This window comes from Pipistrellus kuhlii, unplaced genomic scaffold (assembly GCF_014108245.1).
Source record: "Pipistrellus kuhlii isolate mPipKuh1 unplaced genomic scaffold, mPipKuh1.p scaffold_m20_p_4, whole genome shotgun sequence".
Taxonomy (NCBI): Eukaryota; Metazoa; Chordata; class Mammalia; order Chiroptera; family Vespertilionidae; genus Pipistrellus; species Pipistrellus kuhlii.
In genome coordinates this window covers 38,970,128-39,200,449 of record NW_023425540.1, presented here as the reverse complement: position 1 = coordinate 39,200,449, position 230,322 = coordinate 38,970,128, and the positions used below count along the sequence as shown (strand labels likewise).

Genomic DNA, 230,322 nt, shown 5'->3' with positions numbered 1-230,322 from the left:
TATTTTTGAAAAAATAAAATAAAATAAAAGGAAGGACACTGGTGTGTAAGTTAAAAACTAAATGACTCTCAGTTCATTGCATTTCCACTATAACTGTTTCACAAAACTATTTTTAAACCCTCCTTTTAGATCCTGCTTTTATAATTCCATAACTACATTTCTTAAATGATATTTATCCATTGTCAAGTGTAGGTCATGCTTACAGAATGAATACATGATTAATTATGGTACACCTCTTTAACCCTTGACCTCTAGTATTTTCAGCATTAGAATACATGTCTTGTTGAACACATGAGCCCAGAGCAAGAAGGTCAGACAATCCAATCTCCTATCTACCACAGGAACAAATGAAGAAGTGGTCGTTTGTAGCAACTGGGTGGGGCCTTCTCCAATGATGCAAAAGGTCTGTCCACCAGATGTGATCCCTCCATCCTCCATGTTTAGGTTCTATGCTAACTCATTGCCTTAGCTTCATATAGGATTTTTACAGAAAGGATAAAACGTAATTTATGTGACTTCCTTTTCTGCACCATCTGGTTGCAGTCTTGCAGTACTTAGGTTAGTCTTCAATCCCAGGCAATTCTTTGGTTTTCATCTTATAGATGGCTAATCTCCATTGTGTACAGATTTTTCTAGTTTAAATCTTAGATGGCAGTTTTATTTGCCTTTTTAAAATTTTTTGAGGTATTTGAGGATCTCTGTCACTTTTGTTGTTTCCCATATAAAATTTTAAGTGCTTGTATAATTCCTTACATATACAAGAAAAAGGAGTATTTCTAATGTAGATAGACGGTGATTATTTCATTTCTATCTTGATTTGGATTAAATTCAGTAGATATTACATAAATTATACCAAAGTTTTCCTTCATTTCAATTAATAGCTATGCATCCCTTTACATTAAAAATTGGGTTTAATTCAATTTAAAATTTTAAAAAGTTGTTATGAAATAATTAGGAATAAGACTTACCATGTCTGGGACCGCAGTGAGAAGAGGCGTCATCATTGAGAGAGGGGTGATCAGGGCTTACGGCAGAGAAGAAGAGCTGCGTTTACACTATGGGACAGGTCGGAGTAGATGTGGAACCCACGTGACACAAGTGGTATCCCTTGTACTATTATAGCGGCATGTGCAAACCAGGCCCAAGAAGGATATAATTGCCAAGGCCTCAGGACTGAAGGTTTGGCTCATACAACAAAGTAAGCCACCAAAGTCTGCCACAACAAGGATTAGGGAAATTTAGAGTGGATAATGGAGGAGGTAGAGGAGGAATAGCAGTTGCAGCAATGGGATTTCAGGTTATACAGCTAACCCCCCCTTTTCTAAGATCTTCCTATGGAAGTGAGATCAGTGGGAGCCATGAAGAAGCTTCTCCCTGAAGTAAATCTGTATGATGCAAAGAGCAGACTGCAGTGGCCATGAAAATGTATCACTGAGATCTTCCCTTGCTGACAACTCTAGTTACTGCCCCTATGGATCAACCATTGTATTCATACTAAGGCCACGCTACCCATATTCTGTTTTTAGCTCATAAATGAGCAAGGCCCATTCTTGCTATAGAAGATACAAGACTCTTCCACAGGCATGAAGACTTCCCATTGGCCTGAATAAAACTTTCTTGTTTTGTAGTCTCTTCCTACCCAATCTTCCTTCCTTCCCTGTCAATCTAGCACTGTGCTTGTTTGCATGCATCTTCATTCTTCTGTTCCCTCCTCACACAATCAAGTTTCATGTTGAATCCTGTCTTGGCACCTACTTCTAGGCAGATCCAAACACAAATAATATTCTGTATTCTTCCTGATAATTTATCTACTTGTTCTATGGGATACTGAGAAGAGTTTGTGTGTATGTTTGTGTGTGTGTGTGTGTGTGCACACACGCGCGTGCGTTTGTGTTTCCTCTTCCAGTTCTGTCCGTGTGGGCTTTATGCATTTTGGAACTTATTATTAAATGAACATGTATTTTGAGTTTTTAAGTCTTCTTAGTGAATTTACATGTATATAAATATGAAATGTCCTCTTTTATCCTTTTTTCTAAAATCTACTTTAATAATTAAACAGAGCCTGTGAAATAATATAGTATGTGTGTGTGTATGTATATATAATACATATCTGCCCCCTGTTCCTGTCACAGAGCTTCTAAAATTGTTGTAATTTCCTAAGTGATAAGAATATTAGGAACATTTTTTGATATAATATTGGTCTTTGACTCCAGTTCATGACACGCAAATTCCTTAGAATTTCCAAGGTGATAAATATGTCTTTTGTTCTAATGAGGTGACTTACAAATACTATTTTTATCATTGCCTCAAAAATATTTTAAAATTGGAGTAGGTGAGGAAATTGGATGTTATTTGCCCTTCTTAGTAACATTTTTTAAAAATCAGGGAAACCAAAGAGATTAAGGAGAGTTTTATTCTAAAGATAAGACATACAATTTTACATTTTCCCAAGTCTACAAAAACTCTCAGAGTATAAATATCTTTCTGTCTGTCATACCAGCAGACAGATTACTTATAAATTGGAAAAGGGAAAGGTCACTTTCTGCCAAACTGAGGCAAAGGCGGTGGCACCTTAATATCTTGACCTCTCTCCAACTTCTTCTCACAATCCACCAAGTAATTGACTCCATCAATGACTATCTGAACAAGCTCAACCTGTGACCATGGAAAAGATGAATGATTAATTTTCATAGGAGACACACACAATGCATTGATCAATAGGAACAACACTGGGACAATGAGAACTTGCCATATTAGATAAATTATAACCATCTCTTGTTATTTTTTTCTTTATAGGGTTGTGGGAGAAGGATGTCTGATGGTCACTATCAAAGATGGGAAGCAGCGACATTTTACAGGGCTTCTCATGATCTCTCTTTAGTTAAGATAGGTTTACTACTTTGTGTGTGAGAGCTTTTTTCATATGGGAAAACCATCAGTTTGCATCTCAGATACTTTCCCCCCATCAGTCTCAGCTGTAAAATACCAGAGTTCATCTAAAGGAGAAATTACAAGCGACACCCTTGTGTTGTTCTTTGGCCTGGATCTGAATTCTGGCCACCCACTAGACTATCCAAGCACTGAACATGCTATCATTCAGATACTATCCTTTACACAGTAAATGTCTTTCTGAAACTTGGTTTAAAATCAAATGTTTAACAGTTTAATAATGTTTTTACTCACCAGACAAGTTTGCTACTGAAAAGAAACTGTGAATGATATCAAGATAAACTTAAGTTTTCTGTTTTTTGAAAAAATGTTAGAACTTTGGTTTACAAATATTGATGTTTTTAAAATTAGAGCACACCTACATATGAATTTTTTTCCTGGGGTCACCTCCCTAACAAATTACTTGCACTGTTCCTACAGAGACCCAAACTAAGGTATTGATAGTAACTAGTTAGTTAATGCCAGATAGCACTAACATACATCATTTAACTCAATAATAAGGTAGTAACTAGTTAGCTAATGCCAGATAGCACCAACATACATTATTTAACTCAAGAATGAACAGTAAGGATGGAAGGGATTGCTGAATAGCATATCTGAACATACCTTAAGCATGAGGAGTCCAGTCCCCTGCCTATCTCTTTTCATGCCTAAAAAAAACTGAGGCTTCCCTAGCTGGTTTGGGTCAGTAGATAGAGTGTTGGCTTACAGACTGAAGGGTCCCGGGTTCAATTCTGGTCAAGGGCACATGCCTAGGTTGTAGGCTCAATCCCCAGTAGGGGGCATGCAAGAGGCAGCTGATCAATGATTCTCTCTCATAACTGATGTTTCTATCTCTCTCTCCCTCTCCCTTCTTCTCTGAAATCAATTAAAATATATTTTCTTTTTAAAAAAGAAACTGAGGCTCCATGAAAGGTTTGGATCAAAAAGTTAGTCATTACAGAGCATACTTTGTACTCATCCAATTGACCCATCCCAGTATTGAAGAGGGTGGGGTGAGATGGCCTCTCATTGATTACCAGTGGAACTGTATCTTGGTATAAATTTCCCGATAGGGAACTTGGTTATAAAGACCCCTCATCTATAATTCAGAAGCTCCTTTCCTATGAATTTTATTTTAACTAAATAATCAGAATTGTGATTATTGTTATGCAAAGAGATTGGCATAGTCTTATATATAGAGATGGCCAAACAAAAACATCAAATTATCAGGGAGATATTAAATAGATAATTGACTATCTTTAATGGGCTGTTATTAAACATTGTTTTTGAAGACTAATATAGGAAAATGCTCATGATATAATACATTGGGAAAGCTGTATTATAACATCAAATATATACTATAATACCAAATTTTGTTTAAAAAAAACAAAACAAAAAAAATACCCAAACTTTTTTTGAATAAGTATAAAAGTGGAAGGTAATTCAGAATAATGTCCATGATGGTTATCTCAGAGATCTTAGGTTAAATTTGAATGCTTTTTGGTATTTTTATAGCTTTTATAATGATTATCTATTAACTTAATTAGACATAAAATGTTTTGAAAGCAGTGACTACCTTGCTTTCCATTAATAAAAATCTAGTTAATATTACTAGAAGACAGGGCTAGGCCCAGATTCTCTTCATTCACTACACCGCACATTAGTCAGCACATTTCAGAAGTTGTGGCATTTTCAGCTGTACTTCCTCAACTACTTCCCCAGAGCTGGTTTACATAGGCTGGTTTCGTTGTTTTGAGTATTTTCTCCTTTCTTTTCCTTAGTTTACTGGTAGGCATACCAATAAGCAATAAAATATTCAAAAACTGGCAAGGGAGAAGAAAGAGCATTGATAATCCAAAGATTGAATAACCAGCCACTGAGTTACTAAGCATTGTGTGTAATAAGAAGAGGCTTTTAAATTAGCGATAGGCATGATACATCCATTGGGACCACATCCAGATAAATTGATAGAATGTACTGAGGTCAGTATTTGCTTAGGGTTCAGCTGCATGTCGCTTAAGTGTGCTCTTTACACGCCACCTCCTGCATCACGCCAGGCCTGCATGCAGTGTATGAATCCTTTCCATCCTATACACGCACAGAATCCTTAGGGTTATCTCATGAGCATAATCATATGTATCCCTAGTGCATACCTTATTTCTCATCTTTAGCCCTAAAAGTAATGTTTCAGAAAGTATCAAGTATCTAAAAATGAAGATGACAGTATGTGGCCTTCATTCACCAAAGGAAATTCAGAATCAAGAGAGAAATCCACTATTTTATCACCCTCAGTGAGAGAGCACACGTGTTCTCTGACTTCACAGGGAGGCACCATAACTGTCCTTTGGCTTAATAAGCTCCTGCTGCTGAAGACCTGAAATAGCTCCCAGGGGCAGGCTGGTGACCACAGCCCCACTGCATGTCCTTTGCTTGCCTGTACATTCCCAGCTGACTCTGTGCTCACCTTCATGCCGTGATTCCTGTGGAAGAATAGCACGACAGAACCAAACACTAATGTGACTGGGACTCCGTGGGAAAGAGAAGGTCTCGGGTTTTGTTTAAGCTACTTTTTCTTCTCTTAGGCTGGTTTTGTTAGTTCAAGTTCAGAGAGTGAGAGAGATGTTACCTCTGACCGACCAATTCGATCTATGTTGGAAATGTCGTACACGTCTGCCACCGCTGCAGTGTCCACACCACCGGTGCCACGCTTCTGCAGCCTCAGGTTCTCCAGGATCTTAGAAAAGCGGGGGTCCTGGGGACAGGGAGAGCACAGTGTTGTAGGGGCGAAATCCATGCACTGTCATCGGCACTTTCACATAGAAAAGTCATATAATGAGAGCTAATAACAGTTAGTGTTTATTAACTGTTATTAGTGTTAATAAACACTAACTGTTGCACGAAGATTTGTGCTAGAATGGGCTTTCCTTACCCTGGCTCTTGGCACTGCCTTTCTACTCCTTCCCAGCCCCTTTATGCTCAGGACCAGGAGCCACCTCTTTCCAATCCAGCTCTGCCTTCCCATGCTGCCCAGAGGCCCTAAGAGACAGGGGCTGGGGCAGAATGCCTGTGTTGTCGCCTTGGCAATGACACAAGCATCCAGCCCCAGTCACTCCATGCCTGTGTATGCAAATTAACCACTATCTTTGTTGGGTTTATTTGCATAACACTCCTGATTGGCTGGTAGTGTAGCAGAGGTACAGTCAATTAACATGTTAGTCTATTATTAGGTACATTTACTATGTACTAGGGTTCTGTGCTGGAACTTATAACCTTACAACAACCCCATGAAGTAGGTTTCCTTTTCCCCCATTTCACAGATGAGGAAATAAGGCTCAGAGGAATTGACTTGCCCAAGGTCACACATCTAGAAGGTTGCAGAGCTGTTTTTTTAACTTCTTTTCTTAACAATTTTATTAAGTTTATTGGGGTGACATTGGTTAGTAAAATTATATAGCTTTCCGGTATATTATTGTTAATTTCTATACTGCTTTTGTCACCTGTGGATGCCAGCTTTGGTGAGTTTTCATTGTTCAGCTTTATAATAGTTATCACTGATGTGATTAAATTATGATATTAAATCACATCAAGTATTTTTTTCTAGAATTGGAATTTTGAACAATAAAAATTTTCATACCTTTTTGGCAGAAAGCACATTTTCTAAAATTGTTTTAAAGTATTAGGTTTCCTTGCTGTGGCAGGAGTTAATTGCCCACCAGAATCCTTTTGTCCTTCCCGTCCACAGTGGAGCTGAGGAAGTGACCACTGGCTAAGTTCTTGCTAAGTTTGAGTAGAATGATATGTGCCTCCAGGCCTAGCCCTGAAATCTTTATGTAGAGGGCAGCCTGGGAAGGCACATGGGCAATTTTCCTTAATTATCGTCAGCTGAACTCAAGGCGTAGGCAGAGCCACACCTTGGGAACATGTTTCCCCAAGATGGTGGACATGTCAGCTTGGCCTTCGTATCAGCCCTGGTGTCAGCAGGGGTGGAACTAGGTATGTATATCCAGGCATGCTAGGGCCTACTTAAGAATGCAAATAAGTTGATGATAACTTCCTGGTGTTGGGGTTATAAAATAAATGTGCTGGGAGGGGTCATCGTCGTCTTCTTCCTGCCTCTCCAGCAGACAGGATGGCAGCCCACCCAGCTCCCAGCTTAAAATCTATCTGTGTCTTCTCTCTTTATTTCTAATATTTCTCAATCCCTGGTCACCTCCACTTAGAACCAGTTTGTTCATCTCTCTTTCCATGCAGGACATGGAAAAGGGAGATCCCTGCCATGGCTGCCCCCCGGCTGCATCAGGTCCCCACATCTTTACATGGAAACATTTGCACATTATAAACTGATGAACAAAAAGATAGATACAGAGACAGTAAAGCAACAAACAGACTATCAAATTACAATGGGAAGGGTAGGGAGATATGGGGGAGATAAGAGATCAACCGAAGGACTTGTATGCATGTATATAATCATAACCAATGGACAAAAAGTCTGGGGAGGGAGGGCATGCATGGGAGTGTGTGTATGTGTGTGTGTGTGGGGGGGGGCAATGGTAAGATATGTACACATATAATACCTTAATAAAAAAATACAAAAAAACATTTGCGTGCTCTCTCTCCATTTCCCATAAGCTCCAAGTTGGAGCCTGATGGTAACCATGCAAAGGGGACAAGCCCTAAGACAGTGGTACTCCAAGTGCTGTTTCCTGACCAGCAGCATCAGCGTCACCTGGGAACTTGGTAGGCATGCCAATCCGGCAGGTGGGCCTAGCAGTCTGTGTTTCACAAACCTCCGGTGAGTCTGATGCAGTCTCAGGTGTGAGACCCTCTCCACTAGGAGAGACAGAGAAGGAGACGGAAGGAACCCCAAGGAGCCGTGCAGCCCTTCTATCTACCCAGGTTTACCATATGAGGCAGAACTTAAACTTTTTGTTCTTGAAGCCACAGCTCTTTCTTAGAGCCCTTCACCTCTGTCCTACTGAAACAAATGTCTTTTGTGGTAAACTTAACCTTCTCTCACTGTTTTTGGTTGTAGGTGCAGAAAGTAAGGATTAAGGCACGGGCAGTGACATTTTCTTCCTGCACAAAGCAGTCCCCTCTGAGGGGATGCTGGAGGAACCCACCAGGGCTGCTGGCTACATCACATTACCTTACTCAGCTTCGGGATCTTAACGTGGACGCCAGCCCGTAATCCTGTGCCAAGGTTCGAAGGGCAGGTCAGGATGTATCCGAGGCGCTCATTCCACATGAACTCCCAGCCTCGTTCTTGGATCAAGCGTTCTACCTACAACGGTGAATAAATGATGGAGTTCTCAAATGTCCATTCATTCAGCTCATCCCAAACCTCAGGGAGAAGTGTGTGTATATGAGAGCCGTGATCCCTAGGACACATGAACCCCACCTTGGAAGGCACTGCATTGTCTTCTTTTAAGAATGAAAAATGAAGATACTTTATTTTAGTGAATATTCAGAAATCTCTGATAACATCTTACCTCTTTTAGTCCACGACAGAATCGCTCAAATACTCTTTTCATATTGCCTCCTTTTTCCATAGAGATTACCCTGGTGTGGTCTTCCTCATTAATCCAGATGAGAAATGTCTTGTCAAAATTATGCCTAATGAAGAGAGAAATATGGTGTTGAGTGTTAATTATATTTGTTTCAACACATGAAAATTCCCATTACCTCTGTGGCTTGATTGCTTTATTTTATCTTCCCCATTTCTTAGATGGCCCTAATCTCATAATTGTGCTTGAACAAGTACTATGAAATACTGTTACAATGACAGAATGAAGAATAAGACCACTCTGACCCTTATATATGTCATGTTTTTCCTCATTGTAGGATGATAATAATTCAACTATGGTAATGTTTGGCTTTGACACTAACAGGAGTGTTTTATGTCCTAATAGATTCAACCAAAATCTTATGGTCCTTAAAAATAAAAAAAGTTTTATCTGCAGCCTAAGGTATCAAAAGTGCAGAAAATTTTTACCTGTGTTTGCTATTTAGATCCTGCCAATCTACTCCCACTGAGCAGCTGCTCAGAAACACTTTCATCTCATCTCTTTCGGGGAGTGTCATAATAACCTACCAAGGTACAGGAATCAAAGCAGACTGAAAACAGTTGGCCAAGATCAAATATGTGTACTCAGTATCCATTCTTCCTCACTGGGTTTTGCTTAAATCCTCAATATTTACTTTTTATTTTCTGCTCTTTTGTTTTAAATGTCATGAAACATTTTATGTCAGGTCAAATAATATGAACCTAATTTTTTTTCTTAAAAAATACAGTCTTTTTCTCATGCATAATTCATGCGAACCAGCAGTGTCCCTACATATTTTAGGAACATCACACACACACACACACACACACACACACACACACACACACAGTTTCTAAATACTCTCTCCCCGTTTAGCTCAAGCCGGGCATGCTGTCAAGTGCACGTCACCGCAACTTCAGGTTAGGACAAGCGGACGACCTGCAGGAGAGCCTCTGCACACACTGCAGATGTGAAACGCTGCGTCCATACCAGATTCCCCTGGCATCAGGCCAGTCCCGGGCCATCCCAGCACACGTTAATAAAGGGGACACTGGCTTATCAAACAGAAAGTGGTCCTGCAGGCCAACAGGGACAAAGCAGAAAGGAGAAACAGATGAGATCCGGCATGACTGCAAGTGCCGGGTGTCCAAGTTCCAACTCAGTAATAATGGCTGAGGTCTCTCAGGCCGTGGTTCTCAGCTGTGGCTGCCCACTAGAATAACCCGGCAACTTAAACAAAAAATAGTACTAATGTCCATACCCCAGAGATTCTGACCATAGTAGGTGTGGCCTGAACCGTGGGGTTTTTAAAAGCTCTTCAGGTGATTCTAGTGTAGAGCTAAGGTTGAAACCCGCTGGGTGAGCCCCGTGGTCTAGCCCCATGGTTGGCAAACTGTGGCTCTTGAGCTACATGCAGTTCTTTGGCCCCTTGAGTATGGCTCTTCCACAAAATACCATGGCCTGGGCGAGTCTATTTTGAAGAAGTGGCGTTAGAAGAAGTTTAAATTTTAAAAAGTTGGCTCTCAAAAGAAATTTCAATCGTCATACTGTTGATAGTTGGCTTTGTTGACTAATGAGTTTGCTGACCACTGAGTTAGCCCAATGGAAACACTTTATCGCTATGGAGGGTGTAAACCCCATATGCAGTGGCAGAGTGGGCAGTGAATAAGGGGCACTCTCCTGAGAAGTCTGTTCTGCACAGCCCCCATTCTCTACGTTTCTAACATTACTGATACATGTATTATCATTCCTTTCATTAAAAAGTACTAGACATGTGAAATAGGACCTACAAATAAAAAAAGCCACCACTAATTCAATGCTTACTATGTGCTGGGCTGTATCCTATGTGCTTTTCATTTATTTCCTTAAGTCTCACAATGACACTATGAAGCAAGTATAATCATTCTCTTTTATAGGTGAGAAAAACTGAGGTTCAGAAAGAGAAAATAACCTATCTGATATCACATAGCTAGGAGATCATAAAGCTCATATTCAAACCTAGACCTGAATGACTCCCAAGCTGTGCCTTTAGCTACAATATACCACTCTACATATTGAAATCAATGTTGAGTGACCTACATTTTTCCTTCTGTGTGTACACAGTAAAGAGTGTGACTATGGATGCCATGCATTCAAGTATTGTTGCAGGAAGTCAGAAATCAAGAGGGTATGAGCAGGGAAGTCTTTCTTCAATCTCTGAGAAGTAGGAGAGGTAGGAGACTTGAGCCAGGACAGACTTGTGGACAGTCACTGGCCACAAAACAGTGTTCCTTACGCTGGAAACCAGAAGCAGCTACGTGAGGTGCAAGAGGCTCATTCTGTAACGGGACAGGGGGAGGGCTGGCCTGAGGCTGCAGAGACCAGGAGACTGGCCGGCCTGGTTTGGAAATAAGGCACATTTTGTGACGCTGCATCTTCTGAAATGACAGATATTTGTTTGTGCTGCTCCTTGGACTTTAAAAGTTACTTTTGAGCCGAAACCGGTTTGGCTCAGTACAGAGTGTCAGCCTGTGGACTGAAAGATCCCAGGTTCGATTCTGGTCAAGGGCATGTACCTTGGTTGTGGGCACATCCCCAGTAGGGTGTGTGCAAGAGGCACCCGATCAATGTTTCTAACTCTCTATCCCTCTCTCTTCCTATCTGTAAAAACTCAATAAAATATATTTAATTTTAAAAAAAAGTTACTTCTGAAGCTGCCATCCTGTTTCAGCTGTGCTATGGGGCCGGGTTCTGCCCACTCCAGTGTTGAAGAGAAGCTGTGGAGGCGGCAGGCATCCCAGAGGCCGGCTCCAGTGCCTCCACCTGGATAAGCTCCTTTCCAGGTTTCCCTAGTTTCCGCCACTTTCTGTGGGTGTGGCCCAGACTTTCCATTTACCAGCCAGAGAGAAACCCTCCATTCCCCTCCACCCAAACCCAGTCCATATAGGAGCTGCCCCTGCAGATGTTACCCTGAGAGTACAATATTTGCCTGGGTTGACCTAAAGTGTGAAGACCTCATCTTTACGAGCTCCCAGCCGGGGCAGGGCCTGAGCTGCGGGAGAGGTCGCCCCGGAGGGTCCGGGCTCAGCCCCTCCCCGCACAGCCCGCCGGTGGGGGGTGGGGAGGGGGCACTCACGTCGATGAGCTGCTGCTGCTCGCGCTCGGTCATCTCGGACAGCTTGTAGTAGCGGCCGGCCAGGTCGCCCTTGAGGCCCTCCAGGGCCGTGATGGCCACGTTCTCCACCTCCCTGCGCTCGGCGCGGGAGCAGGCTGGCGGCAGGCTCAGCCCGCGGATGCTGCGGCCGGTGCGCACCCGGGACGACAGCACGTAGCGCTCGTCGAACTGCCCGTGGCTGATCTGCGGGCAGAGGCGGGGTCACGGGCAGCCCGGGGGCCACACACATACACACACACACACACACACACACACACACATACACACCCGCCGGGCAGCGCCCCGGAGAGCCCCCAAGGCACTGGGCGGGAACTTTGCGGGACGGGACGGGGCGGGGCGGGGTGGGAGCGGGTGGCAGGGGCTTTAGGGAGAGGCCAGACGGGGCAGAGCGCTTGGCACAGAGCCGCCTGGCATCCATGCCCGTTAGGTCGAAGAAAGGACTTGCACGGGGGAGAGATCAACCAAAGGGCTTGTGTGCATGCACATAAGCCTAACCAGTGACCATAGACAACAGGGTGGTGGGGGCATATGTGGGGAGGGGTTTGGGATGGGAATGGGGGGATGAGGACAATTATGTGAGACCATATCAATAAAAAAAAAATGAAGGAAAAGAAAAGAAAGGACTTGCTTTAGGAGAAGCCTGTAGTGACCATACCGCCACCTTTGGGACTCCCTTGACCTTGGGATGGGGGTTGAGAAGAGGGAGGAAGAAGCTCCAGGAAGCAGGCTGCGCTCCGGTGTCACGGACTTTAAGGGGCATCTGACGCCCGGGCCCCTGGGGGTGGGGGGCGCTCCTCTCCGTGGGCCTGGGGCGCCCGCTGCACGGGAGGGAGCCGTCAGAGGCGGCTGAGCCTACCTTGGAGGCGTCCAGATCCGTGGGGTGCTTCATCACCCTGGGGTCGTAGCCATTGTGCCTGAGTTTAATGACAGGGTCAAAAAGGTCGGCAAACACCTGCAGGAGGAAAGATGCTCCTGTTTCTCTTTAACTGGTTCGTCTGCTATGAAAAGACGACCGACAGACCGTGCAAGAAATGGCGTGAGCGGATCAGCAGTTAGTAACGAGGAAGGTGATGGTGGTGATGGTGGACTTCCACCATCATCACCAGGAAAAGCCTCCTGGGGGCAGGCCTCTGCCGTTGTACCCTCCTCCCTAGTGACTGCTCCAAGCTCCTCGCTGTCTGACTGAACAAGGACGCCTTGTGACTAAGGACCTGAGGGTTTCCTCCAGGAGTTCTTGGCCTGGTGGGGTAAAAGAAGCCGCTAGATCGGAGGCTAAGTAGTTCTGTGGTCAGAGGGAATGGGAGTTTCTCGAGTTTAAGACACAGAATACATCCGTGGAACCCCACAGCTGCACCGGAAGCAAAGCATCCAGCATCAGTTAGGGCAGAGCAGGGACCCCTCACGCTGTGAGGACCTTTCCAACCCGAAATACCTCGTGCAAAATCTATTTTTTAAAACTGGAAATGTTAGGAGTAACCTCTAAGTAAAAAAGAGCATTAACAGAAGTCATAACAGAGCACCCCGCAGGCTTTGGGACCTGTGGGGAGCAGGGGTGGGGGTGTTGGGGCCAGGGAGCTAGCTCTGGTCTGCGACCCTGGGGAGCCCAGAGCTGCGAATTGGTGTGTGTGAGGGAGCTGCCAGCCTCACAAGGCTCCTGTCTCCTCCTGAAGGCGGCCCTCCCAGGGAACTGCCTTCAGCTCCTGCAACAGAAGGGCAAGGAGAGGGGGGAGGGGGGTACGCGGGAGGCTCAGGGAAGCAGCCCAGACATCTGCCAGGACTAGAGGCTGCTCTGGGGAGAGGGCCACCCGGTGGCTGAGCTCCCCTAGCGGCAGGCCAGCCTGTGCTTCTGTGCCAAGGACGAGGGTGCGGAGACCATGGGATTTCCCAGAGCCTTGAACTCAGAAGCCCAGGCTGCAGTAGCTGCAGTGTAATGAGTAATTCTCAAACCAAAGACACACACCACACCGTCCTCCACCCTCAGGAAAGCCCAGCCACTAACACATCATCTCCTAATGTCTTACACTGAATACACACCCATAAAATAAAAAGTGCATATTTCCCCAATCCGTCCCCTTGACAATCTCAGAGAGCTCTGTCATGCAACCCGTTCCTCCCTGGGAGGGATGCTAGAGCAACAGCAAGGGAAGCCTTGTCCCTGGGAAGCTGCAGACCTCACTGCTCCAGAAAGAAAGCTTTCCGGATGTTCTGCCAGCTTCCCTGTAAGGCAGCCCTGCCTGGGAAGGCAGAAAGCTGGCCCCTACAGGTGGGGACCTGCACCCAGAGCCTCCCCCTCCCTCTCCAGAACCCACAGCGGATAGCGTTACCTCGTAGGACTCCTCGTCGCCGGCCACCATGCCCACGGTCTTTATGAAGGGGTGGCCGGGGTTGTCCACGCCGGTTTGGATGCACTGGTCCAGAGTGTAGCCCGTGGGCGTCATCTTGTTGCGGAGCTTGGCGTAGATGGAGGGGGTGAGGCACTCGGCCATGCAGTTGTTGTGCTTGCGAAGGTCAGGGTAGTCCGCACTGTGCACCAAGGGGACAGGCTTTCAGGGAGCAGCCTAGAGGGAGGGGCCTGTGTCTGCCCATCTTTCCTCCAGGCTCTCTTCAGCCAGAAAGCAAAAGACACTTGGCTAGGAGTCATGACTTAGGTAAGCCAGAGTGAAACAAACAAACAAACAAATGAAAAATCCCCTGAACTGCCCAAGAAAGGGACCTGGCTGGCTCATGTTCATGTAAAAGGGAGGTAGAGTGAAAATAATTAGAAAGTAAATTGAGTCGCAGGCACTTTTTAGCCCAGGAGCTTTGGTAAAATACAACAGGTGCATTTTGGTGCCTGGGGCCTAGTGGTAGGACCACACAGAAATGCAGCCATTGATCCGCCCTCTTCTCTGGTGCAAGCTCTGTGGCTCCCAGCTTTGTTGAGTCTGGCTATGGAAACAGGCATTCAGTAAACGTCCGTTGGAATAATTCACAGAAAGAAATGTCCTACCCTGGGATGTGAATTGGCTGAACAATAGGGGATGCGGGGACCACCACAGGCTCAAACACAGGCAATCCCCTCAGAGACCCTAATTCCCACAAGAGCCAGTAAATGTCTCTGAGAAACTCCGGGCTTTCCCCGCCCCTGCATGTGGAATCCCTTAGTCAGCTCTGCACTTCAGCTCCAGTGAGTGTGCACCATCTCAGTCCTGGCCAGGTTCCCAGGGCTGAAGAAACAAGTCCATCTTCAAGCCATGCTCCCACATCCCACCTGCCATGCCCTTTCAAGCTGACACTTAAAATCAGCACTATGTCATTACATCTTCCAGAAGGCAGCGTGGCCGTGAAGGAGGCCTGAGACTGCAACCAGTGTCCCTGAATTGGCATTTGGCCGCACTAGTTGTGCGCACTCAGGCACTATTTAATGTTTCTAAGCCTCTGTTTCATCCCAAAGGGACACTAAGGGGAATAACATACCCTGTTTCCCCGAAAATAACACAGTGTCTTATATTAATTTTTGCTCCCAAAGATGAGCTAGGTCTTATTTTCAGGGGATGTCTTATTTTTCCATGAAGAAGAATACGGTACACATTTATTGTTAAATGAAAATAAAGGAAATTTATTATGTATACGGTACAGTAGTATGGTAGTTGTCAACACAAACCAGACAAACTGTGAATCCTACAGTATCAAGAATTTACTCATTTATTCAATGACAATCATGTCATCATCTTCTGGAACATCATCATAACAATCCAATTCCTGAATTTCCTGGTGAATTTCTTGTGACTCCATTTCTTTCAGAAACAGTGGACCAAATCTCTCATGTTTAGCCTGGGGGGGAGCTTATTTTTGGGGGGATGCCTTATATTTCACTCAGAAGGAAACCTGTAAGTAGGTCTTATTTTCAGAGGATGTCTTATTTTCGGAGAAACACGGTAGATACTCCATGTGTAGTGCTTCACACACATGAAAGTGCTCAACCAATGTTAACTGTGACTATTACTATCCAACTAGACTGCAAGCTCTGGGCAGGAATGGTGACGCTACCCTTCCTTGTATTCGCCACCTACCTGTCCTCCGAGGCAGTGCCCGCGGGGGAAAGCAGAGCTCTGGCTGGCACCCAGAGCTGTTTGAGAGCCAAGAGGACTTACCTCGGCGGGAAGAGCTTGTGCTGTGCCCGGGCCTCAGCACGCACATTCTGCCGGTTCACCAGGTACCCGGTGGTCAGGGCACTGGTGCCCAGCGTAGCAAACAGCAGAGAAGCATTGCGGCCAGTTAGCAACTTGGAGAAGGCACTGGCCATCCTTCCTCTTGGTTGAGTGTCTGGAAAGCAGAAAAGTTGGGTTAGACCGCCTCACTGGCTGGCCCTGAACCCCAGCGCGGAGACCAACCGCCATGAGAAAGAACTGTAGCAGCCAGAGCCTGCCTTCTGGTTTGTTTTTCTCTTTCTTCCTTTCTCCCCTCCACCCCTCCACACTGCTTCGGAAAATCTGGGTGGTTTTACACATTGTGAATGTCAAACTCCCTGAAGTCTGTGACCTTTCCTCCAGTGATATGATGTGGGAGAAATGAGCCCAAACAGGATTTCCACTTTCTGGCTACCCGGAAGGTCCTTTCCATCTCTTCACGCCCAAGCAAGCCTCGCTCTTTTTTTTTTTTTTCTTTAAAAAAAACTAACATTTATTAAGCTCCTACCATGAGGCTTTGTACCATGCAAGAGGCCTTATGAACATTGCCTTCAGTCTTTGCAACAATCTGCCAAGTAGGCATTATTTTACAGGTGGGGAAACTGAGGCTCAAGACCTCCAGATCTCAGGGCCAGCACCTTGAAGAGCTGGGATTTGAACCCAGGCTCGTCTTTGGTCCTGGATTCAAGCCTCTTGCAAACCCCAGCACCTACAGACAGCCCTTCACTGGCCAGCCATTACCGGAGAAATGACCTTTGTGGCTGAGGACCTCGGAGTGCCACAGATCACTCCACTCCGCTAAACCCTTAAGACCACAGCAATGCATTTATCACAGCGGCTCCTCGTCATAGGATTATCTCCTCAGAGCATGTGACTCTCTCCGAGTCCCAGAATATTCTTTCTAAGCCTCTTCTCTTTCCCTGTCTTCAAACTCCTGCTGAGGTGGCCTGGACGCCCAGGGTACCTCTGCCCACTTCACTCTGATGCCAGGTTCCTGACACATCAGCCAGCCTGCTGGGCCAGCCTGCCTTCCTCTGAGATTTGTTCTTGTCTTCTGTCTCCTTCCCTTCTCTCTCCTCCCTGGTACAGAACTAGGGATTGCCGGGGTGAAGAAGGAGGTCATTTCTCACTCTGTAAGAAGCTGTCTGTCTCAGTTTCCCTAGCCTGGAACACCTTTGAGACTCCTGATTTATACAGCATTGTTTACGGCTAAATCAGGACTAAAATCTGGCAGAATTGCTGAGCATACATGGGGTGCAAGATGACAGCCAAAGATGATGATAGTGTTTTATTCCTGCACTCACTCTCTCCATTAAAAAACAAGGGCCACCAGATTATGCCCTTTTGTCAGGGTGCCCAGGGGTAGGCAAGGGTACTAAGGGTCTGGGTCTGGGTCTGAGGGTTTTGTCTGGTTCCGTGGCATTTGGAACTTCTGTCATTGCCTCCACTCTGAGCCTCCTGGTTGTCCTGGATGGAGACACTGCGGGTGCCTTTCTGCTGACTCAGAGCCATTTCTGGTCCAGCTGCACACAGTGGCCCTGTGTCCAAGCGCTTTGGGGATGGAGGGCAGTGGCAAGACCACGTGTCAGCTTTCCATCCAGAAAGAATCACCCCCAAAATAGTGAATGTCCAGGGTTGAGCCAGGTCCACAGAACACTCTGAACCACTTCCCACCGTGGCCAGCCTCCTGGGCCAGCCTCCTAGGCCAGCGGAAAACGGCCGTCTCCTCCATTCTGAGAGAGCAAAGGGTTTACATCACTCATCGCCTACTGGGCACCCTTGGGCATCTCTGTCTTATTCAGCAAGTAGGAAGCCACAGACAGGAGATGTCCACAGCCGTTACTTACAAGTCAGAGGCCTGGCCTAGGCTTCCTTGTGAGGAAGACATGGGGCGTTACCAGACTCCTCTCTAAGGGTACATTGTTTTTCTGAAACTAGGGGGTTGGAAACATCTAGTCCTTTGAAATGCTGTAAAGGAGGAGGGGCCTCCTCGCCTGCCCAAGGTTAGGATTCTCTGTGGCTTCTCAGGCAGGGGAGACGTGACCTCCAGCAGTCACCTTCAAGGCTGGCCTCCTCTGGGGTTCCTGACTCAGTGGGCAGGCACTCCAAGAATGTTTGACTCACTCTCAGGCTGGGTTTCCTCTGATAAGACAAAAGGGTCCTTCTCGAAGCTGCCACAGAGATGGAGACCCAGGGCCTCCGAGCCAGGAACCAATCCCCCTTCTGCCTCTGAGCACCCACAATGCCCCAGGCCTTATCCTCTCCCTCCCCCACAGCTTCCTGAACCTTCCTCAGCCAGTCCTTTAGGAAGATCCACCTGCCCATTCGCGGTGGATGTGATTTGATCCTGAAGCTGGCAGAGTACATGGGAGCATGTGGCACTCCTGTGCTTTGCTGGGATGGTGCCTTCACCCATAACCTACAGGAGGTTTAGCGCTAAAGGCAGGGGTCTTTGGAAGAAGAGCTTATAGATGCAAAGGTGCTCACTCAGCCCAGGAACGCCCAGATCTCTCGAAGAGCCCTCTGGGTCAGGAAGCCCGTGGGTCAGTCAAGCCCCTGTGTAGTGGTCTTGTTCTCCACAAGAGCAGAGAGAACATACCAAAGACAGTAGGCATGGGAAGTGTGAGAGCTGCAGGCAGGAAAAAGGCCCTCTGGAAACAGCACACCGGTTGCATTAGCATAGCCTTGTCATGGGGGCATTAACAGCCATGCACATGGCCCCAGCTGACCTGAGGGGGGGGGGGGGATCTGCAGAGCAGGAAGGCCTGAAGGGCAGCACTAAGGCAAGCTGGAGGGGTTGGCTTGTTCTGGCAAATTCTCACTGGAGCTGCCCAGTTCTCTACACGCACCAGGTCATTCAAAGGCACAGACGTCACTCACTCACAAAACAAGAACAAGGCTGACAGCAGCTCGCCGAGAGCCAACTAGCCGAGCACATGCAGGCAATGCCCAGCAGTTTTCCCCTCCAGCGGGGGAGAAACAGCACTTGGCCCGTTATTAATGTGTTCGTCACTTCAAGAGCGATGTTCTAGCAATAACGGGAACCAGTTTAAATTGGATCTAGCTCCTGGGCCGACTCATAATGGGCTCCTTTTGGGGGCCTCGCAAAGTTCATTTTCCAGTTAGTATATCCCAGGTCATTGACTGGCACCTCTGCTAGCTGCCGAGGAAAACCTCTCCCAGAAACAAACCCTTTAGTCTCTGTAAATTACAAGGGAGGGAACATTGAAGGTTAAAATCCCACACCCAGTGGCATTTAGATGTTTGTTTGTTTTTCCACCAAGAAAAAAAAAAATCCTGATTATCAAAAGCAAGCATTGCAAGCAGGGTGCTGGTGGGTGCCGGCACCTCATGCAGAGCCGTCCCACGGGAAGGACCTGTCCCCTGTACCTGTGCCCGTGTGCAGGGGACAGGGGAACCTTCAGCCCAGAGTTTCTTTAGTTACCACCAAAGTGCCAGGATAACCGTCCTACAGGTGGTCCTGGGCTCCAGCCCTGGGGCCACGGCTCACCAGACCCCCCACACCGGCTCAAGCAATGCCCCCGCCAAAGAAGCACAAAGCTGAGTTTCATGGTCTCACTGACCTTGGAGCCGGAGCCTCTCGCGTCCTGCCGCAAACACACAGCCAAGTGTGTGTAAGGCGAGCTGGCAGGGCCCGGCCTGGCCTAGGCTCGGGCTGGGCGGGGCTGGGCGGGGCTGGGCCGCTCTGGCCAATCCCATCCAGGATCTCTGGCCACACGTGTTCCCCCAGCTGTGCCCTTGAAGGCCAGCCCCTGACTTCTCTGCCACCAGCCCCGCGCTCTTTCTAGCACCTGCCCTTTCTCTGAAATGCTTCCCTCGCCCAAGTGTGGTCCTGGAAGCTGCCTCCTTTCGGGCTCAGGGAGGGCTTAGGCGCCTGCAGCCCAGCTCCCTGGCTGCCCAGTCCTGCAAGACCCTGCACCAAGGTGGAAGGACAGCCGGGAAACGGTCACACCAGTTAGGGACTTGTTTCTACCTTCCCTCAGGAGCAGGAACCCTGGGGCTGCGGTTAGGTCTGCAGAATGACACCCCTCTTCCCCCAGCTGCTCAGGTCTGAAAAGAAGAGATGTTTAAGGCTCCCCCTCTCCTGCTGCTAATCAAGATCTGAGCCAAGGACTAGGGACCTCTTCCTACCTTTCCTAGGGCCCCGATTCAGGGAAATCGCAATCACTTCGGAAGCAGATTGCTAGGTAATCTCACTTTCTATCCACACCAGCTTGATATGCCACCCAGCAAAACCAGCAAGCCATACTCCCGCTTAAAAATAGCCCTCCTTGGGGCAGGCACTGCAAACCGGAAAGGTTGGCCGTAAATAGCAGTTACCCGGAACTCTGGACAGCTGCCCTCCACTGGAGCTGCCCGGCCCCTGGTGACTGTCACGTAGGCAGCCTCTGTGGCCACGTGCACACCAACAACTGGTTCCTTTTCTTCTCTGGGACCAATGGGTGCTCAGAGCAGATGATGGAGCAGGGGGTGGAGCCCGGGAATAACCTTCCGCCTAGAATGGCTCTTTCAGGGTTTCTGATTCTTTTCCATGTAACCTATAGCAAAGCATCTATTTTCCCTTTGCACAGAGAGCATTCTGGGGGCTGGAAAATCCCCTGCTTTGGGAGTGCTGTTTCCAGAGGGCCTTTTTCCTGCACACACTAGTAAAATCTTACCAAGTTGTACACTTAGGATTCAAGCACTTAATGTGTATTTGTCACACCTCAGTGAATACATATGTTATCACAATGACTTGTCATACTGAGTTGAAATGTTTACAGAGCAATACTTACCCTTTCTACACCAGGCATACTCAGATATCTTCTCGGCCCTTCCGTGGTATTTCATTAAAACAATCGCAGACTGGGACCAAGCAAACGGATTGCATGATCCTGTTAAGGGTCAGAATTCCCAGAGTGCACACTCTCTCCTAATGGATCACGTCCCTCCCATCCCTGCGGGCCTCTCCTGGCCTAAAGAAAAGCGAACTGGAGGCCTCTGGTGCTGACCAGCTGCTGGGGAGACTGGGCTCTGAGGTCAGGGTGGGGGGCAGGAGTGAGGGGAGTCTAGGTTTATTTCTTCCCAAAATAGTTCTTTTGCACACACATAGTTTTCAAGTCAGTTAAGATACCAAGTGAAATAAAACTCTGAAATAGCCCATATCCCAGACACAGAAAACAAAAGGCTTAAAAAAAAAATCCTCATCTGAGGATATGTTTATTGATTTTAGAGAGAGTGGCTGAGGAGAGAGAGATAGAGAGAGATAGAGAGAGAAGTCGCCTCCAGTTTGCATCCTGAATTGGCATCCCAAATATGCATGCCTACCCTGGATTGAACCTGCAATTTAGGCATGTGCCTTAATCTGGAATCGCACACACAACCTTTTGGTGTACTAGACAATGCTCCAACCAACTGAGCACCCAACAAGGGTGAAAATGATAAGGCCTATGAAAAGCACAGAAATGTGGAGTCAAAAGAATGGCAATTACATTAAGAAACCCTTCTTTTACCACTTTTCCCAATTCCTCACAAATGGATATTAGGGTGCCCATCCATAAAACTTATCTCAACCCTTTATTTTACAATGCAATTTTATGTAAGTTAGGTGGGACATGGTTAAGAAAAGGTGGTGCCACTCCTTGGGGGCCTGGTCACCTTCAAGCGTATTATGAAGGTGGTTGATAGGCATGGCAACCTCTACACGCGATGCACAGCAGAGATTCCAGATTTCTCCCCATCCTTCAACTGCCACCCTTGTTGTGTGCCATTATTCCTCTCGCATCGTTCCAACTCCCTTCAAAGTGCAAGGCTCTTCCCAATTCCTCATAGCCAGTGCGGCCACGTGGCTGGCTCTTGCCACTGAGACAGGAGCAGACATGAAATACACAACTGCCATGTCATTTGCTTGAAAGGAAATCTGTTTGGGGCTTATTTCTTTGCTGCCCCTGAATCCAGTTGGAACCTGGATATAGCAGGACCCAGAACCGACTGGCAGGCAAGGATGGCCAAGGAAAGAAGTGAAGGGAACCAGGCTTCCTGAATCCCCACCTGCCCGATTGCTCATTTCTCCCCTAAGCTTTAGAAGTAAAACATTTCTGAAGGAGCTCATTGCTATGAAGAAGACCCTGTGGAAAAATACAAAAAAGAATAAAAGAGACGAGTGAGCCATCGGAGAATTCAAGAAAGGCGAAGTTTAATTTGCATATAGGCATAGCCCATACCTTGCACGGCAAGCGATGGCCAAAACACAAATCCCTCTGTCGGCATCACAAGTCAGTAGATTTCCAAAGTAACTGGACACAAACAATATGCTTCTCAAAGTAACACAAGGGTCTGTCCCTTACACGCACACACACACACACACACACACACACACACACAGAAATACATTTAAATCTTCTTCTTCAAGAGAGAGGAGGATGGTAATCATGTGACCTCACATTTGGACAGCACTTTATACAGTTTACAGACTAACCCATTTTGTCCTCATGACAGCCCAGTGAGGTAGGCAGCACATAAACGACTATTTACTTCATTTGTAGGCGAGAAAACAGGCTCAGAGAGGTTTCAGCACTGGCCTGAGGTTCCCCAGCTGAGGATGTGGAGTGGGGTCTGGGACTCGGCTCTGGGAAGCCTCATCCAGTGATCTGTCATAACTGCCTTTGTAGGGGAAAGAGAAACGGGTGAGTAAAGGACAGTGGTTCAGCATGTGAAGTGGGATTATTATTTTCCTTGAGCAGATGAGACCAGGTACAATCAACCTTAATGTTAAAGTCATGCTGTGTGGCAGCCCCGATAACGAATTTTCGGAATTATTCATGTATTCATAACTACAACAAAATGGTTGTTTTCTACTTTCTGTTTATCTGTGCCCTGCCTTAATATTGTGTCACTAACTGAAATGAAGATATGTCACTAGGTCAGATTTCATTGACTCGAGTCTTATTACCAGGATTCACACAGTAGCATCTGTAATCAACTCAGTATTTAAACTTACAGTCTGTTGTCTTACCGAAAAGAAAAGGGCTCTTACTCATTTATTTCTTCTGGGTGTGCACATTAACCTGGTTCTATTCTTTAGCCATAAATAGTAGTTATCATTTTATTCCATTTCAATAGTAGTCAAAATGATCAACTCTACAGGTTGGATTTTAAAAATAATCTTATACTTTACAATGAAGGGAAATATTTTTTTCAGAAAAAAAAACACAAAACACCCTCAAACTTTAAAAAGAAATGCTAAATAAAACCTTTTCTTTTAAAATAGAAGTTAATTTTATTGAGAATAACCCCTCTTCCTGCATTACTCTTTTTAGTTGAGAATTTAAAAGTGGCCCAATCATTGCTGACGGAAAGTCTTGTCTCATGTAATACGGGAGGGGGGGGGGGGCGGGAAGAGATGTGGTCCATCATCACACACACTAACTGAAATGTAAGGAATGTTTCTCTCTCAAGTTACTCAGTTCTTATGAGTTTCCTTTGTTTTTAAGTAGTCCTTTAAGACGTACTGAAATTTAACAAACAGTAATTGGGACTTTGGGTGAGAGCCCCTTGAAACTATCACAACAGTAGTTTAAAATTCCCCTCTCTGTCCCTTCAGAGAAACACTAAGGAAAAGTGACAACATTCTACCGCATGCCTGAGTCTGTCACATAATATTTTGGCCTAAGGAAGAGATTTGTCCCTGTAGCAAAACTAGATGTCTTAGTCAATGACCAATGGAATCCCCTAAAAGCTGCAAGATAACTTCATTGAGAGTATGAAATGTGGGTGTTCATCTGCAAGCATGAAATTGAACTTTACTTCTGACTTTCTGGGCTAATTTTGCAATAATAAAAGTATTTGCTACTTTGTTGCTAGAGGCTGACTTCCCATCTCCTCTTAGAAATGGGTCTCACATAATGGAATATAGGCAGAGGCAGCCAAGAGCGAAGGCTCCGACAATACTCACGGAGCTTGCAAAGCAGAAGAGGATAGGTGCTGTAACAATCGGAGGAAACACCACAAGTTGCTCTTGGGGATTTTAAATGTGACTAAATTGAGGCTTTTGAAATGTGCGCTCCTATTCCCACTGGCTCAGAAATGGTCAGGTCATGAAAAGGAACTCCCTTGGAGGCGGGGTTCCCCCCACCTCCAGCAAGGCTTCAGGAAGCTGCAGGAACTTGGAAAGCTCAATAAAATGCTAAAGGTCAGCATAGCAACTGACAGTGCCCATTGCTGACCACTGGAGGCGCGCCAACATTCTGCAGGAAATAAACATGAAAGCTTTACTATTTGAAGAAAACCTGCCTGCCAAAAGCCGGGGAGAGTTTAGAAATGTCTCTATCTCCTATTTTTCTTTAATAAGAATGGCTGCAGTGGCTCTGGAACATGTGAGTCAGAGAAATACAGCTCCAAACTTCCAGGGAAAGCACACACAGGACCACCGCCTTCCCCTGGAAGACTTTGGGGACTCCGAGGCAAACCGGAAGGCATTAACATTTCTAGGAGTTATTTTTGCCTGAAAGTTCTGTGTGTGGTCCTTTCACTGATTGTCCTGTTTTCACTCATCTTCCAAGATTGTTTTTGAGTCAAGAAAGTTAACCTTTACTTTCTTTTCTTATGCAAGTCTTTGAGGTGCTTGGTGCAATTGACATATTAGTTTCAAGCCCTCAGTCTCTGAACACTGAGAAATAAATTGCAAGTTATGCACTGTTAGGATCCGAACAACCCATGCTTTTTATCATGCATCAAGATGCTTCAACCTCTTAATTGAAACTAAAGAGAACAAACAAGCAACTTTCTGTAAAAAAAAAAAAAAAAAGAAGAAGAAAGTATTCATAAGTAGCCCTCCTTGGGTTTAGTGCTACACTGTTGGCTAATGTGAGCTACTGAAAATATTTTTGGAGTGGTCTTCAAATATTATAAATATTTTCTTTTACTTACTTGATATTTTGATACATAGTTATGTACAGAGATGGCCCTTACCATGCAGGGAAAATCTACATTCTCCATCTCCATGGTACTTTATCAAAGCCGGGCCCTTCCACCAGGTTTTACGAGCCAGCCATGTGAATGTTAGTCAGCTGCTAGCTCTAACAACATAATTAAAGTGCGAAGAAAGAGGGAAAATAGCCAGGCAGATCAGTGTTGTTCATTGTCAGCATTGATACACTTCATGGCTCGAAGTGAAAATATCAGGTGCAAACAGGCTCAGACAACAATAACTGAATGTTGTTGTCGTTTTTCTTTTCCTTCTTTTAAAGCAGAGGTCTCCCTGAGAAGAGGAGAGGGAAGTAAACATGGAGAGAGCCCCATTTCTTCAACAACTGGCAATCCCGGGACCAGCAAGGTCCCTTTCCCCTCACAGAATAGCAGTACGAACCCCAGCAGTTGGTATTCTGATATAACAGTTGTTGAGTGGTTTTCCATATACATACAATATTTCCACTCAAAAGTATAAAAATTTAAAAACAAAGAGGGTAGGGGAAGAACTGTCTACCAAGGGCACGTGGAAGTGTGGGTTTTAAAAAGAAATTCCCACTAACCAGCTTTTAAAACTATACAACCCGTCTCCATAATGAGCCTAGAAAATGGTTTGTGTACATCAGAAAGGATTCCCCACATTGCTGTAAGGGGGAAGGAAGCAAACAAGCACAACAGTGTGCAAAGATTTGTAAGCGCTACCCCGTTTCACTTAGCCTTGCAACCCACTCTTCCCCACGGCACCCGGTGGCCTCTGTCTTTCTCCACAGTTTTGCCGGTGAGGTGTGCGGCACCTTTTGCAAACTCTGCACGTCCCCCTCCAAGGGTGTTGGCTTCTCTGGCACCACAGCCTCAGGGAGAAGCCCCACCCACCCCACGAAGCCACTGGCTGGAATCCTCTGGGGCACAGCCTGCTGAGTTTCTAGTTAAAGAAATGTTATGTACAAATGCACTTGACTTCATCGTATCTTTCGTCTCCTGTCCCCAAAGACTGAAAAGGCAGTTTCAGAACATGCCCTGACTCCTCCATGCACTGACAACCGTGCACATGCTGTAGACAGAAGTTGCTGACGCCAGCCCATCCCTCCACAGGAAGCCTGGGCTTTTCTGGAAGCTTGTGACAAAGGAGATGTAACAGAAGCAGTGAAGGCCCAGGAGAAGATGGGTAGGTGTGCCCAGGCCGGTAAAGTGCCAGAGAATCATCACAGGCCTTGTCCAGGAATCCTCATCCCCAAGATTGAACTTGGGGCACAGTTTGAAATGTACCTTCTTACCTGTGTCATTAAAATGGCTACCACATCTCCCATCGTACATTCTCTTTCTGCGGAATGTGCCACCAACCTTTACCAAATATCCTTCTTTTCACCTTCCCACCCAAGTCTGAAGCATCTGTCTTTGACCCCAAACAGCTGGGCTTCTCTCACTGGAGACCGAATCCAGTTACGTTCCTTCTTCCATGGACAAAGGAGACCTGTTTTGGTCTCCGTCCTGTCCTCATGGTACAGTGGGAGGCATGGCATGCACAGTTCTGTCTGTTCCCCCTTCTATGAAAATTCCCCGGGCCCAGGGCAAGGCCAAATCTTCAAGCAGGGAGCCGAGGTTCAATTTTTAGTGACAGCTCGTACAGTGTATCTTCATCTATGATGAGGGCTTTGTCAAGCAAGTACTGAGTGACCTGAGGAAAAAAGGCAAATCCTCGCTGTTAGTTCCTTTAGGACACCGGTATGTTGCATTTTTCTTAATCGAATCTGACAGTTCAACATATTCTTTTAAACATTAAAAAATTTACATAACTAAAAATTACTAATATATCCTCAATGTAAAAAAATAAAAACAATGAAAGGATTAGCCAAAGAACATATAGGCATAACCCGCAGACACAGATAGTAGTATGGTGATGGCCAGAGGGAAGGGAAGTGGGGGCTGAGTGGAGGTGGGCAAAGGGAGGAGAAATGAGAACATATGTAATATTGCCAATAATAATAATAATAATAATAATGAAACTAAACATCTCTAGTGTTCTCCCAATTCGCTGGGCTCTTCCCTCAAGAGGCACCCTTGTTATCATTTGGTTTGTATTCTGCTTGAATTTTGACTTTTTAAAAAAAAAATACATTTTATTGATTTTGTACAGAGAGGAAAGGAGAGAGATAGATAGTTAGAAACATCAATGAGAGAGAGTCTTCGATCAGCTGCCTCTTGCACACCCCCTACTGGGGATATGCCCGCAAAAAAGGCACATGCCCTTGACTGGAATCGAACCCACGACCTTTCAGTTCCCAAGCCGACGCTCTATCCATTGAGCCAAACCAGTTTCGGCGAATTTTGACTTTTTAAACAATTGCCTTTTGTCATGCAGAAGTTTTTTAATTTGATGCGGTAAAATTTATCAAACTTGTCTTTTACAGCTTTGCATTCAGTGATTAAGGAAGTCTTTCAAATCTAAAGATTATAAATATTTTCTCCTCTATTTTGTTAAAATCATTTAATGTTGCTTTTTCTTTTTAGGTAATAAAATCATCAGGGATTTATTTTTATGAATAATATATAAGATGGAGAGGCAAAATTCCTCATTTACTGGATGGTCAAGTTTTTTCCAGTTCTTAAAAAAAGCCTCCTTTATACCATCCTAGAGGCCGGCCCTCGCAGCCCTGAAGTTCATCTGGAAGGTCGTCTGGAAGTCGTTCTGCTGTTCAGCTGTTCGGTCAATTTGCATATTACACTTTTATTATTATAGATTAGATTTTCGTTTAGATAAAATATGCATCTAGACTTTTATCCTGCTTCATTTAATTTGTATTCCTATACCTGTATAATCCTTTTTTTTAAGATAATCCTTTTTAAAATATCCTCACCTGATTTTTAGAGAGTGGAAGAAATCGGGAATTGACCTGCAATCCAGGTGCATACCCTTGACTGGGAATCAAACAGGAGAGCCTTTGGTCCTCAGTTAACACTCCAACCACTAAGCACACCAGCCAGGGCCCATATAATCCTATTTTATGCACTACAATTTAGGACATGTGTCTGAATCTGGTAAGGAAAGCTCTCCCTTACTCTTATTTAAAAAAAAAAAAAAATCTTGTCTGTTCTTTGCCTATCTAAGCTTCTTTATTAGTTTTAGGATAAGTTTGTCAAGTTCCAAAAAATAGTAAGGAAAACTGGCTGTAAGTTATATTCTGTACTACCTTCTCAATGTTTCTGTAAAGTTAAAACTATTCTAAAAAACAATAACACTTAAAAATGTAAAGAAGGAAGGAAGGAAGGAAGGAAGGAAGGAAGGAAGGAAGGAAGGAAGGAAGGAAGGAAGGAAGGAGGAAAAAAATGGAAGGGAGGGAGGGAGGGAGGGGAAGGATGGAGGGAGGGAAGGAGGGAAGGAGGGAGGGAGGAAGGAAGGCTGGACAGTTGAGGCTGGGATGGAGAGAAGAAAGGGTAAAAGAGGTATATGATGTGAGAGGAATCTTGAAAGATGAGTAGAGACTACATAACGCAAGACTTTTTGGACATAGCAAGGTCTTTTTCTTTCTTTATCCTAAGAGCAATGGGAAACCAGTAAAATAGTTTATGAAAGTTGAAGACATATTCCATTTTGTGTTTCAAAGTGTTCTGTCCAGCTGTAACTTGTAAAATGGGTTTTGCATTCTAAAGTGAATACAAATAGATCAGGTAACAGATTATTAGTAGCTTGGACCAGGGGTGGTGGTGATGTAAACAGATTCAAGAGAAATATTAGGATGCAAAATCAATAGAATTTGATGCTAAATTGGTGTCTTTTGCCTTATATTATTAATTTTCTTTTACATCCAACTTGCCAAAGATTTGTCTATTTTATTGGTCGTTTCTGTGAGACAGCTTTTGGTATTATTGATCAACCAAAATAATTTTTTATTTAATAAAGAAACAATATTACCTTTGGCTGATGCTCTATTCGATAGGATGTCTGCTGGAACTGGCGTATCTCTCTGACGATGTGTGATATCTGACAAAGAAACAACAACAGAAGCAAAAAGGAAGTATTTCCTTGTGTGCAGCACATTCTTCTGGGAGCCTAGCCTAGAGTAGTCACTTCCTCAGTGAGGTATCTGGAGCTCTGCCTGATCATTCCCTATGCACAGGGCTTTCTTGCCTTTCAATGAGCTATAGGAAATGCTAACAGCAAGGAAATACTGAATTCACAATCAGGGAAGCAGCTGGCACTGAGTGGCTCGGCTCCGGAGAGGCAAGCTCTGGATGCTTTTGTCCATGTGCTCCTTGCTGTTAAGGCTGGTGCTCAGAACCTTGTTGTTGAGCAAGAAGCATTCAGCATCTGTCTATCACTGGCCAGTCTTAGACAGCCACCCCAGGAGCTTTATTCCCCACCCCCTTTGCTCAGATTGCAAGTTGAAGTGGCTCAGATGAAAACCTCCTCAGTTGGCCAACATCAAGTGTTAGACCCAGTGTCCACCACCCCATCCACCTCGAGATTAAAAAGCAAGCAGTGGCTTTCATGACGTAGCCTCTTCTCCATAAGCTAGTGAAGTTATTAAAATGGGCGGATGAGGACATTATCACCTACCATTCTCATTTTGGAGAAATTGACAAGGCCTTCCTCAGTGAAGTTTGGTGTTCCTTCTTCAATAAATGCCAGGTCTGTCAGGTACATCCCCAGATAAGGAACGGCGGGGGGGTTACAACTGCAAGACCAAGAGGAGCCGTTCCCATGCTCATTCACACACATGTCGGTTTCCCTCCCCAGTTAAACAGGAAGCAACTATGCTGCTTCATCCTGAAGAATGAAGTCCTCTAATTCCATTTTCAAAAGCACACTTATGATATACAGAGTACTTTTTTTATTGTGATGAAAAATATATAACATACAATTTCTCATCTTGTTTTTCAATTATAGTTCACATTCAATATTATCCTGTATTAGTTTCAGGTGTACAACATAGTGGTTAGACAATCATATTGATATGCAGAGTTTTAAATACATCTTCTCATAATAGAATATAACACAAATGACAGCCCACGCTTTACTATGTGTTTGAGACAATGACATGTTCAAACAACAGGATAGCTCATAGACAAATACAGAATATTTGCTAACCATGCTTGTTGGCAGTATTTGTTTACAGTACTGTAAATTGGCTACACTCCTCTGAGGGGTAAATGCAGGTAGGGAGTCTCTAATCCCTTACCTCGTTAAAGTGCCAACACTCAACCTTAAAGAACAGGGTGGAAAAATCACTGGGATTAGAGGTTATAAACTGGTTTTCTGTTTTAGTTAGTATTTAAATCCACAGATGTAATTAATGTTATGACTGCACACTAAAGCGAGACCCTGTTTGTTTTTTTTAGGAGGGTTACACTGGGTCTTCTCAGAGTCTAGAGCTGAGAACATGGGCCTTTGATCCAGAGAGAAGTGAGTTTGAGTCCTAGCTTGACCACCGACTAAGTGATGCTGTCCTAACGCTCTGAACTAGTTTCCTCATCTATAAAATGGAGACAATAAAACGTATGTCTCTAGTTAGTTGTGAGGCCTAAAAAAAACACAGCAAGCACTTAGCATGGATTCTGTAACTTAATAACTATTCAATGAATAGTTATTGTTCTATTGTTGTTGTTGTTGTTGTTATCACTAGGAGTCTTTCTTTTACCTCTGGCATCACAGGACCTATGTGCAGATAGTGAGAAAACCAGCTGTAGAAGATTTATCCTATTCTATCCTATCCTATCCTATCCTATCCTATCCTATCCTATCCTTCTCCTTTTTATTCTCTTTACTAGATACCCAATGCACGAGGATTTGTGCAGAATGGGCCTTCCTTACCCTGGCTGCCAGCACAGCCTTTGCTCTGGCCCAGAGCCACCTTTCTGCCTTCGTTCCACCAGGAGCCACCTTTCCACCTTCCCATGCTGCCCAGAGGCCTGAAGCAGCTGCAGTAGTGTGAAATGCCTGCTATCCACCCCTGGCCTCGGGACACCTGCATATGCAAATAAACCACAATCTTTGTTGGGTTAATTTGCATAATCACTCCTGATTGGCTGGTGGGCATAGTGAATGTATGGTCAATATGCATCTTTTATTAGTGTAGATTCTTTTTCTTTCCTTCTCTCAAGAGTGAAAGATCCAGCAATAAAAGGCCAAAAATAGATAACAATAGTTAATAGATACTGGGATATTTAAATTTTAAAAATCACAGGGTATCATTGCACTTAGCTTAAGAAATATTCAATCAAATTTTTTATAGTAAATCATGGTTTGATTTACTGTGGTGACATTTTTCTTCTTGTTGGAATACTCTGCATACTGTGAGTATACCTATATGACACTATATGGACAGTATTCTAAGTAAAAAGGAAAATCAGAAAAATATGTAATGATGGAAATAGTTTCTTATTTGTTTTTCTTTACAAAGCAAAGTAGGAGGTAGGCCTCTATGTGAACACTATGTAAATTATTTAAATATATTTATAAATTATGGATAATTTAATAAAGATATACATACTTTTTAAGGGTTTCTCTAAGATTTTTAAATCTTCCTTCAGATGAAACAGTCTTCTGAAGTTTGTCCATTAGAGCTTTTGTCTAGAAAGAAACAAATGTCTTAGTATATCATGAAATACTACTATGGTTTGATAAGAATTACCAAAAGATGCTTAGTTCTCTTCCACAATAGCAGATTTCTGTGATGGAATATAATTTTCAAAGTATTGAGATGAGGTATTATATTTAAATTTGATATGTGTGTGTGGGGGGCAAACATGTGGAAAAGAAAAACTGACTATACCATTCAGTCAAAAATAGAAGAAAATGTTTAGAAAGTAAAAATAGCAATGCATGAGACACTCTGGGTCTTAAAGGACTGAAAGGCACATGTTGAATAGAGACTTTTAAAGGTGAAGTCTCATGTCAGGGAGTTTCATGATGAATCTCTTTGAGTGTTGATTTCCAAATCATCGAAGTAGATATTGGTTGTTTGGTTATTGACCTATCAATATCCTCTACTCCAAATCCCCCCCCCCCTTTTTTTTGATGTGGTCATCTTCATCAACTTGTTAGAAAAATACAATTGATATATACCAAGAGATGGAATTGTTGTTGACATTGATCTGGACTTTCATGGCACATGGGAGGAAAAGAGGGTGGCCCTTGGGGATGATCACACACACTTGGGAACACTCGCATCCAGGCAGCTTGGCTGCGAAAAGCACTAGGAATGCCCGGCTCGAGGCTCCTCAGACTACCCTGTCCCATAAGCCTGGAGGGGCTCTCCCAACTCCGGCCAACACCCACGGAGAAGGCCAGGAGGAAAAGCCCGGGGAAACTGTGACTGAAGTTATCTGAATGAAAATGACAGCATGCGCATGCTGAGAAAATTAATAAAGCTCTGTATCTGTACATCTTAGTCATCATGCCGGAACTTTACATTCACTACATGAGTAACAGAAAGAGATGAATGTTGAGGCCCCTCATCCCTGGTGTTTGGCCCTAAGGCATTTGCACCCTTACTTTGAGGGAGAGAGGATGTTCACTCAACCTCATTTGAGATCAGTGTGCCCTCTCTAAGTAATTGAGGAAAAAACTCCTGTCAACCACATGGTTTGAGGTTATCCCCAAGCAAGTCATAATGAACATTTTGGGTTGTATTTTCTTTTCTGAATGAACCATTTATAAGTGCACTGAGTGGAATCAATTAAGTGGTAAGAACACAGTAATTACCCACATTGGCACCTTTCTTTGGCAACTGAGCTGCTCGTTTCAGTTAATTTTTTCCTAATTAGTAATATTTATCTTGGCTCAGGTCTCCCAGCCTCTCTGCAGCAGGATGTGTCGCACGCTGATGCTCACCTGCTTGGACACCTTGGCCCAGGTTTTCTTCAGCCGGTAGATGGCGGTCCTGTTTAAGGCCGAGGTGATCTCCAGCATGCCGTTGTAGTTGTGCAGACATCGGCAAATGTCTGCCACCGCCACCCACTTCTCAATGGCGTTGGCACGAGAGCTGATATCTGCGTAATTCATGATCTGGGAGGCCACCAGGTTACTCATCTGAGACAACGGGAAAGCCAAAAGAGGCGGCTAAGAGCCAAAGGAATGCATTCAGGCCACATACTCGAGTTACCTGCAGAAATGTCAGGAAAGCAGGGTACCAAGGAACATGGAGACCATAGTCCAGCTTTAGACAACTTTCTGGTGTGACTGAAGTCTATACCAATACTAACAAACTAATGAGCACCTGTTCATCCTCAGAGGGAAGAGAGGCAGGGCTTAGAATCAGCTTGTTGGGGGAAGAGGTGACTTAGCTCATCAGTAATTTTGATGAAGGAGCCATTTTCAACAGTTATTGAGGAAATGGAATAGAATGAGCTAACCCCTGAGGAATGGCAACCTCTCACTTCTTGGGGGCTCTCAACATGCTCCTTGCCCCTTTCGGTATGGAATATTCACTCTAGGAATCCTCAGTTGTCACAGAAGAAGAAAACAAATCAAATAGTTTCTAACCTGATAAACTCTCAAACCAGAAACACTTCAGTGAAAATGGAAGAGAGAATATTTTCTCCTTCCTATCTTCTTGAATTTTTTCCCCACCAGCAGAAAAAGGACCTATAGTTTCAAGGCTAAGCACTGTAATACTTTTAATAAAAGCCAAGAGAAAAAAGAAATAACTTAAGAAGCTCAATACAGAATATGGAAAGGAAAAGGGAAGAATAGGATTGATTGCTAAAAAGAGAATATGGGGTCTAATTTTGTATCTGTAGTAAAGGCCCGATGCATGAAAATGTGTGCGAGAGTAGGCCTTCCTTCCCCCGGCTGCCAGCACCCGCTTCCCTCTGGCACCCGGGACCCGGGCTTCCCTCCTCCGGCTGCCAGCAGGCACCTGGGACACGGGCTGGGTTTCCTCCAGCCTAGCTTCATCAGGAAGGATGTCCAGAATGACATCCGGAAGACGTCTAGCATATTACCCTTTTATTATTATAGATACTAAATCTGATGGGTACAGGCATTCTTTGATAATTTTGTAACCACTTAAGATCTTTCTTTTAATTTTTTTTTTTTTTGAGATTTTGAGGGAACATTTGTGAAAGCTGGGGATAATGGCAAAAAAAAAAAAAAAAAAAAAAAACCACAAACTTAGGGCTTAGGATAGATATAGTGCCTCAGAATTATCAATATGCATATTTATTAAAAATTTATTTTATATTGAGTACCTACTATGAGCCAGGCATTTTTTTAGGAGCTGGAAACAGAAAGACATAAATTAGCACCCCTGACCTTAAAGCACTGAGTCTAGCTAGATGGGAAGGTGAGGGGGTGGGCAGACATAAACAGCAAATGCCACACAGTGAAATGCAAAGCCAAGTCCTCACGGGGTGGGGAGTGTGGTTGAGAGCATAGAGGCTCATGGGACATCTAGCCTAGAACAGAGGAGGCTTTTGGAATGAGGTTGTGGCTGAACTGAGTCCTAAAGGATCAGAGGGAGTTAGCCACTGCTTTCCACCAATGTATTGTAGAAGAGCATTTTGCACAGGACAGAGATGGAAGGCATGGTGCAAGGGAGGATCTGGCAGCCCTCTGAGGAGCCCAGGAGTCATGAGAGACAAGGATGACAGGTGAACAGGGCTCTTGTAGGCCAGGATGAGCAGCTGAACCATATCTGGAAGGTGAGGGATAGCCACTTACAGAGTTTTGTCTAAGAAATCAGTATAATTAAATTGGCCTTTCAGAGAAGTGATTCCTGTGTGAGGAGTGGGTGGGAGGGCAGTGAGGCAGCAGGGGATAGAGAGTTAGAGCTCCTGGGGAGAAAGGATGAAAGGCCAAGTCAAGGTGATGGCAGTGGGAAGGAGAGGACAGGCGCCGAGACCTATGTAGACTTAGTGTTCACTGATACGTTGGGGATGGTGGTGGGGATGGGCAAGGGAGAAGAAGGAGTCAAGGAGGATCTTTAGATTCTGTCCTTGGTCGAGTGGGTGGATGGCAAGGCCATCATGTGAGACTGAGAACAAAGAATAAGATGCAGAAACTGGAGGTGCTAACAATAAATTCATTTGCAAACTGAGAGCACAAGCAGTGGCGATGTGGGTATGGAGCTTGGGACTGAACCCCATTTGAGTGTCCATTGTACCCCAAGTGTGTGTGCGGCACAGGCGGCGGAGGTTGGTTTTCCACTCCAGAGGCTCTGCTTCCAGAGTGGCCCAGGGGGGCCATGCGTCTGTCTTTTACTTGGCTCGGGTCTCCCAGCCTCTCTGCAGCAGGATGTGTCGCACGCTGATGCTCACCTGCTTGGACACCTTGGCCCAGGTTTTCTTCAGTGGCTCTGATGCTCATTGTGTGTTAACGTTCACTTGGCCTGTAACTACTCTGCAGGCACTCTGTGCAAAAGCACTGTCTTGCCGAAACCAGTTTGGCTCAGTGATAGAGCATCGGTCTGCGGACTGAAAGGTCCCAGGTTTGATTCCTGTCAGGGGCATGTATTACGTTGGTTGTGGGCATATCCCCAGTAGGGGGTGTGCAAGAGGCAGCTGGTCAATGTTTCTCTCTCATTGATGTTTCTAACTCTCTATTTCTCTACCTTCCTCTCTGAAAAAAAATCAATTTAAAACAAAACAAAACAAAACAAAACAAAAACACTGTCTTGGGAATCTACACTGCTGATTTGTATTTTGATTCCAGATGACCTGTTAATTTACCTGGTAGTCTTTTTTTCTTTTTCTTTTACTGTAACTGCAAAGAGGACCTTCCTTTTCCCCTGGGAAGCCCTGAAGACACTCCAACATCTGTGGTTCTAATTTGGGACTGAAACCATTAGAACAGGACAAATGAGGAGTCAATGGGTATAAAGCAACTCCATCTTACCGCTGAGAAAAGGGAGGTAGACCAGCTGCTGGTCACAGCAGAACCACAATCTTTCTCAAAGAGGTCCCTTCCAAGCCTGGAATGCATTCAGTCATGATGAGAGAGGGTGCACCAACCCCACCTGCCTGTCACCAACACCACCAGGGACCAGTGGCCCATGTGCTGTTCACTCTGTCAGAAGCGGTTGATCTATGAGGTAGTAATGATTATGATGAAAATAATTACCCCAGCCTATACATTATTGAGCACTTACCAGACTCGAGCACCATCAGAAGTAAACCACTTGCACCTGGAAGTTTACTGAAAATCCTGACATCACTGTGAGCTCTTAGGAGAGCTAAGTGTGTCTTTAACATCCCATCCATCCCATGAGGGTAGCTCTGTTTTAGGAAAAGAATCTTAAGGCCCTGGTCTTCCTCTTCCTGTAACATGCCCGAGGTTTTCTGTTCATGGTTACTCACATCATTAAAGTGCTTGCTGGTTTTCATAATGTAAGGTGTTCTTTCATTTTTATCCAGCTTCATCCAGCCCTGCCCAAGAAACTCTCTGGAAGTTCAAAGCAAAATATAAAACCAAGTAAGCTTTTAAAAATGGTCAATTATTGGTGTGCATAATTATTAATATGATATATATTAAACGTGACATTGCCCAACACCTGCTGCTGCTGACTCTCTCAAATGAATTTTAGCTCAACTCTAGCATTTCACAATGTCATGCAAAAAAGAAAGAGATTTTCCAGTTTCCAGCTTTCTCTGGAACTTTGTCCCTGTTAGGATCATTATAAAGGCTTCTCTAAAGTTGGAAAACAATGACCAACACAGAAGAATAAAGAGGTTAAATACTAACTCAGAAACCAAGACTATTTTCCTTGGATTGGCTTGTTAAAAAAAAAAAAAATGTAAGCCTTGGCAGAAGGTCCAAAAAAATCAATCACTACCAAAAATGTTAATCAAGACCAGCCTGTTCTCCTCCACTTTGCTCTGCTGCCTCCAGAAGAATATGATTCCATGGGCAGGACATTCCTTTGTTCTCCCAGAAGCCCAGAACAGAACACCCTGAGGAGGGCTGAGTAAACAAACACGATACAGCCCATTCATGTGGTGAAGGCAGTCACAGCTGGGAGCTCAGCCTGGTGGAAGGCCTGTCTTCCAAATAACATTCCTGCTCTTTCACTTCACCTTTGAGCAGGCCACCAGTTCACAGTAAGTGACCATCAAGGTAGAACATACAGGAATTATTTTATACTAGAAGCCTGGCGCATGACATTCATGCACTAGGCAAGGGGGGGGGGGGGTGTCCCTCAGCCCGGCCTGCACCCTTTTACAGTCTGGCAGCCCTCGAGTGATGTCCAACTGATGGCTTAGGCCCGCTCCCACAGAAAGTGGATCTAAGGTGCAGTCAGACATCCTTAGTGCTGCTGCAGAAACAGGAAAGGCTCCCTCCACCAGCCGCTGTGCTCACCAGCCATCAAGCAGGCTTGTGTCTGAGCAGTGCTCCCCCTATGGGAGAGCACTGTCCACCAAGGGGCAGCTCCTGCATTGAGTGTCTGCCCCTGATGATTAGTGTGCTTCATAGCAACTAGTCGTCATGCCGTTCAGTCGATTTTCATATTACCCTTTTATTATATAGCATAGTCATTACAGAGAATAACTAGAAATAAAATCACTCTGACATATTCTTAACCCAGAAATGCTGACTGAGTGTCTGGGCCAGTTCTTTGTGGTGGTACTATTGGTGGTTCTGCTCCCATCCTGCAAGGCTGTTGGACAAAAGGTGTGCCAGTTCCGTGGATGGAAATAACTGGTAGATGTTCACACTAGCACAAAGGGGCAGAGGTGAGAGGTGGGGAGGGTCCCAGAAAGAAACCACACCAAGGTTTGGGCTTCCCTCTTTCTCCTCCTCCACAGAGGTCATGCTCATCTCCTTCTGAATCCTCACTGCACTGGAGGGTTGTGAGGAGGAGGGGGAAGAAGCACTGTGGTTCCTAACACATGTCTTCAGATAGACATTGGGTAGGGCCAATGGGCCACATTTCGATTTTTTTTTTTTTTTTCATGTTCATGGGTGGGTCTAGGAGTGCTGGAAGAGGGATAGGGAAAGAAGATAAATGACATAAAAGTCTGCAGGGGCAGCCTCTGTCCCTGCCTCATGTCTTCCTAACAGAGCTGTGGATCTGACCCTCTAACCACCCCTCGCCAATCCACCCTGACAGGCCTGACCTTCCATCCTCACGGATGTCCTCTTCTCTCTGTACGACATGTTCATATCTCTTGCCCAGCCCCTCCTTTACCTTCTATTTAGTTCTTTGTTCAGAGAGAACATCTGCCAACAGTTGACATTTGTCCAAGCAAAGGCCTTGTTTATGGGCTACCAAATATGACAGCCAGGAGCGGGGGCTTAAAGAGACCCCCTCACTCTACACGAGAAATCAAAAGGCTGTGTGAGGAGACCATGGTGTCAAAGCTCAGCAATACTTGTTGACTTATGCAAGTGGGTAGCAAAATTTAGAGAATTTACGTTCTATGCTTGTTGTCATACATAGAGAAAAACAGTGTGACCATCTTGAGAGTCCCCCCTAGTTCCACATCAACATTTCCAATATGAACAGGAACCAAAAGACATTCCGTGGGACCTTAGCACTTTAAGGTTAAGACACACCGCGGCACACACATGTGCCTTGGGGATAATTCAGCGCTAAGGCGCTTTCCTGACTGAGAGGGCCCGGGGCTGCCGGGGCGGCACTCACTCGTAGGGAATGCTTCTGAAAACGATGTGGTCCAGGAGGGTGATCTGCTCAGCCAGCTCCATGGCTGGCAAGGTCTCAAAGCACTCGGCCTTCGGACAGTCCGTCTGCAAGATATGGAGGAAGAGGGGCGTGAGACACACCCCAGAGAGGCTCCGGTGTGCTCCGTCAGCTGCCGAAGCACAAAGTCCATCAAAGACTCTAGCGAAGAAGACCATTCCCATCATGGACCAGTTCCCAAGCCCCACGCACATTCGGTTCCCCTCCCAGAGCCTCACAGAGGGAACACGTGGCCAGGCACACTGCTGGCCTTTGGGAGGTGGCCTGCGCAAGACCCTGGGGGCACTTACCAGTTGAATTATATCCTCTAATTTTAGGTGAATGTCATCTTGATCATCTTGTGAAAGAGCTCTAAAAAATAAAAACAAAAAGTTCCCCCGTGAAAAGGAAGTAGGCATGGCAGGAATGAAACAGCAAAGCGTTACGGTGTTGCCTGGGTGAAGAGTCAGAGGGTTTAGGGCTGTGTGGCTGGGCTGCCAGCTGCAGGCAGCGGGGCCCTGAGCTGGAGACAGGAGGCTAAGGAAACAGATAAACACACATGTTAAAGGCACAGGGTTGTTCAGAGAGCTGACTTGTTACTTAGGAGGCTATAAGGAAAACACCACTATCAAAGTGAACCTGGGGATGGCTCGGGCCTCCTGCAATACTCCATCCAGAGGGAGGGAGTGCCCCACCTGTGATCCTCTGTCCCCTAAACCTGACCTCTTCCTGCCGAGGTGGAAAGCACAGAGCCACTCCCTCCCCATTCACGTGTAGCTCAGGGACTTCCTCCATGGCAAACATCTGAACATGAGCAGGTGAACTCGCCCCCACTTCCCAGATGGACTTCCCTGAGATTTGGCGCCGTGTCTCCACACATGCCATTCAGCTCTCGATTAAATTCTTTTTTGATAAGTGATTTGAACAGATGAATAAATACAGCCATTAATTATCACTGAAGTGGGTGCTGGTTTCACAGTGGGAGGGATACGTCCTGTCCCTCACAAGTTCAGCGTCCAGAATTATACTGATTATGTAACTTACCATCTGAGCCAAGCATTTTAAGTCTTCCAAAATGAAGGCAGAGTCACATATTAAAAGTATTAAAATAGCCGAAACTGGTTTGGCTCAGTGGATAGAGTGTCGGACTGCGGACTGGAAGGTCCCGGGTTTGATTCCGGTCAAGGGCATGTACCTTGGTTGAGGGCACATCCCCAGTAGGTGTGCAAGAGGCAGCTGGTTGATGTTTCTCTCTCATGGATGTTTCTAACTCTCTATCCCTCTCAATTCCTCTCTGTGTAAAATCAATAAAAAATATATCTTTAAAAAAAAAGTATTAAAATATTTAAATAGTCTCAAAGCACGTAGCCTGCCCGAGGGAGGAAACTGATTTCAAAAGAAACAATATTGTGAAGTTCTGCTGTGTTTTGAATTGATTAAAGCAAAACTACCATCCTCCAAAATAAAATATCAACAGAGATGGGTTGTTCTATGTGCACAGCATGCCAGGTATGTGCTAAGCATTTGACATGCCAAACTATCTCATGTGTCATAAAGTAAGCGTTATCATTTCCATTTTACTGATGAGGAAACAGAAGCTCAAAGAAATTGACTAAGCAGGCCAGGGTTCGGTCCAATTGTGCTCTCCTGTTACTTGCGTTTGTGTAATCAGGCTTACAGGAGGCACCTCTTTAAGGTCCAGCACAGAACACACTCAATTCCCTTTCCTCATCTTCCTCCTCTGTTACAAACGCTTTTGACTCTTTATCAGGGAGCAGAATCCTTGTAGATCATAGGAGGGGTGGTCTCCTTGTCAGCAATTATCCATGGCATTTGTGATCAGAAGGAAATAGTCCTCATAGGGTAAAGGACAGATATAGGTGAGGGGGAAAAACAAGTACACACGACTCTCTCTCCAAAGACTATTAAATCACACAGAAGGCCGACACATAGGAAATAAAAGTGATTGTTTTCTAGAGTGTATGCCATTCTTTCCACTGTAGGCTAGTTTTCTGGAAAGAGATCGGTGGCCACATAACTATGTGTACCCAAGGAAAAAACATTTTCTATGAGGATGGACTATATTCTTCCTTTCCAAAGAAATGGTCAAGAAATTCGTTAGCTTCTATCAAATGTTCCTCTCCTCACTGATCTTGCCCTAATGTTCCGAGATACATTCTGGTCCTATTAAGTCAGTTAACATTTTCTCTCTTCCTGGAGCCTACTGATGCTTCTGGGGGCGTTGTGAGGTTTTGGGGGTCACCTTTTTATAACTTGAGCCCATTGCACTTGACATTCCAAGAAGTCAGTCGTGGTTTCTTTTTCTTTGGCGGCTTTAGTTGTCTACAAAAAGCTCCACACTGCAGCGGCCAGCTAGTCGGACAATGTTGGAGGGGTGGTGTTTTAGAAATACAAAATTCTTGCCGAAACCAGTTTGGCTCAGTGGTAGAGCGTTGGTCTGTAGACTGTAAAGGTCCCAGGTTCGATTCTGGCCAAGGGCATGTACATTGGTTGCGGGCACATCCTCGGTAGGGGGTGTGCAGGAGGCAGCTGGTCGATGTTTCTCTCTCATTGACATTTCTAGCTATCTCTCTCCCTTCCTCTCTGCAAAAAATCAATAAAATATATTTTAAATAGAATTACAAAATTCTTGAGCAAAGGTTTTTATTCACAGACAGGGCAACAAGCTGCCTATGCCAGTGAAGCTTAAAGTAACCCCTGTGTGACTGTGTGAGGCAGGGTGGCTCATCACAGCAATTTTCACTTTGCTTTATTCATGTAATATATGTTTAAATACATGTTCCATGCTTATGTATCCCTGAGTGCTCACGAGGGCTACATTTCACTACATGGTATGTTTTTATTTCTCATACTTATGACTCAGATCCACTAGGAGGGATATTCACAAAATGTGTCCCTTCAGATGTGAAGTCTCCTCTAGTTCTGATCCAGTTCCAAGAGAGGCTGAATTTGCTTCTAGTCTCCTGACTATCCCAAAGCTTTAACGAACACCCCAGGATCCTGGGTTTCGCTCACATTTATGGGTCAGTATGACCAGTTTAATATCTGTGCATTTAAAAACACCAGATGGAAATGGAACCCAAGTTCCATGCCCGGAAAATGTTTCCTTCAATGGTAGAAATCCGGTAAGCTTCAAAACAGCACTAGGAGCAATGGGCCTGGGACCACACTCTCTGGGCTGCTGGCATGCTGCTGCCACCGCAGGCTGTGTTCACAGCTCAGCCTGCGCAGACCCTGCTTCTCCTCACAGTGTGAATGTTCCATCTCCTATTGTTTCCGTTCTGGGACCTGCCAGACCGTCTCCTTCCTATGCTTCCCTAAGTATGGCCTTCCCTAAGTATGGCCTCCAGGCTTCTGTGAGCCCCTTGGCATTCTTTAGTTTGTAGCCACCTAACTCCAATCTCTGCTCCATCTTCATGTACATCTTCTCTGCATCTTTGTCTACACATGGCCATCTTCTTATGTCATATTGGACTAGGGCAGTAGTCAGCAAACCCATTAGTCAACAGAGCCAAATATCAACAGTACAACGATTGAAATTTCTTTTGAGAGCCAATTTTTTAAACTTAAACTTCTTCTAGTGCCACTTCTTTAAAATAGACTCGCCCAGGGGCCATGGTATTTTGTGGAAGAGCCACACTCAAGGGGCCAAAGAGCTGCATGGGGCTCGTGAGCCGCAGTTTGCCGACCACTGGACTAGGGGCCCACCTGACTCCAGTATGACCTCATCTTCACTAATCACATCTGCAATGGCCTTACTTCCAAATAAGTAAGACTTCAGTATATTTTGGGGGAGGAGGGATATAATTCAACCCATGACAACTCCTAGATCAGAGAAGGCTGGCTATGAGATCTTGAGCTAATGGGGCTAAGAATGCCTTGTGGGCCCATTGTTGAAACATTACGAACCCAAATCTGTCAATGCCACATCACGGAGGGACTCTGAACAACCTGGTGGGCTGAGTGAAAATGGGCTCCACTCCACACATAAGCATTCTTATTACAAAGAACCAGGAGAGCAGAGCTGGGGATGGGGGGGGGTGGGAGGGGGGAGAGGAGAGGGATTCTTTCCAAAGGTTGCAAGTGAAGAGGGAGCTAGAAGTCGGAGCATGGAAGGAGCACCAGGCAGGGCAGACAGATGCTGTTGACTTCTCACCTCCCAGCAGAGACAGACCACAGAGCCGTGCAGGAGGTGGAAACTGAAATGTCTGCACAAAGCCCCTGGTGTCTGGCCCCTGCAGAGAGCGTGGACTAGGAAAAAAATCCACCATTAGTTCAAGAAGCTGTAAGACAGCTTGTTACCTGCTTGGTTCAAGCCTTTATGACATGGAAGTGTGGGTTCAGATTTATAGAACCTACATGATGTGGAAATCCCAGCCTGAGACATTGATAGTAAAATTGGTCTAGGACCAGTGAACCGAGCCGAGCAAATGCATGACTCTGCTGGGTGGCACATCCACAGCCAGCTGCAGGAGGCTTCTGCTGAAACGCTGCCACCTGCTCATACACACAAGCGAGGACAGAAACCAGAGCCGATGCCTGCTGGGCTCGCAGGGGAGGATCCTCAAGCCTTCCCCCTTCACTTCGGTTCCACAGTAAACCGCTGTCTGCCCACACAAACAGGAACGGTCACACTCCACACAACCTATGTGGCTCAGCCCGAAGTCTTCCCGACATAGCAGGAAAACGAAGAGGACAGGTAATCCCCACCCCCTTGAGAGCAGAATCCCTGCTGCCCCCAGTGTCTGGTTGTGTAGGATCTCATCTCCTATGACACAGCACAAATCGACCAACGTAATTAATAGGCACCTGCAATTGCCTTTACCTCAGGATATTGGCTGCAGCTTTCCTTTCTTGGGGAAGAAGGTCTGGGTCTCGCAAAACGTCTTCTAGCAAATTTAGGACGTTCATCTTTAGTTCATTGTCGAGTTCAAAATCCTACAAAATAAAATGGATATTTTTACATTTCCATTTTGAAGGGTTTCGCTCCGTGATACGTGATACCATTCCTCATGATAAGTTCTCTGGAGCTATGTGTGGGAAACAAAATGTATGGATCTTAGACTTCCCTTAGAGGTCCTGACTTCCTGGTTTGGGACGGGGCTCTGTTGTTGTTATTTCTAACAGGCTTTCCAGGGATGGGAATTCCTCAAAGAGATATGTGCTTCTCTTGCCTGGAGCACTGTGCCTTCTCTCCACATTCATCTTTCAAGTCTAGGGAGTGATGTCATTTTCCCCAGAAGCCTTCTTTAGTTGACCCAGAGGGTAAAGAGCTTTGCCCTGCCCAGCCACTGTGACTCAGTGGTTGAGCATTGGTCTATGAACCAGGAGTCATGGTTTAATTCCCTGTCAGAGCAGATGCCTGGGTTGCGGCCTCATTCCCCAGTGTGGGGCGTGCAAGAAGCAGCCAATCAATGATTCTCTCTCTTCATTGATGTTTCTATCTCTCTTCCTCTCCTTTCCTCTATGAAATTAATAAAAGTATTTTTTAAAAAACTAATTGCAATCACTTTAATTAAGAAAAACATACTTTTGTTATATTTAGTAAATTAAGGGCAAAAAAGTTCATAATTTCAAAAAATGAAGACAGTGCCAAAGTCTAACCTAATTTAAATTGAATGTTTTTGCACCTCAGTTTGGTGAGAACCGCATGATACATTTTTCTCGATATTTTACTTTCCCTGTTTGACCATCAGTACCATTTCTTCTGGAGCTACGGGGGCCCAGGGCAATACAGATGTTAACACCCCTTACCAATCATAGAACTTCAAATACGCTTTCCTACAATTTCACCTGTATTGTCCAGAAGATTGTTGGTTGTTGATTTTCCTTTTAAAATGTATGCAAGAAGAGAGTAATGCCTTGGCTGTTGTTTTTTGTTCCACCCTTTCCTTCATTTTAACAGTTAATGATTTCACCTACTCCAATCTGTGTGCACTACCAAAGATTTCTCAGCCATCAAGAGTCTTTTTCTTAATGAATAGTTGATATTTACTAGTGAGATGATCAAATCCTTTTGTAGTAATGTTAGGTCCCTAATGATATAAATAATCTGATGATCATAAATAGGTTAGTGTGAAGGACTTCAGGCCAGTGCTGGACCTTGTTGAAGGCTAATTAGTGGTTTAATCAACAAGCATCATGAATCACCTATTGCTGGGCTTTACAAAGGGACCCATTCTGAGACCCTAGAAAGGTGAATTGTGTGAAAGGTCTTGTTTTGAAAAACAGAATATAATTTTATTATTTAACCCCTGGGAAGACTAGCCTGAGAGAGCCCTTTGAAAACTTGGTCACATCTGCCCAAACATTCTTTGGAGTCTGACAAATGGTTACAGGTGAATATTCGCACTGCCGCCGGTGTAGGTAATGTAAGCAGATTATCTGACGATGGCTGAGTCTAAAATATAAAAGTTCTCACTCATAATTTCCCCTTACATTTGCACAGGTTTTTACCATGTTCAAAGTGAATTCCTGCATATGATTTCAGTTCTTTCTCAGCTGGTCCAGGGACAGACAAGGCTGGAGCCATGATCTGGTTTCAGCAGGGGCCACTGGGCTGAGAGAAGAGGGGTAAGGAGGGGGTGGCTCAGACCAGGAACATGAGTCTGCCTTCAGGCCCTGGTAGGAGTGCTTTACACCTGCACTTCTCAAACTGTCATGTGGCCACAAATCACCGCAGATTCTGGCACAGCAGGTCTGGAATGGGGATTGAGATCCCACTTTTCTAAGGAGCCCCTGAGTGATGCGATCACCCTCGGAGTAGCAAGACTTTGCCTTAAAAAAAAAAAAAATCACGCAAAACACTCTTCTAAAACGGATTTTAAAAATATGAATCATCTGATGTACTACCTAGCAAGTAAAATTTCTTTTTTGAACCCATGCATGTAAATTGCAAAATTGGCCATTTAAAAGTCCCAGTCAAAAACATATTAACTACTACCCACTAAAATGAAGTCTGAAGCAGCTAAAAGTCACTTGCACTATTTAAATCATAGATAGGTTATTCATAATAAATCTTCCTGACAGCCATTTTGTAATTATCTAGAATCTAATTTTTGGCTGTATTTCCCTAGGCCCTGAAGCAGGAAACGAGACTATTGGGCGGTAGGAAATGGCATGGGCAGCACTCAGGACATTCACTAGATGGCGCTCTTGGGCCGTCTGACTATAGTATCTGGCTTTGGGCATCGCCTTGGAATTGGATCTGGCAGCTGGTGCACAGGGAGCAGGGTCCTGTGTAGGAAAGCTGCCTGCTGAAACTCATCTCACACAGTTTCATGCTCCAGGTGAGTGAACCCTATGGCACCCCGAGGACCCGAGGCATTCACTGAAGTTATCACAGCAACAGCTTATTTAGGGTGGTTTTTGTTTTCCAATTCATGAAGCAGGGATAAGGAGACAGAAGATTAGAGAAAAACAAAACAACCCATCTTACTTTCAAAGGTGAAGAGACCAGAACATGTGAGACTTTGACATTTAAATCTCTAAAAAGGATACTAGACTCTAGCTCGTTTGTTCTATTATTCCTGAGCACCTCAATGCATGAGGCTTTAGGGGAGAAGCGGAGAGGGAACAGAAGTCTGGGCAGATGGGCAGAGGACAGAAATATTAACCCATGAAACCCAAGGAGAGGGGCTTGTGGAGGAGCCATCCAAATGCAGGTGAGTGCTTGGTAGTGCCTGACTGGGGCACAGGAGAGAGGCTGGGCCTGGAAATGTAGGTCTGAACCCTGCCAGGAGGGGACAGCCCGAGCAAGTGTCCAGGACTAGGGAGTGGCACACAGCAAAGGCTTGGGAACACATCACCGATGGATGGTGCCATAATCCTCCTCAAGAGATACGTATTGTGAGGTGAAGGTATTTTACCAAGATCTTACTGAGGCTACTCAAACACTTGACTCCATGATCAGAAAGCCAGTATTTCCTCTAGGTTAGGGAGCAATGCCTGGAGCAGTTATCATAACCAAGACAGTGAGAATTTGCCACATACTAAGTGGTACTTTAATAACTTCATTCTCTAATTTAACCCCCAGTCACAGCAAAGTTACCATCATTATTATTCCCATGTAATATGCAAGGAAGTCAAGGCATAACGAATCTTAGTATCGTGATCAAAGTCACACAGGTAGCAGGTGGCAGACCCAGGACTCAAGTCCAGGCAGTGTTGGCTGAAGCCTGAGGTCTTTAACTGCTACACCACACAGACTCTGCAGAAAAAGTGGGTATCAGTGAGTCAGTGCTGGTGGGGTTGGGCTTCAAGACATAACACAGTAGCTGGTTACCATGCCAAGTCGGGAACTGTTTCCCACCTATACTAGCAGCTATTTGAGATAGAGATGTTGAGATTTGGGTCTATATTAACAAGATGAGATCACACAACAGAAAAAAAAAATCTGTGAGTCAATACATCAGATTCTCCAGCACTTTAAAATGAATCCCTGTTGATAGCTTAGACATCATGGAAATTACATTCATTCTTTCAGGAGAGCAGGGTGATCGTTAGTAATATACTGCGTATGGCCAAGGGAATTCTAGGACTCTGGGAAATCAGATTCAATAAACACAGTTTGAGGGTAAAGAGAATTATGAGAGTAATTTTCTCACTGTAATCAGTACAATGTATTTCCTAACAATGGCCAGGATTTTTTAAAGGAAAAGTAGAAATACTGCAGAGTGGAGTAAAACCACATAAATCATTTTAAAACGTGGAGCAAAGGGCTCATAAAGAAGGGCTTTAGGAGGCGTTAGGCTCAAACATAAGGGGTTTGACATAATGATTTTCAGAAAAATGAAAAGCACACTACTGTTTTCTGTCTTGTTTGACTAGAGGGGATGAACATTTAATTTAAATTGTGGTGCAGAGAGAGGACCAAGGAACCATGGCTTCTTTGGCTGCTGTTTGCAGTAGTCCCGGGAGGAAAAAGTTTACGTACTTCCTCATGGCTGCTGTCGGCTGCCCAAACCCAGGACCTCGAGCAGTGCTATGGAGAAGTTGTTCACAGTATAAACAGGTAAGCAGCAACGAGGACCTGCCCGTTCCAATAGAAAATCCTTATAAGGAGCCTCTTAAAAAGTGTGTCTTCCCGAAACCGGTTTGGCTCGGTGGATAGAGCGTCAGCCTGCGGCAGTCAAGGGCATGTGCCTTGGTTGTGGGTACATCCCCAGTAGGGACTGTGCAGGAGGCAGCTGATCGATGTTTCTCTCTCATCAATGATTCTGGCTCTCTATCTCTCTCCCTTCCTTTCTGTACAAAATCAATAAAATATATATATATATATTTTAAAGTGTGTCTTGTGTGGAAAACGTGTCGATTATTAGAATGTACAGCTTTCTAATGTACAGCTTTCTAATGAACAGCTTTTGTCCCAGTTTATTTCTCCATTTACTGGAGAGGCACATAACAGGTCTCTGTGGGAAGGAACGAAAAGAAATCACAAAAGCTATTAAGAGAGCACAAATAATGGGATTTATGCCAGTTACATACAAGGATCCTGCATATCTCAAAGACCCTAAAATTTGTAACATCAAATATTGGGAGTAAATTATGTGAAGTTATCATCAATAAACTTATTTTAAAATAAATAAATACATAAATAAATAAATTGTGGTGTACATGTAGGTTATACTAGTATCTGGGGCCATTTTATTAACTGAGAAACCGGACCGAGATGCCCAGTGATCATCCCAAGATCTATGCAAATGAACCCTGACAGCATAGGGAGGCCCTCCATGGGATCCCTCATTTTAATAAACCGGAGGTAACAAGCCTCCTTACCAGAGTGGTTTTCAGCTCTTTTAAGGAGGTGAATCTATTCAGAACTTTAACATTGTAACCCCCTCCCAGGGGAGGCCTGCTGGCTACCAGCTGTCAAGGGAGACCCTGCTCTGCACCTGTGGGCCTTGCCCACCCACCACCAACGCCAGCCTGCTGACCTTCTTGCCACCTCTGGGCAACCTGTATCCTGAATCAGGGTTCCTCTGTGGAAAAGTGACAGGCGGGGTTTTCCAGCACTTCCCATCACCTAACTACAATACAAAAATATTTCAAAAGCCTCTTTGTTCACCACAACAGAGAGAACAGCCTAATTGAAAGACACAAGGGAAGGCACTGAGTTTGGAATGAAACCCTAGGAAGCAATACCAGGTAATGCTAAGCCTGCCCATAGCTGCTCAACACTTGCTCATAAAGTCCTAGAACCGTCCAAGAGGAACAGAACACATAGGAAGCGTGCACCTGACGGTCATGGAAGAGCCTCGGTACCAGGAAAAGGTAGTAAAACCCAGATATAAAGAACCCCCAAATTCGGTAAGCCACAGGTGTTCCTGGTGGGCCCTCCAATGTTTACGGGGCGAATGGACAGAAGTTCATGGGCAGGGGATTGGATTTTGAGACAAGTGGTAATAAGCGACCTAATTCTTCTTAAACTGGCAGTTTGGGCAGTGATTTTAGCAGATGTGAAGTGGGAGGCTACTGGGAAAAGGCACAATGCAAACTGTGGAAGGTACGTTCGAACAAAAATAGCCCAGCAGAGGCAAATGGCAATGAACGACACCAACTCAGCAAGAAGGAAAAGCTGTGCAGCATATCATCCACCCGATCATTTTCTAACAGACCACTCTGCATTTGAATGAGTTGCTAAATTCCAGCCTCTAGACCTGAACAGCTGTGCTTGTAAGAATTTTAAATACTGCCCCACAGCCTTAAACTCAGATAGCTCCCACGCTTACATCTTCAAGCCTCTAAAGAGAATCCATCGGTTTAAAAAAAAAAAAAGCATTTATCAGGAAAAAAAAGAGAACCTTCCCTCCCTGTCGCCCCCCAGATGCTATGCTTCCCATTGGTTTCTATTGTAGATAGGCAGCTAATTGATATGGATCACAGCTTTCAAGACAATGACAAAGATTGAAGGGGAAAAGAAATGTTTGGAAAGGGTCTGCTTCTTGATATAAAAAAAAAAAAAGAAAGAAAAAATGTATGTCCCCAAAATGATCTTTGAGTTTCACTCGAATAGAAGCCTCTGGAGAATGTTCTCCATGCCCTGTTCCAGTTGGGGAGAAAAGGCGGATGAAGACAGCTGGGAGGCAGGCTGTACTCCATCCCTTCCCGCTGGAGAGGAGAGGCTCAGAGTCCCAGGGCTGCCCTGGAAGTGGAGCCTCTGACCTGCGTCCGGGTAGAAGCTCCGAGCAAAGCGCTCAGGAAGCACAGGTGGGCGGCACTGGGCAAAGAGTGGGCAGGAGAGGAACACCAAGGAAAGGCCACAGGGAGGGGGAATCTGGGGCTTGAACAGAGCAGCCAGCTCCCCGGTGCTCTGCGGCTCTGTGGGGTCCCCAGATAGACCTCACGTGATGGGTTGCTGGCCAGGGAGGGGCTTGAGGACTGCGCCCTGCCTGCCATGGTCCAAAGAAGTGCTTCCAAAGTCCCAGAGTGCTGAGGAGAGTGCAGAATGCGACTTGGGAAAAACAAGGGCTGCCCACAGCACTTCCATCGGAACCTCTTGCCACAGAGATGGGAAGCGACTGGTGTGCATGGAATCCCATGTGGGGCCTCCCAGTGTTTTCCATCAGCGAAATCCATTCACCAAGGGTCACGAATCCCACTGGCTCTACAGAGAAAGCTAAATGTCCGTCATGGCAACTAACGGGAAAGGGAAATAAGTTCCATTTAATTCTGTTTCACACTGACTTCGATCCTGTTGCAATGTCTCACAGATGAGCACTGTTACAGACAAGCGCAGGAAACTCAGGGGCTGTTTAAAGAATAGCAATAGAGATGTATAAAAGGAAAAACGGAGGCATGGAGTTCAGGAACTAGGAGCTTCTTACTTGGTTATTGGGCTGCACAGGAAAAAAAAATAAGAGTAAGGAAATGAAAATCTATCTTCACGATTAAAAAATAAACAAAAAGAAGATCCATATCTAGCCGATAGATTCTTACATTTTATGTTTTTTTAGAGCAATCTGACAGATAATTTATTTGTGCATGAGAACCCCATACAGATCATTCTGGCAGTTTTACAGAGGAGGACAATAACGAGCTAATACTAGAATCCAGGTGGAATTGATGGTTCCAGATTTCTGTCCTCACCTGAGTCCTCACCAGGAATGGAAGTGAAAGGTGATGCCCAAGGCAGTCTGTCTTGAGGGGAGAAGGAGAGGACAAAGGGAGATAAAATCAGGTGGGCAAAGTGTGAAAGTGAGCACCAGACCAGGCCCCTGAAATCAGGAGGAGCCAACAGGAACCTCGGTTGCTGGCCTAATTCAGTTAACAGAGCATTCCCTATTTCGCTTTGGCTGCTTTCATGGGCTATCAGGTTTGTGAACAAACACTGGTTTGTTCTGGTGGACATGTGGGATTCCTTAGCCGCTCTGCAGAGGTCAGCGGGAAGCAGTGTGGACCACTAGAAGCAGTGGGCTCTGGCTGATGAGGATGAGACTAACCAAGTGTAGCCCACCCGTTATCTGCCCATGTGGCGATTTTGTAAACCATCTGCAAGGCAGAAGCAGTAGGCAACCAATGTGTCATTACAAAAATAAATATTTCATAGCTGTCAGCATCTCACACTGGAACTATTTTCTCTCTTCTTGTTCCTGGTAACCCCTCAGCACCCACTCCCTGGCAGGGGACAGGCCCCAGGAACCGCACTGCACTCTGAGGCCCTGGAGCAGTGGGCAGCCATCCTAACCCACCTGTCAGGCGGGGTATCCAGTCTCCAGGACAGCAGGGTTTCCTGACCCTTCCCTTGGACACAGCGTGAGCTCGGTTCCACCAGCTGCCTGGCCAGGGACCCCTGGAGGCCCCGCAGGAGCCTGCTCACAGCCCAGGTCCTCAGTGGCTGTTCGAGGGAGGGAGTGCTCCCCACACCCACCTTTAGCAAAGAAAAATCATTTGTTAAGTGGCACAAAACAGACTCCTGAAGGAAAGTAACTCTGTGAAATTGCTACCTACACTTCCTGTATCGTAAACAATGATTGAAACACCAAGCAGAAGCACTACTTCTCACCGGTCCCATTAAACTGCTCCGCAGTCCATCCTTCCCCACCCTGCATGTAGTTTTAGGCAGGCACCAAAGCCTTTCAGAGCCTGTTAGTTATAAGAACCATCTTGTTTCTTCAGTCAAAATGTCCAGTCTAATATAGTAATCGAAAGTCCAGTTCAGTCCAGACTTAGATGTTCCCCTCCTAGCCTGGGCTGCTTCAAGACTGGAAGCTCACATGGAGACCCATTCTTCTCTCTCCATCATCTCCTCTCCACTCGCTTGCTATGGCTTCTGGTCCAGGCTGGGATCCAGGGGTTAAGGACGTAGCCCTGTATGTCCTTAACATGCTGGAGCAGGGGGAGCCGGCCCTGGCTCCTCTGAGGGTGGCAGATGGACAGTGACTAGCTCTTCCTCTTAGGGGGCACATGGCGGGATTCTGAGAGCTCTCTCTATTGGAGACGTAAGGCCAGCTACCCTGACTCAGGAAATGTCCCATCTCCTGTGGGTCACTTTCAACCTCCCCAGGCGCTGGGCTGCCAGTGGTCTACCCCACCGCTCCAGGCAGTCATCCTGGACAGCATCCAGGGCAGCCCAAATTGATTCCCCATGGACCCAGTTGTTTGACTGACGGAAGCATGAATGAATGCCACTCATTCCCAACCACCCACCTTTTTCCACTTCGCCCCAGCAAACACCTTTCACCTTCACAGAGGGGAGGGGGCTGTTTCCAAGAAGCTTCTCTCACCTGGCTGAAGTGAGAAGGAAGAGCTCCTCTTCTTCCCCCAGGAGGTAGAGGACTTACACTGACAGCTCTCTCTGGAATCACCCACTCACTGAGCTCTCCTGCCTCACCCGCAGGTGCGTGATCACAACTGCTCCCAGGGTCAGTTTCACGGGCCCTTCGTATATCTTGGTTAGTGGCCTAGCAACTCTCTTAAAGATGTGCAGGCTTTTGGTCCTCTGCCTTCAAGTCTGAGATGACCAGAAGCAGATTTACTAGCCTGCCACCTAGTAATTACACTAAGTCAGAGACTCTCGAACCATATGCAGCTCTTTGGCCCCTTGAGTGTGGCTCTTCCACAAAATATAATACCACGTGCGGGCATGCACATACAGCGCGATTGAAATTTTGTGGCCCATGCGCAGAAGCCGGTTTTTTGGCTCTCAAAAGAAATTTCTATCATTGTACTGTTGATATCTGGCTCTGTTGACTAATGAGTTTGCTGACCACTGCACTAAGTGCAACATCTGCCTGTAGGCATCTTTTCCAATGGCTGGGAGCTCCATGAGGTCAGAGGTTGCTGGCACCCTGCTCATGTTTATATCCACCCCAGTGTTTGGGCACACTCTGGAGCTCAATCTTTATTAGTTACTGAATGAAGGAGATGGGCACACAAAAAAGGGAGCAGCAGACTTCCCTCCATACACCCCATTGGGAAGGAAATTTTTATGTAAGTAGATAATGTTTGTCTTATCTCATGCTTTAAAAATATTCCCCTTCAGTCCACAATTAAGAAAATAAGCAATTATTTCATTCGCAAGCACTTGTCATTCAGACGGTACCAAATCGGGTGAAGTGAGTGGTAACCTGTGGACGCGGTTGCAGGCCCCTCTATCAGTGCCATCCGTGGCCTGTAAAATTCCTCAACTAAGTTGACAGAGTATCTTTTCAGAATTTTTTGGCCAATAAGACAAGTCAGGAAAACCAAAATTGCTGAAGATCATACATACAAGGCCTTGGACAGAGTCTGGAGCACAGATCTGAACTGCCTGTAGCCAGCCTTAAATCCTTCCCCGACCTACCAGAAGCCAAGATCAACAGCAATTAATATAAATGCAAGAAGTCCGGTCAGAAGGCTGAATGGGGTTTTTGATATTCAGAAGGCTGTCTTTCTGCATTGTTATTACCTGCTGCTGACTCAATAGCCGAAGGCAACCCCCCAAATCTGGTGATCTCTTTACTGTTTACTAAACATCACCTTTTTAAAAATATATATTTTTTATTGATTTTTTACAGAGAGGAAGGGAGAGGGATAGAAAGCTAGAAACACTGATGAGAGAGAAACATCGACCAGCTGCCTCCTGCACACCCACCACTGGGGATGTGCCCGCAATCAATGTATTGTACATGCCTATGACTGGAATCGAACCCAGGACCCCTCAGTCCGCAGGCCGACGCTCTCTCCACTGAGCCAAACCAGTTTTGGCTAAACAACACCTTTGATATGTCAGATTGCAATCCTAAAAGGCAATTGATTATTCTAGTAAATAAAAGGCAGATGGGAAGGGAAACTCAGTGGAACTTGGTCCCTTGTACCAAGCTCACAACTGGCTTCCCCCATAATTTCCAAATTTATATTTCTTGTCTTGTGTATTAATTTGCGCATCAGCCCTTTCTCCAGGTCTTTGAGTCCAGGGCAGATTGGCAGTGGCCTCACACCCTCCTGTCTGTGCACAGAAGACAAAGCAGCCACAGGAGCATCAGCTCTGGAGCCTGCAGACACCTTGGCATCTGGAATCATGCAAATGACATACAAAGGCTCCCAGCCAGGGATTCTCGTGAAGTGTGTGAACTATACAAACATGTCCTTAAGTTGGATTCTCCACACACGCAGCCCTGATTTCGGTCTCTGCTGAGTTGGGTACTTGAAAGGCTAGAGAATGACCTCCCCGAGAGGATGAACAAGAGCAGCATTCATATGCAAACTCAACTTGACCATTATAACCATGTGCCCAACATTGCAGAACCCCATGAAGGGAGACACAGATGAATGGGACAAGCCCCGTCTGCAAGAAGCTTATGGACTGGTTGTCGGGAAATGAAATGTGGAAGCTGGAAGGATTTAGTCACACATATTTATACTGTACTTTATGCCTTTCATGTCTTTCAATTCAACATAGCCTTTAACTCTCACCACCTACTTGGAGGAGGTAGGAGGGTAGTGGTTGTTCCTCTATTCAGAAGATGAAATTAACACTCAGAGAGGCCAAGTGACCAGCTCAGGGCACCAGAGAAGACAGTGGTAGGGTTGGGAGAAAGACACAGGTGTCCTAACCCCGTGACCCTGGGCTGCTATTCTTGCTAACCCATAGACAGGCATATGGGAGGAACCCTTGACTTGATGGACCCTAAGCAAGATGGCCACTCTGATGCTCAAAGAAAGAATAACAACTCAGCTTCATCCAAGTTACGAAAAAAAGAAAAAAAAAGAAAAGGCAATGGTTGGGCGTGGGCATATGTAATACTTTCAACAATCAAGATTTTGATGTATAAGACTTAAAAAGTTGATTTAAAAAACTCTTAAAAATAATTCATGAGGCCACTGAATTACCTGTGCGTGCTTTGAGACCCAGTGACGGAGGACATTCAGTACTCGATTGGTGGCTGTTCTACGGATAATAAACTCTTTGTCACATATTCTGTCGGTGTTGTTAAATCCTTAGGAAGGAAAGAAACACACACATGTTCGAGTTAAAGCCAGTCCCCCAGGAACGTGGAAAAAAGTCATTTATTTTAGAACATTTGTTAATGAAACTCACATTTTGATAGTGAAATGACACATTGTAGCAGTGAGATGCAAGTGGCTTCTGACTGCTGTAAACTCTGCTTACTTACCTGTATACCCTCAGAAATGAGTCCACCAGAATTACAGGTGCAATTAAATGAATAATGTTCATGTTTATTAAAGGTCACTGATTAAAGCTAAAGCTGGTCAAATGACACTTCCATTCTGCCTGCCTCGCTCTATAATATAAAGCTGAGAAGTTTTAACAAGTATTTGGGTCAGCATTAATTTATTCTTTTGCCCCAAAGTGATTATATAACTAATAGCATTTTCAATATTTGTAGATGGATGAGCCCGTATCTTGGCTACAACATGCAAATACTTCATTATGCATGGATATTTTGAGAAGCAGCATTGTGTAGTGGTTAAGAACATGAACTCCACAGTCTGGATTAAAACTGTTCTCCTATCATGCAAATTACATCACCTCTCTGGTGACCAGTTTCCTCATGTCCTGCGTGAGATAATAAGTGTACCTACTTCATGGAGTTATGATGGAGATTAAGTTATTTAATATATGTTAAGCATATTGGTTCAGTGTCTTGAATCCTCTCTGTGTTGGCCTGTGTCTCCATCTTAGTGATCTTTTCACTATCAAGAAACTAGTTTAAGATATTTTTTATTTTTTTAAAAAGATTCTGCCTTCCAATCATAATTAACCATAATTAATTAGTTATACATTTCCTTTAAAAATTAATTCAAGCTTTACATAACTTTAGTGGAAAACTTCTTGAAAATTGTCTAAATTACTCATTTCATTTCCTCATGTCCCATTCCAAGCTTCTCATCACCTCTCATCACCATAACAGTTGCCATTAAATTCACTAATAACCTCCATGTCCCCTGTAGCCAAGGTATCTCTATCATCTCTCAATAGAAACCTCATCCTATGATCACCTGTAAGAAAATATTTATATCCAAGATCTCTTTTTTAAGCTCCAAATCCATATATCCAAATTCCTCTTGACATTTTCCTCTTAGATGTTTCAAACTCATGGCCTTTCTGCCGAACCTTGTTCTCTTCAAATTTCCAATCTCAATAAAGGAACACCACCAGCCATTCAGTTAGATAAGCACCTCTACATGAGAAGTTAAAATAGAAAATGGCCCAGGCTGATGATAGCCACAGGGCTCCTGACAAAAGCACACACAAAACCTCTCTGAAGGGACATCCACTCAACCTGAGCCTATACTGGAAAGCCCCTGAAGAAAAACTCACAATCAAAATTATAAAACACACAAACCCTCCACCATGAACAAGGATCAGTAGACACAGGGATCAAGAACTCCCCACTCCTCCCATCACTACTACCAAGAATTTTAGGTACTAGAACTATGAGAACCAAAATTAAAATGTTTACAAAGACTAAAGTTGTAAAATGGAAATTGAAAACATGAGGAAAGAATAATAAGTATTTTAAAAGTCAGATTTTATAAGAACCACATAAAGCTTCTTCAAATTAATAAAATTATGCTTTCAACTATTATTGAAAAACAGAAAAGATGCCATTTAAAATCCAACAGGAAGATAACATAGGTTAGACTCAGCTGAATAAAGAAAGAGCAAACTAGAAAAAGATCTGAAAATTAGATCTAAGAAAATTACCCAAATGTAGTACAAAGAGCTAAGGGAATGGAAACAGGAAGAAAAAAAAAAAAAAAAAAGGTTAAAAGACATGGAGGTAAGAGAACTTTCAACATCTGTCTAGAAATGTGTCAGAAGAAGAGAAAAAAAAGTTAGAAAGAGGCACTGTTGGAAAAGGGTTCTTCAGATTTGATGAAAGACATGAATCTGCAGGCTTAGGAATCACAATGAATCCCAAGCCAGATAAATACATGGAAACCACACCTTGACAAATTGTGATATGGTAGAACTCCAAGAAAAGATATCTTTGAAGCAATTGGTAAGAATATATATGTTATCTATAAGGGACAGGCAGAAAAAGAGGGTGGAAAATGGGGAAGTTATATTAATCAAATTAGAGCATAGGCTTCAACTGGAGTGAGAGCTGGGAAATAATGAGACAGCATTTTTTGGGAGGATATCAAATGCTCTTAAAATACTAAAAAAGTGGGATAAGACAGCTCCCCACCCACATGTATAACTAAAGATGGCTAGTCAGTGAGACAAGAACAGAAAGGGTGAAAAGCGAAGATGAGAAAGGGACTGAAAGATGGAAATCAAAGTGAAATGGTAAGAGAAAAAAGCAATTTTAAGAGAGCTGCTATTCATTTAAAATATTTTAGAAGGGGTGGGGCGGGGAGCATTTACTACCATTGATCCCCTGTGTCTGTTTCAGGGGTGGGTGAAGAGGGGAGTTTACTTTGAAAGACAGGCAAGGAAGGCAAGGAACTTTCTTCTGCTCTCCAAATTATTTAGAGTAACACATAAAAAGACCACTTAAGAGGTGTTTGTTTGTTTGTTTGTTTGTTTTTTAATAAAGTTTCCTATGTTTTCATAAATTCAAATCCCAACCTCCATTACCATTTAGGTTAGGATTTGATTATACTTCTTGGATAGTCTTCATAACTACTTCTAATTACCATGTTTTGAACTTTTTAAGGTAGAGCATAGCTTGGTAAGTTCTTGAACATCTGTTTGCTTTCCAGAGTTTATCACCTTCTGCCACTCTAAGGGTTCAAAAATTCTCTTGGAAATTGACCAGACACTAACTTAAGCGACCTTCCTCAATGCCCACTCAGCCAGAGTAGGAGGGTCAGCCAAAGGTAGGACCAGCCTTCCAAGTACAGCGGGAACACCAAGAACCAGGAAAGGGAAACTCCAAAGACACACCTTCTACTTTCCCCTGCACAGGGGACCCAGCGCTGATATGATTCCAGGATGAACAAGAAGTAAAATTCAGGGCAAATTATTTAACCTCTCTGTGGCTCAGTTTTCTCACTCATAAAATGAAGAGAATAGTGTTGCCACATGAAGTTGTAAATAAGAAATAGATTTATTATTTAAAAAATATAAAGTTCTCACCTATAGCTTCATCTATTCATCCCTTTGACCCAATGGCCTTCATAATATACTTTTGACAGAATGCCAGCCATAAGGACAGCATGCTAGTCATAAGGATAGTCAAGCTCTTCATTTTCTTTCTGAAAGACCCCTTTTACTGTTTGAGCAACAGATCTTAGGCAGAAATACTCTCTCAGTTCTATTGTAAACCACCTATAATTTAACCAGATGCACAAGCCACCTATCTGGGGGGCATAACTTAGGCAAATCCTGATAGATCATGTTTTATAAAGGGGCTACTGCTTACTCAGGAGTTGGAATTGCCTCATGGGCTTAGCTGACATGTGTGGTCTCGCTGTAACAGAGCGTATAGATCCACCCGCCTGACCAGACAAGACTATCTCCCCATTTTTCAGTCTTGAAAGCTATAGGATGAGAGCCATAATTTTCCACCAACTGGCCAGATTTCCTCCTTACTGCCAGCACCCATCTAAACGGGGCTGCTTGGGTAATTATTCCTAATTTAAACGTGAACTACCCAGCTAATCAGTGGCAATTTCCAAGCAGAGGCCATTCTGTCCTAGAATCACAGGTTCACCCCCAAGGAGTGTTGTGACGTTCCTGGAACAGCAAATAGCAAATCTTTGTGGGGCTTTGAACATCTTTCATTTGCCAAGTGTGACAGCACAACCAAACTCGACATGTACCGGGAGAGTTTATTTTACTTATATCACACATTGAGCATACTGTCACCCCAAGATTCCTGTCTATCAAAATTTTTTTTATTATTGTCTAAAGTTTTACCTATGTCTTCTTTTTTCCCTTCTTGACATTCCCTCTCTCCCCCTCAGCCATTCCCATCCCAGGCAAGCCCCACCACTACAGTATCTGAAGTGTCTATCTAATTTATGAATATTACTTTTTAGTTGTAGGCATTGGCTGGTAAAACTGGCCAATTTGGGCAACAAAAGTCATCTGGGGAAGTGGTAAGGACCAAATCACCATACATATGAATTTAAGAATGAGATTCAACTTCATTGTCCTTTCTCCAGACGCCGTCTGAGTCATTTTACCCCTTAAAGCACATGTGTCAAACACAAGGCCCGCGGGCCAAATCCGTCCCGCCAGGCCTTGCAATGTGGCCCGCACCGTGCTTTCATCACTGCACTCCGCTGCGTTTCCATCACAATGACAGTTTATGACTGTTCAGTAAACCATTCGGCCTACGATTTAGGCTGGATTTTAGATTTTGGCCCCTTCTCTGATTGAGTTCGACACCCCTACCTTAAAGCAACTGGCAGATGTGCCAACTCTCGCACTAAACTATACTCCTTAGAGAAGAGATTTTACTAATATTTCAAGCACCTTTGTAGGCTCTTGAGCTTTGCACATAGACACTCAGCCAATATTTTTCTTATAAAAAAATTGCATCGCTCCCAGGAGAAATGATTCTGAAGTGTCTGCAAATGCTACATAACTGAGTTAAGGTCATCCTTTCACCCTACTACCATGAAGACTATGAATATGAAATCTGTCACAAGCAGAACTTAGGACAAAGTCATGGAGATTGGGGGCAAGGATGCTGAAAAACAGAGAAAAGCAAGGAAATTTTCATTTTGTTCTTCAACTGATATTGCATAGTGGCCCTGAAGACACTAATGAGCAATGAACAAATGCTACAATGTTTTGTGCCTCTTAAAAAAAACTTTTTTTTTTTTTATAAGTGTGTCCTTATCCTTCAGTGTTTAGGTTCTCCTTCTTACACAGGTCAACCTGAGATTTTTTTTTCTCTACCTGTAATTAACTGTAACAGAATGAAAAATTTAATGCATCTTTCTAGACTGAGGAAAAGTAGCTCAGCAGGTCCATCATTCTCTGTGATGAAGAATGGCAAAATCAATGTCTTTCCTTCTCTTTCATTTTTTAAGGAAATCAATAACTGTCAGCTGAATTGTTCTTAAGGATTTTAAAAAGTGTATGTTACTTAGATTCCTTAAAAACAAATAAACAAAAAACAAAACAGGTGGTTAGGAAGACTTTATCCAAGGCCATCCCAACAGGTACTCCTTATATCACAGGGACCCCTGTGTGGGATTTTACAGTGGGCAGAAAAGAAGGGCTCAAGGTTGAATACAATGTGGGCACCTGGGAACTTACAGCGCAGGAGGTGGTGTTGTCATGATGGAAAATCATTGAGGAAACAGCAGGGGTGGGAAGTTCTGACTAATCCAACCTGCCAGGGTTCTTGCTGAGAACAGTCAGGTGGTCAGACATGGGAGGAAGAAGAACCTGATCAGATATTGGAGAGTGGAGAGATTAAACTAACTCAGCAGGGTTCTTACTAAAACTGGATTTTGCAAGGAAATGTACAGACAGGCCTAGGAAAAGATTCAAAAACTTGACTAAAGATTGGTCAAGCGAAGATCACTGTCACGACCAAGTGAAGATAAATTCAAAGAGATGAACAGAAGTTTGGCCTGGCAGAGGTGGCACCAGCCGCACAAAGTGGATTAGAGGAAGGGCAGGCAAATACTGGGCTGGGGGAAGGATGGACAGAGGTATTAACACAGCATAACCCCTCAGGAGAGCCTATACTTGTCTTAGAACTGAATGTTTCTGCTTCATATATATCCATTTCTAGGCTGGACTTAGAGAAATCAGGTGTCTCTAAAGCAGTCAGAGCTAGGTATGGGCCATGGGGGAATAAGTCACATATTTCCAATCTGCAGCATTTACCAATCATGTCAGAAGCACTACAATGAGTAGAGTACAGATAATTTGGTTGTAACTGACTTCTCATGGGCAGCATGGATGTCTTAGTGGGCACGTCTCTAGAGTCCTTTCTACAGCGAGTCTGTTGTAGGGGCCAAATCTCCATCACTGGAAGAAGGACATGAGCCCCTATCATCATGGGGTTCACATTTGGAAGCAGGGAGAACAGTAGCATAGGAATAAATTCCATAGTAGACTGAGAAAAGTGATGTAAGAAAAAACACAGAGCATGAGAAGTGGGTTGGGAGGTGGGAGGAGTTGTGACTTGAAATCCCGTGTCTGACCGAAGACTTGTAGTAGAGGCAGATCTTGGGGCAGACGCTTCTAGCGAGATGGACCACAAGGCAAAGACCACAGGAAGGAAACCTGGCACCTGCCATTGCTGGCATTTCTTTCTACGGCCACATTCGTTTGAAAGAACAGCCAGCAAGTATAAGCCTTAGCTGAGTGGCCATGTGTCCAACAACAATCTGGGAACCCATTTCATCAGGCCAGATGTGGGCTCCTAAGAAGATGGTAAGGCAGGTCCAAGAAGAATAGCTGTGGGAACATGGGGTAGTCAAATGGGGGTGCCTTGCCTGCAAATTTGTCATAATATTCGTCTGACATGATTGTCCCATTTGTTCACTTGTGCAGAATGTCAGTGCTCCAGGACCAAGCACAGGGAATGGCGACTACTTGCTCAGTCTTGGACAAAAGAACGTCGGAGCCCTAAATACACAAAGGTTCTCAATAAGTTTTATTTTTAGGGATGATGAAGAATATGAAAGTCCTGGCCGGGGCCCCTTGCTGAGCACAGGGACAATACCCCGTTTCTGCAGCTGCCATTTCCCATGGGGTCTGAGCTCCCACATGGCCTGTGCATCCTGCTAAGGATTTCCTACTTCATCCCAGGGGAGCTGGGAAAGCAAGCTCTAAACTGGAGAATTACACGTCACCCTTCTAGTAAGCCACCAGCGTTTCTGTATCAGGGCTTCTCAGTCGGGACTCCATGGACACTCCTGTAGTTCTCAGGGTCTGAGAGTCCCTTCCAGCAGTTTGTGGAGTAAGAAAAGCAGCCATGGGTTCTGGCCCCAGAGAGCTGAGGGCCCCATTTCTCAGGGGCGATGACAGGCTGTAGGTATTATTTCATGGAATTAGCACACAGTAGAGGCAGGCAGACTCACTCCATCCCACAGGTGAGGATGGGAATTTCGAGGGTCAAGTACTTTGCTCAGGGTGCTAAGCAAGTGGGTGGGAGTCAGGCCTCATGGGCTACAGGTTCCAAAGCACATGTAAGCCAGGCCCACGGTCTGTCTGTCCTTCCAATGCAAATACAGTGCAGCTGCATCTACCAGGCTAATTACTCAGCTCACAGCTCAGCACGATGCCCTGCCCACAGGGTGTTCTCAGATCTCTGCTTAGATTCTTTTTTTGTTTATAATATATTTTATTGATTTTTTACAGAGAGGAAGGGAGAAGGACAGAGAGTTAGAAACATTGATGTGAGAGAAACATCGATCAGCTGCCTCCTGCATACCCCCCACTGGGGATGTGACCGGAATCGAACCTGGGACCCTTCAGTCCGCAGGCTGATGCTCTATCCACTGAGCCAAACCGGTTTTGGCTGCTTAGATTCTTAAAGGCATGATTTTATAATGAGTTTAAAATAAAACTTATTGAGAACCTTTGTGTATTTCTTCTTTTAATTCTCCCGAGTCCATAAAACATAGTTCTCGCTTTTATAGATGAGAAAACAGGCTCAGAGAAGTTCGACGGTCATCTAAGGCCACAGAAAGCTAAAACAGAGCCAGGATTTATGTCCAGATTACTCAGTTCTAAAACCCGGGCTTTTCCACTGAAGCACACGGCCCAAGAGGCTGTTTGCAGGGAGTGCAAGTGCCGCTGCTTATTGCTGAGTGATTTTTCAGCCCTGGCATCGCTGCTGTCATCGGGTCTCAGGCTGCTGTAGAAATAGAACAGGGACAAACCGCCAGTATGAAGGGCGACGGCAGCTTCTGCCAACGCAGAGGGCTGTTTGAAGACTGGATGAGAAGTACAGAGTAAGCAAGTTCCAATGGCCTTTCATGAAAATCGCTGAGTCAAGAAAAAAAGAAAAGCTGGAAACTTAAAGGTGACAAAGGAGGCAACCAGACCAGTTTGAAAACTAAATACACCAATCTATTTAAAAAGCCAAATATCTACTACTCCTGGTCAGAGTTTCTTGAGAGCAAAACCAGTCTTATCTAAAGAGGTCTTGGAAAATAAAGAATGTTCTAGGAATGGTTAACATGAAGAACACCCCCCAAAAAAGGACAAGCCTTAAATTTCCCGATAGTTTTCTGCTCAACTTCATAACCAACTGTCCAAAAAGGAAGGAAGATTTCCTGTGCATTAGTTTGAATTCCCTGATGGCAACTCCATTATCTCTTCTGGGTAAAATGCTCTCAGCCGGATGCGTATGGAACAATATTCGTATCCTTGCCATTAGGTAAGTTTCCCCCACAAACCAAAATTATAATAATCTTAAACCCTGCTCTATATCTTTCTATAGAACCCTCCACACATCTGGAAATGCTTTCCCGTGGGGGTGGGAGATAAATGGTAGCTTCCTGTGCAGGAAGGTGTGTATAACGTTGTGAATGAGTATGCACCTGTGCATTCAGGTGCCGGGGTGGGGTAGGGGGTGAGGGGAGCAGGGGGTGGCTATAACACTATTTGAGATATTCTGAAGAAACTAAAACAGGGTTTTAGAGATGGTTGGGAAGAAGGTATGAAAACAGCCATTTTCTCCCTCTCAATTGTTAATGTAAGAATTTCTACAAAGTGCTTTTAATGCATGAAAATGGCAGATTTTACCATTACAAATAAAATGTACTTTGGGAGGGAGAGTAGAAACCACAAAACACAAAATTTTAGTAAGCGCAACATATTTATCAAGCGTCTTTGTGCCAGTAATTTTTGTAGGACCCAGGATACAGCTATAGACAAGGAAAGCTAATTAGCTGCTCCCAGGAACTGGCCTTCTATTGGAGGAGACAAATTGAAGATATGATGTAGTGTTATCGATATCTCTATACAGGTACATCAGGAAAATTCAGATCCTGAGAAGAGCTCTGAGAGGGTACCTAGGCTAATGTGAGAGAGAGCACAGTCACTAGGCTGGGATGAGGAAGGTCTTTCTAAGCAGGAGACACATGAGTCGGGACTTGAACATCGAAAAGACAGGGGTTATCTGGAGACCTGGAGGAAGAATGTCTCAGGAGAAGAGCGAATGAGAACAGCTCAGCCTGAGTGAGGGCAGAACGCAGCCCAGTGTGACTGGAGTCCAGCGAAATGGGGACAGGAGAAGTTACACAGCGAGCAAGATCACTAAGACCTTCCAGGCCAAGTTAAAGAGCTGGGTTATTTTTCTTTCTCTCTTTTTCCCCTGCATTGCTGGTTTAGTGTAAAAGGAACAGCCACAGGGAGGTGATGCATAGGACAAGGGGTGGGAGAAGGGCACACCGCTCTGTTCCCACTGGAGGCTCACCACTCTCTCTGAACCTTCACGTGTTTACCAACCCGCTCTAAAAACTGGATTTTGTTCTCTAGTATTAGGAAGCCATCAGAGGGTTTGTGCCGGGGAATCAATGAGTCTGATTTACATTTGGAAGGGTTCCTCTGGCTGCCTTGTGTAGCGTGGACTGGATGGGGCAAAAGGAGACCAGGTAGGAGGCAGTAACCCGGCTGATCCAGGCAGGCAGGTTGTGGCAGGAGTGCTGAAAACTGTTCAAAACAGACAGGCTAAGGCTTACCGAAGGATCAGATGTGGAGGTCTGTGCCGAAGGGAATAGTGTTCCTCAACATCCACGTCTACTCAGAACCTGTCAGCATTACTTTATTTGAATATTAGGGTCTTTGCAAATGTTGCGATGTCAAACTGGATCAGGGTAGACCCTAAGTCCAATGATTTGTTATAAGAAGTATAGTTATAAGAGGGGAATTTGGACACAGATACACTCGGAGGGAAGAGGCCTGTGATGACAGAGGTAGAGACTAGGGATCTGCAGACATAAAGTAAGTTCAGGCAGCCCAACTCTGGAAGTTTCTATTCAGAGAAGGGCTCTGCTCTGTCTGAATAGCAGGTCAGTCTGGTCCTACCCAGGTTCGGTTACTGTGTTTGTTGCCCCTCCTCCGTGTCTTCGATCACACCATCAGAACGTGTCAGGCTGGCTTCTGCTTTTCCTCTGTGGGCCAGAGGCAGCCACAGAGAGGTGGAGGGTCAAAACACAGGCATTCGTGCCTGCAGCTGCTCTGCAGCCTTTCATTTTAAATTCTGTGTCTGCTTTGAAACGTACAGAAAGTGCAGGGAGAAGACTATCCCTGCCTCTGGTTGTGTACTGAAGGGTTCAGTTTAAAGACCCTGTGGGATTACAGACTGACTCAGAGCAGCTCGTTGCAGAATTCTACTCCAGGGAATTAGTTTAACGATGCTGAGTAATCAATGGTTCACCCCCAGTCCCTTATGCCAACCACTTTGGGGCCATCCCCTCACCCTCCAAGGGCAACGTTCAATGACTCACAGTGCTGGTAACAGCACAGTATGGCAACACCCTAAGTGCATGCTGCCGATCACCCCATTCCTTCCCTCTCAGCACACTGGCCACCCCAACTGTGCTTTGAAGGTTGCAGTCACCTCATGAGGGTGATCAAGAGACACTAACTCCCCTTTCCTTCTAATTCTCTGTAATTCCATCCTCCCTCTTTCCTTCAACTCTGGAGAGAGCAGCAAGATGTGATAGAAGAAATAATGGACTTGGGATTGTTTAATGGGCTTATCCCACTTAATGACCTTGGAAAAGTCCCTTTATTTCTCAGCATCTCAGTTTCTTCTTTGGTAACAAGAGGTGCTTATCTAGATGCCTCTAAAGTCCCTTTCTCAGTGTCTCCTTGGACTTCCCTGGCATCATCAATCACCTGCCCTCCCCTCCCCCCAACTTTCCTCAGTCTCCCTGGATCCCTCCCCTCTGCTGCCAAAGCCTTTCCTCAACATTGTCACTCTCTCACCTGTGACAACGGAGGCATGTCTTTCTCGCTTATCATACTCTAGGAAACCTTAGAGTATTTGTAGGCAGGCAGAAGCTCTCAGCAGGAGGAATGAAGTGTCACCTTGCTCAATGATCCTGAGTGCTTCATAGGAGAGTTGAGCAACACCAGTTCCTTACACTGACTGCATCCATGAGTTTATATAAGGCCCCCTGAGTGGAAATAGACCACAACCCAATCTAGTGTGTGTGTGTGTGTGTGTGTGTGTGTGTGTGTGTGTGTGTGTGAAATTTCAGTGATATTGAGATGCATCAAGTGGATCTGTGTGGCACAAGACAAAATCAGCTCAGACTATAGGAAAGGATGATGGGGGTTCTTAAGAGTCCAGTCACCAGAAGCAAAAAAGAGTCTGAGCTGGTGTCCTAGAACAAGTCGCAAGGCTTCAGGATTGTGAAAGCCAGTGGCCAGTGAAGTCAGCAGAGATCTATACCAGCACCAGGGGTGGCTGTTAAGACAGCAGGCTTCACGGGAGCATCTCTGTGATCAGCCAAAGCTTATGCATTAGCCGCAGAGGCACCTGGAACCAGCAGGCAGGGTTTGAAGTAGTTAGGAAATGACATCTGGCCTCGAGGAGCACTAGCAGGCAAGTAAGGACAGGAAAACAGCACTGGGAATTTGGAAATATTTCCAAGAGTTCTTTGCAAGATGGACTTTCCACCGATGCTCCATATTGGATGCAGGATGGGGGAAGCAGTTCTCACATTACTGTCTCTCAAGTATCAGAAGAAACTGGGCCCTGTCTTGAGGCCTCACGCTGCAGGCCTGAGCCACTGGGCCTGCATGCAGAAGATCTTACACACAGTGGGGACTCAGTCAATCTGTTCAATTGTTTTTACTTTTTAAAATCCAAGATTGTATATTCACTTTATCATTTGTGGATAAATATACTAACACAGACTTTCCCTTGATTGGAAGACTTCGGTATTTCCTGAGTCAGGAGATTCCTGAACCTCCCTGCCTTGGAATTTACCACACTTCTCCTCCCACCCTGCCCTCCCCAGGCTCTGTAACCACAAGACCTGAGCTATCGTCAAAGTGTGTTCAGTTCAGTAACTGAGGACTGAGAAGAGAGGCTTGTATACACTTGTGGAAACTTCGGCCTCAGGAAAACTCCCTGCACAGGGCTACATGGGGCACAGCCTTGGAGCTCCCTTCCTGCTGGCTGGGGATTGGCTCTGCCTGTTTGGTATGTCACCACAGCGAATTTCAGACAAAGTCTATTTGTATCATTTCAATGGAAGATGGCTGCTCAATGCTCAATGTTGAAACTTTCAAATCATCTACTAACAACTCTTAAAACCTGATTCAGAGCTTCGAAGTTAGTCTTTGTCCCACCCTGAAGCCTTCATGACATCCACCTCGGACTTCAGTTCCCATATGGGAATTTTATTTTCCTTTGCCCCCAGAATTTATGCTTTGCTGATCAAGCCAACACTTACTAACGGATATGCAACTGCCAGAAGATACAGAAGCTACCAAGAATTCCATTCCCTACATCTATGTTACTGTCACTATTCATCAAGGGAGATAGACAAAGTCCCTTTTCACTATAAATCATGAAAGTATTTTTTACTTAATTTCTCAAGAAATGATTCAGCAATCTAGAAATGATTCAGCAAACCAAGTACTTGTACAAAAATATTTTCTACCAAAGGAGGCCCAAGTATTTGGTTAATGTAAATATGAATTCATGAACCATATGGATTTCTAGCCAATCCTTTTCATCAAACATTGCCCAATTTTAAGGGCAGAGACCTTATTCACACAGAGAATACACTGGTGTGAAATCATGTTGGTTAGAAATACAATTCCCCAAAGCAAACTAACTTCTTGGAATTGAGGTTCCCCTGAAAGACTGTCAAGAATACTAACCCTGTGGAGCAAATGTGCACGGTGCTGAGAAGTGCTCTGTCTTGAAGAAATGATGGCTCTTGTGAGCCTCTCTCAATTCAAGCCAGCATCTCTGTAATAACTCTTCAGAAGTAGAAGGCCCCCGGGTAAGAAGGCCTAGGAAACACACTACAGTGAAAGCATCATTCTAAGAGTTAAAACATTATAATTGTTATTGTTTATAGCTATTATTCATTCAGGGTTCACTTAGACCAGGGTCTAAAACTCATTTAACCTTTACAACAATCCTTTAAGTCAGAGATATCCCCGTTTTATAGAAAATAATAATGAAAGAACAGTAATAACTTCTATAGTGTTTATTATATGCATGAACTGTTCTAACACTTTACACATATTATTAACGTATATTTAACCCCTATAATGACCTCATAGAGTAGCAAAGTTTTTGCACTGCACAATGTCACCAGGTACCATTCAGATCAGTCATGGATGTGACTATAGTAGTCACAGGTTCTAATTTTTTAAATCTAATTTAGACTTATAATGTCTAGAAGTCTAATTTATAAGACTTCTAGAATGAACAAACATCACATCTCAGAAGTGATTCCTGGAAGTCCGGCCTCAAGCCAATGTACCCAAGTCCTTACAATAAATCTCTTCCCAAGAAAAATAGCTAATGTGTTTTCCACACCCAAGCTTTCACAGATAGCAGACAGCAAGTGCCCGATGCCAAATGCCCAGGAATTAATTAGCCCATGATGTTCAGGAGCTACCTTTCCTGTCAGATGTCAGATGAGGGAGACAGTGCCTGAGCAAGTCTTGGCATTCAATTAAAACAGCATGTTCCCCATTTAGAGACACGGCATCTCAGCATCTCAGGGCTCTTCAGGTTTGCTGCCCTGAGGCCTGCCTTCTAGCAAATCTGCCTGATTTCTACATAAACACTCATACTGATTACATTTGCTTTAGGGGAAGGAAAGGGAGAAGAGGAGAGAAGAGGAGAGGAGGGGAGGGGAGAGGAGGGGAAAAGAGGAGAAGAGAGGGGAGGGAAGGGGAAAAAGGAAAGGAGGGAGGAAGGGAGGGAGGGAGGGAGGACAGAAGGAAGGAAGAGGAGGAAGGAAAAAGGGAACCCCAGTAGAGGTAAGGAGACTTCACAGAGAAGCTTCCCTCTCACCCTGAGTGAATCAGGCCCTCTTTGTCCATGTTTAGAAGATAGTCAGCCCATGAGAGTTTTAAAAAGCCCGTCTCTGTCTCTGTTTGCCTGGCAGAACCTGAATCTCATTTAATTGAGAACCTAACCACTGCAAAAGATCATTCTATGGTTTCAGAGTAAAAGGCTGACTAACAAAACGAAAGAATTTAAATAGAAGATGATAATCCATATAGGACTAACATATGGCCAATGAATTCATTGGTGCCAATAAACGTTCATAGTAATAGCTTCATTACGAGGACTTAAAGTAGCAAATCATTTGCATGCAGTGCATATACGGGGATCTTTGTATATAAAGTGGAGAGGCTACACTGAGGACAAAACAATATTTATATTTGGACTAGGAGGCCCTCTCCAGCTGTATAATGTCCAGTGAGCTCAGCTGGCATTATAAAAGTCTATGACTGGTAAACAGCACATCCTCCTGAGGGGTCCATTTCTGCTTCCAGCTCCTGGAGATTTTAAGATCCAGCTCATATACTCAGATTTAAGAGTGAGGATTAATAGCATCCCAATCACACAGTGAGTTCATTCTTGAGAGCTTATTCCCTAACATTATCCCAGACACAAGACTGTTTTCTTTCATGATCACACCTAGGAAATGCTCTCTGATGAGGGAAGTAAGATCAAACCAGAAGAGCAGCACACCAGTCATCGTGTATGATCAGTTCTGTCACCAGCAAGGTAACTTTTTGTCCTATGAGACATTTTTGATACAGAATACCATTTTTGATACATAGGCAAGTTCTATACTTGACTAACTTAATAAGATGCAGTGGGCAGTTAGGCAATGATCCCCAGATAGAATCTGAGTTGAGTCCTTGAGCCATCTGAGACTCTGATCACATGACAGGGATGCAATGATCACAGTGGACAACTGGCAAAACATCAATGCTCTCTTCTTAGCATAATCTTCAAAAGGCATGGACAATTCCTTCAGCATTGGATTAATTAACCAACTCTACTCTAGGTTAGATATTATAAGAACTTTTAAAGAAGGCAGGAAAAAAAAACCCCATAGAATTAAAATCTCCAGTATTATCCACCTTCAAAACTACAATCCCTGGCATTTGGCTCCAGATACTGTGGCACTGATAATGCTAGGAAGTTTCCTTTAGAGTTCTAATGAGGATTTTTCTTATAAGACTCCTGGGAAAAAAATAAAAAACAAACAAGCAAACAAAAAAACTCACCTAACTCATATCAACTTTCGCTCTAGAGCAGCGGTTCTCAACCTTTCCAATGCTGTGACCCCTTAATACAGTTCCTCATGTTGTGGTGACCCCCAACCATAAAATTATTTTCGTTGCTACTTCATAACTGTAATTTTGCTACTGTTATGAATCGTAATGTAAATATCTGTCTTTTCTGATGGTCTTAGGTGACCCTGCTGGCAGTTCTCAACCTGTGGGTCGCGACTATAGAACCACTGCTGCAGAGCCACTTTTGCAGTGGGTAGTATACATGCATGCAGGCGCGTGTGCTCGCCTGTCTGTATGCACATACATATGTGTGCTCATAAGTGAGGCAGGAAGAGATAGTGAGAATAAATGGGTGACAGGGGAATGCATTCATTTCAATTTAGCACTTTAGCTTGTCACAGTAATAGCAGCGGTAATGGTAAACACAACAGTCCCTGTTCCCAAGAAGCTTATAAATCATAAGGAGGAAACAGTCAATAATAATAACAAGAAATATTTATAGGGCACTTAATTGGTTTCAAATGTGGAGCTAAGAACAGTACAAGAATCATCGCATTTAATCCTCATTACAACTCTATGCATAGGTACAATCGTTACCCTAACTTTAAAGAAGTGAAAAATGAGGCTCAGAGAGGCTGCCTCAGATCACCTCAAGCAAGTGGCAGAACTCAGACGCAGGTTTATTTGGTACCAAAATCCACTCTCTCATTCTTAATTGCCCTTATCAATACCCTCTTCTCTCTAAGGCCCTCATGTTCCCTGAATACTCCCTTTGCCCACTGCCAGACCACCGGACCAGCAATCAGAGGCCACTTCTCCAGGAAGCACCATCCCCAGGAAGGGGCACACAGCCTTTCTCCCCGCTCTTGAAGTAATAAACAGACAAGCTCAAATCTTCAGGACCATTAACTCCTGAGAAGGCAAGGGAGCTTCTTAACTCTATTCTCCACCCATGACATATTCATGGACCAAGCAAGATCAGACTATCAGTCCGAATGAATTGTTTCCCACCGTAGGCAGCGGAGTGTTCTCAAAATTAAGATTAGGAGCCCACTAAAGATGGCAGGGCAATACTAAAAGTCATCAAATTGAATGTTTAAATTGGTTAATTGTATGATATATGAAATATATCTTAATAAAGCTGTTTAATTTTTTTTTTTTAAATAACAAGGCAGTCCATCTTTGAAAATGAGAGGCTTTTCTATCTCTAAGTCACCATAGAAGATAGTTGAATGGCAGAATGCATTTCAAAAAAAATGCATGGTGGTGGATTTTTAAGGGAAAAAGTACATCAGTAAAAGCTGGTTGGTGAGTCCAGGAGTTTCTTCTGCTTGTCAGAATGCTTATCTAAAGGAGTGTTTAGGAGAATAAGAGAAAATGTCCAATCCCCTCAAAATATCTTTCTGGGTATCAACCTTTATCCAAGTACCCCCTTGAGGAACACTCTGGTGCTAGGCCCTGAGCCCTCTGGGAAATGAAACACAAACTATGACACACACCAAGGAAACAGGAATAAAAGGCAGTCCTCAACACCTCCTTACTTACAGGAAGTCACTGCATCTGAGAGGGAAGAAAGTTGAGATTCATATTTGAAGATGATCAATAAATGAAATCATTGGAAGCCAGTTAATTGGAGACCAAATAATTGCATACCAATTAATTGTTCAATTATCCCTTGAAATATCAGAAGCATATGGCTCTGAAATATCACTTTACAAAAGTAACCTGGGTTAATAGCATGAGCACTGGACTGGATGTCCAGAGACAGGGATTCAGATCCTATCCTTGCAATTTATAACTTCTCATGAATAAGTCACTTTACCTCGCTGAGCCTGTTTCTTTATATAGTCAGAGGATGACGATGACATCTGCTTTCCCACTTCCAGGCATGTTGTGACGGACATATATGCTGTTATTTTAAGGGACTTTGAAACTATAAGGCAGTATACAAACAAAAGGCATATGATTAGGTCTTCATAAATCCACAGTGCTCAAACAGAACAAAAGGAATGAGAGCATCATTTTAAAACTCTAACACTGCAGTGGAGGGAAATAAGTAACAAAGAGGCAGGCAACTCTGGCCTTTGCAAAGATTGTTGAATTTGGGTGCTTTTGCTTCTAAAGCAGACTGTGCCTCATCTTATAAACAATCCACAAGAACCAAGAGAACTGACTCCGGCAGTGTAAGCTTATTTGTCAGGGGAAGGTTTATCCTGACTAAGCTGCTCTACTATTCTGAATGGATTCTGAATTGTGTACAGAATCTGGAAAATTAAAAACAAACACAAAAAAAAAGTCTGTAAAGAGGGGGAAGATTATAGGCAGGTAGCATCTGAGCTGTTGCCACTTGAATGCTACACATAATTCAATATCTGGCTTCAGAGCCTTTATAGCGAGTCATCCAATCATACCTGAAAAAGTAATTCTTGGTCCTCCATGACTATTTGCCACATTTTTTTTTTCAAAATAACACACACATGCATACAAAAACAGATCATAATACGATTATTTTACTCTATTTCAACAATCTATTTTGGATTTTCTGTGGGCTATGGCTCCTCATTTTTTAAGCCACTGAAATGTAATTTGCTTCAGTATGAATCTTTCATTATTTCTCATTATAATGCATGTGTAGAAATCTTGGAAATATTCATTTAGTCCAGTATGATGGATATTGTCTCCACTAGATCTAATATCAGCTAAATTCCTAAAATTATTACACATACTATAAAAGGGGCACCCATAAAGAAATAAAGGGAGATCCAGAAGGGGGGGGGGGGGGAATGTCTCAAAGTTAAAAAAAAAAAAAAAAAAGGAAGAAAAAGAAAAAGAAAGAACCCCCCCTCCTTGAGCAAGCTAATTGGAAGAGTGTATGAAATACTTTGAAACTATATTAACCTTTTCTTTCAGGGTCACGCACTGAAGCCTTGTTATTTTGCAAATGTGACATTTTCCCTTGGTTTTCAAGTCTGCAGTTGAACAACATGGCCAGTAATTATGCTGGTTATTATCAGGATCCTGGAGTTCACATCTTGATCATTTAAGATTTACTTTCCGCCTGCTCATCTAATCTCCTCAACTGGACTGTCAGTTCTTAGAGCGGAGGCAATGCTTCCTATTTCATTTTTATCTTTCTCCAGCATCTGGTATGGCACCGGGCATACTTATATAACTAATTAAACAAAATCAAATAAACTCATGTATCATTTAATCTGAAGAGTGGGAAAGAATAATGCTTTTAATTCAGGCAGAGATTTCAGAGTCTCTAAACCAAGCTCTCTGATGAACAATCAAATTTAGAACTTGCTTTTAAAAAATGTAAGCAGCTAACATTTCTAGGAGCCTTTCCAAAGAGCTGGGTATTGAGGCCAATACAGCTAGCCTTCCCACCTTCTCCCACTCCCCCAAATCTCCAGAAATCCTACTCCTCTATAACCCCTTCCCAGTTGCTAATCATAATATTTTAAAAACCAAGATTTTAATCCCAGAATCACAAAGTCAGTATATAGGGAATAAAAACCATTAAAATAAGGAATTTACTAGCTTCTTAGAACTTTGTCTCTGCCTTCTAAATACCCCATAATTCCAAGAGACTGGCTTTTTGCAAAGGAGCATTAAACTGGGACAGTGCAACCCCCTGGGAAGTTGAGATGTTGGAGTAAGTATAATGTGTCACATAGGCCAGCTTCAATTTTATCCTAAAATGAGCATTACAATTTTAAATTCAGCATTACAGACAGACAATAGCTACACAGGGAGGCTCCTCTCAGTTTGCAGAAGAGAGTAGAGCCATTAAGTTTCTTCTTATTGCTAAGCAACAGTTGTGTTAAAATCAAACTGCTCTCAGCTTTCAAATTACAGAAAAATAATTTCATTCAATTCAGAACACTACAGGTAAAAGGAAAAGAGAGGACTGATTAGTCAAAGATCTTGAAATATGAGGTAGATTTAAACTATATACTAGTTTTAGATATAGACCCATGACTTCAAAATATTTGGTAGCCAGATATTTTGCCTGGGGTGATCTGTCCCACAGGAAATAGCCAGACATGCTTCCTTTTCCAAAATGAAAATATGTTCCTAAAACTCAATTTGATTATGAATATTTGGCCAAGGTTTATTGGCTAATATGAAACCACCTGCAGTAGTTATCTATCGCAGCATTAATAAATTACCCCAGCCCTAACTGGTTTGGCTCAGTGGATAGAGCATGTCAACCTGCAGACACAAGGGTCCCAGGTTCAATTCTGGTCAAGGGCATGTACCTTGGTTTCGGGCACATCCCCAGCAGAGGGTGTGCAGGAGGCAGCTGATCGATGTTTCTAACTCTCTCTCTTCCTCTCTCTTCCTCTCCCTTCTTCTCTGTGAAAAATTAATAAAATATATTTTTAAAAATAAATAAATTACCCTAAAATTTAGAGACTTAAATCAACAATCATTTATTCTAGGGGTGTCGAACTCAATCAGAGAAGGGGCCAAAATCTAAAATCCAGCCTAAATCGCGGGCCGAATGGTTTACTGAACAGTCATAAACTGTCATTGTGATGGAAACGCAGCGGAGTGCAGTGATGACAGCACAGTGCGGGCCACATTGCAAGGCCTGGTGGGACGGATTTGGCCCGCGGGCCTTGTGTTTGACACATGTGATTTATTCTCATAGTTTTTTCAGGACAATATTTTGGGAAGTGGCTTAGTTGGGTGGCTCTGGTCCAGGGTTTCTCATAAGTTTGCAGTCCAGATGTGCACCAGAGCTGCAGTCATCTGAAGGCTTGACTGGGGCTGGAGGATCCACTTCTAACTCACAAGGCTGTTGGGAAAAATACTGCTTCATAGTTTCTTGTTGGTCTCATGGGCCTCTCCTCATAACATGGAAGCCATTTTCCCCAGAACATGTGAACCAAGAGAAAGATTGACTAAGACAAATGCTGCTTGCCTTTTGATGACTTAGGCTCCGAAACCACACATGGTCGCTTCTGCTTAATTTTATTTGTTAGAAGCAAGCCATGCCATGCAAAAGGGAATGTAAAGTAAGCTCTGCCTCTTGAAGGAAGGAGTATGAAAAAATTTGTGGGCATATTTTTTATGACAAAATATATCCTTTGATTTATTATTATTATTATTATTTTAAATCTTTACTGTTCATATTATTACAGATATTCCTCCCCCTACTCCATCTTCCCTCCCCCCCCCCCACTTTGGCTCCACTTTACCTGGTTCCCACCCCACTCCAGGCATCCTCCTCTCCCCCCATTGACCTCATCCACAGGTGTAAGCTCTTTGTCCAATCTCTTCCTGCACCCCACACATGCCCTTCCCCCTAAGAATTGTCAGTCTCCTCCCTATGTCTCTGATTCTATTACATTCACCAGTTTGTTCTGTTTATCAGGCTTTTTATTCATTTTTATTGATTTTTGTTTTTTTATTTTTTTATTTTTATTTTTTAAAATATATTTTATTGATTTTTTACAGAGAGGAGGAGAGAGCGATAGAGAGCTAGAAATGTCGATGAGAGAGAAACACCAGATGCCTCTTGCACACCCCCTACCGAGGATGTGCCCACAACCAATGTACATGCCCTTAACTGGAATCAAACCTGGGACCTTTCAGTCCTCAGACCGATGCTCTACTACTGAGCCAAACCGGTTTCGGCCATTTTTATTGATTTTTAGATTCACTTGTTGATAGATATGTATTTGTTGTCACTTTGTTCATAATTTTTTTTATCTTTACCTTTTTCTTCTTCTTCCTCTTCTTAGAGAATACCCTTCAGCATTTCATATAATACTGGTTTGGTGGTGATGAACTCCTTTAGCTTTTTCTTGTCTGTGAAGCTCTTTATCTGACCTTCAATTCTGAATAATAGCTTTGCCTGGTAGAATAATCTTGGTTGTAGGTTCTTGCTATTCATCACTTTGTATATTTCTTGCCACTCCCTTCTGGCCTGTATAGTTTCTATTGAGAAGTCAGCTGACAGTAGTATGGGTGCTCCCTTGGTTTTTCTCTTGCTGCTTTTAATATTATCTTTTTGTCTTTTGCCCTTGGCATTTTAATTATGATGTGTCTTGGTGTGGTCATCTTTGGATTCCTCTTATTTGGGGTACTCTGCACTTCCTGGACTATTTCTTTAACCAGGTAAGGGACGTTTTCTGTTATTATTTCTTCAAATAGGTTTTCAATATCTTGCTCTCTCTCTTCTTCTGGCACCCCCATAATTTGGATGTTGGTGCACTTAAAGTTGCCCCAGAGGCTCCTTACACTATCTTCATATTTTTTTTTAATTATTTTTCCTTTTTGCTTTTCAGTTTGGGTGATTTTTGCTTTTTCATGTTTCAAATCTTTGACTTTATTCCTAGGATCCTCTATTCTGCTGTTTAATCTCTGTATATTATTTTTTATTTCAGTCAATGTATGGTTAATTTCTGATTGGTCCTTTTCCATATCCTAGAAGGTCTCACTAAATTTCTTGGAGGTTTCTAGAAGATTCTTGAGTAACCTTATAACTGTGGTTTTGAACTCTATACTACTATTTTGCTTTCATTCATTTCTTTCATTTGTGACTTGTTTATTTGTCTCCATATTTTGGCTGCTTCCTTGTGGTTGTTTCTATGTACTGGGTAGCTGCTAAGTCTCCTTGAATTGATAAAGTGGCCTTGTGTGGTAAGTTTCCTATAGCACCCAGTGGCTTAGACTTCCCAGTCATCTGAGTTGGAAGCTCTTGGTGGACTCCTTTGTGACCTGTGTATACAGTCTTGTTATAGTTAACCTTTGATTGCTATTGGTATCACTAGGAGGAATTGACCTCCAGGCCAATTGGCTGTGATGACCAGCTGTGTCTACACTGGAAGATCTGTTGCACAGGAGACACCCTTACAGGGAAGGACTTGTTTCAGTGGGACTTTGGTGCTCACTGAGTCTGCCCCTTGAGTATGTCTCTTATGGATGTGAAGAGTTGTAATCTGATATGGTCTCACACTGACCACTGGGTACACTGCCTCTTGGATATCCAAGGAGGTGCAAAGTCAGCCACTGTCTGTCTGGCGCCACCCAAAGGAGCTACAGAGACATCTGCATATTCCTCCTCTTAGTATGAGGTTTGGAAGTGCCCAGAGAGATCCAGCTGAGAAGCACATCAGGCTATTGCTTTTGGAAGTTCTGGGGCTCTCTGACCCAGCTACAGTTTGACCAGTTTTAAGCAGAGAAAGGACAGGCCGTTGATATGCACAGCTTGAGTGAGGCAGGGTCTCTGGGAATCACCAGGATAGAGCAAACAGCAATGGCTACCAGTTAGCCCTGTACCAGAGAGGTCCCCGGGTCTCTGCATTCCGTGCCCCTGTGCAGGAACAATGATGGCTGAGAGCACCCCTGAGAGACAGCCACCCTTGTGTTCCTGTCCTGATGCCAGACAGTCCAGTTTCTCCCCATATGTGTCTGGGTCCCCCACAGTCTCTGGAGTTCAGAGCAAGTGGGAGCTTGTATCTCCCTCCCGATTAAAAGAGTAGCACATCCAGTGCCAGCACTTTCCGAACCTCCGCACCTCTTACCAGTTTCAATGCGCTTTCTTCACCTCTCTAGTTGTGGAACTTCCAGTCAGCCAGCTTTCCCATGGTTATGGATGGTAGTTGTTCAGCCTTTTAGTTGTAATTTTGATGTGGTTGTGAGATGCAGCAATATAGGTGTTTACCTATGCCACTATCTTGTCTTTCCTATGGACATATTTTTAAAACCACAGACCACTTAACAGAAATGTTTTTGTCCTTCTCCAAACAAAATGGTGGCACTACAAAAAATCCAAAGAATGAAGCCCAGCTCTGCCCTCTATATATAAGGCACAGTTTGGGACTAGTAATAGATCCTATAGGTCCTCTCTTCATTTGCCAGGTGACAGGATTAAAATCTGACTCTTATACCTGTGTGACCTGAGGTGATTTACTCTCTGTATCTCAAGTTTCTCTACTAAAAAGTAACTATGTCATATCAGTTAGCATAATAAGCTTTGAATAGTGTACAGTATATAGTGTATCTTATAGGAGTTCGTAACTTTATTGTTATTACTACTGTCATATTGGTAGTAAGTGCAACTACTCCATTTGAAAACTAAAATGCCCAACAGGACAGCAAAGGACAGGGGCTTATACAACGTGAGTGTGACTTTGTGAGACCGTCTGCAAACACTATGCACAATTACTGTGTATTCACAATTAATAAGACAGGCTAATTTCATGTTAATCACATTACCTTTTTAGGTCATCCAAGAACTTATAAAGCCACAGGCTACAAATGCCAGTAATACCGTATGCTCTTTGGTTGTATAAAATAAGGAATATAGATAGAACATTTTCTGGCAGATCAAAAGTTCACTCCTCCCTTGCCATATACTTCAGAAGTCTTAAGGCTCAGTAAACCTGAGTTGATTGCACCAAGAACTATGCAAAAGGAGTACATTTCTACAAATACTTAACCTTTAACTACTTGGAAAAATGTTATTACTGAAATCCTATCTCATCCTTTTTTCATGTATAGAGCTAATGCAGTGTTGCATAATCACAACATTATCATGACTAACCAAATAATAAAAAATTACAGGAAACTGGAAAGCTTTTCTGTCTTATATGATGATTATTTTTGGTTTATTATTATTCTGAGTCATCATTAGATAGTGAGAGTCTTTCTGACTCATCAGAGATTATGCTCATTGTTAAAAGAATTTTATCTTTTAATTAAAATATATATTTATTTGCATATTATATTATATATTTTTTAAAAGAGAGAGAGAAATACTGACTTGTTCTATTATTCATGCATTCACTGGTTGCTTCTTGTATGTACTCAGACTGGGGATCAAACTCACAACTTCGGTGTATCAGGATGATGCTCTAACCAAATGAGCTACATGGCTAGGGCAGAAAGTATTTTACTGTATATTAATTGTTTAAAAATGTGTAGTCTCTTCAGAAAATCAGAAATTCTGGGTTTAAATAATTTTTCTCTAGTTACTCTCCCAACAGCCAGATTTTTTTATCAGCACATTCTTCAGCACAGAAAGTTCTCCAGAACCAGGGGAAAGTCCTGAAATGCACAGAAAGGCACACCCTGAGCATTAGAAAACTACTGGACTCCTGACCAAGACTGTAAGAGGCAGGGCTGACTTCATGTCTGTGTGTGTGTGTGGATGGGGGGACTGTGTTGCATAGTGGCCCACCTTTAGAAGAGCCTACACTTGTTTTAATGCTCAGCTGTGCTGGTCTTGAAATTCTTTATAATTTTTTAAACAAGAGGGCCTGCATTTTCTGTTGCACTGGGCCCTACAAAGAATGCAGCCAGGCCTGGCAACAGGACATACATGAATAAAAAAGTTCAGAACTCCAAAAGGTAATAGCATATCTTTTGAAAAAAGACAACAGGACACAGGGAATGGGGATATGAATAAGAACTAAGACAAGTGGGTTGCTGATTGCACAGAAAATGAAAAGATAGCGAGGGCCCATATGAAAAACACTACATGCTACAAGCGGCTAACATTTTGACCTTAGACTTGTGAATGCTACTGCTAACTCAGGTGAGATAGCTTGTTTCCTGCTAGGCCTGACAAACCAGGAAATAGAGACTAAGAAACTGAGACAGTCTTTCTAAGAATGGCAGGGAACAGGTGATTCTTAACTCTATTTCTGTTTTCATACCATTCACATGTATAGCACATTTCCATCAATAACATCTCTCTTTTTTGGAGTACCTGCCTCTAGGAGAAGGCCACTCAGAATCCCCAACAGGACAGGTATATTTTGAAGAAATCCCTGGCTGGTCTCATTCTACCCTACCTGCATCCAATTGAGAATCATTGCAATTAAATGTTTACATGATAATAACTTTATTAACTTTCTGGGTTTGGAACAGAAATCAATTTGTGATTCCTGCTTGAGGTTACAATTATAGGTTGTCAGATAGACATTGAAACAGCCCATATTCTGTGCCATTCTTATAAGTTCATTCAATAAATAGATAAGCTATTTAGACAGAGCTGAATGTTCTCACAAATCCTGAAAGAGGCTACAGACAGCAGGGTACAGATGTGACATTAACTTAATTCCTGGTAATCAATATCTTGCTACAAATTTAATCCAATTCAATAGAGAGATAAATGCTTTCTCTGACTAGATTATATCATTATAGTAAGGCTTTAGTTTCTGCAATTCTGTGGAAGAAATCACATATCCCTCAATGCTAACTACTAGACAAGTAAGAATCTACCCACAGGTTGCTAATTTGACCAATGCGCAACTCTCTGGATTACCCTGCTATTGTATCTGTCAGATGAATGGCACTGATGTGAGTAGAAGATGGGAAGAAATGGTATGCTACGGGGTCAAGAGGCAATAAGAAAATTAAGTAATTCAAGTTTCTTAAGATCTTGTTATTTTTGAAGTAAATGTGGCATTAGAGGCAAGAGCAAGGCAAAGAAAGCAGCAGTTTGGTAGTGGACAGATCTGAGCTTCATTCTCAGTAATTGAGAATCTGGGCAAGGTCCTCCACCACCCTGGGTCCCACACTTGCTTCAGAATCTATAAGAAGGAGAAAGATGGTCCCCATTATCCTTTTCCATGGTGATGGGATGAACAATGGAGCATCCTGTGGATCTGAGAAAAGATTACCCTGCAAAAGTGAAAGTGGTCAATCCACAGTGGACAAGAAGAAATGGACTTTCTAGAAAGGAATAGAAATAGTGGGGGTGGGGCACTAAGGAAGTTTAGGGGCCCATTGCTAAAATGTAAACATGTCTCAGGAAGTCTTCTCTGTGTCAACTGACACTCCAGCTATGAGTGGTCACAGTAAATCTGAGGTCACACACTGGTGGCTTAGCCAAATGTGGTCAGTCCACAGGAGTATTTGGTTTGGACAGTATTTTTCTTTTTAAAAACTAAGAATTCACTTCCACAATTTAAAACCAGAGGATTTCATATAAATATTCAGATTCCTGGATTTTTTTTAAAGAAAGAAAACAGATCTGATAGCCCTAGTTTGTCTTGTGTGGCAAAACTCAGAGGAAGCTGATCAGGGGCTACCCTCTTTATCCAGGGATCAGCTCTCCAGCCTCTGCTGCAGTTACTTGATTGGCCCTGAAATGGATGAAACTGTAGGGTGATCAAGTAGCAATAAGAAATGTGAGTAAATTCAAGAGGTGAACAAGGACAATCAACCATATTGTACCTTTGCCAAGGAGAGACAGTAATGGAGGAGAATGGTCTGCGTGGAGCCCAGGTAAAAGCAGCACAAAGTAAGAGAATTTGAAAGTGCAACACAGTCAGGAAAGAAGGTGCTCAGCCAGCTGGAACAAGGACATGGGTCTGCTTGGAAGCCATAACAAAGACATCTGATGAGAAAAAGAGGTACGCCGCATGATCTAGCTTGCTTTGGGACAAGTTCCCAGGGAGAACAGGCAATGACCATCTGACACAAGCATCTATCTTTTCCAGTGGTTCCCCATCTTGGCTCCATATTACTATAACCTGGAGAACTTTAAAAAATCCTGATGCCTCACATCTATCCAGACCAATCAAGTCAGAATCTCTGGGAGTGAGGCCAACCATCAGTATTTTTTAAAACAGGTCCAGGGCTAATTCACATCAAGCTGAGATCTACTATTGACTACACAGATCTGAGTGGTTTGATAGATGAAAAAAAAACAACCCAAAAAACAGATTATGAATTCTCTACTTTACAAGTACCAAGTAAACCACCAACAGAGAACTCACTATTTCTCTAAGCAACTGTAAACTATGCCATTAATTTTTCTTTAAATGCATTCAACAATTCCTCTATTTTGTTAATCTACTTTGACTTTCATAGAATGGTGAAGCATATAATCTGCTCACAGATAATCAAGAGCTGCTTGTCATACCTTTCCTGCCATTATTTGTACTGCAATAAAAATAACCCACCTCACACTTTGATATTTCATTTTAGATCATATCATAAACTCTATCATTAATACTAAAGCTTTAGGTGTATAGTGAGAGCCATGATGTGCCCTGATATGTGTATTCATTAGATTGCATTTCTATTCATATTGTAACTATATCCAAACAGCACTTGCAGAGTCCCGGCATCAGCAGCCATCTGAAATGCCTGCATTTCAGTTCCTACTTTAATGCAGAACTCCTTTGGTTTCTATTTTAAAGCAGATTCTTAAAAACACATTGCAATCAGTGTGATGGCACACAAGACCCGCCAATTGTCCTTGATCTCAATCTTGCATAGAGTCAAAGCTCCCACCACAATAAAGGACTCTTATTTTACTGACGGATGGTCATTGGTCCACCCCATCTCCACTCCCAAACAAACAAAATTTCCTGCAGCTGCGGTGATTCCAAGAAAGATCTGGACTCATAAGCAGATTCACCAGGAAGCCAATGAGGCTCAATCTTCAGGGCCTCACAATGTGTGGGGGCCTCTTCTAAGCCCTAGGAGGTACCCTAAATGTTTGTATTTGTAATTTTATATTCTTTCCCTTGAGGCAAAATATATAAGAGCTAGACCCCACAAATTTTGGATCCATCCATAAGTGAGCCTAATGTAACTTGGCTATCAATCAGAAGGCAGACACTAAATAAACTGTTAAATCTTTACAACATGACATTAACAATCATTGGTCTGGGGCTGCAATCTGACCCACAGAATTAGGCTTTCCTTTCTTGCCAACAGAGATATTACTGTTGATTTACAAACAAAGGTGGAAGGAAGAGAGCCATCCTCATTGGAAAGGGCAGGTTCTAGGCTCTAGAAACCAGGGATGAAAACCCAGGCTTTTCCAGGACGTGTGGAAATTAGGCACAGCCGTGGGGCAGGGCTGGCTGATCCTATGAAAATCCAAGGTCACCTTCCACAAATAGCATCAGCTTTCTGTGCCTTCAGGGCCTGCCACGAGCATCCTGTCTGGCCTTTTTGCAAAGAACATTTTCTGTCCACGCTCTTGCTAAATTTGAAAGTCCTTTTAATGTAGTAAAAAAGAAAAACTCCTAACCAATAATAAAAGAGAAATGGCTTAACATCCAAATGTCTGGAGTGAATATTTGAAAGCATAATCATGAGTTGATAGTTCTAACCCAGAGTTGCCAGGTTCCTGTGGCATTTGATGGGGGTAGCAGTGGGGAGATGGAGATGGGAGAGGATTAAGTTGGTAGGGAAACTAAAGAGGAGGCTGAAACATGGAAAGCCATTCTTTATTGCAGACTCCATGGCGTGGCCGGTGGTACCTTGCTTCCTGCTATGGTATGGGCCTGGACACAGCAGAGCCACACCACCAGGTGGGCCCATATTGCAGCCATACATGCAGACAGGAGGCCTGCAAAGACTGACTGAAGTCTGAGGTGTTCACTTCCTTACACAACCTTCCCTCCTACTTGCCTTTGGTTCTAGAGACTACTCAGGTCAGCAAGGACTCTGGTTCAGAAAGTGGAGACAAAGCCCAGTCTGGGAGTTCCCCGTTATCTAGCACCCCTTCCTCTGAACACCTGTCCATCTGTGTCTAGCTCTTCCCAGGGTAGCATCATGCTGTCCCTGCTAGCCAATAAGTCCACATTATCTCAGCACGTTCCCATTTTTGCTCTGAGCCAACTTTTCTCAGAGCTCTTCTGCTAAGCTCTCCCGGGGCAGGTGGACTCCCCTGCAGGACCAGTGCCACTGAGTGGCTAAGCCCCAGGAACACAGTGGTCTGCATTCCAAAAGAAAGCCCCTCTGTCTTACCATCACCTGCCACTGAAAACTGACCGATGTGCAATTTGCTGTCTTTATAGCGAGGCCACAGACCCTGTCAAATCCAGTCCTTCCTTTTATTCCTAAAATTGAACCATATGGCTTCAAACCGCATTATATTATAGAAACATAACTGTCAGCAGTCCACTGCTCCTAGGCCAGATTACTGAAGAGCACTTTCTTTCTAAGGTTGCTTCAGCTGCGGGAAGGAGTAGGAAGAAAGGCAGCAGAAGCAGCATGTTTAGATAGAGAGGAAGACTTGGCTTTTTTGGTTACTTTATCCTCTGGTCCACTAGGCCAGGAAAAGCCAAAGTCAGAAAGCCATTCTTGGAAACTTATTCAAATTTTGCTGCAATTTTAGGTGAAAAAAAAAAAAAGAAAAAAGGAAGAAAAAAAAAGCGAAAAAAAAAAAAAAAAAAAAAAAAAAGCTTCTCCTTCAGCAAATGGGGAAATAGACTCATCCCGAATTAAATTAAAACTATTTCCCTCACTGCCTGGCCCATGTAGCTCAGTGGTTGAGCCAGGAAATCACAGTTCAATTCCTGGTCAAGGCACATGCCTGGGTTTCAGGCTTCATCCCCAGTGTGAGGTGTGCAGGAGACAGCCAATCAATGGTTCTCTCTCATCAATGATGTTTCCATCTCTTTCTCCCTTCCTCTGTGAAATCAATCCTATATAATAACAGTATAATATGCAAATTAACCAAACAGGCGAACAGTAGGATGACCATCAGGAGGGCCACGCGGAACCATGCTATGGCACTCACTGGTACCAGGCCAGCCAAGGCAGGTGGGGGTGAGGGGGACGGGGTCCGGCCATCGTCCCATGATGGCCCCTCAGAGGGAGGCCCAGGCCACCATCTGGCGGGCTGAGGCAGGTGGGCGGGGGCCTCCCTCTGAGAGGGAAGCTGGTGCTGGCAGCCTAGGGGAAGGAAGGCCTACTCTTGCATAAATTTTGTGCATTGGGCCTCTAGTAAAAATATTTTTTAAAAACCATTTCCCTCACAAACCATATTTAAATTATGAAACTTGTGAGGAAGCTCTCCACTTCACTTTCTCCAAAGACAGACCAGGTTGTGAGAACAAAGCCAGGAGAGGGTCTTAGCAAATCACAGTCGATAACTAACTCTACTGAAAGCACAGGGAGGATGCCTTTATGATGTCACCAAGAAATGTTCATTATTATAGGATATAATCAACAATGGAAGTCAGCTAGATTGACAAAATATCAACATCATTACCATTGTGGGCTGTTTTATGTTATGCTGATAGGACTTTGGGGGGAAGTTTTTGGAAATGTTTAGGACTGAAATCACCCAACACCCTAATTTGCCTGACCACATCCAATGCAGTGGGTGTGGCAAAAATACTGAAGAAGTAAAATGTGGTCAATCTGCAAATAGTTCCATTCAGATGGTATACATATCATTACTATGGTAGTTCATGTTCATTATAGAGCATCTCTCTTTGTTCTTACTTCATGGTAGAAAAAATTCACACATAGTAGCTACAAGTTACTATTGTTGAATATAGGTTCTTAGGCTTAGGAAATGGGCCTCCTTTGTGGCAGTTGAACAACGGTTCTCCATCAATCACTGATCTACAAAGGATGACAATCAGCTCCCATTGGGTTAGTTTAGGTGCAGCCATTCACAGCAACAAGGCTGTTGAAATCACATACAGAATTATTTGAACACAATGTTCTCCTTGCATGTGAGAGACAAGGACAGAGACAATGAATATGCTTTTAGTCTATTAAAATACTGTGCTTTTAATTATTCCTGCTTTACCCTGAAAATTAACTAACAGCAACTCAGAAAGCATTGAGGAGCTACTGGAAATAAATTATGAGTCAGTTGAAGCAATAGTTCCCTCCTCCTCCCCGCTCTACAGACTTCCCTCCCACCTTACAGATGCCTTTAGCATTGCATTCAACTAAAAGTGAAATACTAGTACATATTTTCAGTAAATGGATAAAAAAAGTTATAGAACTCCATAAAACATGGAGAAACAACACATCCTTCTCTGATACAGAAATTCTCAAAAGTGTCACCCATAGACTACCTGTGTGAGACTCACCTCAGGTGTTTATTTAACAGTCTCACCCCAGACACACTGAGTTAGAATGGCAGCTGGGGATCTGCATTCTCTTCTTAAATATTATTTTTCTTTTCTATTTTTTAAAATTGATTTTAGAGAGGAAGAAAGAGGGAGAGAGAGATAGAACATCAACGATGAGAGAGATTCATTGATCCGCTGCCTCCTGCCTGCCCCCTATTGAGGATCGAGCCCACAACCCGTGTATGTGCCCTAACCAGAAATCAAACCATGACCTCCTGATTCATAGGTTGATGCTCAATCACTGAATCACACTGGCCAGGCCAATATTATTTTTCGATTATAGTTGACAAAAAATATTCTATTAGCTTCAGGTGTACAACATAGTGATTAGACATTTACAATATATACTTTACAAAGTGATCATCCTGATAAATCTAGTACCCATTTGGTGGCATACGTAGTTATTACAATGTGGGAATCTGCATTCTTAACAAGAACACAGCAAGACTGACAGGCAAATATCATGATTTAATGTGGATTGCCTTGTGTCTGTACTCAGCTGCTGGCCCCTACTTACCCGGAGGACTCCCGTGTCCTGCTGCAGCTGTGGCAATTGCAAAGGCAGAAGCAGGCGAAACAGAGCAGTGGGAGCTGTCAGTCATCTGTCCTGGTTATTTAAAAAGAATAGAAATAGCATGGTGAGGCAGAAGGGTAATAGTCTATAATAAAATGCTCATTTCATTCCTGTAATGAATGAACGATTGGGCCAAATGCACTGTATTTTCTTTATTAATAGGAAAATAATAAGATCCTACATCAGCAAGTACACTCTAGATATATACTCAAGAGAAATGAAAACATATGTCCACACAAAAACTTACACATGACTGTCCAAAGCAGCTTTATTCATAATGACCAAAAAGTAGAAACAACCAAATGTCTATCAACTGATAAGGGGGTAAACCAACTGTGGTATATCCATACAATGGAATATCATTTAGCCACAGAAAGGAATGAAGTACATACATATTACAACATGAACAAAACTTAGAAACATTATGTTACGTGAAAGTCACAAAAAGTCACGGGTTATATATGATTCCATTTATATAATAGGTAAATCCATAGAGAATAGATTAATAGTCATCAGAAAATGGAGGAAAATAAAAATGGGGAGTGACTAATGGGTACAGGGTTTCTTTTTTGGGGGGGTGGTGAAAATATTTTGAAACAAGATAGTGGTTATGGCTGCACAACATTATGAATATATTAAAAACCACTAAGTTGTACTTTAAAAGTGTAAACTTTATGGAATATAAATTATATCTCAATCTGAAAAGCACTTTTTAAATATTCTACATCATGTTACCAACAGAATTTTCTTCTCAAAACACCTTTAAAGGGAGGAATGCATTATAATTTTTTTAAATGCACTCAGCACAATTTTGCAGTCCCTCTCCCTCCTCAGATATTTTACACACAGCATTTAATAATGTTGATGCCAACATCACTATTTTTCCTCCCTCAGGCTTTAGTGAAAATAGGTCACTGTGATTGTGACCTAAAGGGTTTTTATTAGTTTGTTCTTAAGTTCTACAGTCATGCTTAAAATAAGTAAGAGGGGAAGCAGAGAGCTGGTTAATGTACATTCACACAAGGACACAGAAAAGCTGTACCCTCTCAGCAGTAGCTCTAAAACATGGGTGGGAACAAGGTAGCAAGTGGTCAGATGAACAGGCAAAATTTCAGATACACACTGAGAAAATGTGTGATACTGTTCCCATTAGAATCCTCCATATTATTATAGATTTCTGCTTCCTTCCTATGTTCCTATGTCACTATGATTTAGTCATATCAAGGAAGAAGCAAAAGATAGTTAATCCACAAACAGAATGCAGATTTCCAAAAAACAAAGTTTCTATAAATGAAAAATTTTATGTGAATATAAACATATGGAAAGAGAGCCCTAACCGAATGAATAGCATCTAATTCTTGCCTTGGTAGAGTTTGCTTCCATGGGCTTTGGCCCCAGACTCAAGCGGGTCTGTCCCATGAACAACTGTCAAAAAAGTCGCCAAGGCCTGGATTGACCAAGGCTCTAAGAATGGTAAAGAGGTTTGGCTAATTATATAATAGTGTTATGACAACCCAGGAAAATCTGGTTTGTCACCTTTATTTACCAGAACCATCTAAGACCCATCCATCATTGACCAGCAGCCTGAAATCAGTTTCAAGGTCTGCCATCCATCAGGGAAATTCAGGCAACAGCCTGACCCAGGCTGGCTGGGCTTGGGGCTGATGGCAGTGATGACAGCTTCCAGCCCTTGGCTGAGGCTATAAATGAAGTGATGGTTTGGAGCCATGCACACTCCTCTAACTTTTGCTGAACTGCCCTACTTGAAGCACAAGTACTGAAGCCAAAGCCATGTCTTTATATTTTACTTCAGTTACTTGAATAGAATCTGGTTTCATAATTGTATATTTCCCCCTTCCAATTTGAAATAATTGGCTTGAGGAGAAAAAAAGGGAAACATTTCAAAAACAACTGTTATTTGGCTATATTTATTTGAGCAATGGGGAAAATGAAGAGAAAAGAAGATTTTTATCTTCTGTTCTGATGGTTTTCCCTCCAATTAGAGGACATTTGGCATGTTCTTAAATGAGTGAATGGGTAATACTTTCTAATTTTCATAATTATAGAAAATATACTGGTTTCTGCCACTAGCAGAAATAATGTGGGTCCCAAGCAGCTATGCTTTGTTTTTAGATGAAATACTGCTCTTCAATAAGCTTACCCCAAAACTTGTGGTGTCCCAGATGAGCCTATTTGATACACACTTATGGTAAGGTATCAGAATCTGGGAACATCTTGGTAAAATAAGATTCTGAAATTCTTGGTAAAATAAGATTCTGAGATTCTTCAACTGGCAATCAGCAAGTACAGGCCCGTTGATTCACATCCCTCCACACCAAGTGCAATGCAATAATGGGTCACATAAACATTGGTGAGACTAATGGCATATTCTCTAACCACTTATTTTTCCACTGTCGGGTCCAATAGTGATACTCCTTGCACCTAAGTAATTTTCACATCTGAGGTAGTAAGGCAAACAAAAGACCCAGAAGCTAGAAATCATCTCTCACTTCTTATTTCCGAGTCCCTTTCTGACTCTCACCTCCAGGCTGGCGATAGCGCAGGTGCCTAGGCGTCGAGGGCGACCTGCCAGGTGACAGTTCCGTGGCGTCCACCGCAGGGGAGCTCTGCACGGCCGCTCGCTCCACGGGGGCAGACTCGAGGACTGCTGCTTGAAAAAATCGTGAGTTTTAACAAGCAGTCTGTACATTCAGAAGCGTCTTGTCAGTATCGTGCACAGAAACACAAACGTTTGTTACGTATGATAAGCGCTGGCCTACATGTTTAGAGGAGTTTCATCGGAAATGGAGTCCTTCCTCCTGGCCTCATGCTGATGACACTAAATCTAAATGTACAGCTTCCCCACCCATGTCTTGCTGACCCTGCTGAGCCTGATTGACTCCGGGTAGCCCCATCTGTCCAACACAACGGCAGATGTTCAAAGCAACAGGGGATGGGGAGCCGTCTCCTGCCCTCCAGAATGGTTCCGCCTACTTCGAGTGGGGAAAGAGGAACTTTTCCAGAGTGTAAATCAGTCTGGGATCAAAATTGGGGCTTCACGAGTTCTTGGCTAGGGCTGCCCCTGTAAGCCAACTAAGTTTGCATCTCAACCAATGTGGCTCCTGAGGACTCCTAAGGATCTAGAGCTGTGCTGTGCAAACTGGTAGCACTAGCCCAATATGGTCACGTAGTCCTGAATTAAATTAAAGTTAATTTAATATTTCTGGCCCTCTGTGGCACTAGCCACATTTCAAGTGCTCGGTAGCCACCTGTGGCCAGTGGCTGCACTCCTGGACAGCATACACAGAGAGCATTTCCATCCTCACAGAAGTTCTATTGGAGAGCCCAGACCTAGAGCTACAGATTAGCAGGAGGCAAGAGGAGAGTTTGACAATGAACAGCTGGACGGTTTGGAGATAATTTAGCCTCTTCACTGCAGCTAACATACCATGAGTAAAAGATACATCCTGCTAGGGTCACACCTAGGCTCCCATCTGGCTTATTAGTCAGGTAAAACTACAACATCCTGTGAGTTCTTTCAAGGAATTACACCACAGACATTTCATAAATTTCTAACAATTCTTTCTTTTATTTTTTTCTTGGGCTTTCATTAACCAACGGAAGCTGTGTCACCTCCACTGGTTTTACATGACCCCTGTCAGCAGAAATACTCTCCACAACTCCCTTTGCCATTCCATTCCATTCAAGATTTCGCCGATAAATTTTACAAAACTCCTAATGACTTTATACAAAGCCATTTTCACACTTACATGTGATTTGCTCCCTTAGAAATATGGCGACAATTTTGCCTTTTTGAAACACACAAAGGCTAGGGGAGGGAAATGGTTAGCATTTTCCTTGAATGACATAATTATAGCAAAGCTGGCAATGATGCAGGATGCAAACCAAAAAAAAAAAATTAGTGCTTAGCTGTTAGTTTTATTATTTCCTAAATAGCTCCCTCAAAATTCAGTAACGGAAGGCATCTGCTCTGCAAGAACAAGCAGAATATCAAATACATGTCCTTGTTCTGATCCAACCATTCATTCCTCTGAGGCAAGGAGAAAATCATTTAGTCAGCAATTACACTGAGCTCAAAAAACTTCCCAGTGAGCTGAACAGGCCCCGAACATCCACAGAAAGAACAGGAAAGCTAAGAATAACAGTGTCGGCAGATCAACACCTATAAAGAGAAGAAACCATGCCCAGCAATGGTGGGGGCAAAGAAGCATTTCCTTCTGGCCTGTTCACTTGTAATCAAGTTCCATGCAAATAGCTTTGTCTGCAGGACAACTGGGAGAGCTGGTTCCAAACAAATGCTAAAATGGGGAGCACGTTCAGCCCACAAGGCAGGCAATTATCAAACCAAGAACACGGAAACAGACACCAGTGATGAAGGCCCTTCAGTGATGATGGGGTAGGTTGCACAGCCAGGCCCAAGGGAATGCTGACTGACTGGGCAAGGGATGGGGCCCCATTCAGTGGGCCTCTGCCCTGGGGTTCTCTTTCCTTGCCGGCCATTGCTTTGATCTTTATTGAGACTCCACCCTTGGATGGAGTCTGGATATGAATTGGGATGATATGTGTGCTTTGTAGAAGAATGCAGGGAAAGAGGAGGTGGGACTGCCTGCTAGCAAGGAAGGAGAGGTTGAATGATTGCTAGGTTAGTCCGGAACAAATGGAATGACTGGGTTAGGGGAAAAATAAATGGCATTAGTTTTCCCCTCACCAGTTCACAGTTTCACTCATTTTTAGAGATATTTCCCATTTCTCTTATTTCCCTTCTTGTCACTTGAAGTTCTCTTGCTAGGAATTATGGCAAGGCTAGCTTTAGAACTACAATGGCCATAAAACTTGACAAAGGTCACTAGCCTTTTTCAAAGTGCGCTCCCGGAAACTGTGTAGCTGGATGGCAGTGAGAGAGAACCCTGCTTCAGTGTTGACCTAACGGGAAGAGCTGGCATCACGCAGTGAGGCTGTGTAGTGCTTTACCCTGAAGTAAAAAGCAGAAAAATGTGTACACTGTTGGCACAGGATTCTTATTCAAGTTTGCCAACTGTTTTAAGTGTTAACATTATGCAAAGCACAAGCAAACATCTTTCAAATTAAAGGCAGATCCGCGTCTCCCTTTTCTTTGCCAATTGGAATTTTCAAGACTAGACAGTGGAGTTAGCACAGCAGCACTCTTGACTTCTACATCGTTGCACGTACATGTGAACACGCGCACACCCACACTCATATACACCCACACACGTGCACACACCTACTCTGCGCTTGGCCAGCTGTCGCTGAAGTGAAGTGTTTCATCCCTGACCTGCCTAGAACTATTTATGACCCAAATGAACCCTTTTCCAACGCAAAATAAAATTAAAACCATGTCTGTAATTCCTTTGTTTCAACATTACTTCTAAGCTTCCAACTCACAGTGTTTTCTTGATAAGGACCCACAGGATAAATTGTTCTCAAGTCTCAGTAAAAAAAAAAAAAAAAAAAAAAAAAAAAAAAAGATGTGCCCACACACCAATCTATCTTAGGTTTCAATAGGGAATCATGTAACTGATTACATTCAGAACCAAAATCAGGACAACTCGGAACTACAGCGAACCACACAGTATTCATTTGTTCACTAACCATACACTTAGCCTCCTGCAATTATTTTCATTGCCTAATTTCCTCATCTATTATATTTTATATTTTATTTTTTAGCTCTTGAAGGCAATCTTTTTTTTAATGTGTGGATTATTGCTACATAGTTGTATAATTATTTTGCTGACATGAATTGTCTGTACACTTATTCATATACATTTTAATAAAGGCAAATTTTCAGAAAAAAGTTAACTTAAAATGAATAAGTAGCTTCTGGATCCCTTCCTATGAGAAGAGTGAATGAGGAGCTCCTTGGAGAAATGACATTTGCTAAACCTGTGTTGTCCAAAACAGAGACTATTGAAAGTTAAATTAATTAAAATCCAATAGAAGTATCAATTAAGTTGCTGTGTTACACTAGCAACTTAAAAAAAAAAAAAGTCTTTGTTGTTATTTTATTTTTAATCCAGTTGTATCACATGCCTGTTTGAATGGCCACCTTAAATATTTTTAAGAACAGAATGGGAAGTAAATACATTAAAAGTCATCAGAAGACAGCTACAGAAACGGGGGACAGGTGTGGGAATAAAGATGCATAGATGTGGCCAAGAACAAAGTTCTTAATGGAAGTGCTGGGGGCAGTCATGGTAAAAGTGAGAGAGAAAGGGTGAGTGAGTGGGTGGGCAGGGGCACTGATCCCTCTGGAGTGGAGGCTGGCCATGAGCCTCGCCTAGGCACAATCCTGAACTTCCCCATCACCCTAGTGACAGGAGCTCTGCAGTTAGTCAGGATCTGGCACATCATAGTGACATTTCTAACCCATGAACCACATGGATAAATTAACCCTTGACAACCTAACTGCAAATCATTTGTTTTGAGGAAATCCATCAAAGAATGGAGGCCATAAGCCCTCAACTTCAGCTATTCCTGTAATGTGAGAGAGAACCGAATAACTTTACCACACCATTATTCATGGCTCTCCCCATCAAAGGCCCCTGGTCATAAATGATCAATGCTGCCACGTGACGAGCTCTCTAGTCACCACTAGCCGAGTCCACAATGATCCCACCTATGTCCAGCATCTGCATTGATAAGTCTTGGCAGCCTTTACTAGTGTCCTTCCCTGAGAGCTTGGTCTAGTTATTTCTCATTTATCTTGATATCCCTGAGTCTAACTTTCTCCAGAGGAAAAACTACTGATTCCTACTAGGGACCATACCTCCGTCCATCCTGTAGTCAGCTGAACAGGCTTTAGGATATGGCATTGGGCCATCTCCATAAACTCTGGACTTGGGCTTTGAAAACCAGAATCAGGGAACTTGGTGACTAATGCAAAAAAAAAAAATAAATCTGTGTATAACAAATTAAAGCAGTGATTTTCGACTTTTTTCATCTCGTGTCACACAAAGTAATTACTAAAATTCTGCGGCACACCAAAAAATATATGTTTAGCTGATCTGACAAAAAAGTTAGAAATTTGATTCATTCACAGCAATTGTGATGGCTGTTGTCATTTTTTATTTGATAATCTAAGGAGGAAAGGGTCAGTGCCCCAAACTAAATAGTCAGGTTTTGCACATTTTAAAAGATGGAAGCAACCCAAATGCCTGTCAGAGGAAGAATAGGTAAAGAAAAGATGAAATGTATATATATAAATATATAAATGTGTGCATGTGTGTGTGCATGTGTGTGTGTGTGTGTAACGGCATGTTATTCACCCTTAAAATAAAGGGAACTTCTGGCACATGTTGCAACATGGATGAACCTTGAGACATGATGCTAAATGAAATGAGCCAGCCACAAAAAGACAAATACTGTATGATTCCATTTGCATGAAGTATCTAAAGTAGTTAAGCTCTAAAAACAGAAAGCAGATGGCAGTTCCCAGAGGCTGGGGGGAGAGAGAAATGGAGCACCGTTCAATGGGCATAGAGTTTCAGTTTTGCAAGAGGAACAAGTTCTGGAGATTGGTTGCAGAACAGCATGACTATACTTCATGATACTGAATTATACACTTAAAAATGGTTTAAATGGTAAAGAAGAACAAAAAGGAAAAGAGTGATTTTTTTAGGAGAGCCTTTTTTTAAGTTTCCTCACTACTAGAAAGCCCTAGAAGACTAGCGACAGGGTCTGCTCTGCAGATCTGCTCATAGCATCAGAATTGGACAAAAGCTGTCCTTTCTGGCCCAGCCGGTGTGGCTCAGTGGTTGAACATTGACCTATGAACTAGGAGATTACGGTTTCATTCCCAGTCAGGGCACATGCCTGGGCTATGGGCTCAATCCCTGGTTGGGGGCATGCAGGAAGCAGCCGATCCATGATTCTCTCATTATTGATTTTTCTATCTCTCCCTCTACCTTCCTCTCTAAAATCAATCTCTATATATAAAAGCCTAAGTGACCGTTATGATGTGTCTACTGAATGACCAGTTGACAGGTCACTATGACACACACTGACCACAAGGGGGCAGACAGTCAATGCAGGAGCTGCCCCCTGGTGATCAATGAGCTCCCACAGCCAACCTCCTGCAGCCAGCCAATCTCCCACAGTTCTTCCCCCTGGCCAGATGGCCCTGATCAACCCCAATTGCTGGTCAGGCTGAGAGACCCCACCCATGCATGAATTCATGCTTCGAGCCTCTAGTCCTGTATAATAATAGAGGAAAATGCAAATTGTCCAGAATGCTATAATGTCACGACAGCTCAGCAGGCAGCATGCTCAGCAGGCATGAGTGGGTGGGGACTTGCAGTGTTGGGGGGCAGGGGTGGGGCCACAGCAGGGGTGAGGCAGGCACACACAGAGGGAGGCCTCCACCATGGCCCAGCCCAGGGTCTGCAGGTCTCCCCCTGCTCCGGCCTACCTCTTTGGGGCAATCTATCAAGGAACCCTGGATGGGTGGGTAGGGCCTACCTCTTTGGGGCAATGAATCATGGGGCTCTTGCACTGTGACAGGGCAAAGACCAGGCTGGGGGATTCCTCGCCCCCCCAAGTGCATGAATTTTGTGCACCAGGCTACTAGTGTGTGTGTGTGTGTGTGTGTGTGTGTGTGTATCCATTAGCATATATATATATATATATATATATATATATATATATATATATATATATATACACACACATACATATATATATATGTAGAAGCTGTCCCTTCAGAAGCAAATGATATCTTCTGCCCTAAAAAATGGCTTTCACCAATTGGGTTTAACAATAGCCCTTTGCTCATATGTTCACTCACCTCCAACCCACTTATCCATTCATGTTAGTGACATGTCCTGATTCTACTCAACCAGGCATGATCTCCAGTGCTTTTCAGCCTCCAGAGCACTCTGTCTACTCCTGTACTACCTCCCTCCCAGTTATGTGGTGTCTATCTTCTCCACATAACTGGAGTGTAACGGGCCAGGACACCATCTTATTTACCGTCATGCACACTATGGCACAATAACCGGCACAGAAAAGGCAAAGCAGTGACTCTTGAACACACCTCCCATGTTCTAATTCCAGCCCCAGAGGCACTCAGACCACAGCCTCAGAGACACAAATGTCAGACACTCACACGCTTATTCCTGAAGCTCTTTGAATTCAAAATAGCGCAAGAATCTAGACTTATCTTCAGATTTCTCCTCCTCTGTTTACTGCAATCCAATAAAAGAGTGGAAAGAACTCCCCACATTCTGGGAGACTCCTGTAGCTCGCAGGGCACCCTGCCTCAGAGGAAGGGCTGAGAAAGCCTCCCTAAGCCATTCTATTTGAGGAGGTGCCCAGGCACAGGTGCCGGGTCAAACCCCAGGGCACTTGTCAGCTTGTGTTCTGCCTCATTATTCTTGAGAGGAACCCATCACGATTCTGCTGAAAACTGTTGTTCTAATGACTTTTTAATTATCTTCCTCCTTTCTTCCTCCTTAGCTGCTCACTTGTCAGTTTAATTAAAGAATTTCTTGTTTAAAGGGTGCTACTTTTGATGATGACAACCACTCCAGTTAAAATTCCACTAAGTACTTCACTTAATGAATGAAGCTAGAAAATTCAGAGAAAATTCAAGCAGATGAAAAAGCAGGGATCTCTGTTTCCATCTGGGAGATCCTCCTTGAAAATTGGACACTTTGTCTGATTAATTTCTCGATTTTTATTTTGTTATCAGTAAGTAAAGCAGGTATTCTACAGATAAATAAATAAATAAATAAATAAATAAATAAAGCTGTTTGCTAATTTGGCTGTGAAACCTTTTTGTTGTTGTTTACATTACAGAAATACTGGATTATGGAAGCAACAATGGTCACCTCCTCCAACCCCTATCTACATTGTACCAAGCTGAGGTAGATAAGGTGCTATGCCATAGGACCCTCAAATAGGTCACTGAGAGTTTTGCTTGATTCATTCATTTAACAAAAATTTACTACCTGCCAGGCACTGGCCAAGGCACTGAGTGTACAGAGTGCACAAGATAAGATAAGGTTGTTAATCTCATGGAGCTTATATGGGGGAAGCCTGTCCAGGCACAGGGAAGAGCAGGTGAAAAGGCCCTGAGGCAACAATGATAGAGATGCTTCTGAGACACAAAAAGGGAATCAGTGTGACTATAGCCTAGTGGACGAGGGAGCAGAGCAGGAGCAGAGGTTGAGAGTGAGATAGTATCCCAGTCTGAGAGGGTCTGAAGGCCTTGGCAGGGAGAATGTACTTTAATTAAGTATGATAGGAAGTCTTTAGAGAATTTAATCAGGAAACAAATAATCTAATCTACCTTTTTATTTTTTTAATCTACCTTTTTAAAAACCATTTTGGGTGCCAAGGATAATAAACACTGTCTCGGATTTGATTTTTCTTCTTATATCTCTGCTGTAACATGGAGTGTTGCCTTGGTAACTAAACTGAAGAAACCTCCTTAATGCTTCCAGGCTAGATCATCCTTTGCAGGGGAGGCTGGGAGCAGTGCAGGTGCGTAAGGCAAACACTGCAGAGAAAGAAGGCTGTCAGGGCCAAGCTCATGGTGGAGGTGGCCCCAACCTACCTCTATGCGGAGTATCAGGCTCAGCAGGTTCTTTATCCAACCAGCCTTAACCATAGTTTATGAAGAACCTTCCAATAACACCATCCAGATCATGCTATTCTCCCATAGACTGCAGTCAGCTTTTACTATAGAAGGCAGGAAGAGAACAAACCTGGATCTCTTTTCCACAAAAGCTAGCGGGAACTATAGGACTTTTTCTTTCTAACTACTCACTGCATACATTCTACTACGTTCTACGCAGAAGTAGGAAAGTTGAAAAAAAAAAAAAAAAAAAAAAAAAAAAAAAAGGAACTAGGGTTCCAGAAGGAGCAGCGGGAAAGCAGGTGGCCAGCAAGCACGGGGTGTGGCAGCTGGACAATACCTCTTTGAATACTTCGTTTTAGCTTGTTACACAGATCCACGCGGGGGTTATCTACATGCTCTTCTACACATCCCGGGCTTTGTTCTGGAGAAGAGAGGCTTCTGCTAAGATCCAAAGGTACTTTACCAGTGTGCGGCGGTGGGGACACCACGGGGCTGTGGGTGGTGGTGGGACTGCTGGACGCCGAGGCGGTGGTCAGGTCCAAGGCTCCTATCCTTGCATTCAAGGGAGAAGTCAAGGACAGTTTTCTGACCCTCACTGGGGAGGATGTTCTGGACACGGCTCGGGGTGGTGGGGAAGAGAACTTGCGACACAGCCGTGGAGATTTGCCATCCGCCAGATGTTCACCTCTGCTGTTCTGGCTGGTGGCGAAAAACAATTCCAGTGACCTGGAAATATGAGCAAAAGCCATCAACAGATTGTAGCCGAGTGAAAATGATTCCCCCGGCGTCATTTAAGAACATATCCCCGACATTAAAAGGCCACAATATCATTGCACGTTTGTTGCTGGATTTCCTTCATGTCAATGCCACCTGTGTTCCACACTTGCCAAAAAGAACACAGATACTTTGCAGGCCATGTCTAATCCCCAGCTACTAAGCTGTGGTCCAAAGACAAGGAACATGGGTGTCTCCGGGCAGCTTTTAGAAATGCAGACTCAGGCTCCCCTCCAGACCTGCAATCAGAGCCTGCAATCAGAGCCTGCAATTTTGCATCCTATTAAAGTTTGTGCATATTCAAGTTTGAAAAATACAACTGTAAAAACAATAAAATAAAATAAAATAAAATAAAATAAAATAAAATAAAATAAAATAAAAATAGAAAAGCCTCAGACAATGGAGTTAGCTTCCAAGTAATCACAAAGCAAGCAAAGGCCACTTGGGGACTTAAGGATTCTCACATTCGTCCCTTGAGACCTATCTGAGACCTCTACTCACCTGCCTTCTACTGTTCGAAGGCGAGACAGTACCCTCCGAGCAGCTCTGCAGAGCTGGGCAGCTCACCTGCGGGAGACGCAGGAGCCAGGAGGCCACGCTTTCATGGGAGGCAAAGCCCGAGGCCTACCTGACGGGGATGGAGGTAAAAGGCTTCTTGTATATGTCGGCAAGCTTCGCCAGCACCTGGGCTGCCGTTGTGAAGATACGATAGGTGTGCAGAAAGGTGTTGAGGAAATCGATACTGAGGAACCGCAAGTCGGTCAGCCGCTCCAAGAGGCGCTCCACGCTGGCGTAACGGATCTGGGGCACTTTGCAGGAGTTGAGGGTTTTACTGAAGCAAATGTCAATGTCATCTTTATGAAGACGGGCATCAGACCTGCGCACAGAGCAGGAACATGAGAACAAGCCCAGGGCACGTGCCTCTCGACCACAGCGCATTTATGCGCTGCTAAGCACACACTTGGGTACGGGCCTCCCACCGCATTTGCTAAAAGATGTTGATATGACACATTACATAAAACAAGGCAGGGCTATGAAAACATCAGCTATGCCATTATCATTTAGGAAGGTCGGAACGGATTGTGGAGAAGATAATAATCGCTCATTCATGTTGTGGATTCCTTCTGCAGGGGGAGGAAAAATAATTTCCCTCTGCCCTTTTGAGTTCTTGGCTGAGACCCCTGTAATAATGGACAGATTAGCCAGAACTGGTTTGGCTCAGTGGATAGAGCATCAGCCTGCGGACTGGAAGGTCCCGGGTTTGGTTCCGGTCAAGGGCATGTACCTTGGTTGCAGGCACATCCCAGATGGGGGCTGTGCAGGAGGCAGCTGGTTGATGTTTCTCTCTCATCAATGTTTCTAGTTCTCTATCCCTCTCCTTTCCTCTCTGTAAAAAAAAATCAATAAAATATATATATTTAAAAATAATAATAATAATAATAATGGACAGATTAGCAAGAGAAAAACAAACCATGTTATTAACATGGATACATGGGAATTACCCAAGAAGAAATGAGTAACTCTCTGAGGAGGCTTAGATTTAGGATGAAACACCATCTTAACAGGGGAAGGGGAGGAGGAATGGCAGCCAATTAAAGAAGAGTAAATTATTCGGGGGGAAGTTGAATGGGTCTCTAGAAGAACAGATGGAAGATAAAATAGTGTGTGGCAGTGCATCTGGGGGTGGTATTGACGTCTAGTCTCCTCTCCTGTGATAAGGTAAATCCTCTCTGCTGGGTGAAAATCCCTGGGAAGGAATTTTTGACAATTAAGTACCTTTTGGAGGATCTGTCTCTAGGCAGATAAAGGGAGTTTAGAGAAAGCCTCTTCTGGCATTAGCTGTTTTTCAAGTTCCTATTGCTCAAAATAATCAATATGACAAAGTGCCATATTTTGAGGTGACATGATCTGTTACCCTTCCCTTCTCTCTCTAGTTCAATCATGTTAAGAAATGAGGCCAAGCCGAAACCAGTTTGGCTCAGTGGATAGAGCATCAGCCTACAGACTGAAGGGTCCCAGGTTCGATTCCGGTCAAGGGCATGTACCTTGGTTGCGGGCACATCCCCTGTCGGGGTGTGCAAGAGGCAGCTAATTGATGTTTCTGGCTCTCTATCCCTCTCCCCTCCTCTCTGTAAAAAAATCAATAAAAAATATATATATTTTAAAAAGAAATGAGACCAACAGCCTTTAAATCAGAATATCAGAAATGCCCTTAAAAACTAATGGATGACATTCTCCCCACAGAGGGGTGAGGAGAGGAGAAGAGACAGATAACACTGCTATTTCTGTGGTTATTTTTTTTTTCCTCACTTCTACTTTAGTGCATTTGTGCTTCCCCTTATTTCTTGACTAGACTGACTAATAGATGATAATATAAGGAATTTTCCCCTCTAGAACTGGCTCTTTACCAATTCTACTGTTTTTCTATGTTTTAATTTATTAATGTCTGTTCTTATCTTATTTCCTCCCTACACTTTCCATACAGTTTATTTTGTCATTCTTTCTTTAACATCTTAAACTGAACACTTAGTTCACTCCATGCTTCCTGGATTACTGCATTTAAGGCTATCCATTTTTATGAGTACAATTTAATCTATAAGTTGTGTAAAAGGCCTTCTTTCCAATATTTTGCAGTATTAAGCATGTCTTCATTTTTTAAAAAAGTAAAATGGGCAAAGGGGGTCAATTGTGCGGTGATGGGTAGCAACTAGACTTAGGGTGCATCGCTTTGTAGTGTGTACAAATCTTAAATCGTAACGTATAATATACCTGAGACTAATATAACGTCATGAACCAACTTTACTTCAATAAGAAAAGTAATGGATGAAACATAGGCTGTGAGCCCTGGCAGAGGTGGCTGCGAGGCTCTGCTCCTTCTCATTCTATGAAACCTCCCTCCTCAACCTGATGGACTGACCCACTGGGAGCCGATGGACAGCAGACTGAGGAGAGGACTCTCAGCAGCCCTCAAGACCCTCTGCCTCGCTCAGAGCCCCCAGCCCGTGGTGTGCATTTGCAAAAAGGGCAAAAGAGGCCCTCAGAGCAGCAACGTTGATAAGAGGAAAGACTTCGAAGCAGAGGTTGAATCAGCATGAGGCTCAGAGAAATGCCCATCTTTGCCAGGACTGCCCTGAGCTTGCACATTCCCTCTTGAGAGCCTTTGTTCCCTTTCCTTGCAGCATCTCAGAGAAGGCAGTCAATGAGCCCTGGGTTTCACCACTTGATTAAAAGATATGCTACAGGGCCGGTGATGTTCAATGGGGTAATTGCTTGCTAAGAACCAGTTGGCTTGTTGTGTGAGTGCCCTTAATTATCCCTTTCAGCACTTGGAGGGGTTTCAGATTATATATTTATTTTCTCTGGGATGAAAAGGAATCGATAGCTTTCTTAGCTTGCTCTTGGAAGCTTCCCACCCCAAAGTAAGCTCAGTGCAGGTGGAAGGATTTCCTTTGCAGGCCTGAAATGGCATTTTAAATGAGCGGCTCAGCCCTGCTGAGGAATCGACTAAGGGTGGGCTGCTAGTTTTAGTCTCGTTACTGATATTGAAAATGCACAAGCACATCTTTGGGGATTCTTGAAAACTGCATGTCTCTTTTTTCCACTCACTATGTGACCCTCATCCAACTATACTTTTCTGGTTCTTCATTTCCTCACTTGTGAAAAAGACCTTAGAAACTTTTGTGAATCTGTCTACTAGTAAAGATGCCTGACTAAGGTATTCACTTTTTCTCCCACCATTTTCCACCAACGAACTCTATTTTCTAGGAAAGTTGAGGTTAACTATTATTAAAGGAAAGCAAACCTCAACTTATATATATGAAATGTAAAATACCACTTAAAGAGATATTTTCACCTTTTTAGTGTCATGATTTTGCATTTTAATTGTACTTTGAGATTTGTATCTTTTTAAAAAATATGTTTCTATTGATTTTTTTAGAGATAGAGGAAGAGTGAAGGATAGAGAAATAGAAACATTAATGAGAGAGAAACATCATTGATCCACTACCACCTGCAAGCCCTCCACAGGGGATCGGGCCTGAAACCCAGACATGTGCCCTGGGAAAGAATCTTGGGTCCTGGGTTTATGCTCAACTGCTGAGCTACACTGGCTAGGCAGATTTGCAACTTTTGACTATAATTATTTTAATCAAAACACTAGGAGGATAAAATATGTTGCAACCAACACGAAATTAAAATAAAACTGACTAATTACACCACTGTCCTTCAAAATTGTAATCACATTCATTTTAAGTAAAGAAAATAAATTAAATATTATGAAATTATTTAATTTTCTTTTATTACATCAAACAAGGTCTTTATTTCCTAAGGGATTCCCAAGAACGATATAATGTTGTTACTTATGATAATAAGTCCTTTTTTGTAAACACTTAAAAGAAATCTTAAAACATCAAACTCATATCACCTATTATATTAGGAAGTTTTCAAAGGAAGTGAATGCCTGCAAAGTGATGTCATGTCATTAACAAGACACAATTAAGACAGGATAACTTTTTTAACTCTGAAAAATTTCATTCTTAACCCCCTTACCCCGCCCCCGGTGTACTGCCAAGGAGATGCACAGGGAGGCCAGAATACAGGATTTAGGGTAAAAGAGGGGCACAGAGGAGACTATCATAAGGAACAGAAATTACAAAATCATCCCCGTTTTCTGATTGAGGAGAACCAGGCTCAATGAGGGAGAGGAAAATAGAAGAGTGAAATACATGAAACTGCCTTGGGTATAATTCTAGTATAGTATAGATGGCATCAGAATATGTGTGACTGTCAGAAAATCCCAGTCCAAGATACAGCTTTCTGTTCTTATAGGAGATCGGTTCCTCCTCGTTCAAGCGTCACTTCTGTACCCAAAAGGCAGGAAAGCCTTGATCTGTATGGGAGGCAGTTACACAAACAAGTGTGGACATGGACGCTAGCCAAACTACCTTCACAGGGGAAAGAAAATGTTTTTGGGTACCAGTCATAACCGGTCAGGTGCAACACTGAAATTTAATCTGTATTAATTTTTTCAAGTCAACAAGATATGTAAGTTGTGGGTATGCAACTGCCCTGCGGTGGAGGCTACCAAGTCTAACTTACATATTCTCATTCTAAAGCAGTTTGGACTGTCATGACTGTCTAACCTTCAAGAGAGTACTTTTTAAACAAATAACAATGGTAGATAATATATTGTGAATTGCAAAAGTAAGAATCTTATGAGTAGAAAATGAATAATAAAATTCTAACCCAATAATGTGAATTGTCAAACTAAGTCATAATATGGACCTTTTGATTTAATAGTTCATGCTTGGTTTTAATCTTAGCATCACATATTTTTAACTAATCTGGTTCTAAAAAGACTATACTAAACTAGAAACTTGGAAAACTGAACACTAAAGGAATCTTTGCCCTAGAGTTTAAAAATAATCCTACCACAGCCGAGACCGGTTTGGCTCAGTGGATAGAGCGTCGGCCTGTGGACTGAAAGGTCCCAGGTTCGATTCTGGTCAAGGAAATGTACCTTAGTTGCGGGCACATCTCCAGTAGTGGGTGTGCAAGAGGCAGCTGATTGATGATTCTCTCTCATCGATGTTTCTAACTCTCTATCCCTCTCTCTTCCTCTCTGTAAAAAATCAATAAAATATATATTTAAAAAAATAATAATCCTACCGCAAATCTTTAAATTTAACTAGTAATTCAAAATACTATCATTCTTTCATCATTTTTCTATTGTAATTATGACACTAGTATAATGTACTTGCCTCCATCTAACACAATATTTAATGTTTTAAAACTTTTACCATTCGAATCATGCTAATTATAGCTACTACCTATGAAGAGGAAAGTTAATGTTATTCATTGCCTTAACAAAAATAGCTCAGACCCCAACAGAGTCCACAAAAAGGGGACAGAAGACAGACATTTTTAAATTTTAAAAATATATAACAACTGCTTTTATAAACACATTTTATTCTTAGAATTTGGAATGAAAATACCCAAAAGAACGAGATCAACAAATTGGTAAGCTACAGAATATTCCCAGATCAATTTCTGAATTTAGAAAGAAAAATGTACATAGAGGTGAAAGCGTTAATACAGAGAGCTATGGCACATAGCTATTGATATAGTTTCTCTTTTTAAATGACAGTTTCCCTATTGATCACTTGAAATTATAGGACTTACTCTGTTAAGAAAACAGAGAGCAGGCTGGCAGCTCTGGGAAATAGCCTCTAGGACAAATCCATGTACAGGCAATGGGTAGATGGTGCCATAGAACAGCCAGATGATTCATATTAGGTGTTTTTCAAAACCTAAACATACTTCTATAACCAAATCTGAGTGATAAGATTTATACCCACTGGGAAGACACTAAAAGCATCTGCCAACCTCTGACCTTGGACACAGCTGGCTGTCGCGACTTCTTACACTGAACTTGAAAATCTCAGTAAGTTTTCCTGAGTGAAGGCATATGTCACAGTAGGAAAAACAATGTTTCTATTCTGTGAGTCAATAAACTATACATCTGAAAAACCATTTTGATAGTCTTATTTATATTAGCATGTCATAAATTATCATATTGCTGTCAAGAAACATTCACAATATGAAGCAGAATGCTACTAAAGCAATATTTTATTCATGGTTTCACATTCTCTACCAGTTTGATCTTGATTAAAATGCAAGGGAAAGTATTACACCACTTACTTAATCATATGTGGCACAGTGACTTTGGAATTCTCTTCAAATACTATAGTCATTAAACCATTACACCGTATATTGTCCACACACTGTGAAATTAAAAAATAGACAATTACAACCCACATGAAAACCTAGGCAGATCATATATTCCCAGAATTGTTTATAGTCACAAAACAATTTAGTTTCTCATCTCTCTCCCTCCCTCCCTCCCTACCTCCCTCTCTTCTCTCTCTCTCTCTCTCTCTCTCTCTCTCTCTCTCTCTCTCACACACACACACACACACACACACACACACAAACACACACACACACACACACACACACACACACACACACGTGTGCGCATAAACATTATACCGTATTTTTCGGACCATAAGACGCTCCGGACCATAAGACGCACCAGTTTTTAGAGAAGGGAAATGAAGAAAAAAAGATTCTGAAACAAATAGTGTCCTAAAATATTTTATGTGCATTAAAACCCAACATCACAGTCATAAGCACATGTAATCAACCCTGTAAAGTAAACAGCAGCATTTAGAACCATTTTAGAGCCAGGCAAGCACACAGAGACCACACAGAGCCAGGCAAGTAAAAAAACTCTTTTTAAAAAGTATATGTGTAGGCTATATTTGGACCATAAGACGCAGGGACTTCCCCCCCCCCCACTTCTGGGGGGGGAAAAGTGCGTCTTATGGTCCGAAAAATACGGTACATTATGAACAGATTCAATGTCTAGATACCAAAACTGTGCACCTGGTCAATACCTGAGGGTGGGTATAAGGACTATGCTTTCCTACAATGTGGTTCCCAAGGTTTCTGACCACACGTCATGTTGTCACGGTTCTCTGGCAGGTGCAGCACTTGCTGAGAGGTTTATTAGGTTCTCATGGGACCCCTCTGCTGAATTCATTGCCCTACGGGTGGTGTGTGGCAGGCAGAGGAGATATGGTGGCTTCCTTCGCATAAATTCATCTTCTCTGTCACTAGCAAGCTCTGTGCCTGCTTCCTGGTGTTTTGTGAAGATTTTTTTTTTTTTTTTTGCCAATAAATTTCACATTTTACTAGTTTCTATAGTAGTTTTTATTGGCACCATGTTGGTTTGGTAAGGATGCATGGTGTAATTTCTATTTCTGGCAGACATCAAACTCTGTTCATCTTTTTCTCTTTTCTTTCTAAAAGGAATTTTTACTAATTTTCTCTGCCTTCTTTATTTTATATGTATGCTTTATCAATTAAAAATTTTCTCTTTGAAATTATTTTGGGTTAGAAAGGATTTATTTTAAATTATGCATAATCCCTTTGGTGGGAAAGCAGAAAATACAAAAGATTTAAACAATTTTAAAATCAGAAATTACTTCTAGTAACTAAAACACCATGTGGAGCTTTACACTGAGTGGCCAGATTATTATGATCTCTGAACGCATAATAATCTGGCCACTCGGTGTATGTATATATATTAGAGGCCCGGTGCATGAATTCATGCATGGGTGGGATCCGGCCAGCCTGGCCAGAGGGAGGGGACATGGGCAGTTGGCTGGCCTGCCTGCCGGTCGGTAGAACTCCTGGTTGAGGGGACAATTTGCATATTTGCCTTTTATTATATACGTTATACACTGAGTGGCCAGATTATTATGTGTTTAGAGATCATAATAATTTGGTCACTCAGTGGAGGACTACAATTAAATGGTGGGGAGAAGCTGACTGCCAAGTGACTTCACCTAGATTCTCAACTCAGAGTTCACCCTAAACTCCAACATCTAATGAAAGTGTGGATATGCATATAAGAAACTACAGATCACTAGCATCACTTGACTATTCAGTCTACTTAGTCTATCAGCCATATTCTTATTTTGTTTTTCCTTTAAAAAATTGTTTCCTCATGCCATTATTTCAATGACCAGGCACAGAGGATGCCAACTCTGGAAATAAAATTGAATATTTTTAAGTCCTCTTAAACTTACTTCCTTACACTATAGCACCTTGAAAGAATATAGGTCTTTTGTAAAAAGCAAAGTAATGTAATATGAACTTTCAAAAAGCTTGTACACACACACACACGTGTGTGTGTGTGCAGCTGCACACGTGAGCAAATGTTTTCATTGGAAGAAGTGGTAAATCCTCATGATCACATAAGCATGTATTTGGCAGTATTGGGGAGAAGTATTTGTGCCTAGAGAAAATGAACTCAATTCATTTGTTCAAGAAATATATATGAAAATAAGCGAAGTGTCACTTATCTTGAAGGGCAACGTTGAACCTTTGTGAACTACAGTAAACTTTGAAATTATGAGGATAAAAAGAGCAGATTCTTGGGCCATGGATACACTAGTTCAGCAGTGATGATGATAAGTAGGCCAGGGCTGGAAATATGTGTATTCACAAAAGCCCCAGGTAATTGTGATCCCTGACACTGACTTCTTCAGCAGGGTTTTTGAGGGGCTTGCTTCAAGCAATACCTATTCAAAGGTCAGTAGTCTACTATGTCATGATGTGTTGTTGTTTTTTTGCCTTCTTAATACATCTAGGTAGAGGGAAGAAAGGTTAGATTAAGTTTTTCTTTTTTAATTCACCTTTTTGTTAAAATAGAAAATTCCCTATTGATTCCAGAGAAACTATTTTAAGTGGGGGAAAAGCATGTCGGCATGCTACAAATTAGTCTAAACAGTTCTATATTTTGACACATCTGCCCAAATCGAGAAGCTCAGAGGTGAATTTTAATTCTGCGTTTCAGTTAATACCCATAATTATAGAAAGATGTGTTTAAGACACCATTATTGTATGACAGTAAGACAAGCACAAATGAAGGTACTATCTTAAAATGAATGGTCAAATCTCCAGTCTCAAGTTTTGTGGGGTTTTTCTTTCTATAAATAGATGGAAAAGGGAATAATTATTGGTCAAGACCATTAGCCACTTGTGAGTTTTGTTGGAGGTGCCAAGGGTTAATAATGGCCTTAATGGTGTAGCTAAAAGTGCAATTAATCATGGAAGCAATTGTAATTTCTAAAAACCACAGCTTCAGAGACAGGGCCTGACTTAGCCTACAGTGTAGAACAGAGCGCTTTGTGTGAAACTGGGATTGTGTCAATACTCTGGAGCCACTTGATTATCTAAAAATCATAGCCATGTGTGCTTAATGTAACATGATAGATTAGCACAGTGACTTAAAACCAAGTCACAAAGATATTAAGATTTAGCAAAATAAAGGATGACAAATAAAAAGACAAAATAATAGAAAACATAGTCGTAATAGGAATTGAAAGAAAAATGTTCATTTCTCTACTCTCAAGAAGAGCTAAGACGAATAAATGTCCATCCGGCACGAACGGACAAGAAATAGAAATAGTGGGAAATGGTCATCTCCTTGACGATTACAGACATGTAAACTAAAACCAGTAGGAAGCAATACTGCTTTTCCATTAAACAGGAAAATATGATAAATTGTGACAAATATGCAGCAGGACTTAAAAGAAAGCTACCATAGATTCCTCACTGATGGTGTAGTGAAATGAAGAGTTCTGTGCTTCTTGAAACATTTTGGTAGCCTGTCGAGTCATGAATTATGAAATCATGAAAGCGATCAGATGCCTGTACCAGCCTCACCGACTGTGGGAAAGATACACAGCCAGGAATCTTGAAAGGGAAAAAACTCTTTCAAAGATATTTAGCACCATGGCATATAATAATACTAAAACCAGGAAACTGCCCATATGATAAGCCTAATATTTGAAAAAACTAAAAAAAGTGGTACATTAATGTGGTAGAATATGCCTATATATAAATACATATTCTAATACATACATATATATATAGACATATATATATAGACATATATATATTAGAAGATACCAATATGAAGAATTTGCAGATCTATAGAAAGATGTATATGTATATATTGAGAGCCAAACTGTAAAATTATTTCTCTATAGCCAGACTGGAGGATTTAGAGATGGAAACAGCTGATTTTCAGGGTAAAGGTTTTCTGATTTAATTGTACTAAAAGGATCTTGGAGCTTGTTAAACCTTTGGGGTATCTGGAATGAGGGTTCACGAATCTGCATTTTTAAAAAGCCCCCAGGAAACTCTAACAGAGTCATCAGTGGCAATACTTCGATAAACATTTACTTAGTGTTCTGGGTGTTGGAAGTAATTTTAGTTCCCTTCTGTGTCCATATTTTTACACATACTAGTACATCATCAAATATTAAACAGTACCTTTTAAGCATTCAATAGATTCAACTTATTAATAATGAATATGTCCAGAGACATACTTGGGAGACTGATAAATTCCATCAATGTATGTATAGTACATAATTTCTTCCAAAAAATGAAAGCGCTTTACCCAGAGAGCAAAGCCAGCTGAGGTGCAGGCTGCTGGGCAGCAGGCCAGGCTCAGTCAGCAGGGGAGCACTGCTTCCCTACCACTCGCCATTCAAACCCCACACCAGCCAAAACCAGTTTGGCTCAGTGGTAGAGCTTCGGTCTGCAGACTGAAAGGTCCCAGGTTTGATTCCAGTCAAGGGCATGTACATTGATTGCGGGCATATTCCCAGTAGGGGGTGTGCAAGAGGCAGCTGGTCTATGTTTCTCTCTCATCGACGTTTCTAGCTCTCTATTTCTCTCCCTTCCTCTCTGTAAAAAATCAATAAAAAATATATCAAACCCCACACCAGGAAAATCACCGAGTAGCAGAGGACACTCATTAGTAGCAGTTGACAAGTGACCACTCCCTCCTGGATATATTTTATTCGTTGACTTCCAGGACAGCATGCCCTCTTAGCTCTCCTCCGACTGCACTGGGGGTTCCTTCTTAGTCCTCTTTGCCATTCTCCCTGATCCCTCACGGGAGCCATGGACCTCTTCTCGTTTCTGTCTAGTTACTCCCTGCGTGATCTCAACAGTTTCGCAGCCTGAAATATCACCTACATGGCAGAGCCTGGACCTAAACACTGAACGCCTATGTCCCATGGCTTAATAACAACTCCACTTAACAACTTCTTTCGTTTCTTTTCCCCTCGCTGACATTCTACTCAGCCACGCTGACTTTCATGGTATTACTCAATATATGCAGTGTCCTCTTGGTTTGGAGCTTTTGAAATGGCTGCTCCCTCTGTGTAGAATGACTTTCCCTTCACCACTTACCTACATGTTACTTCTATCACCAGCTAAAGTTGTTAGATGTCATCTTCAGAATGAGATGATGACAATTGAAAAACTATATCAACCCACACAGCCCCAGTAGCCCAATCACCTTCTTACCCTGCCCAATCACCCTCTAACATAAACAGTGTGTAGCCCTAGGTGATTTGGCTCAGTGGATAGGGCATCAGCCTGCAGACTGAAGGGTCCTGGGTTTGATTCTGATTGCGGGCTCGATCCCCAGAAGGGGGTGTGCAGTAGTTAGCCAATCAATGATTTTCTCTCATCATTGATGATTCTATCTCTCTCTCCCTCTCCTTTCCAATCTAAAATCAATAAAAACATTTTTAAAAATAAAATAAAAAATAATAAAAATAGCGTGTAAGTTATTCATTATGTTTATTTTACATTTTCAGTCTTCCCTACACTAGAATATAAACTACACAAGCAGGGGAATTGTTTGTCATCATTGACTCTTTTGTTCATGATACATCACAACTACCTAAACAGTGGCTGACATATAGCATCACCTGAATGAATTTATTTGGTGAATGAGTGCCATCCTAAGTGTTAGAGCCACATAATACCAAGGCTCTACTAAATAAAGTAATTTCATTTAATGATGTTATCATCCCTCAAAAAGATATAACTTTCTGTTAGTGTCCTTCTCCATATTTATAAATATATTCAAATGCAATTTAACATCCTAATCACAGAAAATTGGAGAAATAGGAGGAACTTGTACATTTCTGCCACAAGATGCCTTGAAGAGTCCCACTTGAATGCTTGTGGCAGCCAAAGCATTGAGTACCTATCTTTAAAGAACCATTCACGCATCCCAAGGACCCTTCTCTTTTGATAATGCCTCACTGGGAACCCTACGGTCACTTGAAGCTATTATCAATTTTGTACTGTAGGAGCCTCAGGTACATCCGAAGCTAGAAGCATGAAGGAACTAGAAAAACACCTTTGCCTGCTGCTATTCTCCCCACTCTTCCCACTCACCTTGGCTTCTTAACACTCACAAAGTTTTGTTGCATTAAGTTGTCTACTTCCTTTTGTTCCTTACTAGCCTGCCTGTCTTCTTGACAGCATGGCACCTACACAACACCTGGCAGCACATGGTGATCGCACGATCAACAGTCACGGAATCAGTGAATGATTCAGAGTGCCTTGAGGTCAGAGATGCATTACAAACAGAAACTAAAGTATTAATAGAACATAAAGTTAACGAAAGCACTAATAAATCACCACAAAGATGGAATTATGCAAATCTAGAAGATCCCACATTTTCATTCCTTCGTTAGCCAAAAAAGAAGTACCTCCACTTCTAGCTATTCACCATCAAAGTAGTAGTGGGCGTGTATAAGTAAAAATCCATCATTTCCATAAAGAATGTTGAGAGTGCTAATAAAAGACCCTGGATTAGATTTGAGTCCTGACTCAATTCAGTTATATAACTTTGGACAAACATTTAGCCTTCCAAATCTCAGGTTTTTCACCTGTGAAATGGGAATAATATTGCTGTTGACCTTCAGTATACTATTGTAAGGCTCAAATGAGACTAAGTCTGAAAAATTTCTTTGATGTATAAAAATAATTATTTTTCACATTTATTTTCTTTCTATTTTCCCTCAGTTTTCAGTTACTCAGAAAAAAAGCAGTTAAAAAACTATTGTATAATTCAGATTTTTACTTAAGTCTTATATAATAAATACTTTTCATAAAAAAGAGGCTAAAGAATCTGTAGTATATATCTTTTCCATTTACCCAATCCTCCTTGAGTTAACAACTTTAAAGATAATTATCAAGCCTTCTTTTAGTATTTTCCTTATACAAAATTTTTCTCCTGTATTGGTTAATAGAGTGAAGAGCTTGGGTAAAAAAAAAAAAAAAAAAAAAAAATGCCCAAGTCCAATCCTGACTAATTTTTTCATGTCTTTATTGTTGAAAGTATTACATATGTCCCCCTCCCCCCCCCATTGCCCCATGATAGCCCACCCCACCCCCACTTCAGGCTTCCACCACCCTATTTTCTGTATCCATGGGTTATGCATATATGCATAAAGTTCTTTGGTTGATCTCTTCCCACCCTCCCACCAACTCACCCCTGCCTTCCCTCTAAGATTCGACAGTCTGTTCCATGCTTCTATGTCTCTAGGTCTATTCTGTTCAACTGTTTATTTTGTTCATTAGATTCCACATATAAGTGAGATCATGTGATACTTGTCTTTCTCTGACTAGCTTATTTCACTTAGAATAATACTCTCCAGATCCCTCCATGCTGTCTCAAAGGGTAAGAGATTCTTCTTTTTAACTGCTGCATAGTGTTCCGTGGTATAAATGTATCACAGCTTTTTTGTACACTCATCTACTAATGGTCACTTGGGCTGTTTCCAGATCTTAGCTATTGTAAATTGTGCTGCTATGAACTTAGTGGTGCATACCTACATTCTTTCTGATTGGTGCTTTGGGTTTCTTAGGATATATTCCTAGAAGTAGGATCATTGGGTCAAAAGGCAGTTCCATATTTAACTTTTTGAGGAAACTCCGTAGTGGTTACACCAGTCTGCATCCCCATCAGCAGTGTACTAGGGTTCCCTTTTCTGCACATCCTCATCAGCACAATCATGACTAATTTTAACATTTTTCCAAATCCTGAATAAATACAACAATTCTCTAACTGGATACTGCTGATAAAGGAAAAAATAGCAAATTTGATTACTATTATGTTCCATATGAAATACAGGAGCTCATTTTCAGATTTTACACTACATACAGTATCTCTTGTCTGATGCAATTCCTTCCTTTGTGATCCCTCACCATAGCCCTTGTTAGCTGATTTTGTATTTCTCACCATTTTCCTACTTCAGAAACAAATAAAAAAAATTTCCCTGGGTTACTAGAGAATGTATTACTAACAGGGATATTTTAACTCCATTCAACACTAGTGATTACATTTAAAGATTGTACAAAATGCCCAGGAACTAAAAATGTAATTGGTACATTTTATGTAAATTTTAACCATAACAAGAAAAACAAACAAAAACAAACAATGAATGATTCTAGCATATCAAGATACATAGTGGTAGATGTGTTTTTAAAATAAAAATAAATTAACTCTAAAAAAATTCCTCTCCAGAAGTTAATGTTGTGAAACGTAAAACCAAAACAAGAAAATAAACTATGGCAAAAGCCACTTGCTTACCTGACTAATGTCACTCATCCAGGCAGCTTTCTCCTGGCGTGAAGGTGCTAGCAAGACTACAGTGAAAGGGGCGGCACCAGGAGGCTCCACCACTATTTTAAAATCCAGGTGTCCAAACACTTGCCCAGAACCTTTGGCTTCAACACACATAAACCAAACAATTAGGTGTGAATGCAAAATCTGAGTAACAGCTGCTTCCACGTAGTTCTAGTAATACGATCAGTGTCCAAGCCCAGAATCTCATTGCAATGATATGGCACCTCTCCAGCATGGGGGAGGCTTTGCTACGCTCATAAGCAGGTAAAAGGCTGAGATCAGTAGGTTACTCAGGGCTACGATCCCAGGCTCCTTCTCATTTCATGGTTTGTTTTGTTTTGTGTTTTAATTTCCATAATCTACAGAATTCTAAAGCTCTGCTATAATCCCTTTCTTTTCTGCCTAACACTGAAAAGTCATTATTGTGAGACAAATTTTGTAAACTGTGAATTCCCAAAGATGGTTTAACAAGGTTTACAGGTTAGATGGTTCAACAGAATTTTTCATATAGAAATGACTTCAGGGAGTTTATTCTCAGCATCTCTACTGCCTCCTTAGTTAGCTTTTCTTAGCTATAAAAAATAAAAAACCATAGGAATGCTTAATTCTAATGTAATTCTAAGTGATAGAATGTGACTTACAGTCATCATCGCTTGCGTCTGACTCCTCAATCAAGGTACATTCTATTAGAGAGAGAACCCCACCTGTCTGGAAAGAGCCAGTTTTCCATTAAGAGACTTGAGAATCATGCAGAGGTTCAGAAACTCTGATTTGAAAATCTTATACTCAAGTTGCCACAGCAGAAAGCATAACAATTCTACATCATAAATACACTTGTATACATTCCAAAATGAAATTTACATGTGTATAAACAACTGAGCTCATTTAATTTCATGGTTCTTCTCCCCAAACCACTCTCACTCCCAATGCTTACGAAATTTAGCAAGTCAGTCTATGGCAAACTAGATGGCCCTTAGGGACCCTTGAGAGTGCAGCTCAGCAGAGGTTGAGCTCATTAACCAGGAGGTGACGGGAACAGTAGAAAGCAAATATTTTCAGGCACTAATAACAGAAGGTATAGATAGGCAAATCATTCCTGTCAAGGGCCAGAAAGCAATCTTTGAGGTTTTGCAAGCCATCTGATTTCTACTGCAGCTACTCAAATCTGCCATTGTAAGAAGCATGAAAGCAGACACATAAAATGTGAACAAGTGACTATGGCTGTGCTCAATAAAACTTTATTAACAAAAATAGGCACTGTAATAATTTGACAAGATTGTTATAGCTCAGTAGTCATCAACTAGTAATAATTTTGTCCAAGTTAGGATTTTAATTGCACTTCCTAATGGTAATGCACATTTACATTTCTATTACTGTAGACCCAAGTGACAACATAGTGAATGTCAAGGGTGGTAACTGTACATGGCCTCACTTTTCAATTGCGATAATGTTTTGTGATACCAGGCATTGGAAAGTCACAATTAAATTAACCTGAATGTCTCTTGAAACATAAATAAAATAATCATGTAAAACCAGTACCTTGAGCAGATGCAGCTTTCCTCCTGAACTTCTTGTGCAAATTAACAAGTGTTTTGTAAATAAGAAGCATTGTCTTTCTCCTTCCTTTTTCAAAGACAATGAACCCAGGCGAACTTTACTAAGTTTCCCCTTCTCCACTGAAGGTACTTGAATAAGAGAACCTGGTGATCAGGAAAGTGGAGAATACATAGCAATTAAAATTCTGTGAAGTGAGAGCCCTTCCTGATGCAATAAACACCAATGATTCACTGAATACACCATTGGAACAAGTAAATTCCCTACATTCTGAGCAGAAGAAACCATATATTGTGTTTTTAAGAGTCATACTAATTCCTATTATTTTTATAAAACACTTTAAATTTGATTACTCATCTCTAAGTGGGAAAATAAGTTTGAAAGAAAGCCAAACTGAATTCAAAGAATGAGGATTGGATCTCAATCAACTGATTAACAGTAAGATACATATTGTATAGTCACATCTATATATATAAAAAGCCAGCTACCAGAACACCCACTGCTGCTAGCGAACCAGCTCGATCAGGGGTGGGGCCTGATTGGGGGCGGGGCCAGCTGGCCAACTTCCTGCGGCCCTTCCTGCCAGCCGGCCCCACCCTAATCAGATTCTCCCACCTCGATCAAGGGCAGGGCAGCCAACAAACACTGCCCCCTCTCAGCCCTTCCCCCTGGCAGGCCCTGCCCCCTGATGGGCCCCCACAATCCCATTGGACCACAGCCCCTCTCCCCAGCCGGCCCTGCCCCTGATCACACCCATCACCCCAATAGGGGGTGGGGCCAGCCAGCCCACAGCCTCTCTTCATAGGATGTTTCCACCTCCAGTTGGCCCCGCACCTCAATTGGGGGCAGGGCCCACTGGTCAATCACCTGTGGCCACTCCCCCCAGCCTGCCTGGCCCTGATTGGGCCCTGATCCAGGAAGGTCAGCCAACCAATCTCCCACCATATCCTCCTCCCAACAGGCCCAGACCTGATCAGCCCCTATTGGGGCCAGGCCAGCCAGACCCCACCAGTACACAAATTCATGCACTGGGCCTCTAGTATGGTAATAAAATAACAGTAGAAAGCATAAAGAGTTTAGTTTTCCTGAAGCACTGAAGAAATATAAATAGTATATTGATAGAATTTACATAGTATCTAAAAAATAGAATATCCAATACATGTATATTATAACAATATACAAATTATACAATTTAACACAATCTATTTAACTTGAGGACTATTTTTAAAATCCAATTATTTCAGGTTACATTTATTTTTATTTACTTTTTTATTGTTTATTTCAATTTATTGAGTGACATTGCTTAATAAAAGTATATAGGTTTCAGGTGTACAATTCTATAATACATCATCCATATATTGCATTGTGTATTTACCACCCAAAGTCAAGTCTCCTTCCATCATTATTTATCCCCCCTATACCCTCGTCTACCTCCCCTCATCCCTCTTCCTCTCTGGGAATCACCGTGCGGTTGTCTGTGTCTATGAGTTCTGGTTTTCTTTTGGGGGTTTTGTTTCTTTGTTTATTGTTTGCTTAATCCCTTTACCTTCAGGTTACATTTAAACTGTGCAACAAAAATTCTTTGTGCAATCAAAATGGAAAAGAAACCATACAAAGTCTATACCCAGGGCATTCTTGTGAGCAAAACTCTCTTCCATTCCATGTGAGAAGCACTGCATAGCCTTTATATAATCTCACCCTAATGATGACCTCCCTCTCCCCACAAACAAAATTCCAACATAAATTAAATATGAAACCCCAAAACACTAAGATTTGTGCAAATACCTTGCCTCTGACTTCTGAAATGGCCTGAGCCAGTGTTATTTCTATTATTGGTTTAATCTATAATTTACCCAAAGTGCAGCCTTAGAAAGTTTCAGATCAGCCTCTTGAGAACCATTCAGTGCATCCTGACCCCTTAAATATTAACAGTGGGTCATCTCTAAGAGGTAAGGTAGGTTGCAGGCAGCCCTATTTTGTTTTTCATACAGTTTTTAGGTTCCATTATATTTTTTAATGAGCACAGAATAAAGTGAACAGAAAAGCAGTAAATTCTTCAAAGATACAAAATTGTAAAACTATGATTGTGGGTCACAAAATCTTCACATCTGAATATTCCAAATAGCATCTGAGAGGGCAGGGCGGGGTGAGAGGGCAGGGTGGGGCTGGGCCAGCTCCTGGTAACTGGACCCTAGCCCTATCCCAACCAATCAGGTCAGCCAAGGTAGTGGCACCACCCTCCCTATAAAACCCATTGATATGTTAAATTCTTTCTCTACTTTTTAATAAAGATCTAGGCCAAAAGCAGTTTGGCTCAGTGGATAAAGTGTCGGCCTGCAGACTGAAGGGTCCCAGGTTCGATTCGGTCAAGGGCATGTACCTTGGTTGCGGGCACATCCCCAGTGGGGGTGTGCAAGAGGCAGCTGATCGATGATTTTCTCTCATCGATGTTTCTAACTCTCTATCCCTCTCTCTTGCTCTCTGTAAAAAAAATCAATAAAATATTTAAAAAAAAAACATGTTTAATAAAGATCTAAAGGTGTACAGGTGGTAAAGGGCTCAAAGCTTCCATGCCCAGATTTTATCTATTTAGGTGAGTATTAGGTGAGGCTGTTTGACAAAGAGAGTAGGCAGCTATTGGGGCCTCAAGAATAGCATGGAAACCATCCTGGGGAGGGCATGGGACTGGGGAGCAGAAGGTGGGGGAAGGCTTGATTCCATTGAAGGGAACAGGCAAGAGGAGAGTGAATGAGAGAGGTGGCAAAGATGGGAGCAAACTGGCTAAGAACAGAGTCAGTAATTAAATTTCAAGCATAAAGAAGGGATGAGGAAAGCTCAAGACAGCACGCTTAGAGAAGTAGATGAGCAAGCAATTGCAGCAAAAAGATTGTACTCGTGGGACTTACAGGATGGAATCAAAGCCAGAGGAGATAATAGACACAACCAAACCAAAACAATGCAAACGTCCCAGACTATCTGTAATTCAATTACTTCCTACTTTCAGATTAAGGTCTGACTTTTTAAAACCACCTTTATTAGATAATTCCTAAACAGACAAACCAAACCAAACAACTCAGGAAAACACTGCTGAAAGGCAAATCAATAAATCAACATCAACACAATAACAACATCAAGTATATTAATAGCTGACAGGAGTGCCTTAAACGTGTGACACAGAACAATCGATAAATAACATCTGGACTTGAGTTAAAGGGAGAGGTGGCTCATGATTGATTTTCTTCCAGGCGCCATAAAAAAAAAAATGATTTAATCAACATATTTAACCTTCGGGCAGTTTTCATTATACAATAGATGTTTTTCACAAACTTAGATAAAAATAGTCTAAGTTTGTACAAATATTCTAAATGGTTATGTATAATCATCCTTTGCAATTAAAATTCCTTTCAGAAATCAGAGAAATAATAGAAATAAACAAGAGAAATTCTTGTTTCCATTTCCACATATTATAAAGCTCAAGCCAATTAGTATTCTTCAGTAAACTCTAAACACAAGAAAAATACAAAAGAAGACACCTTCCAACCCACATGCAATTGAACAAGCGTTTCCATTTAATCCCATGCCCATCATCCAGGTATCATGGAAAGCATTGTATTATACCAGGCAAGAGAGAATTCACAGACATTGCCCTTCAGAATTCTAATTCCTGGGAGAGACAGGCATGCAGACATGGACTTATAATATGCAAGAGCCTGAGACACATGCACCAAGAGGAAAGGGCCTTGGACACAATGAGGAAGGAAAATTCATTCTAACTGCATGGGAGGGGACGAGAAGAAGCAGAAATGTTAAAAAGGCTACTTAGAGGTGTCTGACCTAAGCCTGGTAGGACAAGTAGACAAAAGAGAGGGGTAAGGGCATTCCCAGTCACCAGGCTGGCAGACAACACACTAAGGACACAGAGGCAGGGAAGTGCTGGGAAGGCCAGAGCCGATATGGGACACAGTCTGTGCAGAGCAACAGAGGGGACATTCAGAAGGTCTGGTGTCGTTAGCGTTATACTCCACTATTGTTATTTTTTTAAATTAATAGTGAAAGCCCAAAATGAGAAAAGGTATTGTTTCCTACAATATACTTCCAAACTTTAACATCTGTGTGATTCCTCTCTTTGTAAATAAACAATGGGAAGTAGAACTGCATGTATTGTTTTTGAAGTATTCTGTGCAAAAAATTAATGTGCTCAGCACAAACGTTTGGTTTGATGAGCTAAACAATAGTTTAAGCAGCACATTTTGGTGTGCAACAGAAATGCAAATGATCTTCAAACAATATTGGCGTTTTGTAAACAGAAATTTAAGACTAGTCCCAAATTTCTGTGCCGCTCCTCACCAGGTTCAAAACCATACCAGTGTATAAAACACTGTCTCACACCAATTCCATGAGGCATGCTCCCCTCCCCGGGCGCCGCAGCTCTTAGAAATAAGCTGGGACGCGGTTTACTTTCTGCCTTGGTGAGAGCCGCGGAGAGGTATGCACCGCGAGGCTCTTCTTTCCCCATAGTTTCCAGCACAACTATCTTGAACCCTGCAAAAGCTCAGTTTACGGGGTGATGCTACCAAAGCACGCCCCACAAACAAATCGCCTTTGTCACTTCGAAAGGCTGGCAGGGGTCAGCATGGCATTTCCTGGTAACTGGAGCCACCAGCTGACTCCGAACATAGCGTGCGGGGCCTCCAGGAGTGCTGATGGAAAATGGGAACAGGACACCGCTGTTTTCACTGCGGACACTGTCCGCACTGCCACCTGCAAGGGCTTTCAGTAATGCAGCTTTCTCTCGGGCCTCCGCCTGGGTGTCACCACCTGGCACAGACACTCCCATCGGCCAGACAGACTGGAGCTGCAGAGAAAGTCTGGCCCTCTGAGGAGGACAGCGGGTCAGAACGTAAGGGGCTGGGCCATGCCTGCGGCACTAGGGGTGTGCTGCTGTTTTTCATGGCCCCTGAAAAGAGACAGCACGAAGGTGGGCCTGGATCACCGCCTCCCTCAAGCCCACAGGGAGGTCCTGCAGGAGCCGCACGCATCACACCGCTAACCCAAGCCCACTCCCAAAGGCTCTCCTGGATCTGATAACGTAACAAGCGCAGAGACCACTCGGATGGTGGGTGCGCGGCGTGAGGACGTACCTTGGCGGATGAACGTCTGGCTGGTGTCCAGCAGAATATCACAGCCCTCCACAATCATTCTCTCTATGGCAAGGTTCTTCCTTATGTTTTCAGTGTCGCTCACTTCGTCGTGCATTATCCTGTCGGACAGGACGCAGACAGGATCACTGTTAGAGATCTTTGTGCTGTTCTGGCCCGTGAACAAAGAGCCCCACCCGAGAGCGTGTATCCGTGTAAGTGGGGCTGTGAGGGAAGCAGCCTGGACGTCCCGGCCTCAACAAGCCATGACCCAAAGCAAGGCCAATGTGCACCGTGACCACAGACCGCTGGGTCCGTGATCAGGGAGTACCCTGGGGATGCTGCTGGTAAATGCAACAGGAAAGCAACATGTTATTTTCTGAAAAGCTTTCAATGGAGACTGAAATTAGGGTGCCATTTCTTAGAGGCGGGGTAAATTAGAAACCTTTATATCATTTATCCCAGATAAGGTAAGGAAGCACAGATATACACGACTATCTAAAACACTGGAAAGCTACTGATAAATCCAAGATATACATTCTCCAGCTCCCTTGCAAATGTGAATACAAAAATGCAACAAAAAGTCGTTTTTCTATTACACTGAAAGAAATGTGAACATTCTCCACCTTAATCCAAAGTCCACCCGATCTCAAGGCTATCGTTAAACTTTCGGGTGAATCTGAGAAGCTGTGTGTCTTGCCTCTTGTTCCCTAGACATACAATTAGGTTTCCACCGAAGACTAACTTGATGCTTTCCTGGAACAGGCTGCTAGCCTAGGTTCTATGCGCACCTGGACAGATCCTCCAGCTTTGATTTTGCAAATTCCAGACTCTTCCTCTCCACATGCTCATGGGGGGTATGAGCGAGCAGTTCATGAATTGTGATGATATACCTGGGGATCTAAATGCAAACAAAGGCCAGTGTGAGCATGAGGTGAGGATCAGTAACACCTTCATCACTTCCAAGAAGTTCGTCTCTACTCTTATGGTTGTAATTGTTCTATTGAATACAAACATTTTTTAAGAAATACATGCATGGGGGAGTGGGGGGCAATAAGGGGAATAAGGACACATATGTAATACCTTAATCAATAAAGAAGAAAAAAAGAAATATATTTTAAAACACTTAAAATGAACTACATTCAAACATCTCACATACACACACATATATATACACACACACACATGCAAATTCCCCAGGAACACATGAAAAGAGTAGATAAAGTATTGTTAGTTTCTTTAGAAATTTTAATATAATCATGCAGTTCTTAATCATAATTTTTGAAAATTGGTTCTTAGGGAAACAGATATAGTTATCATCAAGTCACTAGAGTCTGTATGTTATATATATTTGTCTGTTTATAATTTTTTTTAAAAAATTAACAATCCTACTGTAACGTTCTCTTTACCAGGTAAGAATTGAAACTTGGGCCTGAGCCAGTGTGGCTCAGTTGGTTGGCATTGTCCCATGCACCAAAAGGTTGCCGGTTTGATTCCTGGTCAGGGCACATGCCCGGGTTACAGGCTCTATCCCAGGTAGGGGGAGTGTAGGAGGCAGGCAATCAGTGTTCAGTTCTCACACATCAATGTCTCTATCTATCTATCTATCTCTCTACCTCCCTCCCCCCCTTCCTCTCTCTCTAAAAATCAATATTTATAAAAAAAATAATTAAAATTTGGGAGAAGGTATATTCACCCTTATTATATTCTGATCCTCCTTCTAGCAGAAAAAAGTATTGTTTAATTAGGTTACTTACTTGTACTTTTGTTTACAGACTACCCACATTCTGCCAAAGGCAGAAGAAACTCCACCAACTCTCTGAAGGTTTTAATAGACTATAGCAGAGACTTAACTCAAATTTCAGTGAGTCAACATATTTGAATTTTACTGGCTTAGAAACTGAAATTTGTTAGAAACCAGGGGCAGAGTTTAATTTTAATAACATACATGAACAATATCGATAGCTGCCATCACACTGCTCACTGCGGGTCAGATCAGGTGCTCATGGTTTACATATGCATATATCGTAATCCTCCAACAACCTAAGATTCCTTCCCATTTTACATATAAGGAAACTAAGTGTGGAAAGGTCAGTAATTTTCCCAATGTGTCCTCATAGTAAATGGCAGAGCCAGCCATGAGCCCAGCTCTGACCAATGCACTAGCCCAGTAAGCCTGCTCTAGGACTGGGTTCTCACTCAACACCTGAAAGCACCCCTGAGAATGAAGGAAGTAAAAGTTTCCAGGGCCCCGTGGGTAGCTCTTGCATTCTGACCTGACATGGGGTTGGTGCGTCTCTCCACAGATCTGCTTTTGCTCTCTTGGCAGTGGCAGCCTTCACTGGGTAATTTACTGATATTTACTGGATGCCCACATTTATGTGTGAAGCACAGAGGGCAGCGCCATCAACACAGGCATCAATCTGCAGCTCCTGCTCGGGATCACATCCTAGAGAATGCCGTCAAGGTTTCAGCAGTGCTCCAGGCTCCCTAGTCATGGGAGGTGGGGAAGAGCAGACCCTTCCCTCTGGAGTCCTGCTGCCTCCCACCCCATAGACTTCTCAGCGAGACAGCCTGTAGGGCTGTGCCACCTGGTGAAGCTCCTGGGACAAGTATGCTTTCAAATACCCCTTTTTCATAATCCCATGATTGATGAAAGTTTTCCTCTAAGTTAGCAGTCCACAAAAAAAAAATCAAGGCCATCACCAGCTAAGATACTCAGTTTTTCATAACAAAGAGGGCAGGAGTGGGAGAGCCTGACTATACTTATAGTACACCAAAACCCCACTAAACTGAGTTTAGTCAATACCTCCATGATCCTCCCCCATTTATTCAATCTATTTTAGAGAGCTCCCTGGCTGAGGTTCAAGAGAATAGATTTGAAATTTAGTAACTGGCCTTTTCCATGAGAAAGTGAAGGAACAAACATGCCTGAAACTGCCAAAAAGTGGGCAAAGAACATTCTGCAGAGAAGTGGACGGCTCTCCAAAGAGCTTATCTGTATATTCAAGTGCTGATTATAAATCTGCTCCCCCAAAACCCAAGAATTACAAAAAGTACTGTCCAGATCAGTGGTTTTCGACCTTTTTTTTTTTTTTATCTCATAACACACATAAACTAATTACTAAAATTCTGTGGCACACCAAAAAATTCATTATATTTTTTGCTGATCTGACAAAAAAAAAAATAGGTATAATTTTGATTCATTCACACCGGATGGCTATTGTTGTGTCAGCTGTTGTCATTTTTTAAATTTGACAATCTAAGGAAAAAGAGGTCAGTGCCCCTCACTAAATTAGCCAGGTATTGTGTCTTTTAAAAATTATTGCGGCACAACAGTTAAAATCACTGATCTAGGCGAACCATCATTCCGCTTTCAGTTATGGAACAATAATTGTCACTTTATAGACATTAATTAGTTTGTTCTCCAATAACCATAAACAGGCGGCTACTTTCTGGTGAACATCTAACGATGCTGGTCTCACCAGAAGCAGATTTCATGATCAGCTTACCTGTGGATTTATGAGCAGCTGAGGCCAATTTAAACAGTTCTAGACAAGCCACTGTCTTTGCAACATAAAAAAAATTGTTAATGACTACATTGTTTTCCATAACAAAGTTCTTGACAACACTTGGTTTTGCTTATCTGACAGTTCAATTGAGGATACTAGTATATTCACTGTATCATCCGAATTCTACAATTTCTCCATGTTTCCATAGCTCAACACAGTTCATTAAGAGCAGCAATTGACCTACCGGACAAGGGGCCCAGAAAGAGGTAAAATATAATACTTTTCTACACATCCACAGACTAAAAGTTGCCAATCACCTCTCCCCTTTCTCTGCTCCACACCAACCTCTATCCCCATATACAGGCTCAAAAAAGAAACCATCTGGTGGTATGAACTAGGCTCATCTCTTTCACTGTTGATATACAGCAAAAAACTGAAATGTGCCACCCTCATCCCAAGGTGTCCAGCCGACATCAGAGCAAGGCAGAAGTGCCACTGCCAATACAATGCACACAGAGGGACATAGATGTGCCTCAACCATCTGAGAGAGCAAGTGCCTCATGACTATTTCATCTCGTTAGTGAAAGGACCAAAGGATAACAAGAAGAGTAGAATGGACATGGGCCTAGCAATAAAAACCTTTCACCTTCTAGAAAGAGCAACCCCACCTCCAAGTGTTCCATGTGTCACGTGGAGAGACAGCAGGAGGGAGAGACACAAATGAACCAGACAGAGGAGAGACATCAATGAGGGTGAAGCCCTTGGGCAGCAAACTCTGATGATTTTCCCTCTTGGTCTATTCAAAATAGTTATAAGGAAGCAAAATTGTTACCAGGAAGCAAATAAATAAAGAGCACAATCCTGTGCTCTTTCAATTTGCCCATTTCTTGCAGTTGGACCAGTTCTGGCCAAATTCTTTAAATTTGAGGTTTCTCCCAGAGCAAGCAATGGTTCTCATAAGCTGAGGCTTTTGTTACCCTGATTTGGACGAAGCCAGAGAATCTCAACATCTGACCCTTCAGCTAAATTCTAGGGTTTGAGGCCACCACAGTCTTGGCAGAGGCGGAGAGGGCTAGGGCCTAGACTACCACCACCATGTAGTTACCTAACCAAACTTTCAGAACCAGTCTAATGCAGGTAGTATCACAGAGATAGTGCCTGGGAGATAATCACAGCTCAGCTGCCTCAATTTTGAGACCTGGAAATGGGGATTTAGATTGGTTCAATTATTTTCCCCAAAGCTATTACTACAGGGTGAGCAAGACATCCAGGTCTCCTGAAGATTCCCAGTCTAATAGTCCTTGTCTGTATTCTGGGAAGTCCTTGGGTCAGTCAAAATGCCCATTGTTATTGGGCTTAAACTCCATGGGCAGGGAGGGAGAGGTGGTGGAAGTGTATCACAGCATTTTTAAGAAATCCACAGACCTTTCCAAGGCCCTACATTCAACTTTTGGACAGGTCACCTAAAGTGCAAGTGCAGCCTGCCATTTTAAAACATTGAGAGAGCTTGACCAGGGGGAGTTACCGTATTTTTTGGATCATAAGACGCACTTTTTTCCCCCCAGAAGTGGGGGGAAAAGTCCCTGCGTCTTATGGTCCAAAGATAGCCTACACATATACTTTTTAAAAAAAGTTTTTTTACTTGCCCGGCTCTGTGTGGTCTCTGTGTGCTTGCCCGGCTCTAAAATGGTTCTAAATGCTGCTATTTACTTTACAGGGTTGACTACATGTGTTTATGACTGTGATGTTGGGTTTTAATGCACATAAAATATTTTAGGACACTATTTGTTTCAGAATCTTTTTTTCTTCATTTCCCTTCTCTAAAAACTGGTGCATCTTATGGTCCGGTGCGTCTTATGGTCCGAAAAATACGGTAAGTAGCAATCGGAAAGACATCGGTGGGGAAGGACCTGGGAATCTCTCTGAATGTTCCATGTGTCTTTCAAACTCTGCCTTTGTATATTCACCTGAGTTGGGTTTGCTGAACAGAATCAATTTAGAGTATTTTAATCATAACCTAGAGGCAATTGCCAAAAAATCAAATAAAATCCCAGGAGAACATTGCACTATCCAAAATTTGTTTCACCGTAAATAAATCTTAAATTACAATTTTGTATAAGGTTACCAAAAAAGAAAACTTTTTTTTTCTTTGAAGCTTTCCTTGTGAAATATTTCCTCAGAGAGGCAAAGAGTTCAAACAATTCAGTTCCATGAAAAAAAAAAAAAAACCACACACACAATAACATTACAAAGTTCTACTATACTTAAGTTATTTCAAATGCATCCTTTTGGTTTTTATAGAGATTTTACTAAACTTCTAGAGTAATTCCAGGATTTCAAACAGATTTGACAAACTTTAAGATAAACTATTGCAAACCAGGCCAACATTTCTTTCTGAGACTAGAAAATGATCCACCCGGGTCAGCATTGAGGGGGACAAAGCTCCCCACAGAAACCCTAACACACATGATTCGGGGATTCGGTTTACCAACATGACAATTTAAAGGGCTGGCCAGATGCCCCATAAATTCCACATTGGAACACTCCATGCCTTTCCAAAAAAAACAGCATCAACACTTTTCAAGAGAACAGGCAATTCAGTTCGCATTTTGGCCTCTGCAATTCTCACTCAAGGGCTCTTAATGGTAAAGCCCAAGATACAGGAAAGAACACAAGTGTACTTGACCCCTTGGGTTGCTCCCAGGGGTCCTCAAACTTTTTAAAGTGGGGGCCAGATCACGGTCCCTCAGAGAGCTGGAGGGCCGGACTATATGAACTACTAATTCCTACTGTAACACCTCGGCTGCGCTCACTGCCCAAAAAACATGGCAGGCTGGATCAGACTCCTCTGCGGGCCGCATGTGGCCCGCGGGCCGTAGTTTGAAGACGCCTGTTAGACTAATCCCACAAAGTGAATGTCACGACAAGCCCCAGCCTCCCTGCAGCAGCCCGAGAGAGGCCAAGAGTCCCCAACCCAGCTAATGCCTCTGGCTCCTAAGTCTCAACAGCCTCTGTCGCCTGGGAGGTCCTCCTTTGCTCTCCACAGCTCCAGCCAAGGGGGACTCAGCAGCAATCACAGCAGGGTGGGGAGGAGGGCCAGGAACATAAGACTTCCCACTGGTCCACTCAACTTCCCAGGAACCTTTTATGCAACCAGCATATCCTGGAACATTTGCACAGCATCCTATTTCTGTAACCCTAATAATATTTTTAAACATGCTGGAGGAGGAGACTTCATGGAAGAGGTCTGCGTGGAATCTTTCTATAAAGAGAACATTGTGCTGCTTTTCAAAAGAAAAAAAAAATCATTTTTTATGTAATTGTCTCAAAAATGCCTGGCTTTCTTACATATATTAGGCAGAGAGCGAGTTGTGGGGCATAAATGTGATTATCTCAAGGTCAAGATCAAGATGAGAGGTGATGCATGTGTGTGATAATTCTTCACAGGGATCCTTGCACATCTCCCTCTGGTCATCAGGAACACTGAGCTGGAACCAGTGACTTGTACAAGGCACCCCAGAGGACTCACCTGAAACATCGGGTAGGTCAGGAACGTTTCCAGCATCCTCCCTTCGCAGGCCGGGTTGGCTTCATACTGTTTTAAGAGTTTGTCAAAATCTCTGTTTTGCTTACAATTGGCAAGCACTTGGAGGCTGTACTGGTGGTTACGCACAAATTCTTGATATATGTTCAGCATGGGGAGCAAAATATCAAACAGATCAGCTGAAAGAAGAAGTAAAATGGAAGTTTCTCTCGGTGCTCAGTAAATTATCTAAGGTACTGGGGTGGCTCCTCCCAGTGCCAGGTGTCACACATGCTTGGAGACCAGACTAGATGCCTGAATGACCGATCGGGCAGAGTGTTCTTGGGGCAGAGCCTGACTCTAGCCCAGAATGACCATGACAGGCCAGGGGGAAGGCAAGTCGTAGGGCAGGGTCCAAAGGCCAAGGAGACAAATTCCCAGTGGCTAAAGCAGCTCAGATCAGTGGGAAAATTCAACAGCTTCAGCTGAATAATGTTGGAATTATTTTACTCTAATGGTAGCCAGAGTAAGAGGAACCAAAGCATGCACTTACCTAAAATTAAAGTAGGCCAGTTTGCTAACCTTGCCTTCAGTCCCTGATGAAATATTTCATGCAGAAACATGATTGTTTCACTATAAAAATGCAAAAAGAGTATAATTTAGTCTTGAGTAGAGCCATTGCCACCCAATGTGGGGAAATCTCCCTCCTTCCTCACAACAGCGAAGCCAGGCTTTCAATCACATGTTATCAGACTTCTCATTACACACACACACACACACACACACACACACACACTCTTTTATTTATCTCCAAGTACCACCCTGTTTCTCTGCTTTTCTTTCTTTTTTTTTTTTTTTTCATAATATCCCTCCTTTGAAAGAGTTTTCTATACATACTCTCCTCCAATTCCAATCCTTCCATTCTCTCCATTCTGGCTTTGGGCCCACCCTCTCATCAGTTACCAATGAGCTCCATGTTATTAAAGCCACAGTCAGTTCTAAGTTATGATTTTATTTGACCTTTTGATATAGTTATTCATTCCCTCTTGCCTTGTTTTCAGGACAACTCAACTCTTCTGTTTTTCACCTTGCATTTCTAACTGATTCTCTTTACTGTCACATTATAGCTCTTCATATTCTAACTTTAAATGTTGGAGTTGATCTTGTTCTTCTCTCATTCATCTGTACCCACTCCCTTGGCAATCTCATGAATACTAACAACTTACTAATCATATGCTATTGGACTTCCAAATTTATATCCCCATCCCAGACTCCCACCTTGAATGCCAGTCTAGTATCCAATCCCTGCTCATTTGATTTCTCCACTTGGATGGCAAATAGCATCTCACACTTGGCAGTTCCAAAATAAAAGCTCTTCATATTTTCCCTAGTCTTCTTCCATGTAGTAAATAGCAACTCCGTACTCTAGTTGTTCAGGTCAAAAACCTTGGGAATTTTACCTGCTTTTTGTTTTTCCCTCAAAATCCACATCAAACTCATCAACAAATCTTACTGGCTCTGTACTAAAAATATACGCAGAATCCAACCACTTACCACTTTCTCCATCACAATCATCTCTTAGTTGGTTTATCACAACAGGCGCCTGACAGGCCTCCCTGCTGTAACCATCCATCACCTAGCTTATTGATCTCCCTATAGTCTGCTCTCAACTGAGAGGCCAGAGTGAGCCTTTTAAAACATAAGTCATGTCATGCCACTTCTCTGCTCAAAACCCCACCAACGTTTCCCCATCTCACTTAAAGTAAAAGTAAACAATTTTATAATGTCTTACTGTTAACACTTTAGTTTCCCCCTGCATCCACACAGACCTTGGCAGTTTCTCAAACAAGCAAGTCAGGCCTACTCGGGTCCTTTGCACAGGCAGTCCTCTCTGTCTACATCACTTTCCCCCTAGGTAGTCATATGGCTTACTTCCTCACCAACTGAAGCCTTTTTTCAAATATTAACTTATTTTTTAGTGCTTTCTATACATACAAAACTGGCACATTTACACAATGTATTATAATACATTGTAGCAATTTAAAAAATATAGAATGTTCTTTAGATATCAATATGAAAAGATGTTTATGATATATTGATACATGAAAGAAAAATCTATATTAAAAATGCGTTGCCTTTTGTGTAATAAGGGGCAATGTAAGACTCAAAATCCATATTTTCTTTCATTTACACTAATAAACACTGGAAGGGTATATAAGAAATTAATTTAAATTATTACATACAGAAAGGGGGGGAATGGGGTGGGCGAAGGCAGAATAAGAATGAGATTTCTAACTGTTGTTTGATGTTTTTCTATTATTTTGACTTGTGATCCTGTATTATCTACTCAAATACAAATCACTAAAATTTTAAGTGAAATACCCAAGCACTTTCCTTCCCTCTTTATCTCTTTTGCTTCTTTTTAAAAAATATATTTCTTTATTGATTTCAGAGAGGAAGGAAGAGGGCGAGAGAGATAGAAACATCCATGATGAGAGAGAATCATTGGATTGGCTGCTTCCTACACTACCCCCACTGGGGATCAAGCCCAAAACCCAGGCATGAGCCCTTGACCGGAATCAAACCTGGGACCTTTCAGTTTGCAGGCCAAAACTCTATCCTCTGAGCCAAACCGGCTAGGTCTCTCCTTTGCTTCTTCATTTTTCTACAGAACTCAATACCACATGATATACTACACAGTTCACTTAATCACTATTCATTGTCTGTCTTCCTACATCAAAATTTAAGTTCCATGAAGGCAGGGATTTTTTTTTTCTTTGTTCACTGATGAATCCTCAGCAGTAAAGCAGTATATTCACATTGTTGTACTATAAATATTTATCGAGTGAATAGATTTACTAGAAAATCTCAGGCCCTCTGTTAGTTTTTGCTCTTCCTAGAGTACTTTTGTATAAATCATATGTAAAGACCCATTAATCACTCCATTTCCTTCGTTTTGTGAGGGAGATGATCTTCCCCAACATACACATACCCCCACACAATGATGAGAAAAAATATGTCAAACAGAAAACTACATGCCAAGATTCAAGATAAAGATATACAAATTGGACTAATATTGAAACACAAATAATAGCCTTCTTATTTTCAATATCTTAAACTCAGAAAAGTGAATTTATGAAACTCATTTTTTACGAGTAAACATTTTGAGAAATACAAATGGGTTTTCCACAGGACTGATTTGTGCCAAGACAAACCTGTTGAGGAAAATACTACTGACGTCGTCGTGGCTGATGGGGGGCTTCTTGGAGCTGGCGGCCATGCGTAGGGGCCGGAGGAAGCAGTTGACCAGGATGTAGAGCTGGTGAACGTATTCCGACTCGGCCTCTACCATGGTGAACACAATCTGGTTCCTCTTCCTCATACTTTCAGCATGAGGAGAGCAGATGTAATCCTGCACGATGGTCTTCCATTTCCTCCTACACAACCAACCTCGCATGAAGCTTTGAACCTAAAGAGCAAAAAAGATGGAAGAGAAGGGGAAGGGGAAGAAGAAAGAGAAGAAAAGAAAACCTCAGGGAGTTGCGAGACAGGCTTTTTACGTCTGTCAGAAGAGGTGTTCAAAGGCTCTGCAACTAACCTTCTGACTAACCGTGACTTTTGGTCCTCTTTTCTCATCTATAAAATAATTGACCAAATGTATCTGAGGTGCTTTCTAAATATAAAAAGCCTATATGATAATTCATTAGGATTTGTTATTTTAAAGTGGCAGATTCAGCAACAAAGCAGGTTGCAAATTTACACATAATTGAGAGCATTAAATCACTACCAACTCTGTTTTTAGTATCACTGTTATCTATTCAGTCTTACACTTTATTTTTTTCCATATTGTTTTACCCTTGTAGTCTAAATTATCATGTATTTAAACAACTACTCTTCTTTTGCAATGTCTAAATTCTCTCATTTACCTACTAGTGTTGTCAGCACACTATCAATTTTCTACAGACATTCATACAGTTGACTTACCCCAAACAATAAAAATTAACCATGTTTTAATAGAATTATATAAGCAGAAATTACATGTATATTATTGGGGAAAATCTAATGGCAAATTTCTATGAGTTATAATCAATTTCAATTTTTGGTCTCTTGAAGTTAACAAATTGTGTTGATCAGAATACAGAAAATAATTCATTTGTAAACAGCCCTTTTTCACATAGATATTAGTTTGATTTGGAACAGAAAAACAATATAGTTAATTTCAAAATCTATTTAATAAATTTAAAAATAGTTTTAATTTTTTTCAATTAAGAAATGGGAAGTTATTAAATGTAAAATCTATTTATTTTTTTTGTTATTCTTCCATTTAACAGAGTATATTTTTTAAATAAACTAAATTGAATTTTATATTAAATAAAACTTTTTATTTGGACAGTTATCTCTTGCTGAGCAAAAGCTGATTCATTCACTTCCTAACAGACCAGCTTCTACAACTGCACTGAAAATTGTATTTTACTGATATTGTTGCTTACATGAACTGCATACTATCAAAAGAAAGGCAATAATATGAATCTTATAACATAATAACATAAAACAAATTCAACTTATAAAGTTATAAATTCTAAGAAAGACTTTATTTTATTTTACTTTTTTATTTCTTAAAAACTAAAAGAATTATAACTTAGTCCTAAGAAGCTTTTCTATTTCAAATTCTAAGCAATATTTAGCTAAAATTTTGCTACAACTGAAAGGGAATAATTATTCAGCATAGGAAAACAGGATTAAGAAATAAAGAACATATAAACAGTTTAATGGTGAGGCTTTCCACATAATGTTAACAAAACCAAGTAAGTGCTTCACACAGAACTATTAAGATTACTGAACTCAAAATCCAGATGACCTAAAGCAAACATAGCAAGCTAGACTGAGCACCAGTGTCTGGCTAATTGCAAAAGTTGTATGGTTATACATAACAGTAAGATGGCAAAGGATCTGCTGATTTTGTGGACGTTGAACAAGAAACAAACAATAATAAACCAGACATCTGAGCAGATGTAGCGATTTACACTAATCTTCTCACATGTTCAAAAAAAATAAGTGCTAAAGATTATGCTAAAAGAAATAGGTTTGAATGTAATTTAAAAAACACTCCCCCAAAATAAGAAGCGGTATAAAATTAAGTTACACAGCACCTAATTAACCCAACTGGGGAACACCATTATTTTTTTTAAATATGTTTTTTATTGATTTTACACAGAGAGGAACTGAGAGGGATAGAGAGTTAGAAACCTCAATGAGAGAGAAACATCAATCAGCTGCCTCTTGCACACCCCCAACTGGGGATGTGCCCGCAACCAAGGCACGTGCCCTTGACCGGAATTGAACCCGGGACCTTTCAGTCCGCAGGCCGAAGTTCTATCCACTGAGCCAAACCTGTTTCGGCACACCATTATCTTAATGTCTGGTTATAGCATCCTTCCCACAGAATCCAAAAGGGGATTCTCAGGACTGGAAAGAAATCTCAAGCTGAAACTTTTCTGAAAAAGTAGTCATGTCTGGATCACTTTGAAGGGCCATTAGAATGGAAACACCAATGTTCTCAGCGCAGGGATAGGGTGGCAAAGACATTATTACAAGACAACTGGTCGCTGTGCTGCTCTGCAGCCAGAAACCAGTAGCATCCTACCTTTTTAATCTTTTTGATGTCTGGATCATCCTCTTCTTGATTGCTTTGGTAAGGCCGCATTCGTTCCTTGGTTTTATTAAGAGCGATAATCTAGAACACAAAATAGGTCCATTCCATGATCTGGAAAACACTGGATTATTGCCATAACTCATAAGAAGTCAAGCCTACAAGGTAGCATATGAGGTTCTCAGGAAACATTCAGTTTTTATTCACTCTCTCTGGCTTTGGTGCTGTGGCAGGGGAAGCATGAACTTCGCCCCAAGCCTGCATCGGTTTGTTATTAACGAGTTATTATAAGAAGTCCCTGTGGAAGTGTGAACTGGGATCTGGGTTAGGAAATGTTGGGCCAAACTCCACCCTAACTGCCAGTGATGACCAAGCCAGTGATGACCAAGCCAGGCCTTCTCAGGAGCTGAGTGACATGTCAACCACCTCGCTAAAGGGAGCTGCCTGAAATATCCTGTGGTCTCCAAATGCAATGGCAGTCAGCTCCATGCTCATGCTTTCCTGTGGGAATAATTAGCCTGTAGCCATCCATCTACACACAGTACAGAGACTCACAGATCTCCTTGGGGAAACGGTAACTGCATAGGGAGCTTCAGACCCGTAGGATTGGTCCCAGCTAGCCAAGAAAAGGTTAAAACATAAAAAAATATGGAAACAACCTGAGACCTTTTTCTGTTTCCAGCTCAGTTCTGTGACTGCGAGGGGCAAGTCAAGACCAGATGGCCTCTCAACTGCATTGAGTAATAACATTTACTGACTGCCACTCTATTGAAGGCTCTTACATTTGTAAGAGCCTTTATAGATTTACTAACCAGCAAATTCAGAGCTCCCTCTGGCCTGTCTACATTTTATCCTCAAGGCCAAATACACATCTCCACCATGTTCTGGCAGGGAAGGGGGAAATAAAAGGAGGAAATAAATTATGGCTCTTGTCAAGCAAACACACAAGACATACCTGCTACTGACAGTTTTTAGCTGCAGTCTGTGTTCAGACTAAAATAGAATGTATTGAATACAGAGAAGCACACACAGATAAATGTTGGGGAACATTGCTCAGTGCTGAGTTTCTCTTATAGAGGAAATGCCAACCTCTTTCACTTAGCAGACAAGAATCTGCTCTAGCTGACTGTGGCAAAGAAAGAACACAATAATTTTGTTTTAAATTACAGTGCCTGATATAGTTTTTTAAAGGCAGGTTTGTTACGTTTTCTGTTTGTTTGTTTTTTTTCACTATATCAGATTTCAGGGTTGAATCAGGAAGTGAACAACACTAATGATATGGTGAGCATGATCTGCAACTTATCATCACCGGAGAAGCAAGCAGATCCCAGATGGAACCAGCTTATGCCCATGCTCTGTACATGGAGGTGATGTACACAGGCACCAGAGGGTGAAACCCCTCACAGGATTCACAGAGTATGTCTAAGAGGAAGATGTGAGGAAACGAAGAAGACAATGTTGTCCAAAGCCAGAAAAGTGATAAAGTTACCAAGGCTGAAGAACTTTTTATTTCTGTCATCAAGGATATAATTAGTAGTAGGTTTCATTCTATCTTATTCTTGTCTTCCAAGCTAAGAAATACTAATGCACTGCTGGTCAGAAAGGGGAAAAAAACTCATTTTCTACATTCCTCTTCAAATCTTTAACTATTGAACACTTCCCACAAGGAATGACAAGATAGCAAGAAAAGGTATGTGTATATATATATATATATATATATATATATATATATATATATATAGTACACACACACACACACAAACACACACACACACACACACACACACACGGGCTTCTTGGAGAGAGGGAGGACCAGGCACACTACCACTGTTGCAGACACTAGACCACCTTCAACTCTAACCTGGTATCGGTCTCACTACCTAGGAGTATAGGGCTTGAAGTTCATGCTAAGGTGATGGGAGAAGAAGAGGGATATTGGAATTACAACTTCAGGAAAAAATGCACCCTAATACGTGGCTTATATTTTACTTTAAATACGTTTTTCAAAATTCTAGAGAGGAGACATTGGAGTCTTATATCTTAAAAAAAAAAAAGAAGAAAAAAAAAAGGAAAGTCATTGTTAATTCATTTTTTGTCCTTCCTTAGTTATCGTTTAGATTTAATTGAATCTATTGACAGACTCACAATTACCATTACCCTAGAAGTCTATCTGGAAACAGTTAAATATTGAGGTCAACTCTGCATATCTGATCAAATGAAGGACATCAGGAGCACAAATAATTTTAAAAAGTCTATAATCCTGATATTTTATTGAAGCATATTTGCCTAATTTTAACATAGACACATTAGAGTCATTCCTAATGGAGATCAGTAGCCTGGCCATGTATGTGTTGAAAGCATAGAAACTAAGTTGGGGATTAAAATTTACCCTGATAGGCCATACGATAGTCAACATGAAACAATGAGAAAGAATCCATCTACTGGGAAATACCTCTGATTTAAGCCTTTCGATTTCGGTATCTTGATCTTCGAGTTGATGCCGTAGTTGGTTAGCTGCAATTTTTTCTGTCTCTACGATCTGAACTAGATGAATGTACTTCTGCATTAACACTTCCCTCTCAATCAAAATGTCTGCATAACTTGGGAGAAAAATAGTTAGTCATTGAGGTATTGTTCTACTATAGTTCCATTTAGAAAAGCATGCACTACATTTTAAAAAGAAGCCATAAGCATAGCTTGTTTGGCTAACTCTATGTAAACATTAACTTTGGTTTACATTTGGTATCCTCCATCTGTAAAGAATTTGAATCATTATCATTTTACATATATTGTTTTCACAGAGTTCATTTAAGTTTTGGCTTACGTTTGGCATCCTTTAACTATACAGAATTTGAACCACTATCTTTTTACATATTTTTTATTAGAATTCATTTAATGACATCTGCCATCCACAATTTTAGCTCATCAGTGAGAAAAGTGCAAAGGAAATCTATTGTTTTATAAAGAAAATAGTACATCTCTTTAAACAAAGAAACTGAAGTCCTTTGAATTGATGGCACATACTTGATTTCCTGGGATGATATTCAAAATATTTCACTGGGTAAGGCACTAGCCAATCAGAACAGACTTGCCACCAAGCAGAATCAATGAAACAATCAATGGAATTGGCACTGGCTGAAAAGAACTATGATGACTGTACCAACAACCACCAGTCTTGCTTAGCTCTCTTTAATATTTTGAGACCACTGACTGCTCTTGCACTTTCCAGAAATAACAGAAGTAAAAAATTTTATTCTGGAAATAAGTGTAGATTCTTTGAGCCCTAACTCCAACAATCTGACCTATGTCCATTTCTTTGACCAAATGTGATAAAGGCAAACTGACTGTGAGATTTTTACTGGTTATGCCTGTCTATAGCAACTAAATTTTGTCTCCAGATCTTCTTGCACTATTCAAGGTGGTAAAATGGATGTTCTTCCATTCACATAATCTTTCCCAAATGGTATAATGATAGCAATAATTAACAATGGTTTCTATTTATTGCATGTGTAGGGAATACCATACATATTCTCATCTCATCCTCCCAGTAACCTGAGAAGATAGGTTTTATCATCCCAGTTGTACAGAGAAAGAATCTGATCCTCAGAGGTCAGACAACTAGTAGGTAGCAGAGCTGAGTGGGATTCCAATCAAGGTATGTCTGACACTAAGCCCATGTTCTTCACAACAAGCTAAACTTTCTCTAGTGAGAAATGGTGCACCGGGTATAAACAATAATATTGCAGCAGATACATTTTGAGATATAAGCACAATCTTCTACCCACTTACATCTTTGGGAATGTGGGCCCTAGCAGCTATATTTGTACCACAATATAAAAGGGCATAACTGGCCCAAGCTAAACCAATTAGATTCTTTCTCCCTAGAATCTGAGATTGTGCCTCTGACCTATTTGCTTGAACTGAGAAGATCTGAACTTGGAAACTCAGGTTGACATTGTTGGGCAGCAGTATTTGGCCACATCGATGCCCAGAAAAGTTGAGTCTTCTGAGAGAGAAAAGAATAACAGATGTTCAGAAGAGCAGAGACAGGAGACACAGAAAGTCTGAGTCAGAAAAGTAATGACTACCTGGTTCCTGTCAGCTTTCTAGTTTACAGGTCGATGAATGTGCTAAGCACTACACCAGACATGGCTGAAAACTAAGCTGGGTAGTTGGCGAGATAAAGAACATTGAACAAAAATACTAGGAGACTGGAAATAAAAGAAAAATGGAACAATATGGAGTATAGATCCAAGAAGTCTACTCGCTATTATATGAAAGTTCCAGAAGGAAAACAACATAAACTGTGATGGGGGGGGGAAGCATCAAAAAAAGAAATCTTCCCTGAACTGAACATGGCACAGTTCAAATATAAAAGGTAATCTAGACAGGATAAATGAAAACAATTCATACCCGAACACGTCTTGGTAAAATATCTGAGCTCTAAGAGTAGACAAAAAAATTACAAAAGCTCCCAAAGAGAAACCACAGATAATCTAAAGAAAGTGAGAATCAAGATGATATACTTCTCAATCTGTAGCTTGACATGCTAGATCCCAATAGAGAATTTAAGGGAAATTATTTTTAACTTAGATTCCTACCCATGGCAACCAATCAATAGACTAAGTGCCAGTTCCAAACAAACAAACAAGTAAAAAAAGGAAAACAGTTTGGTAACCTCCACACTTACAACAGGAGAAAAATTATGAGGAGTTTTCCCAACCGAATAGAACAGAAAACAAAGACATAAGATAACATGGCATGCAAGAATACAAGCAGAGGAAGTAAAGAAAGCTACAAAGACATGAGAAATTAACACATGCAAGTTTCTCCTTCAAGGAGAAAATATTCAATTACATGTGATTACCTTTCATTCTCCATGGAACCAAACATTAACCTTAATAGTTTGGTACACAATATTTGTATAATAAGGGTGTGAATGCCCCTTATTGCTTTTTAATTTTCAGAATCAGCAAAGGCTTATATTTAGAGCAAAGGAGCTAAATGTTTAAAAGTTTACAGATAGAGAATAAATAATAAAAGTAAACAAGGGAATAGGATTCTAAAGAATGAAGGATTCTGTAGAATAATATAAAATCTCAGGTTTTCACCCTGCATAAGATGCCAGAGCTTTGATAGAAGGAATGGCAAGATCTGATTTTTTAGCAGGATCATGATGGCTGCTGAGACAGGAAAGGGGTTGGAGTGAGGGAAACCAGTTGGAGGTTCCACAATAATTGAGGCAAACATGTTAAAGATTGGCCCAGCACCTGACATGGTGTCTAGAACCTGGCGTGGGATTGGCACAAAATATGCATTCAAATGAAAAGTAATTGTCAAATGGGAAAAAAAATTCATCTGATTTTTTTTTATTTCCATGGCTTGTTTTTCACACAATAATTTTCATTTTTTGTAATTTTAAAGTTATTTCATTGGTCTCCTTAGATGTCTAACTATTCTTACTGAGATATCCTCTCAACATTAAATCACAAAGCTCTCCTTGAATTTCCCGCTAGTAAATGAATGTCTACCTCAGAATTTCATCAAATCAACTGAACATGCATGTATGGCTTCCTTTCAGTGTAAGACACTTCAGAGGTTTAGTACTTCTCTTTTATACTTCCGATATAGGTTTCATCTGATTACTTTTTCTAGTTGCTAGAAAATGCTCAAGCTTAAGAATTTTTTTCCTAACCTATTCATTATTTCTGTGCTTTTTTTGTTTGTTTGTTTGTTTGTTTAATGTCCACCAGGGGGGAAATGGTTTCTCACTGCCAAAGGAAATAATAAAATTAAGCCATTAAATCAACATGGTGAAAGCCAACTCATGTGTCAAATACCAGCAGATGGCAAGTTTGAGGTATATGTACAAATATGTAAAACATTCATGTGTAATATTTATAATCAAATCCAAACCATCTCTAATCCATATAGGATCAATGGAAACATTCCAATAAAATCCTGAAGAGTCCTGTCAAAGGCACAGTATAAAATCATAAGCCTTAATTATTTTTAAAGAAGAATAAAAATTATATTTGCTGAACAAAGAATTATTAGATGGGCCAGAACCTCATTCTAGTTACTTTGATTAAGGACATACTTACAAATGAGAGAGTAATATTATAGCTAATATGCTAAAGAGATATAAAGAATAAGAACTAGAGTAAAACTCAAACTGAAAAGTCATATAACAAGCAACTAAAGAAAACTGCTCCTAGCGTGAGGATCATGCTCAATTTCATTGAGAAAACTCTTATGAACAACATTCCTCCTCCCATTACATCGCATCGTACGACAGTGTCTCTGGGAATTGGGAAAATCCAGTCCTGGGTGACAGTAGTGCAGCGCCCCACTGAGCAGTGATTGGCCTGGCAGCCGCCACCCAATACAGCTTCACAAGGTCTTCAGAGATTCATTACTCACGGCTGCTTCAGCATTACTACCTTCCACCTTTTTTCTGGCTTTCAAATTCTCTTATATCAATAGTTCCACCCCACTGACTAATCGGTATTTTTTATGTGTCACATTAGCATGAGGTTCTAACACTACATCACCCTCCCTAATCTCCTCTCTCTCCACAGCCAGCTCTCCTCCCTAAGCTGTCGCCTTTACAATGAATGTGCATTGTCTTTGCAGCCCATGAGCCCTAAGGATCCACAATCAACTGAGTCAGTGGTTTTGATTGTCTTAATGTCTATAACTAAATCAACCATGGGTGGACAGATTTGACCAAGAGAACAAAGATGAAATATCAGGTTATTGGAAATATTGAAAATTTCATATCCAATTAGCATGGAACTTATGAAACAAGCATAGTCTTCGTTGCTATTAAAATGCTTTGGCTGCACATCATTCAGATGAAAATAAGACTGAGTCTTGCTAGCAGTTTCTCATGAACTGGGACCAGAATTATGTGATTAAATTACCTTTAAATGTGTCAGTGTTCTCAAAATACAATAATGGCTAACTACAAGCAAAAGTATAAAACAAGTTTCCTGGACCAGATCAAACTTACAAAAGAGAATTTAATTTTCAAAACAATTTTTCCCTGAGCCAGCCCTAAGGGATAATCCAACTCTACATCTCAGAATATGGCCCAAAAGGCTTCTAAAAGCCAACTGTGGCAAGTAGATTCAGCTCTGTGTACAAAAGCCAGCAGCAAGAATGTGCTGTTCATGGCACAAAAAGACAGCACACCCAGGCTGATCCTGAGAAGCCATCCCAGGAAAACAGCAGTGACCAAGAGAGCGGTTCTGATTAGTCCCTGTTTCTATGTAGTTTCTGATCAGACCTTGTGACTGTGTAGTATCAGCAGGAGGATTATTGCTCAGAAAAAGAACTCAGCTCAGGTTAAAGTACGTAGTTATTAGTTAATCAAAAGCTCTAATTCATAATGAAGAGAGGTGCAAAAAGAAGGATCAATGAAATCATACATATTGAGCATTTTCTATTAATAAGGCAGCAGTACTTAATTAATGACATCAAACTGTCCTCTAAAGGTGAAATATTCAGCCAACCAACCAATTGCTTTAATTAGCACAATGCCAAGCAAAAGTGGCTGACAAGTTCTTTCTCTGAATCAGTTTCATTAACTTTCTGGCTCTACTTATGTATTAACAAAGTCAGGATGAATTTCACAGATCCAAGATTACAGCAAGAACTCACCTTAATGAAAAAGTTTTTATCTTCCCTGGTTTAAAAAAGAAAAGTTAAAGAAGCATCACAATGCAAAAATGTCAAATAGAAGAACTCAGGTATAAAACCATGAGATGAAAAGGAAGCCATCAAATAACTGAATCCTGGGCTTCAAGTCAAAGGAAATGTAAATATAATGGACCAAAAAGTTAGAACATCGGGACAAAAGATCAATTATTAACCAAATCTTAAATCAAAAGAGAAGAGAATTTTTACCATTTGGTTACCTAAACCACTGAAGTGTTTCTAAAGTCTGTTTCCTAACAAGATCACACATGACCTGGTTCTGATCTTATGACAATCAATATTACATAGCCACCGACTCAGTTCCACTTATATGACAGTTCTTATGATATTTTAAAAAATCTATTACTTGAAATCTCACCATTTTAAAAGTAATTTATACTCTGTATTTGGTTACTAGTAGTACCTGGATTTTCTGGAATGTAAAAAATAGGCAAATACACATTTTAAATTATTTACTTCACTTTAATTCCCAGGTAAAGGGAACACAAGTGGTGACAAAGATTGTGTCTGGAAATGACCCAAGGTCTCCACCTTGACAACTTGATACTTCTTTCACCTTTAAAGGCCTGATGTTTTTCTACAGCAAGTCACTCTACATTAGTTCTAACTCTGGAGCAAAACCCTCAGTCAGAGCCACTGAGAACAAAGACAGCTGAACAGTTTGCCTAGATCATGATGCCAGCAAGCTGCCCCCAAGGCCCACCTGGAGAACAGCATTTAGTTGCCACCCCTGCACATCTCTGAGAAATATTTTGAAGAAAAGGAACTGAAATATTTGGAACTAGCACCTTATACTCTCAACCCTGACCTCACATAAATCCATTTTCATCTCTGAATCAAGGAAAAGAAAACGAAATGGAAAAGGGAAGAACTGAAGACAAAGAGACAATAACTTAGAGAGGTACAATTCTGCACATTGATTAAACGTTCTTGAGTCTGATTGACCTGGGTTTAAATCCCAGCTCTGCAGCCCAACAACTTTGTGTTAGATCTTGGACAATCTGCTTAATCGTCATGAAACTCTGTTTTCTCATCTGTAAAATGGAATGAATAATACTCCCCTGGTTAACTGTGAGGAATAAAGACTGGTAAGTAAGTGAAGTACTTAGCGTACTGCGTGTCACAGAGGAGGTGGTCAATAAAAAGAAGTTGAAGGAAGAAGAGGGGATGGGAGGTGACTTTCAGAAAAAAGTTTCAAGGGTTAAAAGATCAGTCTAAACTCACTCAGAACATTCTCATTGTCTTTATAATCCATCCATCTGAAAATATTTCCTGATCATCTACTGTACAATTAGCCTGTGCTTCATTCAGAAATGAATGTGCCCTCATCCTCTTCCTCACTCTCCAGACACAGCTCAGGAAACAGAAACCTCACACATGAAATATGTAAAAAATAAAATAAAATAAAATAAAATAAAATAATAATAATAACTTAAATTGTAGTAATTGTTAAATATTCCACATGTAATAATGCAAGTGATTCAGCAATCTGGACAAGGGGGCCAGTGTGGACTGACCTGTAAGGGGAGGTTCCATGAAGGGGTGAAAGCAACATGTATGGGCATTTAGAAGGAGGGCATATCAGGTGCAGAAAAAGGACGTGTGTCCTAGCTCAAGTTTTGCCACTGAAATACTGGGGATATGAGCAGGGAGTGGTGGAGTGAGGAGAGCCTAGATTAGGGAGGGGACACTCAAAAAGCTGTGAGCATAGGAGCCATTTGAAGCAAAGAAATGGGTGGGACTTTGGAATTGAATATGAAAATAAAGAGAGAGGTCTGCCTGTGTTTTTTATTTTCCATTCCACCTTCCTGGTACTTCTAAGGAGGAAGCAAAATCAGACTCTTCTGTTGCCCTAGACAGAGACTGGTATCACATTTCCTGATAAACAGGGCTGGGTCCAGATTCTAGCTCTGCTCTTCCCTAGCTGTGTGACCTCAGGCAAGCAAACTATCTTTCCAGAGCTCAGTTTCCTAGAGGGAGTAAAAGAGGTACCTTTCTCATAGACTGTTGAAAAGATAAGTCAATCAACACATTTAACATAGAACAGTGCCTGGTACATAGGAACAAACCCACAAAAGCGATCTGCTATCATTGCTATTGTTATATCTATTGCCTTTCTTTAGCTAGAAAAAAAAATAACCCTAGAAAACTCAAAGAATCATCTCACACATGACTACGGGGGAAGTATCGAGGGGTAACTCATCTTGGAACTGCAAGTTCTTCCAAAGCTACCACCGACAGTGACATAGCAATGAAAGACCCAGACAACCCCGTGTCACACAGAGGATTTGAGTCCATACCTGGCTTGGTGAATGGCCTCCATCCACTCTTTACCATCCTGCTGCTCCTCACAGCGCAGCTCCAGTGGTTTCTGACCTTCGTGGCCAAAAAGGACAGTAAAGTAATACTGAAGAGAAAAACATACAAACAACATTTAGTTTTATATTTCAAGCATGACAGCATAGCAACCTGGTATTTCCCCGAAAAGGGTGTATGTTTACAAAATGTATTTGCATTATGTAAATCATACTTCAAAATGTAAAATCTTTCCCAGCCCCAGTTGGCAATGATTTTGTACCTTGAAGATACCATAGGCTGCATCTTAACACCCCTTCAGCAAGAGTCAACCCACACCATCTCATTAGAAGCAGAAAAGGTATTTGATAAAATTCTGCACAAACACATGAATAAAATTCCTTGCAAACTAGAAAGTGAAATTCCTGAAGCTGACAAAAGATATCTGCCAGAAATTTACTACAAACATTTTACCTAATGGTGAGTTATTATAAGCAATGGCTCTAAAATCAAAAGGAAGGAAAGGATGACAATTATCACCACTTCTATTTACCAATTCTGTCTGGAGGTCAACATCCTATCTAATAAAGAGGGAATATGCTAATTGAGCCTCACTGTCACAATGATGGCAGCACCCACAGCCAATAAGAAGGAAATATGCTAATTGACTGCCCCACTCTCAAAGATGGCAGTGCCCACAGCCACAAATGGTGGCACCCAGTCTCCTCAGCCCCACCAGGTGGTGCACCTGCCTCTGGAGTCCCCCAGACTCCTCAATCCCCCAACTGCCCCCAGGCTGACCCAAGGTGCAGGCAAGCCTCGGATGGTGGCTTCCCAGCTGTTCGGGCTGCCCGAGGCTCAGGTAACCAGGGCGGGCCAAGGATCGTGCTGCTGGCAGTGGCAGCAGGAGAAGTGTGATGAGGCACCGCCTTTCCCTGATCGCAGGATCACCTCCCACTCCTGAGGGCTCCCAGACTGTGAGAGGGAACAGGTCGAGCTGAGGGACATCCCCCCCTCCAGTGCATGAATTTTTATGCTTAGGGCCTCTAGTAGAAATATAAAAGAAATATAGAAGAACAAAAAATGAGAGCAAAGAAAAAATCATATTCACAGACGATATAATTATTTATATTAAAAATCCATTGAAAATTATTAGGATAAGAACATCCAGCAAAATTGTTAAATATAAAATCAGTATATAAAAATGTATTACACTTTAGATAGAACCAAGATGGTGGCTTAGGTAAGTGCCCAAACTGCCACCTCACACAACAATTTCAAAATAACAACTAAAAGACAGAACAGACATCATCCAAAACCACAGGAAAGCTGGCTGAGCAGGAAATCTACAACTAGAAAGAGGGGGAGAGTCTCACAGATCGGATCGGGAGCTGCAAAGCACTGAGGTAGGGAGATGCTAGCGCAGAGAGGAAGGGCAGCTGAGTGCTGGGCTGGCGGGAGGGGAAAGGAAGCCCCTGAGTGCATTGAACCCCAGATCCAACTGCACCGAACCCCAGTTCCAACTGCACTGAGCCCCAGCCCCAGCCGAAACCCCGTGGACCCAGGCTCATACGAGTGGAGTCTGGACTGTAGAGGAAGGCACCTGGTGACTCAGAGACTGGGAGACTCAGGGGAGCTGGAAGCCACAGCAGGCAGGGTCTCTAGAGTCAAGCGCGAGTGAGAGTACACAGAGGGGTCTGACCACAGAGGTTGCTCCGCCTCTCCGTAGCGAAAGAAGTCCGATGCTCCTAACTGCACTGAATCCCCAGTCCCAACTGCACTGAGCACTGAAACCCAGTTCAGGGCGAGTCCCTGGGGCACTCACGCTCTTACAAGGGGAATCTGATCTGTCAAGCAGAAACTCAGGGGATCCGTGGAAGGCAGAGAGGTCTGAGGCATGCACACAAGGGCAGGACTGACGGGAAGCCAAGATGGGTGGCTCAGCCCTGAGACTCCGCCCCATCCAAGCTGAGCTCAGAGGCTATTGCAATTTTGCAAGTCTGATTCTATAAGACTGTCTCCAATACAGAAGGTATCCTGGTGTAAACACAGCTGATACTCACATCCAATAGGCCTGGAGGTCAATTCCTCCCAGTGATACTAACAACAATCAAGACTTAATTACAACAAGGCTGTACACACAGTACACAAAGGGGAGCACCAAGAGTGTCTACCTCAGGTAACTGGGGAGGCTGACCCACCGGACCATATAAGACACCAAGCACACAAAGCCACCCTATCAACTCACCAACAAAGAACAATAAATGGCTAAGAGACTTTGCAGGTTACCTGGGCGTAAATCAGCAGCCAGTGGAGGACTGGGCCATGCCTGTGATAAACCATGGCACTGCCCTATGGCAGGCCCGAGCCCCATGAATGACAAGCTGTCTTTGGTTCTTAAACCTCTTGTGCAGCCAGAGGACCAAATGCTATGAATTAAGGGGGGGATAACCTAATGATAGGGTCACTGAGAATGGGAAGAATTGAGTTTAATGCTATATTAATAAAGGTTCATTTAAATTTGGGAGAAAAAGAGTGGAAATGCAATACAATAACCAATCAGGGGCATAAAGGGCAATCCTATCAGTGATGGCATTTCAGTAGCTGCTGGCTACTATCCAAGCCCAGATGCCCAGTCCAAGGAGAGGAAACAATTAATGAACCAGCCCAATCTATGGAAAGACTGCAACCAGCAACTCAACAGCAGCTGCTGCTCGGGAGCACGATTAAAAGCCACCTTTATAAGACAGCAAGGCAATTATGTTAGCAGAGTACATGAAAGGTTAAGCCATGTCTCAGGCATAACAATGAGGGGGATTTTTTGAGAAATACAAGTTATGTTTCCAGGATTTTAATTTGAAAAATTCAGCTCAATCACAAAAACTAACACTGCCCCTGCATGTATCTGAAAATTATTTATTTTTAGCACTCATCAACGTCTTCTCTATATCTTCTGGCCACACTCTGACATGAACTCTGTACACCAAGGATTTACATGTCCTGGGTTTTTAGAGGTCCACTCTGTGTCCTCTGACCTTGCCACTGCAGGAGCTAGAAGTTCCAAAGCCCTGAGTCATCATGAAGTGCAAGAAAGAATTAAAAGAGAGTGATGACCTTGATTATATCTATAAATTCAGCATCTAAAATGACAGTGATGTCTCTGTCAAGAACACCTTTATCTAACAGCTGTCCTATCTAAGAACATGAATGTCACCCTCAACTTCTCCCTCTCGTCAGCCCCACATTCGGTTTCACCAAAGCTCCTTCCTCAGAACCCGTTCTGTCGGCTTTATTGTCCCTCTCCTAGACTACCACAACAGTTGTATCCCAGATGACAGATATGACAGTTTTGAAATATGATATCTTATAGCTGGTGTCTCACCCTCCTTGTATCCTGGCTGCCATTACAGCCCAAAGTGGAAGGTCAATGGTCTCTCCAGAAGAGGGACGGGATGACCAGAGAAGTCCAGGTGAGTCGGGAATATAGGAGAAGCATGCAGAGAAGTGGCCAGGTAAAAACAGAAAGCAAAAGGTGGCAGAGACCATATGATGTACCCAATGGGGGCTGAAATCCCATAAAAGGGTGAGGAGATTAAAGGGTTGATGACAAAGCCCAAAGCTAAGGAGTTTCCTATCACTTGCCCTTGGGGATCTACAGGATGTCATCTCACAGACTGTCCTCTTTCCCCACCCCCTCCTCATAACAACATGGGGTGGTGGCCATGTCATGTAAGTCAGTAAAACTGGTGTCACAGCAGGTTGCAAAAGACAGGGCCTAAGTTTTGAGTTTAGCTATCCAGAGCAGCGGTCGCCAACTGGTAATCCACGAGGTCTGAAAGGTTGGTGACCGCTGATCCAGAGCCTCCCTAGGTTCTAGTGTGGATATTCCAAGTGTACTATTGAGGACTGTGGGAGAAGGGCACCATCAGACCTCGTGGGGATGCTATGCAGCCCCAGCAAGAGCCACAGTGGGACCATGTAAGCAAAATGGACAGCCAGGCCCTGAGTGGCCTACCAGACTATGGACCAGATGTTACAGGTGACCTACACTTTAGCAATAGATGCCAGCTACACTTTAGAAAAATGCCAGACCCCAGTGGGCACCAGTGGGGAATCCCCAAACTCTGATACACACACACACACACACACACACTCAAGGACATGTGTGTCCTGCTTACTGAGGCACCATCTTAGTGAGGTGCAGAGGAAAAAATGAATTACCAAAAGAGACCTTTTACATTATGGAAGCAGACTGAGTTTACTACTCTCAGCTAAATGCAGGTTTTGTTTTTTTTGTTTGTTTGTTTTTGTTTTTTCTCCACTTAGAAATTAGGGAGGGGGGGTCTTAAGGAAAGAGTCAGGTAAAATTTAGAAAAATACTTTCTTTGCATATCTAGGTGTAGTGAGGATAAATCTGCGACCCTACCTCTATTCTTACACAAGTCCTTCAAACCCAACCTAGGTGACCAGAGTTCTCTTTCTTTTTTCTTTTTCTTTTTATATTTTTTATTGATTTTTTACAGAGATGAAGGGAAAGGGATAGAGAGTTAGAAACATTGATGAGAGAGAATCATCGATCAGCTGCCTCTTGCACATCCCCAACTGGTACATGCCATTGACCAGAACCTGGGACCTTTCAGTCCATAGGCCGATGCTCTATCCACTGAGCCAAACCGGTTTCAGCACAGTGTTCTTTCTAAAAGATAAATCTGAGCTCTTGTGTCCGCTTACAAACCCTTGCTGGCATTTCCATACTCTAAGAACAAACTTTATGCAGGCTGCAGATTCCCTTCATAAACTGGCCCCATTCTCCATTTTTAACCTTGTTTCTGCCAGTGCACACTGCACTCCAGCCATACCGACCTGTCACTCCCCCCGAGAAGACAAGCTCTTTCCTGGACCTCATGCTACTGACAAGACCGTCTGAAGTCATCAGGATCAGGTGTGAGTCCTGGTTCCCCCAAGCGCTAACTCAACTTACCAGACCTTGGGCAAGTCATGTAGTCTTTCTGAGAATGAGGTTCCTCATGAACAAAATGGAGACAATAATATAGACCTTTCGAACCTCACAGACCACTAAATTCATAATTTTAAAACCCGCAGACCACTAACATGATATTTTTTAAAGATAGTAAATATATTTATAAAATAATGATCAGAGAACCTTCATTTTATTAATATGAAATGCACCTATTTAATATAACAATGTTATAAATACTTATTTGATCATTACAAAATCTTTGTTTAACTATAACAACTTTATTAAAGTAAGTTTAAGTTTTACAAAATAATTAAAGCTTATTTAAGTATTACACATTTTTAGAGGGTGATATTTGCTCCTGTTCACTTGAAGTAAGTTTTGGATTTTTGGTTCCAATGATGTTACTGCAAGACAGAAAGCACATTTATTTCAAGCCAAGACCGGTACCGAGTTTTAATTGCTATGACAGATGAAAATGATTTTTCGCACAAATATGTTGTTGAAAACTGAATCAAAATTTTCATTGCTTTTCCTCTCAGCAATGGGTATTCACTTTTAATGGAGATGCCAAAATTAGGTCTTGAGAAGGACGACTGGAATTTAGCTTTGAGACTGTCATTGGATGACAGATCAATGAGGCTTTCTTTTTTATTCATGCTTAAATTGCTATCTTCAGTGTTGGCTGCAAATGGATCTTTTATCCACAGATTGCCATGTCTGGGATCCTCTTTCTTTGGGTAGTAACGACCAAAAGTTCCTGTGAGTGATTGTAAGTGCTGTTGAGCAATGGTTACCACCTGACATCCTTCTCTCTCATGTATTCATCAAAGTTTGAAAAGATTTGCAGATCTTCTTCAGCCAACAGCATCTGCCACAGTTACATTTCCTTTGGAAAAGCATCCATTTTACCGTAGTGTGAACACGTCGTTAAGCTGTCCTTGCAAGGATATGTTTAGTTCATTTAATAACAAAAAAAATACCTGCCAGTATGCAAGTGTGGCTACCCACTCATCGTCGGAAAAGAGTTCTTGTCATTTCGGATTATTTGCTGCTAGAAAAAGACTTTGACTTCTTCGTAGTATCTTGCCCCTGGACAGCCATCTTGGCTCAGCGTGAAGAAAAAGGGGAGTATAATGGGAACCCATTGCTTCGAAAAGCACCTCAAATGTTTGAGAATTGAACGCTTTGTGCCGAATTTCATTTATAATTTTAATAACATCTGATAATACTGTGTGTAGTTTCAGGGATTTTTTTTTTTTTTTTTTTTGGCCATAAGTTGCTCACCATGTATAATGTGGTGTGTAGACAAAACGTCTGGGTGACCAACATTTTTCACTTTTTCAACAATTCCTGAAAGATGTCCAGCCATGTTTGCGGCACCATCTGTACATATCCCAATACATTTTTTCCATTCAATTCCGTGTTCCAGGAAATAACTATTAAGTGCTTCAAAAACCTCAGAGCTGGTTGTTGCACCCAGCAAGTTGAGCAAACAAAGTAGTTCTTCCTGTAACTCCCCTTCACCCACAACCCTCACAAAACAAAGGAGAAGGCCTCATTACTCACGTCCATTGATTCGTCGAGTTGAATAGAATAACACGGTGAATTTTTCACCATTTTTATAAGTTGATTTTCAGTATCTTCAGCCATGTCTTCAATTCTGCGTTTGACAGTGTTAACAGACATAGGAAGTGCTTTCGGTTTGGGGGCAGCCTGCTTTCCCAAAACCTCTTCAGAGGCTTGCAACATGCAAGGCTTAATTAATTCTCCAATCACATAGGGCTTTTATTTTTTTCTCGATCTGAAGTGCTATCAGATAAGAAGCCTTTAGTAAGGATTTATCTCCTAACAGTCATTTTTGTTAGGGCGATTACTTACTTTTGCATATTTTCATGCGTTCTTTGAAAATATTCAAATGGGGTTTCTTTTGCTACACCCGGGTGATTTGATTGCAAGTGTCTTTCGAGTTGCGAAGATTTCACGGCATCATTGGATAAACTCTCAGAACACACAACCAATGCGACTGTGGATCCAACTCACTACCAGGTTCTTGAACAAATCCAGATTTCAAGTAGTTCAAATCCTATTTTCTTAACACTGAGTTTTTTCTTCTCTCCACCTCCGGTTCGAATGTTCTTCCTAGTGGTGCCTGACGAGGACTGTGGAGACTCTGATTCAGTAATCAGCTCACAGTTAAGTGAAGTACACATGTTACTATTGTTACTATTATCATTAGTTACGTTATCTTTTGTATTACTAAAGAAATGCAAAATATTCCTTTGCTTTTTCCACTTATTAGGGGTTAATCGAAAACCAAACAAGAAATGATAGTTATTAAAATCAAACTATTTGATGCCATTAAATATAACACTTAAGGAAAATACACAGTTACATACAATACACAAATAAAATAAAACAATGGGATGAGAATCAGTAATGGCAGAGCGGGTTACTGCTGTAATGTTCGAAACAATGCAAAAGCCGCTTGCACTTCTCATTTCCCCCTCTCTAGTTACTAGAAAGGGGAATTCATGAAATGTAGCAGACTCTAGTACATTTTGTGAATTTAGTGCAATATAAAGGTGAAAATTGTCATTCAGTCAGAATATAAGAATTTCTTAGAATATTTTTGTTTCATTATTATTTATTAGGATTAATAAAACATAAAAAATGCAAACAATGTCCAAATTTTTCTACAGACGACCTAAATTCTCTCATGGCCCACCAGTTGGCCACCACTGATTATAGACAATTTAGGACTGAATTAGCTGACATGCAATGGCTGGCACCCAGTGGGCACTTAACAAAAGTTCATCCCATTCTTTCTCAGTATCTCTCTTTGTCCTAACATTCTTCCTCCATCCCCAGTCTCTTCTCCACCTACAAACTCTTACTGAACTTTCATGACTTATGTCACTGAAATGTCAGTTCCTCTAAGAACCCTTCTCTGGCACCTTCTGGAATAAGGAGTCTCTCTTTCCTCTGGGTTTTAATAACCCCACGCATGCCCCCTCACCTCGCTTTATAGTTGTCCATATGTGAGTCTCTCTTCCCTTCCAGCATGTACTTGGACACCTGTACTTTGATCCTAACATGTGCCAGGTACACACAGAGCCCTTGGTAATGTTTGGTGAATAAATAATCATCAGCAAAGAAACATGAGTTGTAGCTATCCTAGGAAATTTGCTTTGAACAGCCATACCTGATGATCAGCTTCATGACTATATAATTACATTCAGATAGGCATCCAGGGAAGAGAGATAAAAAATCTCTGAAGCTACCAAGTATATCTTTTTATCATGAGATGGAAAACCAGAACATGATCATCTCACAAACCCTAGAAGAGCAATAAGAAAAGATATCACAGGTTGGCAGATTCAGCAAAGTCGTTTTTACATACAATGACTATAAAATCCTAGAAAGACAACATAATGAACAGACCTGGGAAATTTAAATGTTTAGGGTACTCTTGGTATCTCCTGTAGCTTTATATGAATTTTAATTTTTCAGTTTTCTGGTTTTTATTATAATGGGTTGGCTGCTCTTTATGCTATGTGTTTTTGCAGAGAGAGCAAATGTAACCCAATATGAAAACACAAACTCACTTAAAACTGTCCTTACGCCTCTGCAAATCAGAAATGAATTTATAGCAAACAATGGCAATTGCAGGGGGGTGGTATTATAGGACCATTTCTACTTCCATCATCCCCATAATATTTGAATCATTTATAATAAACACATATAGCTATATAATCAATATTAAAAATATTTATTCATTTGTAAACCTATGTCCAGGTATTTATAATACTACTTACACTGTATACCCAAAGAATGTAAATGATGTTGGTCAAATAAGTAATGTTCAAAGGAAGATTAAATATCACCAAGGGTTTCCTTAAAAGTATACAACAGAAAAAAAATAATGTCTTAAAAAATGCTTTGCCATACGTATTATTATTTGGATGTCACGGCAGGGTTTTCAATTATTTCAGTTTTAGATTAAGAGAACTAAAGCCAACACTCTGCATTCACTGAGGCATAGAAACCTCTTCAAACCCTTTTCCAACATGGCCCCTCAGGAACTGGCCAGGGTCTTCTCTTAGGTTGTCAGATTTCTGGCCCTGATAGTCAGATGCTGGCTGAATAAAGAAGTGGATGCCTTCTCAACTGTCCCTGGCTTGATGACTTACACACATGGGGTTAGTGATCACAGTAACACAGCAGCCTGGGGTGGCAGTGCTTCTGGGAACACGGTAGGACTCCAAAGGGAGAGGAGCTCTCCAGCCCTCCCTGGGCCTTAGGGTCTGGCCTTTCTAGCCCCCCAAAATGTGAATAACACTATTCAGCCTGGCCAGCGTAGCAGTGGTTGAATATCAACCTATGAGCCAGGAGGTCATGGTTCGATTCCTGAGCATAGGTTGCAGGCTCAAATCTCGGTGTGGGGTGGCAGGAGACAGCCGATCAATGATTCTCTCCCAACCTTCATGTTTCTATCTCTCTCTCCCCCTCCTTTCCTCTCTAAAATCAATAAAAATATTTTTTTAATAAAAAAACAACACACTATTCAAGGGCCCTCTGCAGACAAGACCACATTTCTTCCCCAATAGCCCTGTGGGTTGCCATGACCAGCCATCCCAATCAAAGGGAAACTCCACATGGTTCATGATGTGGAGGTGGAAAAAAAACATGGATGGCAATTTTCCGGTGTAAGTGCACCTCCAAAGCAATAATAAAGTATGCGGTTATGTTATTCTTCCTATGATTCATTACCTCCTCCTCTTTCTCCTCTTCTGCCCTTTCTTCTTTCTGTAACGGCTTACAAAATGGAAGCAAAATACATTTTAAACATTTCTATATTGATGAAACTGAGTTTTTTGCGCCCTTATACTAAATTGGACTCTGAAGAGTTTAACTTCACCCAATTCATTTCCTGAACATCATTTCATTTCCTGATATGTGACCAGCACTCTATACGAGAAAGTGTTCCATCCCTGAGCCCTGAAAAGCACAGAAGAATCGCTCTAACGCTGATCTGCTGCCACAGCCCACAGCATGTGAGGGAGAGCTACGAGAAGACAGACTGAAGGTAACAGGAAGGTGGGCATAAGAAAGGGGAAACGTTTCATGTGCTTAGGTACCATTCCCTCCCCTCTCCTCCCAGAATTCTTACTCTTTTGTACTTCCTGTCATTGAAACGTTACTTGCAAGGGACTTCTCATTGTACCTGGCCACCATTTGGGCTAGCTGGTGGGAACTAACTGAAGAAGAAAAGTCTACAGCAGTGGTTTTCAATCTTTCTAATGCCATGACCCTTTAATACTGTTCCTCTTATTGTGGTGACCCCCAACCATAAAATTATTTTCGTCTCTACTTCATAATTGTAATTTTGCTACTGTTAATAAATCTCAACCCACAAGTTGAGAACTGCTAGCAGGGTTGCCTAAGACCATCGGAAAACACAGATATTTACATTATGATTCATAACAGTAGCAAAATTACAGTTATGAAGTAGCAACGAAAATAATTTTATGGTTGGGGGTCACCACAACATGAGGAACTGTATTAAAGGGTCGTGGCATTAGAAAGGTTGAGAACCACTGGCCTAAAGCATTGTACCTTGACCCAGCTCTGTTGGTCTCCAGGAGAGAAAGCATTCCTCCCTCCTGCCTCGGTAAATGTTTTTATATACTGGGGTCATTTCTTCCATCCCCCCTTTATTGATAACGGTATTACAGATGTGTCCTTATCCCTTCATTGCCCCCTCCACCCTCCTCCCACCCATGCCCTCATCCCCCTGGTGTCTGTGTCCATTGGTTATGCTTATATGCATGCATACAAGTCCTTTGGTTGATTTCTCCCTCTTCCTCCCATCCTCCCCTGCCTTCCCTCTGATGTTTAACAGTCTGATCCTTTTTTTTTTTAGTTTAATTTTTTTTTATTAACAGTATTACAGGTGTCTCCTATTCCCCCCACCCCCACTTCCTCTCTTTACACAGCCCCTGCCCCATCCCAGGGTTCACCACACTATTGTTTGTGTACACAGCTCCCACTCACGTGCGCACACGCACGCTCGCGCTCTCTCTCTCTCTCTCTCTCTCTCTCTCTCTCTCTCTCTCTCTCTCCCCCCCCCCCCCCCCCCCGTGCCCTTTTAGCTCCAAAGAAGATTTTATGTGAACTAAAGGAGACTGATTTTACAGTTACTCCATCTTTTCATATCATGGTTATATATTGAAGCTCATTCTTTATTGTTAACACCTATGTCAAACCATCCAACTACCTTCTCCAGGCCTTCTTAGGAACACAGATATAAGAGGCTGAAGGTTCTTCTCCTCCCTTATTGGTTCACTTCCTTTTCAACACCAAGACTCAGAGTTCTTGCCATGGGTGTATTTGCCTCCATACAAGCCAACTTCACAGATTCACACCAGCACCTGAGCAAGCAGTGTGGCTCAGCAGGAGCCCCAGGCTATATGTCAGGACATCAAGAGTCTCCCTCCTGCCTCTGTGAACTCCGGCAAATTCCTCTGTGTTCAGTTTGCTCTTGGGCCAAGTGAAAAAGAAGAGGCTACCTCTCCCACTAATCCCCAAGGTGAAGATCAAATGCAATAATACACTTCAGAGTGCCTTGAAAGGCATGAATTGTGTCTTGTCATTGCCAGGGAGGTGCAATTGCCACATCTCACCTGGGAACTGGTCACCTCAATTATGCCTAGGACCCTGAACTCAGACAAATCTGCAGAACAGGGTAGTTGGAATATTCATCCCCCCCCCCCCTTTGCTTTCCTCAGTATGTGGGAGAAGAAGAAAGGAATGTATAATATTAAAATTATAAACCAGCACACCACTGGGTACTTGGTAATTAAGAAGAGGTCATGCTGTTTTAGTTGTGGTGGTTATTTATTGGTTGTTTATAGATCTTGCGAGGTTTTTTGGGTGGTTGTTTGAGATTCATGATGAAAAGATTTCTAATTCTCCCAAAGTCTTAGGGAAGAGCTGTATGTTGAAGCTTTGATGACATGCAAGAGATTGCTAAATAATAGGTAGCACAGAAACCAATACCCAGAACTGTAAACTTGAAACTATAAATAAAGCAAAGCATTAGCATGCACAAAATCCACAGTATGCTGCAATATCAGCTTTTAATATCAGATGTATTCTTCTATTAAACGTATTTAGATTTTAATTGAGCCAGAATTTAATTTAGAATCCAGCTAAAGGAGTAAGAATTTAACTGCCTCCTTCTGTGGTGTTCTAGCCCAACAGGAAAAATACATTGTGTCTGGCTTCCAAGTTTCACAAAGAACTGAGATTAAACTGTGCTCATTGGAGAGCGACAAGGTCAAGGGGTCAGAAAACCTGTCATTTTAAGGATGGCTAAGACAACTTGATATATGTTCCTTAAATCTTTGAGAGTTCTCCTATAAAAATTGGAACAGAGAAATTCTCATGGACCGAGAAATCTGAGCTCCCATAAATTACAAGGCATGTGGTGTTTGGTGGCTCAAATCATCATCCCTGTCTTGTGGGAAAAGGCAACAATTCCTCTCCATGTTCTGCTAAAATCTCATACAAGTTCCTATCTGCCTCTTCAGGCAGGACGGATGTCTGATTCTGTGATTGGCTTCACCCACCGCCAGCTCTCCCATTCACTTATTCTCTTCAGAAAGAGACCATTAGTTCTGGTCCGCCTCAGAGCCACTGATTGAGCACACTTGTGAATTCACATTTGCCACAGTCTTCCCTTACAGTAGGGGTGTCGAACTCAATCAGAGAAGGGGCCAAAATCTAAAATCCAGCCTAAATCGCGGGCCGAATAGTTTACTGAACAGTCATAAACTGTCATTGTGATGGAAACGCAGCGGAGTGCAGTGATGACAGCACAGTGCGGGCCACATTGCAAGGCCTGGCGGGACGGATTTGGCCCGCGGGCCTTGTGTTTGACACATGTGCCTTACAGTGAGGGGACTACACTTTATCACCGCTCTCATGTCCATTCTATCCTGGTCTCTGCTGAACTAATCTGAAACCTCTCACTTCAGTGGCCTTCAAAACCTTTTTACTTCATGCCCCTTCATCACTTTCTCCGTTCAATCATTGGTTTTATTTATTCTCCATTTGCCAACCATAGTCTCATTTTTTCAGAAAGTATGTACAATGAGAATGTATGCTGTTAACACCCAGGGCGATTCATACCACTTAGCAAAGAGAACATGTTGACACAGAGACTTGAGCAAGTCCTCGAAATAAAAAATGTAAAGGTGTCTAAAACTTAGATATTCGAGTCCTTGAAATAAAAATGTAAAGGTGTTTAAAAGCTGGAAGACAAATTCACAGTCATATCTGCAGGTATCTGCATGTCTGCTGTAAGAGTTCAGACCACCTGGAACATTGTACCACTTTTGTATATATGACATGGAAAGAGCTTAATATGATGTCAATAAGTCAAGAAGCAAGATTTAAAGCAATGGGGATAACGGAACAAACACTTCATTCTAAAAGAAAAATAAACGTAGATAGCATCTATTTACTTATAATGTGCATATTTGTAAATGGATAAAGAAATATACTGAAAACACATACTAAATAAAGAAATTTCAAAAGCCAACCCCATTATTGAGTAATTCTACTTCCTAGAAAAACACTCATGTTCTCAAAGAGCACATACAATATAGCTTTAATATCGATAGAAAAAAAAAGAGACAATCTAAATGTCTATTAGTAAAAGGATAGCTCAACACACCACAGCATATCATGAATAAGTAGTTTAAAAGAATCAGTTTTACATGTATCAACATGAACAAAACAGGCAATAAAAGCAAGCTAGAGAATAAATACAGAATTGGTAACATTTATAAAAAATTATTAATAAAACAAAGTGAAATATTAATAGTAGTTGTTGTTCATACATTGTATGCATACTTCAAGTTAGCCCGAATGAGCTATATATTTCAAAGATATAGATAGAGCCGAGACCTGTTTGGCTCATTGGATAGAGCACATGTGTCAAACACAAGGCCCGCGGGCCAAATCCGTCCCGCCAGGCCTTGCAATGTGGCCTGAACCGCGCTGTCATCACTGCACTCCACTGTGTTTCCATCACAATGACAGTTTATGACTGTTCAGTAAACCATTCAGCCCGCGATTTAGGCTGGATTTTAGATTTTGGCCCCTTCTCTGATTGAGTTCGACACCCCTAGGATAGAGCATCGGCCTGCGGACTGAAAGGTCCCGGGTTCGATTCTGGTCAAGCGCATGTACCTTGGTTGCGGGCACATCCCCAGTAGGGGGTGTGCAAGAGGCAGCTGGTCAATGTTTCTCTCTCATCGATGTTTCTAACTCTCTATCCCTCTCAATTCCTTTCTGTGTAAAATCAATTATATAGATAGATAGATAGATAGATAGATAGATAGATAGATAGATAGATAGAATCCTATGTGTAGTAGAGATGTGGAAAATACTCATTAGAGTAAATAAACAATAATTCCACTAGACATTTTACTGCTTTAAAACAAACAAATATGCTGAAGCATAGCCATGAGAAAAATAGGGCTATTTGACATACATTTATTTATAAGTAGAAAAACATACAATGAATTACTGGAAACATCAACATAAATGAAATACTTGGAGTGCATCTGGTGAACATACCTGGCTATTAAATACCTTAGGAGCATGCTGAAACCGGTTTGGCTCAGTGGTAGAGCCTCGGTCTGTGGACTGAAAGGTCCCAGGTTCGATCCCGGTCAAGGGCATGTACATTGGTTGAGAGCACATCCCCAGTAGGGGGTATGCAAGAGGCAGCTGGTCAATGTTTCTCTCTCATCGACGTTTCTAGCTCTCTATCTCTCTCCCTTCCTCTCTGTAAAAAATCAATAAAATATATATTTTTTAAAAATACCTTAGGACAGGAGCTTAAAATGTTGCCTGAATGTAAACTATTATTGATGGTTTTGCTGGGCCTCTTTCCCAAAAAAAGATGTTTACTATTAAAACTACGTTTCAGCCTTATTTGCTGATGGCTGAAGGTTTATAGCTGTCAGATATTTAACAGAAAATGACAACCTCACTCCGACCAGGTAGCTCAGTTGATAAGAGCATCACTCTGAAATGCTAAGGTTGCAGGTTCATCCCTGGTCAGAGCAAATACAAGAATCAGTCAATGAATGCATAAATAAATGAAACAACAAATATTTCTCTCTTTCTTTCTCAATTCAATAAATGGAAAAATAATGACAGTCTTAAGTCTCCAACAATCAGAATGACAAAGAATACCAAGCTATAGTGCTGAAAAGAAGATACCGTGTTTCCCCGAAAATAAGACATTCTCCGAAAATAAGACCTACTTACAGGTTTTCTTCTGAGTGAAATATAAGGCATCTCCCTGAAAATAAGCACCCCACCCCCACCCCAGGCTAAACATGAGAGATTTGGTCCACTGATTCTGAAAGAAATGGAGTCACAAGAAATTCACCAGGAAATTCAGGAATTGGATTGTTATGATGATGTTCCAGAAGATGATGACATGATTGTCACTGAATAAATGAGTAAATTCTTGATACTGTAGGATTCACAGTTTGTCTGGTTTGCGTTGACAACTACCGTACTACCGTACCATATACAGGTAATAAATTTCCTTTATTTTCATTTAACAATAAATGTGTACCGTATTCTTCTTCATGGAAAAACAAGACATCCCCTGAAAATAAGACCTAGCTCATCTTTGGGAGCAAAAATTAATATAAGACACTGCCTTATTTTCAGGGAAACAGGGTAGATACATGCAAACATGCATTACCTAGAACTTTATTATTTATTTATTTATTGCTTCCCCAAAAATCCTCAAAAAACTAAACATCTCCCAAATTTTCCAAAGTATTCATTCAAATCAAGGTGTAAAAAAAAGTCCAGCACTCATTTTTTTTCACATTTTCTAGATAGATTTTTTAAGGACTCTATATAGAGTACAGAATTTTATCAAATCAAGAAATGTGACTTTGGTCTCTTTAATCCCAATGCTTGACACATAGGAGGTGTGCCACAGTGCTAATTGAATAAATGCAAAGCAATATTTACTACAGTGAAAAAGAACTACCAGGAGAAGCTTGAGTTTGGAAAAAAAAAAAAAAAGAAAGAAAAAGAAAGAAAGAAAGAAAAGTAAAGAAAAGAAAAAGAAACAAGCTTGGTGGTATGAACTAAAAACAAACAAATAATCAAATAAATAAATAGGAGTGTGTGCCCAGCTAACTCCCACCACAATAGGAAGGGATGGCGTCCCTGGGAACCCATACCAGAGCTTTGTGAAGGCACTTGGTGTCACTGAGGAAGGAAGGCTTTGGCATCAGGGCCCAGCTTGGGACAGGTCTCAGGAAGGACTGGACTCTCTGCCCCAGCCCCCGAGACAAGAAGTGGTGCTTCACTGAACAGCGTGGTCTCTTAGGAACAAAAAGGATCAACACAAATTCTCAACTTGTTGAGATTGAAACCAGCATTTAGGCAAAAGGAAACTCAAGTTCAATCTTCCTTCCAACACAGGAAAGGATCTTGGGAGCATGTTTTCTGGGAAGAGTTGGTCAATTTGAAACCACAATCAGAAACTTTTTGGATAGATTACATGGTGAAAAAGAATAAACACATGATTTCGATGGCATCTGAATCCGTCAAAATAAAAGAAGAAGAAATGGGTTAGCTGCTCCTGGTAGGAACCCATCATCTCTGTCTACTGTCTACAAATCTTTCTAACTGAAACACACTTTCGGAAACACCTTTACACTCTCAAAACTATCGTGGTTTTCTCAAAATTAAAAAAAAAAAAAAAACTTACCCCTTTCAAATGTCTTTTCAATCAGAGTAAGAAGCATAAAAGTGAAGTCAAGGTGAGTCTGAAGGGCAATCAAAACAGGAACCCAACAGAAAACTATGAATGAATATGATTACAGTTCAACACACAATAAAACAACTTAAAATGGGGGGAAAAGAACCAAAAATATACCAAAGGTTAAAGTAGATGTCTTTGGGTATTACAAGTTTCAGTAACTTTGGTTTTATATTCATCCAATTTTTTAAAGGTGTATTTCTTTATTTTTATTGAAAAAGATACAAACATTTAACTATCTGAACACATATTAAAGTCCAAGTTGTTTTCAAACTAGGAAACAAAAAAAACAGCATCAAGTGATTTTAGTGGGGTGTGGCTTGTTATTTAGACCTCACTGGAAATATTTTCCTTCATATCTTGAAAGGCTTTTATTATCACTCAGGAAAATGTTTTAACTTGGAAGTGACCTCAAAGATTGTCTGATAAAAGATACCTAATTCTACAGCTGAGGAGACAAAGTAAATTTCCTAACACATGGCCAGGCAGGGGCAGACCTGGAACTCTGACACACAATTCTCACCTCGTAATTAAAGCTCTCTCCAATGCTAAGCCTAGATCACCAAGAAAATCACTCCTTCTGTTTCCCAAATAGGGAAGAAAAAAAAAAGGCACTGCAAAATAAAAGGTCTCTCCACTCCTGGGTATGCACTCAAGAGAAATGAAAACATTTGTCCACACAAAAACTTATATATTCAGAGCACAGCAGCACTATTCATGATAGCCAGAAAGTAATACCCAAATATCCATCAATTGAAGAACAGATAAACAAATGTGGTATATCCATCAAATGGAATATTATTCAGTCATAAAAAGGAATGACACATGCTATGATATGGTAAGTCTGAAGACATTATGCTGAGTGAAAGAAGCCAACCCCAAAGGATGAGATTATTCCATTTATAAAAAATGTCCAGAACAGGCAAATACATGGCGACAGAAAGTAGCTTAGTGGTTGCCTAGAGCCAGGGGCTGTTGGAGGGGTTAAGGTGGTGAAAGGTAAGTGACAAGAGGTTTCTTTTTTGAGGTAATGAAAAGTATTCCAAAATTCACTATGGTGATGAATGCACCTGCAAACCAATACCCAAAACTTATCAGCATGCATGGCATTTCTGTTCTAAGAACAAAACTGATGACAGCACACTGAGGAGAAAACAATTATCTCTGCAGATTATTATTTCAATCAGGGCATTTACACCGTTTCCATATTTGCTGAACTACAATTGGTTACATTGCCCCGGCTCTAGGACTCCTGCCTCTGTCTGCCAAGATGGCAAATCCTCCTGTACCATTTCAATGGATGAAATGACCAGTTGAAATAGTTGGGTGTACCATCTCATGGTTCTGAAGCCACCTGCTTTAAAGAACAGTTATGTTATTTAAAAAATGAATCCGTTTCCAATGATTTGACCAAGTAATTAGATGTTTGGTGATTGTCATGCACAAGCTAGTTGGTAGAATGTTGCTATTGGAGGTGCAGCCTCATGGCCTCACACACAACCAGAGCTTCTACTTCTACCCACAGAGAATCCACAACTCACTGGAAGATAAATGCCACTGTGAGATCAGTAGGTGGATCACTGACTGGAAACAAAAGGGCATGCAACAAGGAACAGGCCACATGCTATCGCCTTTCAACTCAAAGAGCACTAAAATCCAAGTGCATCCAAAACTCTGTAGCGGAGTATTATTTTTTTCTCCCCTATTAAATAACAGGAAATTGCTCATTGTGTTTAGAGTTCAGCAGCAAGCAAGAGCTTTATTCTGGCTGCAGGCCTCAGATCACTCCCGAGAACTCAAATGCTCTTAGGCTCTGACCAGACCCTCCTGCCAACACGAACACAAACGCAAGGCATACAAGCCAATTCTTAGGTCTCATTTCACCAACGTTTTGTGGCAGGGACCCTGCGTTTAGGCAGGAATCTTTCTTGCAGTGGGGTAGGGATGTGTGCAACTCACTGGCACCCTTATTAGTACCGCTCATATAAAGTTAAATAGCACCTCTTTAGGCAAAGCCCTTAACTGTCACCTCCAGGACTTTGATCAAAGACGTAACATGATCATACGCATGTCAAAAGGTTGGGCTCACCACTGTTTGGGGAAGGAAATATAGCTTATTTTTCCCAAAGCAATTCAGAAAGGGTAGGTAGGTATTCTATTTCTGTAGGTCTGTAGTTCAGCCTTAACATGGACCATGTATTTCAAGATAGATTTCTATTTTGACGCCTGAAATCAAAACAAATTGCTTTTATACAATTTTGCTGGTCTGTTATCCCTCAATAAAACTTTAAAAAACTTGCCAAAACCGGCTTGGCTCAGTGGATAGAGCGTTGGCCTTCGGCCTGAAAGGTCCCGGGTTCGATTCTGGTCAAGGGTATGTACTTTGGTTGCAGGCACATCCCCAGTAGGGGGTGTGCAAGATGCAGCTGATTGATGATTCTCTCTCATCGATGTTTCTAACTGTCTATCCCTCTCTCTTTCAAAAAAACAAAAATCAATAAAATATATTTTTTTAAAAACTATTCTTTTTTATGAATAAACTTTAAATACAAACCAACTTACTTTTCCTTTATTAAAAAAAAAAAAAAAAAAAAAACCTGCCTGATTCTGTGGATATTTTTAAAAATTAAGATTCTTTCTCTCATGTGGTAAATAATCATTACTTCAACTAAATTCATGTCCACTGGACAAAGTTCAAGGGATTCTCATTGACAGTTACCATCTGGTTTGATCCTTTACACCCTAAAAGCATTTTTCCCTCAGTAGCCCAATGACCAAAGCCAGTTCTGCCATTCAGCTTGCCAAACCTGTTATAATAAGTGTAATATAACGCTGACATCTTCCTGTCAGAGAACATGACAACCATATTATCCAGAGAGATAACATCTTGCAATATCCTAAAAAATGATGGCTTAATTACAAACTTCACAGATCTATACACCATACACTTTTGTTTACATGATCTTAGTATTCTACAAGTACAAATACATTTTAAAATCTATATCATTACTAAATAAAGATACAGTTAAGATGTTTTCTTTATTTTTTTACTTCTTCCACAGATGCAAGTTTACTCTACAGTAGTCAAAGGCCCTTCCATTTTAATATTTATAATCAGTTGCTCACAATGACAAAACTGCATCTTCTGAGCCACAGAAAATATTAAGGATGCAAATGCAGGAAAGAAAAGCAAATACATAATCAGAGGTATTGTGGGGAAGAAAAAGGCCCTGAAAATGAAGTAGACTGATTTGATAACTATCCCTATATAAGTGGGCGTGGATGTTAAGTGTTAAACATGCCACCTTTCCTTCTTCCAGGGAAATCAAACTAGAAGGAAAGGTTGTTGGCATACCTTTCAAAAATATAGACTATCCACTGAATATATACAGCAGTTTCCAATTGGACTACTGATACAAAGTCACTTGCTAAAAAAAAAAAAAAAAAAAAAAAAAAAAAAAAAAAAAAAAACAGTGGTAACCAAATTATTTAATTTCACATGTAGATATCTCTTCATAGATAAACCAGTCAGATGAACCCATTACCAACTGAAATGTTGGGACAGTTTCCTTCCATTCCCTGGAACCACCAATTCAGTCACCATTCAAGAGGATACAGAGACAAAGACCTTGTTCAGACCAGCAGGTAAGAGGAAGCCCAGATTTCCCTTCTATGAAACAGATGTCTAAGTGTCTACCATGGCCTCAGTACTGCTGGTCTATAGATGAGAAATTCTTCCTCTCAGCCCTCAAGGAGGTCATAATTTGAAAGCACAAGGGAGGCAAGAAAACAAGGAAAACAAAAAGTCAGGGTAAAATTGAATTCCAGGAGGAAGCTGCTCTGGGTTTTCAAAAGAGGAGAACAGTATATACTTATATCCATCAGAAAGCCCCTTGTGCATCAGACACCCTGATCATTGCCCAGGAGTAGCATCAGTGCTCAGGAAGAAGGGAATAATCCTTGACTCTCAGTGTGCCAAGGAAAATCTTCATGGTCCCAAAGGAAAAGCAATGAGGTCTGAAGGTGCTAAATGTTTGTGTCCCCCCCCAAATTCATATGTTAAATCCTAATGCCCAATGAGAATGCATTAGGAGGTGGGGACATTGGGCGGTGATTCGGTCATGGGTGGAGCCTTCATGAATGGATTAGTGCCCTCATAAAAGAGATAGCCCACAGAGATCCTTTACTACTTCTACCAGGTGAGGAACAATGAAAAGATGGCCATCTATGACCCAAGAGTCTCTCTCCAGACAAGCAATCTGCTAGGGCTTTAATCTTGAACTTCCCAGCCCCTGAACTGTGAGAAATAAATTTCTGTTGCTTATAAGCAGCCCAGGCTATAGTACTTCGTTACCAATGAAGACAAAGAGAGCCCTAAAATGGCAGTGAAGACTGCGACCTCACGTATAAAAAGAATAAAACATATCAAGACTGCAGGAATACCAATGGTGTAACTGAAGTCTGGGCCCTGCAGTGAATCCAAACTTAGGCAGCAAAGAAACCCAATAAAGGGAAATAACTTACCACTTAAACCCACCATTTGCTCAGAGTATCTTATCCTTGATTAAAATTATCCTAGAGAAGACTAATGTAATAAAGAATAACTTCATTTGCAAATCTAATAAAAAAGACTATTGCTGGAAGGCTATTGTCTGGGTAACAATTCTATTTCCTAGGAGAGAAGGCATACTAAAACAGAGAAAGAAAAGCATCCTGTTGGATCACAAGTATCATTTCAATCTCTTTAGAACAATTCCTTTAGAACTGTGTTGGTGAACTAATGCCACCTGCATCCTTGTGTCTGGTAGACATGCTCAATCTGTTTAACTAGGAAATGAAAAACTATATAAAATAACTATGGTAGTACTCACTAGGGCACAATTTGGCTGTGCAACAAGTCACCATTCTGCAGCTCCTCAAACTAGAGATAAACCACAGTCAGAATCTACTTTTTAAAAATATATATTTTTAATCAATTTCAGAGAGGAAGGGAGAGGGAGAGATAGAAACATCAATGATGAGATGGAATCACTGATTGGCTGCCTCCTGCACGCCCCACACTGGGGATCGAGCCCACAACCCAAGCATGTGCCTTAACTGGAAATCAAACTGTGACCTACTAGTTCATAGGTCAAGGCTCAACCACTGAACCACACAGGGCTAGAATCCACTTTTAACATCTGAAAGATGATTGCTTATAAAAGTACAAAGAAAGTGTGCTTGTGCTAATAAATATTACTCTGGAAGATTGTTGTGTGTGCGTTTTGTTTTTCTTTTTTGTAACATTAGTTAAGAATGTTTTAACTCAATTAATTGCCAGTATAAGGTGTTTTGTTTTTTTTTGTAAAATTTTTATTGCTAGCTAATTTTAAAGTGTTTTATTTATTTTACTTATTTATTTTAAAATATATTTTATTGATTTTTTACAGAGAGGAAGGGAGAGGGATAGAGAGTTAAAAACATTGATGAGAGAGAAACATTGGTCAGCTGCCTCCTGCACACCCCCTTCTGGGGATGTGCCCGCAACCAAGGTACATACCCTTGACCCTTCAGTCCATAGGCCGATGCTCTATCCACTGAGCCAAACCCGTTAGGGCTATTTTTTTTTTTTTAAGTTAAATTTACTGGGGTGACATTGGTTTTAAAATTATATAGGCTTGAAGTACACAATTCTATGATACATCATCTGTTTAGTACATTGTATGCCTACCACCCAAGTTCAAATATTCCATCACCATATATTTGACCCTCCTTACGCTTTCCTACCCCCTAACTCTCCTTCCCTCTGGTAACTACCATACTGTGCTCTGTGTCTTTGACTTTTTTGTTTGTTTTTTTCTTCTTTGTCCATTGTTGCTTTCAATTTTATATCAACAAACCAAACAAAAAAGCAATCCAATTTAAAAATGGCTAGAGGATCTGAGCAGACACTTCTCCCAAAAAGACATACAAATGGCCAACAGATCTATGAAAAGATGCTCAACTTCATTAGCTGTTAGAGAAATACAAATCAAATCTACAATGAGCGTGCAGTGCTCTTGGGGGTTCCCTGGATCTGTCTCTCGCTTCAACAGTGTTTGTATGGAACAGAGCCAGGGACACCCCTTCTTCCAGCCTCCGACACCCTCCAACCTCTTTTCCAGTCATCACTTTTGGAGGGTGCAGAATCGATGCTTCTCTCTTTTCCTTTTCCTTCCTCTCTCTCTAAAACCAATTTAAAAAAAAAAACTTACTTAAAAAAAAAAGATGCAAAAACCAGCACAGAGGCCAAATCCTCTTCCAGGACATGCTGAAGCTGTCCCAAGAAGAGTGGGCAAAACTCAGGACGCCATGGACACCGCCATGGCCTTGGAAGAAGAACCTGAACCAGGCCCTTTTGGACCTGCAGGTCCTGGGTTCCACCAGTACAGACCCTCCTCTCTGTGACTTCCTGGAGAAACACTCCCTGGATAAGGAGGCGAAAATCATCAAGAAGATGGGTGATCACCTAACTGACCTCCACAGGCTGGCCGGCCCCCAGGGTGGGCTGGGCAAGTATCTGTTCGAAAGCCTCACCTTCAAGCACAACTGGAGCCCTTGGAGCCCAGAGGCCTTTGAAGGGCCCCTCTGCATTCCCCTAGTGTCTCCCTGTTGCCTGAACCTCTCCCTGAAACCACTAGGCATCGTTTTAACCACTGGAGCCCTCTCCCAGGAAAATTGAAACAATAAAGCCTTTTATATCAAAAACAAAAAATTAAAATGAGATTCGTATTAAGGTGGCTATTATCAACAAGACAAGTAATATCGATAACAACTGTTGGAGAAGAACCCCCATTCCCTGCTGGTGGGAATGTAAACTAGTGCAGCCACTATAGGAAACAGTATGGAGACTCCTCAAAAAATTAAGAATGTAGTTACCAAATGACCCAGCAACCCCTCTCATGGGTATCTACCTGAAAATTTTGAAAACATTTATTCACAAAAATATATGCACCTCTATGTTCACTGCAGCATTATTTGCTATGACCAAGACAGTGTCTTTCAAGAAATGATTGGGTAAAAAAGATGTGGTGCATATATGGTATGGAATTCTGGTCAAACATAAGAAAAGATGATCGCTTCTCGGCCTTTTGGCTAAGATCAAGTGTAGAAAAGATGAAATACTGCCATTTGCAACAACGTGGATGAATCTTGAGAATATAATGCTAAGCAAAGTAAGTCAGAAAAAGTCAAGTACCATATGACTTCACTCAAATGTGGACTAGCTCATTTTTATCACTTAAATATCATGTTCTTGCTAGAAGAATAAAAAATCTTTTTAGTTCTCTTTGTTGAACTTGTGCACCAAGAAGGAAAACAAACACAGCTTTTTTTCAAGTCTACTTTAATTGCCTTCTGAATTTTCTTTGTTATGTTATCAAAAATTACATTTTTTTAAAATATATTTTATTGATTTTTTACAGAGAGGAAGAGAGAGGGACAGAGAGTTAGAAACATCGATGAGAGAGAATCATCGATCAGCTGCCTCTTGCACACCCCTACCGGGGATGTGCCCACAACCAAGGTACATGCCCTTAACCGGAATCAAACCTGGGACCTTTCAGTTCTCAGGCTGACGCTCTATCCACTGAGCAAAACCAGTTTCAGCCAAAAATTACATTTTTAACCTCAGGGGTCTAATTGAACTGTTTTACAATATGGTCATCCTGAAATTTATGATTTACCTACAAAATAATCTATTGAGTCCAGTAATTGTAATTATTTTCTTCACCGTGCTAGTTTAATTTAAGGTATAAAATCAAGAATAAGCACTCAAGGTTCAAAGGTAAGCAATAAAGGAAATAAAAAGTGATTAGGTTAATAACTAATGGGAAGAGAGTAAGGGAGATATAAGAATAGGCAATGTAATGAGAAAAATCATCACCTCTCACTGCACTGTGTCAATAAATACTGTCAAGAAACAGTGGTTTGTATATTAATTAAAACCTCCAGAAGAACTAAAGGGAAAGACAATCAAATGCTGTTGGCTCTGAGAAGTGGGATTAGAAAAGAGAATGAGTAGGTGGTAGACTTGTAGTTTCATTTTAAACCCTTTTGTACTACTACACAGATCATTTTTACCATAAATATTATTCATTTGTGTAAACATATAATCACAAATATACAATAAAACCCCAGAAGATTTTGTAGAAATTGAAAAGCAGAATCTAAAGTTAAAGACTGTACTCTATATATGGTTCCGTTTATTTGAAATTCTACAATGGGCAAAGCTACAGTGACAATAATCAGATTAGAGATTGCCTGGGGCTGGAAGTTAGAATGGGGATCTACCACAAAGGAACCCAAGTCAATTTTGGTAGGTGATAAAAATATCCTATATTTTTATTATGGTGATGATTACATGATTGTATGTATGTGTTCAAATTCATGGAAATGTATATTTTAAGTGGATGGATTTCATTGTAGGCTAGAGGCCCAGTGCATGGATCCATGCACTGGTGGGGTCCCTCGGCCTAGCCTGTGCCCTCTTGCAATCTGGAATCCCTCAGGGGATGTCAGAGAGCCTGTTTCAGCCAGATCCCTGGAGACTAGGCCGAGGGGCCCCACCGGGGCATGAATCCGTGCACTGAGCCTCTGGTCTACATGTAAAAAAGCCTAAGAGACTGGAACAACTGGAATGACCAGAACAACTGGAACAACCATTTGTTATGACATGCACTGACCACCAGGGGGCAGATGTTCAATGCAGGAGCTGCCACCTGGTGGTCAGTGCACTCCCACAGCCAACCCCCCTCCCCTTGTCCAGCCAACCTCCTACAGTCCCTAACCCCTGGCTGGCAGGCCCCAATCACCGGATCAGGGCCAGGCCCTGGGCTGGGTGGTAGCAGACTTAGCCTCTTTCCCAAGGGGGCTGAGGGCCAGCTCTCTCCTTGGGGCTGGCGGCCAACCTCCCATACCCTGTCCCTCCTCCCAGCCGGCAGCCCCAATTGGCCTGCTGCCTACCCACTACTAGTGGTAGCACAGCAGTGAGGGAAGGAGAAAGGAAGCAGGGACCACTCAGTGGCAGGGCACCGATAATGGTGGCATCGGCATCCAGCATCCCTTCCTTCTGTGCCCAACCTGGTGACTGTCACCTCCTTGGCCCTGATCCCAGCCAGGCCTAGGGACCCCACCTATGCATGAATTTCATGCACTGGGCCTCTAGTATGCATGTAAGATCTTTGGTTAATTTCTTCCTGCCCTACCTCTTCTCCCCTTCCCTCTGAGATTCATCAGGCTGTTCCATGTTTCCATGCATGCAGTTTCCGCTCCTGCATTGAGCATCTGCCCCCTGGTGGTCAGTGCATGTCATGGCTACCAGATAGTCAGACAATAAGATGGTTGGACAGTCACACGGTTGTTTAGGCTTTTATATATATAGATAAATATACTCCAATTGAACTTTTTGAAAAATGTACTAATTATTTGAGAAACTGGGGGGAAATCAACTATAATTCCCTCAAGAGAGTATATTCCCGTATTTTATTTCAAATTACACCTTTCTTTTTCTTTTCCTTTCTTTCTCTCTCTCTCTCTCTCTCTCTCTCTCTCTCTCTCTCTCTCTCTCCCTCTCTCTCTCTCTCTCTCTCTCTCTCTTCTCTCTCTCTCTTTTTTTTTTTTTTTACAGCACGGCTGATTTTGCTTCAAGCCATCATGTCAGTGAATACAAGCTAAGAGGGTGGTTCTTCACAATAGAGGCTGTCACACAGCCAAAGCCACAATGCCATCTTGTCATTCATCTGTGAGATATAGAGACAGAAAATGTGTTTTCTTCCCAACACTATAATGTAAATGTACTGCCTTTGGGAGGTTTTATTTTTGTTCTGAGTCTGAAAACTATTCTCATATAGATTTCATTAGGACTGGACCACAGAGACGTGCAGAAACTGGCCACGCCGTCAGCTCACCATTTCTGCTGTATTTCCTCAGCATGGCATTCTGATCGCTGCCACTTGCTCACCACCGCTTCCCCAGGTGTGCTCCGCTGCCCGGCAGCCCCTTATTCACTGAACTCTCCTATAGACCTGTGAGAGGCCCTGAAGCTACAGCAATAAACCAGAGAGAAGGATTCTCATGAAGCTAACAGGAAGTCAGACTTTTTTTACCTTGAAAAAAAATTCAGAGTTTGTTTAGAAACATGAAGTTAGGGGAAGGTCTTCCCTTCACCCCCCAACACCTTTCACCCTGCTCTGTACTCCTGGAAGCTGAGGTGTGTGCAAACCCTCTGGCTTTCTACTGGGAGTGGCCGATGGGCACCACCATCAGGAGGTAGGAGGGAGAAAGAGGAACATGGAGGTAGTCATTCTGCAGCTCAACTATTAGTCTAGTAATAATTAATGTCGTTTTCTAATACTTTTTTTTTAATCGAATTTATTTAAACAATACAACAAAATTTAATCAACAATATAGTTGCCGTTGTTTTCTACTACTTGTACCCAACGCTCAGGAAGCATTTTAATCCCTCTGTTGTAAAATTCTTGTGATTTTGATGCAAAAAATTCGGTCAATGCATTTTTGAGGCATTCTTCATTATTAAATTTTTTTTCCAAGAAGAAAGTTTTGCAAAGAACGAAACAAATGGTAATCGGAAGGGGCAATATCAGGAGGATATGCAGGTTGAGGGAGAACTTCCCATTCCAACTGGCGCAGTTTTTCAGCAGTGATTCTTGCAGTATGCGGTCGTGCGTTATCCTGGTGAAGAATTACGCCCTTCCGATTAATCAGCGCGGGTTCTTTTTCTCTTAAAGCTTGGGCTAACCTTTCCAATTGGGCACTATAACACTGCACTTGTAATGGTTTGGTTAGATGGTAAAAGTTCATAATGAAGAATTCCTTTAAAATTCCACCAAACACACAACATCACTTTTTTCGCATGCAAGCCAGGTTTTGGCGTGGGCTGCGGAGCCTCATTTTTGTCCAATCATTGAGGCCGCCTTTTCAAATTAACATACAGCACCCACTGTTCATCTCCGGTAACAATTTGCTCTAAAAATGGCAAACGGTTTTGACGAGAGAGGAGCGAACTGCAAATTGTGACTCTTTGATTACGGTTGTTGTGGGTCAACTCATGAGGAACCCATTTTCCAAACTTTTGGACTTTGCCAAGTGCACGCAATTGATTGGAAATTGTTTTTTGTGAACAATTTAAAGTTGTCGCAAGCTCTTGTTGGGTAATTTGAGGATTTTGCACCAAAAGAGCTTGAAGAGCTTCTTGATCAAAATTGGACACACGGCCTCGACCACTCTTGTCATCTAACGAAAAATTTCCCTCGCGAAATTTCTCAAACCAACGCTGGCATTTTCTGGCGCTAACCATCTTGACCAAGAGCACTACACATGTTTTTTGCAGCCTCACTTGCTTTTCTTCCTAATTGGAACTCGTAAAGCATGCAGTGCCGAATATGCTCTTCATCCGCCATCTTCTTAGCCCTAGTTTTGCAACAAAAACCAAACCAAACACAAACTTTTTCAAGCAAAACTTGTTAATTGCACTTCACACGTTCTGTAGATACCACGTGTTTGAAGGTTATGTCAACACAAGTCAACGCCAAGCAAGATTTTAAACGACTGTTTAAAAACGACATTAATTATTACTAGACCCGATACCTACCAGATTGGGTAGTATCCTCTACAATTTCTGTCAAATAGACATTTCCCTAAAGCTAATCTCTTCCCTTTCTGTAGCCACTTCCGGCCCTCACGACTTCAGCCCTAGATGTAGTAATGGCTCCCTGCTCTCACCAGCCTGGGCAGTGCACTAAGCCTTTTGGTTCCCAAAACCCTGCCCTCACCATTGTACATAGTCTCTTTATTGAAGGCACCTCAATTGTTCAGCCTGAGCAAATCAGTCCCTACCTTCCAAGACTTTGGCTAATACAGAAGACTTCAGTGACAAAAGAGACTTTAAGAATATACTAGTACTGAAACCCACTAAGTATAGAAATTAGGGAACTGAATGATCAGAAGCAGCCACGGTATTTAATCTATTTTGTATATACTTTCCCTAAAATTAAAGTTGATGACTTTCTGCTAGAGAGTTTTGGTCACAAATTTTCTTCCTTTTTTTAAGCAACTGAACTTAACATATTTCAAATGATAGCTCAGTTTGGACAAAATAATACATATAGAAGACTGCATAACGGCTAAAGGGCCCCTCTGTTCCTGCAGACGATGTAATTTTATTCCCGGAGGCAGTCAGAGAGCTGTATACTTAGACTTCATTATTTGGGGCCCCTGCAAAAAGGTCTTCACTAAATTATGCATACACATGCCATCAGCCTATATCCAAGGACCTTTTGAAAAATAGCCCAGTCAAGCAGTCTACTATCTATTTGAGGAATGTAGCTCAGAGTGTAGTTCACTACACGTGCTGTATTCTCTTCAGGAGGTGTGTTTTTTCCAAGTCTAGGCACCGGGAGAGCTGCTTCACCTCAATCTTCGGGCCTTCATGGGTCCCACCACTGGTCAGGGAGCCTACACACTCCCAGCCAGTGTGTAGCTCACTCCTAACAAGTGAGAACAGCATCTTCTAGAAAATGTTTTGTGTGCGGACCCCACCTTCTCATATATTTTATTTTATTATTTTTGTGGGCTGTGTATTAGGCTGAATGTTTATGTCCCCAAAATATTCATATGATGAGAACTAATCCCCAGTGTGATGATACTTGGAGGTGGGGTTTTTGGGGGTGATTAGATCATGAGGGTGCAGCTTCATGGAAGGGATTAGTGCCAATAAGAGTCCCAGGTTGCTCCCTCTCCCCTCTGACAAGTGAGAACAAGGGCAGGTGGCATCTATGAGCCAGGAATTTGATCTCCAGACCAGACAGTGAATCAGCTGGCGCCTTGATCTTGGACTTCCTGTCCTTAGAGGTGTAAGAAATAAATTTCTGTTGTTCATAAGCCTCCCTGGATATGGTGTTTGTTATACAGAAGCCCAAACAGACTAAGACAGGCTGTGCCAAATCCTTTTTGAAATGAGGCAAGAGTAATAAACTTTCAAAAACGGCTGAAAAAAGTGACATGTATATTTCCCCATGAACCTATTAATAATCTATATTTTAAAACTCCATTAAAACCATAAAGAAACCAAACTTATGATGATAACCTTTATACCCTATCCTAAGATTATCCTGCCAATTCCTTCCTATTTGTCAAATGTCCTCTCTTTCACAGGTAAGACTCTGGCTGCACCTCCATCTAATTCTCCTCTGCAAATTAGAACACTAATTTTCACTTTATTAACCAGAAAAAAAAAAGTATAACAGATATCTATACAAATAATAGAGAAATATGCAAATTATCTGTTACAGCGTCACATCACCACCAGATCAGCAGGCTGTGTCCTGCCCTCTGCTCAGGCAGCTGTGAGGCCCGCAGGATAGGATACGACAGGAGGGGATAAGAAAGGAGAGGGAGAGGAAGCCAGGCCTGCATGCAAATAGGCCAAGAGGAGAAACAGAAACAGAAAGGGAACAAGAAAAAAGATGCAGGAATGGAAAAGGGATGAAAACGCAGGGCTGCACGAGGGAGGGGATGGCAACTGCGGGGGCGTGGGGGGCCAGAACCCCGCCCAGACGAGGGAGAGGAGTGGGGGCCTCCAGCATGGGCCATTAGCTGGGAGGCGCCCAGGGGTCCGGGATGGAGTGGTGGACAGTCCGAGGCCATTGGGCGGAGGCGCTCCTGCTTTGTGGAGGCAGCAGCAGCACCCAGGCTGCAGGGACCTCGGCCACCCTCACTGGGCCCGGCATCCAGGGCAGAGCATGGGAGCAGATGGCAGTGAGGAAACCAGAGAAGGGGGGGGGGGGGGGGAGCAGCGAACACCTGGCTGGGGCTGAGCCCTGGGTTGGAGATTAATTCCCCGCCACCACCACTGGATGCTTTAAGAAGGGAGAGAGGGAGGGAAGGAAGAACTTTATAAAGGAGTCAGTAGAGAGCAGAGTTAAAGAAGGAAAGAAGATGATGCATGAGTGAACTGTAGGAGCTATAATGAAAATCAAGTATAGTTGTGTGATGGGGACAGATTTTAGAGGTGGGAGTCAGAAAAGAAAAAAGATAAATGATAGTGAATAATTAGGCAGGTAGATAGACATTAAAACAGTGGAAGTAAGTAGACAGGAATGTATGGGAAAGGTAGGATGAGAGAGAAAGAGAGAGGGAAGAAAAGTTTTAAAGGGGGGCGGATAGAGCTTAAAAGGAGAATGGGAAGAAGGAAGAAATGGGGGAGGGAGCAAAGCAGGTCCGAGGGAGGAAGCGAAGAAAAAAATTAAGGTGGGAAGGAAGGAAAAGGGGAGGGCAGGCAGGGGTAAAGATAAAGGAAAGAAGGAATGCGGGGAGGAAGGGGGGTAGGAGAAAGATGGGAAGAAGGATGATGGAACAGAAGTAGGAAACAAGGAGGAAAGAAAAATTTATAAATGATGAATCAGTAGGAAAAAGTGTTACATAAAGGAGAGAGAAAAATTGTGTGAGAGAGAGAAACCAATAAGGAAGTCAAATACAATTGTGTGTGAAGGGGATACAATTTTTTTTTTAAGTTAATAGGGGTGACCAGGCCAGCAGAGGAGGGCAGTTAGGGGCATCAGGCAAACAAGCAGAGTGGTTAGGGCATGCAGGCAGGTGAGTGGTTAGGAGCCAGAGGTCCCAGATTGCATGAGGGATGTCCAACTGCAGGATCAGGCCTAAACTGGCAGTTGGACATCTCCCAAGGGCTCTCGGAGTGGAGAGAATACAGGTCCAGCTGAGCACATCCCCCCTCATCCCATGCATGAATTTCATGCACCAGACCTCTAGTAAGCAATATTGGGTAAACTTGTGGAAACCCTTAAGAAACTCAAGTCCCTGTGATGTGTCTCTGATAGGCAGTGAAGGCCCCAATGCTCCTGAGTGGGACTGAGCGGCAGGTTCCCTCAAGGACAGCTTGGTCTCTTTCTCTCTCTCTCTCTCTCTCTCTCTCTCTCTCTCTCTCTCTCTCTCTCTCTCTCTCTCTCTTTCTCTCTCTCTCTCTCTCTCTCTCTCTCTCTCTCTCTCTCTCTCTCTCTCTCTCTCTTCAATAAACATATCCTCAGATGAGGAAAAAAAAAATCTGGACTTTAAAAGACAAAAAGGAGTGCTATTCTCTGTGTTAATGGCAATGAGACTTTTCTGGCCAGGATAGGAGTTAGGGGAAGGGGTGTGACAGGACCAGAAAAGTTGGGAAGTGATGTGGCAGGTACTGATAGGGAAAATCCTCTACAGTAGGGGTGTCGAACTCAATCAGAGAAGGGGCCAAAATCTAAAATCCAGCCTAAATCGCGGGCCGAATGGTTTACTGAACAGTCATAAACTGTCATTGTGATGGAAACGCAATGGAGTGCAGTGATGACAGCGTGGTGCGGGCCACATTGCAAGGCCTGGTGGGACGGATTTGGCCCGCGGGCCTTGTGTTTGACACATGTGCTCTACAGTATGACCATCCTAATGGGAATTTCTTGCCAGGACATCCCACATCCCACCCAAAAAGTCACTCCCTGTATATAGAGCCAATAGCCTGTTAAACTTTCCCATAGCAGCACCTTCTTATCCAAGAGCCCTCTGACTCTGGGATTTGTCATGATGTTGTTGGGTTAAAAGACACCTCCCCCGGTAATGTATCTGCACAAACTGCAGCTACTCAAAATATTTCTGTAAAATTTGAATATGTTTGCCAAAACCGGTTTGGCTCAGTGGATAGAGCGTCGGCCTGCGGACTGAAAGGTCCCAGGTTCGATTCTGGTCAAGGGCATGTGTCTTGGTTGCGGGCAAATCCCCAGTACAGGGTGTGCAAGAGGCAGCTGACCGATGATTCTCTCTCATCGATGTTTCTAACTCTCTATCCCTCTCCTTTACTCTCTGTAAAAAATTAATAAAATACATTTTTTTAAAAAATTTGAACATGTTTATGTAATCTCAAAAGGAAAATTTTTTTTAGCAAAAGCAACTATTTTTCTTTTATATATGTTATCTTAGGTACACATTCAATAGTTGAGAAGATTCTTTAAACAAATATCAATATACATCTCAGAGATATAAAAACAAATAGGCACACTTAGCAGGTTTGGCTCAATAAACAGTGTCAGCCTGTGGACTGAAGGGTCCCAGGTTTGATTCCAGTCAAGGGCACATGCCCATTTTTGGGTTCTATCCCCAATAGGGGATGTGCAGGCAGCCGATCAATGATTCTCTCTCATCATTGATGTTTCTATCTCTCTTTCCCTCTCCCTTCCTCTCTGAAATTAATATATACACAGGCATGCCAGAAACAGCTCTATTAATAAAGTAAAACAAAACAAAATAAAGGTAGTACTTTGAGGTAAAACTGGAAAAGGTGAAAAAGGTCTTACTGAGCTAGAAAGCCTCATAGGTCTGCTTGAACTTGCTGGAAATGTACAGCCTCAGACACATTGAATCACAGTCTGCATTTGCAAAGGCCTCAGGGGGATGTGCAGACCTTTGAAGGTTTATAAGCCTTGCTGCTCTAAAGGCCCTAAAATTCTGAGATTCTATCAGTGAACTTATAATTAGGAGATACTGGTAGAAACAAGGGGTCTCAGAACTCTAGAGTTAAGTAAAATGGAGGTTTTGACATTCCCGGGGGTAAATAATTTTCCTGCTCTAGTCTAACTTACAAACCCTCGGACCCACAAAATTACCGTCACTAACCTGAGCTTACTCAGCGCCCCCGTGTGAAACTCCGTATACTAAAAAATCTATACTTCTAATGCATGATGACAGTTTGCACCTGCTCTTTTCTAGAGTCATACCAAGAAACCCCTACAGAATAGAGGTTAAAAAGCACCAGAATGAGGGCAAATCAGCCAGCCAGCAAGTCAACCCACAGAAGGAAAAACCTGGTAGGGAAGTAGAAAGGGCCAACAATAAACAGGCCCAGAGTGCCGGGGTGCTCAGAGCTTAAACTGTGGGGTTCCGGGGGACATGACAAGTGCAGGCCCTGTAACTGGCTGACCGGTCCCAGCCCCTATCCCAGCATCCACCAGGCTTTCCCCTGGACCCACACCCTGCTCAATAAAGCAGGCCATTACCCCCAAGAGCTCCTAGTGCAAGCTGGCTAGAGAAGAGAAAAGGTGCCCAGCAGACAGGAGGCCTACACCTCAGGAGTCCTCTGGCCCAGAAGGGAGGCCCTGCCTGCTCTGGCCGGAGACCCTTCCCCACTGCTTCCAGGGACAACAAGACCACAGGAGTGTCAGGAGGATCCTCAGGGCTCCAAGAATCCACTCTGGCTTGGTCATGTGGCTGTGAGGGAGCTCACATACTTCCCACAGAACCTGGAAATCAAGCCGCTACTAAACAACATAGGGTGCCTTTGTGTGCTCTGGAAAAGGGAGCTCCAGCTGGGCAGAAAGCCTCCTCTGGCGGTCAGATGACTAAAGGGCCTCTCCTTTGGGCGAAGGAGGACTGTGGTTAGCAACCAGAAGGCACCTGCGGGCTCAGCATAACGACCCTCCTTTCTCCAGCGGACATAGCTCCCGCCCCCCACCCCCAGCACACATATGCCTGCACTTTTATCTACAAAACCAATGTGCCCTCTCCACTTTGGCAGCCTTCCGGGTGGGATGGGAGAGAAGAGGAAGGGATAATACATAAGCGTAAGGATCTCAGAATCCAATAAACAATCCAGACAAAGAATAGGATTCTTGAAGTGAAGGAATAGTTCCCAGAGGACATATCCACCCCTCGTCTCATTATAACTCTTATGTAATTGCATTTTACCACAATATGATTGTGTTGAGCTTTATAAATTGACCAATGGCGTGATTAACGACAGCAGAACGACACTGTAGTATGCCGGCGGTCCTGACATACATTCCCAAGTGCAAGGCTGCAGGAAAGCCCAGGCTTCCACCACGGAGCTATTTCAGCATGTGAGGGGCGCAGGGTAGCACCTCCATCCTGCAGTTCTCATTTGCTAACACGATGGGGCACTTTATGAAGACATTTTGTCACCACTCCACAGTAATAGCTCCAAACTGCAGCAGCATTATTAGTTGTTCCAATGATGAAGGTTGCTCCAACACAGAATCTCACACTGAGGAGTCTTTATGGAGCCCCCACCACAGTACAATGTCTGAACTAAAAATGGCTGCACAGAAATGAGCAAAATCATGAAAAACATTTCCATAAGTACGTTTTGGCTCAATTCTTTTAACGTCTGGCACCTTTAGACTAAAATTTACACAGCAGACCTAATCCGATTTTGAGTGCCTTAATCTGATTTTGATATCAAAACACCAAAAAAAATAGTATTTTTTCTTTTAAAAAATAACAGCAATAATGTTCAACTTCCTAATTCACTATTTATTATTGTCCCTTAATTTTTAAATCCCTGTAACAAGTCAATTTTATAATCATAGGATATTTGTGTGTGTGTGTGTGTATATATATATATATATATATATATATATATACACAAACTACATGTTATTATGTTTTATTTTTCTGTTTGCACATAAAAAGTATACATAATGATTAATATTTTTCAAGCACTTATTATGTGTCAGACATTGTCGAACAAAGAATTCCAAGGGACCTTACAGACTAATTAAAGAGACAAAAATATAAACATAATATACATTTATTTCAAAGCTACCTCTAGGGAGAGGTGATAATATGATAGGACTGAGGTAAAGAGGAAGATGACAGATATAACAAGAAGTGTTGTGGAGGTGACCCCTAACTTAGCTTCCTAAGGAAACACTGACTGGGGTGGCAGGATGATAGGAGAAGAGAATTTCACACCATGATCAAAAACAGGCAAGAAGTAACAGGAAAGATGGAGGTGGCAGTTAGAGAACAGAATGTATGTCATGAAGTATTTCATGTCGCATGAAACTGTGATGAGCTTTTTCACCATGGTTTTCCTTTCATCGAGAATACATCTTACACTTACTGCTATCACTGTTCTGGCTTTATCCTCTTTCCTCTCCGCGTTCCAAGGCAGCCTTCTGAGTGTTAAGTGGAAACCATCTCCTTGTGTTCCCTCCCTGATCTGCCTCCCACCAGCGTAGAATGATTTGCTCAAAAACAAAAACAGAGTAAACGAGCAGTATCACTACACATTCACCCACCACCCACTTATTTTCAACAACTGTCTTTGTGTGAAGCTGGAATAAAATGTGTTTGACTTCAAATGACTTAGGATCCTTGCCTTTTTTAATTTTAAAGAGATAAAGAAAACCTCTGCCCAACTTAATGTTCAGCCCCGGGTGAGCTCTTATTGCTACCCCCAAGGGTTTTTTCATCCAGTGGGACGCAAGTCTACACATTGCCTGGCACATAGTTGGCACTTGGTAAATGGGAATTTCCATTTCTTGAGCATCTAGTTGAAGAAGTAGATGTCAAGAAAAAGACAAATACAGAGAGTCATTGTATATTAGAGATTTTATAAGCGCTGGACAGGGACCATCAAAAGGGGTCAGAAAGCTGGTCTGATATAAATATATATATGAAGCTGGTGAGCATTTTAAGCAGAGGAAAAAAAAGCAAAGCATGTGACCTGTTAAAGAACAATGATTAACTCTGTGTGGCATGACCGGGGCTCAGATATGGGGAGAGTGGAAATAAATGGGCCAGATCTCAGAGGGCTCCAGTGTCCTGCAAAGAGGGTGGGATTACCTAGCAGTAACAAGGAGCCAGTCATAGGCATGAAGCTGGAAATAATATGGCTATACTCATATCATATAGAGAGATAGGTATGACAGCAATACAGAGAATGGGTTGAAAAGGAGGTCTGGAGGTCACCTAGAGGTTCAATTGAGGTAAGATGGTCTGAATTCAAGTGGAGAGGAGTGAGACAAAAGGATAGGCGTTAACAAATACTAACAGATCTCTCCCTGCAAAATGTAGCTTAAACTCCTGAGAGAGTGTTGGATCCTTCTTGTGTTCCAAAAGCATCCTCATGGAGCAATTCAGACGACTGTCTTCTGAACATGGGGCCTAATTGGTAACTTTACCACCCAAAGCACTCCTCTCCTTTTCTGCTTCTTTCAATAACATCTACTAGGCACTAGCTACGTGTCAGCTACTGGTCGTCATGGATACAAAAGCAAGACAGACACAGTTCGGGTGGCCAAGAAGCTCAGAGTTTAATAGAAGACAGATGGATACACAGATAATAACCACAATCTCAATGCTGTCCGAGGTGTGTATGAGGTGGTAGGTGCACAGAGAAGAATTACAAACTACCTGATTGGGATAAAAAGGTAATATTTGACTCCATTAGTGTCGTAAGAATCTAAATGATCTGTCATCAAGTTTTTAAAATATATTTTATTGATTTTTTTACAGAGAGGAAGGGAGAGGGATAGTGAGCTAGAAACATTGATGAAAGAGAAACATCGATCAGCTGCCTCCTGCACACCCCCCACTGGGGATGTGCCCACAGCCAAGGTACATGCCCTTGACCGGAATCGAACCCGGGACCCTTCAGTCCACAGGCCAATGCTCTATCCACTTAGCCAAACTGGTCACCAATTTTTAAGTTATATACATATTGCCAATGACATTTCCTTAGCTGCAGCTATAAATTGTCTAAAATGTATAATTTCAGGAACAGAAAATGTAGTGGAGTCTCTGACGTGTTTAATATTGTTCATGTTAAAGGTAAATCCCATTTGTAGAGCCGTTTGCTCGCTGGGCCTTACCTATTGACTCTTATGGTGAAAGTCACTTTCCTTTTCCAAGTTTTAACTATTAAAGTAAATTTTAGCATTGAATTTTATCATGAAAATAAACAAAATGTCAAAGAATATCCACGGGGTGCGGCGGGAAAGGGGGCCTCCCCCACGCCCTTCACACAACGCACGTTCGTGGGGAACCTGGCGCTAAACCATTCGTAGACGACCTGCTTCTGGGTCGGGGTTTCTTACGCAGCAGAGCAGCTGCCTTGCTGCGATCTATTGAAAGTCAGACCTCAACACAAGGGTTTGTTAAAAAAAAAAAAAAAAAAAAATTATAAGAATATCCAAAGACCTACTGAGATGAAGCACACACTCTGTATTTACCTGACACAATGAAACCTTTGCTTTGGCGCAGGGCACCTCCGCTTCTGGTCTGGGTGAAATGGCGGCGATGCAGCACTGGCGTGGATTCCGGCCCCGGCTTCGGGTGCACCCACTGCCACTGCCACGACCGGCATGTTCCAGTGGGACGCTTTGTGTGAAATGCAACGGATCATCACTCACTAACACCGATGACACAGGGCAGCATGGAGCTGTTTGCAGTTTAGAGCCCGGACTTTGTGGTAGAAAAGGAGATTTGGGAGGAAGGGTGTTCTGAGCACTTGGCGCTCAGATTAAGACAACCCATCAAGAAGCTTGCTGGGATCTCAGTGGAAGGAAACTGAGATGTCAATGATGGAAAAGCAATGGCTAGATGGATAAAACAACAAGCTGAGGGAGAAGCTGTGAAAGGAACAGAAGCTCACAGATCCCAGGCACTGCTTTAACAATGTCTCAGTGCATCGAGGTGGCTGAGCCTCTGGGGGAATCTGTCCTCAAGGTATGCAGGCTCCCCTCAGCAAGATGGTATTGCAGGATTTGGAAAGACTGAGAAGTGGCCTAACAAAACAAAACAAAACAAAACACAAAAACAAAAACAAAAAAAACAGAGGGATCCAGTGCAGTGAAAAGAAATGCACGGAAGGACTTAGAGAAGTGGAGGGGCCTGGCTCTGACAGCTCAGAGGATGAAAATGAAGAAGGACCTAGTACTTCAGCAATGAGCTTTCCTGTTCAAAAGAGTGGAATGGAAATGGCAGTCAAATTTCCCAGTAGTTCTCAGAGGGCAAGGGCACTGAGTACAGACTCCGGCTCACCAGAAAAACTGCAGAGCCGTGTGACTGACTCTGGAAATGTTATTTCAGAACACTCCTGTACCCACTCACCTGGGAGCGACATCTACACAGGAGTGGGTGGGAAGGGAGGTGGGGCTACAGAAACAGAAGACCCAGGAGAAAAAGGAGGCAGAGAGTAGGGGTCCCATAGAAAAGGAAGCAGCCAGGGCTGGACTGAGTAAGGAGGAGGCAAAAGAAATGACTGATGGGGAAGAAGTTTCCAAGGCAGCTGAGGAGAAGCTGGGGAAACATTCCCACTGCCAAACTGGAGGAAAGCCTGTCAGGGAACACAACTATTGGTTAGGAAGCTATAGATTTACTGGCGCTCACCTCTGTTACACAAATGGAGTTGCTGGGTCTGAAGAAGCTCAAGTGTGAACTGATGGCCCCGTGGCTGATCAGGGGCATTCTCCAGGAGTGGGCAGCAAGACTCCTCGGTCAGGGGACTGGCAAAAGACAAATGGCCCTACCTCTATTTGCCAGCTTTTGAAAGGGAAGAAAAAATTAATTCCATCCAAACTGATTTCCTATCTCTTTCTAGTCTAGCACTTAGAACCTGCATAATGTTGACTCTTGGCCATTATTTCTATTGATATTAAAGCTGATTAATATTGATATTAATATTAATATTCTATTGATATTAAACCCAATTCCAACTACCCTCTTTTCCAATATTACATTTATACAATTAATGTGTCACAGTGGCCAAGACATGGAGATAACCAAAGTGTCCTTCAATTCAATATTGGATAAAGAAGGTGTGGTTCATATGAAATGCTATTCAGATATAAGGAAATGTGAAATACTGCCATTTGTGGTATTTCCTTAGTTAGACCCTGAGAATATCATGTTAAGCAAAATAAGCAAATCAATAAGAGCTAAGATCCACATGATTTCACTCATATGTGGGATATAGAATTAAAACTCATAGACACAGACAACAGCGGTATGGTGGTTACCAGAGGTAATGCAGTAAAGGGTGAAGGGGGCCACATATATGGTGAGGGAAGATGATTTGACTTTGGGAGATGGGCATACAATATACAATAATATACATATCATGTGTCATAGAATTGTACACTTGTACACTTTATAATCTTATTAACCAGTGTCACCCCAATTAATTTTTAAAATGTGTGCAACCATCTGGACCTAATGTTTTTGTGAGAAGTTTTTTTTATAACAAATTTAATTTTATAAATAGAAAGCTATTTTTAATAATAGGCTTTACCCACAGTATAGGAGAACAAATTGGCCAATGGTACATCTGATAAGGGGTTAATTTCCAAAATAAATAAAGTACTCATACAACTCAACAAAATGAAGACAAACAACCCAGTAAAAAAAAAAAAAATGGGCAGAGGACCTGAATAGACACTTTTCCAAAGAGGACATACAAATGGCCAAGATATATCAATATATATTTTAAAAAATGCTCAATGTCACTAATCATCAGAGAGAGGCAAATTAAAATAACAATGAAGTACCACCTCACAGCTGCCGGAATGGCTATCATGAATAAGTCAACAACAAGTGCTTGTAAGGATGTGGGGAAAAAGGAACCCTTGTATACTGTTGGTGGGAATGCAGACTGGTACAACCATTATGAAAAACATGGGAGTTTTCTCAAAAAATTAAAAATGGAACTGCCATTTGACCCAATGATCCCACTTCTAGGAATACTTTCTAAGAAACCTAAAATACCATATGCACCCCTATGTTCATGGCTGTGTTATTTACAACAGCTAAGATCTGGAAACAGCCCAAGTGCCCATCAGTAGATGAATGGATAAAAAATACTGGCACATTTACACAATGGAATACTATGTAGGATCTCTTACCCTTTGAGGATCTCTTACCCTTTGAGACAGCATGGAGAGACTTAAGAAGTATTATGTTAAGTAAAATAAGCCAGTCAGAGAAAGACAAATATCACATGATCTCACTTATATCTGGAATTTAATGAATAAAATAAACTGACAAACAAAATAGATCCAGAGACATTAAAGTATGCAATAGACTGACATATTTCATAGAGGGGTGAGGTGAGAAGAAATTAACCAAAGAACTTATATGCATAAGCCATGGACACAGACAATAATGCAGAGAAGAGGGAATAGGGGGAGGGGGTAACTGGGCAGGGGAATAAAAGGGGCATCTGCAAAACTTTCAACAAATTTTTTAAAAATCAAATAATATTTTTAAAAGCCTTTGCTTTGTACATAGCAATCTCTTCAGGCTACTTTTGGTGGCCTTAGTTCACTTTCAAACAAGTTTTCCATTATCTGACAGGAGTTGCCATAGTACTCCACCCCCTCCCTCCACATCCTTCCTGTACTGGGTCACTTAAAAATAACTACCCACAAAGCATTTAAAAATTTCAGGAAATTATTTTAGCGGAAAAAAAATCACAATTGTGGTAACATGGAGAATCCAGAGTAGATCTCAGAAGACTTTCAAATAAAAACTTCATTTTTTAGATAGTACAAACTTCTTTACTCCCTACCAATGGCTGTTTACCTTATTTTAGAAGCATTTGTTTACAATGTGCAACTAATCTAGGGAAAATGTTTTTTATCTAACATCTCTTATTATATCACAGTAAATTCTATTTTTTGAGTTTCCATGCCACATAATTATGTTCACTTAGAACTTTGAACTTTTCTTATTTCCAAGGAGCTATTTCATACTTAGTTATTGAATGACAAATAATTATTTTAATTAATTATATGAGATACATGTCTATTACAGAAACTTAGGACATATAAGTAGCCATGAAAAAAATTAAAATAACTTAAAATCTGCAGAGAATCCGTATGAATAGTTAGAACTTGTTTTTCTTTCAGAATTTTTGAAGTATAAATTCATATATTTCTCTTTAATATTCTGATTGCCTATAAGTACTCTTTAAATAACTCATTGTCATCATTTATTTTGGCAATATCGTTGTGTAGATATTCCACAACTTAAGTAATCCAACATTATAGTTGGACATCGGGGCTGTTTCCAACTTTTCATTACTAAAGGCAATGCTATAATAAGCATCCTTATATGCACTTTTTTACTCATCCATCCAATTGTATCCTTAGGACAAAACCCTAGAAGAGGACTTGCTGGATCAGAGCAGACGTGATGAAGTCATGATTTTTACATCACAGTAAAAATATAGCGCATAGATTTTAAAACATACACAATGAGAATATATCTGCATTTGAAAAACACAAAGGAGCCGAGACCGGTTTGGCTCAATGGATAGAGCGTCAGCTTGGGGACTGAAGGGTCCCGGGTTCGGTTCCGGTCAAGGGCATGTACCTTGGTTGTGGGCATATCCCCAGTAGGGGGTGTGCAAGAGGCAGCTGATCGACGACTCTCTCTCATCGATGTTTCTAACTCTCTATCTCTCTCCCTTCTACTGTACAAAAATCAATAAAATATATTTTAAAAAAAAGAAAGAAAGAAAAACACAAAGGATGTGTTGTTATTCAAAGGTAAGAGTTTACATCTACCTTTAGTTTAACGTCAACAAAACACAAACTCTCAGAATATATGCAGGGCTCTGTCATGCTTGCTAAACTGTACCCCAAGAAAAATCGGCTAGGTTTATTCAAGAAGCTCCTTGAAAATAAAGCTCTGTGGACAATAAAATGTGTATGCTGTACTATAATCAGCATTGTGCAATGGAAAAATAATGTATGCCACAAATGCAAATCCTACATGTAATTTTAAATTTGCTAGTGGCTATATAGAAAAAAGGTAAAGAGAAACAGGTAAAATTAATTTTAATAATACATGTCATTTGACCCGGTGTATTCAAAAAAAATCCTTTAAACATCAAATCAAACTTTTTAAAGCTATTAGGGATATTTTAAGTTATCTTTTTAATTCAAATTCCAGCATAAACACCTTGGCTGTTCCTGCAACCCTCACTGACACAAAGTCAGAAAAGGTCCTTTTCCCCTTTGCCAGGCCTCACACATGGTCAGAGCACTCCTTCACACGCACAAGTTGGTCTCCTCCACAGACAGGCACTTTTAGGACGGCACAGATGAGACCTTAAACTTCTCTCTCCGCCTCAGTACAGTGCTTTCCAGGAAAGGCTCAAAGCCTGCTTAGTGCACTCTATCCATGAGGAATGAAGTGCCTGCACTCTGATGAAGGGGGTCTGGCGTATTAGCACCTCAAGGCCCCCTAAAGCCTCTCCAGGGAGGTGAGGCAGAAAGCCCCACTGCTAGTCAGCCTGACCTACCATTTTAGGCACGGGCCATGTCACTGTGGGTTCCACTGTTAGTGAATCCATCCCTGGTCAAACGCCCTGCTTCCCTTGGGAACACACATCATTGTTCATACATAATTGCTCTCTATAGAGATTTAATACATTGCCATTTTCCCACTGAAACTAGATGCTTTACTTTAAAAATGTGCTTTTTAGCTGAAACCGGTTTGGCTCAATGGATAGAGCGTCGGTCTGCGGACTGAAAGGTCCCGGGTTCGATTCCGGTCAAGGGCATGTACCTTGGTTGCGGGCATATCCCCAGTAGGGGGTGTGCAAGAGGCAGCTGATCAATGACTCTCTCTCATCGATGTTTCTAGCTCTCTATCTCTCTCCCTCCCTCTCTGTACAAAATCAATAAAATATATTTTTAAAAAAATAATAATAAAAAAATAAAAAATAAATAAAAAAATTAAAATGTGCTTTTTAGTATGTATGAGATACCTTCTAAACAGGAGGTTAGTTCCTAAAGCATCACAACACACACACACACACACACACACACGCAAACACAACGTGCATGTGCATGCACACACACATGAACTCCCAAGCCTCAGCAACAACAAACCCCCCTCATTGTAAGAAAGTCTCTTTCCATCTCAGTTGTACCACATGGACTGCTGAACATGCCATTTAAGAGTCTAACCAGCACCTTGTGGTTTTTTTCAAACCTATCAGGAAGTACAGGTACCATAATTTGCAAAGCAAATCATGACCTCATGTCCTGAATACCCAAATGCTCTTAGGGGACTAAGAAGAACATTTTAAATCAAGAGTGTCCTGGAAAACTTGGAACCCATGCTGTGGTATCAATTAAACAGTGATAAGACAAATAATATTAAAAATTACAAGTCTTGATAAAACCTAAAGTGGAAGATTTTCATTTCTTAACAGCAACTGCGTAAGTAACTAGTGATGGGTGTATTGGGACTACAATAACACAGCTCATATATAAATACATAGCTCCAAAACTAATAATCCTTAGATTATTAATTAAGTGTGACTTTCAGACAAATGTGCAAAAAAGATTACAAAATATCCGGAAAATGCCTGCCTGGATTTTACTGGGATGTCAGTAGCAGAAATCCCGCAGAATTTGGTGACTGGGGCCAGAGGGGATGTGGCAAGGGGACTCTCTGGAAGCATCCCGCTTCGCTGGCTAGCAAGGCTGCCGGGTGAAAAGCCATGGACCTTCTTCCCTTACTCAAAGTGGCAGTCTCCCAACAAACATGCCTTCGAGGATCCTAACATAATCTTCAGCAAAAATGTTTTGTTTTAACATCACAACTAGAAAGCCCATTTGTTGAAATACACAGTGGGTGAGAAGTTCAGAGGTATTCTTTCAGGAGTTCTGATTGTGGCCAAAATTTCAGTGGAAAGGTTGACAATAAGTCCAAGGAGGCAAGGCAGCTGTTAGCAACATTAAGGGTAGGAACGAATGAGTATCCAAACTCAGGAGGATTTAATTGTTTTGTTTTGGTCTTTTTAAATCATAAAAGGTAGCATTATCAAATTTAAGGACAGACTAAACTTACCAAACATTCAGATTTGCCATTCTCTAACCACAATGGAAGAATATGAAAACCTGATGCCAAGAATGTAGATGTTGTAATTGTATGAAAAAGCAGCATCTTGAATTTTAGTGACCAAACATCTTGTGGACCGAGGGGGCTTCCGGGAAAGATAAACACAAATCACAGTAAAGGTCAGATGGTAGTAATATCTACCATCTTTCCAAGTAGATTTTCAATGGAAGCACTTTCCCCCTTTCCTCTCTGAAATCAATAAAAATATTTTTTAAAAATCAGGATCCAAAACTCAACATACAATGTGACCTGAAGTATGCCCCCCTTTAAAAAGTATATAGTTATTATGTGCATACACAGAAAAAAATAAAACCTTAAAGGAAATCCTTCAACAATTCAACACTTAGTTTTCTCTGAGTGACAGAATTTCAGATTTTAATTTTCTTATTTTATAGTTCTCTGAGATTTTTTAATTTTACACAATAAACATTACTCCTGTCTTGAGAATAATTTAAATTTTAATAATGTGTTTTAAAAGGTGAGAAACTATAAAATAAACACAAGTAACAGAATTATTAAGAAATCAAATGGGCAAAAATATTTGAAAGCTACGTAGAATTATGCACATATCATTATTTACTTTTAAAATATTAATAATTTCTATTCTAATTTTCATTGCAACTGCATAAAATTAAAAGACTGCATTCTACTTAAGGCAGATGTCTCTTTGGGTTCATAAGTTTGTGTCTGAGACACCTGGACAGATTCAAGATCTCAAACTTTAGTTCTTTCTTGACACTTAATCATTTATAAACAAACAAGTTCTATTTTTCACTTAAAAATCAACTTAGCTACATTTTGCTTTTGAATAAATCCCTTACCAAAGGTCCAAGAAATTACATAGTGCCTTTGCTATTCTTTCCAAACCTGGAATACAGATGCAGGTATTCTGACTGGTATCTTCATGGTGCCAGAACAATGGGTCACATCTATATATAACTCATGGAGTTAAAAAATATGCACTACCTGTATCCATTCACTGACTTCTGTTTTTGCCTTAGCTTTATGAAGATATAATTGACAAATAACATTATGTAATTTAATGAAGAACCTGATGATTTTATACACTATAGGTTGTACAATGGTTACTCTGATAAGATTTAGTTAACAAAGCTATCACTTCACATTATTGCCTCTGTGTGTGTGTGTGTGTGTGTGTGTGTGTGTATAAGAGAGAAAGAGAGAGAGAGAATATTTAAGATCTACTCTCTTAGCAAATTTCAAGGATGCAATCTGTATTAACTATAGTCACTACACTGTACCTTAGATCTCTGAAACATTGCTTTTATTTTTAAAAGCCTGTTTTTAAGAATGCCCTATTAACATATCAGTTTATATCAAAAGGGAGAAAAATGAGTAAGCTGTGGATTTATTGACTTTTCAGTATACATTTTAAACATTCTCTGTAAAAAAATCAAACTTTTAAAGCACAAGAGTCTATTTAGCTATATTTTGCTTCTGAATAAATCCCCTATTAATGTTACTTTAATATATTTAATATTTATTAAAGTCAGAGGGACCTATACAACAGAAAGGATTTAAATGACAAAGAAAAACCCACTCACTGGTCTATTCTTTTAATATTTTCCTGAAGTTAGTAAAAGTAATCTTGCAACTATTTCTTCAGGAATTTGTCACCCACTAAATAGTCTCCATAAAAATTTTTAAATTTGGACTCATAAAGATGCTTTACAAGCTGGGAAAAGCAGTTAACTGGTTCTCAAAATGGAACATAAAAATGAACAGAATACACATCTGTAGTAACCAACTTTTCAACTGATTTGCTATTTAAACCACCCTCATTTAAGTGAAAAAAAATGTAATTGTGAAGTATTTAAAATAATATTTTGTAGGATTTTTGTTTACAAAACACTTAGATTATTAATTAAATATTCCCACTTTATTTATGTCATAATAATTATCATGCCTACTGATGAGAAAATGACTAAGCTTGACAATCCACAGTGGTTAATGCTGGATCCAGAACTTGAACTTGAGAACTTTGCCTCAATATACTGGGCATTCTGTGCCATTCAATCAGATGGAATGCCATTGCAGCTTTAGCACTAGAAGACTGGGGCATGGCAGGTGAGTGTGAAGGAGGATGGTCTCGGCTCAAGCTGGCATGCTGAAAGTGAACTTTATAATAGTGTTCACAGCAGGAAATTACAGCCAAGGCACTACAATCACAGCATGCTACTATTCAACCCTTTCACTCCACAATTCCAGAGACAACAGGTGAAAATTGCAAAAAAAAAAAAAAAAAAACAAATACAAAAAGACACTTTGGCTCAGAACAGAAAGACTGTGTACCTAAAAATGCTTTCACCAGTTCAATTCCAAAATCTATATATATAAAAGGCTAAGCAACCATCACATCCAAAACAATTGAACAGATGACTGAACAGGCTGGGTGGGGTGACCAGACAAGCTGGGGGGATTAGTGAGGGGTGACCAAATGGCTGAGCAGCAAGATGCGTGGGGCAATCAGGCTAGTGGGGAAGGGAGGGGGAAGAGTTGGGGGTGACTATGCCTACGGCGGGGGGGGCCCAGTTGTGGATGACGAGGCCAGCAATGGGGGGCAGTTAGGTGCGATTAGGCAGGCCAGGCAGGTGAGCAGTTAGGAGCCAGTGGTCCCGGATTGTGAGAGGAATGTCCAACTGCCAGATCGATCCTAAACTGGCAGTCAGACATCCCCCCAAGGGGTCCCAGATTGGAGAGGGTGCAGGCTAAGCTGAGTGGACCACATCCCCCCATGCACGAATTTCAAGCACCGGGCCTCTAATCTATAATAATAAAAGTATAATATGCAAATTGACCAAACAGCCAAACAGCAGAACAACCATCCAGACTACCACACTATGACACCCACTGGCACCAGGCCAGCCAAGGTAAGTGAAATGCAATTGTTTGGAAGCCCAGCCATCACTCCATGATCACCTTGCAGAGGGAAGCCGAGGCCACTGGCCTGCAGGGCAATCAATTATTGGGGGGTGGCTCCACGATTGTCCCAAAGAGGGAGACCCAGGCCACCAATTGGCAGACTGCAGCAGTGGGCGGGGCCTCCCTCTGCAGGGGGGGGGGGGTGTGATCCATCACAGAACCCCATTTGGAACAATCAATCTCTGGGCTCCCGGACTGTGGGAGGATACAGACCAGGCTGAGGGACACACACACCTCTGCTGAGTGCATGAATTTCATTCACCAGGCTTCTAGTTGATTAATATAACATAACCTCATGCTAACACCTGCAAGAAAGCAAAAGTAAATTCTCCCTGAAGAAAAAACATCTTGTAGAGCATCAAATTATCTCTTTGATTTTTCATACACATTGTCCAGCATTCAAACAAAATTACAAGATATGAAGGCAACTATTAGCTTACTGCTAAGCCCTTGTTGAAACTGGCCCATAGAAACCTTATAACTCTCCAGCCAGATATTCCCATTTTAGAATGAATCAACTCAGACTCAGTAGGAAGGCTTCTCACATGGAAAAATATATTCTAGAACATTGCTGGTCTGTGTTTAACAGCATCTCAGCCTTCATTTAAAAAAAAAAAAAAAAGATAGCAATCATCCCTCTAAGGAACTTTATCTGCTCAAGCACCTGAAGCCAAGCCAGCAACTCAATGAGACCTCAATTCACAGAGATTCCCTAAATGTCTGGGCCTGGTTCACTGAGAGTCTGGCTAAACTGAAACCCACTCGGTACCTGCTGGGGTCCTGTGGGTATTCAGCTTCTGAGCCAGCTATGCAGAAGCAAAAGCAGACGTAGTTGATCCAGTCAGGGGGCAAAATTGAGCCTTCAGAGCTACTGCCAATGGCATAGCTGTTTGGCCTACCACCTGGAAAACTATAGACTGGCAGTTTAAAGAGACTCTTCCTGGGAAACATGATCCTGGGGACAAACCATGACTGCTGACTGAACTGTCTGGAACATTCATGTAAGATGCCCATGGGAACCAATGGGAATGAAGCTGCTGATGGAGCCTGACCCTGTGTCTAATGCAGAGGCTACCATGCAGGGCAGACTTATGATCTTGACTAAATTTGACCTGTTTGTCTCACCGGATGAGAGACTAAGTCACAAGGGGTCAATCCCTCCCTGCTCCTGGCAGTTGGGCTGCATAAGATCTCAGAACCCTTCCCTGGTTATCAGTGCTGCCTCACCACTGTTGATACTTCTTCAGGTTACTGGCTACCTATTTCCAGCCACACCATGGTGGCCCTTGAAACTAATCTGTGTACTCAACAATGGACCGATTGTCCAACTGTCTCCCCCTCATTCCTTCCTGGTCCATATACGTTAGTAAGGCAGTGTGATCACTAAATGCAGGTATTCTGAGAAAAGGATCATCCTTTCTTGGCCACTTCCTGGGTAATTATCAGCACAAAGTGGGGCAGGGTGATAGGGCATTATATAGATACATTTTGAAATTAAAGATTCTGTCTTTACCACTGCTGGGCATAATACAGTTTTCTCTCTCTTAACATTCCCAGGCCAGCCTGGTTGGCACACCCTCCAGGGGGCAGCATAACTGAAGAGGTGTGTCGGATTAAAGTTTAATTCCGGTTAAGTTTTAGGAAAGTGCCCTTGACCCTCTTGCACCTGACCTTTCTAGATGAAAAGTATAGGTTCGAGCAGGGGGTGACGAGGTGAAGGAGAGGGGGGGGCGGGGCATGTAAGTCTTTTGGTGCAAATCACATGTATGCACCAAAATTCTAGAGGAAGAGCAACACCCAGTGCTGGGGAAGGAACACCTCAGACCCGAGGAAGTTGAGGGAGGTGAGGTAGGAAAGAACATTATGATCTTTTGTCTCTTAGAACTGACCCTGGAGCCTTCCTCAAAGGGAAAACATCCCGTGTGACAAACCAGGCAGCAGCAAGTGCTTTACTTACTGCTTTCTTGCTTACTGCTTTGTCTTCTGTGACCCAGGTGATTGCTTTAACTGCAGAGCAGCAGGGAGCAGCCCAGCTCTGACACCTTCCACAAAAAGCTCCTAGGATGTTTCCCACCCCCATCCATTTCATGAGTAGATTGATGCCAAAAAATAAAAGATAGATAGCTTATACTACATTAAATTTTAAAAGCTTTAAGGGAATAAGTAGAAAGGCAAGCCAGAGTATGAGAAAATATTTGCAATACATATAACTGACAAAAGACTCATGTCTCCATATACATTCAGATGAGCAATATGAAATTCTGATATTCAGTCATTTTGACATATAAAAATGGTAATTCATATTATAATTTTTAACTTTTACAGATTGCCCAACTGGTGTGCTCAGTGGTTGAGCTTCAACCCATGCACCAGGAGGTCCCTGATTCCAACTCCCTATCGGTCAAGGGCACAAGCCCAGGTTGCAGGCTTGATTCCCAATGGGGGCAGAGGAAGCATCTTGGAGGCAGCCAATAGATGTTGATATTTCTCTCTCTCTCTCTCTCTCTCTCTCTCTCTCTCTCTCTCTCTCTCTCTCTCTCAAATCAATAAAAACATATTTTTTAATTTAAAAAAATTCTACTGATCGATAATACAAGACAACTCAGTAAAAAACTGTGTAAAAGGTTGAACAAGCACTTTGAAACAGAGAACAGTCAAATGGTCAATAAATACTTAAAAAGGTGCTCAACTTCATTATCAGATAAATAAAAATGAAAACCAAAAGGAGATATAACTACATACCCATTAAAATGTTTAAAACTAAAGAGATTGATACCAAGTGTTGGCAAGGATATATAGCAACTGAAATTTTGGTGGAACACAAATTGATATAACAATTTTGGAAGAGTATTTGGCTATAATTATTGAAGCTGAATATATGAATGTTTTATGAACCAACAATTTCGTTCTTGGGTATATACTCAACAAAAATGAATACATCTATGTTCACAAAGGACTTGTACCACAATTTCCAACCCATATTTTTTGTTAATAGCCTCAAATTGGAAACAATCCAAATCTCCATCAAGCAGTAGATAAAGAATGGATATGGTAATTGTTGTGTGCTCACCCAGGAAAAAACTACAAAGGAATGTAATGAATGCAACACCTAACACATGGATGAATCTCAAAATTATGATGCTAAGGGAAAGAAGCCTAACACAAAAGAGTATTTACTGCATGAGTCCATGCTAAAGTTAAAAAGGGGCCAAAGCAATCGATGTTAGAAGTAAAGATAATGGCTACCCATGATTTGGAGTAGTAAAGAGGAACAGATATGAGATTAGTTTCTGGAAAGCTGTTCACATCAAATTGTTTGATCAAGGTGTTGCTTACAAAAATATTTTTACTGCCTGGCCGGTATGGCTCAGTGGTTGAGCATCAATCTATGTACAAGTAGGTCACAGTTTGATTACAAGTGAAGGCACATGCCAGGTTTCAGGCTCAGTGTCCAGTAGAGGGCATGAAGGAGGCAGCTGATCAATTATTCTCTCTCATCATTGGTATTTCTATTTCTTTCTCCCTCTCCTTTCTCTCAGAAATCAAAAAAATATATTTTTTAAAATACAAAAATATTGTTACCTTATGAAAATTCATCAAGTGGCACATTTATGACTTGTGCACTTTTCTGTATGTATGCCATACTTTGAAAAAGAGCTTTACGTTTAATTTATTGTTAATAGAACAATGTTCAAACAATATTTGAATATTAAAATATTTAAAAGTAAAGAAAAATATGACCATGAACCCAAAGCATTACAGGAGGCCAATGAGGCCCAGAAGACCAAAATTGTATTATTGGAAAGATCTTATATTGACAAGGGTGTAAAACTGCTATTGAAGAAAGAGAATGTAGCTTAGAATGAATAAAATTACTTTGGTAAAAATAATATTAACTAGCATGATATAGACATGTCAATAATAATGTCTATCACACCCACAACTCTTTCCATAAAACTACCTCATCCATGGCCCTTGCTGTTTGACAGCCAATCCTTGGACTAGTCAGAGGCCAGTGGTTTTGTCTATAATAGACCCAAAATGTGAACTTAGCCAATCAGATTCTTCCACAAGAATTTGAGCCTGATTATACTGAGGAAAAAAGAGATCCTGCAGTGAGACTTAAAACAGAAAAAAGGCGAAGAGAAAGGGGCTACAACACGTTGATTTGGACAATGAGAGGCACAGCAGCCTGAAGTTAGGGGAAGCAAGAGCTGTTGAGAAAACAGTGAGAAACCAAAAAGGCATAAACATGCTGAAAAACAGGTCAGCCATTACCATCATCCAAAGAACAGCTAGATCACAATAAAAGTTGAGCGAGACTCGCCCTTATATTGCTTAATAGAATTCCCACTGTCTCCCCACCACACACAGAGGTGACCACAATTCAAGACAACTTCAGTTCGTATATATCCCTTGCAGTGAAAGGGCCTAAAGCAAATAACCGTATGACAGAAACCAACTAAGCCTAGAAAAGTTTAGCAACCATAGAAAAAACAAACTAGGCACTCGATTAAGGAAACCTTAATAATTGCCTTGAAATAACATTGACTAACTGTTGAGTCTCGGAATTGATTTTGAAACCTTGGTTTATGGATGACGTCCTAAAAGTTGCAGAACTATGTAAAATCCTGACACTATTAATAGCATCGGAGGTGGAAGCAGCGCTCTTTTTGATTCTAAACAAGACCCTTCCAGCTGCCCAGCTGAGTTTGGTAAATGGACTTCAAAAAGGAAGAGCAGAGTCCTTAACAAGAGAATCACCAATAATTTCCCGTGAATTAAGACAAATTGTGAAAATACCTTTATACCATAATCACGGTTAAACAATTGATTTCAAATTTCTTTGCTTTAGGATTTAATATTCCAGAGCTTATTTAAAAGTGAATTCCACCACCTTTATACATTAACTACTGACTTAAGTTTTTTCCTTTATAATACTATCAAAAGACAAAAGAATACAACCATCCTAATAACACACATTAAAACAGAAACACATTACAAACTCTTTCCAATATCATTCTTTTCAGAGCCACATCTAGTACAATCTTCAGTGCCAAACAGGGGTTATGCCAAAAAAGGAAAAACTTCTTTATTTATGAGTGAAATATGATGTCCGGCACTCGCTTTAAAATAGTCCAAGAGAAAACCAAAACAAAAATGTGTGTAGGGAAACAGAAATAAAAAGAAAGCAGACAATTCATTGTTGAAGCTGGGTGATAGGTATATCAGCATTCCCTGAATTGTTCTATTTAGTGTGTATTAAATCAAAAGTATTTTTTTAAAGAGAAAAGGAGAAAAATCTTCCTGGATGACTCTAGTAATAAAGAAAGAAAGAAAAAGAAGTCAAAGGAGAATTATATAGAAAAGGGTAATAAAAACACCAGCTGACAAATGGGCTGACTCTTCATGCTCCAGGCCCAGTAGTAAGCGCTTGATGTGGATGACTGCCTATGAGCCTTGCATCAACCCAATGAGGTAAGTACTATCACGGTCCCCTTCTTACAGGCAGGGGTCCTGCCTCAGAAAGAGAGATTGCTCAACATTATGTGTCTGGTAAGTAGCTGCATCAAAACTGAAAGCCCCACAGTTTAACTCCTGAACTAAACCATACACAATACCACCATCTGAACTGGACACTGATACTCTTAAAGTTAAAGGAAAGAAAAATTCATATTGGATATTAGCGGTCTCTGCTCCTATGTGTCACTGACATTATCTCGTCGTGACTTCTCCTGTAATGAGTTACGGTGTTGCACAATGACCAAGCTACCAGCTCCCCATCCCCATAGAGCTAACCCGAAGAATCCTCTCCTTTCTCATCGGCCATCTATGTGACAGCACTAAACTCACTGTTTAAATTAGTCACACAAATGGCATGGGCTCATAAATACAGTTCAGGAAATGAATCAGGCCATGTCTAAAGTAAATCAGACAATGACAAAATAAAGCATTTCAGGAACCTGAAAAGAATGCCAAGTACCAGTAACCGGAGTCCTCAGATCCCTGCTGCTCCATCATCATCAGTCTCAGCAGTGTCACCTTGGTAAGTAAGGAAGAGGTAATGAGAGAAACTACATTGCAAAACAATAAAGCACTAAAGGATCAATCAATTTTATTTTTAGTCATAGCTTTTATTACTGCTATTTTATTTGTGTCTTCTCAATCTTATGAGAATTCTAACTTTCATTAAACTTCTACTCTGATGCTGTAAGTTATGCTCATATGTGCCTCTCCAACTTTCTCATTTCTTCTTTTACAGTTTGCAAAGAACTATTATTAAAATAAACACAGGTCAATGTACACTTTTTTCTTTTCTTTTTTTTTTCTTTTTGCCGTCTCACTAAAAGTATATTTGGGGTATTTTGCATTCACTGTGAGGAGGTTTAGAAAAAATAATTTGAGTTCTTATTTTTCATTGAATCATGTTTTTCAAGTGCCAATAAAAAGGAACATTATGAGAACATGTGCTTTCTGCATCTTCATTCCACCTACTGACACCATGTTTTTTCAAATAAAAAAAGAAAAAGAAAAACCTGCTACTATTTTTTTCCTGAGCATATATATAATCATATTTGAATATCTTGGGCAAAAATGCTAAAATATTCTCTTTGGTGGAGCCAAAATAGTGTATTTATTAATATATTTCCTCAATCAGCTAATATTTAGAAATTATGCCAATTGAAATGTAATAAATTTTTGGAATACTAGTCAATTTTTTTAATAATGGCCAAATGTTATAAAATAACCAAACATTTACCACAGTGCTATATTGATACCTAATAAATATAATTTCTAGTCTTAAGTATTAACTAAGATTTTATTACATGAAGTCTTAAATTAAGGTGAACGAATTTCAGAGAGGAATTTATACTGTGATTAATTTAATGTAGTCATTACTCCTGGAAACTAAAGCTACACAAATTATAAAGAGATTGGATTTACAGCGCACATCTTGAAAGTTTAAATCTGTACTCTCCAACACATATAACTGCAAAAAAATGTTTAATATTTAATGATAAAATATTTAATGATAGCACACTCAATAAACACCCACATATCTCTGCTTATAGGAAAAATAATCAGGCATAAAAACACAAAGCTACTTTAAAATTTTTTAAATTAGGATTTAAGACCTTAGTAAATCCAGGCTGTTTACCCAACTTGCTTATTTCATTACAAAATAACCTTAAAGTCTAAATTTTTGTATTCTACAAAATTAAAAATTATATTGACTATAGAAGGCAACTTTGCTGGAAAATATGTAAACAATCATATTTAAAATGTAATCTGCTTTAAACACACTGTAATAGCAACAAATGTTTTAATAAACTATTAGCATTGACTCACTAAACCAGAAACATTTGATTATCACATTTACTCTAAGACGTATCATTACCCAATAAAAGGAATATATCCCTATAGGGTATATAAGGAATATATCTTAATTCTTTAAAAAGGAACAAAATTATGTCATCACACTACAAATAGTTTCCACCATTTAATAGTGCACTTATTGAAACCCACTTAAAAAATATTTGTCACAATAAAAATGCATCTTTATGTAAATCTGTTGCATCAGAGGTAAATTTTTCTATGTTAAATTCTTAATGATAAGCACAATAATATAAATAGTAATGTTTACAGTAGCCAAAATTAAACTAACTAAACTTTGCTAATCCACTTCACTTAAGTTTAAATGGAAGAATAATTTTTCTTCACTTAAGTTTACATGGAAGAATGATTACAAAGTTCCAGTAAAAAAATATTTTTCCCTAGCTTATATTTTAAAACTTTTTATAAGATTTAGCAAATATTTGTATCTCATATTTTCTTTATTTATGTTCAATAAGCAATGCTTGAAAAGAAAATATTGAGTTGGCTATTATGCATTAATTAAAGAACATGAACTAGAATGAAATCCCACCATACACACTCCCCACCTGAAATCTGAAAATGTTTCAGGATTTACAGGAAACTCTGCTTAATTTGATAAAATGATTAAAATCCTCTGCCTATGGTCAAGGCAGGAAGGCTAAAAGGACTGGTTAGTCATAAGGTGACAGGGAAATCATATAACATTTAATCCCTCTGAAATTAAATCAATGTGTTTAATTCAGTACAAATCTGACATGCAGCTACTACTTTAACCTCCAGAACTAAAGAGATATTTTCAAAAACACACACACACACACAAAAAAAAAACTGAAATCAAGCTGAAGAGAACACTTAACATCACCCAAAAAATAAGAATAAAGATGGCTTTGTTTCTATATGTCTCCCCTGCTAGCAGGCAAGACAGACACAGCCACTTAAACAGACTGAGTGAGATGTGCATTGTCACCCAGAGGGCAAATGCTTTGCAAGATCCCAGCTGAGCTAAATGAATGCCCTGTAAACATGTTTGCTTAAGCATAAGCCCCATTTTTCTTTGAAAATGTAATGGTCTGCAATTGTGTTTCTCAAGAATTGCAACTGCCCTTTAAGTATTTTTCAAAAGGAAAATAAAAATGAACAAAAAAGTGGTTCACCTACTACAACTACAACTCCCATCCCACCCAGATTTGAAATTTCTTGAAGCTCAGTGGATTTAAATTGGCTCCTTAGTAAGGCAGTCTTCAAGATTATTCAGTCTTCAGACCTGGAGTAGATTTTTTTTTCTTATTGATTTTTTACAGAGAGGAAGAGAGAGGGATAGAGAGTTAGAAACATCGATGAGAGAGAATCGTCGATCAGCTGCCTCTTGCACACCCCCTACTGGGGATGTGCCTGCAACCAACGTACATGCCCTTAACCGGAATCGAACCCAGGACTTTTCAGTCTGCAGGCTGATGCTCTATCCCAGCGTTTTTCAACCGCTGTTCCGCGGCACACTAGTGTGCCGCGAGATGTTGCCTGGTGTGCCGTAGGTGCAGACAAGACAAGAATTTTATAATTTTTCACTATTTTGTTTACTTAATATTTCATAATAAAGTAATTATAAAATACTTTCTTTGTGTTTATTTGATTCCTATTCAAGAGAATTACTTTATATATAGTCAATATAGGCACAGAGTTAAATTTTTTAACATTTTCTAATGGTGGTGTGCCTCGTGATTTTTTTCATGAAACAAGTGTGCCTTTGCCCAAAAAAGGCTGAAAAACACTGCTCTATCCACTGAGCCAAACCGGTTTGGGTTGGAGTAGATTTTTATTATCTTCCAATAACTCTTTGAATCTCAGTGTTTGCCTAGGTAAAAACAAAAAACACGACAAATCTCTAAGAGCTGAAGTAAGATTCGAACTAGATGAGATAATGGAGGATGACACCAAGCCGGGCACACAGAATAGACTTACTAAATGCAAATTCCCTTCTTTCTTAAATACCTTCACCTGGAATGAAAGGTATGCGCTTTATCCATAAATGGAGCTGTCTTAGAAAGAACTACCAACATCACACAAAGGAACACCACTTAAACTCATTTTAATCAGATCACTATAACTACCGCTAAGATAAAGAGAGCCTTTTTACCTCCCAACAACCTACCAAAGTGAAATCTTGGACACTATGGAAATGATGGAGCACTGTAAATATTCCTTCAACCAAGTACATTTGCAAAGAGAAAAACACCTTCCTTTTTTCTTCTTGCCTGGATACAGTTTAAGATGAAGTGGTTAAAAAAAATGTTTTTCTTTTGTCAATCAATGTACTTTGAAGTATTATTTGGGTCAATCAAATCAATGGGTGTTTTCTTTTTATAGGTCACTTAAAAACACAATTAATTAGAATTTTAAAATTATTTGAAGGAGTAGAATTTTAAACTGGCAAGAAAGATTAGAGGCATTTCATAGCAAAAATTATATCCACTATATAGTAACTGTCAATGACATTACCATATGTCACTCCAATGTGAATGATTAGAATGTCTCTGACTGAAGCAAAAATGTTATTATAGGTTTGCACATCTGCTAACCTAACTGGTTTATCAGAATGTGCACTTCTCACCCACTTGTTCTTAGCTTCTCAGATACAGTATTTATTACAGGAACTGGTAATCTTTAAAGCTTGTGAAATTATCTTTCACATCCTCTCCAAAGCAAAAAAACTCACCCTGTCCATTATAACCTTAGAAACAAATGTCATTATTAGAAAGCAAACTTGGAAATCATCTTAGCCAAACCCTTTATTTTTACATATTAAGAAAAAGATTTCATTAACAGAAGAAAAAAAAATAGAAGAAAAAAAACACACATTAAGAGATTTGCCTAAAGAAGTCACATAGAAACCTAGGATAGGAAACTCACTTTGCCTCCCTAAATAACCATGTCAAGCCCTAACCTTCAACTTTGTTTATGGGGTTGATACAGATGCTTATGTGGGCAGCTCCAGAAGCATGCTGGGAAAAGCAGACCTTGAGATGGTCCCTGCTCAGTGCCTCACATCCACCCTCCAACTCCCCAGTTTCACAAGGTCCAGCAGTCTAGGTGTGTGAGATGAAGTGAGCACATCAGCAACACAAATTAATGAGAATGAACCAACTGTATAAACTGTAGATTAAAGGTAGGAAGTTTTTCTTATTTCTTATCATCACGGTTTCATCTTAATTCTTCAAACACACCCAGACAGGCATTGTTGAAGAAGAGCATCAACCAATCTGCTCAAGTAACCAAAGCCACAGAAGCATGCCTAAGGGAAGACAAAGTGGGACAGACTTCCAAATCCAAAGCCTAATCCATTTAGAAGGCTTGTTCTCGTCATCACAGTTTTTCTACCAACACCAGAGGTTCTCATTTCCAACCTCTGGGAGATGTATGAAATGACTGAGAAGTACTCATACTTTGTTTGATAAACAGAGAACATTTTTTCATAAGATAACCTCTTTAGGACTACCATTAGAAAGTGTAAAAAAAAGTCAATATCTGGAGGTTACGTTTCTTTAGCAAAGTGTGGTGTAAAGAAAACCGTCCTGACTATGGATGTTCAGCTATGTCCCAGGTAGAGAAATGTTGGTTTTCATAGAATATTATCTAACAGACCACCATACCCAACCCCAGCTCACATAAATAAATGTGCTATCAGCTGATATTAGGGTAAATACAAAGAGAAAACATAATTTGGAATTAAATTAATTGTATATCTTCAGAGTAATTTAATGTCTCTTATTTTACTTTAGACATAACAACACTTTTAAAAACCTGTTAGTTGGAGCTTGTGGGGCCTTGAAACACATAACTTTAAGTAAAATCTCACCAATAGAGAAAAAAAAATGCATACTGGAGGGGGGGGGGATCTGTTTTCTCAAAACCTTTCTCCTCCCCACAATTTATATTCTGGAATGAATGACCTGAAATTTAAATGTCTGGTATCCATATCTACAAAAATTAGACATCAGCTTTTCAAATGCCTCTCTACTTGCCCTTAAAACCAAAAGACATATTTTTAAATTTTCAGGTTTATAAGTGTTATAGTAAGTTTCATTACTTAAGTCTGTTCATAGTTTATAGTGAAGCCAAAGTGAAAAAAAATCAAACTTCTGATCCACCTGGTTTGAGCTCATCTTAATTTTACACATTGTTTTGAACATCAAGGGGGTAGGTAGGCATTTTTATCCATTATTCCATCTCCAGCACCTCCCACAGCCACCCTTGATGGTTTTCTGTAGATGCCGTTTAATATAACTCGCATAGCAATTTTAGCTACAAAATGCTTTTATGCAACAGCAAAGACAATCAGCCTCTTTTCCTCTAAGGTGGAGATCTAGAAGCGAAGTGAGAACATTTGGGAGCATAAAATTAGTCTGCTTAACTTTAATAACCAAATGGTGATTGGAAAAAAGAAAAAAAAAAGACAAATTTCGCATTTTCAGGAATGGGGTGCAAGAGTCACTAAGTCTAGAGGGCCTTCTTCCTCCCTGCGTAGTACGCAGCAAAACTAACCAAATCATGGTCCAGAATAAAAAGGTAACATTCGTTTTCAAAGCACTCATTTAAAAGTACAGTGAAGAGGTGCTTTTTTAAACACCCACACGTTTAAACATAGCAGGAGTGTGGTACCGATGTGAATCCCGAGGGAATGAAATACACATTTACCTTCATAATTAGACCCCGTGGGTCAAATGTGAGCGAGGCAAACGGGCATAAACCACCAAGACAGACTGAAAATAGACAACACAAAGTGCCTGTCTGTCCCGGGAGCCCGGCTTGCTCTCTGCACGGCCAGCGGCCAAACATCTGCGGGCACAGAGAAGCCTCGCACCAGCGGGGTAAGGGAGAGACGCCTAACTTTCCCACATAAGTTAGTTCCGTCTTGCCGATCTAAACCCAACAGGTGTCAACACCTTTGCCACCACGCTAAATCCTCCCGAAAGCAATGGGTGGTTAGTAACTGAAGCTGACAAGTCCCGACCGCTGGACCGGGTCAAACCGAGTCCCTGTTCCCACGGATGACACGGAGGTGGGGAGGAGGAGGGATGGAGACGGGGAGGGAGGCGCGTGGATGGAGATTCCGCGCCGCTAACGCAGCGGGGGAAGCTCGGGCATGGACCCGGGGCTCGGTGGAGCCCTGGACCTCTGGGGTGAGGAGGGTCTGGGGGTGCAGGAAGGCTGGGGCGGAGGGCGCGCGGTGGTACCTGCTTGTCCAGCGCGTCCCGGGCGCCGCCCGGCCCGGCCCCGGCCCGGGGCGGCGCGGGCGCCCGCTCGCAGCTGCAGCCCTCCAGGAGGTACATGCCCGCCGGGCGGCCGCTCTGCTCGCCCTCGAAGTAGAAGAGCACATTCTGGTACAGGGCGAACCACTTCTCGTGCCAGCGGCTCGCCTCGGCCGCCTTCTTGCTCAGGAAGCCGCGCTTGGTGCCCTCCTTGCGGGCCAGGAGGGCCAGGTACAGGGCGTGCCCCTCGTTGTAGCGCACGCTTTTCTGCATGGCGAGGGCGGGGGGCGGGGGGCTCACCGCTGCCTCGCAGCCATCCCCCGGCCGGCTGCCCGCGGGGCCCGCTCGCTGGAGTCCGGGTTGGCAAAGGGCGCCCCCTCTCCAGGCGCTGCGCGCAGGGCACCCGGCCGGCCTCCGGGGCGCGGCGCCGCGCGGGTCCGAGGGGCGCGGGGCTGCTGCCGGCACCTTCTCCGCCGCCGCTGCTGCCGCCCTGCCGGCCGGCCCGGCCCCGGAGCCCCCGACGTCCGCCGGGAGCGCGGCCCCGGAGCGCGCCCGGCCGCCCGCGGCTTCGCCCAAAGTTGCGGGAGCCGCGGCGGATCCGGAGGACTGTCCTCGGGCAACTCGCTCCGGGAGACAGAAGGTAAAGCGTCACGTGGGAGATCAGCTGTAATCGGCTTGGAGACCGATTTAAAGGGCAAAGTCGCGCGGCGGCGGCGGGGACAGCGGCGTGCAGCCCGCTCACCCGCGCGCAGCCCGGGCCGCTGTGTCTGCTCCTGCGCCAACGGGGCGCGATGGGGCTCAGCGGGGCGGGTGGCGGGAGGTGCGGGCGCCTGGCCACAGCGCACACCCGTTCCCACGCGCGCCCGCACACACTCAGACACACATATATACTCACGTACACACAAATGCACACTCCAACACTGCGCAGTCACAACACAAATGCTCACATTGCACAATTATACACACATCGTTCACACACAATACATACACACAAAAACAGACACAAAAATACAGACAATACTTACACAGAAAAGTATGCACTCACATATACACACACCCACAATGTGCACTCCTACACACAAAAACACAAACCCATATACAAATACACCCACGGGCACACACTGACATGCTCACCCAAATGCACATTTACACTCACAAGCCATACACACACTCAGCCTCACACAAGTGCACAACAGACACATGCACACATTTACACTCAACATACTCGTACACAACACAAACTACACACAAAAACACACCCGTACACAAAGCATTTTTACTCACACAGTCATAAACACACACTTATACAGGCAGACACACACTCAAATACACAAACACAATAAACATGAACGCACATACACACGTGAACATACAAACACATTCGCTCAAAAATATGCACACATACTCATACACAAGAACTCACAAACATACAGATACATATTCATGGGGATTCATACACTTTCCCAAACCCACTCACACAGAAAACATGTTCTGCTGCATCCATGCACTCACACTTATCCATGAATGTGTTTCCATGGCAGGGGGTGGAGCCACAGAGAGGCTTTGCATAATGGCAATCTTGACTTTTCCCGGCATACCTGCTCTACTATATACTTAAAACAAGAATGGAGTGCAACCCTCCTGTTCCAGGAAGGTACCAGATGGCTCTGGAAGGGAGAAAAAATAATTTTCCTTTTACCCTTCTCTGTTCTTCTGGCTTGTCTAAAAATTAAATAGACATGAGACAGATTAACAGGAGAAAATAACCAAGTTTATTACACATTTACATATGGGGGTCCCATACAAATGTGAGACTCAGGAACTCTGTCAGTTACGGTTTGTATGCTATTCTGAGCTAAGGAGAAGGGATGAGGGTTGTGGTTTGGAACTTCAAAGGTGAGGAAAACGGTGCACAGGGAGATGAAGCGTTATGTTTAGCAAACAGTGTATGGGCCCATTTTGAAATTATGGGACACAGGAAAGACTTTGATCAAATGGGCCTTGCTGCACGAGTTCATATTAAACTATAATGATCTATGACCAGGATTTCTCAGGATGAAGGTAAAGGAAGCTAGAAGTTCAGCATGGAGTTTTTAACCATAAAAATATACCCAAACAAGGGAGGCTGGCTGCCCCTGGCGGTGACTAGCCCCAGAAGCCATGCTGTCCTACGTTTGCTCACGCTTAACACCCTGGCTAGGACTGGAATTCATTTGATTAACAAATCTTGCAGATACATCCAGGAAATGAAGACCTTCTGCTATAAACTGCAAGTGAAAGGGAAATAATGTGCCCAGCAGCTGAGGTAGGAAGCTTCGGAAAGCCCCAGGGAACAACAGTACTTGGTTCTGCTATATACATTTTTTTCACTCCCCTTAGTCACTTATAAAAATGGTTGGCCATAGAGTGCTTATTGTGAAAAATAATAATAATAAAAAATCCTTTTGTGGGCCATGAATCTGTGACAATGCACATGTCTTGTACCACTAGTTGCATGTTCACAAATTGGTAGCCCAGGGGTTCTGCCTGTTTTGTAAGTGCTGGGTTTGCATGCTATTTTAACTCTGCCTCACTGAGCAGTTGAGTGTTTTATCCATTAAAAAAAAAAAAAAAAAAAAACACTAATAGGCCTTCTACTATTAAAAACAATTTAATAGGGAAATTGCCATTTGAAAGTAGCATGAGAACAGTGATTATCTCCCTTTACACATTTTAAATGTGTGAGTGACAGTGCTGTGCTAATTTGAGTTTCACCCAGCTGGGTCGTTCTTTAAAGGAGACACAAGAGTAGAAACAATAAGTAAATGTGGACGATTCTTGATGCAGAGGAGATGGCAGGTGCCTCAGGAGACCTTTATTTCTCTCTCTGTGGTCATATTCCAGCCCTGAGAACCACAAGCCAGTTGACACCTGCTTAGCTGATGAGCTCCAGTTTTGAGAGGAAACCATTAAGGGTGTGAATTCATACAAAAACAATTTGCAATGAGTGTTCAAACCTTCTAATCACTTGTTTTTTCAGATGTGAAACATTCTTTTCCCCAATAAGCAATATCTATGGTGTGGAAGCTAATCTCAGTGCTGATTCATCCTTTCTGTCTACTCAAATGTCCTTTTGATTTGAACCACAAAAAAATTATGCTTCTCAACTTCTTATCTATCATCACTTCCTACCATGTAAGTGGTTATGGCTGTCATATGACCCCTAACAGTGACAGAAGGTCAATGGTTTCCTTTGCAATTTGGCCAGTAATCACTGTGGGCTTTAATTCTGGAAATTTACTGCAAGAACTGTTTATTAATCACCTGTTATGTCCTCAACACAGTATTTAGGTGATGGGCGACATACAGAAAAGACTGCTCCTGGTGTGCTCCGTCTGTCAGGAATAGGATTTCATGTGTAGGCACTGCTTCTCACCAGACCAGCCGTTCTCCAAGGCCAGGCTGTCTCCCTCACCCCTGCAGCACCCAATAGGAGAATGTGTATGCAGTAGGCACACAAATGATGCATAGCTATTTTCTAAATCAATATCCAGTGAATTGTGGAAGAGAGCGTACAAATTTGCAAATATTAGATCACTCCACACACGATGGTACGAGATGAAAACAATGAGAAATCCTGAACAATCTCCAGAAGCTGTAAAAGGGAATGTCTGATGGGCATCTGGGGGCCTTCAGCCTCCTTTGTTCATATAGAAACTGCATCCCTGGAATGGTGCCACCTTGAAGCACAAAGGGCCCGGAGGTTATGTAAATGAGGATGCTTTCCCCCCAGCTGATCAAACAGGTTGGTAAAAGGGACTCTGTTCCAAGGGGTGGGAACAAGCTCTTCTGTGGAGCATTGTTTTCCCCTCTTGTGGTTCATGGACTCGTTCCCAAGAGGGTCAGTTTAAGTTGATTTTTTTTTTTTTAGGGCAATAAAGCATTTCTCACCAATAACAGCGAAAATCCTCTTTGTCTTATTCTAGGCAAGAGATAAAAATGTTAGCAATTAACTTCCATATCTGGAAACCCTAATTACTACTTGTAGAGGGAGACTGTATCCAGATAATTTAACCAAAAAAAAAAAAAAAAAAAAAAAAAGGAAGGGAGGGAGGAAGAGAGAAAAGGAAGGAAGGAGGTGGTGGAGGGAGAAGAGGGAGGGAAGGAGGGAGGGAGGGGAAATTTTACTTGAATTGTCCAGGCTATTAGGGGTGGGAGGAGCTGATTCCACAAGTGTAGAACCGAATCCACAGTTTTTCAAATCATACCTGAGCAGCTGGCCCAGGAGAGGGCCCTCAGGCAAAATACTATCCAGAGGTTCGGAGGAGAAGGAAGCTGGCTGAAGAGAGTGGCGAAGCAAGGAGACAGGGCAGGGCTTGGAGTGAGGTATCCAGGAAGCTTAGTAAAGAAAGTGTTCCAAGGAAGAGGGAGTGACTTTGTGAAGGTCACACAACAGGGTACATGCTCTTGAATCCATATCATGACCTGCCCAACTTGGCATACGCTGAGGCGATCTGGCTGCTCGGGCAAGGAGCCCCTTTGTCCTGCTGACAAGCACCAAATGCCCCAGCACATTTCCCTGGGACTCCGTGCCTTCACACCGATTCCGCCTCTCCTTGTGCCGTGGGAGCAGATGCAGATGGTGGGGGGACAAGCTGCCTGCTCTTGCATAGACTGAGTTTTGAAAGTTATGAAACCTTAGGAGTAAAAGTGGAAAAGGAGCCAGGGAGACTTTGGAGCGATTTGAAAACGATACCAATTTTATTTCTCCCAGAAGTTGGGAGAGGCGGATGCCCCGTTGGGGTGGAAAGTGGACCTTCTTGAAAACTCCTGGAGCAGGTGCTTCAGTGCAGACATGTAAAGCCAATGCTCTCTCATGGGCCTGGGAGACAACTGGGAAGGGACCTGAATGTAGGCATTCGGTGTCAGGAACTCAGTATTCTCCGGTAATGCCTGTTACTGAGTGCATGTCTCTTTACTTGGATGTGGATGACAACCAAGTGGCCTCTGGACAATCAGCAGTCATCCTGTAACCAGAGGAGAGCCAGCCGGAGGGTGAGGTCGATGCTGCAGAAAACAGAACAGAAAGACATGTTTCAAAAAGGGTGGGTGGGTGGGGAGGGGGTGATGACAAGTTGCACCTTCGGGTGAAGCCAGCACTGAAGTCTGCATTCTCCACTGAGGTTTTTGTCATGTGCATGTAATGAGGTTGGAGTGACACGTGAGGACAAATATTAGTACAGCAAGAGATAAGCAAAAATCAAGTGACGGTGCAGGCAGCCTCAGAGAAAACTGCCTGATTCTCGTGCAGCAGAAAAAGATGCACCATAAGTAGCCCAGGCCTTTATGATGCTTCTCTGTAGAAAACTTCAGGTTGCAGTTTTTTGTGTGCTTGTCTAATCCTTTCCTCAGAGTGTAAGTTTGTCCAGGACCGTGGTCAGCAAACTGCGGCTCACGAGCCACATGCGGCTCTTTGGCCCCTTGAGTGTGGCTCTTCCACAAAATACCACAGCCTGGGCGAGTCTATTTTGAAAAAGTGGCATTAGAAGAAGTTTACGTTTTTTTAAAAAATGGCTCTCAAAAGAAATTTTAATGGTTGTACTGTTGATATTTGGCTCTGTTGACTAATGAGTTTGCCGACCACTGGCCCAGGACAAGACCTCAGCGGCAAGCAGCCTGGACACCCCTGACTCAGCACAACTGTTCTCAGGTCTCAGGGGTATGTGGCTCAGTAGTGGAAGGGGCATCTGGGCATCGAGAGCTCAGTCAGACCTGCTGTCGTGGACAGCCTGGGGGACCACCCCGGGCCTTCTCCAAGAATGTGTCCTTCCTGCTCCATCCCATGGAATTCGGTGCAGCTCACACCCCAGATCAGGCTCAGGGGAGACCACCTTCCCTCTTTTCTGCTCTCTCAGACTAATAACACACCTGGGCTGACCATATTTACAGAAATAGAAATCAGGGCATTCGGGCCAAGAAACTGAAGTTTCCCAGCAGGAAAAACAAGGTAGAATGTGTGAAGTAGGGAATCGTCTTGGTCACGTGGAGGGCTATACTCACCACTCAATCGCTCCTCTAAATGCCGTTGGGCCACTTCAGAGGGAGGAACTCCAAGAAGGAAGCACGCACTCCGAGAAGGAATCCCAGGCCTGGACTCGGCTCAGACTTGCAACGTGGTAGGACTTGCCCAGATGGTGCCAATCCCTGCGGCGCAGCACCCTGGCTTTCAGGAAGGGGTCTCTGATGTTCTGTCGGGCTTTTCATACTGCAAGCCCCACCTTATCCTGCAAAATGAGAGGCATCCTGCCTCAGAGGCGAAAATCTACTGTGCAGACCTCTGCAACCCACAGAGGAGGTATCCTCTCCGTGGGGTGAGAAATTACCAGAAGAGAATCAGGCTTCAGTGGAAAAGTAGGGACCCCAGATTGTAATGTAAGACCCTGGGGCGGGAGGGACACGCACACTTGATTTCACACAGAGAAAACCGATTCTAGTGTTTGAGGGGGGAAGAGCCATGAGGAGAAGGGAATGGTGAGGAGCAGAGGGAGCCCTCAGCACCCTGGAAGTGGGGCTCCCAAGCTGGTCCCTTCCTCATTCGTTTGAACCATACACGCTGAGGTTCCCACTGCGCAAATCATACTGCTCAAATGAGTCACTTACTCCTGCTGGCACTTTCCTGCTGACTCAGTTTTTATCTGAAAGAGCCCTGGAGCCTGTCATAAGAAATTATAGTGAAAAAGGCAAACACATATAGCACTTACTGGGTGCCAGGTGCTGGACCATGCTGGGCCATAAGTTAACCCATTTCATCCCTACCACAGCCTGTGCCTCCTCACTATCTTACCATGAAGAAACGAAGGCACAGAGAGGTTGGGTAACTTGTCTGAGGTCACGCAGCTTGCAAGTCATAAAGAATTTGAACCTAAGAAGACTGGCTCTGGAGTCCAGGCTTCTAAGCATTAAATGGGACTTGTCCACATTTCTAAAACAGACATTTTATCTCCTGTTCCCAGACTAGTCAAATAAGGCTTAGCTAATACTTCTTTCTCTTCAGGAATTAAAGCAGAATAAGAATTTATTAAAGGGGCCCAAAGAAGTCTGGTGAGAGAATGAGCTTTTGAAATTTAGGACAGGGGGCAATAGCAGGGGACCTCCCAGGACTGCTGGCATCACCAGCATCATCTACAGCGCCACTCTGCCCCTGGAAGCTCAGAGTCTCTTCACTCAGCACTCTCACCAGCTGCTTCCTCATGATTTCCCCTCAAACTGAAGTCATAGGCTGCTACCTCTAATTGGCAAAGCCTAGGTCACAGGCCAATGCGGCTGGGGAAGTGGGCAGTTGAGGTCGATTTCCCACTTGGGGAAGGAAGAACTCATAACCTGGGCGCTCCTGCATGTGCTGCACACAGAATATCACATCAGCAGTCTTCACGATCGCCCCAAGCTGGAAACAACCCAGATGCCCATCAACATCAGAACAGCTCCATCAATTGAGATGTAGTCATGCAATGGGATAACACATAGCAATGAAAGGAACGAGATACGCTGCAGGAAAGATTCTAGATAAATCTCCCAAACATTATGTTGAGAAAAATAGCCCAACGCTGCAGAGGATGTGGTATATGGTTCCATTTATACAAAACTAACATGCAGGCAAAAGCAATGTATGGTGATGAAAATCAGAACAGTGGTAACCTCTGGAGATAGGCAACTGCTCAGGATCCTAGAGCTTCCTTGAATGGGTAATGATAATATGCTTAGCCCAGGAGACTAGGTGCACCACGCATGTTAGGGATAACTAATAATGCCTTTTCGTTCTTGTTTTTAATTCTTTTTAAAAAAAAACACATATTTTATTGACTTTTTACAGAGAGGAAGAGAAAGGGATAGAGAGCTAGAAACATCAATGAGAGAGAAACATCAATCAGCTGCCTCTTTCACACCCCCTACCAGGGATATGCCTGCAACCAAGGTACATGCCCTTGACCAGAATCGAACCTGGGATCCCTCAGTCCGCAGACCGACACTCTATCCACTGAGCCAAGCCGGTCTCGGCTTGTTTTTAATTATATAGCACTTTGGAAAGTTCCCTAGGAATCACAGTCTCAGAACATGAAGATGAGGAGCCTGACCTCAGACTGGGAGAGAAGGAGCTTTGCTAAGAAAAGTTCAAGGGAGAGGAAAGGTGGCCTGTTTACCCCTCTCCCGTGGGCTCCAGGCCCTACATGGAGCGTTACAGTCAATCGGACCCTGCCTACCATCTCTCAGAATTTAGGTAGCAATTCAATTGACCAAATGCCATTAGCATTTTTAGGGTTTGGCTAACTTTAGGTTTTGATTTTTACCGAGCCTCGCTGTGGCCCATCCACAGCAGCACAAAAATTAAACAGCTCTTCCAGCAGAGGAGAAATGTCACCACTAACACCGTTTTTTCCCCAATGATCGGTGGACATAATCCTATTGTAAGCAGAGGCTGGAGCACAAGTAATTTGAACGGAAGAAGACAAGCCCAGGTGAGACTCCTCCCTAAGGATCTGGGAATGAAATGCAAGGTAGAGAGGCTCCCCAATAAATGTCACTGAGCAAGGAAGGCAAAGCACCACGGGGCCTCCCGGAGCTCTGGAGACAGCGCACCTGAGGCGGCAGTGTTTTCTGTGAGTGCTGGGGGTGGGAGGATAGTGTTAGGCACAATATCAAGCTCCAGCTCTAAAGTCAAACACATCATGGTTTAAATCCTGGCTCTGCCACTTATCAAAGTAAGACTATGGGCAACTCTATGAGCTGGCACCTCAGAATCCACTGCAAATATGTCCATGGATATCCTAATAGGCATGTAGGGATGATGATGATGATGATGATGATGATGATGATGACGACGACGACGACACTGACATCATAGGTTTGTTGCAAGGATGGATGTATATAAATCTTGAGCACAGTGCTGGGGGCATAGTATGTATTCATTAGTTAGCTATTATTATTTTACTCACGTAGCAATTCTACCCTACTTTCCTAAGACCACAATCACTGGTCTTAGCCAAAATGCCAAGAAATCAGCAGAAGTCTCAATTATCTAACAGCCTCCTTCCCTTGATCAGTCTTTAGCCATTGCTACCCTCATCTATATATATAAAAGCCAAGCGACCAGAATGACTAGAACAACAGGTTGCTATGACATGCACTGTGGCCCCTCCTACCAGCCGGCCCAGCCCCAAATCAGGCCCCCACCCCACCCTGATTTGGGGCAGGACTGGCCTGCCAACCTCCTACATTTTCTTCTCTCGGCCAGCCCAGCCCCGTAGGCCCCAATCAGGGCAAGCCAGGCAGACCCCACCTATGCATGAATTCATGCACAGGCCTCTAGTTATTTTATAATAGACAATAAAGCATTTCCTGTTTGATAAAGTCACTAGATTGCCATGCTGGGGACAAGCTCAATTTCCTGGGAGAACCACCTGGCATTGCCCTGCGCTATACTTTAGACCCAGGAATATTGCCTGGAAGTTGGCACAGGAGTATTTTCATTTTCTCCTGCAGAATTCAATACTCACACTTCATTTAAATAATAGTTCTGCTCTCCTTTAGTGCTGGAATCAAATGTGAAAATTGGGATTGGAATGCACATTCATTTTATAAAATTGTGGTCTCTATGTCTAAGACTTGACCCAGTTCATAAATTCTGTGATGCTTCTATTAACAAGGCAATGTGAATCAGAGAGATTAAAAAGGAAACCTCAGCAACCCACAGGCCTAGACTGGAAAAGGAATAACTTCAGAGGACTCAAGCCTGAGAGTTGTTACACTGCGTGGCATATACATTTTCATTGGCTTTTGTGTGCATGCATCGTGTGAAGCTGTCAGTGAGTTTATTTACATGACTCTTTGGGTGTATAATAGCTGATATCTACTGCTGTGATCATTATTCATGACAGAATTCTTCCTGTTGGTAAGTGTAGCAGATTTTCACTCAGAGTACATCTACATGTGTGCTATTTTCTCAGCTACAATCTGGCAAGCACTATTGTTGGGGAGCACATGGGACTTGGTTGGAAAGTTTGTGAGGAGGACATTCTGAGAAAAGGAAAGTGTGTGGAAGGCCGCCTGCCCTGTGTGTAGGAATTCTGACTTAGGGGAGACTTGGGGGAGTGTCAAAGGCGGTGCCCCTGATCATTCCCTGACCTTTCCAAACAGGCTCTGCACGTGCAGATCCCAGGTGCTTACTGGAATCCCTATGCTTAATCTTTTGGGTGCCCTTGCCTTGAGAACAATGCAAACGTGTGTGTCCTCCCAAGATTACTCACCCTACCGGTTTTATCTAAAGATAAACGCTGCAATAAAAGGCTAATGAGGCAGGCAATCGAGGCCTCTTGGTCCCTTGAGCCAGGTAACCCCTCTCTTTCGTAGTAAAACTGTGTCGGAATAATCTGTTCATCGTCATTCGGGAGCTGCTGGTCAGCCCCAGCACACTACAATTGAGAAAGAGAACAAAACAGCTGGATTATAGATTGCTCTTGTGGGAAGCAAAACATCCTGGGGTACTTTAAACCTTTTTTTTTTTTTTTTTTTTTTTTTTTTTAATAGCATCTGAGGAAAATTGAGAAATTACCCCAACTCTGGTGACATCTCCACCCCCAATTCTGATGCTGCTGTTTTTGGAATTAAAGAGCTGAATTTCAGCTCATGATCCCTTGATGTTATTTCCTGTGCTGTTCCTGTAGTTTGTCAAATTTCTGTGAGGATAAACTTGAGAGATAACAGGGACTTTTAAAATATATTCAGTTGTCTTAATGGTGAGGAATGTGATTCCCTCCCCACCACCCTTTTTTTAAAAATATTTTTTATTGATTTTTTTACAGAGAGGAAGGGAGAGGGATAGAGAGTTAGAAACATCAATGAGAAACATCGACCAGCTGCCTCCTGCACACCCCCTACTGGGGATGTGGCCTGCCTGCAACCAAGGTATATGCCCTTGACCAGAATCGAATCTGGGACCTTTCAGTCTGCAGGCCGATGCGATGGTCTATCCACTGAGCCAAACCAGTTAGGGCTGGAATATGATTTTTAAGAATAAAAATAGTGAAATTACTTTGAATCCAGATGTGGAACAAACTATACTTTGCAGGGTCTCACAGGGTGGACTTCAGTGTGATTGGAAAAGGAGTTTTGCTGTTAGATTAGCACAGTTTAACAAATGTTGAGAAGTAGGGGAATTTTAGATTTCCATTCATTGAGATTCTCTTGGAATTCGATTACTAGTTTTACTGTATGGCATAGTAACATTATTCCTTGAGCATTTTCCATCCTATAAATTGTTGCAATGGTCAAGAAAAAGAAGAAGAAAAAAAACTTGTTTTTGGAAGTCCTTCACCACAGACACTTCTCTGGTTAACTTTGACCTGTTCTCACAGGAAGCAGCAAGGCCTCTCCCGAGCCACATCCACCGTCAGTGGCATGGTGGTCAGATCACCCTCCGGAGCCTGGCCCACGGAGGCCTGCATCACTGGAAGCCCCCATTAGAGCAACTGCTGGGCCCTAGTAGGCAGTGGAATAATACAATAGCTCGTCCCTGCATTTTTAGCAGGCTTCCATTAGAAACACCAAAATGTGCCAGATGTCATCTTGCAGGAGACATTTAGGGAGTCATCTAGGCCATGGTTCTCAAAACACTGGCTTATGACAAGTGAAATGAGAAAAATAAGGTCAATGTAGTAAGTTTATTAAAATGTAAAGGCCTTCTCTTCATCCTGAAAATTGTGCTCTTCCTATTTTAGGAATTAAAATAGCCTTTTTAATTCAAATGATGGTAACTGTACATAACAGTTTGTTTTTAATATCTTGAGCAAAATAATTGACAACTCAAATTGTCTTTTACTCTCCAACCTCCATTAAATAAGGAAATAAATCTTTGGATCCACTGACCGGTTCCTTTTACGAACTACTCTGTACCCAAGTAAGTTAGCTGTGCTGACTTCTCCACCGTGTTTAAGAAGCTTGCATGTATAGGAGCCATGTTCCACTCCTCTTTGATGGTGCTTCGACTTCCTTTGGTACTTTGCATGCGGAAGATGATCAGTAAATGTTTGCGGTGTTGACTAAGAAGCAACTTCTATTCAAACCTCCTGAGGAAACAGAAGGCAGCCTTTATGTCATGGAAACAGAGTATTCTGAGATTTGGTTATTACAGAGAAATAGAGTGGAAAGGGATGTAGATTGACAGGTATGGTGGATTCCTGCCACCGTCCCTTTCCCATGAACCTCCTAAGTTTTGGGCTCTTAATGGTGAGGAATGTGATTATTTTTTTCCTCACCTAAAAACGTTAACTATAACATGTGCTTTGCTTCTTCATAGACTTGATAGTGAGATAGAAGTGCTTTCAGTGGGCCACTCTTTGTCTGCCAAGCACTCTATTTTTGACCCACCCTGACTCCTCTCTGTCTCCCATCATGCTTCAGGGGGAGCCAAGCACAGTGCCCCCACTTCCTACCTACGAGACTGGGTCCCACAGGGCTGTGGGGCCAACAAGGACTTTCTCCTTTGTGTAGCAGAAGCCTCTATGCAGTTGGAGCTTTAGGGAACCAACCAAGCAGAGAGAAGACAGATTGTTAACATTTATTAAGTCCTCACTACGCACCGGGCACTGTTCCAAGCACTTCCACACGAGAACGCTGGGAGGAAGGCACTGTTATGGTCATCCTCCTTTGTCAGCGGGTGAGACTGAGGCACAGCTAAGGAACGGTAAGAGCTAAGAGTGACCCCTGGTTGTCTGGGAGGAACCCACAGGTAGTCACTGCATCATACCTGCCTTGCAAGGTGAAGGGACAGGAGGCAACAAGCCCTACCAGATCCTCCCCAAATCCACTCTCATCCTCTCTGCTCCTCAGGCCAATGATCCCCTGTTGGTTGAGCAAGTTGTTTTCCTCAGGTCAGTGCTCAGGGACACAGAAGGTCAAAGCTTCCAGGAGTATGAGGAGCGTGTGCTCCATTATCTCAGGAAAGTGAGAAAACTGAGGTCTCGGGACTTACACAAATGAGCCATGGGCTTCTAACATCTCCACAGCCGCCTGCCCCACTGCTTCTTCTCTCAAAGCTCTGACATCTATACCGAACAAGCCTGACCCTCCTGCGCTCAGGGCATCCTTATCCTCGGTCTGCCTGAATTCTATCATCCACCCAGATTCTTCTCTCTCTGAAGCTTGTGCAGATCCCTGCAGCCCACAGCACCCTCCCCTCTGGATCACCCTAGCAGTGTCTCTAACAGCCAGCTGCACTCAGAGGCTGTCTCCTGGGGGCTTTAGTGATGGCATTTCACTCCAGTCTCTATTCCTCTCATATACCAAATCCTTGAGGCTCATCTTGACCAAGTTTCTTGAAGGGTGGGTTTTCTCTTTGTTTGTCTTTTGCTCCGGCTCTGGGCCCAGTGATGCTCAGGCCTTCCAGCCTCATTCAGGAGAGGGGGAAATCCAGGCACTGGGCAGCCTGTGACAGACAAGCTGCCGTTTGGGAACTTGCTATTTCCTCTCCTGCACAACCTAGATGTGTCACTGTAAATCTTCATTGAACGAACAGCCCTACCATTATCAAAGTTACATCAACTCCTTTCCTTTATAATACAGATGTCAAGAACCGCATGAAAAAAAGCAAGAAAGAAAAGGTATTGTCAGGAAACCTGATGGCCATTAGGAAACATAAAAAATGGGAAGGAGTGTCCAGAATCCAAAACGTTGGATGAAATTCTGCATTAGGCCATGTAAGTAAATGAATAAACATCCGGTCTTTCCCAGTCAGAAGGAAAAAGCTCCATTTTTCAGGGTCATCTATAAGTCAGGCATCCTACTGAGTGCATTAAACCTCATAACAAAGTAAGGATTGTTCCATTTTACAGATGGGGTTGGGGAGGGGGCGACACCATAGAAGGTGGGTGACTAGCCCAGGATAACACAAGTAGGGACTGACAGAGGGCACATGGCCAATTAGCAGGGACTCAGAACGCTATGTCATACCCATTTTTAAACAGTACAGCAAGCAAGTCATATCATCAATAGTTTGTATAGGTTTACTCCATTATGCCTCTCTTGAACTTGTCTTAATGCAAATCACAGCAAATATTTTTTTTATTGATAAAAGTTTCAATTATTCCACAATAGAAACAACTTATTTTTCTAATTATGAGAGTAGATGTTGAGCATACTTTATCACAATTTTTAAAAATCACCAAAAAAATACATGCTCACTATAAAAGCAAACAAATATAGTGCCACAAATATAATAAGCAGAACAAAAATCACTAATAATCCTCTTATAACTGGTAATAACTGATTAATAATAAAGGGCTTTCTTTTCTTAGTTTTAATTTATATATTTTTCAATTACAGTTTACATTCAGTATATTTTGTATTAGTTTCAGGTGTATAATATAGTGATTAGACAATCATATACTTTATAAACTGCTCCCATTTGATATTTCCAGTACCCGCCTGGCACCATGCATAATTATTACAATATTATTGACTATATTCCCTATGCTGTACATTACATCCCTGTGACTATTCAGTAACTACCAGTTTGTACTTTTTAATCCCGTCAGTTTTTTCACCCAGTCTCCTGACCCCCTCCCATATGATAATCATCATTCCAATCTCTGCATCTACGTTTGTTTTAATTTTGTTTGCTGGTTTATATTGTTCTGTAGATTCCACATACAAATGAAATCATAGGGTATTTGTTTTTCTCTGACTTATTTCACTGAGCATAGTATCTCCTAGGGTCCATCCATGCCTTCACAAACAGTAAGGATTCATTTTTTTTAATAGCCAAGTAATGTGTAAATGTACAACTTTTTTATTCACTCATATATTGATGGACACTTGGATTGCTTTCGTATTTTGACTATTATAAATAATGCTGCAATGAACATTGGGGTGAATATATTCTTTAGAATTAGTGTTTTGGTTTTTGTTTTTGTTTTTGGTTTGTTTTTTATAAATAACCAGAAGTGGAATCCCTGGGTCATAAGAGATTTCCATTTTTATTTTTTATTTTTTGAGGATGCCGCACTCTCTTTTCCATAGTGGCTGCACTAATCTGCATTCCCACCAACAGTGCACGAGGGTTCAAAAGCGTATTTGTGATTTTTTAAAATGGGAAAATAACTTTGTTTAGGGCATGGGCAAGCATCCAATCGCAGAACTTCTGTAATTGCTTTTTGGTGCCAATGGCCTTGGTGAATACAAAGCCTGCTCAGAAATGGGCACTCCAACTATGATGAAAAGAATTTCATTTGGCGTCCACTTCATTTTTGGTGATCCTCCAAATCCTTTTGGGAATTGGCGGCATATGTTAGCTACACGGACGGAGAGAAAGTAAGGGAGGCCATTCATAGGAGAAGAGCCAGAGACGGGCACGCTTGCCAGAGGCAGGGGGCTGCATGTTTGGCCTCTGACATTCACCTGTTTACATACGTTCAAATAAAGATTTTCCTTAAGACAAAGCAGGGGCCATGGTTACAAGGTATGTTTGGCAACAGGGCTCCGATTGGGGTTGAAGCCCAGGTAGGAAATGCCCAAAGAATGAACTCAGTTACATCACTGGCTAGTGTGGGGCCTGGCTGGAGACACAGTTTTTTTATTCCACATCAACTGTGCAAGAAGGAAGGCATCCAAAGAAAGGGAAAGTTCTGAGTGTTGTTTTTTTCCTCCGTGGACCTACTTAAAAGAAAGTCAGCTACATCAACACACAGATAAAAATCTTCACCACCATTGAGTAGGAAGGCCAAGAGCACTTATGTGTGTGCTCCTGAGATTGCTACAGCCCAGCACAGTCAACACGGCGTGCCAGACAAGGACATGGAGTGATCCAGGTGTGACAGCCTTGAGCTCCTCTGACAGTGGGTGCTGGGGTTAGGCTGAGCCCCGGGTGCTGAGCCTGCTTCCAATCCTTCTGATGGAAAGCACTTACTAGGAAGTTTCTGAAGGCAGGTTAATGGGCATGCAGCAATTTTCGCTCTTGTTTTTGTTAATATACCGGTAAGTAGTTGGTGTGGGAATTTTTTAAAGTTTTATTTTGCTTCTTAAAACTAACACTACTAGCCAAAACCGGTTTGGCTCAGTAGACAGAGAATTGGCCTGCGGACTCAAGGGTCCTGGGTTCGATTCCGGTCAAGGGCATGTACCTTTGTTGCGGGCACATCCCCAGTGGGGGGTGTGCAGGAAGCAGCTGATCGATGTTTCTCTCTCATTGATGTTTCTAACTCTCTATCCCTCTCTATTCCTCTCTGTAAAAAGTCAATAAAATATATTTATTTTTTTTTAAACTAACACTACTTGAGGCCAGACATTTTTCTAAGAGTTTCATATACATTACCCATTCAATTTCCAGAGTAACCCAATGCTCTAGGCGCTATTAATAAGCCATTTTACCCATGAAGAATTAAGGTGCAGAGAAATTAAGTAACTTGCACAAAACCACACAACACAGAAATGACTGTCCTTTTGAGTCAGGATGCAAATCCAGATGTTCTGACCCAGGAGTCTATGCTCTTAATCTCTGTGTTCCTCTGACCCTCTGACAGAATTACACGTGGTGGGGCCATCTTCCCACCGGTGTAATGATGGGATGAATCTGAATTACTTTAATACATTTTTTTAAATGTCAGGAACTCCAGAAAGGGAACATGAATATGTATTAATAAAAACCAATGCCGTTATAGGAAACTGCAAGTGGGGTGATCAAGTTGTCAGTCTGTAAGCTGGTCCCATCCATCCTGCGTGGAGAGCCACTTCTTTTTTATTTACTGTTCCTGGGTCCCAGTTACTTAACTAGCTCTCTCCAACTCTGTCCCTCCAAATACACTTGACAATTTGTAATCACACATTATCACATTATCACAAATATAAAATAGCATTTTACTGTGAAAAAAATACATCTAAATTGAAACGTCTGGACATTTCTCACATTATTCCTTATGATTTACTCTTTGCAACGATGGAATTTAGGAGCAAAATCTCTGCCAAATCAGCCTGGCCCTCTCTTTCCCCTTGCTTCACTTCCTATCGTTTCTAAGGACTATTCTGCAAAACGGCCCCTCCCTTTAGTTAAGCTGAAGTTGGCTCCCTACTCCGTCTCTTCTCCCCCTTGGTCACACAAGTTATTCAACCCTTGGCTTAAGCACACCACTGTTTTAACCAAGTTCTCTCCTCCCTACTTTTCCCCCCCGAGTCCAACATTCTGGGGTTGCCTTCCCTGCTTTGTTCTCTCCTATTCCAGGGTGATTCACTCATTCGCAGTCACTCCATTCCCCCTTCACCTTTTTCTTCCCTGTCCCATTTCCATAGAAAACCCCTCCCACAGAGGGTCTTCATCCTCTCTATAAGCCGGCCAGACCTTTCTCTCCCGTGTTTGCTGCTGTGTTCTCTGAGCCTAGAGCAGCACCTGTCGCCCGGTGACAATCCGTAGTCTTCTGTTCCACTAACGAAAGGACCAAAGGAAACTAGAGCCATGACCACTCCGTTAAATCAAAAGTGGCCGTGATACAACTGTCCCAAGCAAGAAGAAAGCCATAATGTTTTTCACTTCTTAAACCTTTCTTATTTAATTATCAGCATCTTTGACCTAATAATTAAAAAGTAATGCTCATTGTCTCTATCTCGGTAGCTCAATTGGTTAGGGTGTTATCCCACTACTCCAAGATTGTGGGGTTGATCCTGGTCAGGGCACATATAAGAATCAACCAATAAATGCCTAAATAAGTGGAACAATAAATCGATGTCTCCCTCTCTCTCAGATAAATAAATATAAATTTAAAAAATAATGCTTATTGAAGAATATTTTGAAACTATGTCAGCCATTTATTATAAAGGGAAACATATAGAAGGAATTCGTGCCATTTGTCCTTCCATTGCCCCTGATGGGATTATCATGAGTAGTTCTCTACACCTGCATCTAGTTAACTTTGTTTTTCTTTGATAATCAGCATTCAACAATTTTTTTTAAAGCTTTTTCCTTATTCAATTGCATTGCTTTTCGGGCTACTTAAGAATAGCAATAGTCTGATCTTAACCATTGCAATGTACAGAATTTTAGTTGTTTCCTGGGCGAAATGGGTTTTATTTATTAACTTACAAACCTCAGTGCCCCTCCTTAACCTTGTTTCCATGGGGAAATACATTTCAGGTAATCAGCTGGTACACAGACTGTTAGAAACCAAGCTAACTGTTCCCCATTGGCTGTCTGGAACACCAAGGGCCTGTGATTTTTTGTCACATAATATGCAGCAACAAAGCAGTGAAATGTGCTTTTCACTTTCATGTGATCACCTTCTCCCAAGCACAGATGCTTCAAGGTTTTTGTGAGCTGATGGAAGAATGGAAATGCTCCAACAACAAAAAATCACAGTAAGTCAACAAGGTGAAATAACCATTAAACTCCTTAAGAGCTCAGCGTGTCAGTACATCAAAGAAATTTTACAGAACAATATGCAGAAACATTTTTTTAAAGCTTTTCTGATTCAAGGCATAAATCTAAGAAAGAATGCAAAGAACTCGGTGATGCCAAATAGCAACAAAATTTGGCCTACAGGCAGTCTAACTATAAAACAGAGGATATAAAAACTGGAGGAAAACTGCAAATACAGTCAATTACTATCCAATTTATACTAGGCAAACTGAAATTGGATAAAACAAATTAAAAGTACAAATTCATTTTAATTACTATAAATGTGGACCATTCAAGAAAAAACTATATTAGTTTAACAGCAATTTAACTGTTCTTAGTGGACTTTTTCAAAATAGCTACCAGGATTGATTTAAATAATTGTACAAATTTTGTAGATTTCTCTCTTATTTACAAAGTGAAAATAAGTACAGGGTAGCACATACAATAAAAAGGAAGACCACGTATCAAAGCAACATTTTTTAGCAAAAGTGAAATATATGTAAAATGGAGATAAAAAAGAAAGTAGTATTAAAAGAGTGGAAATATTTATGTTTCAGAAGCCTGAAATTAAAGTAACATTCCTATAAAATGTCCAGAAGTCACAGTCAGCTATGACAACAACAAAAAAAGAGACTTAGAAAAGTTAAAGAATGATCCTATTTCTGAGACCTTTTCTAGGATACACAAACATAGACATAAGAAAATGATTAAAAATAGCAAAACATGGTGTGCGAAATAGAAAAGTGGAATAAAAACAAGGAACATCTGGAAATAATGGATGATAACAGAATGCCCAAATGGAGGCTGTTCAACGAAGTTATGAAACGACCGAACTTACGCTGAGCATTGAGATGCCTTCTTGCCTAAATCCACGATTTACCCTGTGGTGGCTGCTTCTGCCCATAACTGTGATGGAGTGGAGGGCTATCCTTGCTTCAGAGTGACAGCCAGAATACTTCTTGAGGCTAAGCCACGAGGTCCCAGGCACACATTCATGTGGCAACCGTGTGCTACATGCTGCCGAACCAGCTCCGACTCCTGGCGACCCTGTGACTGGGTCTCAGCTCCTGTAGACTCATACCTCTGGCTTCTTATGTTATGCGTGGTCTTCCTCTTTTCCTGCTGCCTTGCTTTCTTCAGCATCGTTGTCTTCTCCAAAGAACGCTGGCTTCTCATGACCTTCCTGAAGCAGGACAGCTTCAGTTTAGTCATGTTTGCCTCCAGCGATATTGCAGCGTTAGAACCCAATAGGACAATGAATGCTCAAGACAGTGGCATTGGCAGCTCTTCTGGCTTGACTATCTTTTGTTGGAAAAATCTCATAATGAGGTTTGGTGGTTAAAAAAAAAATTATTTCCCCATTTTGGGGGGAAACACTAGGCCCAGGTAGGTAGCTTCTGGGACTACCTAGAGAAACAGGACCCTAAACCAGATAGTTACAAGGAGAGCTGCTTTCCATGCACACACCAAAGAGGAATTTCATTAGGTTAGAGCTATACTTAGGAGCCAAATTAAGTAAAAGCTCCACTGAAGCTTAAAAAACCCCCAAGGCCTATCCAGGGCTATCATAAAGGTGAAACAGGCCAAGTGAACAATGCTCTGTCCACACATGTTGTATCAATTAGGATGCTTTTAGCAGCATGCAATAGACAAATCAGACTTATGGCTTAAACTATAAGGACATTAGTAGTTCACTAAGGAAGTCCAGGTAGACAATCTGAAGGTTTATTTGATGGTTCCATTATGTCATCAAGAACCCCAGCTCTTGCCAGGCTAGTGTGGCTCAGTGGTTGAGCATCGACCTATGAACCAGGAAGTCACAGGTTCGATTCCGGGTCAGGGCACATGCCCAGGTGGCTTGATCCCAAGTAGGGGGCGTACAGGAGGCAACCGATCCATGGTTCTCTCTTATTATGGATGTTTCTATCTCTCTCTCTACCTTCCTCTCTGAAATCAATTTAAAAAAAATTTTTTTTAAAGAACCCAGCTTTGGATTCTACTGCTCTCAGCACATTGGTGTGAATCCTCACCGGCACAGTTCCAAGTATCACATTGTTACTTTACAGCTTTCAAATGCTAAAAGTGGAAGAAAGTGGACAAAAACAACTTTCTCTTTACATGCTGCTCTTCCCAGAAAGGAAAAATCCCCCTGAATTCTCCAGCAGATTCCCTTTAAATCTCCTGATTCCAAATTGAGTTACATATTCAATTCCTCTCGATGAAGAATGAAGTTGCTATGATTGGCTTGGACTCACAAAACTTTTAGTTGGGCACACTGTAGCTAGAATGACGTTGGGATTCTGAAATGAAGAAAGTCAGAAGAATGTGTAAATCTGGCCTTTCGGAAAGGGTAAATAGATTAAAAAGCCTGAGCAAAATGTTATACAGAAGATATGAATGTTAATGTTGTGATGCTGATGAAAACATGCAACTGTAAGAATAGGCTAAGTAATGCTGCAGGAACAAATAGCCCCAAGTAAACAGGAGTTTTACATGTTTATCATGGGTCTGCTACAATTTGAGTCTACTCACAGACCCAGGCTCAATAAAGCAGCTATGGGATGCTGATATGATTCCTTGTAACAGAGAACTAAAGGACACGGTGAAACAAATGCTGGTTCTTTATGTGTCTGCCCACATGTGACACATGTCATTCAGCTCACAATTTATTGCCCAAAGCAGATCCTTTGGCTGTGTATGAGTTCAACAGCCAGGAAAATCCTCCTGCAGGAAGGTGACCTCAAGGAGGGGCAACAAATATTTTAAATGATAATGCAACCTACTAAAAAGATGGAATGTGTCATTTAGCCATTATTCACTATGGTCACGTATAGCCGTGACTCAGCATTAAGCTTTTGTAGAACTATAGCCTTGCTTAAATTTTTCGGTTGCCATTAAGAGCACCTTAACATTTACCCTATGATAAGACACCTGAAGAACCAAGTAAACATACAATAGCATTTGTTTTCATCTTATATTAAAATGTAAAAATTGTAAAATTTTTTACAATAAACAACACAACTATATCAAAAACAATACAAAAAGGCTATAAAAATCCCATTTACTGAATTCAAACTCCCCTTTTCCCTCCTCAGCTCTAAGTCCTTTAACTGTCCTCCTAATATTTCTGGTTCTCCTTCTTACCTATAATTGGGCTGGCTCAAGGGATATTTCTGAAACAACCACAAGAGCCTAATCTTTTGCAGTTCAGATATGGCTTACTTGGGGGGGGGGGGGGGGGGAGAAACACATAACATTTTATTATTGAGAAGCTCATTTATCCGGGGAACAAATTCCACACCTTCTAAAGCTCTACTGTAGTCCTCCCAGGATACAGCCTGATCAAGTCCTTGCAAAGCAACTCTCTCCCAGAGCATCCTTTCCTTCACATTTGGCTTTTGTATCTTCAGGAAAAGAATCACGGTAATTATGTAACTATCTGTGTGGGGTTTTTTTTCTGCCATTAATTATGGGAGGAAATACTGCTTTTCATGTTGCCCAGGGTTTGGCAGAAGCATTTAGATCAAGCTTTTTGAACTTAGAGCTTATTTTAATTTATTTTGTGATTAAGTTCTATGGCAACATATCATGCAGAAATCATAAATGACTATTTTTTAATAGATTAAGCTCTTTGTTCTTTAAAGAACTCAAGATGAACTTAAATAAGACACACATAAGACGTTTTTCCCAGTATTCCTATATCAAGACCTGTGTAAAGCAACATTATGTGATTCATTTTTATTGTGTAAAATATATATACATAAAATTTTCCATTTTAACCATTTCTAAGTTATACAATTCATATTGCTGTGCAACTATCACCACTATCCATGTCTAGAACTTTTTCTATCTCAAACAGAAGTGCTGTACCTCTCTACACTAATAAAAGAGTAAGATTTAAATTGATCATACCTTTATAACGCCCACCAGCCAATCAGGAGTGTGTATGCAAATTAACCCAACAAATATGGCGGGTTAATTTGCATACTCAGGCAGCGAGTGGCCAGGAGCATGGTGGGACGCTTGTGTCGTCACATGGTGATGACACAGGCATTCTGTACCGCCCCAGCCACTCCAGGCCTCTGGGCAGCATGGGAAGGCAGAAAGGTGGCTCCGGGCCAGAGCAAAGGCAGTGTTGGCAGCCATCTTGCACAAATCTTCGTGCATAGGGCCTCTAGTTAAACAGTAACCGCATTACTCCAATCTCTGAACCACCATTCTACTCTGAATTCGACTGCTCTGAGGCCAGCACTTCATATAAGTGGAATCATACAATATGTGTCTTCTTTTATGTAGCATATTTCACTTAGCAAAATGCCTTCAACATTCATCCATGTTGTAGCATGTGTCAGAATTATCTTCATTTTTAAGTTTATTAACTTTGATATTTCCTGACTTTTTTTTTTTTTTACTGATTTTTAGTTCAATTCTACTTTAGTGAAAGAATATATTTTGTATTATTTTAATTCTTTTAAATTTGTTAAGGTTTATTTTATGGCCTTTCATGGTCAATATTACACATGCACTTGAACAGAACATATATTTTACTATTTTGGACTGGAGTATTCTATAAATCAGATCATCTAGATTGAATGTAATTTCGGACTTCTATAGTCTTGCTGGTTTTCTGTCTACTTATTCTATTGATTACTAAGAGGAGTGTTAAAGTGTCTGTAATTATGAATTCATTTTATTTCTTTCGGTCCTATCAGTTCTTGCTTTATAAATTATTAAGTTCTGTTGTTAGCTGCATACATATTCAGAATTGTTATGTCTTCTGTGAATTGACCATTTTATTATATGTATTTTACTTCTTTATATTTGTTAATTTTCCATATTCTGGTTTACTTTTGTCTGATATAGTTTTTGCATGATACATTTTTCTATCTTTCTACTTTTACTTACTCATATTATTTATAATGAACTTCTTAGAAATAGTATATGTCTTATGTCTTTAACCAAAGTGACAAAGTCATCTAAGTGTTGTTTCTAGAACATTTACATTGAACATAATGGTTGGATCCATTATCTTACTTTTTGTTTTCAGTTTGTCCCCTCCTTTTCTTCATTCCTGTTTCTCATTTTCTGGTTTCTTTTGAATTATTTAAATGTCTCTTTATTTTCTATTTTAATTTATCTCTTACATTTTAAAAGTATACAGTTTTTATATTTTTATGATTGGTCTAAGGATTAAAATATACATACTTAACTTTTATAGTCTACTTATTATTATGTACCACTCCAAATAAAATTCAGGAAGCTTTCAACCATACAACTCCCTTTACATTCCACACTGTGTGTTGTAGATATCAGATGTATCACATCTGTATATGCTAAAAATCCTGCCATTTGGTTTGCTTGCAACTATTATACATATTTTTAAAACTCAAAAGGAGTAAAAAAGTATATTTACCCATATATTTGTTATTTCTGTTGCTCTTTCTTCATTTCTGAAGTTTCATGTGTCCCTCTGGTGTCATTTCCCTTCTGTCTGAATAACTTGTTTATTAGGCTTATTAGCTTTTTTCCTTTTAAGCACATACATTGGCAACAAATTCTCTTATTTTCCCTTCATCTGAGAATGCCTTCATTCCTGAAAGATATTTAACAGAATATAGAATTCCAGGTTGATATTTCTTTGTTCAACTGCTTTCTGGCCTCCATGATAAGAAATCCATAATCATTTGAATCATTTTGCCTTTATATGTAATGTGACATTTTTCTCTCTCAAAAAATGTTTATTTTCAGCTATTTGGTTATAATGCATCTGGACAACTCTTTGTTTGCTTGCTTATTTTAGTTTATCTTGTTTGGGATCTACTTTTGCAAATTCACCCTTTATTTCTTTCAATAGTTAGCTGTACCGATGTCTCATCTCTTTCTGGACTCTAAAGACATGCATGTTATTCCTTTGATATTGTCCCACAGATACATGAGGCTCTGATAACGTTTTTCAGATGTTTTTCTCTATTATTCAAGTAGGCAATATATATTGATTTTGATATTGATCTTAAAGTTTAATGACTCTTTTCTCTGTCATCTCCATTCTGTAATTGTGAATTTTTTTTATTGCAATTATTGCAGTTTTCAGTTCTTACATATCAATTTGTTTGCCCCACTCTAAAACATGCTTTATTTTTACTTAGAAATACATTGTGAATATATTCCCAGATAAGTATCAATTTACTTTATTCTCCTTTTTAAAAATGTGATAAAATACACAAAATTTACCATTGTAATCATTTTTAAGGGTACAGTCAGTAATGTTAAATACCTTCATATTGGGTACAACCAATCTTCAGAACTCTTTTCATCTTAAAAACTATACCCATTGAACAATTCCCCATTCCACAATACCTCCACGGTTCTTTCTTATAGCTTATATGTTTTTTGCAGATAAATTCTACCTTTCCATTCATTTCACTCTTTTTATTATTTGTTTGTTTGCTTGTTTGTTTGTTTTAGAGAAAGGGAGAGAGAAGTATAAGAGCACTGGCTGCCTCCTGCACACTCCCTACCAGGAGTTGAGCCTGAAATCCAGACATATGCCCTAAATGGAAATCGAACCAGCAACCTTTTGGTGCAGGGCAATGCCCAACCAAATTAGCCATACTGGCCAGGGGAACAATTTTCCCTCTTAAATCATTGTCAGGCCCTAGTCAGTTTGGCTCTGTAGATAGAGCCTCCGCCCACAGTCTGAAAAGTCCAGGATTCAATTTTTGTCAAGGGCATGTACCTCAGTTGGAGAGCATGTGGAAGGCAACCAATTGATGTCTCTCTCACATTGATGTTTCTCTCTCTCCCCCTCTTCTTTCCACTCTCTCTAGAAATCAAAGGAAATGTATCCTCAGGTGAGGATTAATAAAGTCATTGTCAGATAAATGTAACATTTGAGCCATCTTGAGGTTGATTTTTCTTGCAAGTTGTTGAGATTTTCCTGATTCTTTGTATATTGAGCATTTTTTTTTATTATTCCTAAATGTTTTACATATTACAATTTACTGGGTTTGGTTTGGTCAGTGTTTATTCTGTAGTTTTAGCTGCTAATCAACCTGATTGGTACAGGCCATACATTCTGACCTGCCATCACTTGGCTATGATTTTATCACTTGAATTTTCAAAGCCTTTGCAATGCTCTTGGATCTATCTCACTTGTGCATCACTCAGGTTTAAATCTCGGACCTGGTGGTGGTCCGCCTAGTAGCCAATTTTCAAAACCTTTAGCATGTTGTTCTGAGTCAGCTGCATGCATAAGCAGTTTAGAGTTGAGATAGCTTTATAAGATCTTTTCCTCGATCTCCCTCTTTTCATAATTTCTCCCACAGTCTCCTGACGCCAACAGCCTGTTTTCTTGGTTGTCTAGCTAGATACCAGAAATCCAATATTGTGTGATTTCTTACCTATGGTCTAGTTAGTCAAGTCATGTCTATCAGTTAGGTCCAAATGACAATCCATCATTTTTTAACAAATTATTTTATACCCATAGCAATTTATAGTTTATGAAGCTCTTTCCCATTAATTTTTTTATTGACTCTCAAAACAATTCTATGAAATAAGCAAGGCTTTTATGACTATTCTGATTAAAACTTTACAGAGGAAAATACAGAATGCCAGAAATGTTTTATATGACTTCTTCAAAGATACTGTCAGCGCCAGCACCCAAAGTGGTCTGCTGGCTCTCTGTCAAATGCTCTTCACACTGAACCACAGAGCCATTGGTTGTATGCACATCATATGACATCATATGCAGCGTCAGGCACGTCATAATTAGATGAATGTCCTTGGAGCCGAAAGAAAGGCACAAGCACAGCAGTACCTCAACAGTCTATCTGATAACCAGGACAGCTGCTGTGTGACTGATGGACGGGGAGCATATACAGCATGAATACACCGGACAAAGGAATGATTCACATCTCGGGCAGAATGAAACAAGTCAGCAACAGATTTCATTATGCTACTCAGAAGGGCGCACAATTTAAACTTATAAGTTATTTACTTCTGGAATATTCCGTTTTAATATTTTCACACTGAAACTATGGAAAGCAAAACTGTGGATAAAAGAGGATGCCTGTATACTGACTATAGTGTTGCAAAGAGAACTGACCATAATTATAAAGTTAAGTTAGAAACCACAGGTGGTAGTAACTCAAGTTCATTTCTCTCTCCACCTATATCCCTGGTGTGGAACATTAAATAGCACTTTCATAATTACATAGCACAGCAATAATTAATATTGATCTTGGATCTCAGGAAAGGTCAACACTAATTTGTAGGCAACGTTGGATTCAATCTAGTCTTCACTCTGGGATTCATGCAGGGGACACTGTTTTACTAGCTCCACGACCACTAACAACCATAACACAGGCTCAAACCTACACAAACTGTCAGAAAATTTTTTATTTTTTTATTGTTTTAAGATATGGTAGACTACTGAATGGATCCTGAATCCCTGGTAAAATAGTGTCTTGATTATGAAAAGACGAATCTTTTCATTGGATTTCTAATCTGAAAGGGTTTAGTTTTTCTTTTCTTTCAACTAATGTTATTGGAGGGAGGGGTCTCTAGTATGCCCTGCTTTGTCTTATGTGACAGGTAAAGCAGAGGACAGACCAATCTAAACATTGTTATCATGTAATCATTGAGACTAGTGGTTCACAAACCTGTTTGCCTATTAGAATTACTTGGGGGAGCTTTAAAAAAAAATATCCTGGGCCTTGCCACATAAAAACCTGTACAGCAGAATTATTCATAATAGCCAAAACCCACAAACAACCCAAATGTGCCTAAGCTGATAAAAGGATAGATAAAATGAAATGGGGTATATCTATAAAGTGGAATCATCTTTAGTAATAAAAAAGGATGAAGTCCTGTCACATGCTACAACATGATGAACCTTGGAAAGTTTGCTAAATGAAAGAAGCCAGATACAAAGACCACATATTGTATGATTCCATTCAGATGAAGTGTCCAATATAGGCAAATCTATAGAAAGCAGATTAGCGACTGTCTAGGACGAGGAACTTTGGGGAGGAATAGAGAGTGACTGCTAATGAGTACAGGTGTCTTTTTCAGAGTGATGAAAATGTTCTAAAATTGACTATAATCAAATGCAAATCAAAACCACAATGAGATATCACCTTACACCTGTTATGATGGCTATTATTTAAAAAGACACAAGTGACAACACGTTTTGGCAAGGGTGTGGAGAAAAGCGTTGGTGTGAATGCAAATTGGTGCCGCCTCTATGAAAAACAGTATGGAGGTTCCTCAAAAAATTAAAAACAGAACTACCATATGATCCAGCAATCCCATTTCTGGGTTTAGCTCCAAAGGAAATAAAATTAGTATCTTGAAGATGCCATATCTAACTTTAGAACCCGAGTTTAGTGTCTGGAGTACATACCCCAGCGGTTGCCTCTTTCCTGCCAGTCTCCATGGCAT

General features: G+C 41.9%; 2 protein-coding genes and 1 pseudogene across 5 annotated transcripts; 1 reads left to right on the top strand and 2 right to left on the bottom strand.

Annotated features, from left to right (window-relative positions):
• Positions 1 to 2,395: 2,395 nt before the first annotated feature.
• On the bottom strand, positions 2,396 to 19,534 carry CKMT2 (creatine kinase, mitochondrial 2). Its single transcript, XM_036410582.2, has 10 exons — positions 19,382 to 19,534; positions 15,762 to 15,933; positions 13,953 to 14,151; positions 12,485 to 12,580; positions 11,590 to 11,811; positions 9,465 to 9,550; positions 8,421 to 8,544; positions 8,078 to 8,212; positions 5,558 to 5,683; positions 2,396 to 2,655 (listed from the first exon to the last, which is right to left on the bottom strand). Exons 1-10 carry the CDS (start codon positions 19,515 to 19,517, stop codon positions 2,536 to 2,538), a joined length of 1,416 nt encoding a protein of 471 aa, XP_036266475.2. The 5' UTR covers positions 19,518 to 19,534; the 3' UTR covers positions 2,396 to 2,535.
• Positions 19,535 to 21,971: 2,437 nt separating this feature from the next.
• RASGRF2 (Ras protein specific guanine nucleotide releasing factor 2) lies at positions 21,972 to 202,954 on the bottom strand. 4 transcript variants are annotated; one of them, XM_045571672.1, is made up of 27 exons: positions 202,458 to 202,954; positions 142,324 to 142,430; positions 134,754 to 134,901; positions 132,296 to 132,385; positions 129,867 to 130,120; positions 127,205 to 127,284; positions 126,658 to 126,851; positions 120,408 to 120,517; positions 119,620 to 119,738; positions 114,464 to 114,624; positions 113,566 to 113,632; positions 112,889 to 113,025; positions 104,548 to 104,630; positions 98,477 to 98,725; positions 97,412 to 97,800; positions 88,999 to 89,127; positions 86,400 to 86,489; positions 54,713 to 54,819; positions 43,227 to 43,339; positions 38,692 to 38,752; positions 38,345 to 38,448; positions 36,060 to 36,144; positions 32,596 to 32,793; positions 31,253 to 31,332; positions 29,320 to 29,437; positions 28,675 to 28,743; positions 21,972 to 26,439 (listed from the first exon to the last, which is right to left on the bottom strand). In XM_045571672.1, the coding sequence occupies exons 1-27, from the start codon at positions 202,743 to 202,745 to the stop codon at positions 26,347 to 26,349; spliced, it is 3,723 nt and encodes a 1,240-aa protein (XP_045427628.1). In that variant the 5' UTR covers positions 202,746 to 202,954; the 3' UTR covers positions 21,972 to 26,346. The 4 variants fall into 4 exon arrangements, with proteins under 4 accessions (XP_045427628.1, XP_036265075.1, XP_045427629.1 ...); XM_036409182.2 differs by having other exon boundaries at positions 88,999 to 89,124; XM_045571673.1 differs by having other exon boundaries at positions 97,538 to 97,800; positions 202,458 to 202,952.
• LOC118702802 lies at positions 47,270 to 47,985 on the top strand (annotated as a pseudogene).
• Positions 202,955 to 230,322: the final 27,368 nt, after the last annotated feature.

Excerpts from the sequence above, each read along its gene's own strand:
- CKMT2 (XM_036410582.2), bottom strand. The coding sequence starts at position 19,517 with ATGGGATTGGCCAGAGCGGCCCAGCCCCGCCCAGCCCCGCCCAGCCCG. Across the intron at positions 9,551-11,589 it reads AGCAGCAGCAGCTCATCGAC|GACCACTTTCTGTTTGATAA; the intron begins GTGAGTGCCCCC and ends GTTGGCCTGCAG. Across the intron at positions 8,545-9,464 it reads CCTGATGCCAGGGGAATCTG|GCATAATTTTGACAAGACAT; the intron begins GTATGGACGCAG and ends TCTCTTCATTAG.
- RASGRF2 (XM_045571672.1), bottom strand. The coding sequence starts at position 202,745 with ATGCAGAAAAGCGTGCGCTACAACGAGGGGCACGCCCTGTACCTGGCC. Across the intron at positions 127,285-129,866 it reads AGTAGTATTTTCCTCAACAG|TGAAACAATCATGTTTCTGC; the intron begins GTTTGTCTTGGC and ends GCATTTTTATAG. Across the intron at positions 126,852-127,204 it reads CTGGCCTACTTTAATTTTAG|CTGATCTGTTTGATATTTTG; the intron begins GTAAGTGCATGC and ends TTCTTCTTTCAG.